Raw genomic sequence first — 227,582 nt, 5'->3', positions numbered from 1 at the left:
ATGCCGTTGGTTACAGACGTGTTTCTGAACCCCTGAATGCACCATTGGGACCGGAAGTGAAAAGAACTTCATTTGACCATAAAGCGGTCAGAACCAGATGCTACTGCAAGATTTCTGATAGAGTCAAAAGAAAACTCTGAAGAACTGTCCAAGAGCCAAGGAGCACTCACAGAGAGCTTTAGACTGACCTGGAGTCAGCAGGTAAACAATGAGTAATGCACTCAACCAGCATGGCCTCTGACTGTTGACGCATTCAAAACCTATTTTCCCTGCTGCATTTTTGAGTATAAAGCTACCGACTGTACACTCATGTCTTGCAATGCTAAGTGCAAGGCAAGCCTAGTGACGTCAACACAAAAGACAGAATAAAGCGACACAGCTCCCTGCTGTCTCTGTGCCAAGTGAGGATTTTCAATGGTGCAACCTTTCTAACCTTAGACCATAATATAACGATTCTGAATGAACATAATAAATAGACTGGCAATCAAACGCCCTGTGATTTTCAACTTCAACTTAATTTATTATGTCCCCCAGCGAGGCAATTCCTTGACAATAACAGATAACATAAAAACTACACATACCCTGTAACAGACACATACAATAGCACAAACCCCAGTATCAAGAACCCAGGAATGGTGATCAGCCATGCACAACCACAAATTAACAACAGAAAGATGAATGACACAAGTACAATAAAATCAATGCCTATACAAATATAATGTGCAAGAGCACTGAATGCTTATAGCCTAGTCTCAGCCATGGAAGAGCTCTGTCAGCTAGAGCTGGCTAACTCCTCCCCTGACCAGAGTTGAAGATAGAGATGGCTGCAGGGATAAAAGAATGCTTGTACCTGTTACTCTTAACAGGAGAGAACCTCGACCTGGAACCAGAGGGCAAGGTCTGAAATTCCCTGAACAAAGGGTGTGTAGCATCTGACAGGATGCTTCTGGCCTTCTTCTCTACCTGTGAACAGGTCAGAGAACGTGCTCTGCTGTACTCCCAGAATCTTGCCACTCATCTTAACTATTTTAGTAAGTGCATTTTTGGACTTGACATTGAGGTTCCCATCATAGAAAAGTAAGTACTGACTCCACAAAATGTGTAAAACAAGGTCATGAAGCATAATGGGAAATTACATCTTAAAGTAATATAGACTTGCAAACTGTGCTCCTGTAGGATCCCCAGTCTTTACAGTGTCTTACAATGTGAACATAAAAACTCAAATATAAAAAGTAGGCCTGTTCGATTAATCGTTTTAAGATCGTAATTGCGATTATTTAATTAGGACAATGTTAAAATCGTAAAATTGATTTTTCACTCTAACTAGGATACAGACCCCGTTTATGTATCTGGGCTACCGCTGGGTTACCGTAGTGACTTCCACCTCCTTCCTCCCATCACATGCTCGCTCCCCACACACTGTAAACAAACATGTCTGCGTTTGCTAAGGCCAGCCAGGATTTTGTTGCCAAAAAGACCAATGGTCCTTTTCCACTACACAGTTACAGCTCTGCTCGACTTGACTCAGTTTAGGTATTTTTCCATTACAGCTGAGTTATTCAGCGGGGGCGGGGTCATCGTATCATGGCAGCAACGGCCACGTCATCTCGCTCTCTTTTTTCGATCCTCACTCATCTGCACCTCGGTTACGGATTCAGTGGAAGGCAGTCGGCTGAAGTCACGGATAGATAGATAGATAGATAGATAGATAGATAGATAGATAGATAGATAGATAGATAGATAGATAGATAGATAGATAGATAGATAGATAGATAGATAGATAGATAGATAGATAGATAGATAGATAGATAGATAGATAGATAGATAGATAGATAGATAGATAGATAGATAGATAGATAGATAGATAAATAGATAGAGACTTTATTATTAGATTCCAGGTCCATTTAAAAAGACACAAACAGCACACATAAAATAGTTTGTAATTTCACAAAAGAAATCAGAATCGGAAATAGGTTTTTGAGAGAAGAAAATTGGGATTTTATTTTTGGGCAAAATGGAACAGCCCAAATAAAAAGTGTGTCATACGTTACAGTCACAGTCTTCTATCTAGTGTGTGTGTGGAAGGTTAGTGAACATGAGATGGGTAACTAGTGATGTCATGGTTCACACAGTTACCTCTGATGGTCAGAGGGGGCTGCTGATGTGCAGGGATTACTGTACAGCCACTGAACTCACTACACCAGTCACATACTGGTGCAAGCAAAGATACAAACTGACAAGCACAGAGTCTGTGTTTGTGATTAAAGAAACACACACACACACACACACACACGCATGCACACTCACCTCTGCATCATTACAAAGCTGCGGGAGCAGCCACACAGACTGAGCAACAACTGGAGCAGAAGAGCAGCCAGCCTAAAGTATTTGGTGACTAAGAGAGCGGTGGAGAACATGGTGGGTGGTGAACACATGTATGAACACAGACACAGAGGCCTGAGCCAGCTCGCTGGATCACAGACACTCAAAGGACTGGGATCAAAGCTCCGTGCCTCTCTGCTTGTCACAGTGGGAAAGCGGGCGCAGCAGCCCACAGACCCCGATGAGACACAAACACCCTGTAATTAACAATATGGTAATGAAAACACAACAAAGACGCGATGACGTGGACTTCACCAGGATTAGAACCACTTCAGGTCGAGGGCTTCCTGCAGATACCCACTGATAAATCACACAGTCAATATGGATTCAAACAAACTGCACCTGACTTTCAAATGACTACAGGACACTGATTAGCATCGCTGTGTGTATCATGATAATCAAATCAGTCAAAGTTGGCAGTGGTTCTATTTTCTGGCCGGTGGAGAGATGAAACAAGCTCTGTCTTCATCATTTGTGAGGTCTGTTTGGAGTCAGCAGTGCCAACAACTGTACTTATCTGGCTGTGCTTGTTACATTTTCCAACATCTCAGACTGTAAAGCAGAAACTTTCTGTGTTTTTTTGTCCACTCAGGCCCAGAGGAACAAGAACACAACACAACACTGATGCTCTGTAACCATGTTGGATTGCTATGAGGAATATGTTTGCAAGGAGAAGCCTATTCAAATATCCTCAAGACCCACGCAGAGCCACACTATTATTTATCTGGAGCATGTCACTCTAATTCCAGCTTCACTTCACAGCAGCTGAAGCCACAACATCCACCAGCGGGTTCTACACCAGGTTCTACCACCTGTCATTTCCTGCAGACTGAACCACTGCAGGAAATTACAGGTGGTAGAACCAAAACTATTTGAGAGACACTACAGTGCTCTGTAGATAAGAATCATAATTCTCATTTAATACGATTCAGAATCGATATAAAATGTCCCGAAATCGATCTGCTGGCTGTCTGCCTCCATTTCCTTAGAATTTAAAAGCCAGCATGTTTAACTGCACTATTTTTTTTTTTATAAAGAGGCACTTTTAATTTTGCAATATGTGATATTGCTTAATATGCAACAGTTTCAACAATTCCATCTAAGCATGGATAAATGTTTAAAACTCAATGAATGTGAAAAAGACTCTTTAGTCATTCTGTCTTGCAAAGCAGACTGGAGTAGAATCATGAGGATCCTTTGCACACCGATAGACTGAAGCAGAAATCATTATGAATCAAATCGTTTTGAATCGAAAATCAATTTTGAATCAAATCGTAGCCCCAAAATTCAGAATTGAATCGAATCGTGAGATAGTAAAGGATTCCCACCTCTATAACCACGCCCAAGAACTAATTCTATAAAAAGCACTGTTGTATATAGGGCTATTTCTAACAGTCTTCCTTTGAATATTAGAATCATTCCAAGTAAGAAAGCATTAAAAAAAATGAGAATTACTGATGTCTTTTAATGTTACTGTTGTAGAAATTGTTATTATCATAGATTTTAGTTATTAATCTATTTATTGTTTTTATTATAACTGGATCTGTGTATTGTAGGGGACATTGGGACTGATCCGTATAGACGACCAGATGAGAAGGCAGCGCTGGGGGTCAGAGGTCAGGTTATTCATCACCACTGCAGCAAATCTGTATGCGTTGTCCAGCGGCCTGCTACATCCCTCTAAGACTCTAAGCTCTTGAAACCTTTTCTGAGAACAAGTTAAAAGCAAAGCCCTGCGCTTGTCTGAGGATGTTCTCTCTGACACCTCCGCCCTGCTGCCTTTCATCCTGTTTGACACAGCTCACCACCATGTAAAGCTGACAGCACAGAGGCAGAGAGGGGAGCCGGCTCTCTCTTCTCTACAGGTTCATCACTAAGATCAACTCCTGTAACGTTACACAACTGCTGTAACCACGGTTAGCATATGAATATTGATTAGAGCAGCACTAAGGTTTGATCATTTATTTGTCGTGAAGATTATTTCAGGTTCAGTACCATCTCAAATAAATAGAAATAAATATATACAGTGCACACAAACAGTATAGTCTGTTGGTGAGACTAATTCTAACTCCACTGCTCTCCAGTATTCTGATATATAATAATGCAGTGTATTGACATATTCTATGAATCTTCAGAACAGAAGGGCATCCAAAAAACCAACAAACAGAGAAGAGCACTGTTGCTTTAGGTTCTGTTGACAGAATAAAGTGTGTAGAGTATGAAGGGTTTAAGACACTGACTCTGCAGTGTTCACAGAACCATGAGATTCTCCAACTGTCTCAAGTTTTCATAGCAACTATCGTCCTCTGCCTCTGTGGCTGTGAATAAACAGGAGAATTGTGCTTTTCATCTTTTGGCGCTTTTCCACTACACAGTCACGGCACGGCATGGCTCGGCTTTTCCATTACAGCTGAGTTCTTCATTGTTCCTCGTGTCGGAAGTCGCACTCAACTCTTCCAGCAGTAACGACGCTCTGGCCAATCAGTGGAAGGCAGTCGGCTGACGTCACATTTTAGTATCACTTCGGATCGCTTGAAACCCGGGCTGAGGTGTTACCAAAAAAGTACCAGGTACCAGGTACTAGGGGCTGGTGGAAAAGAAAAAAAAAACGAGTAGAGCCGTGCCGTGCTAGTGAAAAAGCACCATTTGTTCTCATGATGTTGTGTTGAGTTACGTCTACACAGTGGCCCCCACTTTTATACACACTGCTAATCTCAGTCCGACACAAACTGTAGCTACAGCATCCTGGCGTGAACTGTTCACACCCGTGCACCGAACCCAAATTTGCATGACCATGATGAGAACTTTACATAAATATTTCTTCAGAGTCGCCACACGTCCTCTCATGTTATCTCTGCCAGTCTAATCCTAATGAGGAGAGGCTGCCTGCACTGATGCTGCAGAGAGACACTGGATATTTCCTGGAAATGACTTCATCAAGATTGTGATCTGACTGTAAATGTGAACATGTATAAACCAGGAGTGGAGCCTGTCATGGTCCACCGTCCAATCAGATCATTTTACAACATTAACGCTAAAGGTTTAATGACAGAATCTTAGGAACTCGTGTGGACAGGCATATGTATTCATTCTTAAAATCACCGTGTGTCTGTGTGCATGTGTGTGTGTTCTCCAGAGAGTACTGAAGCCTGCATGGCCTCCGGCTATGACTTAGTTGGATCAAGAAGAGAGGAGAGACAGATAAAGATACAGAGAGAGAGACGCAGTGAAGAGACAATGAAGGAGAAATTACTCAGCTTCATCAGTCATGAATTCAACATTATGATGAGATTATATTCTGTTTGTTTTACTGACGCAGCCACAGTCTTTGTATCTGATTCTGTATGGGATCTAATCTGTAATCTCATCTGCTCTGGTGCTTCATATGTAAGACTCTCTCTGGTAAAACGCTTTATACAACGAAAGAGAAAGAAAATCTCATTTCTATTGGATGATCATCTATAAGCATTAGTGGTGGTACAGTAAAGGATCTGACTGCTGGTTCTGTGAGCTTGTTTTCCCCTGATGTTTGAATATTATCTGAAAAATCTACTGAGTCTCATTGCCTTTGGCTTTAAAAGGAAACTCTGGGTTATCACAGCACACACACACAAAACAGATGGGGCCCTAGGGGGTGTCTTCCAGGCAGAAGGAGCCCAGGGACCCCCTTTGGAGTCAAAGCAGAGAGGAATGATGAGGACAACATGGAGGAGAGAGGGGACTCTTTGCACAGATTTCTTGGTCATGCTTCTCCACACATGTAAAGGTAAAGATTTAAATTTTAAAAAACCCCAAAAAAGAAAGTGAGCTGGCACAAGCAGAAGTCATACATTTGAAACCCCATACACCCTTATTATACTTGCATTATAAACCAGGCGTTGGCTCCATATAAATATTGTGAAAGTCATGAAATGGTTGAATAACTTTACATGAGTTGGTTTGGCTGCATTGTGAACATCAACTGCTTTTCTTTTGCATTCTATTCTTATCCACAAGTTTCCAAACGTCATCTATGGTCAAAACCGGAAGCCAGTTTTGCATTTCCGGTGGAATTGTACGATTACGTTTCCATGGTTTTCAGTCGTTGTCATAGTTGCGGTAAACGCATGGATCTATTAACGCTGGCTTTTAACACGGATGCCAATTTGTGTGATGTCCATTGTTAAAAGCTGCTGTGATGATCCATGCGTTTTACAGATTTTCATTGAAAAAAAAAAAAGAAAACATCCATGCATTTACCACGACTACCGAAACCATGGAAACATAAACATAAAATTCCACTGGAAGAGCAAAACCGTCTTACGTTTTTGACGTTCGGAAAAAGGTGGATATGTCCAAGAATACTGAAACATGTATGAAATCCAACACACTATGACCTATAAATAAATGGATGGATGGATGAAAGCAAAAATAAACAATGCAGGCAGTTAAGTCAAAGCATTGATCACATTATTATGACCAATTTGGCTCAAACTGACATAGGCCAGCCCACCTGTTAAGGTAGATTAGCAACAAGGTCGAAGTAACTGTGCAGGGGAATATCACATGATTTATATTCTATAAATTGATTTGGAAACCAAAGCACGTTTTGTCTTAGAGGAAAATTCCTGAGCCTATACAGTCATATATGCAGGTCAAAAACCTGTGTGTGTTATTGTGTTTGAGTGGCGTAGAACCAAACCTCTGTGTGTGTAACATCAGCCGTTTCAAAAGGTGGTATGTGATTTTGATGTAGCCTCATTTTAAACTTTCCTCTCTTTCAGCACAACTCTCCTCTTTATTCAGCTCTCCTCCTCTCTGTCGCTCACCCTCTCACTCCCCTGCCTCCCGCCTCATTCTTTTATTTGTCTTGCCCCCCCCCCCCCCCCCACCCACCCACCCCCACCCCTCCCTACTTCTGACCTAACTAAAAAGCTGTGCACGCTGCCTCACAATGAAGTGCGTCCCTTTCAAATGTTAATGCTTTTTACTCACGGCTCAGTGCACAACAGCACAAGGCAAGAAACAGAGCTGGTCAGGAAAACAAGACTGTGTACAGATACACACACACACACACACACACACACACACACACACACACCTACACACACACACAACAGAATGGTTAAAGTTGCGATGAATCCAAATGAACTGCCACTGAGTTGCTCTCAGATGTGATGATGAACCTCAAAACCCAACAGAGAGAAAAATGAGAAACACAGAAGGTAGTATGAAGAAAGAAAGAAAGAAAGAAAGAAAGAAAGAAAGAAAGTAAGAAAGAAAGAAAGAAAGAAAGAAAGAAAGAAAGAAAGAAAGATGGATCTCCACTTCACTTCTACTGCAGACAGGTTTTTCATCATTCATGACCACTCCAGTGTATCACACAAAAAAATGTATTACACTTTGACAGTGAGTGTGTGTGTGTGAATGGGACTGGAGGAAATGTGTGAAACCACTGATATTCAAGCTGCCTTGTCAAATGTGGGCAGAAACCATTTAAATATACTGTATGTCACGACTGCAGTGTGTGTATATGTGTGTGTGCACACGCACAACATTTATTTAACTGCGTTCAAACCCGTGAAAACTCATGAAGAAGTTCATGTAAATTCCAGTTGCTGTTTCAGTGTAATTGGTTTTATTACAGTGAACATGTTTCATATTCCAGTCAGTTTGTGAGAACATGGACGTGTTCCCAAGTGTGGGAGCAAACAGAGGAAGAATCGCAGCAGCTACCATTTAAAGGGATAGTTCAACATTTTTGGCAAATTGGCCCATTGCCATAAGCCCTATAGTCATAGCAGTAGATTCGTTACCTTTACCTATATGTAAGATATTTTTAGAACGGCGGAGCAGAGCCGCGAGCTGCTCAGAGCTACGCTACGGAGGCTAGTGGGATTTCTTACACCGACAAATAAAGGTAACGAACCTACTCTTAAAACTATAGGGATTATGGCAATGGGCCGATTTGCCAAAATGTTGAACTATCCCTTTAATGATTAGAAGTGTAGCAGCCAGGCTGGTCTAACATCCCTGCAGCGGTATGGATGGTTGTGAAACATCTTACCTTCATGGACAAAACTGTAGCTTCTGTCATTCGCACATATTGTGACCCTGATAATGTTTCAGTTAATTGTAGAGCCCTGACCTTCAGGCATGGTGGAGGAACCACCACCATAGTGACGTAAGACAAAGAGGAATCTTTCAGTTCGATAAAAGGAAATAAAAGAAATACCGTAGTAGACATCATTTCCTCTCTATGTTCTGTATGTCCTGTTAGTCTGTGAATGCACTGGCGTGTGTGTGGTTCTTGTTAACGTGTCAGAGCAGACACACTGCAGCTGTGTTGCATGATCTGGAGATTTGGATCAGCAGTACCAACAATCATGTTATCATGTTAGACACACAGATCAGAGATCAGATTACACTGTCACTCCCACAGCTCCAGCAGATAGCTGTGATCTGATGGTCAGTCTGGGGTGAGCTTTAAGATGTGACTGTTGGAAAAGTGAGGACTGGTGTGTTAGAAACTGTGTTGAGATGAGTCACATGATCTAAAGGCTTTCAGGTGTCAAGTCTCCTGCAGGTTCTCTACTAACTGAGACCGGTTGGTCAGTACAGTACAGGAGAAATGACCTTACACAGTGATGGGAATAACGGTGTTATAAAATACCAGAGTTACTAACAGTGCAACTTTTCTTTTTACTTTTTTTCAGTAATGAGTAATCCAAAAAGTAACTGTTTCCCCCGTTATAATACTGTTACCATTACTGACAATAAGATGCACTTGACTCAAGAAGTCCGATTACGAAGTGATACACTAGTTAGGGTGTACATTATACACACTTTTTGTCAGTCCATCAACTAGTCAGAAAAAAGCAGTTTATCTGGAACTAACCAACTCACTCAGTATTCCTCCGCACAGGGCCTGTCTGTGCGGAGGAATACTGAGTGAGTTGGTTAGTTCCAGATAAACAGAAGGTTAAGTATATGGTTTGGTTAGTGTTAGGGGGGCGAGTCCAAGTAATTTGACATATTTGAGCTTTTGTTTTTGTTTTTTAAAGTAACCTGGTAATTACTTACTTTTATAATGTAGTAATTTAGTTACTAACTCAGTTACTTTTTGGGGAAAGTAACTATAACTAATTACTTTTTAAAAAAGTAACATGCCCAACACTGGTGGTGATGATGATCTGATGGTTAGTTTGTGGTGAGGGAGAGAGGTTGCACAGCTTAAAGATGTGATTATTGGAAAAGCGAGGACTCTCTGGTGTGATTGATCAGCAATGGTTGTGTTTAAATGAGCAACATGATCTAAAGGCTTTCAGGTGTAAAGTCTCCTGCAGTTTCTCTACTGGACCTTCATCCAGCTGGTTGAACATCGTCTCAGCTACGAAGCTGCAGGTCTGCTTCACAATTCGCTTCATGCTACAGGAAGCTCATGCTGGTTGGTCTGTACAGTACAGGAGAGTGTATCTTATATTATATCATCATATTATGCCCAGTGTTCCATGTGGGGTCAGGTTAACCCCCCTCTCCTGACCACCGGGGAGCTAATCCGTCCCTCAGGGGCCATCACTGTCTCAGCTCCTGTGGGACCCCAGCTTAGCACAGCGGGTGCTCCGTGCTGACTTAGCTGATGGGATGGAAGCATGCTGTACTGTACGTCTGAGACAGGCTGAGTCTCTCCCACGGGAGATGTGAGAGAGCTGATAAATCCTCCGGGTCATGTGACATCCAGGCTGCTGTTTAACAGTCTGATGGATCTGTCTGTTTCAGGAAACGCAGAGGAGGGAAACTCAATCACCGGGTCCACTCACTGAACCATGGCTGAACAATCAAATTTGACTCACTGACACACAAACGGCCCTGTTGTGTTGTATTCATACATGCTGCTGTGTCTGTGTGCGAGCCCTGTGGTGTGATGTGATGACATCACTCTGAACAGAAAGGCAAACTCTTCAGGCAGCGTAAACTGAGTCAATCGGCCCTTTTAAAGTTCACTTGCTGTTAAAACCTACAGTACTTAGACCCACTAACGTTCTGTCCAAAGGCTGAAATGTCTCCAGAGCAACGGTAATTACCCAAGGAAATCAGCCACAGCTGGAGTGATCATTTAAATTTAAATGGTAATACTAACCGTCGGGTATTTCTACTGTGATATAACAGAACCTGCTCATCGTTTCATCTGAACACAGAGCAGCACAGTATGTGGCAGGACTCGGCTACCATGTCTGTGTGAGAGCCGTGTTCAATATGACACCTACGAAATAACAGAGTGAGTTCACTTAGGTGACTCAGACGAGTGCAGCACCGTCACAACACACTGGAGAATACTTTACCACAAGGTTTGTAATAAGGTTTTCTATCAGTTGTCACAGCTTCAGCTTCACCACAGCCTCACTGCACTCTGAGCAACTCCCATTTGATTTGAGGAGGAGGAGGAGGAGGAGGAGGAGGAGGAGAAGGAGGAGGAAGAGGAAGAAGAAGAAGAAGGGATCAACAGCTTCTTACAGACCTGCGTAGGACCAGTCGATGTCTTCAGGGAGTTTCTTCAGGCCTCGGACCAGTGGCTCCACGGCAACAACTACAGGAGACAGACAGACAGATTGTTTGTGTCATGTTGTGTTTCCACAAATACACAGGTTGTGTCTGATATCAGTCCCTGATATCAGACAATTCACTGTAAAAGACTGCACAGTGAGCTCAACGCTGAAAGGAAACAACACTCTCAGACACCTCTCAGCTCATTTTCTCTGCAGCGTCTGTCTGTATTTCAGCAGGATTGCAATGCATGATGGTATACATAATAACATTCTGAGCACTGACAGGTGAAGTGAATAACACTGAATAACACTTCATCATAGCACTAGTTAGTGGGTGGGATATATTAGGCAGCAGGTGAACATGTTGTCCTCAAAGTTGATGTCTTAGAAGCAGGAAAAGTGGACAGTGTGAGGATTTGATCCAGTTTGACGAGGACGACAGGGACTCTCATGTGAAAAGCTGCAGCTCTTGTGGGCTGTTCCCGGTCTGCATTGGTCAGGATCTATCAGAAGTTGGTCCAAGGAAGGAACAGTGGTGAAGCGGCCACAGGCTCATTGATACACGTGGGGAGAGAAGGCTGCATGGCCTGTGTGCTCCCATCCAACAGACCAGCTACTGTTGCTCAGACTGCTGAACAAGTTCATGTTGGTTCTGATAGGAAGCTGTCATGTGGTCAGAATGTTATCGGTGTATACAGCTTATTTAGTTGGTAGGGATAGTTCAACATTTTGGCAAATTCGCCTATTGGCATGATCCCAATAGTTTTAAGAGTAGGTTCATTACCTTTAATTGTTGGTGCAAGCTGTTTTTAGTTCGGCGGGGCAGAGACGTGAGCTCTGCATGGCATGCAATACTTTCACCTTTCCCTCATCAAAATGATCAAATACACATTCCAACAACTCCAAAACCCTCTGGTGGACAAGTTGTGACCTGCACATTCACCACGCTATGAAATAATAACGGAACATTGCGAGATGAAGAAGTTGTTTTCAAGGCAAATTAGAGCCGGAACTACATCCCAGACACGGCTATTTGCTTCATATGTCGTAATGTTACAAAATTATATGTTATTATCTCATAGCGTGGTGAATGTGTAGGTCACAATTTGCCTACCAGAGGTTTTGGAGTTGTTGGATTGTGTATTTAGTTTGATGAGGGAAATGCGAAAGTCCCGTGTGCCTCGTTTGCATTAGCTGAGCAGCTTGCGTCTCTGCTCCGCCGATCTAAAAACAGCTTGCACCCCTTTAATAATTCTCACTATGCATTCAGACATTCAAACTCACTATACATTATTAGACTATAGCGGAAGCAGAGAGTGATCTAGGACGGCCACAGACTGACAGGTGGAGCCGTGACCACAGCAGCTGCTGAGTGGCTGTGACACATGATAAGTGACGAGCTTCTCCTGTCTGTCATGGGACACGTTTCATAAGTGTTGAGCCTGTCAGGAGACAGACTGGACTGTGTCTGTCAAATATGATGTCATTCCTCTGAGGTAGGACTATTTTCTCTACGAGCCAACAACAGCTATTTACAAGATACAAGAGATGGTGACTAAGTTTGTGTTGTGTGTTGTAAGTTTAATTTTAATTTCCAGCTGCCACTTCATGTACACACTTGTCTTACTATAATAATGGCGGGGACTTGCCCACCACAACTGAATACACCAACCCCTACCACTCTTACCCTACGACCAAGTCCTGCCATCTTATTGGTTGAAAAGTACACGCTGCTTCCTGTTGACAAGCCAGTTAGCAGAGAGAGGAGAATATGAAAGAAATAAAATTTAAAAAAATACTCCATGATGTGAAAAAAGGCAACCAGGAAATGTCAGGAATCTCAAAATAGCGCTAGAAGTTTGTTTACGTCCCTGGGGCGGTGCGTGGCGCAGTGGGTAGAGCGGCCGTCCCATGTTGAGGCTACAGTCCTCGCCGCAGGCGTCCCCCGGTTCCTGCGTGTCATTCCCCCTCTCTCTGCCTCCCCATTTCCTGTCTATCTCTACTGTCATCACTATCAAATAAAAGCAAAAAGCCAAAAAATATACTTAAAAAAAAAAAAAAAAAAGAAGTTTGTTTACGTCCCTCAATAATTTGATTGGTTTGGATTCTGAACCAATAGAAAATACTCACGACAAAATCGTCACGCTGCATATCATGACACCTTCGTGCGAGATTTCGTCGCCGTTTCGCTCGCTCGCTGTATGTCAGGATGCGGTGTAAACCTTCACACACACATTCAAACATCAGTACGCTGACTCTGTTTTGAGACACTATCAATTTAATACAACACACTCAGCAACACACCAATATTGTTCAGTTTCCCTCAGGTTCTCTTTGATTTTCATGCCCCAGGAGGCCACACATCACCATTAACTATTATCATTGTGTACAGCACACATCTACACACACACACAAGTGTCTTTTTCATGGTAGTCATTTTCACTCAGGGACAGTAGAGGGTACGGTGATGTATGAAGTCACAGATGGAGGGTTTGGTCTGTGTGTGTATGTGTGTGTGTGTGTGTGTGCCACTAACAGCTTTGTGTCCCTCTCCTGCATCCACACTCACTCCTTGACACATGACACTAAATAACACACAAATACACACATGTACTGATACAGTTTTCACTCTCTCTCTCTCTATCTCCTGCTGGTCTGAGCAGAAATGAGGAACAGGAATGAAAGATGAATGTTAACTAATATTAAATCCATGTCCAAATAGATCCAAAACTGCTGCTGTTGTTGGGGGGAATATGAATTTTTGATCGATTTCAGCAGCTGCATGTTGAGACCTTCTGGAGACATTTTCCGTCTAAATTAAATCAGAAGTTAAAAAATTATCAACAGAAACCCGATATTCCTCCAAACTATTTGAGGGACAGAGCAATAGAGATGCAGCCGCCGTGAACACACACACACACACACACACGGTTCAGCGGCGTCAGCCACCACGCTCACGCAACACTGTGCTGAGCATAGAGCAGTGAGCACAGGAGTCAGAGCAGAGTCTCAGCTGTGTGCAGTCATGGGATGTAAAGCCTGGACTCATTTTGTTAAGAGAAAATAACACATTGCTGCATTAATGTCACATGCATTTACTGCAACAGAGGATACTGGGATGGTCAAACACTGTCACCAACAGGGAGTACAATGATCAAATGAGCCGTGTTTTCCTGTTCATCCTCAGTTCACACATATGTGAAAACTGGATATTATTATTCTTCAATTTGGGACAGCAAACTAGCTGTACTCAATCAGATCAACCTGTTCTACAGTAACTGTGTGAAATCTTGCAAATGCTATCATGCATTTTTGAGTCTGTTAGACTTCACTAAAACTAAACCTGAACTTTGTTATTTATTAAAGGAGACATATTATGCCCCTTTTCCACAAATTAAAATAGTTCCCAGGTGTCTTAAAGACATGCCTGTGACATGCTTTGGTCAAAATACCCCAAGGATCAAACATCACAGCTCTTTTCATCCTCTCAAAACAGCCCTGTTCAGAACAGCTGGTTTCAGTGTCTGTCCCTTTAAATGCTAATGAACCACTGCTTGCCCCGCCCCCTCTACTGGTACCAGGTAGGGGTGAGATTATGCAAATTTGAAAACTAGTTACATCATTGCCAGACAACTGAGGGAACAGGTTGTAAAACCACATGGATTTCAACCTAGGGAGCCTGAAAATTACAGATTTTTTTTTTTTCAATTCTCACATTTTGGGGGCCAGAAGGCAAAACAAACACCTAAATATATGTTAAAGAGCCTTCAAAAAGTGATATGTCCACAATATGTCCCCTTTAAAGTTGCAATCATGCAAGTGCACCAAGCACCGTGCACACACTTTCCTGTCTGTTTCATCCGTTTCATCCACATGGCTGCAGCCTGAAGCCAGTGGTGACCATGAAGCTGAACATGTGAGGATTGTCATCAAAGATAGTTTAGGACATGAAAATGACATCCAACCTTTGTCATAGTATATCCAGTCCATATTTTTTTTACAGCCTGCTGCATGCATGAGTAGGAGCTAAAAGACTGACAGATGGCAGATTTTGTGTTTTTCATGGAGTCAAACTTAGCAGGTACTTAGACAATTGCTGAGCTCCCCCCAAAGGAGCAGCAGGGGTCAGATGCTAATACAGATTACAATGTAAAAAAGAAAAGAAAATACTGGCATAAAAACATGAATAAATAAAAATAACGCAGTGAAATAACAATACATTGCTTCTCTTTTGATTCATTATGAGAAACCTGTTCTCCAACAGCATGAAAGCTCTGCGTTGAGTCGGATGTAGGTCACGGACAACTATCATCGCATCCACAACAACACGTCTGTCCATGCGGCACAGATGAACTCAGCATAATCCTATTGTTTACTGCACAACAGCAGCAGGATAAAACACTAGGTACATTACTGCACATATGCCAGAGCTTGCACTTGTTCATACAGTTTTTATCAGACTGTAACATGCGGCGCAGAACAGCCACTCTGAAAACAAACGCCTCCTGTGTCATCTGTAAAATCCTCTGCATCAATGAATATTCAACAAACCTTGATACAGATGCAGCCACAGGGGGATTTTAAAGCTCTGCTTCACAGTTGTTTGACTCACTTTTGCCTCTTTCCCATTTTCCCACAAGAGACTGATGCTGAAAGTCAAAAATATTTTCCTTTTCACTGCTTTTGGAGGTTGCAGAACTCTCTGCTGACGATCTGGATGCCGAGCTGAAAACACTATCTGGGGTCTTTAAAAGGCCAAGAAATGACTCAGTTTGTAAGGACTTGAAAAACGACGATGAGATGAAATCTCAGCTTTCTACGTGCTGCTTCTTCACTCCTAGAAGTTTTCTTTAGAGTCCTGGAAATAAGCTAATACAGAAGGATAAAGACATGTTAGTCTCCAACTTTTCCACATTAACACAACAAAGAACAGCTGGATCTATGTTCTATTGGTTAGCTCTGAAATGTTTCCACCAATTATGAAAACCAGAGAAATCTGTGATTTTAATCATGGTAATGCCATTTCATTGGTCGACTGTCAATGACATCATATCCTCTGTCATCATGTATCAGTTTCCGGCCATGAAGCTCAAAGCTGACGTTTACCTTCTATTACACCTCTGTGGTGTTTAACTCTATATTTGAAGCAGATGAAGGTTTTTAGTTGTTGGATGTCTGGATCTGAAGCTCTCAGAGAAACAAGCTGAGGACACGTGAGACAGCTCAGCTCCCAGCTGCTGGAGACAACCTGTCCTGTGTCCTCTGAACTGCATCTGTGAATCACTGATATTCAAAGTGAAACTGCTTTAATCAGTGTTCAGACCCGTTTCATTCCCTTGGTGTGTTATAGACAGATTCAAAGGTGTAGATAATTTGGCTGCTGGTAAAAAAAAAAAAAAAAAAAAAAAAAAAAACAAAATGTCTAGTTCATAAGTTCTCAGAGAAACAATCCAATATTAGCAGTTATCTCAGCTCTTAGCCCCTCCAGTGAAACACCACCTTCAAATGTGAAAGTGTTTTATTTAGTGTTTCCACTGGTCTTGGTTCCCTGGTCTGTTGACTGTAAAGAAGATGAGATCTAATAAAGCAAGTCACAAGTTAACTCAACTAACGGCATCTGTGGAAATCAGTACACACTACACTCTTAAAGTGTCACTCCCGCCAGAGTTTTTTGCGAGAGTTCGGTGCGTTCAGGTGTCTTCTGTTGGTTTGACAAATCGTGTAGTCTGTGCTCCCTCATCTGGCAAAGTCGTTAAGTGTGTTCTTAAAAATCTGCTGAAGCCAGTCTGTTAGTGTGAACTCAGTCTTTTCTAAATCGGCAACGACTGTGAAAATGGCGTAGTGTGTCTCCAGCTTAAGTCCGTCTTTATTTACGGTCTATGACCAAACAAAATCTCCCAAACCACTGGGGGGATTCAAAGGAGAATGTGACTGCGATGGTGTTTTTGTGAGGCAGAAGTGTGAGACTGTGGGTTTGAGTTTAGGAAACCTGATCAGTGACCAGTATGTGGTAAAAGCAAAGACAGACTGACCTAAATGTCTGTGTGAGACAAGAGGATAATGAAGATGTGGACCACTCTGTACTGAGACAGAGAGAGCTCCATCCAAGGCAGGGGAACCATAAAGAATGGAGGTGACCGTGGGGTCACAGCTTCAATAATGGCTTCATTAACATCACACTATGAGAGCCTTTAACACACACACACACACATGCACAAAGGACCACTGGCGATTTCAGAGTTTCCATTTCCTAGAACAGAAAAGTCTAAATTGCACAACTAAAATGGATTTTAAATCACTGTCATGCATTTAAACTGAGTATTGAGCTGGAAATGCATTAGACGTTCAATATTTATAAGGATTCTGGACAAATCAGACACTTAATGTCAAACACTAATGTCACAACACTCCAGGATAGTAGCTATACACCCTTTCCATCTGTTTACCTTCACTAAATAAAACCATCTGGACCCACTGACACCTGTAGCAGCGGATTCAGGTTGATGGGCTGATGTGTCCTGACGGGACTATCAATAAAAAGTTCCTCTGAGACGTCTCAGTGATGCTGCACTCACAGGAGTGAGCCAGCCAAGTCACTGCTCTCCCAGTGATGGATTACACCTCTTAGCCGAGCGCTGTGTCCGAGGAGCTTTTCACACATCGCTACTGTGGGTAGGTCTGTGGCTCCAAGACAGATGCAGCATTTTCATGTTTTGAAAGTGTGCTTTACAGCATGTGCTGCTCTCACTTTGAGTCAGGGCATGTTAATGAAAAATATAACTTTTACCTACACTCTGATAAGATCCTAAAGCCCACATAGCCCTGCAATCCACCTGCTGCCTTCGTCTCATGGTTACGTAAAGGATAATGTATAGTTCGGAGGTTGTTATGGAGAAATAAACCCAGACAGGATGTATGGAAAATGTATGTTCCATACATCCTGAAGGGGTTTATTTCTCCATTAACAACCGACCAACTATACATTATCCCGCTTAGAACACGGCCTACAACTAAATTAATTAATTTGAAACATAATGTTGATCAAAATACGACTTTCATCGATTTTTAATTGCATCATTTAGCGAATCTGCATATCCAGTCACGTCTGCTGTTTTGCTGAGCCTCCCCGTCGTGCATTTGAAGCCTTTGATAATCAATCAGTGGAGCGATGGATTACCATACACATGTTACGATGAGTGTATTCTGTGTAGTCGTATCTGTCATAAACAAGAGATTACGGGTTACGGGTGCGTTTGAGTTGCGGAGTCGCGGTGCCACCGAAATGAGAGGAGAGCTGACACCAGGCCAGTCGGCCGTTGCTAATAACGGTCCGCTCAGCGGTGGTCTATCGAGAAATAAACACCGCAGAATATTGGTGATTGACCAATCAGAATCGAGTATTCAAGAGAGCCGTGTTCTAAAGTCTGATAATGCACATCCAACTGAAGCACAAAGTACCCCAGTTCTTTGCAGGGCCTCAGAAGTCACTAAATCTGATATGTCACTCCTTGGATATGTGAAAGCTCTATCTGTATGAACAATAGTGAATTCCTCTTCCTGCCAACACCCAGCAGCCTCACACAGCCATTTAAAAAGGAGCTTCCAACAGTCTACCACCTGATCAACTCTGTGCAAATGAGTCAACGGTGATCTCACAGAGACTGACTCATTTCCCCAAAACGTACATCAGTAGATGAATGACAAACACGGACTAACAGATTGAAGTGAGAGAACGATTTCCCAGTGCGCTTTCATTTCAACTCATGATTAGTGGGGCCGATAACAACAGTGTAGGCGTTCAGTCTTTCTGCTGCATGAACAGGGATGCTGATGGTTCTCCTTCTGGTAGAATGGGCTCAGTCGTGTCCAGCAGGGCTGAATGAACGAAGGAGTCAGCTGGCAGTCACCACTCAGATGGAGTCTTCAAGTTTAGATTTGAGCTTATATTTTATGCCAAATGCAATGAAGCTTTTCAGGGTTTCTGGGCAATGGTTGATTAATGTATAATATATAATTATTATAATACTCCAATCATACTCCAATCTAAAAACTCTCTTGTTGGTTTAGCTGTCTCAGCTTTATTGCCTCCCCTTATGGTTTTTGGCATGTGTCTACACCTACGGAAGGATCGCTGTTATGTTTATCTTTAAAATGACGAGCCACTGGATAGTTGTCATTTTTTGTTCTTATTGCATATTTATGCTCAGAAACTCTGTCTTGTAATCTGTGTTTGGTTCTGCCAATATAAAACACATAACAGAGAGGGCATTCACATTTGTAAATCACAAATGTTGTCTTATAGTTTCATTTCATAGGTTTTGTCTCCATGTACAGTACATCCTGAAAGCTTTTACATTTGGTCACGTTGGAGCAGTGATTAAACTGACCACAATGAAAGCAACCATGGGGTTTTTCTGACAGCCAAGGAGATTAGTAGCAACAATGTCCTTAGTTCCAGGCAGCACTCCTAATCAAAGGCTTTTTCATTGTGTCCAGACTAATTCATTTTCAATAAATTAAAGGGTACATATGGAAATATCACTTTCTGAAGGCTCTTTAACATATAATTGGGTGTTTGTCTTGCCTTTCATTTCATTTCATTTCAAACCTTTATTTATTCAGGGAAGCCAATTGAGAGCAGGCTCTCTTTTTCAATGACGCCCTGATTACAGAGATAAGAACAACACAACAGCAACACCGACCAACCAAAACAAACAAACACAATGTGAGAATTGACACAAAAAAAACGGTAATTTGTAGGCTCCTGAGGTTAGAATCCATGTGGTTTTACAAGCTGTTCCCTCGGTTGTCTAGAAATGATGTAACTAGTTTTCGAATTTGCATAACCCAACCCCTACCTGGTACCAGTAGAAGGGACAGGCACTGAAACCAGCCGTTCTGAACAGGGCTGTTTTGAACAGATGAAAAGAGCTGTGATGTTTGATCCTTGGGGTATTTTGACTGAAGCATGTCACAGACATGTCTTTAAGACACCTGGGAATTATTTTAATTTGTGGAAAAGGGGCATAATATGTCTCCTTTAAAATATAGGTAGCGCTTGTGGCTCAGGGAATAAGACACTGACCTTAAACTCTCTACTGTTGGTAATAAAGTGTAAAATAACAATGTACTGAATGCTCTTATTTCCACACACTGCATTAGCAGTTACAGTCTCAGTGGTTCTCCAAGCCCTCTCTCAACAGGACAGATTATAGTGGCAGAGTTTAACAGCAGCTGCTTGTTTGTGATGGACATTCTGGGTCCTCCATTTGGGTCTCCTGTCTCTACAGCAGTGGAGTGTTCGTAGTAAGAGCTCAGGAGACTCACAGAATAGCTGTCAGTCACAGGAGAGGAGCGAGGCGATGAGCCGGCACAGCACGGCGCCCGGGAGCCGGGAGCAGAGAGGAGGCTGGTGCTGGGCTGTAAGAGCACAGCGGACAGTGATGGGACTTCATCGCTGCAGGCCGGCCACGCATGACGCTCGCAGCTGAATCACTGTATTATTCCACCCATCTGCACTCGATCTGCTTTATCGGATTTCCCCAGGAGGATTCAGAGCTCTGACATTAAAGGTTTAGGTGACTGCTGCTGCAACCCAAAAAATTGGGATGTTTTATTCATGTAAGAAAGGTCAACAGCCGAGCGGTTTCCTAACAATCCCCACACCTTCACACATCCATGTCCAATGTCTGAGTGAGAGAGTGGTTCACTGGTATGAATTTGGATGGAATACAATTACTGTACGCTTCGGCCTTATCTGAGCTGTGAGGGAGGATGAGAGCTCGTCTGTCAGGGCGAGACAGTAATGAGGCCAGATGAGGGTGTGTGTGAGCCAGACACCTGATACTCACACTGGAGTGTCAGTCAGTGAGCATAATTCACTGTGAGAGCACTCCTCATAAACACGTTGACCAAAATGAAGACCATTACGTCTCACTTGTCAGTCAGGTGGACGTTAAAATCCCTATCATGGCCAAGGACTTCCGCTATAGCAGTGACATCTGAGCCGAGTGGGCCACTTCAGTCATAGAGGACTGTTTTAAGTGCTTGACTGATGAAATGCAAACACAGATGAGATTTTTTACTGATGTTTAGAATAGCAACAGAAAAAAAGACAAAGAATACATTGTTCAAATGCAAATGTCTGAGTATAGTAGAATATATTGTTTTAATTGGATTTGATGTGTTTTTGTTTTGGTTGTTCCTATGAACCCCCCGTGAGTTCTGTCCTTTAGAGAGAATAAAGACTGAGTTTCTGAAAAAATGCAAATGAATGTGTTTCTATCCACTGTGAAGCCCATATAAGGAGCTGTGCACATTGGGAAGAACTGTGATGCTAATTGTCCAGTTTGTCTGAGAAGAGAGTGAAATGGATGTGCATTGCAGAGCAGATCTGAGAGCAGGAAACCTTTGTTGCCAGAGAGTCTGTCTGCTCCGCCACCACAGCTACAGCCAGACGAGCACGGATATATACAAGTACTCGCTCAGCCCTCTTTACACACTCACTTGTTTCCACACTCGCTCATCAAGCCGACGTTGGAAACTGGAGCGGGGGACAATGGCTGACGTCTCCGCTGTTTGAGTGGTCACTTTCAACAGCAGACACTGACTGTGCTGGCTGCTTTCTTTGCACATTTTGAGGACATTTTAACGACAGGATATAATATGACTATGATCATAATACTACATCTCTATCGGCTTGTTTATTTTCCCACTCAGATGAAACTGGAGAGTGATGATTTTTCAGCCTCCTAATGGGCTGGTTTGTTCTTTTAGTCACAGTTCCATCAATCCATCATGTTGAGCTCCTCCCAGCTGTGATTTAGTGATGAAGTGTTGAAATTTACTGGTGTGGTGTATCCACTTGCCCTCGGCCTTCACACTTCTTCAGTTACTGGTTTCTTAAGTTTCCTCGAAGGCCTTTCTACGACCCCCAGAGACCAGGCCATGAACTTGTTGCTTTCCATCAAACGGAGGCTGCAGTAGCTGAACTGTATCAATGGCATCTTGATTTCTACCTGTAAAAGGGATATTTCAACATTTTGGCAAATTCACCTATTGGCATAACCCCTATAGTCTTAGGAGTAGGTTCATTACCTTTACATAGCCGGAACTACATTCCCAACACGGCTGCTGGGCGGAGTGACTTCAAAAGCTCAAGTTGCTCCAAGTATTTGCTTCATGTGTCATAATGTTACATAATTATTATACGTTATTATTTCATAGCGTTGGAGTTGTTGGATTGTGTATTTAGTTTGATGGAAATGTGGAAATGTGGAAACACCATGAGCCTCTGTTGCGTTAGCTGAGCAGCTCGTGTCTCTGCCCCGCTGATCTAAAAACAGCTTGCACTGACAATCAAAGGTAATGAACCTACTCCTAAAACTATAAGGATTATGGGAATCGGCCACTTTGCCAAAATGTTGAAATATCCCTTTAAAGCGGCATTACATTTTTACACTCCAACAGCAGTGAGTCTTTGGCTGGATTTCTACACTACCTGCAGCAGCAGCCCCGTGTGGCTTTTTGGGATGGAAAGGCTGCGGGGAGGATTCACTGAAGCCGACTCTGTGTTATTAGTGTTGGGATAAGTGAAGCTGTCCTGGCTGAGCGCTGATGAATAGCACCGTGTTGGATTACATGACTCCTGGGGCTGATTCAGACACAATCCCTGTCAGACAGTCATTCATCGGTTGAGTTTTCACCACCACAAACTGATTTTTAACAGTAGATGTGATTACTGTTGTTTGATTAAATGAAGCCCAGTGCTCCTCCAGGGACAGAAGCCCCACACACACACCGGAGAAGTGTGTGTGTGTGTGGTTCTGTTTTATAGTATAACTGTCTTCTCTGAATAAATGGTAGCATTTATTCTTCTATCTTAACAAGACATTTTATATTCCACCCTAAAGCAGGAAGTGACACCGTAAATAAAACAGTGCATGGCTGCAGCGTGGAATACAGTAACTTTACCAGGAGCAGGTCAGGTCAGGTCTTGATCAAATCTATACATCAATAGAATTTAGAAATAAACACCTGTTGCCCTCTGCAGCCACTTAAACAGAACCCGCGGTTGCCATGTTCTTTCTCTCATGATTTGAAAACTGTAGTGGCTTCTCTGCTAACGACCTCATGACAGAACAGAAACTGTAACAAATTTAAAAAAAATTGGTTGCTTAAAAGTCAACCTGGTGTCATCTCAGGTCCAACAAATGTCCGTCAGTCATCCAGACATGAGAACTTGCTAAGCTAAACATTTTACATAAGTATGTTCAAACCCCAACACTGTATCTGACTGTAGGAGTTCATGGTGATAAAGATTTTCAGCTCGTCAGGCAAGATCATGGCAACATAATATCCTCCATCGAGGTCGAACAAGGTCAAGCAGATTAATTCTACAGGTGTCTGTCAAGAAGACCATTCAGGAACACCAAGAACATAACACAGATGTTGGGTTACAATTAGGGCTGTCCCGAATACCATATTTAGAGAACCGATTATTCGCGGACATAAAATCGATCATAATCAAAGCTTCGCCAGCCAGCTGGGGGGGGGGGGGGGGGGTCTATTCCTGGCGGACATAATGAATGTATGGGAAACACTGCATGTCTCCAAAACTTATCAGGCAGGTTTCCAGGATGCCAAGTGGCCTACTCATTTCAATATAACAATTGCCGATGAGAACCGGTGTCAAAAAGGGAAAAAAAGAATGAAAAAAAATCGATCACGGACTTACCATGGCAATGATCGAAGCTTCGAAGCTTCGATTTTTTTGGGTCAGCCCAAATTACAATAGCAACAATAGGCAAGGCAAGGCAATTTTATTTGTATAGCCCGTTTTTACAAACAGTTTGTCTCAAAGGGCTTTACATGGCATCATAACAACAACCTCTGTCCTTAGACCCTCACATCGACTGAGGAAAAACTCCATAGAAAACCCTTTTAAGAGGGAAAAATCGGAGTAGAAATAGTAGAAAGGCATTCAATTAATATGTAATTACATTATTTATAAAGCTTCAAATGTATATTCCCTGCTCCCCAGTGGATAAATTATATAAGTATGTTGGAGATTTCAGAGCAGGCTGCTTCAGACTATGTGGAAATAGGAGTTCACAGTATCTTGGTGAACAGAACAGTAAATCTATGTAAACTCATACTGAGTGAAAGTCCTATAATTGAAATGAACCGTGAAACATCTTAAGTGAGAGGACTCCGACAGGAACTGATGAGACCTTTCACATGACCACAGGAAACGTGTCACCTGTTGACCTCAGTGTCACACACACACACACACACATACCTCCAGGGATCAAGCTTTAACTTATATAGCATTCAGCTGCGTTGAGAGTCAGCTGTTTAAATCAGTTCTATGTCTCGATGTCTCTGCTGCTACATCTCACTGACGCTTTAACGTGCTGCAGAGAGGAGCTGGATGGACAGCATTTCCTAATTCAGCTTTAAAATCAAGTCATTTGTCCGTCTGAGCGCAGGCACTTTCATGGACTTCACGGTCCATTTGTTCCTGCAGAGCCGCGTCTCAGATTCACCTCCTCGGTCCAGCTGGATGAACGAAGCCTCACAGTCAAGTCCGGCAGCACAGGTTATGAGTTAACCAGATTAGGCCCCACATTAAATGGAGGATATTGTTTCTGAGTGCTAAACAAGCTCTGCATTGTTCCACAGAGACTCTTTTGTGTAAGAGTCGCAATATAAAACCTTATCACACAGGCCTATCACTGGAATCTGTGTGTGTGTGGAGTGTCAGGCACTCCAGTTGTTCTGGTGGGGACAAGTGTATAAGATTTGAGTGTGTGTGTGTGTGTGTGTGTGTGTCTGGGGGTGACCGTGAGAATCTGGGGCCCCGTGTTGGAGGTGGTAATGCGGCTGAACAGCTGGCGGGGTTAAAAAACACACACGTGCACACACACATACAGACGTGCACACATACAGAGTGTCAGGTATCAGTCCTCTATGTGCAGCCAGATGGGATGTCACAGATTTGCTCTGCACAACTTTGGCTCCACAGAACTATAGTAAAAACCAAAAGTGATATCCAAACCTGGGCTCAGCTTCAACCCAGAAGCCCTGGACATGATCCATGGTTACAGTTCTATGGGATGTCAGCGGGGACTGAAGCTTTAATAGGTTTCAAGGCAACAGATCAGATTCTGATAGTGAATCATTTCTCAGAGGCAGAGCTCAGGACAGCTACAGTAGCCACCACATCAACTGTACAGCATGAAGCCAGGCCCATTTATGATCCTTTGTGTTACTGAAACCTTTAAGAACACTAAACGTGAAAAATTAGCTCATAATGGCACCGTTTACACACACACACTGAACTGCAGACAAACAGATAACAGCCTCACTGACAGAATGAATCAGCTATTAATGCAAACAGAGCTCAGATATTAAGATATATTATGTATCTTTAGTAAAGGTTGTGATGCAGACTTCCTTCATCTCAGGCTGCGACAACAACAGCAGCGTGTCTCACACTTCTCATGATCCACGTATCTGGTGTCTCTCCTATTTCTCAAGTGTTGAGCCCTGCTGTGGTTTCAAGAAGGAACAGACAGAGAAAAGATGTGTTGATGTCACACTGACCAGCGACATGACACAAAGCTGACAGCTTCCACTGTAGCTGCGTCTGAGCCCTGAGAGCTCAGCGCTTGATACTGAAGAAAATGTGCAAATACACAAACATGCTGCAAAGTCAAGAAAAAATCTTTATCAGTTTAGCAACACATGAGCTGCAAATAATCAACCCAATCATTTTTTTAAGTATATTTTGGTGGCTTTTTGTCTTTAATTGATACAGTAGGATAGTAGGCTACAGAGAGACAGGAAATGGGGAAGAAGAGAGAGGGGGAATGAGACGCAGCAAAGGGCCACCAGACTCGGGAATCAAACCGGGGCCAGCTGCAGCGAGGACTGTAGCCTCTGCATATGGGGCACCTGCACAACCCACTGAGCTATACAGCCCTAAATTGTTATATTCTAACACATGTTATTTTGTAGCTAAGGCTATAGCAAATGCAAAAGAACTTACTTCAATTACCAATAAATCTGATTTATCATTTACTTTACAATCATAAGTATATAAAAAGCATGATTGAACGATTAAACCACTACCCATAATGCACTACTGAATAAATTGAAATGATTTCCACCACAGTTGTGTGTAGATGCGGGTGAGTTATTGTCCCTCGTCTTCCTCATTGGTTTAAGTCGATGTTGTTAAACCAGTAAAATGTTGTTTCTTCCTTGGTGCGTTCTGTTGTCGTACCTCCACTGACTCTCTTTCTCTGAGCAGCCCAATCACCCTTGGGATCCCCCACAGCTCTGGTGTAAATCCGGGTGTTAAGGGGGCCCATGGTGCCTGTTCCCTTCCCAGTTCACCCTGAGGCTGAGATATTTCTGATGGGTTGTGGGTGGCGGAGGCCCTGCAGGAGGCCTGACCTCAAATCTTTGCCTCCAGCTAAAAATCTAACTGTGCAGGACGCGTCTTATCAGAAAGCTATGAATAAAAGACGAGTGGAGACACGGACATGATTCAGACATGGACAAACACAGACCGATGTATCTGACAAATGAGGGGTGACAAATGATCTTAGGGGGTGTGTGTGTGTGTGTGTGTGTGTCTGTGTGCGTGCATACTGTTGCAACCCAATTTCTCACTCCCTGTTGGTTGTCGTGTGATTTCTGTGCAAGCAGGCAGCTACTTCTGGTTCATCCACTGAGCATGTATGACTGCACATGTCCACCTCAGCTGTAAGGGAACTGTGTGTGTGTATGTGTGTGTTGGTCTGTTGTGTGTGCGTGTGCCACTAATCTGCCTGCACAGTTAGAGCAGTGAGATGCACCAATTCCATCTGCTCGGTACAAATTGAGAAAATATTGCACAGTTAGTGTCTGTAAGTGTTTGTGTTTGTGTGTGTAGCTACTTGTAGCTATACATGTGAGGACCAGTTTGGGGTAGGGTAGGGGCTTTAGGGCAAACATTATGTCAATGAGTGTCCTCACAAAGATAGCCAAACATGTGTGTGTGTGTGTGTGTGTGTGTGTGTGTGTGTGTGTGTGTGTGTGTGTGTGTGTGTGTGTGTGTGTGTGTGTGTACTGTATGTGATTAGTAATCCTGTAGCAGTTCAGTGAAGCACAGCTGCAAACTAAAACAGCAGCTTCAGCTTGTGTAGCATTTAGCGGCTGTGAGAGCGTTGGTCACTTGTTTATGAGCAGATCTGGGGTCTGCTGCTGTGTTGACCAGTGATAGAAGAAGGTTTGAACCATGAAGAACAGAGGCGCTGCTTATGATCAACTATCAACATGCTATGTTCCCTCTTGTTCCTGTAACAGTCTTACTCCAAGTCATTTTATGTGTACTTTTAAAGGAGACATATTCTGGCCCTTCTCCACAAATTAAAATAGTTCTCAGGTGTCTTAAAGACATGTCTGTGACATGCTTTGGTCAAAATACCCCAAGGATCAAACATCACAGCTCTTTTCATCCTCTCAAAACAGCCCTGTTCAGAACAGCTGGTTTCAGTGTCTGTCCCTTTAAACACAAATGAGCCACTGCTTGCCCCGCCCCACCCCTTCTACTGGTACCAGGTAGGGGTGGGGTTATGCAAATTTGAAAACTAGTTACATCATTGCCAGACAACTGAGGGAACAGCTCATAAAACCAAATGGATTTCAACCTAGGGAGTCTGAAAATTAGAGATTATTTTGGTCAATTCTCACATTTTGGGCCAGAAGGCAAAACAAACACCCAAATATATGTTAAAGGGTTAGGGTAAGGGCTAACCCTAACCCTTCAAAAAGTGATATTTCCATAATATGTCCCCTTTAAATAATTGAAATGTCCCTAATTTCACTTCGATTTCTGCATTTCTTATTGCAAGTATGTTGATTTGCTACATTTAACTGACAAAAAACAAAAGTCACATAGTGATGCTACAATTCATTGTGTCAAAATGAGCAGGTGCAGCAGAGAAGAGGCTGCACACTCCTGACAGCAGCAACAGATGCATGCTGGGTGTGGCTGAGGCTCCACGCTCAAAACACTGATGGTGGATCCTTAAGCTGTGACTGAGAACAGCCAGAGAAGATGGATTTACGGACGACTGGAGGAAACGAGGCTCAGACGTTGAGTCAGGTGTGTGCAACACTCTGCAGCATCAACAATTACTGTGTTGCCAAGCAACATAATGTATGATAGAGTGGAGGTGATGTTGTCTGTACATCCCTGCTGCTTTATTTTTGTTTCAGTTAATTCCATAAGAAGCAGCTGCTGTTTCATTTGTGTATTTAAATTAAATACATAAGTAATAGCTGCCTGTTTTTTCCTGGTTCTTCTGCTTCTTTGTCACTTATAAAGGTTAGGTTAAAGCGGAAAAATGCAGGTCCGGTCTCTTTTCCTCTGTGTTGCTAACCCTCCTCTCCTCCATGTGCATTTGTTTACAACAAAGCCAGTGAGAAATCAATCAATAGAGCGGTGGATAACGTTATACAATGTTACCATGTGTATATTTGTGTAGTCTTATCTGTCATAAACAACAGATTACAGGTTACGGGGCGCATTTGCGTCCCGGTGAGCAAAGATGAGAGCTGGGACACCGGGTCGGAGGCTCTGATCTTACAAGGTTGGTTTTCAGCCAAGAGACACTAGGTGGAAGGCAGAGAGCCTCCATTCTCCTTGGAACAAGTTACAAGTCATTGATTTAACCAGCACTATGACTCTGGAGCTGTCTAGTTAATAGTATAGAATAGAATAGAACTTTATTGTCATTGCACATGCACAATGGGACATTGTCTGGCAACTCTCTTGTGTCTCTAAATGCAATAAAAACATCAATAATTAAGATAAAAATGTAGCAGAGTTAAGGCAAAAATCCTGCATAGTTCCTCTTTAAGCTACATAACAGAAACTCCTCTGTTTAAATGCAACATTTTCACCCACAACATCCTCCACAATGATCAAAAGGCATTAGGCAATTAATAATAATAAAAAACATTGCAGAGCTCTTCTATCAGACTACATTAGTTTTAACCAGGCCTTCCCAAACAACAGCCTGCTGAGTGTATATTATTTATCATCCTGACTGGAATTGATTTTTATTTTAACGTATAGTTCTCACCTGAGATCGCCCCACTCTCAAGTGCGTTTATCTTATTGTTGGGAGAGGGAGAGGGATCTGCACAACATGATTCTAATTGGTGTATACACTATTGCCTTACTAGTCTTGCTAAGTTAAGGAAATCACAAATAAAATAATCAAATAAGTAAAAAAGTTAAGAAGTCACAAGTTATTTTTCTGGTACTCTTTCCACCGTCCACCCTCTCCAAATGACATTATTATAAACTGTACTATTTTAATTTTTTATTAAATTTACTACATCATATAGTCAAGCTGCTCTAACTCAGAGACCCTTTAAAAGTTGAGGCAGTGGATGATGAACGCTCCCTGAAGACTCAGTGAGCAGCGGTCTATCAGCATTCAGACCCAATCAGTGGAGTTTCCATGACGACACTTCACAGCGTCATGACAACGGAAGAGCCCCCCGATGGCGTGTGGAACACCCTGACTTCCTGTCGGCTTCCTGCCTTGAGTCTCAATATTGCCATGGATACAAAACCATCCCCTCGCCTCTCTATCTTTCAGTGCGGGGTCACGCCCCCAATTCCTCACTTGTCTTGCAGTTGGCAGGCACACACACAGACACACACACACACACACACACACACACACACACACACACAAAGGGTTGATAACACAAAGACACAGGTATTCCCAGACACATATGCACTCATGGTCTCACTGACACACAAAATATACATGCACATGCTTTAGTGTTGTGCATGTGTGTGTGTGTGCACGTGCACATCTTAAAGGGGGGAGGCCACCCAAAGATTACTATTGAGCTGAGTGTTGATTAACCCCCACCCTCACCAGCCCACCACCCTCCTGCAATGGGGGGTTAATCAACTTTCAACCCACCAATTAGTCACAGTCGCAGCCCCCTGATGAACTTTCCCACTGGGGAAAGAAAGTTGGTCCTGTGCTGGAGTTCCACTATTGACAAAGCAACAGAGAGCACACAATTGACTTTCATTATAGCTATTGGTTGTAGTTTCCACTCCACGTCACTGCCGCCTGAATTAAACTTAAAGGAGTAGGTTCATCACCTTTAATTGTCGGTGCAAGCTGTTTTTAGATCAGCGGGGCAGAGATGTGAGCTCTGCATGGCACGCGGTATTTCTGGCATTCCCTCATCAAACTCATCAAATACACAAGCCAACAACTACAAAGCACTCTGGTGGACATGTTGTGACCTGCACATTCACCACCCTATTAGATTATAATGGAACATTACGAGACGGAGTTGTTTTCGAGGCAAAATACTTAACCGGAACTACATTCCAGACATGGATGCTGGTCGGAGTGATTTAAAAAACAAGTAGTTGCGAATATTTGCTTCATGTGTCGTAATGTTACATAGTTGTACGTTATTATTTCATAGTGTGGCGAATGTGCAGGTCACAACTTGTCCACGAGAGTGTTTTGGAGTTGTTGGATTGTGTATTTAGGTAAATGTGGAAATACCATGCAGCTCACATCTCTGCCCCGCTGATCTAAAAACAGCTTTCACCGACAATTAAAGGTAATGAATGAGGCTTGGGCGATAGGTGAAAAATTTCCAATCGGCCACCGTACCCCTTTAAATCAGCGGTTGACGATATATTCGGCAGTTATGACACGTGTGCGTGTGCGGAGCGCAGGTGTGTATGTAGCTAGATAAATAATTTCAACAGAATAATTATATTTTATTGCATAAAACGTTTTATTTGAACGGAATGTGGGGCGGATTCAAGGCAGCGGATCAATCACAACCAGAGCACCTACGCGTCAGAGAGAAGCAAGGTGAGCGCAGCGCACGCCTTATTTCTCCTGTGAGGAAGAAGAAAAAAGAAGCCTGTGGTCCGACTCCGACCTGACCAGAGTTATTAAATGTTTACGTAGCCTATATTTAGAAGAAGTTTAATTGGTGCTGATTAAACTTGTAAATGAATGCTGCTCTGGATCCAAAGTATCCAAACAACAGAACTATTTTATTATATTAGACTATTTTCCATCTTTGCTGAGCATAAGGTTTGTTCTAAATTAAATAAAAGCCTGTCCCATAGACGCGTGTCTCTATAAGACGGGTCCGCTCGGCGCACACACACACACACACACCCTCAAAAAAAAAAAAAAAAAAAAAAACTATTGGCAGAAGTCCGGGCCGTGAGAACCGGCAGCCTACCTTTCGTATGGATAATCAGCTTGATAATCCGTTGTTGTGATAGACACATGTGTTTTCATAAAGTGGATACAATCACCGCAACTCTGTCCGGAGCTTCGCTACTTTTATTTCCGTATCCTTGGTAACAGTAACCCCCGGTACAAGGATTTCAAAATAAGGGCACACTGAATATTATAAAACATTACAGCCATAACGCTCTTCTAAAAATAATTCAGACTCGCTGGAAATCAGTGTGAATAACATACGTATTACATAACTATAGCTGCCAGATCCGATTTACGCACGCTTTGAATTGTGCTCCATGTAAATTAGAGTTGAATTCTGTGGAGCCAGACCATTAATTTGGCGAAATAAAATGCAAAAGAAATCGCCCAGACAATCGCCAAAAATTAAATCAACCGTGACGGACTCAGCCGGTGGTCGATTGGCGATACATTCGTCCTATCGCCCAAGCCTAGTAATGAACCTACTCCTAAAACTATAGGGATTATGGCAATAGGCAAATTTGACAAAATGTTGAAATATCCCTTTAATAAAACCAACCTGTGGCTCACACGCTGCTGCGAATGTCAGAAAATCAAGTCAACAGTTTTTCTGTTGAACTCTCTGTCTTTGATCAGAGCCACTGTGTGAACTACAGAGGGTCTAGATGACAGCACTGTCCTTCTCTGACTTTCACAGAGAAAGTTCACTTCACATAAACTGGTTTTCACAGCAGGTACACACACACACTGAATATATCTTAACTATTTCATCTGAGAAACTGTTTTCTGACTCTAAATGTGATCTCATCATTCAAATTCACTCAGAGCTGGATAACCTTTCCCATCGCAACTCCACTTTGTCAGGACACTGGTCCTCTTTGTCAGCTGGATTTTTGGTGTCAGTGTGGATACTAATTGAAAAAGAGCGAGACATGATGGCCTCCCTGAACTATGCCCTGATGTGTGTTTACACTGCGTGTAGTAAACCTATACGGTGGCCTTGAGCGCTCAACATACTGCAGTTAAAGAAACCCCCATGCAAATACACAAACTCCCTGCAGAGTAAGAGCATGAGCTGCAAATAATCATAGTGTTTCCAGGAAAGACTAAAAAGTGATGAACTTGGTGGGACCAAATCGTGACTTTGGATTTAAAAAAAATAACACTACGGATGCACTCGCATATAAGCTAGATATTTGGGGTGAAACCAAGGGGGCAGTTGTGGGTCTGAGAAGTGAAGCTCACTTCCGCGTTCAAAAAACTGCAATCCCCCCGGCTTCCTCTGGGGGCTGGTGTCAGAAGGGAGCATTCCCCATAGACCCCCATGTTAAAATCGCCGATTTTACATCCTCAATAAACATGTTAAAAGCCCGGTGTCAGAACGTTTTTTTTCTCAATCGATAGTTTCTACCCCCGCACACACTCTGAGGGGGGTGAATTTTTTTTAACTCTACCGTTTTACTGTTATTAGGTTAAAACGCTGGCCAATTAGGGCGCGGAAACGTTAAGTGACAGGTCCGAGCAGCTCCGTGGACAGGCTGCTTCGAGGCCAGTGGGCGGGTTCTCGGCCGGCCAATCCAACATGGCGCTGTCCAGGCCGCCATATTTGAGTCACAAAAACGACTCCCCAAAACCAATGGGTGACGTCACGGACGCTACGTCCATTCTTTTTACAGTCTATGGGTGAAACGGATCACATATCGGATCATTTTCTATCTATTAACTATATTTTGGTTGTTGTTGTTGTGCGCAACGTAGAGCTGCCGATACCAAGTGTTTTTTTAGACGCCCGTTTATTCAGCTGGGTGTGTTCTCATCTACAGTCTATGGTTCTCACACACGCATCAACCGATCCACAGACCACTTGGGTACCAATCTATGGAGAACGATCTGAACAGATCACAGATCAACAATGATTGGTTGCACCACTACCAGATATTGACTAAATATCTAGATTGGGTATCAAATAAAGGGGCTGATCTATGATGCCCATCTATTCACTTCAATATGTTTGTGAGCCGTGCCACATCATGTATCAGCCGCACGTGCAACATGCCAGTAGACAAGAAACTAAGAGCAACTCAAAACAAACTGGTCATCAGACCTACGTACAGTAATGTTGGAGACAATGTGGACAGACCATACTCAAATCTTTTGGTCCTGACCCTTCCAGACTGAAGTGCATGCTATAACAAAGAGGATTCTGGGATTTGATATTGATTTCACCTGTCTTTCATTTTATTTGGAGAGTAAGGCTCTGCATAACAGGGATAGATATTTATAAAAAAATTCTAATGGCAGCAAGTAAAAAAGCAATATGCTGGCTTCGTAGAGAACCTCTCACCCTGAACCAATGGAAAAATAGAATAAATGACATATAGAGTATGGAACGTTTAACTTTTATTTTGAGATTACAGAAGGAAAAGGGAAAAGAATACTGGGCTAAATGGGTTGATTCAGAGTGTAGCGGCTGAAATTCTTGTAAACACAAGTGAATCATCCCGTGACTAGTATTGTATGTGTATCATTCAATGTGACTGAATGTATGTATATGACCTCATATTTGTGTTATGCAAAGAAAAAAAACAAAGTATTACAAGGTTAGGAAACTAATGTTAAAGTCAAGCCTGATGCCTTCACTGTCTTCCACATGGCACAAGTGCACAGTTTATTAATTCGGTGGTATCGGGTTGGAATCGGGTATCAATATGCTAAGCCCAGGTATCGGTATCGGCATTCGGACTAAAAAAGCCGGATCGTGCACCCCATAAAATACAGCATTAGCAACAGACAACGACAAAGTCACAGTAGCAGTGCCCTTAGCCTCTGGTGTAGGTCTATAGACGTTCAACAAAGGCTTTGAATCAGTGTCTGCAGAATCTGCAAGACAACAGTCCCACGGGTGGAGCACAGAACAATACGATGCAGGAGAGAGAGCCCACGACGGTGACGCACTGTGGAGGGAACGTCCTTGTTAATGAAGCTCTGCTACATAGGACGGATACATCAGTCTCATTATCACCTCAACACCTCCCCGCCGTTACGCAAGTACCTTGTGAGGAAATACCGTGAAAGCTCCAGTGTGTGCGTTTGTACATGCAGAAGCCTTGTGTGGCGCTCAGCTGGCCAGCCCAGTGGCGGCGGGGCTCTCTCCCTCTCCGGTAGCCTCAGTCCTCGGTGCCAGCCTTTTAAAAACACAACAGTGGCTTTTGTGCGTGGGCACCGACGGAGACAGACGGCCATTGTCAGCCGCTGTAACTTCAGACAGACCTCCTCGACTGGAGAGACTGCGCGGGGAGAGTTGGCATTTGATGGTTTCACTGACTTAGTTTCACTCTTCCTCTCCTTTTCACCTTTTGTTCTCGGTCATTCTGCCATCTTCATTTCCTACCTCACACTCCTCTGGTGGTCACACCCCGCTAAACCCTTCCTCAAGTCATTCTTTCTTGGAACTGACCAACTCCTCTTCCTTCCTTTCCTTTAGAATTCGATACCAAAGAGCAAACCATTACACTGAAAGTTTCATCCATTTGAAATTATACAATATAATGTGTGTTCACACCTGCACTTGTGATAAGATCAGCTGGGAACTTCCATGCCAAACTTCCAGAACATCCATGCCAATAAAGCAACTGAATTGAATTGATTGATTGTAATAGCAGGTGTAAACAGGACCTGTGACAGTTGGCCTCTGAACCCCATCCTAACCCAACTTTTGTCTTCCTACATGGTCATATGACACCATTTCAAGTAAACATCTACATCAACTGCAGAACTTTGGATGTGATCTGAGTGATAAGTCAATTTAGTGATTCAGCAGCAGAGAAGTTTCTGTTTCAGCCATATAACTGTGGGTCACCACTGAAAACTCGAGCTGAACAATTATGCTAGAAAATCATACTGTGCACCAGTTGTATCTGTCACTGCTGGGGAGTCAGCTAGTAATCTACTTTAACCACTTCTAATAGAATAATGGGAGTATCTGTGTGGTTTTCAGTCAATAAACAAAAGGCATTGAAGCCATGACTTACAACACTGTTTGAATAGCATCACCATCACACCACGCTGCTCTCCTGTCAGTTTCTAAACAGGAACATCAGCCTGGTGTACAACTTTAAAGGTCCAGTGTGTAATAATTAACAAGGTTTATTGGCAAAGTCTGAATATACTACCCATGAATATATAAGTGTATAATTGCTATAAAATAAAATTTGTTTGGTTTTCGTAACCTTATAATAATTTGAGTGTCGCCATCTTGCGCCGCCATGTTTGTACGGCAGCCCGAATGGAAAATCCAGCTAGTCATAGAGCACGTTTCAAGAGTTCGGCATTCATAAATAAACCAACTAAGAAGAAGGTGGAAGGAAAGAAGAAGAAGGAGGAAACAGCAGACATATGTTAAAATGGTTTAGATCTTCTCCTCATCGCTCCATGCTCCTGAAATACTCCCAGTCGGCCTAGTCGTGGTAAACAAGTTTTTTTGTCCTCAGAGGCCACCGTCACTTTGCCGACGGGAGGGGTGGGTGCTGGCGAGTGAGCGCTGCAATCTAGAATCTGGACGCTGGATATCACGGTTTTACCCCCATTTTACACACTGGACCTTTAAGTTCAAGCAGGGAGTGCACCTGTGCTAATGCTTCATTATGTGGCTGAGGTCTAGGTTAGCTTTCATCAGTTCTTCACTATGGCCCAACATACATGTCAGACAACACACAGACGTACATCCAACCAACAGATCTAGCACAAACAAAGAACCAGGAGCGATCACTGAATGCTCTTTGACTGGTTGGAATACAAAGAAACGTATTTACTACTAGTACTTGAGTTACATCCAATAACTACTCTGCTCACTCAAACAGTAAAGTCTCTGTCGCAGCATTTAATCACTCAGAGATGACATAAGCAACACTAATTTACATTAACTCACTTCAGTCATTAACGTGCAACCTCCAAGGGGACAACACGGCCATAACAAATACAATGTGACATAACTTACTCACATTTTATCAAGACATGAAATCAAGTATAATTGGAGAAGGCACACAGGCTACATTCATATTAATTCACAGTCTATAGTAGCACCACAATGAGTCTCTTATGCTTTTGACACAGTTGTGACACGTTTTAGCATTAACAAAACAAAGCTACATTTATTATACTTGCCAATATTGTTAAATTTGCCAAAGCCAGGACCGTTTATACACAATTTGTCTGTGTGAACATATACGAGTGGGCTTTGCTGACTTCTCCTTGTGTAACACAATAGTACCTTTCCATCATTATATTCCATTTTTACCCAATCACTGCTCAGAAGAGCAGCCACAGCAGCTACAGCACAAAACTTTTGAGTGACACAAGTGTTTCACTGAGCTGAGTTTCCTGTCCGGGCGGCTCAGCATCAAAGAGATCCAGCTGTCCTTGTGGCACAGACCGGCTCTAAAATAACTGTGACCGTGCGCTGCCGCAGTGAGAGCAGACTGCTCCTAAGTGGATTAAAGAATAAGAGCACTTATGAATAAAATGCTTTAGATGGAGAGGCCAGATAAAAACTCGACGGAGAGACAGAGGGGAGGGACGACAAAATACCAGAGTAGAAAGCAGCCAATCAATTATTCAATGTAACATCTGTGGTTTTCAGCACTGCCAGCAATGTGGTGATGATAACACTGCAACCCACTTCTATCAGTACACACTCAAGTTTGGTTTTTCAAAGTTGTTACTGAAAAGAAATCTACATAACACTCTGACACTATATTAAAAACACAATGCCTCATTCTGAAATTTTAGATGGAAACATTTTACTACAGTATCATCATCTCCAGAATTTCAGCACCAAAAAAAAAGAAATCTGATTATATTTTTCCTGCTAAAACCAGACAGTTAAGAAGGCTTTGGAAAATCTTGCTAACAAGATTTATTTCCCTCAGTGAAGATTTTTATTTGGCTGGTTTACGGAGCTTGACTCCATCACGCTGAGCCAGTGTGTGTGTATGTGTGTGTGTGTGTAAGTTAGTGCACACATAATCTCATCTTAAGCACGGAGTTAAAGCTACAAGGAGGGGGACACACAATTATATCTCATGTACTATATACAGGCACAAAAAGGAGGAGAGAGAGAATGAAGTGAAGAGCAGTGGGTCACTCTTTGGCATCAACAGTGATACTGTATGTAATGTTGGTGCAAGAGTTAAGGCGAGACACTACAGGCAAAAACAGCCTTTCAAGCATTTGGAGATTTTGGGCTATTTTGCTCCCCTATAGAAGTAACAAACAGCACGCACATCCTACTTGCCCAATGTTGGGTGGGTGCTGGACCAAAAAGAGCGTAACATGAAGGGTAAGAAAAGTCCACAACACCAAAAGAGCTCCAATGCAATAATTTATTCACATGACTTTTCGAGCCCCACCAGCTCAAATGAATGTGAATAAATTATTGCATTGGAGCTCTTTTGGTGTTGCAGTCTTTTCTTAAAGGAAAGAAACGCTATAAAATCCACATTGTGGTTATTTTACCTAATTGTGTCTCTTTCGTCAGTAGATTTCTCCTAAATTCACCAAGAGTTAGCAGCTACTGTGACAAACTCTGTCATGTCTGTTGTCTGAGCCACGTCATGTCAGGTATCGCTGTAAAGCTCTCTCTCTCCTGAACAATGATGTAGGCTCCAAAAATTGTAATTTCCTTTGTATCAGCAACAAATCGTAAAAGTAGATTGATAATAACAATTTATTGAATTTTACAATATAAATCTTTAAAGGCAGTTTTCTCAAAAAGTGTTATTCCTCATACTCTGAGCTAGAAATCTCCACTTCAGTAGCACCTACAGACACCACACCTTACAGTTTTATTCCTGTCTATATTCTGAAGGTTTTTACTAAGGGATTTGTTGATATATTATTCACAGCCTGATTTATACAACATTTTATTCCTAAAAACATAGCAAAATTTGCTGTTCGTTGTTTTGTTTTTTACGGCTGGTGACAGTATTTTCTGATAAAAAGAGAAATCCCCTCAGGAAAAACTTTTGAAAAAAAAAAAGGAACAAGATTTTTGAAAGCACCTTCATCCATTGTTCAGATTTCTGTGGAAATGTATGCAAACTAGTGCATATTTATTTAGACATTGCCTCATTAAACATAAGATTTGACAAAACTTGTAATACAAAAAAATAATTGTCTCAATCTAAGTAATAAACTTGGTAAGTTCTTTGGTGATATCAGTGTCACCACACACTTGTTACGTTAAGTTAAAGGGATAGTTCGGGTCTTTTGATATGAATCTATATGGCATCCCCATCATCAGTTACGTGCTGTGACGGTGACTTTCCCCGGACTGTGTCCCGTGAGCGGAGTTCCGGCCTGGTTTCGGTGCTGACGAATGTAGTCCGGCTAGTTGGCTGGGGTCACGAAAATAAAGCGTTTTTCTTCTCAAAACAATATGCATTCAAAAGAGTGATACATTTGCATCACAAAACCGTTGTCCACGAAAAAGTCTGACCTCGCAATCGCTTGGCGCTATTTCTCTCCCTCCGTATCACTGCGCGCTGCCGCCTGTAGACGGCTGTGCGCGTTTCCATCAGCTGTTTCACTGAGTTTACTGCTCGGATAGTTCACATAAACATTTCTGATTATGACACAAGTGATGAAGCCATCCCTTGTTTTAGCACAGAGCTAAAGGGAGAGCTTTATGAACCTGATGTGATGCTGAACTTCGTCAGATGGAGTTAAAACGAATAGACAGAGAGAGGAGGGACAGGGAAGTGACAAGCTGAAGTTAGACCACAGCTGTAGCTGTGACGGACAGGGTGATGATCAGTAATGCAGCGCAGTCCGTTATGGAAGATCTGAGGCTCCTCTGACAGCTGCAGGTGAGCCGCAGGTGAGCTGCACGTCAGCTGGCTGGAGAGTAGTGCCGTTCTTTTTTTTCTTTCTTTTTTTTCCAGCAGCACCGTCCGGTGCAGGTGATGCACGCTGTCTGTCTGTGTATGTTTGTAGGTCTGATCTTCCACCATGAACTGCGCTGCAACGATCACCCACCTCTTTACCTAACTCCATCTGACGAAGTTCAGCATCACATCAGGTTCATAAAGCTCTCCCTTTAGCTCTGTGCTAAAACAAGGGATGGCTTCATCACTTGTGTCATAATCAGAAATGTTTATGTGAACTATCCGAGCAGTAAACTCCGTGAAACAGCTGATAGAAACGCGCAAAGCCGTCTACAGGCGGCAGCGCGCAGTGATACGGAGGGAGAGAAAATAGCGCCAAGCGATTGCGAGGTCAGACTTTTTCGTGGACAACGGTTTTGTGATGCAAATGTATCACTCTTTTGAAAGCACATTGTTTTGAGAAGAAAAACGCTTTATTTTCGTGACCCCAGCCAACTAGCCGGACTACATTCGTCAGCACCGAAACCAGGCCGGAACTCCGCTCACGGGACACAGTCCGGGGAAAGTCACCGTCACAGCACGTAACTGATGATGGGGATGCCATATAGATTCATATCAAAAAACCCGAACTATCCCTTTAAGGAATGCATCAGATCATAAATGTTCATGATCAGGCCAATCAACATTCGGTACAGTTTATTTGTAAATATCAGGGATTCAGGTTAATAATTAACCATTTAATGGTAAACTGAATGAGCATTTTGAGTAGTCATACCATCAGTTAAACAAACTGGTAGAAAAATGTTATACTGTATGTTCAAACAACTCACTTACATTTGGTCATATGCAATTGAGGGATGTGACTTATAAGTGACAGATGGGTGCTCCTCTTTATTTTATTTTATTTTACATATTAGAGTATCTATCTGTGGCAGATTTAGTTGTAGATGAATCTGCAGATAGATTGACATGGTGTCTGTGACTGATGACACCTTCATCACTGCTCTCTCTACTCTATATCTTCTACATATGTCACCACTGCTCTTTCTACATTATTTATGGATTTACTCACTCGGTACGCTGCGTGTGCCGGAATGTGTGTGTGTGCCAGTATTTTGTAGGCAATTACTATTACACCATCAGGCGCCCTATTATGCCACCGGATGGAACCCCTCTGGTTCTAAAGCTCCGAGTGCGCTGGGACGGCAGATGGTATCGCGTGAGCAGAACATATGATCACTGAACTCATACTAAACATAACACATGAGGTATTACAGTGTGGATTGCTGGAACGTCGGCCAGATTAAGATTATTCTGCCATAGATGTACAATAGAAGGAGTGAACGGAGGTAAGAAAGAGGTGAAACTGTTCCATCCATGTAAACACACTAACACAAGTGCAGTATAGATCCTACTGAGCTGCTGAATGATCAATGGCTCCATCCAGCCCATCTCCATTCTCCTCCTATCTATTAACCCTGTGGTGCATTTACTACCAATTCCAATCCAATCACTGCAGCTAAATAACTCTAAAAATGTAGCCAAGTATTGATACTGACTGTAATGAATGATGAAAACTTACTCATCATTTAAGGCGCTGGGATAAAAAGCTTGTAATGACACATAACCCCCTTACAACATAACAGTGAGTCATCAGATGTATCACCACTTACAAAAAGAAACCACCGACAAATACAGGCAATTATTGTCAGGAAGCATCAGATGCAATTTCCTTTTTGGAAAGCTGAATGGAACAAATTGAAGTCTGGGGTCTGAAGCCAAGCGTTCTGAACACCAGAGAAGACAGATATGGCCGTCATGCTGAGCTGAATCTGAGTAGTTTTAGGTGTAACCAGCAGCAACCTGCAGAGGTTCCCTACACTTCTGAGGGTTTCATATCAACATGTATCCCCCTGTCATAACACACCACCACATCTTCAAGCTCTCCATTCCTACAGAACGCTACATACAGTACTGTAGAGAGTGACAGGCAGCAGCTGAGCAACCACTGACAGGTCAGATGTATGATGTATACTGTGTAGTGGGAGCATTGCTGCTGAAAAGCATATGGTACGGTGTTCTCTGGCAGAACAAAGACACTCAATCACCACAGAGATCTGTATGTGTGCGACTGAAAGGGGCCGGGCGAGAAAATGTGTTGCTGTGTGATTCAGAGTGGTGTCCAGGCATATTGTGGGACAGATGGCTGGAGGATGCTCTACTTCCTGTCCCTGAAGGAAAGCGTTTTTCTCTCTCCGTGGATGTAAACAACAACAAAACAGTATCTTTTACAAGGAGAGGAAATTAAATAACGTGCATGAGATGGCTGCAGTCAAAACAAAGTTGGTCCAAGATCCTCTAACAATTGACTCCAACTGCGGCAGCTTCGCGGCACAGCCAGGCTTTGACTGTGCAAAAGGAGCATCAAGGAGGTCTGATCCAAGTTGTGTCCTATTTAGGATGCGGCAACAGGGACCAGTTTGCTCCTCTGGTGACAGTATAAGGGACAGACAGCAAAGTTGTGGTGTTGACGGGAACATGATCTTTACTTATTTACAGGAGCGGTGTCTAAAAGAATGACATAAATGCAACAGAGGGTTTTAGACTTTAACAGAGCTGGCTCACTAACTCACCACCACTAATTATTTGTCTATTTCTGTACCAAATTGCAGAACATTAACAAAACAAAACAGAGTTAATCTGATCATACCAAATCTCATCAAATAGAGACACGCAGGTTTGTCCTCAGGACATAAGAACACTGAGACACAGCTTCCTACACTGAATGTCATGAGACTTACATGCTGATTGAACAATAAGATAACTTTGTTAAGAATCAATGCTGAACAGAGTGAATTTGATTTCTCGAAGGTCAAATCAAGACGTCATCCAAAGCTGGTAGTGTAGGTTCTGTCTCCATATTTTCTTCTCCATTGTTTTATTTAAGGTGTTGAACCATAATAAGATATATTTGTGGTTTTAAGAACCAAAATCCATCTCAGTGTAGTTTAAGTCTCCTCTCAGGCTTCTCTTTGGAGTTTGAGTAACAACAGGTTGATGAGCCAATCAGAGAGAAGGATCTGACTCTTCTGGATTAATGACTGCTTTCTGAGTGGTCCGATAAAAGTCTCACATAGTTAATAAAAATGCCTTTAATTAATCTGGCAAACGCGTCATAGTCATTTTAAACATGTCATTGTGACAATGCCAGATTAATTAAAGGCATTTTTATTAACTCAAGAGAGTGCCTTGGAGTTTTTCTTTGTCTCTCCACATCCCTTGGATCCCTCTCCAAAGAGCACTTCTATATTTGAGAAAGGAGTCCCCGTAGCGCTCCTTGCTTTGAACATTTTTTGAAAAGTTTCACATATTTCAAAGACTCCAAAAAAGATGGGTGGGGTCTGGGGGCGTGGTGACATTACAGAGTTACAGAAGTCCTGACAACTCATCTGCAGGCAAACGTTCTTCTCATTGGAGCACCTGCACTCATTTCACACAAAACTGTATCAGATGCAGGATTTACACACAAGTGTTATATACTAGACATTTAGAATTTTACATTCACATCCTTACCAACTTATTTTTTATGTGCTGCAGAGAAAGTACTCTGCAGATTGCATTAAAGGGGTAGTTCAGCTGTTTTGAAGTGGGGTTGTATGAGCTACAAATGCCCATTAAGTACACTAGATGTAGTAGAAAAGTCTACTAGATGCAGGTGGAAAGACCTTTCTACTGCATCTAGTGTACTTAATGGGCATTTGCAGCTCATACAACCCCACTTCAAAAAAAAAAGAACTATCCCTTTAACATTACCTTACCAGTACTATTGGATTAGCAGCTCTGTCCTTTCATTTCAATGTGGATCACATGCTATATTCAGTTGGTGTGAGGCCAGAGGTCAGCTGGCTCTCCTTGACATAGTCCTGACCTGCTCCTGACCAGTCACAGTTTGGCAGTAGTATGACAGTAGTTTCATCTGATTGGTTAATCATTCTTTTTCCCCATCAGGAGATGATGCCAGCTACAACCTGGCCTCCTCAGAGAGGTGACATCAGTCTACAGAAGATATTTACAGCTCACGGCCACTGCATCAGGTAGACGGCGGCTGTTTATCTAAATGAGAGCAGGGGAGAGGAGGGATAGCAGCTATATAGACTATTTACTGAGTCACAGTGTTGTTATTAAAATTACAACTACAGTCTAAAACGCAGGGGGAGCCTGGCTTGGCTTGGCCCCTGGGAGAAAATGCCTCCGCAAACAGCATGATGTGAGCCGCAGGAAAACTGAAACACAATGATTTATTTAAGAGCTGCTAAGTCCCCCTAACCTCACCTGGAATAAAAGACCCTCCAGGGAGCAGTGAAGCTTTTGCTTATAGCAGATGCCACCGGCCCAGAGTGCTGGTATGAAAGGACAGTGTGCATTTACATGATGTTATATGTTCAAAGCTTGCTAGGAGGCAGTCTGTTAGTTACAGGTGGTGATGAAACACCAGTCTGGTTTTGATGATAGCTGGAGTGAGGATTCATCTCATTACTTATTCAAATAGTAGACAAACATTGTATTATGAGACTGCACTTTTTTGCATTTTACTTCCCCATCTGCTACACACTTACTCAAAATATATGGGAGAATCTGGGATTTGACAACTATTAAAAGTAGCAACACCTTTAAGATAAGTAGTCTCAGTATGCCACAGGTTATAAACTTTTCTATACTTCTTTTTAACAGCCATGATCATTTTTAATGGGTACTCAGCATACCAGCTGCAAAACACAGGTCTGACATTTGAATCTACATGCAAAGTGCAGGAACGGTATAATTTCAGCACAATGAAGGCTGTGAAATTCAGGACAAAAATTACACAAAGAGAGAAATATTAACCACTTCTGTTGCAGAAACTCCAGCTGAGAATCTGAAGGAAAGGTGCAGCAGCACATGACCCAACGCATCACACATCAACTAAGTTCAACAGAGACAGCAGAGCATAGTCACGCTGCACAACACTTCCACCGATCCACACTCCGACTTGTGTTTGGAGAAATGGCTCAACATGTTCAGATCACGCTCAGAGAAACCACCGCAGAGGTTTCGGTGAAACGGGATCGGAGTGGACGGCAGCCTTCAGCGGTACACAGCGCAACGCAGGCACACATGTACACATCGGAAACGCGTGTTTTCACAAATGTCATCTACGTGTAAAAAAATTCATTTTTTTCCCCCTTAGCGCTGACTGCAGATTGTGACACACGGGCTGGAGTGTGCACCAGCTCGGGGGGGATAACGCAGACGCGCCGCTCGAAAACGTCCGCGGCATCACATGTCAGCCAGCACCGTCGATTCAGTCAGGGTTTATGTTGCTCTCTCAGTTTCTTACCTATGTGGCTGAAAAGGAGCAGCTGGGAGATGATCAGATCGGTCCTAGGAACTGTCGTCTCCATGGTGTCGGCGTGAGAATCAGACGTGAAGAGGCAGAATGAGGGTTTGTGAGGATGGACGGCGGGTCGGGTGCGTAAAGCTGCGCTACCAGGTCATCGTTCCTCCTCCGCTGCCTCTGTGCGGGGCGGCAGGGCTCGGTGCTGGGCTGCTCTCAGGTCGGCTCGGCTCGGCTCGGCTTGATTCAGCTCGGTTCGGCTGCAGGGTTGGTTAGATGAGTGCGGTCTCGCTGGCTGCTTGGATGATTAGAGACGCGCTCTCACGCATATATCTCAGTTAAGAGGCGGGTTGGGCGCGCGCGCCTCCCAGTGCCCTTAATGGAAATCACTGTATCACTCCTGTAATATTCTTATGATAGTACTCCAGGGACACGGTGTGTGTCTGCGGCGTGCGGCTGCTCTCCTGCAGGGCAGCAGTATGATGCTCATAGAACAGGGGAGACTGGAGATGGTTGTAATATTTTTTTTTTTTTTACATTTTTGTCTGTATCTATTAAACCAGTTTGTTTAAACTGGAACACAAACCAGTTCCATGTATCTGCTCTGACATGCTGTAGCTGTTATATCTGCAACACCAACACAATATGTTTGGTTTAGTCTGAAATACAAGCAATGAAATGCTACAGTTCAACCCAGGTCCAGGTTATTGTGGGTGATGTACAACATTATGACATGAGGAAGGATTATGATATTGAGAGATGAATAGGCTATTCAACACATAGATTACTTTTACAGCTTTATTATAGCTACAGACTGAACTGGGGCAACATCTAGACTCACAATAAACATATATCCCATTAATTTGCGAATGGGTTAAATACAGAGCAAGCTTGCTCCGTCCCATTGCACAAATCATCACAATCATCACACACATTGCCTGAATCTTTCAATTAGGATTTATAACTTATCCCTAATTGGAAAAATTAGGCTACAATATTTTGTTTTACATAGACAGTATTTGACCTAATCATTATAACAAGACAACTGTTTATAGGAAATAAGAATATCAAAGCCTATAACAGCCTAATATGAGAGGTCCTATCAGGTAATAAGACAGTGATGACATCAGGAGGTGTCAGTGTCTCAGTGTTTGGTCTTACGTATTTATTGACTTGTTGTCAATGAGGGACGACAGCTTGTAGAGGCATGAATCATTTGTGCTGAGTATTGTTTGTATAGCAAGGGTACGGAAAGGGTCTTTAAAGATAGTGTGCTGAATTTATCCATTAAATATTCAGGGAAATTCTAACTGCACAACCCCTTATGAACAAAATGTTCTTGAGTGTGTGTTCTTGTGTAGCCAACTGTCTATAAAGAAAACCTAAAGTGAATATTTGAATAGGCTGGTTTGGTGTAATGGTGGGAGGCATGGCGGAGTAGTGGGAAGCACTCATTCACACTCATTCATCCTGCCTGCAGGCATGAATGTGTGTGTGAGATTGTTTCTATGTGTCAGCCCACAGGGCCCCTCCCTCACCCTATGATGGATTGGCTCCAGCCCCCCTGCGACCCTGCACAGAAATATTTCAGCTAAGATGAGGTTAAAACAACATGTTGTATGTAATACAACTTCTTAGAATTAGACTTAGAATTTATTAAAAGGATACAAACAAAATAAGTGATGTAAAAAAAACAAAAAGTTCTTAAAACCTTAAAAAGATTCAATAGTTTTAAGGTTTTAAGAGCTTTTTTTATGATAGATGTGAAACAGGCTCTGGCTTCGTTACATGGGAAATGTGATTTTTGTATCTCTTATTATTTTGTGTTTGTACCTTTATGTGAACTTATGCACAATAGAAAGAGTAAAAACAGGCTCTCTGGTCTTAATCCTCAGACATTTTTAAAGGTTTCACTTAACTTAGTAGAGGAAGAGAGAAGAATGAGAGAAGTGAGACCTCACAATGTGTTTTTTATATCCGAGGTGAAGCAGAGGAAGTGTCAGGCTGCTGAGCTGAAGAAGCATCACATAATGAAACAAGAATGCAGATCCAAATGGGCCAGGACTGTCCCACAGCCAAATCAGTGTGTGTGTGTGTGTGTGTGTGTGTGTGGTTAGACTACAAGATTCCCATGAAGTACACAATGGCATAATACCGAGTGTGTGCATCTTGTGAATGAGTGTGGTTCCGCAAGCAACAGGCTTCAATGGTGCAAAAACACACCGTCGTGGCGGCTCGTAAATGTTTGTGAGGGCGAGTGTGTGTGAGACGGGCTTCACTCACACAATAACATGCTGCTCTCGTTACTCTGTGTGCATTAATTAGCATAAATTAAGAGAGATAATCCTCTTTAATTCAGGCGGGAACCTTGTCTCACTTGTTGGACCAACATTTTTTCGGATGCTTGTTACAATATCCTCTGCCTCTGTGCTTCCAGGACTTAAGCCTGAGAGTGTGTGTGTGTGTGTGTGTGTGTGTGTGTGTGTGTGTGTGTGTGTGTGTGTGTGTGTGTGTGTGTGTGTGTGTGTGTGTGTGTGTCATAAGTGGTGGAATTACGACAACATGGAACAGATAGAATAAAAAATGAATGCTATGCTAAAAAATGTACCCAACTGACACAACATCAGTGTACAAAGAAGAGAACAACTAAAGTAACAACATGTGAGCGATGCAGAGTTGTGCTGTTCTCAGGTCTGTGCTGTGACAGGTGTGTAGACACGAGCTGGGAGAAACAATCCAAAGCTTTTTCACATCGTGTTACTGTGGAAAGCTGATTCCGTTTTTGCCGCACACTGGCAGCAATGGATTATGGATTACGTGTTTGCTCTCTTCCCTCTCTCGCTGTGCATTCACACCCGGAGTGGGACAAAGTCAACAACTCCACAGGAGCATAACGTATCAGGCTCAGAGGCCGGATCAGATGTTAAAGGAGCTCTGGGAGAAGAAGCACACTTTCATTTTTAATCTTCCAGCCTGTTCCTATACCTCCCTGTCTTGGACCTCTCAACTCAAACCTGGCTGAACCCTCACAGAGAGACTTTGCCCTGTCAACCCGAGGCTGATGATGTTGTTGGATAATTGAACCAGATCACTGTCCAACCAAAGCTTGTTTCTGTGTTTTGTGTCTATGCAAATTAAGTTATGGAGTAAATCGTTATGACAATCAAAGCCTCAGTCCACAGAGAAATGCACACAGCCTGCATTCAGAAACTGAGCCTTAAAGGAGAAATATTCTGCCCCCTTTCCATAGATTAAAATAGTTCCCAGGTGTCAAAATATCCCAAGAATCAAACATCACAGCTCTTTTCCTCCTCTCAAAACAGCCCTGTTCAGAATGGCTGGTTTCAGTGCGTTTTGTCAAATCTTACATTTTGGGGGCTGGAAGGCAAAACAAACACCCAAATATATGTTAAAGAGCCTTCAAAAAGTGATATTTCCGCAATATGTCCCCTTTAAAACCAGCTGTCAGGAATTCCTGTCACTTTGTGATGTCACAACAAAGCGGTCAGTACATTCAGCCCCACCCACTTGGACCCACCATCCAACCTTGATTTTCTGCAGATTTTTACCTGAAATCTGCTCTATTTCTATTGAATCACTCAGAGAGTAGTCAGCCAGTCAGTGGAGAGGATCAGAGCCTCCTCTCTTCCGATTGGCTCATCAATCTGTTGTCACTAGAGCGCTTGAAACAAATATCCTCTTAAAACAGCAGAGAAGAGAAAAACACAGGACCTTTAAATGCTGCAGTAGCTCTGCCTTTATGTATTGGCTGAACCCTGGTCATTACCAGCTCCACCAACCTGAGCATCCACAGACAGCCTTGTTAATAAGATGAGACATCTCTAAAAGTTCATCTGAAAAAGCCTCCATAAAAACACACATGAGTCATCATCAGCTCATAATGGAAGGACAGAAATGGACCAAATGCTGCAACCTTAACATCTTGAAATATCTGTTTTCTCCAGTGACTATATCCCACTCATGTTTTCTTCATGTGCATGTGTTAGTGTGTGTCTGAACCCCTGTTGTCATGACAGTGAGTACCGTTTGCCGGTTGACAGTGATATTGACTTTCAGCGGTGGCAACTAGAGGTCAATATCCTGGGCACCAGTGGGCTGACAAACACCGGTCGATGTGTGCTCATGTGAGTGTGTGTGTGTGTGGTGTGTGTGCATGAGATGCCATCAGTGGCCTACTCTGGAAAAATGTTGCGCTGTGTGTGTGGCTTATTAGTCTTGTATGTTAAAGGGATAGTTCAACATTTTGGCAAATTGGCCCATTGCCATAATCGCTATAGTCATAGCAGTAGGTTCGTTACCTTTAATTGTCGGTGTAAGCTATTTTTAGAATGTCAGAGCGGAGTGGCAGGCTGCTCAGAGCTAAGCTACGGAGTCTAGTGGAATTTCTTGGTTTCCCTCTTCAAACTCATAAAATACACAATCCAAAAACTCCAAAATGCTTTCGTGGACAAGTTGTGACCTGCACATTCACCACGCTATGTGATAATAATGGAACGTTACGAGACTGAGCCATTTTCGAGGTAAATACAGAGTCTGCTTGCTGAAATTATTGCATGAATTTACCTCTAAAACAACTCTGTCTCGTAACGTTCCGTCATTATCTCATAGCGTGGTGAATGTGCAGGTCACAACTTGTCCATGACAGCGTTTTGGAGTTTTTGGATTGTGTGTTTGATGAGTTTGATGAGGGAAAACAAGAAATTCCATGAGCCTCCGTAGTGTAGCTCTGAGCAGCCTGCCGCTCCGCCGTTCTTAAAATAGCTTGCACCGACAATTAAAGGTAACGAACCTACTGCTATGACTATAGCGATTATGGCAATGGGCCAATTTGCCAAAATGTTGAACTATCCCTTTAAGAGCTCAGACATATTCTGTAATATTGTAATGCCACAGTGTGTACAGGAAACACTGGTATGATTAAGAGGCACAGTGGCGTCATTTTAAATAATAGCATGCAAACATTAGAGTCAAGGTTGCGATGTAAACACATCTCATAGACATTTAGTGTGTGTTGTGTTCTCTTTAATTAGCAGACTGGCCGACCCACTGTAAGACATTCCTTTGGACTAGAGGGAATCTACTCCCTGTAGCAATCAATAAACTCTAACTCTTATGAATCCACTTTTCCTTAAAGGATGATCCCTCTTTCAAAGAAAGAAGAAGAGAACAGGAAATCAAAGAGTGCCAAATCCAACACGCAGAGTAATGTCATGGTTGTCATTTGTCATCTGCATCAACCAGCTTCAGAAAACAGTGAGAGCTGCCAGCCTATATCTATCTCTGTGTGTGTGTGTGCGTGCATGTGTGTGTTTCTGAGAGTGAAACTGAAAGTGAGCAAGAGTGTGTGTTTTGGCCTTTTTTACAGTGTCTGACTGTGATCTGACATTTACCTTCCTGGCATACTAAAGGTTCCACTAAAGTCATGGTATGACTCATCATCGCACACTCTCTACAGCGTTTTACATTTCTAATGACTGGCTTTATTCATCTTTTAAAGGTTCAATATTTTACACTTCTCCAGTGTTTTACTTTAAATGTTGATCCATAAAAACACATACATGTACTTCTATATTTATTTAAGAAACAAACAAAAAAATCGGAGGAGAGGCTTGGAGCCTCCTCACTTACCTCGCCAGATCACCAGATCCTGTAAGGTTGGATGATGGGTCCAGGTGGGCGGGGTTTGGGGCATGGCATCACTCTGAGGGCTGGGCAGCAGCAGCTGATATTCCTCCATCAGGTCTCCCCCCCTGGTAGGGCGGTACTCGCATCTCTGAAGGCACCCAGGCAAATTTCCATGCAGGCGTCATTTGGATACTCTGAAAATGTATTTAGAGTCTGTATGAAATGAAATGACATGGTTCTACTGTGGCTCTTTGCTAAACCAGTTCTCAGAAGGTTCACAAGTGAACCAGTTATGAACCACTTCTAGCACCAGGTTCATACAATACAATATGACTGTGTTTAGCATGTGGTAATAAATGAAGGGATCACAAATCCAGATGTGTAGAGAACATTGATATTAGCATTAGGGGTGGAAATCCCGAAAGGCCCTACGATACAATATTTTCATGATACTTGTGTCTCGATACAATATTATTGCGATATTAAAAATATTGCAATATGCTGCGATACATTGTGATTTATTCGCTTTTGTCAACTACAAATGAAAACTTTGTCAACATCATTATTTTGTCTAATAGGATAAACTTATTAGTCTGTTCAGATCAACATTAGATACAATATTGCCTGCAAAATATCGTGATACTGTGCTGTAGCGATTCCCCCCCCCCCCCACCCCCCCACCCCTAATTATTATCATTAGTAATATTATCCCATTAGCCTAATTACTATGAATCAGATCAAGCTGTTCACCTGACAGTCACCACAGAGAAAATGAATGCACTAAAGTCAAGTAGCCTCACTGCTGTGGGACAAGTGTCGGTAAATGGATCTTCTGAGTCTTTTGTAGGGCTCCAGACTGGGCCTGTCAAGCCCTATCATCTGAACCTGCTTTAACCACTGGCCTGCTGACATCCAGTCTGAACTGACAGACTGACAGGTGACGGCTCTTCTTTCTATGGAGCAGGTCACAGTGGGGCAGCCAGGTCTCTTTTCTGCTGTAAAGTGAACAAGTCACATATGGCAGGTGTGGGACAGCGGCTTCTCTACCATGGGACAGGTACTCATAGTCAGTATTCCTCTCACTGTGAATGGACAGTCATCCATCTGCCTCTTCCTGTTTCTTGTCCCCACAAATAACCTATTGCCAGCCTCAGTGGCTGCTGTTGGGAATATTGCAGAGGGAGCACCAGTAAATGCTTTGATGCTGATAATAAGATACAAAACGGCACTATGGTTCAGCTATTTCACTAGTTTGCGTTCAGAATAAAAAACAGAAAATAAGAGTTTCAAACAGAATGGGACTGCCATCAGCTGTAATGAAAGCCTGTCTTACATGGCATGTAAATGGAAAACAATGTGTTTATCCAACAGGTTGAGCCTCCAACACTGCCAGGATTAAGTTTCAAATCCTACTGATGTCACCTCTGTTGAACATGTAAAACTTACATTAACATTACTGTCAAGCAACGAGGAGAGGGGAGAGGAGAGGAGAGGAGGGGAGAGGAGAGGAGAGGAGAGGAGAGGAGAGGAGAGGAGAGGAGAGGAGAGGAGAGGAGAGGAGAGGAGAGGAGAGGAGAGGAGAATGTAAAAGATGTTCATGATTAAAATAACTCGACATGCACAACCAGTGATTTCAGTCAATGCTAATGTACAGTCAGTGAAATCAATCAAGAGCGCCTGATTAAAGACATTCACCATGGTCAACGTGAGGGTTTCGCAGACTGTACAACTGATCTGTGAGAGGGTCAAATTGTTTGTTGCATCAGATTTTCAGGTGGGGAACATGGACATACACTACGGTGCAGGCCGAAAATCACTCCAGATATGGTTTACACATGAAAAGCTATAGTGAAGAAAAGGCATGTAACTGAAAGGCATTGGGCTGGCAGGGTGGTGCAGTGGTTATCACTGTCGCCTCACAGCAGGAAGGGTCTGGGTTTAAATCTGGAGCCTTTCTGTGTGAAGTGTCCATGTTCTCCCTGTGCCTGCGTGAGCTCTCTGTGTGATGTTGTTTGTCAGACTTGAGACTGTATGGATCCAGCGGATGGACAGTGACGGACATGTCCATACTATAACCACTTTACTTACTGCGATGATCAGACAGGATTGAAAGCTCACAAGGCCTCTACAGGTTTCAGCTTCACCTTTGTGTTTATCAGGAGCTGAGCCAGTATAGACTCCACCTGTCCAGCAGCCACAGCAACAGAAGACAATGGACAGACTCAACGAGGAGGGTCCAAAAGAGACGGTTTGAAACTGGAACTTTATTCCAGAAGCAGCAGGCCCAGGATCTGCCTCTTACTCTGACTTTCAGAACTGACAAGGTTCAACATTGTCATAAGATTGGTTCCTTGGGTTTGTGACATACAAAATCCTGTGTCACTGGTTTATTGCACTTCAAGATGGAAACACTCAGCCATGGTGTGGATGGTTATTCCTCTCATATGTCTTGTATTATTAAAAAAACACCATATGAATGTTTACTAGGATAAAAACTTGATTTCCATCTCCAGTCTTTATCAAAATTTCAGTGGTATCTTGCACAGAGTGAGTGCACAACATAAACACTGCACACTGGATCTTTTACAGCAGAGATTATCTGAATTCGTGCCATCATACGAGAGGAGACAGGACAGAAATTAATTTGAAATTAAATGGAAAAACTCATTGACAGCAGAGGAAACAAACTTGAAGTGGGGTCAGTGAGTAAATGCTGTGTGACAAATAGTGAATGGAGTTCAGTCTTTGAAGCAGCCACAGACACACACACAAGCAAGCACGTGCACACACACACACAAATACACACACAGATGACAAACACTTACTTTGCTAAGAAGAGGGCATGTGCCTCAGCCCTGCATCAGAGTGCTTGTTTTTTTAATTCCCTTCAGTCTGCACAAGCACACAAACTGAGATGGATTTGTGCTGGGCGCCATGGCAACCACTGGGGCTATTCTCTGTCACAGCGGCTGAGGGAGGGAGGAAAAGAGAGAGAGAGAGTTGATCAACGACACACATTTTCATTCTGCCTTTACTCACTGGCAACCCACACACACACACACACACACACACACACACACACACACACACACACACACACACACACACACACACACACACACACACACACACACAAACAAACTTAATTGCACATTCACACAGTTTAGTTGTTGTGCAGACGATGAAAGGAGCTTCTACAGAGGGTCAAAAACAGACTCCATTTAAATGAGCACACAAACATGCACAAATATAACTTTGACCCTGTACTTTGAGGAAAACAAGTGGAAAAGATTATGTAAATGTTTGTGTGCATGTGTGTATAGGCTACACACACACACACATACACATACACATATATCTAGCCATAAAGAAGAAGAAATAAATAAGAAACACTTTCCATTACATCATTGCTCTGATTCTAACAGCACAACATGATAATCTTGACATCTACTCTACCAGGCTGCCATGACAATTCAGCACTGGTCTTGTTATCCAAAAGAAATATTGCTATATACAGAAGGATATTATCAATACTGTATTGATGTTGCTAACTTGCTATAGGACACTCATTGGGGATATCTCATTAACCATTACACATTTAAAACCCTTTGTCTCAAATTGATAAAATAGGAAATACCCACTGTAAAAAACCCATGGTAAAAGATATATTTTTTACAATATGGATGTTTAGGCTACATGTTGCAGATTGATAGGCTATGTATTTATGTAACTTATATTTGTATGGGCCACAAGTGTATTTTATGTGTATTTCATATTTAACCAGAAAGTAATAATAAGATAAGAATACATTTTTATTTATAATGCACTTTACATTTAAGCAATCTCAAAGTAGTCTACTGTGCAAGCTTAATTAAAGAGACACAACACAGAGTTAATAAAGAAGACAATGAAAAGTCCCATTAAGATCAGAAATCTCTTTTGCAAGGGAGAAAAGTTAACTTAGCCTACTTGTTGTATGTCAACTGTAGCTACGTGTGTTCCAACTTATCGTTTTGTTTGTTTGTTTGTTTGTTTTTCATAAATAATTTTAGCATGTTTCTTTAGGCTATTTGTTTGTTTGTTTTTTGTATGTTTACATAATAGGCTTCCATTTGAACATGAGTTAAAAAATAAAATAAAATGTAATCCAGTAGGTGTTCTGTAGACTGTTAGCTACCAACACCTGGTATTCGGTCATTTGTTCTCACCATAGACTGGTTCTCACCTGTTGCGTCCTCTCGGATTTCATCCGGCGGCCTGAGGAAAACTGCTACTGATATGACTCTAATATTCTGCTTACAGCATACATTCTATCTACGGCTTAAAGACGTCGTGTGGATGGGTGGACTTTAATTAACTAACCTCACTTTCTTTCTTTCTTTTTTCTTTTTAATTCACAGGTAACCCAGACAGCTCGCTCCAGCTCCAGTTGTTAGCCAACACCGCCATCACCCGGTGCGTTTTGCTCCTCGCGCCTTTTACGTCATCACGCGGCGACAAGGAAGTGCTTTGGTGCGCGTCCTTCACTCATCGCTGCTGTCACCAAACTCGTTACAAAAGTGTTGTTTTTGAAGAGCAGCAGCAGGAACACGGTGGATTTTTAAGATTATATGACGTGAGAGGAGAAAACAGCAGGAGTTAGGAATCCTCCGGAGGGTTTCACCCTTTCATACAGTGAGTTTGATATCAGATTACCTTATTTTTATAAAGAGTTGGTATTTGGTGTCTGAGTGAACGCAGCACAGAGAGGCCAAGAAAGATCTATTAGTGTGTTTAGTCAGGTGTGAGGTCATTAATTCACTGTAACACACAGAAACCAGTGGAAACTAATTGAAATTGTACTGTATGAAGACAGTAGGAATACACAGCATTTCAACAGTAGAATGTAGCCAGGTGGGTTTATCCACTATCTGATTGTTGTTCACTCCTCTTCCAGCGAATGCAGCTGTTCTTTCACCTCGTCCTGCCTGAGTTAATTGTGAAATCCCTCAGAGAGTGAAGACGCCATGACAGCTCCAAGTTCAGCAGAGAGGAAGGCATGCTGGGAGGCCAGGGACCTGCTGTGGAAGTGTCTGGATGACAGTGGTGACAAAGTAGCAAGCTGCCAGAACTTCCAGAGTGAATTTGAGGCAAAATGCCCCGCTCAGTGGGTAAGCTCCCCCCTCTTTCAACCATCTCTGAACAGCATAGTCTGGGGTTTACTATTGGTACAGATCATAGGGTTGGAAAGGAATATGTTTATACTCGGGGTTCCCACGCATCCTGGAAAACTTGGAAAACCTGGAAAGTGGTTGACCAAATTTCAAGTCATGGAAAACACATGGAAAATGAGAAAAAAAAAAGTCAAATGTTTTTAAATCATTTATCACATTGTGACATCAGCTGGCAGAGCTCTATTTGAGTTTTCAGAACCCCGGTGGATTTCTTTTCCAAATAAGTGCCAAGCATCTCCAAGCATGTAAGAAATAATTTCATAGATAAGAGCCACAGACTGCACATATTTAAATCAGACTTGGAGGTGAGAGAGGAATAAACATAGATACAAATTGGTTAAATGAACACAATAAGGGACAACTGTTGAAAAGAGCACTTCTTCAAACTGGTTGTATTAGTGTATGGTGTGGAAACTGTCAGACTGGAGCAGCTGAAAATGTCCTGGAAAATGATTTCATGAAAAGAGTGGGAACCCTGATACTGCAACTATGTCATACTCCTTGAAGTTCCTTTGATCTGACAGCACACTCTGCATTAATGTTACTACCAGAGTGTACTTCCTTGAAATGAAAGGTGTTAATAGTTTAAATGACAAGTTGTTGTTCATGTTTTCTATCTTCCCCGGCAGGTGAAATATTTCACGAAGAGGAGAGATTTCTTGAAATACAAGGAGAAGATGCAGAAAGAAAGTTTTGCGCCTACTGAAGGCCCCAAGCAGCCCTCCTAACAACCGAGCAGCAGACCAAACATCTGCGGACTGACTGACTTTTGGCCTCGTTCATGTCAGGGCCAGATGTGCAGGACTTGGGGGAGCTTTCCAACTTCATTGTGGACAGAGTACCTGTACTTCACCTTTACTGTTATTTATTTGTACAGAGATCTAAGTTGCAGGACACAATGCATTTGAGCAACCCCAAATGGCATCCTGAGAAAATATGTGGCATCAGTTCATGTTATCCAACCCAGCTGGTCTGAGCTGCTTTGTAACCATGGAAACCAGAGAGACAAAAGACAGAAAGGATCTACAGCTAGTGCAACAGGTCACCTGGAAATTGCATGTTTAAATTTAAAATGAGGTGTGAAGCCTTTACGCACATCAGGATTCAAACTACCATTATTTTTCTGTGATCTTTTATTGAAATTAAAACCTCCCATGTCTATTTCTGTCAGCAGCCATTGTTTTATGTGTCTGGAGCACAGAGGGTTGTTGTGTTGTTTTGGGTGAATGAAGTGTTTGTGCGTTCAAACCAGTCATGAGTCTTGATTAATTAAATTATACTTGAACGGAAACTAATCCATGCAGATCTTTACCAGCTTCTGATACAGATTTCTAATTCCAGGCCTCATCAGGCAAAATCTCAAAAGTGTGACTGATGTGTTGTTTGTGAATAAATCAAATCAACTCAGTAGTTTTGGTGGTTTTATTGTTGTACATGCATTATGCTGCATCATCCTACCTCTAGTCTGTATCTGAGTCGGATATGAATGAAACATCAAGGTATAACACATAATTTAGGAATATTACAGTTCATTTGGTAACAGGCAAAGGCACATTATCTTTATATTACAAACCTGTATGTATTTACAAAGAAGTGTGGCCCCTGGGTCAAAGGTCACCGCTGCAACACCATTGAGATGTATGAAACCGTCAACAGAACTTAATAAATTACAAAAGAAAAACATAGGCTTCTGATTCTGCCTAAGGCCTATATTCATACTGTAGTGATATAAAAAAGGGCACAAATTACATTGAAAATTTGTGTAAAAATATAAAGCATATCTTTTACATTTTCTGCACAGTACAGTGAATGTTATGTGCAAATCTCCTCACCAACAGACAACAGTTACTGTGATTTGACAGATGATTGAACATACTACTGCACCATATGACCTCGTACTTGCTCGACTCGTTCACGTTCTCTTTCTCAAATGCTTTGGATGCTGCGTTCAAAATAAGGCTTCTCACATCTGTGCACATGTCAGGAGAAGCCACACCTCCAAGGAGATGACACATTAAGACCAAACATGGTCCTGTTGCTTAAAATGCTAGAGTAAGTCATTATATAATATATATATTTGTAATAATTATTGAAGCTACTTGATAAAGGTTTATTAAAGGTCCATATAGTAAAAATGTTGATGTTTTTTTTGTTTGTTTTGTCTGTTCTATATAAAAATCCTCAGTACAGAGAAATACACACAGCCTGTATTCAGAAACTGAGCCTTAACAGCAGCTGTCAGGACTTCTGTAACTTTGTGATGTCACAATAAAGCAGTCAGAGAGAAGCCACAGAGATGGAAAACTAAACTGAGACTGTTTTTGGTTCTTAAAACCATAAAACTATATCTTCTTATAGATCAACACTTTAAATAAAACAGTGGAGAAGAAGAAAACATGGAGCTTTTCTACCCGCTGACTAAAACAGAGCTCCATTTGCAGAGTTAAAGATCATTACATCGACATGAGCCAAGACCTCAGCTAGTAAAATCATCTCAGATTTCACGACTTCATCATCTCATTGTGAAGATTTCAGTGTGGCAGAAAAGAAGCGACTGACAAACAGGCTGAAGACAAAGCAGTAATTACAGAGAACACAGTGAGGGCCTTGTGTGTAGTCACAAGTCCTCTGTGTCTGACCTCTCAAGCCTTCCAAACAGGAAAATAAAGGGACAGCTCAGAAAGCAAGTCAGTATAAAAAACATTATGGCGCAATTAGGCAACTGTACTCCGGACTGGATATTGTAATAGTGACAAATTCAGGCATATATGTGTGATTTAAGGCAGATGGTAATAAAAGAAACATCTTGCACTGTTTAAATGTTACTGTAAGGAACTAATACTGTCAGGGTTAGAGACCATCCTGGTGATGCTTTGGTACAGGCATCTGGTGAAAGGTCCTTAGCTCTCCTGCAGAGGCACTTAGTGTAAATGTGGACAACACATATACACACAACATATTCACAGCATAACAACGCACAGAATCAGCTTTGGTAAAGACATCAGTCAGATATTAAAAGGCCTGGATTTTCAAACGAGCGCAAAGAGTAGCAAGTAGGTAACATCTATGGACGGCGTGTGAGCTAAATATACACAAGCTTTTTTATCTCCTTGGAAACAGATCATATAGACGCCGGGTACGTCTGATGATAAGTAGCTGTGTGGATACAGTACATTAGCAGCTGCAGTAAAAGCCTCTTTTCATGCATTTATGTTGTGTTCATACAGCATACAGCTCCTCGTTTTTACACAGTAAAGTGGAATCAAAGTGGAAATAAACCAGCCCACCATGTTGCACTGTGTGTGTGTGATCTGGTTAAAGAGCAACACATTTAAGTGGAGCAGGAGTCCATGCAGTAAAGAGGCTCGTCCATGTAGCTTATGTCTATCATAAATACAGTCTAATCCACAGGAGAAGGCACGGTTGAGTTGTGAAAACACTTTGCAGGCACTCAAAAAAATGATTCTTTTTTTTTTCTATCAGACATCAAACAACAAAATATCACATATTGATCATGTCACATACATTTGTAGCTTTCAGTGATTTGGTGAAAAGAGTCTCCATCAATCTTCTTAAATGACAACAGAAATGTAAAAAAAAAAAAAAGGTTTTCACTGGAGGTAAGCGCTTCATCCAGTGGCCAGCTTCACAAAGATGTTCCTTGTAACGCCCCCTTGTGGTGGATAAAAAATATAACTCTAACTCTTAAAAGTAAGCAACAGATTTTTTTTCTCTCTCGTCTTCTTCTCCTCCTTCCCTCCATCCATCTAAACAGTCTACACTCTGAGCAAGACCATCCTCTTGGCACACCATATGTTCTTTCCACACAGAAACATTTGCCCCGTCTCTTTCTCTCTCACTGATTCACCCCCACTTCTTCCCACTGGCCCCCCCTCAGACCGGTGGTTATAAGCTCCCTGTGACGTTCCTGGCCACTGCCCAGGCTGGGAACTCAGACAGGTTGAAGAGCGGCTCGCCCCACGTGGTTATGGCCAACATTACCACCGCCACGCCGATCAGGTTCACCCCGAAGCCTGCCTTCACCTGGAGAGGAGATAAAGACAGATACATGATGTGCCAGAAGAGTTCTGAAGCAATTCTAAATTGCAGTTTTAAAGGGATAGTTCAAAATTTTGGCAAATTGGCCCATTGCCATAATCCCTATAGTTTTAGGAGTACCACGCTATGAGATAATAATGCAATGTTACGAGGCGGAGTGGTGAATGTGCAGGTCACAACAGTGTTTTGGAGTTGTTGGATTGTGTATTTGATGAAATTGATGAGGGAAACCAAGAAATTCCATTAACTTCCGTAGCTCTCAGCAGCTCACGGCTCTGCTCCGCTGTTCTAAAGATAGCTTGCACCGACAATTAAAGGTAATGAACTTACTCCTAAAACTACAGGGATTATGGCAATGGGCCAATTTCCCAAAATGTTGAACTATCCCTTTAACTTTTTCAGTTTGCGAAGAGTTAAGAAATAATATGAGTCTTCAACTGTCTGATTACATAAAACAACTGTGACACACTGTAAACTTCTGCCTTTGATACTGCAGGTGCAGAATGAGCATGTGACTGTGTGAGTGCATGTGCAAGAGTGTGTGTGTGTGTGTGTGTGTGTGTGTGTGTGTGTGTGTGTGTGTGTGTGTGTGTGTGTGTGTGTGTGTGTGTGTGTGTGTGTGTGTGTGTGTGTGTGTGTGTGTGTGTGTGTGTGTGTGTGTGTGTGTGTGTCGGTCGTACCATGTCGCTGATCTTCACGTGGCCGTAACTAAAGACGATGGCGTTGGGGGGGTTCCCGACTGGAAGCATGACCCCGAACGACACGCACATGGTGGACGGGATCAAAGTGTGGAGGGGGTTGATGAGCAGAGTCTCGGACTGGAGGGAGGGAGGGGAGGGAGGTCAGAAAGAAGGGACAGAGAGGCAGAGAGGAGATGTGAGGAGGAGAAGAGAAGTAATGGAAGTCAGGAAAGACAGATGAAGAAAGGAAAGAAGAACAAAGCAATTGAGAGGTCAGAGGTCAACAGTCACATGACACTTTTACACTATCAGAGAGAGGGGCAGCTCGACCAAAACATGAGTGGGATAATAATGCTCCCCGATGACACGTGTGGCAGGAGGAACCAATCAGTCAACGTGATGCTATAGGACTAAAGGAAACCTGTCCAATGCTGAATGAACAACCCTATGAAAACTCTTTCCAAGTTTTCTGTATGACTTAAAGGGATAGTTTAACATTTTGGGAAATTCGCCCATTGCCATAATCCCTATCGTCCTAGCAGTAGGTTCATTACCTTTAATTGTCGGTGCAAACTGTTTTTACATCAGCGGGGCACAGATACAAGCTGCTCAGCTAAAGCTACAGAGGCTTATGGTATTTACGCCTTTCCCTCATCAAACTCATCAAATACACAATCCAACAACTCCAAAATGCTCTCGTGGACAAGTTGTGACCTGCACATTCACCACGAGAGTGTTTTGGAGTTGTTGGATTGTGTATTCGATTTTTGAGTTTGATGAGAGAAAGGTGAAAGTACCATGTGCCTCCATCCCTGCTCCGCCAATCTAAAAACAGCTTGCACCGACAATTAAAGGTAATGAACCTACTCCAAAGACTATAGGGATCATGGCAATAGGTGAATTGGCCAAAATGTTGAACTATCCTTTTAACATACCACAGGTTTCAGATTTGTGTTGCTGCGCTACCAATTTTGGACAGTTGTGTTCAGCAGCATTGACTGACCTTTACACTGTTGCATGCATGCTTCATGTAAACCATGCATGTTATGCAGCAAGATGTTTTTAAATCACCTTCTAAAATGGACTGACTTCTCATTTTGGATGATGTGCATGAGGCACACATCAGATCAGAATCACCTCATCAAGGCACCTCATTTAGATTGGGAAATACAGCCCCACTGAATCCCTTCCCTGGTTGTTGTGATCATTTACAGTGGTATGCAAAAGTTTGGGCACCCCTGGTCGAAGTTTCTCTTAATGTGAACAGTTAAGCAGGTGGAAGATGAAATATTTTCAGCAATATCAGTGTATTATTTTTGTTTTCTACAGTTTTACAAAAACAAACAAAGCAGCAGACAGATCTTTTTTTCTTTCCTGTGTGTGTGAAGGAGTGTGTGTCGTACCAGCGCAGACAGGATGGGCAGAAAGACGGTGAGAGTTGCGGGGTTGGAGGCGAACTCTGTGACCGCCGACACCAGCAGGCAGGCCAGCAGGGTGACGGCCCAGGGAGGAAGACCACTCATGGGCTCCAGCTGTCTGCCGATCCACACCGAGAGGCCTGACACCTGCACACACACACATATGGACAAAACATATGCTATTAGCATCCTCATAGGGTAGAGCCAGTCTCTCGCCCTCATGATGCAGTAACGTCCTGGTGCGCGTGGTATAAATTCAAACATAGTACCTTGCAACCGGCAGCCAGTGCATAGCCTCCCCCCACCAGAATGACGATCTCCCACGGCATCAGCCTCTGAAAGTCTTTCCAGGTGATCATGGGGGCCAGTGGGTCGGACTCTGACTCATCACCTAGTGGTTTCAAAACACAGAAAAAAGTCAGTACAGCCACGAAATTAACAGTAAATGTAAAACATGATACCTAAAACATGTATCTGATATTTATCAAAGGGAAAATATACATATTGTTGAATGAAAAGTTCCATTCAACCCTTTGAATATTCCTTTATATCATCAGTTTCTTATTGTTTTTCCATTTCAGCTGACCTGTTGTGCACTGAAGGGCATGCAGTGATTAGGAGAGCTAAAGGATCTCAGTTCGATTCCCAGGCCCGGAGCTTTTTTGTGTACTGACTCCTGTTGTTTAAATCTTCATAATTTAAAAAAAATAAAAATAAAACCGGACACAATTCGCAGTTGTTTTCCTGAACTTCTGCCTCTCTTTCAGATCGTGTTGCTGTTTAGAGGTTTGAAGACTATCAAGCATCATGTGCAGAGCTGCGTGAAAACAGTCAAATGCGATGAACGTCAGACGTCTCCAGTGTTTTCAAGCTGTGTCACGGACATGAAAAACATGCCGTGTCTGAGCCTGAGCTGTTTTTCTCTTAAAGCAGAGGTTTCACTGACCTAGTGAACTTGCAGCACACAGGCAGTAAATCAACCTGCACAGTCTGCTCACACAAACAGAAGCCTGATGGAACAAGAGCTCCTGGCTGCTTGTTCTGAATAAAGCCAAAACACATTTACACTCTCTTGATATTAAGTTGTTTCCCCTTTTCTTGTATATTTAGTGTGTGGCAGCTGCAAATCTGAAGAATGGAGTCGACCATAACAACCATGATTTGGCGTTTGGATCTTCATGGTCAATTATGTGAATAGTAACTGAGGTTGTTTTTGCAGTGCTGAACAACCTCACCCTCCTGGGACTGTGGGGGGATAAACCCTGAGATGGACGAGTGCATGGTGCTGACCTGTGTCTCTGCAGCTGGAGGAGGACGAGGAGGAGAAGGGTCGCCTGGCTGGGATGAGGAAGAGCAGGAAGCCAAGAAGTACAGACACTGTTGCATCTGTCCTGTAACCCTTCCTGAAAACACACAGCACAAATTCAAGATAAGGAAGAGATTTTAATTTTATTTTTTTGCTTTCGATCTGCAGAACCTTGTCTTATCTTTCATGACAAAAATATAGATTATGTGTTGGAAGATTCCATACAGTATGAATGCAGATGTGTCTATCAAAGCTCCATACAGTATTAATACAGATGTTTGTATTAAAGCTCCATACAGTATAAATGCAGATGTTTGTGTTAAAGCTCCATACAGTATAAATGCAGATGTTGGTGTTAAAACTCCATACAGTATAAATAAACTGAGCCTTAAAACCAGCTGTCAGGACTTCCTGTGACTTTGTGATGTCACAACAAAGCAGTCATTGCTATGCCCCATCCACCTGGACCCACCATACAGCATTTTGTTTCTTTGAGTGTGTTCTCATGTTTTAATTCAAGCGATTGATTCATAAGAAGATGTAGGTGTACCAAAACCCATCTCACCATGGTTTTACATCTTGAGTGCTAGTAACAACAGGTCGATGAACCAATCAGAAGAGAGGCTCAGAGTTGAGATGCTTACAGGCGTCTATGCACTTTTCAGGCTGTGTGACAGTCTGACAAACTGGACCACTGACCACTGACCACTGTCTGATCTTTACTCATGTTAGTGGTTTGTGTTGCAGGATTCTGGCTACTCACTTCTCAAAGAGAGACGTCCAGCCGGGCACGAAGCCTGGCTCTCTGGTGAACCACAGAAGAGTCATCAGGATGAAGAAGACACCAGTCACCACCTCTGGGTAGCTGGGAATCACAAACACAGAGAGAGAGGGAGAGAGAGAGAGAGCGCACAAAAAGCCTGTGAGCAACAATTACATGAGTGATAACATGCCCCACAGTGTCATGTCTGGTTGTGTGTGAGAGATACACACACTCTCTCACATAAAACCTCAGAGCGGTGAGGACCAGACAGATTCTTCACTGTGATGGATTCAACTGAAACTGGTCATTACATCAATCCCATACACACATGTAATATATGACATACTGTGTGTGTGGCTATATCACTCAGAAGAGGATATATTAATATCACATTTACATTCACTGGAAATGTAAAGACAAAAGTTTAAAACCTATGAAATACCAATAGTACATTTTGTACATGTACTCTGTCCTTTTAAATGTCTCTTGACAGAGTCTACAGTACTGAATCTCAGACATTTGGACCCTACTGGTTAACATATAGCCTACTGGTAAGCTTTGGGATGTATTCATGTTCATATTATGTGTTTATATGCCTATGTACTGTATGAAACTGACATTAAAATGTCTAACAGTTCATCATATCATCTCATTTTTATTCTATATAAACATTACACATATGGAAATTCAACATTATATTGACACTGGTCATATACACACCTGATGGGTCCCAGTTTTTCGTACTCCTCGTGGATCCTCCTCTCTGACAGCATCTCTCTCTTGGTCTTGCGTTTCTTACTCAGCGAGCATGTTTCCCTGAAGCTGAAAACACAACAACGATATCAACAACTACATCAACACAACATGCGGAGTGCAGCCCACAGGGCATGAGAAGCAGTGGCGCGCTTCAACAATATACAGACAGAGGGATTATCATGAGCCCACAATGATAAGGTAGTGAGGAGTGGACACACACGTGAAATAGCCTACAGCACAGACACACACTCACTTGCAGCCCAGGAAGAGGAAGTGCAGCCACAGCCAGGTGAGGATCAGCATGATGATGGCGATGGGGAAGCTGAAGATGAACCATGTACCAAAGTTGATCACCTTTGCATCTGGATAACGACTGAAGAGACACAGAGACAGGGAGAGAGTTAAGTGTGTGTCTGTGTATGTGTGTTCAGGGGCTGTGCATTGTGTCCTTTAACATTTATCCAATGACAGCTTGATGTAGTCATGTAGTAGAAACTGAACCTTCTCAGGGTTAAAACGAAGCATTTGAACCCATCAACAGGTCTGGTGTGTTTGCTCTGAGTGACAGCTGCTGTCATTCCCATCTTCTTATCAGTGCAGCGGCACAGCTGACTCTCCACGCTGATAAGAGGAGAGCTGGGGCGAGTGGAGCAGCTGGACGTTCACTGCACTGAATTATTCTTTAACATTGATCTGTTCCAATCATTTGTGTTTTAAAGGAAAATCAATAAGTAGTAATGGTTGTTACCTGAACTTATCTGATCACGAGACTTCAGAAGAAGTAGAATAAGTCAATTGGGTTTTATTTTTATTTTACAGTCAAAACAAACAGTCAAAGTCAAACAACCCACATAGATGATCAGGATCTGCACTAAACTGTAATGTTTTCTTCTCTGGACCAGGACCAGGATCTGGACCCGCATCTCTGCACCATGTTCACTACAAAACTCAATATTTTTTGTGTTAATCTGCTGACAAACAAACAGCACAACACAAACAGTCAGGGATGATTACATAACGCGCTTGGCTGAGGTAACAGCTCCACCCCGAGTGGTTGTTGTGAAACACTTTATTAATGCCTTATTAACATTCGTAACTAATGACTCACTAAATTTAGTAAATCTGTAAATCTGTTATGATCCAGCATGGCCCTTAATGACTTCCTATATTTATAACTGTGGACTCAATGTTAATTAGAAGGAAAGAATATGATCTTATATTAATGTCTTGACTGTGATGACTGCTCTGCAACATTGTCATATAAAGACTTAACCAGACTCTTAACGCATGAGTAAAATATTCATAACTATTTTCAAAAGCCTTAGCAAAAACTTTGTATATAATCCTCTCTGACAGATATAAAGTAATTCAAATTTTCATACCCATTCCTCATTCTACCTTTCACAATCAAAGTATTTTCCAAAGATGTATTAATGCTGGCTCAACAGTCATTTGAGGCATGTCAGGGTTCAGGACTGGCTGCTGAACCACCGACCTGCTCTACCTCCTGAATCACAGCCACCCCAAAGCACTGATCTCAGACCTGATTTCATCTGGTTTCATATTTGACTTCACTTCAATTTCTTCATTCTAAACCCCCAAAACCTGAAAGAAATTGTGATTGCATTGATGTGGTACGACTGTCTGATGTCCTATAACAACTAAAGTAAGTCTTTAATGAAAGAGGATGGTCATGTGCTAAATATTCCAAGTCAGAACTATTGTAACGGATGAAAACTGCAGTATTAAGAAAAGATGATGAGGGTCAGAGTCTCCTCCGGCTCATTCAAAGCTGCAGAGGAGATAAAGTGTGTTTGCTCAGACGTGCTTCACTGAGCTCTGAGCTGTACGGACAATAATCAGGGGAAAGGTGACAGTCAGAGATGATGATGATGATGGTGATGATGATGACGTACTGTACAATATGTGCTGCAGAGACACATCTGCTCTCTCCTCAACGGCCCTCAGGCATCTATCATATTGAATCTCACTATTGACAGTATACTGATCCTGCAGTAATAATAAAACAAGTTAAAGACATGGATGAAATTCAACAATGTCTCCAACCCAGTAAATACTAGGTCAAGACCGTCAAGTATGGTTATGATTTTCAGTTTGTGATCCAAGCCAATGTTTCTTTGTCTAAAATGAATGTTTATATTTTAGTTAGCTGAGATGATCGCATCAATCATATCAAAATCTGATAAAAAAAATCTATTAATAATATCTTTACACAGCCTTCTGATTTATCCATGTTTGTGAAGCATGTTAACCAGGGTTAGAAACGTGACTGACTGATGAACAAATCTGAACACAGTCTAAGACCTGTTGCTCTTGGTTCAGTTTGTCTCTCTTGAGGTGTTTCTCAAAACTTCCCATAATGAGAGGTCAGAGCAGCTGGGTGGTAATCACTGTGACAGCCCCGGGCCTGTGCCAGGACCAGTGTGTGCTGTTTTTATGGTTCAGGTTCCTGGATGGATGGAGGTAGAGAGGTAGAAGCAGCTGGCCCCTGTCCTCCAACTTTGTTCAAACTGCCATGTTAGACTAAATAAGATGGTCTCAGATCCAGGGCATACGGTAACGTGGGTCGACTCATCTGAAGGAGGCAGGAATGTCTCAACCACATGTGGTGACTGTCTACATGGAGAATGTTGACATATTTAACAGGATGCATGGAGAGAAACCTCACACACGAGGCTGAGTCTCTGAATATTAACAGGTTATGAGATGTAAATAACCTGGAAAAGTCCAAATTCAGAAATATTCACCAGTTGACAAGCTCAGTAATACAAGCACATAAACAGTGGAATAAGAGGAGACAGGTCACTGAGTCTATCTGTACGTAGGATTGTGTAGAGCAGGTGCTTGAACATTTATCATTCACCTCAGTCACAAGGTCAAGTGTGCCAGTTAAAGCGTGTGTTTGTGTGTGTGTGTGTGTGTGTTGTGTGGCCTTGACGTACAGTACTTGCATGGACTTGTTGCAGACGAGAGCTTGGACTGACTGACCTAAACATAACCGGAGCCCCTCCCTCCTTCATGAGGTCAACCTGAGGCTGTTTTTCTTCTCAAGTTAAAGGGATAGTTCAACATTTTGACAAATTGACCCATTGCCATAATCCCTATAGTTTTAGGAGTAGGTTTGTTACCTTTAATTGTTGGTGCAAGCTGTTTTTAGAACGGTGGAGCAGAGCCGTGAGCTGCTCAGAGCTACACTACGGAGGCTAATGGGATTTCTTGGTTTCCCTCATCAAACTCATCAAATACACAATCCAACAACTCCAAAATGCTCTGGTGGACAAGTTGTGACCTGCACATTCACCACGCTATGAGATAATAACTGAACGTTACGAGACAGAGTTGTTTTCGAGGTAAATTCATGCAAAACCGCTGATGCGCATTTCCGTCAGGGGCAGTTTTTCGGCAAGCAGTAGCACTATAGGGATTATGGCAATGGGCCAATTTGCCAAAATGTTGAACTATCCCCAAAATCTAACATCTGTGACTAAAAAATCCACCCAACCTGAAGATATAATTATGTTTATTTTAATATTCACTGCTTTTTTTTCTGTTTCTGGTTAATATCACCTTGGATTTACAACCACAACGTCCCTCACACACACAGAGAATCAAAGCCTGACCTTTGCCCAACAAGCTGCGACATGAAGGAGGCCATTCTGCCGGGCTTAGCGGTGCGGCCGGAGGAAATCGGCTCTGTTCGGGCTGTAGAGGTTGATTAGTTTGATCTCAGGTCCTGTGTGTGCTGCAGACACTGAGTTAGCATGAAGTGTTTCAGGCTGAGCAGCACAGCAGCCAAGAAATCACTCAGGCTGTAAATATGATTGTGTCTGCGGACGTCCACAGCTAGAGCTGGACCAAAAATATATCTCAGACCGTTTTCAAAGCTGCTTTGATATCTATTTTTACTGACAGTGGATGGTGGACGCTCGTGTGTGCGCATGTACCTACGTGTTAAACTGCTCAGCAAAGATGAGGTTGGTGGATGTGCCGGTGATGGTGATGAGTCCACCGATTGTCGCAGCGTAGGTGATGCTGAGCGACAGGCATTTACAGATCATGTGATCCCTCTTGGTGGGGTACTGGGAGTCTCTCCTGGCCCGGACTCGCTTCACATTCGGTATTTCGATGGCGACCTGAAAGTGGAGCAAGTACCTGACATTAATTGATCGTAAGTGGGAAGAGAAGGGGAGGGGGGAAGAGGGTGGAGGATCTCGCTCTGGTTTCCAGCCTCATTAACCTCTGGTATTACATTCCTAACCTGCGGCAGGTGTCCGTTGTGTCTGATGTAGCCGTGGTTGGAGACCGGCCTCAGCCCCAGACCGTTCACCTCCGCAGTCTGATCCTGAGGATGAGAGAGAGAGAGAGACTTCACTTCACTGACAGCTCATGGAATCTTCAGCTCTGCTCTGCTGTAGTGTTTCTTTTGGCGGCCTACTTCAATTTTAGTTTTAGTCTTTTTTTTGCTTTTATTTATTTTAGTCATGTTCATACTATTTTTTGTCGAGTCAAGTTTCAGTCAACTAAAGGTCTGAGCATTTTAGTCTAGTTTTAGTCAATTAAAATTGTATTTTAATCTATGTTTTACGTATTTTAATTACCAAGTATAGTATAGACAAAACCAAATGTTTCTTTTAGTCAAACCCATTTCACAATTCAAACGTGGTTATCTTATTATTATATTATTGTTACCTTATAGACTAAAGAATACATCCATTCCAGACATGGAAGATGCTCTGCTCAACATATTTATTTTACCAACCAAAGACACACTTAAATTTAATTAAAATAAATAAATAAAATAGCATCACAAGACTGACAATGCCAGAAAAAAATGAATACATTCAAGTTCAACATAAAGGAAGTGACGTTGCCTGCGTCTGCGCAGTGCGGCACAGCCTAGGAAACATTTTGGTCAATGTAGAGACATTTTAGCAGAGTATTTATTTTGTAAACTGCATTCAGTCTTGTTTTTAATCATCAACAATATTGCATTATATAGTTGATTATAGTTATCGTCACATGACCGTTGATGAAAGCAACACTACTGCTGTATCACAACAGACTCCATCCCTCACCTCACTCAGTGTAGAGAGCTCCTGTTTGGTACAGTCACTGAAGGAGAGAGAGGAGAAATAATGTTAATGAGGAGTAACAAGAGAGCTGACATCAAATCACATATTCATCATTCTGGCTTTGTTGCTTTGTTGAAAATCTTCCGTCCTTAAAATGTTAAAAATGTGTACTGCATAACTTCTGTTTAGGGCCCAGTGGCCAAAAGTGGCCCTTGATGGCCATCATATCAGTAAACATCCCAGTGACAACTATAAACCCACTTCATCCCATAAAGACGTTACACTGATGCTGCCCCAAACCACTGTGACCATGTGTTGTCTGCATGTGAGGCATTCAGGGGATAACAGAAAACTTAAGCATGTACTGATAGTTTGCATGTGCTTTTGTGACATATGTAAATTTTAGTGTGTATTCTTTGAGTGTAGGAGCGCCACTGAATACATTCACACATTCACACACATGTACCTGTCGTTGCGATAGAGCAGTTCTAACTTGTTCTTGTCCACGTTCTCCTCTTGGTCTGAAACAGCTGCAGATAACAACATTCATCATCATTATCAGCATTCAATCATTCTAAAAATTAGAATTATCAACTATTTTGATAATCAAATAGTTGAATTAAGTAGTTTCTTTGAGAAAAAAAGGCAAAATTCTCTGATTTCAGCTTCTTAAATGTGAATATTTCTGGTTTCTTTGTTCCTTTATGACAATAAACTGAGTCTCTCTTTGGTTTGTGGACAAAACAGGACATTTGAGGACGTCATCTTGTGGTTTAGGGAAACACTGATTTGTTTTTTAACATTTTATTGACCAAACAACTAATTGATTATTTAAACAATTAATCGTTTAAATAAGTTACAGATTGATCAATAATGAAAATAATCGTTGCAGCCCTATAATGAAAAATAAAAATAAAGGATGAAAGAAGGATGTGTCTTTGAAATTTTGAATGAAAAAATGAATGAAATTATGAGAGAGTGGGGGGGAAATAACAACAACATTCATTATCAAAGGGGAGCTGCACACTGGATTTAGAAAAGAGTTTATGGATCCATCATTCATCTTCTTTCTAAGCACTTTATACCACCCCAGTTATGTATCTACACACCTGTGGATACATAAGTGTTGTGTGCAGATGTTGTATATTAAGACGTACCGCTGTCCTCCTCTGGTGCCTCTACAGTTTCAGAGTCTTCGTGACTGTCAGCCAGTCCGGTGCAGATGAGCTGCTGCAGCACGGCCTCAGCTATGGGCATCACCATGGCTGTGGTGGACGTGTTGCTGAGCCACATGGACAGAAACACTGTGCAGCACATGAAGCCCAGCACCAACCTGGAGGAGACAGAATGAGGGACGTTGACCCATGTTCGTGTCAATCTGTGCAATGAGGATATATTGGTTGTGTGTGTGAAGAAGTGAATGCATGCGGGTGTGTGCTGCTCACATGCCAGGCTTGGCCCCTGCGATCATCACCATGCGCAGAGCGATGCGTTTGTGGAGGTTCCACTTCTCTATGGAGGCTGCCAGGCAGATGACTCCCATCAGCAGCAGAGTGGTGTCTTTACAGTACTCAGCTGCCACCTGAACACACACACACACACACACACACATGAAAATGAATAAATCTAAGCAGACAGGAAGGCATCATGGGGCTTTTGTGTTTCTCTCCTTCACCCACTTCCCTACTTCCCCCTCCTCGGTTTGGATCTCACAGTTTGCCAATTGTTCTTTTTAATCTGCTCTACTTCCCACATGCAGAGTTCATGGCCTCACAACATTGTATAAGCCCACGTCTGCTCACCTCTCACCTACAACCTGCAGCACTTCCTCCTCCTTCAAACACGACTTCATTACCCCCTGTCTTTGTCTGACTCAGAAGAAGAAAAAGCTACTCCTGGTATTCAGCCATCAAAACCTCCTCTCTCAGATGTTTAGACAGTGATTTTAATGATATTCTGCAACTGCAGATAAAAGTCATTCTCTTGATCGATGGTTAAGACTATAAAATAGTAAAATCACAATTTCATTATTTTTTTATAAACAGAAATCAGAACAGAAACAGATTCCCAGAGATAATCAGACGCTGATGATGCAACCGAGGCGGCCACGTGAAGATGCAGCCGTGTTGATGTGGCCGCAAAAAAAAAGGGCCAGAAGGACTGAAGACTCAATAATATGGTGGTATAAGGGCAGTGTACAGCCCCTATAATCAGAAGCCATGGTGTAGCCTGGTTCAATTCCACCCGGAGTGCATTTTCTCATCATCATTGAATGATCATATATACGTATATATATATACCCTGCCTCTTTTTGGTTTATCCACTGAAGTTCTGTAAGTTACTTGTTACATTGAAGCAGACACTGAATGATGCTTCATTAGATAAAGATGAGGCAGATGATTCTTCACCAGACCATGCTCAGATCTGGGGTCAGAGTGACTAAACATGCACGTCTGGGAACGACACTACGACAGGGCACAAGGCAAAGCAAAGGGACACGGGTCCAACTGAAACTGGGCCGCTGCATTTAGGACTAAGCCTTTACAGCACGCGCTGCACCAGGTGAGCAACCAGGGCACCCCATGCAGATTCCATTCATGTGAAATGTTTTCTACCTTATTCAAACCTCATCACTGTGCTTTGTAACGCAGTGGACTGTCAGCTCATCAATGACTTCCTCTGATTGGGAAGACCATTGAGGGATCTGATACAGTATTTTGGAAAATGAAGATAATTATATGTTAACCGTACTGATGCTGCTGCAGTGATGGACCAATCAAACTCAACATCCAGTATCCAACAGCAATAAGCTCTGATGACTCAACAAGTCGAGGATGTGTGATGATCCACACATGCAGCCTGCTGGTGGAGACTGGTGGGGGAACTGGGAGAACCATGACAGACTGGAAACGTTGCATAAAGCTGCGTGCTGGCATATTTACTGAACGCCATCACAAGAGGCTTACAGCAGCTTTGTCACTGTTTGTCAATGCGATTTGGTCACATGAGGTGTACGACTCACTTTTTATGTAATGCTGATAAGAAAGGTGAGGAGGTGGGAGGGAGAGCGGGGGTGGAGGGGGGGAGTAAAACTGCATTAGTGGTATAAAACCAACCAGATGGTACCCAGGTACCATCAGACAGAGGCTGTATATACATATAAAGACATAATGATGATGAGTTTGAGGTTAATGGGGTTTTCTATACGTCACGGCTGATAAAACCTTCACAGCTGAGTAACGACAGCACCGCACAAACCCCAGAGGAGACTAACACTCAGCCAGTTCACAACACAGAGGCCTTTCACCCACATTCTGTCTGATCTGGAATTACTGTACATTCACATATACAGAAATCTGATCAGCTGACTCTCACTGTAGCACAAAGTAACAGCATTCCAGTTAAGCCCAACATAGTTTACCGGCTGCCCTAAATAACACAAGCGCACACTGTAAGAATTACACACTGGGATATTTACAGTCAGAGCCACTGTTCATGGCTCCTTTCATATGTGTATCCTCACAAAACTCCTCTTTTCAACTGATGTCTGATAACTAATGACGGAGAACAGGGATCCTCATGAAAATACTTTAGTTTAAATGAACACATCTGTAAGTTTACACATAAACACTTCAACAGGATCATACAGATTAAGGCCATCAGAGTTCATTATTGGCACCAATCAAGGGCAAACATTTGCATATGCACAATGAGGTCATGTTCAACTGAACTCCTCATTGGCTAATTTCAATGTTCCCTCCCAGAGTTTGTCTCTTCTCTGCCCATACAGAGCTGTAATAGTCTGTATGTCTATCAGGGGACATGTTATTAGCACATGCATCCCCTGGTCATACTGTATGAAGATAAAAGTTTATAATATGTATGAAAATTGAAAATGAAAAGTTCATTTGCAAAAGCAGATAAACGCCTTTTAAAGTGTTGTTTTCAATAAAGATTTTTTTTTTGAGATACCTCTGTTTTGTTACGTCTCATCTCCTTGAATAAAGTCATCATATTACGAGAATAGAGTCATAATTTTACGAGAAATTAAGTGGCAATTTTATGAGGAAAAAAACAGCGACTTCCTCCAAGTCCGCCTGGTTCTTTCTGTGAAATAGATGCATTTTCTTGCATTTTCTTTTCAAAGCCCTGATAGGCCTTCTGATGACAATGTGGTGCTGATGTGCCAAAAGATAGGGTTTGTGGCGCTGGTAGCTACTCTGGTTGAGAATAGCAACTGTCAGCTACCTCATGAATTTGTTGCCATTGTGGTGCCAAGCAAAGCTCCAGAGCTCTAGCTCTGGAGGGGTCATTGTCGGCTTTGTGGCCCAACACAGGGCGCAGGGAGACTGGGCTTGAGCTCGGGGTCTGGAGCTTAGCAGAGCTGTGATGTACCACTTCAGTGAGTTTAGAAACATTATTTTAAGGTAGGGGTGGGCGATACGGCGATATTAGATCGTGAAGGATTAGAGCGTGTAGACGATCTGCCAAAGTGCAGAGATCGTAGGATCGTCTGGGGCACATTCTATAAACTGCAGTTCTATGCTGCAAAGCGCAAACAAAGGACATTTGCAAAGTTTGCTAAAAGAGATAACAACAGTTACTTTATTTGACCCTTTTCAACCAGCTATTTAGTGTTTTGATACACTTAAAATCCTGTTAAAATGACTGTGTTGAATAAAACAAACAGTAATGTCTTCATTGATATTTTACTTTCATGTTTATTGAAAGCTACCTTTTATGTTGCAAGAGTGCACTTTATCAGAGTGTTGTTGTTTACCTTTTACTATGTTTACATTGTTTGCACATGTTGGCAAAACTGCAACTATTTAGATCTGTTCAGAAAGGTTCTTTGGCCTAAATTGTCTGTTTTTCTTTTTTCGATTTAAGATCGTGATGAAATCGAAATCGAAATCGTGACTTCATTTTAAAAAAATCGTGATATGATATTTTTGCCATATCGCCCACCCCTATTTTAAGGTCGGAAAACTACATAGTGGGGCTCTCCCTGTTTGTGAAACCTATACTTCAGTACAACATCACAAAATGCTCCACAGCCTCATTTTAACAACGTTCCTCCTCCAAAACAACAGGTTAAAATATTATGACTTTATTCTCATAAAATTATGACTTTTTACTCGTAAAACTATGACTTTATTCTCAAAGTCTGTGGGGGGGGAAATTCTCAATGTGGCCCTAATACTCGGTCGTAGTTAACAAAGAATTTGGTTGACAGCTTTGGTTCAACTGATGTTTTCAAACCTGAACCCTATGGTAGCTGCTTACCTAAGATCAAATCCCTAAATAAGAGCTGTAATTCAGAGACTGATTAGACTTTTTACTGTTTTGTCTGTATTTGTGTTGAAGCTGTTTACAAGGTGATTTTCCATCAGACTGAGCCACTATTCAAAGTTAACAGTATTTGCTGGAGACTGATGGAGGTGTGGGTCTGATGCATAAGCAGCTAACTGTGCTGCTAAAGAGACACAAGAAAGAGTGGACATCAACTACGAGTGTTTAATTAGTCTATTAGTACTGATCATGATTTTTGAGAAGTCAAACGAAATTATAACATTGTTTCTTCTCATCATTTGTTCTGACAACCAAAACACAAGTAAATACACAGACAGGACGGACTCACCTCGCTGGACTTCAGCACCCCAAACAGTGGGTAGAGGAAGGCTGGGACCAGAGCAGCAGCACCCAGGGGAACGGCCTCTGACACCCAGTAGACGGCCGTCACCATCAGCACATAGGCGCAGCATGCCTCCTGCAAGAAGAACAGGGAACAGTGAACGCCTCGTCACCATGCTGCATCATTAGAACAGCGTTTCTCAAACTTTTTTCAGTCAGGGCACCTTTCAAAAGTGCATAAAATCTCACGGCACCCCTGTGTAAAATATAATTCAAAATGACACTGCATAGCCTAAATGTAAATGTCCTGTTTATTTAGATGGGACAGTATTACAGTATTTATGCATAGGTGCCTCTGTAGCCTACATATGCACACACACACACGCACACAATAATCCGCAATGTGAGAGGAAGAGAGAAAGGTCTACATGCGCAGCGCAGGCACGCGTTCACATGAATATCCACCGGCGTCTCCGCTCCGTTCTGACTCCGTTGCGAACAATCAGAGAATTTCCACCGGTGGAAGAGAGAGGAGGCTGTGACTCACCATCAATGTGAGACGTGAGCCTGGTACGACGCATTTTTTTCATAGCGTCCGGTGGACACGGACCCTACTGCTCTGAGTGCCCGTGACCAACGGCCGTGTCTCTCTCTCTCTGAACGCTGCCGAACCGAGCCGCCAGCGCCGCTTGATAGACTGTAGGCTATATCAGGGGTGGAGTGGGGCAGGGTTAGAATAAGAAAAATAAGAAATATGGGTAGCTATATTTTGCTATTTCCTTCAGAAGTGGGCACCAGTTAGATCATGGATTTGTATTAAATGCTGAATGGGGTGAAAGAGCTGCAATTAGTGCCACTCAAGCATTAACGCTGCTGACCATAACATTACATCCAGTCAGGTAGGCTATATTTCCCTCTCCCTACTCTGCTCTGCGAATGGATCTTACTGACAGCGCTGCACACGCCACGGTTTCGGGTCTTGTCCTATTCACCAACATGCTTCGGTGCCCATAGGTTCCGACTCTCAAGTGGTTAAAATCCAGAAGTAACGGTACCGCGCACCGACCAGGTACCGACGTACCGGCCCACTTAGCACGGACTGTGTTGTCTTGTTAAATTAATATAACTTATAAATAACGTGACACACGGACAGGACTGATAAACTTTGCTGTTTAGCTTCCGTGAGTCGTTCTATTTTTAGCCGTAGCCGCTAGTTTAATAACTTTCTCAGTGACTTTTCTCTAGCGCGTTTCCCATTTCCCATGAGGCTTTGCGCCATTCTACAATTTAAGAACGAACAAACATTGCTGGTTATTTTATATGTTTGGTCATGAAAGTTCAGTTATATCTGAACAAAAAGAATTAGATAAAGACAGGAGGCTAAACAAAAATCATTTAGTAGTCTGGATTGATGAGAGTCTGCGTCACTATCGCAACCATGAGTGAGATGTAAAAAGACAAGAAGTGGTATAAATAATGGTTGGACTGTTAACTTCAATTAATTCAAGGAAACCTTGAAGATTATCATGATAATCATGACTATCATTACCCTCATTGAGGCTGGTCATAAAGGCCGCATAACCGCTCAGGGCAACCTGCTCGATGGTATGCTGGAGCATGTTGGCTGGGCGGCCGACCGGGAGATCTCCTGGTTGTCCTGATAGCCATTCCGCAGCTGGTATATATATAAATATATATTTCAACTCTGAGCGCTCTGAGCGCCGCGACAAAAAAAGGAAAGTCCGACAGCTTTTTTTCGAGCTCCATAGGATCTGAATGGAAAGTAGACGGTGGACACGGCACCTTTGCATATATAGCCTAAAGAGAATGTAGGCCTATTCTATGAAATGTCAGAAGAGGTATTTTTTTCACGGCACCCTTGACGCAGTCAGACGGCACCCACTTTGAGAAAGGCTGCATTAGAACATCAGAGAAGGACCGGGTTCACAATGATCCTAGAGCCAGTGATAATCATTGTTGCTCAATATGTGTGCAGGTTGGTGTCAAAAATGACACACACCACACATACAAACACACACACACACACAAACATGTGCCTTTTGAATATCATCTTAGTTCCTGCTCTGTGAAGCGAAGTCCAGGTTGGCTTCACCTGCACAATCCCACATGTACACAAACAAACAAGCACACACACACACACACACACACACACACACACACACACACACACACACACACACACACACACACACACACACACACACGCTGATGCTGCATTAATCTGTTTGTGTTGTGGTTGTATAACTTGGACACAGCGGCCCCCTCATGCTGCTCTGTTGCAACCCCAGCAGGCTTAGTGACGGGCTCCCCGACCTTCAAGACTAAAGAGGGATCGCGTGATGTGTGTTATAAGACCTGATGAAAACACCTTTCACATCAATTAAAACCCAAACTCAAGCACTTACTATGTTTTCCATTGTGGTTTTATTTCTAATATCTTCAGAGTGTTTAATTTGTTCCTGGCCCGCCCACCCACCTTGGCCCCAAACATAAGAGGTTCCCGCCACTGACACATGCTGTGTGAGCCTGTGGTACTTTTATGTAAACAGAACATCTTGCAGTAACGGGTCAGTTAATCTGAAATTAATAAATCCAGAGAGGGAGAATTAGCTGCAGGACTCCATGAAGCGTGAGGCCAGTCCAGACCTGTTGAGACCTCACAGCCACTACAGCACCGGACTCCTCACAAGTACTCTGGTATGATCCACCTGCTGCTCAGCTGGCTGCACTGAGCACTGCTTTAAGATGACTGGACACAGTGTTAATTACATAACAGGTTGTGCACGCCACCTTTTGTGGCCAGTGATGATGATAAGAAAAATTAAAAGATGAACATTATGACCTTAAATATGTAGATATAAAATCGAAATCTGAAAATCACAGACAGTTGTGACTTTATAGATATACACTTCACTGGTCTTACTGGTCACCACCAATCATTATCATGTGATTTCCATTAGAAACATTTGATTGGTAGATGGGATTTCACACTTCTAGTCACAAGATCACCTTGTTCCGGCCCCGACCCCACCATGATCACTGCCTGTGCTCACAACAGGCCACCAAAACACAACATTTTGGTCATGTCAGGCTTTTACAAGTGTGATAGAATGTACAACATCTGTAATGCATACCAGAGTTGATTGATATCTGCCGATCACATTAAAGATACTGAATAAATCCACAGATTATAAATCTGATTTATAAGAATGAAACTCACAAAAGAACAAAAACACCTGGGGTCAAAGTGTCAGCCCACTGGACATGTTTCCTGTGTTGGGTTTTCACAATGAGGTTGCATGAATTTAGTGGAGCATGAAAACAAGTTTGTCTACAGACAGAGTGGCCCAGGAACTTAGAACATGGCAACACCGCTACAATATTGACCTTTCAATAAAGACATGAGGTTTATCCAGTGAGGTCTGAAAACAGAAATTAGAGCTCTCTGCCACTACAGGCCACACCCACACTGACTTGTTTGATGATAAATGGTATTAAATGGTTTGAGCATAAATAATCTCTGTCCAGGTGTGAGTTCTGTCCACACGTAACACCTGAAAACACACATGTACACGGGCACGTATGAACAGAAAAACAGAAAAAGCACACGCAGGACGCATTAAAGGGATAGTTCAACATTTCGGCAAATGTGCCCATTGCCATAATCCCTATAGTTTGAGGAGTAGGTTTGTTACCTTTAATTGTCGGTGCAAGCTATTTTTAGAACAGTGGAGCAGAACCGCAAGCTGCTCAGAGCTATGCTACGGAGGCTAATTGAATTTCTTGGTTTCCCTCATCAAACTCATCAAATACACAATCCAACAACTCCAAAACGCTCTGGTGGACAAGTTGTGACCTGCACATTCACCACGCCATGAGATAATAACGGAATGTTATGAGACTGAGTTGTTTTAGAGGTAAATTCATGCAAAACTGCTGATGCGCGTTCCCGCCAGGGGCAGTTTTTTGGCAAGGAGTCTCTGCATTTGCCTCGAAAACAACTCTGTCTCGTAATGTTCCATTATTATCTCATAGCGTGGTGAATGTGCAGGTCACAACTTGTCCACCAGAGCATTTTGGAGTTGTTGGATTGTGTATTTGATGAGTTTGATAAGGGAAATCAAGAAATTCCATTAGCCTCCGTAGCATAGCTCTGAGCAGCTTGCGGCTCTGCTCCACTGTTCTAAAAATAGCTTGCACCGACAATTAAAGGTAACGAACCTATACTCCTCAAACAACAGGGATTATGGCAAATGTTGAACTTGGATTGTATATTTGATGAGTTTGATGAGGGAAACCAATAAATCCTAACTAAAACAGCTCTAGCGATGTTTTCGAAAGATTTACAGGCTAAAACCTGTGGAGTGTTGGCGACCAGCTGGACCAATGGGCCGTGGACGTCGCCTGCGGCCACTCTGTGCCCCTTTGTGGCTGCTTCACTGTGGATTTACAGGAACTTGGCGAGAGCAAAGAGGCATTTCCCAGCATTAGGCCCAGCTTCTGGATTAGACTGAGAACAGAACGAGGTGTTTGAGTTCATAATCAAAGGAAACCTTGCAGCGGTTTCATACCCCTCAGGACAAATACCAACCTCACAAAGAGATGGGAGAAAAAAAGCCTTCTTTGATAGTTTCAATCAGCATAACCTCCAGGAAACATGAGGTAACTGAGGAGGCTGATAACAGAATTCAAGCTCAGCTGAAAATGTACCTGTTGACCTGAGCGGCAACAGGAAAACAGAGGTGGCACATAGGAAGGATAAACAGATAAACTGGGATGAATAAACAAACACACAGGGACACAGATGGCCTGATTCAGCAGTCACTGACTATTGATTATTGGTCTTTGATTTAAAGGGGACAGCAGCTTCAATCAGGTCCTCAAACATTCACATGAGCCTCTGTCCTCTCTCTGAGCTGTTGTGTCAGCAGAGAGGCAGTTACCACTGATGTGACCTCTGTGATAACCAGACTTTATCCTGAGACGTGTCAGGGGCCGCCGGTCGATACAGACGGAGGAGAGGCTGTTTGCTCTGTCGTCAGGCCTGGTTCTGTTTCAGATGTAAAATCATCTTCTTTCGTTTTTTTTTTTTTTTTTTTTTTCATCTTCAGATATTCTTTTACCTCCAGTGTGAGCGACATGCAGACTCTGCAGTAAACAGAGAGGCAGCTGCTGCTGAGACGAGCAGGAAAGTTTGGGATCCAGGCGAAAGTTCACTTGACTTTCTGAGGCAGCGAAAGAATGTGATGCTGGAGAGCCCGAGGTGAAACGGACAGCGTGTGTGTGTGTGTGTGTGTGTGTGTGTGTATGTCTGTGTGTGGACCTCAACAGTTCCTCTACATTAACAAGTTTCATGGGGTTTGACTCCTAAAGGAACAATCACATCTTTCCTGTGATTCTCCATCTTGCACTAACAAAACCACAAGGACTGTATTATCCTTATTTTTATCATTATTAGTTTTGTTTGAAGTTTGAAGAGGTTTAAGAGGACGGGAACGTGCATCAGCGGCTTTGCATGAATTTACCTCGAAAACAACTCTGTCTCGTAACGTTCTGTTATTATCTCATAGCGTGGTGAATGTGCAGGTCAAAACTTGTCCACTAGAGTGTTTTGGAGTCGTTGGATTGTGTATTTGATGAGTTTGATGAGGGAAACCAAGAAATCCCATCAGCCTCCGTAGCGTAGCGTAGCAGCTCGCGGCTCTGCTCCGCCGTTCTAAAAATAACTTGCACCGACAATTAAAGTCACCGAACCTACTGCTATGACTATGCAATGGCAACAGGCCAATTTGCCAAAAATGTTGAACTATCCCTATCCCTAACAGTCTATTATTGATACATAATCATCAGGTCAGGGTCTAGGGTTGAACCAAAGACAGTGCATCTGTATGGGATTCAGTTCAATCACTGATGAAGACCATTCAAATGAATTTGTAACAGTTCACGTGAGCTGCAAACACGATTCTGAACTTTGAGATAAAAACAAATGTCAGTAAATCAATTGTATACTGTATGATCGATACATTTTTCAGGCAAGAAGATTTGATTTCCCTTGACAATAGTGTTTGCACATGTTAAGAAATTATCTATATCTGCCAATAAGATAAATGATTTTCCATCAACTAACCCTTTAGCTGATTTAGTGCTAATTATAAATGTGTTAGCACCAGTGTCTTTGTCATGTGGCATGTTGGTAAATATTAACTAACCACATGGAGCCTGGTGTCAACAGGAGGGTTTAGTATCTCCATGACCTGAAACTTGATTCAGCTGAGCGGGAAGTTTTTCTCTTCAAGCCCCGAGTTTTCATTTATTTATTTATTTGTTTGATTTTTTTTCTCCTTTAAACAGCTGACAGGACAGTTTCTATGTAACAGCTGAACTCATTGATTGTCTCGTCAATCCCCTGTTATCCTGCATCTGTTATCAACTCAGGACATGGAGATGATTGGTATTTAGAGAAAAACACACAGTGACCGACAGATTAGGTTACAGCTGCTCTGCAGAACTGAACCAATCAGCACACACATACTCACTGTTGCACACATATGTAAATAGACAGATATAGGTGAGGTCTTCAGTTGTGGATTGCGGGTCATTACAAAGACATACCTCAAAACTGTTTTAGAAAAACTATGCAAACCAGTGAAACTCACGGGCATTTTAAAATTCATCGATGCTGCTCTGAGAGATTTTGTCTCACAGCAACTTTTAATTTGCAGCATAAGTAAATGTGACCTCATTGGATGAACATCTTGTAATATGACATTATAATTATGACAATAGAGACGTTTCCATATATTAATGCTCTTTGTTCATAATCCCTTTGGTACATGTAGCCTAGTATAATAATAGTTTGTATCAACACTGTTTTTTCCCTTTATTTCCTTGGCCCACTACCGGTATTTTATTTTTTGGCAACAAAAGTATGACCACATGTTCTGTCAATAAATCCCAGCAAAAATTGAAATGTGCATGTAAAAGACAAAACACATTCATGTAGCCTATCACCAGACACTGCCTGTTTCTTTGAAATTCCAACACGTTCTGCTCACAAAAAACAATGGAAATCAGAATAATTCTGAACACCGTATTTCCCACAGGACCTTAAAGGCAGCATTATATAATTTGAAGGGTCATGAAGGGCTCAGTTTATCACAACAGTAAAGCTACAGTAGCAGTTTGCTGACATGCAAATGGCAATGCGAACATGCTGATGTTAAACTGGGATCATGTTTACCATTTTCAGCAGCATACTAACAGAGATGTTCTGAGACTGATACAGAAATGATTAATAACCTTCAGTTTGGAGTTTCACAGACAGTTCAAACTTTTCCAGAAATGCACTGGTCTTCACTCTAAAATATAGTCAACACAGGAAGTTGCTACCATTAAAGCCAATGAACTGATTTACTGTTAACAATGCGTTAGCCGTTGGCAAACTACTAGCAATTTGGCTACATGTTACAAGTCCCACCAGTAAAAAGGCAAAACATGAAGCCCACAGTAAAGCTTTCATTTCAAAAGGTCAGGACAACTAGGAAGTGTTATTTATTTGATCATATTATTATTAATCATCTTATGATTGACAGTCAAATAAGATATCATTCATGTTCTGATCAAAATTCAGTATCAGCTGATGGACAAGTTCAAGTAGGCTACTATAGAAAACCAATAGAGACGAAATCAACATTAGCACTAAACACAAACTACTGTACAGCTGAGACAATGGGATGTCTTTGGTTTACTAGGTATTAGGTCGTTCTTGTGGCTTTCCTTCGTGGTGTCAAAGCCACATGTGTTCTTATAAGAATGTACAACAAGATGTTTTCAAAAAACAAAAGTTTACTAAAAGAAAAATCAATTTACATCCATCATTCTGTAGAAAAACATTGTGCTCCCTTTCGCAGCTCTCATCTCAACACTGAAGCTGTCGGTGACGTAATTTAAATACTCCAATTCTAGCACTCTGGACATACAACACATAGACTAAAAATAAAAATATGGAATTATTAAATACTAAACCTTAAGAATCTCAACCTATTTTACATCCATAAATTTTGATTGTTACAGTCGTAAAACAAGTTTTAGACACATGGACATTCTGAGTGATCTAAAGCTAAAAAGAACATCAACCTTATGGTGGCACTAGAGGAAAAGTCAAAGGATCAATAGGATTCATCATTGTTGCTCCATCAAACAGTTGGTGAGCTATATCAGTCTGGACCAAAGTGGTCTAACTAACCCAGAGCCACGCAGCAGCTGACACTTCAACCTACTGGGACTTCCTGGGGATGCAAAATGGCACCAGCGTGACTGCATGACATGATTCATATCTGCCCATTGGCTCTGCCCCCGTGTCTCTGACCTGTCCTGACTCCGTCCAGCAGATGTTCTGTCCTGCAGCAGCTGGACTCAGTGCCACTCCAAACACACACACACAAGTGTCACCCTGAACGCCTGTCACATTCCTCACGCAGTCTGGGGTCCCTGGTGTGGTAGGAAAGCCACGTGGGGCCAAAATCCAGCGTGGTGGTGGGATGATTATATAACTTAATTGCTTGGGATTGTTTCTTTCTTTTTCTTTGTAGTGAAGTTGTTTGTTCTTTTGTTCTTTCTGGGCCTCATCCTGCGCCGCCCACTCCTGCCAAACACCCGCAAGCCCTGACATAACAGCAGGGCTGCTGGGTGTCGGAGCTGACGGACAACGTGACAGCACATAACACTGGCTCTGAATATTAATGATGCTACAAACAAACACAAACAGCTGGGACACGCGCACACACACACACGCTCATATATAACGCAACACACACTGTATAGCTGCTGTTTAGCTAAGTAGAATAGAATAGAATAGAATAGAATAGAATAGAATAGAACAGAATAGAACACATCTTCCAATGGGGAAGATTTATTCTATTCTACTCTATTATGGGGTTTTGTCTTTGGCTCACTAGCAACAGAAAACACAACAGCACTAATTGCACTAAAATCTGAATGTAAAAGCACAATAAGAACACAATGGAATAAAATAATTGAAAATAACAGTAGAATTAAAGGAGTAGAGCAGTTCAGGTGGGTTGATCACTCTGGTGAATTAAGAATGCTGACGCAGTTTGGGATAAAGGACAAAATGACTAATTATTACTAATATGGGCAATGTGTTAATGGACACAGACCTGTAATGTTCTGTTCTAGTAAATCTTTTCATCTGATCTACATACTGTTTTGTAAAACACAACAAATATTAAAACTGGAATTTATGAGCTGAAAAGTTGATATAAGAACAACAGATATACAGTATAATATGGTGATGGCAGATGTGAGAATATTTCATTGTGTTTCTTTTTCACTCTTCATTAGGTGTAATTTTTTTTTTTTTTTTTTTTTTACAGTTGTGGTGGCAACACTTTCTCCATCTCCCTATGCTCGTATTTTGAAATAAACCAAAATTAAAAGAGAACCATTCATTTCTATATCAAATATATCAGTTTGTATCAATTTGGTTCGTATTGAGGTATAACCCCTCCTCCACCACCACCACCACCACTATTAGTTGTACAAGAAAAATGAGGTGCGACCTGTGATGTGGCTTTTTCTCTTTCATGATGGGTAATGCTCAGTAATGTGATGTGATGGTATTCATCAGTGATGTGGATCATTTGGACCATAGACTGCAGACAAACATGCTGATATTGAATTTGTGTTTGCTGCTTATCAGCATCTCTGAAGCCAGGAAGTCAAGCTGGTCTCAGGGCAGTATCAACATGGCTGTGGTCTGACATGAGTGCATGTTGACAGTAGGGATGCACCCATCTGTCTTTTTCAGTCCCAATGCTGATACCGTTACCTGGGCTTATCACATCAGCCGATACCCAATACCGATCCAATACCACTGTTGAATTAATAAACCGTAAACCTCGGAAGGCATCAGGCTTGACTTTAACATTACTTTCCTAACTTTGTAAAACAGTGTTGCTCTGTGTTTGTTGTCTGTTGTCCTGCTGCTGATACATCACAAACATAGAATTGAAGCCAACAGATCTGCATCATGGATCAGCCCCATTATCCCATACCCGATATAGATATTTAATCAACATCTGGACCGATATCCCATCTTAATATCAGATCGGTGCATGCATCCCTATAGCTGACAGGCAAACCAGACAAATCACACGCCTGTGTGCGTCAGTGAACGCAACCCACAATCCTCCAAACAGTTCAACTTGAAGCAGCCCATCACACACTGCACTGAAGATCAAGTTAATCTAGTTTGTGAAAACAAAACTTTACTCAACATGTGAGTGTTTCTCCCCACAGACAAACAGTGACAGGATTTGTGCTCATGGAGACAATCCTACCGTTCCCTGTGCAGATTTATGTGTCCAAATGTTTCCTAAAAACAAACTGCAGCTACAAGAAAGAAAGAAAAAGAGAGAGAGAGAAAGAGAGAGAGAGAGAACTCAATGGGCCTCAATCAGAGTCAAGTTGTTCTCCCTCTCTCGCTCTTCCTGCTCTGATCTCCATCTCATCAACATGTCGCGACATCTCCTCTCCACACACACAGCTCAGCTGATGACCAGGACAGCTCAGGACAAGCATTCATCAAAACACAAGACAGAGTGGCTTTTGACTGGTGCTCTCTCTCTCTCTCTCTCTCTCTCTCTCTCTCTCTCTCTCTCTTACACACACATACACACACAGCAAAATCCCATCAGGACAACAACAGCCATCAGCAGCAGTCAGGAGGCACATCACTCAGCGTGAGGTTTTATTTACTGCTTTATTGGATGTTTTCTAGGTATTTATTAATTAAATCCACAATATGTTGTTTTGGTTTTTTTTATTATTATTTAAAAAATGCCTATATAGCCCATATCATATGTTGAAATAAAAAACATTGTTGTTATATGTTTAGAAAGTTTAGTATTTTGATCTGTGTTAGCCGTTTTTACCTCTTGTGGTATCTCTGTTCTAACACACTAGAGTAACTTGAATGGCTTCTTGTCCACTCTCTAACACTCTGGTGACCCTGGTGTATCTATGTTTGTCCATATCCTACATTACAGTAACCGACTCTATGACACTTTACAGTCTATAGGTTTAATACATTCGTGTTTTCCATGTGATTCCAGTCATAGGTTCCAGTTTTAGTGGAAATTAGTTTTCTGGACTAACAATAATAACACTTTTTATATATATATAATTAAAGATAGTAGCAGTAGTAGTAGTACTAATAGTAATCTGTGTCCATGTGTTATCCATGTGTCTGTACTCACGCTGGTGGGGTGGATGAGCGGCAGTGGAAGCAGTGACAGCGGGATGAACACCACGACGATCAGCTTCCTCGCCTTCCACAGCTTCCTGAACAGATCCATCCTGGCTGCGGCCTCCAGCCTCATGGGTGACCCGGGGCTCAGGAACGGACCGGCCTCAACTCAGCAGTGAAAGTCTTGAAACGTGGGGGGGAGGAGGAGAAGAGTGAAACCACCGCTGATCCTTTGGAGAGCTGGAGGAAGTGGAGGTGGTGCAGGAGGGAAAGTCCCGTTCTGGCTGTGCGCTTTTACGCACAGGCTGCCGGCGGTGAGCGGACCGGTGTGCGTCTGTGTGAGGTGGGTGAGCTGCTCGAGTCTTACTTTGTCCAACCTGGGCTTTTACTCCCGCCGTGTTGGAGCCTCGTACATTTAACCTCCGTTCCTCTGTTCCTCCGTTCCTCTGTGTGCTGGATGCCCTCGGAAGCATCAGGTGAGGCTGCCGGTACATTTATCAGCCTGGATAGGTATGCTAATTAATCACTGATTTGCTCCGCCTTTGCTGGCTGTGTCTCGACCAATCAGGGCTAAGCAAAGTTTTGCACAGGGCGTGGGTTCGTGTGCGTGCATAGGTCAAGAGGTCTTCACCTCCAAACTGTCCAGAAGACTATTTACGGATAACACGGTGGACTTTAACATACTATTGCAATAATTATGGATTAAACTAAGAAAATTATAGATATTCAGAAGATAATTTGGGGGAAAAAAAAAAGAATGATAATGATTTTTTTTTATTGAATAATATCATAGCCTATAATATTAGAATATGTTTAAGAAAAAATTAAAGCACCACATCATGTAAAAATCAGTCAGTGTGTATATAATAAATTCATAGTTTACTTAATATTTCATCTATTTACATTGATTTAAATCACATGCTGCCTCACAGAAGTTGTCCTAGGAGTCCGGTCAGGAGAGAGTTCAGGATGCAGTCCCACACTGCCCCCTAGAGGACTCAGCCAGTCAGTGCGTGTCTTTCCAGACATCAGCCTGAGCCTGAAAAGCAACTCATGAATGTCCCAGTATACACTATGATTTAACTACAAAGTTAACTAAGTGGTTATTGTTGGTCGTATTATAAGTTTGTTTACATAGTCAAACCATCCCTCTAGACCAGGACTCAGCAGGTTCAACCATGAGACACTATGGTGTGATTTTATTTCTTATGATTTAAAAACAATATATTATATTTTATAACTCTTGGTTTTCTGACAGTAGATGTTGCTGTTTCGATCAGGAAATGTGTTCCAATAGAATTACAGAAAGTTATGTCAGTACCTATTTCTATGTATTTTCTATGTTGTATTTCAATCCTGATGATATAATTATGGGTTTATCACAAATCAGTATTTTGATTGTATCGGCACTTGTATGAATTTGTGAGAAAACCATGTGTTCTGGTAAATCAGGCGGAAGCCGTGGCTTTAAAAGTGTCTGAACCATGAACAAAGAGGATTATATTGTTTGGTCTGTGTCATTTTTCTGGGAGGTTTATCAGACTTGAATTCAGCACCATGTGCAGTTCAAACCCCTCTCTGTTACCGAAGACGGCTCAGTCGCTTCAGAGTGCACGCCTCTTCACGTGGGAGTATTAGATGTTACACGGTCATGTTTACTGGGATTAATGTGAGCCTGGTATTTAAAAATCAAACTATTACAACCATGTGGTTGTATACCAGTCACACTGGTTTCAACTCACACCCCTGTTGATCAGAAAGGAGACCTTGACCTTTGACCTCCAAAATCTAATGGGTTTGTCTATGAGTCTGAGCGAACACTTGTATCAAATTTGAAGAAATTCCCATGAGGTGTAACACAGATAGTGTTTTCACAACAAAATGACGTTTGTGAGGTCACTGTGACCTTGACCTTTGACCTTAAACTGTCAAGATTGACCAATTTTTTTACTTTAGTCAAAAGTCGTTTCTCAATACACTGTACTCCAAATGCAGACTCTGGTCCTTGAGAGTTCAAACTTCATAAATTCAACAGCAGCTGCTTCCTGATATGAGCAGCTCAGTTGAGCAACACACCTGTACATGACTGTACTGGGACCAGCTCATCTCAAGTCAAATCTCACCAGACAGAAAAACTAGATGAGAGGGAGTAGTAAAATATACACGTTGTATCCAGTCTCTAATATATAATAAAATCAAAGGGAATGTACACTGCCTCTGTTGATTTTCATTTACAATTTCAATTTCAATTTATTTATTTTTCAGGAGAACAGTGTACAATGTTCAACATTCCTTTAAGGGATGTGGTTGTTCCCAATTGCAGCCAGGGCTGGTTTAGATTGGTAGTCCCCTTGCCAGATGTTGTTAGGCTCTTTATTGAGATGTGACACAGAAGCAGACATTACTGTTAAACTGCCCAGCCAATCACCGGTTATTCATCCTCACATATAACATTGTGTTTTACAGATAGATATTAGATCAAATTTGATCTTCCAGAAGGATTTTTCAGCTTCGACTCTGGCTCCTAGTCCCTGCAACACAAGTCGCATACCAATGCATCCTGACATGAAGACAGAATGAGAAACCAAATTTAGAGAGGTTCCATCAAGGCGTTACTGATATAAGTCGGCCAACAACTTGATTTGTAATGTCACCACAACTTTAACCTTTCAGTTCAGTCACAGTTCCACTGACAGTGCACTGGATTACACCTGAACATCAGTGCAGCAGGTAAATGTCTGGAGGTCATTAGGACCATTCATATATAAAACATACAGCGTGGCTTTCTACGGACCTCATCCCTGAGTTACAAACAGCTTGAACACATCAGGCTGACTGAAGGAAAACTACATGAGAGGAGTGTATTTAAAACCCAGTGGAGCATGGTCACATGATAAATGTTCACACATACTGTGAGCAGCGGTTCCACTCGCCCAACAACAAAACAGCTTTTCCTCCATTGTGTAATGAGGATTAATTCTTAGCTTCTCGTCCAGCAAACAAAAAATAAATAAATAAGTGGCTACGTGGTAAAAGCAGGGAGACATTAAGAGGGATAATCCACCAAGAAATGAGATTTATTGCAATTATCATGACAAGAGAACAGAGGGAATGTAATATCTCATACTGAAGTGCTGTTGACACACACACTTACAACTTTAACTCATGTAGCTCCACAAGTCATGCTGTGTGTGTTTGGGTGTGTGCATGTGTCTCCTCTTCACTGGACATTATGTAACCAAATCTGAGTAAGCTAATTCTCTCTAAACCTCTTTTAGTCTTAAACTGTGAAACTTTGTCACTGGTTTCACACTTCACACAAGTAGTGTTCAGTGTGTATGTGTGTGTGAGGTAGAGAGGGAAAGAGAGAGAGGAAGAGAGAGAAAGGGAGCTGACTCCACTCTGCTGTCTTTGGACTGTGGGAGGAAGCTGGAAAACCCAGAGAGAGCCCACAGGGAGGCCACGCAAACTCCAGGATTCAAAGGCCCAGACCCAGGAATCAAACCCAGAATGAGGTTTCATTCAAAATTAATAAATAAAGGTTCAGAATCTCCTTTTTTTAAGTACATTTTTTGGCCTTTTTGCCTTTATTTGATAGCACAGTGAGATAGGCAGGAAAGGGGGAGGCAGAGAGAGGGGGAATGACATGCAGGAAATGTCTGCCCGACGGGGGATTCGAAACAGGGACGCCTGCGTTGAGGACTGCAGCCTCTACTTGGGGTGGCCGCTCTAACCACTGCGCCACGCACCGCCCCCAGGTTCAGAACCTCCTTTTGTCTGATTGGCTCACTGACCTGTTGTTACTAGAGCTCCAATGAGAAGCCTGAGAGAGGAATTTGTTTTTGAGAAGGTGTTTGGTTTCTCTATGGATCAACACTTCAAATAAAACACAGAAGACAAAGAAAATATGGAGCTTTATGATTCTGGATATTAGAGTTTTTTAGAGGGCAACCCTCTGGGCCTTTAAGGTATACAGAAGGCCTGAGAAAATAATAGATTTTTTTTGTACTCCTGAATTATTCTATTTGTTTGTGTTTTCACTCATTGACGTAATAGTTATCATTTCTAGATTATTGTTATAAACTTGTCTTGGACCACCAATCACAATTTTTCTTCCGGTGGTATCTGGGTGAATCAGTGACATCCTCTTCAGTAGCTGAAAGGCCTGTGTAATTCATATGGATTTCATATTGACAGGTGTCTTACTGTAGGCAATTATATTTTGTTAAATTGTCTCACTGAGCATCTGAGGTGGTGTAAATATTAAAAACCACATCCAGGAATTGGTTACAATAATTTATTGTAACATGAATGGTGGCGAACAAGTGGATGATTTCCTTAATTAATGCATCCACAATTAAACTTACAGGTTTGAAGGTATAGAACTCAGGTATCAGTGCCTTTGTTAGAAAATGTTTGGAGGGAAAAAGAGAGGTTAAAGGTTAGATGGCTGGGTTATATAGGCTCAGGGGGTGTGGTGATGCGGGCAGGGTGGAGCCCTCTTGTGATTTTACAGTTTTTCTCTATTGGTTTGGCTCAATTCTTGAAACAGAAATTACATTCTCAAAATAACATGGACAAATCTCCAAACCACCTTGCAAATGTTCACAACAGAATGGCATTTCTCATTGATTTCATCAAATTGCAAATGTCTTAGCACATGTCTCAAGTGTCTTAGTGCATCTTTGCAAATGGTTATGTACAAGTACCCTAGAGTTAGCACAATGAGCATACATTTAGCACATTTTCCAAATGAATAGATCTTGCTGATCTAAGCTGATTAGTTGATTCTCAGTCTAATGGTTGCTCTCTCCAAAACATGTCAGCATGATTTCACTGTGTAAATCATCATATGCACAATAGTCTGTTCAACTATCAAAATTAGTCAACATACTGTAGGCTAATACCATGAAAACCATATGAATTTCTTGCAGCATTTCATAAATTCATGACAGTAATTGACAGTCAGGTGAAATTAGAACTTGACTAACGAAGGAGGAGTTCCTACATCTCAGATGACCAATCAATCAGCTGTTTAGCTACCTGACTGGTGCTGTCTATGATTGTGAATGCTGCCAAACGCGTATAGAGCTTGGCTAGGGCCTGTATCTTTTGCAGTATAAACATGGAGGTACCTGGCCAAGAAAATTATCATGAGCAACTCCCTGCTCAAGGAAGAGGAAGAGGAGGAAGAAGAAGAAGAGGAGGAGGAGTGCGGATGCGTGTTTACTGCATTATAGGCTTGGTATATTTTTTCTGTTTTTTTTTTGTGTTCATATTTCATACATGTACAGAGAGTAGGCCTATACATTTTGTTTTTACAGTACATCATCTTGAGTTACTTTATGTAGGCTATATGTGAATAAAAATTGTTACAATTTCCTTGGCAATATGAGTGCAGTGTGTGTGATGTCAAACTTTGGAGGCTGCTCTTACTGTAAAGTCCTTTTCTTAGGTTTTATACGTCTCTGCCATAGTGACAAAACATCTAAGCATTTTGACTTGCAGTGCTCACAGAATGCCACAGGGATGATGCATTTTGGGGGCACTGACTACTTACATGAGAAAGAAGTTTGGTTTTGACACATAAGTAAACTGTTTTGGGAGAGATATGAGGTCCTGCAGCTCATCCATGGTGTTATGCTGAACCATCCAGTTTATTTTTGGTAAAAGCACTAAGTGAATGCAAATGAGCCAAAAGCAATTGAGAAAGATCTTTGCCATTTTGATGGTACTGACACTTTACATGGTAAAGGAATCTAGTTTTGAAGCATGTGTGAACAGTTTTGGGAGAGATATGCGCTTTTGCTAGTGAGCTGTAATGTTGTGCAGAACTGTAAGACTGTTTGGCCAAATGGTCTTATAGTTTTAAGAATGTAATTTCTGTTTCAAGAAATGAGCCAAACCAACAGAGAAAAACTGTAACACACAATACTTTCTGTATGCAAGTGGGGTTACCTCAGGTGGAATAAAGTTCAAATTGCAGTAACTTTCAAAACCACAAGATGGTGCTGTATCCTTCTCTAGATTAAGTGATGTGTTCAGTACAGTGGACTGTCATGTATCATTATTTTAGACATCATAAACAGGATGTTTACACAGCCAGTCATTTCATTATGCTGCAGGGGAAGTGCTTAATCTTATAAACGTTATTATAAGAAGGGTGATTGTGTGTTTTTTTTGTAATATTAGAAGTAATTATTATATTATGTAGCTTTATCCAGACATGTATAATTTGGAAACTTTTAGTGTAATGTTTTTTAGCCCTCTCTTGTGGTCTGTGTTGCTGCTGATGGACCAGGGCCTGGTTGTCTCTGCCTGGATTAAAGCTTGATGATCTGAAATGTAAATAGAAATGTTGTGCCAGATTTCAGAATACTCTAACCTCAGATTAGGAATCGCATCCAAAACACAGAGGACACACACATACACAAACAACCACGAGCAGACATCAGCACAACACGCACAAATACACACATTTCAGATTGGGAATCAAATCCAAGCCATTCAAATCTAAATCCACAGCTCTCTCAGTCTTTTAACCTTCACATAAACAAAATGATTTAAATGAGTGAATTAGTAGGCTATACTTTTAGACATTCTGAGCTTCAGTTTCATTCCCATTTCATGCTGATGACATATGCCACTGCATCATTTTGACACAGTTTGTATGCTGAGAGGACATCACGCTGCTCTCCTCTCATCAGCCTTTCTTGGAACAATACCCACTAATCTGTTTCTCATCAGTTATTGACTCTAACTGCTGCCAGGTCCCGCAGTGTAGATCAAATGGCAGATCAGACGAGCTCCGGGGGTCCATGTCGCTGCACATTCACGTTTATCTGTCTGACTGTTTATTTCTAATCTGACGGCGCTGCTCGCCTCCCAAATTAACGGCAAAGCTGCAGGGAGTCACCCAAAGCTCGGATCTTTACTTAAACCCTTGGAGTACAGATTTAACAACCAGAGCAGTGTTTCTGTTTTAAGAGCTGAGCAGGACGTTTTAACTACTGATGGTTCTGGTTTTGTTTTCACATGTTTCATATTATTTCCTTCATGTTTCATTCATCTCCCCCCACTGAGATCAAGACATTCAGCTTTTCTCAACTCTTATACTTCAAGTCAATCAGAACATGTAGGTGGCTAAAATCTGACCCTTTTCTGCAAACAAACCCATTATTACTTGTACGCAATGTGCTCAAGAACACTTCAAGGACGCTCAAGCAATGGTTCCCAGTGGAGGATTATTCCCCTGCTGGTCCAGGGATTTGAACCAGCTGCTTTCCTCGGCCTGATCTGACCTACCTGCTCTTCAAATCCTCTCCATGTTGTTTGACCCCTGTTTTCCCTCTCTGGGGTCAGATGCAGTGTGTTGCAGCAGGAAATCAGAGTCAGAAGCCCCACGACTCCACTGATCCATTAGAATAAACAAATGTCGAATAGTCTTATTAAAGTAGGAGAGACATGATTCCAATCAGTGACAGTCCACCGGTCTGCAGGAGCAGGAGCCAGAGAGTTGTATGTGTGATGCTGTGGTGTAGTGTCTGGGAAGGTTCAGTCACATGCAGCGCAGACGTGAAGTGCTAGGTCTAGTGCTCAGGATGTTTAATTTAGCTGTTCCTAACTAGCCATGTTTACGATTTGATACATACAATATGATACAATACAAACGATACGATACGATACGATGCGATACAATGCGATGTGATACAATACGATACGATACATATGGTACAATACAATATGATACAACACGATACAATGTGATGCGATACAACACAATGTGATACGATACGATGCAATGAGGTACGATACTACACAATACGATACGATGCGATACAAACGATACAATACGATACAATACGATACGATACGATACGATACGATACAATGCAATACAATGCGATGTGATACAATACGATACGATACATATGGTACAATACATACAATATGATACAACACAATACAATGTGATGCGATACAACACAATGTGATATGATACGATGCAATGAGGTACGATACTACACAATACGATACGATGCGATACAAACGATACAATACGATACAATACGATACGATACGATGCGATACGATACGATACAATGCAATACAATGCGATGTGATACAATACGATACGATACATATGGTACAATACATACAATATGATACAACACAATACAATGTGATGCGATACAACACAATGTGATACGATACGATGCAATGAGGTACGTTACTACACAATACGATACGATGCGATACAAACGATACGAAACATTTTACCGTAATCATGGCTTGTCCATTGCCAGTCCCATATCATCTTTGCCTGAACTCTAGTTTTGATCTCCAGCAGCTCCTAAGGGAGAGATCTGCTTCTCCCTTCGCTCTGACCTAAATGCTCCACCTGCCAGTCACTTACTCTGTCTGTCCACTGACGCTATCTGGAATGACAATCCTCTAGAGCAGTGATTTTCAACCACTGAGTTCGTCAGGTATGCCGTGGAAAATTATCAAATTTAACTTAATTGATCCAAACTAGGGATGCACATTTTGAATTTTTTTTCAGACCCATAAGTGGACATAAGTTTAAGTCCTCTCATGTAATGCTTTGCTGTGAAATATGGCTGAAGGCACGAATGTAAGTGTGCACGTGTTGACAAGCCCCAATGAGTTGATTGATATAGCTAAAAAAAAAAAAAAAAAGAATCGGCCAAAGTTCTTGTTATCAGTTAACAGTTTGCTGTGAGCATAAGTCCAAACAAATATTATTTAGCTCCTAAAAATAATTTGGCATTGTTGAGCATCTGGGTCTGCAATAGTGACTGTCTGGCAGAGTTGGCTAATAGAATAGGACTCTTATGTCGATGGGTGTAGAGGCAGAAGCCTGCACAATGACCATGCCTTAGCAATGTCCATTACTGAGTCGGAATAAACTAACTACACTGTAAGAGGCACTATTTGTATTATATTTATAATACTCTACAGCTGCACTGTGTCATTTTGTAACATTTTTGGTTAGTGGTGTGCCGCGGGCTTTTTTAAATAAACCAAATGTGCCGTTGCTCAAAAAAGGTTGAAAAACACTGCTCTAGAGTGTGAGGTCATGTTTTCTGTCGTTCATGTGAAAAACAAGACAAAACAACAAAGATAATCTCAGTTTAGAATCTATTTGTCAAGACATAACTCTCATGCCATGCTCACATCACTACCCACTGTTGGCAGACGGTTTGGTGTTTGTTTTGCGTTTGCATGCATAAGTCTCAACAAACAAACAGATCCAACTGTAGCTTCATGTGCATATGCTGGATGACTGAGACCAGAGTGCAGCCAATGCTGAAGTTTAATCAAAGTGTCAGTGGGGTAAAGAGAACAGCAGTTTAGCAGGCACTGCACAGAATCCTGTTCCAGACTCAGGGCCAATCAGAGCTCATCCGCGGCCTCATTATCCCCTGATTTCTCACAAGAGTTTCTCCAGACCTCCATCATCTGAGCCACGGTCACCGATTACTTGAAGCCCGGTGAGAGGGGCTGTCTTGTCCTGCGTTAACCTCTCGTCAGAGGGAAGTCCTTCAGGCCTGTGTGACCCTCTACGTCCACATTTATCTCTTGTTATTATCCACTTTGAATGCTGCTGCTGTGCACACATGTGGAAATGTAAGTATAAGTGTAGGCGTTCATGCGTGCTGAATATGTATATGGACATTTACACTGTGTGATGTGCAAATGTGCATAAACATACAAGTGCACGTGAGAGCAAAGACAGAGACAAACACAAACTGTCAGAGGACTGAGGCAAGACTGTGTTAACGTTTCTGTATTATATAACAGTATTTAATGTGGTCTAAGATGTCGCATTAGGGATTAGGCTGATAGTGACAGAGCCGCAGATTGTGTGTGTGTGTGTCAGACACCTAATGTTCAATATCTCTCACACTAAATACACTGCACATGTGTGTAGCTTCATTATCCATCAGAGCGAAATGAGCCTGCTGCCTCTGTCTGGATGATGAGCAGTGTCAGGAACTGATGTCACGTTCTTTTTCTTTTTTTTTCAAAGCGCCACAACATCAAACCATTCCGACTGTTTCTGGACCGTACATGAAATCAGTGGTTAATTAGTCTCCAGAGGCTTTCACAGCCACTTTCCTTTCTATGATTTTTAGACTGTGAAAGCTGATGGCAAACGCAGCTGTGAACACATCTAGTTTTGCAAATTGTGTGGAGTCAAAACATTTTTGCTGTTGTTGCACCATCAGTTTCAACTTCTTCCACTCTGTCATCATCTCATTGAGTTGTGTAGTGAGGCTCAGTCTCCGAGTCCAGATTGAGACTGACGGACACAGATGTGGACTTCACCCGTCTTCCATGCTCGACCGCTTCTTTAATCCTCTGTAATCCTTCTCACAAGTGCTGTCCGCTCACACTCGTGAACACACTGTCAGGACACACGTTTATTGTCGATGTGTGAACGTGTAGTAAACATCTGTCTGCACACACTCCCATGTCTGACTTTCCTTTCCCTTCATATCCACCCTGGTGGCTCACATCACAGGCCGACAATCTGTTCACAGACAATCTCATTTGTTTTCATTCTATATGTGACAGTGGTGGTCCTGTCACTAAGCCTCCAATTGATCATGTGCCCTGGCTACTTGGCCAAGGGGATGTCCCTTTGGGTGTCTGGCAAGCGCGCATGACTCTTACCCGGGAGGTGTGGGTTCAATCCCCGCCCGGGCCCTCTTCACCTTGCCACATTCTGGCGTTGTCGGCAGGATCCATGTAGCACTAGGGGTGGGTCCATGGATTCATAATGTGTGGCAACCTGCGCGGAAGCACGAGGACGTGCTTGTGAAAAGAGGGGGAGAGATGTGACAGTTGAGGTTCCTGTCACTATGCCTCCAATTGATCATGTGCCCTGGCTACTTGGCCAATGGGATGTCCCTTTGGGTGACTGGCAAGCGCACATGACTCTTACCCGGGAGGTGTGGGTTCAATCCCCGCCCGGGCCCTCTTCACCTTGCCACATTCTGGCGTTGTTGGCAGGATCCATGTAGCACTAGTGGTGGGTCCATGGATTCCTAATGTGTGGCAGCCTGCGCGGAAGCACGAGGACGTGCTTGTGAAAAGAGGGGGAGAGATGTGACAGTGGTGGTCCTGTCACTAAGCCTCCAATTGATCATGTGCCCTGGCTACTTGGCCAAGGGGATGTCCCTTTGGGTGTCTGGCAAGCGCGCATGACTCTTACCCGGGAGGTGTGGGTTCAATCCCCGCCCGGGCCCTCTTCACCTTGCCACATATAGAATGTTTTATAATTGATGTGGCAATGATTTATTGATGTTAATGCTGCTGGTAGCAGACTAAACACTACTATATATTATTCATTCTACACTGTATACCTCCTCTGGTAATTGCTGTCCAATGACCTGTGTGTTTCACATACAGTACACGCAACAGAAGGTTTATTTACTGTTTAAAATCTGACCGTAATTTGCAGCCTCTTTTCTATTATGGCTTGTACATTATGAATTCATGTGTGCTGCCATAGTAGTTAATGTCAAATTAGTGTGAACATGAAAATACATTTCAAAAACATGAAATGTCACTTAAAGCAGATCATAACAGAATTTCTCATTCATGTTTTATGTTTTCATAATTGACCCTTTGTTGGCCTTCTGATTGGTCTGCTGATCCACCAATCAGAACGCTTCTCCCCATGTCACGAGTTGCGCAACATTCTAAGGTTGGACAACCCTGGGATGAAACTGTATGAAACGAGCTAGGTAGACAGCAAATTTTTCAGCAAAAAATACTTTTACATTTTTCAATGTGGTTAAAAGGTGTGCCTGCAACAGCGACTGCAGGTAACATCGGATCACCTTAAAAGTTATCTAGCAAACGTAACGTTGTCGTTGTTAATGTCTTTTGAACTTTGTGAAGTTTTACGAGGAGAAACAGGAGATCGGCGGAGATTAAGCGTTAGCTAGTAGCTAACGTTAGCTAGCTATTGTGAGTGACCAAAACATAGATTTTTCACCACTTTTTAGAAATGTCATGTAATGCCTGTTCAGTCGCTCTTTAGCCATGTCTGTCTTCTATCACGATCACCATTTTTCTGATAGATAAGTTAATTCAAATTTTTCTTACAGGCGATTTAAATCCGCCTAATTTCCAATGGTTTCCAATGAGAGTTTTTGTGACCATTGTTTATCCAACCTAGCAACAGTAACCGTGGAGGGCTTGACAAAGGGTCAATTATGGAACAGTCTGACATTTTAAAATAGCCTTTTCAGAATAGCGGGGGTCTTTAGAAAAAAATGGGAAACCAGCCAGCCCAACCAATTAAGATGGAAGAATGGAAGTCTAATTTCGGGTTTTCCTAAAACCGACTGAGTGCTCATAACAACTGCACAATTTCTCAATTTTATGTTGATGTAGGACGATTTTTCTGGATGTAATTTCAACAGTTGTATGAAAAATAGGGTCTAACGTATATGATAAATGTTTTTAAAGGAACTTGGAGCAAGAAATTAGACTGGGTAACTGCAGCCATCAGCCAAGCCGGTGCAGGAGCGCGCATGAACTCTTCACAGCAGTGCAGCTGATGCTGTGCCACTTTTATTTCTATATTTTGGTATTCGTCGAATGCTTACCAAAAGTCGACGAATAGTCGAATATTCGTTAGAAGGTTTCTTAGGCTTTTCTTAGGCTTCTGCCAGCCAGCCCAGACCCTCTACACTGAGTTTGCCTGCGTTAATTACCATAAAGACACAATGTGCTGTCATTTTGGGTTGTCGGAGAAATGGGAAGTCGGACTAATGGCTAAAAGCTTTGGACACTTTTGGTGTGAACGCACAGTTCCCTATTAAACTCGTTGTCCTGTCAGATTGCTTATAAAATTCAAATTCATGATATACATGAGATGCAAACCTGTGAATCTCCATGGAAATAGTGCAAACTCATCACCGGGTTGTATTTTCACACTTGCTGTGCATTACCATCTCTCAGCATCAATTACACTCTGACACCTGAAACCACCTTCCTCTGTTCCAGCCACAGTCTCTGATTTACACTGATAGGACGGGTGTATTTTTAAACCTCGCCTAGTGCAGCTATAATTTGATGGCTTAAAATAAAATCTTGGATCGGCCCTTTGAAGCCTTTCCTGTGTCCACTTTGGCGAAGCTGTGGCTGTAAATAATGTAGTTTGCAGCAGCAGAGCCCACCATGGACCCATTTAGTGGCTGAACATTTGATAAATGGCTGTGGTTTTTTTTAATCTTTTTTTTTCTCAGGCTAAAAGCGTTGGATCTCACTTTATCCTGTTCCCTCTCCAATCTCTTGTCTATCCTTCTCTCTGTGATTGTTTACCTGCTGCTGTCTTGTCATTGCTCCTCTCTTGTTCTTTCATCACTCTCCATCTCTGCCTCTTCCCTCTTTCCACTCCTCCTCTTATTTTTGGTCCCAGATGCATCAATTATTCACCACTTTGCGCGGACTCTGACTACAGAGCTATCAACAAGAGCTTCCATATTACACCTGAGCATCCACCTGTGACACACACAGTCCCATGTGAGGTTGGTTGTGGATTGTGGACACACTCAGAGATGCACATGAAGGTAGGCAGGTGCTCCAGTCACGTTTTCCAGCACATGGTCGAGTGTAGAAAACAGAGGAGATTCAGAAACAGTTCATGGTCAGTTACTGTAGAAGACTCACCATGTGAAGAACTGAATAATACTCATGATGCACTGCAACACATCATTCACATGGCCTGAGATTATAGTGCCACAAGAAAATTCAAGAAAAAATTGTTCTTTTGATTCTCAGGCAGTAATGTTAGCGTTGATATCTGGTCAGTTCAGTCTGCACTCACATACAGCAGAGGAATACATTTAGTGAAAATCAGCTCAGCTCTGTAGCTGGACGCTTGGCTCGTGTCCCAGACATTAGTGATCACAGCAACGCTCATGGTTTGTTAAATAGTGTGGCCTTGTCCTTCTACCTATACACATACGCTGCTGGGAAGAATGGAGCACGTCAACATTTCTCTCAGTAAATACATTCCTAATGGGGCTATTGACATGAAAGTTTAACCAGATGTGGGTAACAAGAGCCAAGGAGCACTCACAGAGAGCTTTAGACAGACCTGGAATTAGAGTTTTTTTTTTTTTTTTTTAAATCAACATGTAATGAATTCAACCACCATGGCGTCTATGCACGCTCACCATCAGTGATGGGAATAACGTGTTATAAATAAGCGACGTTACTGATGGCGCTACTTTTTTCAGTAATGAGTAATCAAAAAGGTTACTGTTTCCCCGTTCTAACGCTGTTACCATTACTACCGTAACAAAATAATAATACACCTGTTTAAGTGTACGTTGTACTGTATACACTAGGGCTGCAATGAATAGTCAACGTAATCAATAACGTTGACAAGAAAAATTTGTCGATGCAAAATTTTATGCGTCGTATTTATATTTGAGCTGGAGCAAATAGCTTTAGCATCACGTCACAATTTGGCCGAGCATACCGGGACATATCACGGACTTGCTCGTCATGTTTACGTGACTCCAGATAGTAAACATTTCTGAGAAAAAAAAAATTCTCTGAGAAGTAACGCTAAAGTTTCACAAGACAGTTGTTTTAAGTTTTTTGTGCCTTCTTGTAATAGCTGGTGTGTAAATATGTAGAATATGATAACACATGGTTATGATAATATTTTCACATTTCCAGTCAACTTTTAACATTGATCTGATTCAAGGCTTTATTTAATTACACCTTCTAAATTCTACTGCTCCATTCATGAATCTGATTCCTATAGGGCCCTGCCATCAGTCAGTGGTCAGGGTTAGGGTGGTTAGGGTCAGGCCCCCGTCACAAAAAGTTTTCTGGGGCAACCCCTGACTTTAATATTGTATTATTATTTCATTAATTTGTGTTTCATTACAATAACAATTTTAAGTTATGTTGCTAAAACATGTTTCATGGGTTTTTAATTTGCTCCGAGAATATGAGGTCAAACCAAAGTCGAAACAGATGCGGCCAAAATAATCGATAGATTAGTCGACAACCAAAATAATCGTTAGTGGCAGCCCTAATATACACATTTTGTTTCAGTCCATCAACTGAAACAAAATGTATTCTCTCTGGGTTGTTGTGTTACACTGCACCTCTGAAAACTTTCAACTGTGACTCTTTTCATGAGCTCTTGAATTATACAGGAGGTTTGTGTGCTACAGCTGCAGTGCTGAGGATACCTGTCATGAAGTGTTGACCTAAATTGGCTTTATCCTATATCTTCCTTATCCTCATCTTACCATGTTAAACTGAGCCTGGGACTTAGAGCTAAAGCTGGATTTCTACCTGAGGTCCACCAGCTCCACAGGGACGGCTCACACAGCTTTGTGCAGTGGTTTATGTTTACATTTGCTCTCAGTCCTGTTTGAAACCCACTTTATTACAGGAGATGAATAAAGCTATCAACTTCCTTAAAGAGACCCTAAGGAGTTTGCTTTTGGTTATAAAAGAGTATCATATTAATGTGGATGAATCTACGTCACCCACACTTGTTAATAGGTCCATTTTCGATAAATATATAGTTTTGTCTTTATAGTTATTTTGATATTATTTAGTGGTCGACTCGCCCAGCATTTCCTAGTTTCGGTTTCCCGGACGCTGCCCTGCTACAGTAGTTGGCATCGTTTATTGTCGGAACTACGATGGTATCTGATCGTCTTCAAACCTCTGACTTTCGTTCTTGATCAATGAAAACATTCTTGGCAAATTGCTTTCGTCCGTCACCTGCAATTACCCATTAGTTCTTCTCTAGGTCCATGGAGACACAAGACAGCAAACCATTGCAAACAATAGTTGCTGTCAGATGTGACAAATCATTGGTCAATATCTTTATTATAATTTGGTATAAACAAATGATCCACAGACAACAGTTGGACCAGTGATTGAAAACGTGATGTCCATCGATGGCGTAAGGTCATGGTCCATGAGGCCTTTTTGTTTTTTGTATAGCATATTGATTCATTGATGCGAGTCAGTTCTTGAGCAAATAGGACTCTGTAAGCGAATGTTGTATGCAATCTATGGGAAGCATCAGCACAATCCACAATCCATCCCTGGGAGGAAGGGGTTTACAAAGGCTACAGAGCCCAGAGGGTGAAAACAGCAGGTCAGCAGAGCAGCAGCAGGTTCAGTCTTCCAGTGCGTCCATAAAAGACACAAAACCAGCGAGTATTTCACATCAAAACTATTCATACTGGCGGTGATGCGAATATGCAACAGACGTGACAAAGTTTCGCATTGCATCAAGTGGTTTTTTGCCTTCACGTTTGTCTCACAACACAACTACTTGTACCGCCCCGGGTGAGGGATCCCTCCTCTGTTGCTCACCCTGAGGTTTCTCCAATTTTTCCCTGTTAAAAGGGTTTTCCATGGAGTTTTTCCCCAGTGGATGTGAGGGTCTAAGGGCAGAGGATGTTGTAATGATACCATGTGAAGCCCTTTGAGACAAACTGTTTGTAAAAACGGGCTATACAAATAAAATTGCCTTTCCTTGCCTTGTTGATTATCCCGTACGTATACAACACCAGTGTGTGTACATTAGCCAAACTTGATATGCTACTGTCGTCTTGTTTGCAGCTCTACTACCTCCAAAACACTAACTCACTCTGATCACTGTCCTGACAGCCTTCACTACACATTGTCCTTCGTTTCCTTGTCTTTGTAATGTTTGTGTCTGTTGTCAAACAAGGTTGTTGACGTTGTTGTCATGGTGTTGTGTATAGGTTGTGACGTACCTCCTTTCAACGCAACATGATTGATTGATTAGTCACTGGACAAAAGTTTAGAAAAATCAACCTCTGTGTTTTCACTGCATTTACTTCCAGTGTGAAAGAACTCTGATGCTGAAAACCAGAGTTTGAAAAAAGTATTCACGTGCAAATTACGCATGGAAAATACATCCCCGGTGTGTAAGGGCCTTAAGGGCCCTCTTACTTCAACAATTTCCAAACATAGAATACTATCAACCATAATAAATAGCTGTATTTCACTCTCACTTTTGTGAGACATAAGATCACAGAACAGTTGGAGTTGGATGGTGAGCAAGGCACAGATGGAAGATGGTTGCTTCAACAGGAAGTGGAGATGAGGTGGCTCCACACTTAGTGGCACCATATCCACTAGGGACGGGCAAGGATTTTTGAATATTCGAAGAGTCAAAAAAAAAAAATGATGAGACTATTGTCTTGTCTGAAAAAATGTAAATGTTCCCTTTTTACTGTCGCAGAAATGGGAAAAACATGGAAAGACTCCCACAGCCATCAGAAAGTTATGTGTGGACCTCTGTCAAATAAAAAACTAAAGAAACTCATGGTGCAACGCAAACTCTGCAAGGTGCAACTTTGATGAGAAGTAATACTGGAGAATATTTACGTAGTTTTACGCCGGGTGAGGAGATTTGGTCCCCATTTAGATGTTCTCTCATTCTATGACGAGGACTTACTGGTAATTAGGCTACAATATATCAATTCTCATTACAGTCTGATTTCATTCAACTGTTTTTCAGTCGGTGATTTAAAACAATGGGTGGGTCGAATATTTGAAGATTGGTTGAATAGTTCCCGGTGATTATGGAATAGCTCTTTTGCTTGAAATGCCCATCCCTGGTATTCACCTCCTTTAGTGTACCTATAGGCCAGTTTCAAGCCGTCTCATTGGACATTTTAGGCACTTTTGGAATCCCTCCGCTGGCCACTTAGTTGAGTGATGCACTGGGCTACACAGGTTGTATTCAGGCACAGTACTGAGTGTAGATCACCTGTGTTTTGGCAGCTCTCAGCGCAGAGCAGAGTGAAATGAAGGCCATTACAGAGCCCATGTGGACAGCTCCCGGATTGATTCAAGACAGGAGCACCACTCTGTGGGTTCTCCCGTTACCGTGGCGTTTCTGCTGAGTTTTCACTTTGAACGACTACAATCGTTCAAACCCCTCTCAGTCGGCTGGCGTAATTCTAACTTCCAGTGTGTGACCTCCCTGGTGGCACCAATCCAATAGCGAAATTGATCAGCTGCGAATGGTTTTTCCTGGAAACTCCTGCGAGACGCCTGCAACCGGCTCAGAGCTGGACACACTGAAACATGAGTGAGAGAGGGAAACCAGAGGGTGGCAACCAGGAATATCAGGACTTAAGGCTGCATGAGTTACAGCTCAGCACAGCTCAGCGAATAAGTTACTGTTATGCAAGAGCTCAGTCCGCCCAGCTGGAGATCAGAGAGGGAGAGGGAGAGAGAGAGAGAGCAGTGGACCGAGTGAGCAGTGAGAGCACGAGGGAGCGAGCTGAGGGACGGAGAGGAGGAGGAGGAGGAGGCTGGGGAGGAAACAACAGCAAGTGAGCAGAGAGGAAGCAGATTACAGCTGGATCTACCACACACACACACACATATGCATGAGCAATCACACACACACATTCTCTCACTTGATCTCTCTCTCTCTTTCGTTGCTCCATGCAGCACGGCAGCATCATGAGCGGCTACACAGAGGGAGTTTACCGCTCTCCACGAAGGGAGTGAGGAGGACAGAAGAGGAGAAGAGGAGGACAGGACAGCAGGAAATTAATCCGACAACAGGAGAAAGTACAGAAACAAAAAAAAGGACGAGAAGAAGAGAAGGGAAGCTGCAAACTTTCCTCTTCCCTCTTCATTTTGAGTCACAACTCTTGACCATGGAGCTGTGAGTTTCTTTCCTCTCCTTCACACGCAAACCTCTTCTTCATCATCGTCTGACCACATGTCTACCAAAGTGGGTCCCACCACCGGTCAGCTCTGGACGCTGCTGTGGCCCCTGCTCTGTGCTCTGGTCCTGGCCGGCGGCTCTACGGTGAGCCCCCAGCTCCCCCAGAGCAGCACAGCAGCCGCCACAACGTCTCTGCCGGAGGAATGGACCGCCGGCACCACGGTGCAGCTGCAGCCGGACCTGCAGACTGAAGCTGGGACTCCGGCGGCAGCAGAGACAGAGGCGACGACGGACGCTCTGACAGAGGCACAGACTCTGAGCATCACCAGCAACTACACAGGTTAGTACTCACTCGACCATTTCCTCTTGTTTCTCTGCATGAACAAAGTTGTAGAGTTCAGTCCACATGGAGAGAAGTGGAGGAGAAGAGTCTCTGAGCCGGAGTCACAGCCGATCACAATGCTCATAATCAAGGACCTACTGTCATTTAGTCAGAATATGGTGACAAACATCAGTCCATTCAAATCAACAGGTCTCAAAAATGGACTATACTACAGTATATAGTTTATTTACATGACTAAAAGGAGGATGGAACTTGTGAGAGTTTGGCATTTAGTTGCTGATCAATATTTTGTTGCTCAGCTAATCGATTAATTGACTGACTGTTTCATAAGATAACGGCTCACACTGGCCCGCAGTGAATCCATGAAAACAAGGACTGATGGTGTTACGCCCATGCTATACAAAACTCCAAAGTATTCAAGTATATTTATAGACATAAGATCTGTTTTAATTCAAGGCTGCAGGGTGAGTCGTCAGTGATGAGAAACACACAATAATATGTGTGTGTGTTTGTGTTACATTCTGAGTTTTGCTATTTCTACGCTACCATTAGCATTAAAGGGACAACGAGGAGTTTCTGAAATTGTGTCTTCACACTACATTTCCCATGAGCCCCTGTGCGCATGGTGAAATTGTTGGACCGGCGTAAGACGGACAAAAGCGAAAACATTTGCCAAGAATGTTTTGATTCATCAAGAATGAAAGTCAAGACGATCAGATACCATCGTAGTTCCGACCATAAACGATGCAAACTAGCGATCTGGCGGCGTTATTCCCATGACCCGCCGGGCAGCGTCTGGGAAACCGAAAATAGGAAATGCTGGGCGAGTCGACCACTAAATTATAATATCAAAATAACTAAAAAGACAAAAATATATATTTATCGCAATGGACCCATTAACAAGTGTGGGTAACGTAGATTCATCCACATTAATATGAGACTCTTTTATAACCAAAAGCAAACTCCTCTGGGTCTCTTTAACAGTTTCTAATAGCAAATAGCAAGAGCAAAACTGAAACGTAGCTCTATTAACCTGAGCCTGACCTCAGCCCCAACCCTGAATACCTCATGTGATGCTTATTGTTGACCCTCCTGACCCATAAAGGTAACTATGACTGCAGCCAGGGAAACAGCCCAGCTACAAACACAGGTCAGGATTTACTGCCAACACTTAAGTATCATCAACATTAAAAAAAATAAAAAATAAAACACAGCTAAGACGTTGTGGTCGGTCTAATATCACATTTTACCAAAAACGTCTTTGAAAGTTACGGGAGTGCCTGGATGTCTGCTGTTTTCACTGACTCACTGGAGGATGGTTTGTAATTTTTCACTTGAGCAGCCATTCAGGAGACTTACCCGCTCTGAAAACCTCACACACTATGAACAAGGTTTCACAACACCACAAAAGACTTCATGATGGAGAGTCACAAGCAAACACCTGCTCTGCTGTCTGTGCGTTTGTATGGAAGGGGGGGCAACCGCCATTCCGACATCCCACCAGTCCGACAGCCTCTAATTGTCTAAATGGCAAAACTTAATTTTCAAATGTCCCATTATTCCGACAATTTTTTCCTCCTATGGTCGGAATGGCGGTATTTTTTTCTTTTTTTAAACATCCTGCCTTTCCGACAATTCCTTTAATAGCGTTTTTTTTTTTCCTCAAAAGGTTTTGCACTGGTTGGGTTTAGGCAATGAAGAAAGGAGTTGGTTAAGTTTAGGTAGAGGCTAGACAGGCAGACTAGACCCTGTCTGCGCTCTGCTGCGTAATTACACACAACCACGAGGGTATTCCTTTATCAGCATGTCTTAAAGAAGGGAGTCACCTGTTGAGTAATGCACATTTCCTTATATTGAAAGCCTTGTCGGAATGGTGGGACGTTCACATGTCGGAATAGCGGTACGTCGGAATGGTGGGATGTCGGAATGGGGCACATGACATCTGTCCGACTACCCATTTCTCTGACCATACATTTCTTTATTTTTGCGTCCATTAGTCCGACCTCCCACTTCTCCGACTTAAGTAGCCCTAACCCTTAACCTTACCCTAAACCTAACCTTAACACTGTAGAATGGGTAGTCGGAGAAATGAGCCGTCGGACTTTTGGGCAGTCGGACTGATGTATGCTCCCCGTCAGAATGACAGCATGTAACCATCTGGAAGTCTCCTGGTGTGCTAGAGCATGCAGGCGTTCATGAATTCATTCACGTTCAGTTTGATACATGTGTGGAGTGTTGTCAGTGCGAGTCCATGGATGTGTGTAGTCTTACTTGCTGTCTCAGCAGGTTTACAGTAGGAATCAATACGTCACATCACACAAGTATACAAGTTTTGTGCTGTTGAGGAAATATAGAAGAGTGAGTGCACAAGCAAATATGTACGTTTGTGTTTTCGCGTGTGTGTGTGTGTGTGGTGGCAGGTGATGCAGTTAAAGACACTTTGTTCTGGAGCTGCTCAGCCTGCAGAGAAAGCTGCAGCAGCGCTCGCATGATTTCACCTCCACTGGAGCATGAGCTCTCTTTCTCTTCTCCTCCGCTCCCTCTGCCCATTTCCTCTCTCTCTCTCTCTCTCTCTCTCTCTCTTCTCCTGTCTGTCTTTATGTCACTCTCTCACACTCCTGTTTATTCTCTCCAACCTCTGTCTCATCTGTCTTGTTTTTTTGCTAATTACCGTTTCTTCCCCAAGCAGTTTATTTCTCTCCCTCTTTGTTTTGTTGTTCTTATTTCTCTTCTCTCTCGGCGTCTGTCACTTCTTGTTTCTTCTTTTATTTCTCTCCACTGTCTCTCTCTTTTTCCAACACTTATTCTTGTGTCGCTCGCCCACCCCATCTCACTCGCACAGCCCATATCCTCACGTGTATGCATAAATAGCCTATAGCAGATGACAATATGCAAGGCTCACGTGTCTTATACACACATAATTCACACACACACACACACATTAGAAATGGGCGCACTAGGCCCAAACGACAACAATCTTCTTAAAGGTTTAAAGAGTAAACAACGCAGTCGCTTGTTTCATAGCGGCGGCTCTGTCTGACGGAGCAGGAATAAGCACTTTATACTTTAATAACACACACTCAGAAATACACACAGAACCGTACGCACACATACATACATACACACAAATGCACACACACACACACACACACACACACACACACACACACACACACACACACACACAGGTGATCAGCTGGACTGCCACATCACACCACATGCATCAATGATGCCAAAACCAGAGCTTTTTGTGAGAGAGCTTCCAAAATACAAAATCCTGGAGGTGTGATTAACATCGGTGTTCCCAGAGGCAACGTGTGTGTGTGTGTTCTTGTACTAACTGTTGTGAGGACTGGAAAGAGTTTTTAACCAACAGAGTGAGGACATTTTTGGGAAGTGAGGACATTATTTATTTAGACATTAGGTTTATATTAGGTTAAGAGCAATGGTTAAGGTTAGGCATTTGTTTTGGATGGTTAAGGTTAGGGTAAGGGGTTACGGAATACATTATGTCAATGAGTGTCCTCACAAAGATAGCATTACAAGGATGTGTGTGTGTGTGTGGCCTGAACAGATGAAAGCTGGACTTTATTTACCTTGTTCTCACCATACATGAAGCCTGTTTGACTCTCTCCTTCAGGTCTGGATTAGCAGCAGCTGTGTTTGTGTGTGGCCATTTTAGTTTTTTATATAAAAGCCCTTTCAACCTGTCATTTATCAGACTAAGATAAATAATTAAATAAATAGATAAATCCAGTGTTAAATATAGAAGGCTTTTGTGGAGAGCTTTTGGACAAAGAGGGTTTATAAAGCTGCCAAATCAAAACCACTAAATGAGGATAAACCTGCAAGTGTCTTTCCAGGGACAGTTTATTAAAAAAAATCCATTTATAAGTGTTGCTATTAATGATACCAGAACGAACAGCTGTTCACTTCCCAGTAGAGACAGAGTCCCTGTTACACCAGGGGCTGATGAAAACAAGCCTTTGTCTATCATTTATTATTCTTTCACAGAAGTCAGCATGCTAACCAGCTAGCCCCGGTCCAGCTGGCCTTGTCTCCTCACTTACTGATATTGAGACATTGTAGTGTCCACATCACACTGAAGACTTAGCTGCTCCAGAGGTGTTTTATAATCTCTTGTGTGGTAAATGCAACAATTGCTGAAGTTCTTGGCAGCACTGGTTGGCTAAACAGCTGCTAATGCTGTCAGTATAGGAAAAGTAACACATTGTACATGGAGTTTAAAGGGATAGTTCAGCATTTTGGCAAATTGGCCCATTGCCATAATCAATATAGTCATAGCAGAAATTTGTTACCTTTATTTGTCGTTGCAAGCTATTTTTAGAACGACGGTTCAGAGCCGCAAGCTGCTTAGAGCTACGCTACGGAGGCTAATGGGATTTCTTGGTTTCCCTCATCAAACTCATCAAATACACAATCCAAAAACTCCAAAACGCTCTGATGGACAAGTTGTGACCTGCACATTCACCACGCTATGAGATAATAATGGAACGTTACGAGACAGAGTTGTTTTAGAGGTAAATACAGAGGCTGCTTGCTGAAAAACTGTCCCTGAAGGCAACGTGCATCAGCTGTTTTGCATGAATTTACCTCTAAAACAACTCTGTCTCGTAACGTTCAATTATTATCTAGTTGTGTGGTGAATGTGCAGGTCACAACTTGTCCACCAGAGCGTTTTGGAGTTGTTGGATTGTGTGTTTGATGAGTTTGATGAGGGAAACCAAGAAATCCCATAGCCTCCGCAGCGTAGCTCTGAGCAGCTCGCCGCTCGACTCGGCGGTTCTAAAAATAGCTTGCACCTACAAATAAAGGTAACGAACCTACTGCTATGACTATAGGGATTATGGTAATGGGAGAATTTGCCAAAATGTTGAACTATCCCTTTAAAGCTATGCATTCATGACCATTAAACTGTTCACCCATTACATTAAGCCATCTAAACACCATATATGAACCATTTAACCATATATTAGCTAACTCTTACAACTCGTCATTGTCTACTTGTAACCATCTTTATTATCATTATCCATCTTAAGCTGATTCTGTCACTTTCAGCAAATAAACCATTATGTTGCCATAGCTTTTTTTTTTTTTGCTTTTGCCAAATGATCTTTGAAAAATCCCTCTTCCTTTCTAAATGTTTTGATACAAAAACCCAATAAACACAGTTTGAAATGCGCATTAAGGGTCGTCAAAGTCTGAGAGTCTCCTCCATTCCTGTACCTGCTCATTGAACACACACACTTGGAGGACTTGATCAGCAGAGCTCGGTTGATACAAGCTGTGACTCATTATACTGGAAGAGGGTTGATCAGAATTAAGCTGTTGATTACCAATTAGCTGTTGATTGCTGCACTTAGGCACAGTGGCGTCATAACTCAAGGTCTAAAGGTTGGTGCTTCAGTCACTGGCTCCTCCAGTCCTCGGCAAAGATACTGAGCCCTAAATTGCCCCTGACGACTGTTCAATCAGTGTAGCGATGAATGTGTTTATGGCTGTGATGTTTGAATGTGTGTGCTTGTTTTGTAGAGCACTTTGAATGGTTGATGAGACTAGAAAAGGCAAGTTCACCACTTCTGAGGCACAAAGGAACAAAAAAGCATCAACATGATCCAATGAACCAAAGCTCATCAGAGTTCATTTTAGGAAACACAGGACGGTAGAAAGTACTGATTAGATTCAGATTCAAATTCATAATTTATCGTCCCCGAGGGGAAATTCATTTCCACAGTTTGTTACAGACGGTACCAACATACATACACCACCAAAAATTAACATATACAAATGAACAAAACATAACCAGGCAACCAACAGAATAGGCAAGACATAGAAGAACAGAGCAGGCCAGTTATTATAAAGAATACAGTTACTACCGCATGTTATTTAGAGCTGTGATGGCAGAGGGGGAAAAGTTTTTGCAGGGCAGTTGTCTGTACCTTCAACCTGAGGTAAAAGAGATACCTGTAGTATTGGTCAGAATAATAATATGAAGCAGAGTTATGTCAACTCAAATGAAAAAAACAAGTGAACTAGTGGTATAAAGTGGTATTCAGTCTTATTGAAGCCTCCTACCTCAACATTAACACGGTAACACAACCTATTAACCTGCACAGTGTGTGAGAGTTAATGTTAGTGTTAATCCCCAGAAGAGGCCTATATCAGTTACTTAGTAGGCAGTCTGCCTCTTAATCTGACCAAGCAGCAGTTCACAGTCAATCCTTACCTGTCTGTGGTGAAATCTGACTTCTGTTTAAAGATTTTTTTTTTCTTTTTCTTTGTCCTCTTTTGTCCATAAGCATTTCTCAGACTTTAAACCTAGGTTCTGAGGGAATATATTTGCTCATTTACACTTTCTTTCTTTACCGTCCGTGCCAGTGGCTAAACGTTCCGAAATGATTCTACTTCTCGAACGCAAACAAACGCCAATGTGCAGATTTAAATACAGCATCCACTTGATGATGACACTAAGCTGCTTATTCTTCACTCTGAGTCTCTTTAGATAAGATTGCCAGCCAAAAGCCTAAAACGTAAATGTGTAGCGTTACAATGCCTTTAATCTGATTATCTGACAGGCAAAGCCAATTACCTTTGTCTATTCCTGGCTATTTCTAGCTCAAGAAATCCTGTTAATCACACGCTAACACACAGGAATACAGATGCACACAGTCACTGGTGGCAGGTAGAGTTCAGTGTTTAAAGCCAATTACCCTGATCTCTCTCTTTTTTTTTTCTTTCACAAATGCAGTGCAGCAGTGTCAGAAAATCTGCCTTCATCGTTCCACAAGTTTGAAATCAATCTTACAGGTGCACCTGCATAAAGTAGAATATGAGTAGTCAGCAGTCTTCTCCATGATAGTGAAGCTACTGAACCAGATTGTTCGGAGTTAATCAGCTGATTAGAGTGTGACATCATTAGGATACAATAGTGAACTTTTTCCACTATTCTCATTTTTTGGGATACTGAATTTTGGGTTTCCATTACATATAAGCCATAATCATTACAATTAAAAGAAATAGAGACATACAATTATTTACTCTGTGTGTAATGAATCTTTATATGAGTTTCACTATTTGAATTGAACTAGTGAAATAAATGAACTTTTCCATGATATTCTGGTGCACCTGTATACAACAAGAACTAATTTGTATTTTGCAGCATCCTTCAAGTTTCTGCAGATGAGACGCAGCAACATTTTGGCAAAGATCTAAATGTCTACATTCTAACAAAGATGCCCCACAAGAAGAGTTTCTACAAGCCATGGCAAAAAAAACCACACATGCAGAGCCAGGGGTATTTCTGTCAGTGACACACACACACTATCGTCACTACTGTGCCCTGTGGACTTGGCGAGCTTCAGCCAGAGAGTTACTTCTGTCTCCTGCCTGTCAATCCAATATGGCTGCTGGCAGTGACTCAACTTCATTATTACCTTCCCACGGCTTAAAACTAGCACCGCTAAGTGAACAAAGACGCTGAGGGAGAGTCGGACAAGAACCCTCTCTCTGCCCAGAAGGTTGAAGCAGGATGGCAACAACTTGAAGAGCAGGAGGAATGAAAGTGAAGAGGCAGTGAAGATAAACATACAACTCTTTGGCAGAAACCACAAACTAAGCATTAGAGGCTAAAGTTCACTTTACTTATATTATATATCAGCATCCAAAGGTGGTGGGTGGGGCTTTGTGTGAGAGACAGCCAATGGAAACAATGCGGTTTTTGTGCAGATCACATAAACAAAATGTGAGTAATTCAGTGACTGTGGCATTATGGGAAAGAATCATTCTTCACCTGTCTCCTCCCGTTTCTACTCCTTATCCACAAGTTTTCGAACCGGAAGCCGGTTTTGCCGGTGTTGGTGGAATTGTATGTTACGTTTCCATGGTTTTCAGTCGTTGTCATAGTTGCAGTAAACGCATGGATCTATTAACGCTGGCTTTTAACACGGATGTCAATTTGTGTGATATCCATTGTTAAAAGCTGGTGTGATGATCCATGCGTTTTACAGATTTTCATTGAAAAAAAAAATCCATGCATTTACCACGATTACCGAAACCATGGAAACGTAAACATAAAATTCCACCGGAAGAGCAAAACCGGCTTACGTTTTTGACGTTCGGAAAAAGGTGGATACTAAGCTAAGCTAACCAATATAAAGTTTCATCACAAATATATAACTGTAAAAACACATGTAACCATATTTCCCAATAAAGTTTGAATTTGAGGAAGAGTTCTTGACAAAGAAAAAAAATATTATCATTATGTTATCTATTCATCCATCCCACTGTTGTGAATCAGGTACTTCTTCAGATTTAGCATTAGCAACACTCATTTGGACTATAAGGACTCATTTCATTGAATGGAGAAAGGTCAAAGTTTAAGGTCACAGTAACATTCAACAGAAAGGATATAGGAACACCCAAACTCATTGGCCATAATTCAAGCAGTCAAACATAGTGGCGTGGTCATCTTGGTCCAAATGGTCAAAGGTCAACCTCACTGTGCCTGACCATATTTCCTACTCTGTGGCTGGTGGAAGGACACATCCATGACACAGTGATTCTAGTTGGACCAAAAAAAACCTTCATCAGACACTGTTGCACTTCATTTCCTGTCTTTAGTGTGGTTCTTCCATCTCTACCAGCTCTGTGTTTTTCTGATTCCATTTCCGACATTTTCAGACTGAGTGCCAGATGGAGTTGTACTCGACTTCTTGCAAAACAAAGTGACAGACACTGCAGCTGAACACGCAAGAGCAGAAAGTAGACTACTAGACTTCAAGAGCTTGTGTGTCTGTCGAGTTACTTTGTTGACTGCTGCCTGTTGAAGTGCACTAGAGTACCAGAACTTTTTTGTTTTCATGACATTCATTGAGCTCAGCTCTACGTCAGGCCGAGGGTTTCAGGGACGGATGGTATTTCCCTCTGGCATCATGTAATCCCTCAGAAATGTGACTATTCAAAAGAAAAGTGACTTAATGTCTGTTAATATTCTATTAATGTCAGCACACAGTAAGTTACATTCCTTCACTGTAACACTCGTGCCTTCATGTGTCTGCATGGGAACACTCTGTGAGGAGCAGAGCAGGAGCCGGAGGGGGTTAGGTAATCAGTTGTGATACAACGCATCATTGAGGTGCCACAGAAATAGACATGCTGATGGAGAGGAGGGAGGCTTGTTTGTTTGTTTGAGGTCAGATCACATAAAGAGCAGCTGGAGAAAAAGGGACCGAGAAAAAGTGAGGAAGAAGAATCGGACAGGAACACGAAGATAAACGAGAGGAAACAAGTCAGCCGTCAGCCAAGAATGCCAGCTTTCATTAACTTCAACCCAGACCTCCACTGCCTGGTAACATCTGACTCAGATCAAGTGTATTTTTAACCATTGTTTATCCAGGGAAAACTGAACCAGCACAGAAGAGAGGGAGTCTCTTCCTGGCTCTGATGCAAAGATGCTATTAAAGAGGAACTATGGAAGGTTTTCACCTTAATTAAATAGCTTTGGAGTTGTGGTGCAACGGATCATTGTTGATCTGTGATCTGTTTGGATCGCTCTCCATGGATTGGCATGCAAGTGGTCCATGGAGGTTGATGGGGAAAAAAAGTTGTGCGTGTAGTGTGGGAACACTTGGCCCCACCGCTCCAGTCGAGAAATGGGCAATTAAAAAAAAAACTTCATATCGGCAGATGTATGTCGCGCACAACAAAAACAAAATAGTTCGTTCTACCAACATTGCAAGATCAGCATTACAGGATCAGCCCCTACGATCCGGTCTCTCAGCACTCGTCTTCAAGAAACCTAGACTGCTTTACAGCACTACAACACAAACACGCCCTGTAATCCATAATCTCTTGTTAATGTTACCCATCTCGATAGACATCGCTCCACGGATTGCCTTTTCGACAGTTTCACTGAAAACAAATGCACGTGGGAGGGAGGAAGGTTAGTTGATAGTTTTTACCTCAGTGAAAATATGCACTCCAAAACTGTAGGGGGAGCTCTGTAGAGTGACTAAAACAGTGACTAAAACAGAGAAAAGGTAACCGACTTGCATAGTTCCCCTTTAAAGGAATCAGATGCAGACCTTCTCTGTAATTGGACTGATTCATCTAACAAAGCAAACAAAGGTTTGCAAGCTGATGAGGTACACCAGAGTCAAGCTCTCGTCACCTGTTTCCAGCCAAAGCACACAGCATTTTTTTTTTTTGTGGAAAAGTGACGAGAGATCCAAGCATCGCTAAAAACTACAGAGATACAGGACACAGATCTGTCAGATAGTGTTGTAGTAGACAAGTCTTGTGACCACATTTTCAATGCCTTTGTCTTGGAATCGACTACATTTTTACTCGGTCTTGTCTCAGTCTCAATTGAGCTGGACTTCTCAAGACCAGTCAAGACCACAGCTGCAGTGACATCTTTTTTTTTTAATCGCAAATGTCTCTCTGTCACTCGCTCACTTTGGTTTATGTGTTATAATTCAATAAGTTTATTAAGAAAATTCAAATAGTTGTAGTAAAGTATCTGCTTGTGTAACCATCTGAACAACTTCTGTCACCAGTGGGAGGAGACTTCAGCAGGTTCTGTGCTGTGTTCTTCTATTCAATCCAAACTTTGTTTACATTAAATATGGTTGAGATTTTAGATCAAATTGTCTTTTCTTTTTAGCTGAGGAGGAATAATGTAAATATCAAGCCACATGATTATTAGGAGGACTGGTACTGAATACAGTAATGGGTCTTGCATTGGTCTTGGTCTTGGTCTTGGTCTTGGTCTTGGTCTTGGTCTTGACTCATTCTCGGGTTAGGTGGTCTTGACCACAACGCTATGACTGGTAAATATATTTTGGAGCTGAATCCCTAAATAACTAAAGGGCACTTAAGGTCTCTGCAGCTGTCTTATATTTTGAGGCCTCCAACTTTTTGATAGGACTTTCTTCAGGTCACTCCCTGTCAGTGATCAGTTTATAGACAAAGATGTTGAATCTAAAAGTCTCATGGAGCTGTTTCTTTAAAGCATCCAATTAAAAATGTGTGTGAAGAGTGTGTTACCTTCAGCCACCCAACATGTGTAACTCACATTCCTCATACATGTGCGCAGGCCAAAGGCACATCCACCAAGTGTTGTGTTCACTCACCCCCTGCATGTGTGGGTGTGTGTGTGTGTGTGTGTGTTTGAATCTTTAATGCAGGGAGTCTAATCTTTATTTAATCACAAACTATTCCGAGTGCCTCCCTGACAGGGATGAGTGTGGAGGGTTTTAGATAATAATGCAGCAGAGGGGATGTTTGGTTGACAGCGTCAGGTTGCCAGGTTGGATTGTCCAGAGGTGTATTAGCACCCTGTTGGCAACTGAACTCTGTGATTGACAGCCCCCAGTTTCCACAATGACAGAGAGGCTCTCTGAATGGGGCCAGATGAACAGGACTGAGCAAACAGAGCACAGAGTCAACATGTAGACAATACACACACACAACAGTTAAACTGACCTCAACACACCAAACCCTAACACACATTTTAATCTTTCCCGCATTCACTCTGTTCTTTATTGGTGCTGGGCTCCAGCAGCGATGTTCCCGTCTGTTCGCTCCACACTGCCGTTGTTGTCCTTTTTTCTCTGTTTACTACAGCGTGTCCACTTGCAGTGATGTAGGTGTTAGTTCAGTGTCTCGGGGGTTTATAGGGATGGAGACGAGTTTCGTGCTGTGGCGTGGCAACAGCCAGTAAAAAAAATGCTCCTCAGCTAGAGTCTTAAAACACACACTGTCACGTAATATGTTCAATATTTTATCTGCTTTTACGGAGGTAAAGGCTTTTTCTTTGGCAGTGGGGTGTGTATGTGTGTGTGTGTGTGTGTGTGTGTGTGTGTGTGTGTGTGTGTGTGTGTGTGTGTGTGTGTGTGTGTGTGTGTGTGTGTGTGTGTGTGTGTGTGTGTGTGTGTGTGTTGCACTCCGCTTTAAGACCCATGGTGTGGTGTAAGTTTCCAGAACCTGTGCAGTAAATGTTTTAGATGATGCTGTTAATGCTGTTAACAATGGTTTGTTAGCTACTGAGATCCAGCCTAGTGTTGTGATCAAGACCACCTACTGTAACCAGAGACCGAGTCAAGACCAAGACCAGATCATACCAGGCCATCATTGTAAATAAGAACTCGTTCTTAATGATTCTGCCTGGTTAAATAAAGGTTAAATAAAAAAAATTAAAATACCAAGACCAAGACTTTGAGGGGGTCGCGACTGAGTCAAGACCAAGACCAAGGGGGGGTGAGACCAAGTTCAAGAAAGAGATCAAACCAATGCAAGACCATTACTGTATTCAGTACCAGTACTATCTATCTATCTATCTATCTATCTATCTATCTATCTATCTATCTATCTATCTATCTATCTATCTATCTATCTATCTATCTATCTATCTATCTATCTATCTATCTATCTATCTATCTATCTATCTATCTATCTATCTATCTATCTATCTATCTATCTATCTATCTATCTATCTATCTATCTATCTATCTATCTATCTATCTATCTATCTATCTATCTATCTATTAGGGTTGTTCGGTATACCGGTACTAGATTGGTACCGGGGTACTGACGCATTTAAAACGGTACTATACTGCGCTTAGATGGGACTTTCATTTTGCGCCGCCGGCAGCGGTGACGCCGCCGCGTGAAGTCGCCGCATTGTAATTTGAGCCGAGGCGCGTGAGCGAGCCACAAACGAAGCAAGGTCCTTTTTTTTATTACCATTACAGTGCCACCTGTCCATGTGCCTGTGTTTATGTGTGTATCTGTGTGTGTGCGCCACCAATACCGGTACCAAAATGTTGGTATCGTGACAACACTATCCATCCATCCATCCATCCATCCATCCATCCATCCATCCATCCATCCATCCATCCATCCATCCATCCATCCAATCAACCTCTGTAGTCTCATGAGGACACTTGTTAACAATCAGCCTTTTTAACAGAGCTGAAATAATCAGGACTCCTCATTTCAGTCATCTCACTAAGATACATTCAATAAACCAGAAACTCAAGGACCAGGATACAGGAAATTATAACATGCTATTCATTTCCTGCTTAGTACTTAATTATTATGGAAGTTTTTTTTAAGTGAATATTATTGTTCCAGTGGCCAGAATTCAAACTCAACTTCACTGTTGCAGTGTGTCTGTAGGATGTGTAAACAGTCAAAGTGTTTGCTAAAACTGTGAAATATGGAAGAGTTAACATCTTGTCACACTGCCCAGACCAGAAATTATACAACCAGCAAATATTAGCCAAAAACCAATGTTCCCTTCCTGGACTAGAACTATTTTATAGATTAATTAAAATCAATAATCAACATCATGTGGCAGCTCCTGGTGCTGAAACAAGCTCAACAGATGATTAATAAACCACCCCCTGAAACAATATTTTATCTCTTCCATTACAAATGCAAATGCAATCCCCTTGGTATCATTTCACTGGGCAACTTGCATTTTCATAGAACAACAGTTAGTTTATTAGAGTAGATTTATTTTTCATATAGTGAAAGTTTTGTTTGAAAGAAGACCAAAAAAAAAGAGAAGCTTTCAAAAAAAAAATCGACTCTTACTTCAGGCTGCTGAACCCAGTCTCAGCAAGTATCAATCAGTTTAATTGAATAGTTTTTATTATTTTATTTCCCTGGAAACATTCAAATGAATAAACTAGGATCCAGGCCTGTGTTTACAAGGACTGTTAGTGAAGTGGAGCTGAGACAACAGGGTGGTGTGTTTGTCAAGAGTTTGTAAAACACATTATTCATGTTGTCTACAGAGGTTTTCAGCTCTCAGCCTCTGTCTTCAGTGTGTGCAGCTGCTGACCACACAGCTCTAACATCAGTGTGGGCTCTCCCAGGGGAAACTCAATGGCTTTTAGCTTCTGCTTTGAAAAACAGACTCTACTTGTCCTTGTTTCCCTGCACTGTACCCACAACGCACGTGTCTGCTGTGTGTGCTTGGACGTGTGCATATGTGTGTGTGTGTGTGTGTGTGTGAGGGAGGGGATGTTGTCATCTTCACACAGGATCACGGGATCCTCTCCCTCTCTGGCTCCACCGCTGCAGAAATCCTCCCATCTGTCGCTACTAATCAGCAGAGAGCAGCTTGCATGTTCAAGGGGTTTTATACCCGGATGACATATCACTCTCTCTCTCTCTCAAACACATACACACACATAGATTACACTAATACTGACACAGCAAAGCAAACCACAGCAGCACGTGCCTTCCAGCAGTCGGTCATCTCTGCCCATTCTATCCTTCTGTTTATCCGTTCATTTCTTTTCTAATTAAGACTGAGTTTAGGATAATAATTTAAAAGCTGCATTAAAATTAATTTCATATAAAAGACAAAATATGAATTCCTTTGAAAACAGATTGTAAACACATTAGAGACCAGAGCTCAAAGGGGAGAGAATCACATGTCAGCACAGCTGTGTAACTGCTTTGTGTGAAATAGCTGCTGTTCGCTGACTAAGCATCAACCTTCAGGGCAAAACAATGAAGCCAACGCTGAAGAGCCGCAAACTGCAGTTCCTCTACTGACCACAAGAGTGAGTCTCCAACAGTGAGTCAGTCTCCATACACTCCCATGTGAAAATGTCCAACTTAAAGAGGAACTATACAAGATTTTTACCTGTATTAAAGTGTTTCGTACCCGTGCAGGGAAGTTACATAGTGCAGTTTCAGCCGACGCGACCCGGCTCAGGCTGCGGCGGCAGGACCATTCATCCTATTAACCATTTTTCTACCATTGCAATGAGTCTGGAAACATTATTTTAAGGCCGAAAAACTCCGCAATGTTACTTTAACAACAAAAGTTTACATCCTGATGCAAACACAGTTTTGGTTTCTTCCTTCCTGACTTTTTACAGTTCATCAAGTCTTCAAGTTTTCTAGGGCGACAGTTCAGCAGCTAACTCTGACTTTCAAAACCACTCTTCAGAAACCTGTGGGTGACGTCGTGGAGGCTACGTCCACCTCTTCATCTTTACATTACTCTGTAATACAACACCATACTGTGGCTGAGCGGCCTCATTTATTTCACTGAATATTTGCGTCTGTGAATCAAGTGAGAATTCATCAGCCACAAATCCCAGCAGCTGAGTGATCAGCATCGATCAGACAGTAACCCTGTGAGCGCCTGCAGCCATCATATGGTCTTCTAATGCTACAGCGCAGACATAATCCTCTTTTGTATTCCTCTGGAGCAAAGATCTCTTTGAAAAATGAAGGGATGTTTTACGCAGCTCTTGATCCTGTAGGTTTACATGCGATTTCCTGAGAGCCTGAAAAATCCCTGCAGCACAATCTAACAATAGCTGCTGTATCACGAGACCTCTCTGAGGTATTTGCGTATTGTAGCATGAGGAAGATAAAAATAGTGCTTTCTGTCTCTGTCTCTCTCTGTGTCTGTGTCCAGTGTAACTACTAATCTGAGAGCACAGACTCAGGCCCACGCTGAGTCTGTGTCTGACTAGACAGTGAAGAAAGGAAAAAAACTAAGAGAGGGAGGAGAGGGATAGAAAAGTAGAAAGATGGAGATGGAGACAAAGGAGAGGAGACAGAGGAGGTGAAGCAGAGTTCACAGGGTTTGCAGATGTCAGAGGGCTCATTTCTGATCCACCAGTCACCTAATCCATCAACCAACCAGTCCACACCAAGCTGCAAGAAGCTGACAACACACTAACAGGACAGGCAGCTCTGATTCTCACAGATTATCATGTTGTTTTAATTAAAGGGATAGTTAAACATTTTGGCAAATTAGCCCATTGCCAATCCCTAGAGTTTTAGGAGTTGGTTCATTACCTTTAATTGTCAGTGCAAGCTGTTTTAAGATTGGCGGAGCAGAGCCGCGAGCTGCTCAGAGCTACGCTACGGAGGCTAATAGGATTTCTTGGTTTCCTTCATCAAACTCATCAAATACACAATCCAACAACTCTAAAACGCTCTGGTGGACAAGTTGTGACCTGCACATTCACCACACTATGAGATAATAACAGAACGTTACCAGATGGAGTTGTTTTCGTGGTAAATTCATGCAAAACCGCTGATGCGCGTTGCCGTCGGGGGCAGATTTCATCAGCAGTCTCTGCATTTGCCTTGAAAACAACTAGCGTAGCGTAGAGTAGCTCTGAGCAGCTCGCGGCTCTGCTCCGCTGATCTAAAAACAGCTTGCACCAACAATTAAAGGTAACAAACCTACTTCTAAGACTATAGGGATTATGGTAATAGGCCAATTTGCCAAAATGTTGGTTACAAGTCACCTTTGTGGTTAATTAGACTTTTCCCCAAAAAATTAAGCAACTTCATAATAATAAAAACTTCTCTGATCAGGAACAGGTTAAAGTCTGCGCAAAGATTACAGGTACCACTATTAACAACATTTCAGTCCTGTATTAGGCAAGGGCCCACAGGATCTTGGCCGACACAACCCACCCATTGTCATGCTTTGTCTAAAACTCCTTTATCGATGCTGCAATGGCTTTTTAAATATCGCACTGTATGGGTATTTATTTATATTTGTATCATATGTGCTGCTGCATGGTCTGTATGTGCTTGACTGTGTTGACCTTTTACTGCACAGAAAATTGCCCCATGAGGATAATAAAGATCGATTGAACATTGGACATGTTGTCACATGTGTCTCATGCTGTCTCCTCCTCTCTGTTAAGGTCTGTCTTGTGTCCCCGTCCTCCCACCCCGTCGGGGTTCCTTCTACGTTGAAAGTGGCACCGGCGTGTCAGTCGGCAGCGTGCTGACCTTCTGGTGCAGAGACGGATACCAGCTGGTCGGCAGCGACAAAATCTACTGTAATGTCAGGAACGGCAAAGCACAGTGGAGCAACTACCTCCCTGTCTGTGAAGGTGAGCAGCTTTACTGGACTTACATCCAGCATCATTTTACAAAGGTATCATCTTTTGGTAATTTGTGAGACTCTTTAAACCCATTAGACCCATTATGCTCCTCAGAGTTATATTTTTTTGAACATGTAAGTGGTCTGTAAAGACTCATAATACACACCACAGGGTGGAGAACCTCTGTCAGGACAGTAGCAAGACAGGCAACTGTTTGGGTCCGCAGGGTGTTTAAGGAACTTTACTCCACAGCAATCAATCAATCAATCAATCAATTTGTTTATTTCGGGCATGTCAATTTAAATCATCATCATCACACTTCATCTTAGTTCAAATAATACAATACACATGGCCGAAAGGGAAAGCGGGAGAAGCAAAAGCTTATCTAGTCCCGCCCCCATTACCCACAGAATAAAAATCTTTATCATGATCTTATCTTTTTGCTTTTTTTTTTTTTTTTACATTTTGATATAACATTCTTTTACTTATGACATTTTGACATAACATGTTACAGCAGTAGGTAGTATAAGATCATATTATAATCGTTTCTTTTGTTTATGCTTTTTTACATTTTGATATAACATTATTTTACTTATGACATTTTGACATAACATGACATGTTAGCAGTAGGTAGTATACAGAGCTGAAGTTTAGCTCTAGACAGTACATACAGATTACGTGTGTGTTTGCACATGTGTCCATATTTGTCCATCATGAGTGAACAACAGTCTCATCTTGTAGCTTGGCATGTCACAAAGTCACAGAATGGTCCAATCGACAGAGAGCAAAGTCCAGTGTACTTATTATTTGTTGGGATGGTGTGAGAGCCCTTTTTTGCCATTTTCTTTTATTCATCCATCTCCTCTGCAGCCTTCACCGCGTTTAACTTTGCCATATCCTCCCGAGTTTTGGCCACGTCAGCTCGCATTATTGCCACGAATGTCTCAAAATGGGGAACATTCCCTGTTAAGGGAGTTTTTCCGCAGTGGATGTGAGGGTCTGAGGACAGAGGATGTTATTATGATGTTGTGTAAAGCCCTTTGAGACAAACTGTTTGTAAAAATGGGCTATAAAATAAACTTGTCTTGCCATTAGGCCTGTCACAGTTATTACATAATTGCAATAATTTGAGCTGATTAAAATTATTTTTGCAATTTGCATAATCGTTAAAATAGTTTTCATTCATCTGTATAAAAACAGCTGGATGAAATGAACAGAAATGTCATATTTTCCTCATGGTTTCCCACCATTTGAGGTTGGACTGGTGCTATTTTAATGGCATCAGCTGGTTACGGATCCACCACCACCCCACCAAATTAGCCAAACTTGGAAAAAGGGCTGCAGTTCTGTCCCAGCAGTTGGTTATCCTTAAAGCTTTCAGACCAGTGTCTAAATACACTGTTGCCCATAAAGTTGGAATGAAATACTTTTTTTTACATCTTCTCATGAAATGATTGTGACTGTGATTTATCCTTGATAGATAAATTGTATATCTTCTCAAAACTTTATTGATCAAACATATCACTGTGAAAATTAAGCATCAATTAACTTTTTTTATAGGAATAAAAAGAGGAACGTGTCTGAAAACAAAGTTCCAACTGTGTATACTGTGGTATAAACATGACAGTACCAGATGACGCACGTTAGGCAAGGCAAGTTTATTTGTATAACCCATTTTTACAAACAGTATGTCTCAAAGGGCTTTACATACAGTAGCACCATAACAACATCCTCTGCCCTTAGAGTCTAAGGATGTGAGGGTCTAAGGCTTAGACCCTCACATCCACTGAGGAAAAACTCCAAAGAAAACCCTTAACAGGGAAAACATTGGAGACAGACAATGTGGCTATTCAGTATGGCTGAAAAACCAGCATCTAAAGAAATGCTGCAAGGGTTTGACAAGCAGAAAAGGACAATTAAATCATTAATTGCAAGTATTTGTATTGCAGTGATTGGTTATTAGCTACCTGTGTGTTTCTGGCTATGATTGGTCGACTGAGTGCTGTGGGTCCAGAGAGCCACATCAGAGCTTCTTTAGGAGATGAGGCCTGTCCAAAGAGTCACTAGATATGACTCCAACCACCACATCATCAGGATTTTATTCTACAACATGACATGCATCAGTAAATACCCCAGTCAGGATTCCACTGAACATGAAAATCAATCTCTATAAAAGACAATGGAAAATCCCATTGGCTTTTTGTTCAGTGTGGCTAATAGAAGTAGCTGATCCTGCAGCATTTTATAGAGTACACCATATTAACCATGTTTAAGGTGTGAAGCTTGTAAATCTATTTTTAGCAGACACTGATGATAAAATGAAGAACACAAAGAATGTCCTCCTGAATAAATCCTATGTGAAGTCTCCTGTGCTCCATGTGAACAATGACAACTAGGTTTGTAATCTCATCACCTTTTTATGCTCTGGGAACAGTTCTAACTTTCTTTCTCAACGTGCAAACATGTCATGTGAAATCAACATCAGGAAGCAGGTAACTGTATTCATCCAGCAGAGATCCTACCTGAGGGAAGGTGGGCTTCACTGGAGGTGCTGGAGGTCATGGCACAGAGGCACAACAAAGAAGTGGCGCAAACAGGAAGTGAATGCATATAAATTCAGTGTTGTAACATTTCAGTGTCATTTCCTCTCCTCCGTCAGCCATCCCCAGGCCGGAGGACCGTGGTCTCAGAGTGGCCGTGTTGGCTTCGGTGGTGAGCGGCATCGTCATCCTCGCCATGTCCCTGTCCTTCCTCATCTGCTGCCTGCAGGAACGATCCAGCCGAGACCGAGCCAAGAAGGAGGGACGGAGCAGGTAGAGTAGGAGGGGAAGGATGCATCTCCTTCACTTCACTGTTTGCTCTCTGGTCCCTGGTGTTAGGGGAAAGCAGGAAGCTGATAATGTTCTCCCCCTCACAGGCGCAGGGACAAGCACTCGTCCCGTCGCAGTGAGTGTTGGCTGGAGAGGGAGGAGGGCGAATGGGAAGCCTTCCCTCCTCCAAAGATCTTCCACCTCTCCCAGAGGATGAACCCCCGTCTGGCCCCAGACAGCCCCCTCTACCTCACCGGAGGCCTCAATGGATACGAGAACAGAGGATACCAGAGGTAACCTATCATCAGCACTCACTCAGTTTCACCTATACACCGCCTGCACAATGATTACCCAAGTGCATATTTTGACCTTATCATCATTTTCTATACATATTTTTCAACTCCAAACTATATGAATTTGAATATTTGCTGGGTGAGGTGATGAGTATTTTTGTATGAGGGAGGGAGTGGCCAAAAGTGATCAACACCCTACATGCATAATTATTTGCGATTTGCGAGAGATTTAACAGACTCTGAAAAGTCAAAAATTGTAAAATGCCTTTCAGATGAATGCAGCACTCTTAAAGTAGCTACATTATTGGGGCAAGGTCACCGAAAGGTCAAACATTTTGTTGCAAATAGTCAACTGGGTCGCAAGACATGTGTGGATAAAGAAAGCAAATAACGTAGAACATGTTTCATCCCTTTTATCCCGCTCATCTAAAAATATACACTGCAAAAACTCAAAATCTTACCCAGAATATTTGTCTTATTTCTAGTCAAAATAAATCTAGTTATACTTAAAATAAGACTCATCACATTAAAAGTAGCTTGTTTTTAGACACTTTTTACTTTTTTCAAGCATATTTTCCACTTTAAATAAGTAGAAAAATCTGATAGTGGCGCAAGTTTTTCTTTCTTGTTACAAGCACAAAAAACTTGCTTTCACTGGCAAGAGATTAGTTTTGACTAAAATTGAGACATTTTGACAAGAAATAAGACAAATATTCTTGGAAAGATTTTGAGTTTTTGCAGTGTATACATATATTTCAATGTATTTTTTATTTTTTATTTTATTTATAGAATATGAATAAGACTTTATAAGTGGTGGGGCGGCACCCTAGAGCCCTCTATTGGCCAGCCACCACTGATTATCACTCATATCTCTGGTCAAATTCACTGAGTTGAACCTTTGTCTTTTCTGTCTCATCCAGGAGTCAGGAGAGTTTGCTGAAGGCGTCGCTGCCCGGACTCTACCGCTCTGAGTCCCAGCTCTACCCCCACGTGGTCCTGCAGAGGGTCCCCACTCCGACGGCGCCCTCCGCCCCGTCCGCGCCGTCCGCCCCTCTCTACCTGCACCTCCCGTCCTCCTCCGCCGCCTCCTCGCCCTCGCACCCCGCCGCCGCCCACAGCCACCAGCCTCACCTCATGGCGCAGTACCCCACCCCGACGTACCCGCCCAACCCCAACACGGCCGTGCCCGTCTACCCGCACCCGACGCCGGCGCCCATCTACCCCAACCCCAACCCCATACCACAGCGGCCGTGGCAGTAGGCGCCATACGTCACAACTTCCGTATTGACAGGGCTGCGTGCCGTCTTGACGCTGACACAGAGAGGATGTGTCTCAGGCAGGTTGTGGAGGAACAGACGTGCAGCTGGTGTGGTGGTTCTCCAGCTGAACCAGGAACTGTAAGGAACACTTCCACTGAGCTTTTTTCCCCCATAACTCTTACTGACCTGCTGCTGCTGCTGCTGCTGCTGCTCTTCTCTGCAAGGGGGAGTTCTCCACAGGAAGTCCTGCTTTTTTCTATTTTTTTTCTTTTAGCCGTGAGAAATTACAGTACAAGAAGGCTTCGTGCTGCCTGGATGTGGAGAGAACTTCATATGGTACTAATTCAGTTTAACCTGCACTTCAACTGTCTCAGAAATGTTGATTTTTTTAAAAAGTAGTTTATATTTATTATGTAATCGGATCCCCATCAGCCTTCCTGAGGTCCGGTCCATCTAATCTAGACCTGAATAAAACATCAGAGGTACATACAGTATATTTTGCTTCAAAGCTAGAGATTTAACTTCTGTCATCTCACCCCGTTTTAACCAGAGCTGTGTGTGATGTAATAAAAATTAAAAAAAAAAAAAAAGGTTTCAGGTCACTCTCCAGCTCTGTTCATGTCCCAGAGCGATGAGAGGGATTTATGGGCTGCAACACACTGTGATTAAAAGGCTGCCCTTGCTGCTGCCACTGAATGGAACCCATTTCGTGCTGTTTGTATGGATTTAATAATACGGTGATTGCTTTGAATTGATCCTGTCTTTCTCACCAGAGCCATTCCCCTAATGCTCCATTTCTCTGTCCGCTGCCACCGCTCGACGTGTCACATCGTTATTTACAACTATAAACGTGCTTTCATATTCTGACATGGACGCTCAGAGCCTCCGATGGGTTCAGGAACATGAGGAAGACACATGACTCAAGTACTGATGGGAAATCAGCCCCTGGGGATGGAAAAAAATGATGCAAATAATGATCAAGTATTGTTTTAAGTTTTGTTTTTTCAGTATTTTTGTGTGATGTAACTGAGGTTTTTGCATGAGCAACAACCAGACAGAGCATTATTTGGATATGCAGACTGGTCAGGTGGCGTAAGGGGACTGCTTCGTGTTGGACGTACTGGAAACGACACAGGACTGATATGTGAAGTGTGAGGGGAGAGACAGAGGAACTGAGGTGCAGTGTCCACCTGCAATCCCTTCAGATGTTTTTAAATGAATGCTTCATCCTAAACCTCCTGTTTGTGTAAGCATTGAAGTCAGAAACTCTGTGCAAAGCCCCTTTACTGTTGATTTAGTCTGTTTACACTCTAGCTTTTTATTTTGAATAGAAGAACTTGAGTATAGAAACACTAATAAAACTGCACTTTACATTTTTTCAAGGGGTGGGAGGGGTTAAAAAGCTTAGACTCTTACTGTAAACTACTTGTATAATAATGAGACTGGCATAAAGACTGAATAAAGAGATGTGTGTAGCTCAACAGCAGCAGCAGCAGCTCGTGTTTTCAGAGAGGATGGAGGTGGATGGAGGGAGAGAAAAGGAGGAGTAAAGAGGAACTGGAGCTAATTCATCATCATATCCTGACAGGTGAAAATGAGATGACCTCATTTGCCTGCACAGCAACACCAACACATGGAGAAGATGGAGCGGTTTGTCTCCCTGAGTGACAGAGCCGAGGTTTAGACGTGATGACAGAATAAAAGATGGAGGGCGGAATTGTTATTTATGGAAAAGATGTCGGCCCAAGTTTCCTGGAGGAAAGATCCACATGAGGAACATTGGATTATGTTGTGTGGTGACTGTTAACACATCAACAGTGTGAGGATGTTTTCAATTGTGTGTCAGGCTCAGACTGCACCACAGTGCTGTCATAAAGAAAAAACTAAAACCTAAAACCTAACCTTTTTTTTTTTCTTACAATTTGCTATACAGCTCTCTCTTTGATTAGACTTTTTTTTTAATCAGTAAAAAACGTAAAAAGAAAAACCAAATCCATGTAATGAAATATACTGACAATGTATAAAATTATTATGAAAATATGATAAATGATGAAAATGTTACATCAACTGCTGTTTGAGTGTTGGATGACATAATATGAAATATTAATAGCCTAATATTATCAATTATGTTTCAAGCTGTCAGTGTCCTGATGATGCTTTGGTAGATAAAGATGAGGCAGAAAATCTGTCACCAGAGACCACAGTCAGATCTGAGGTCAGTGTGGGTTTAAAAAGAAAGATATATTTTTTGCCAAGGCCAAACTTTAAAACAAATTATATATAAAAAATGGATTGATCAATTTGATTGATGATTCAATGAGTTTTAATGGCTACTTCTACTGTCGTAGTGCCATTCTATAAACTTTTTTATTCCACAGGTTTCTACAGTTAGTCAGTCATTGGGTTCTATAAATGTGGAACATTAGAGCAATACAAGTTGACATTAAAAATATTTTGGGATACTTTCCAAAGTCGTTGCAAAATCAAGTACTCTAGTACTTGAACTGCAGTAAAGATCCAGTGTGAATCCAGGATCTGAACTGTGACTTAAATCATGGAGCTGTGGATTTTATCCACTGCTAAACTTCTTTTTACTCCTTCTGTGTTTTATGTTGATCCCTGTTAAGATATAATTGAGGTTTTCAGACCTAAAAAACATCTCAATGTAGTTCTACATCTCTCCATCAGAGGAGGCATCTTGAGCTTCTCATCTTATTTCTGTGTTCCAATAAAAATACAGATTTCAGCCAAACACTCAGGCTGAGGCCAAAGACAGGCTCACTGTATACTATGATACCATAAGATTTTAAGGCTCTTACACTCAAAACTGACTTAAAGAAAGAAAAAGACAAAGGCAGTCAGTCCATGGCAATTGCATAACGTGTGGATGTCTGACCACAGGCACGGTGTGCTGTATGAAGGGAACCTGACAGTAAAATCAGGCAGCAGAAAGACTGCATGCGATGGAAATCACATATACTCTTAGATGGTATATACAACAAACTTCTTTGCATTTAAGGGCAAAATTATCAACACTAAAAACCTGCTCATTTGTTTAGTGTCAGTGTCTCTATAGAGAGGGCTGGACGGGCTCTTTGTTGCAGGAGATGAACGACTAAAGGCTCTGGGACTGGAGCAGGAAAAGGACATACTCAGAGGTAATGGGGAGTTTTGCATTTTCCTTTACAACTTAATTTTGTAGAAGGATAGAAAAAAATAATTCGCATTGTATTGAAATAAAATAAGAAATTGGATTTAAAGATTCTTCAATGTACTGCATAAAATACATCTAAAGTTACTTTAATTCAGTATATATATTCAATATAGATCTGATGACAGTGTGTCTCTGCCCATACACACCGTAATATTCATTTTTTCATAACAGTGAGCATAGCTAATGCCCTGGAGAAGCATTTATTAGTTTACATGTTAATTTAACAGCTGTAAACCAGGGCAGGCTTCTGCTGAAATGCTGTGAAATCCTCCTCTAGGAATATTTTGTAAAATTAAGGTGTGTGCATGTTTCAGTCATTGTCCTCGTCATTCAGATGACTGACGTCTGTTTACATGGCAACATCATATTCAGAATATGATCTTATTCAGGTTAAAATCACATCATTGCTATGTAAATGTAGTCAGCTACAGCCTCTCAATTCTGACTCTTTGCCTGCACCATACAGTACATGTACGGCCTTTTGTGTGTGTATTTAGATACAGTTACAGGGCTCATTACTAATGTACCTGAGACAGGAAATCTGTCTCATACATGTATCTGCTCCAGGATATTAATATTAACTCTCTCTGACTTTATATATTTATTTTATTTAACCAGTCAGAATCATTAAGAACGAGTTCTTGTTTACGATGATGGTCTGATTGGCAGGATTGACACCAGCGCAACATGTCAGCATCACCTCCTCAGGCTCTGGGCCAAAACATCAATAAAGTGGTCGCTGAACTCTGTGAGGAATACGAGTGGAATGAAATCTGGGATACTGCTGACCTTGTCTTCCTGGTCACAGGGGTGGTAGCTAACGCTGCCCTTGTCTGGCTCTTTGTGAAAGAGAGGAACTCACTCTCTGCCGCCAAGGTAGGTACCGTGCTTCCATCCAGCTCTGAGGGATTTCATTTGGTTAGTTTATACATCTGCAATTTCAATATAATAAACGAGACAACAGACGAACCATAACATGATAAAAAAAAGCACATCACTAGCTCAAGATCAAATACACATAGACAAATAGACAGGGAGAAAAAAAAAGAAAAGGGCCCTGCTCAGAAATAGTATGTTATTTAAGTGTTACTTTTAGGTTATTCTTGACAGATGTAGAAGAAATGGTTGCCACATCCTATCAAAGGTTGCAGAACTGAGAGATACATTGTGTCGAATCCTTTCCATATGTAACAAATTAGTGATTTCTGAAAGCCAAGTTTTAAAAGGAAGGCGCCTCATCACTTTTGTTCCTTTTTGCGATGACCATTCCTACTCATCAGACAGTTTATTGGCACTGGAAAAAATGAACACATGACAAACCATTTTCTTCCAAACCCTTTGTCTTTCAGGTTCTAGGTGTGAATATCATCGTGATGGATTTCATGTCCCTGTCTATATCACCTGTCAGTCTGATTCACGAGCTCTACTCTGTGGAAACAAATCACTCAGGTGAGGATGTGTGGCCACAAAGCTTTTCCAGATACATTCGTGCCTCTTAGACCAACATCATCACCAGAAGATAACATTACATATATTTTAGTGTAATTGTGACGACTTGCTGCCCTGAAGGCCTCAAGATACAGTATAGCTTCTTAGATGACCTCATGTGTTGTAAACACGACAGTGGTCAAAGCTCTTGTCAAGTGAATGTGAAGTGCGTTGTGGAGTTTTTGGATTGTGTATTTGATGAGTTTGATGAGAGAAACCAAGAAATCCCATTAGCCTCCATAGCGTAGCTCTGAGCAGCTCACGGCTCTGCTCCGCCGTTCTAAAAATAGCTTGCACCTACAAATAAAGGTAATGAACCTACTGCTATGACTATAGCGATTATGGCAATGGGCCAATTTGCCAAAATGTTGAACTATCCCTTTAAGGCTTATAAAAGCCCCAGTAAGTTACTATGAGCAACTGTTGAAAATGAATCTCACCCTGTACCTGCATTATAGATATCAACCCTTTAGATCCAATGGATACAGCAAGAGATGCCTTCAGTATGTTCAACCTGATTGGCTGCCCCCTGCTGCTAACCTGCATGTGTATGGAGCGCTACCTGGCTGTGATGAGACCTGTCCTGTACCTGAGAGCGAGGAAGTGGGAGTACCGAATGGCTGCTTGTGCTGTGGTGTGGACCATCACCCTGGCATTCTGCGTAGCCTCAGGTAAGAGATGTGAGAGTTCAGCATAGAAAGTTGTTAGCCTGTAGTAGCTACGATCACTGGAGACACATTCACTACACACTGCTGATTCTTCCTGCTGATTCTTTTTGGACAAGAATCCTTTGTTAATTCTATTTTTAAAAGTTTATAAATGCAATAAAATTGGAAAGCATTCAGTGGGTGGGGTGAATACTTTTGATAAGCATATGAATATATAACACAAAGACAACCAAATGACATAGGCTACATAAATCCTAATCCTTATCCTTAGTAAGTAAATATTACACCATGACAACACCTTCCATGATGTGATTGATTTAATGATGCACATTGAGACAGATAGATTATTTGATTAGACTGATAAATTCCCCTGACCTACTCAGCAGGGAAGTGTGCACATATTGGAAAGGGTATTTTTCAATTAGGCAGCTTGCATCCAAAGTTGAATTCAGTGTTTTGTTATTAATTTTTTTGTATCTTCTTTATCTCTTTATTTATTTTACAGTTTTAGCGTATGATGTCATGGTCTTGCTGATGTGCATTTCCATCACCATCTCCTTCCTCTTCGTCATAATGCTGGCCTGTCTTGGGTGTGTGGTCCAGGCACTGTTGCAGCAAAGCCCCGCCCACAGCACACATGGAAACAGGCGTCGATCCGAGTCGCCCCAGAAGAGACAGGCGCTGGCTAATGTGCTGATTGTGGTGGTGCCTTCAGTGATAGCGTACCTACCAGTCCTGGTGTTGCTTCCTCCGGTCTTGTACACATACCATCGCCATTTAGTTTTGAACATGGAGATGTGTGCTATTTTGGAAGTGTCCCATTTGTTCCCCTCACTGGGTGTGTTCATAGGTCCTCTCTTCTATTTCTCCAAGGCAAAACAAATGTGCTGCCTACCTGGGACAGGAAAGACCACCCATACAGAAATGTGACAGAATGCCTTATTATCAGGAGTGATGTTAGATGTTATTTATGGTGGTTTTATCACACAGGTTCTATAGAATAGCCACTGCATAGCATATGTTACAATATACTATCACATGTTGTGAAATATTGGTTTGGGTTGGGTTTAGCTTATGTATGTATGTATATGTATATACAACACATAGGCTATACAAAAAAATTGTGGTATATGTATAAATATGGTGTTGTATTGCTGCATATTGTAAATGATCATGAAAGGTAAATTGAAATGTTACTGCACGTTTGAATCATTACTTTAACTGGAATTCAGTTGATCAGTGAGTTTGTCAAATGCTCAACTGTTTGTTGTCTCGTCAGTTAGATCTCCATCCTATTGACATGATTCTCACAAAAATAAAGTAATGATGTGACTTGTAATAACAAATTAAAACAGCAGCCAGAAGTTGATGATTGAAAGCTGTATCTCTATGTTTTATGTGCCTTATTTCCTACACTTCTTACTTGTGTGAAGCTTCCTAAAACACTGAAGTGTTGTTAATTTCAGTGCGTTCATCCTCCTGGAAAAGGACAAAAGATTTAGATATATTAATTTCCAGCCTCTTTCTGTAAAAGTAACTCACAAATAACACAATCTTAATTATGATAAAATAGAATTCAGACCATTTATGAAAAAAACAACTGTTTTATTGTCAAAGACTTCATCACTCACTCGTTGTTACAGCAGATACATTGACGACAACTTGCACAAATATCAGACATTCTGTCTTTTAATAGCATGGCATATTCAATATGCTTTAGTGTCCATCTCAAATGGCACTGATGGCAAAAGCAAATATTGTCCAGTACCAACACTTTTTGCTTATAAAGCCAAAGATAGCGCATAATGGCTGATTTACAAGTGAACCTTGTGCTGAAACACGTTCAAGGCAACACAATCACATTATGCTTTCAAGACTAGAGGAACCAGTGATAATACCAGAGTTTATGTGTGCTGTATAAAATCCAGTCACTGGCTTTAAAAATAAACTCCACCCTCACATCCTCTCACACTGTTCATATCAGTCCACAGCGCAGCTCAGGGGTCGTGTGATAAATTATAATTCTATCTATTTTGTTTTTTTTTAACACTTTCCTCAGTCTGTCAGACAGTTATCTGACATTAACCAGTGGACTTTGAAGTAAGATCACAGGGAAATAAATAGTTTGATAATAGCATCATTCATGTTAGTGCCCATAGCCCTCCCTGAGGCTGCAGGGTTAGTGTTAGAATTTGTCTCTTTGCTGATGAGCTCAAGAACTGCTGCTTAAAAAAAAGAAGGGAAAAAAAGAGAAATGCTATAAAGTGAAATTGTGTTTTACAAGAAGCTGTTGTGATAATTGGACATTCAGAAATAGACAGAAAGTTACATCATTACTGTCTCCCTGGCAACAAAAATGCTGGGGATATTTCTGTCCAGTGGGCCAGTCGATACTGTTTCGGGGCAACAGGAGGGGGAGTGGGGGTAACACCACAGTATTAACATCTGTCAGAAAGTATTGGCTCGTCCTTTGTTAACCACCAGCCAGGAAACATTCTCACACCCAAGGTGGACCTTTGACATTGTCCCAGGAGCTCAGTGTACAACAGGTTTCCTTCACAGAACTGTCTGGACTACAGTAAATATGTGATATGCGAACACACTGTATAGGCATATTAGGGCTCAGTCCTTCAGTGCACATTCAATATGAAAGCAGACAGAGAGAGAAAACTAACACAAAGCCCTCTTCTTAAGAATGTATTTCTCTGTGGACTCTCGGATCCTGATCTTGGATTTGTGACGGACGTGGCGGCGTTCACCTCGTGGACACGGACATTTCAAGGGAAGGGTAGATTTCTACTTTTGCTAAATATGAGGATCAACTATCTTGGGACCAAAAACATAAAGACAAGTCACTCTTCAAGTATTTCAAACAACCTCAACATAAAGCTCGCTCCACAGAAGCATTTCCTTAGTGGCTTTAGATAGCACTGGCTGGTCAAACCACACAGTGTGCGCTGGTGACACTAGATAAAAACGTATGATCTCTGCATACTCTCAGCTCATGTTACGACTGAGCTTGGCTTATTCTGTGCTGGTCAAAGTGCTCCGGAGCTATGTGGCAGCATTATGGCTAAATCAGATATGCCGTTTTAAATCATTTCTACATACAAAAACATGTTGAGAATCAGCTTTACTCAGGACTAATTGGTTTGTAACGTTCAGTCTTCCAAACGGAGTGTAACTGGATTAGTTGTGTTCATACGTGGGCAACAAGGAATTACAGACGGCTCCGTAATTGCATACTCAATAATAGTCTGGAATTGTCTTTGAGGGGGAGATGACGTTCCTGTCAAACAACATCAGACACGATACACCTCAGCAGAGTATTTTTACATGACTTAAAAAGTGGGATCTTTAAAAAACAGTAAAAAAAAATATGGAACAATCAGACCAGATGTTATTAAAAACATGTAAGTTATCACTGGGTACCAATTCTTTTGCAAATGCCAAAGAGTTGAGGAATTCCTCTAGCAGCGCTGCACGTGGGCGGAGTCTGAGTCTCCTCTACACGGTGGTAACTCATTGGGGGCAGCAGACAGAGAGTGGTCTCCGGTGGGAGGGGAGGGGGGGCAGGTTTAAGCCCCTTTGAGGATGCTGAAGTGTGACTGAGGACGACATGAAGTCACTGAACCTCAGGGGCCATAACAGTCTCTGTATTTCCTCATGACTTCAACCTCGATCTCGTTATCAGGCTTCCTCAGGTACGATGTGTTGCGACCTTTGGTACAGGTTCCAGTGACATGGGGGTGGGGGGGCAGACTGCAGGGGCAAGACGGCAGACCTCAACCATGGGCGATATCTGTATTCATTTTGATGAAGAGGTAGGCCTACTTCCTGTTTTAACTCACTATTTCAATGTTTTTGTTGCTGGAACAAACTGAACAGAATCTGAAACTAAATAATTTATTTGTGTAAAATAGTGAAGAAGAATAAGAAGAGCATATTTAAATAATGTATAACTTAGGTATAAAATACTTCACCAATAAAATGGTATTTTTAACAATAAATAGATTTTTGTCTCCTAAATGATTCCATAATAGCCAGTCTTATGTGTAAAATCTAACATTAGAGAAATTCAGTGATGTAAACTTTAAAATCTTGGTCATTTTCAAGGATGGATATGGATGTATTACACAGGGGTGTAAGTCACAAGTCTCATCATGATACAAATCGATTCGGTGGAAAACGATTTGATCTTTATCCCTAAGTGCCAATTTAAATTGGATTCAGTTAAGGCATGGATTTCAAACATATGGCCCGTGGGCCAAAACTGGCCCGCCAGATGGTCCAGTCCGGCCCGTCGGATGAATTTGCCAAGTGTGAAAATCACATAGAAGCCAGAAGAGACATAATATTGTTGAAATGTATGTATTTTTCTCAATAAATTTCAGGTTGTTCATAACATGTTTTGTAAAACAGAGGGTTAATTTGCACTAAAACAAAGGGAATATTAAAGTTCTCATTATTTATAGGTTATTATGCTATTATTTCACTGGTCCGGCCCACTTGAGATCAAATTGCGCTCTATGTGGCCCCTGAACTAAAATGAGTTTGACACCCCTGAGTTAAGGGATAAATAATGGATATGAGATGTTATCATCAGCTGATTTAACACACTTCAATTCATATCATATCACAAAAAGTAACTAAAATATTTACAGTTTTATTCCTGAGCTCAACCAGACATTTAAATGAAAAACAATCTTTTTTTAAATAAAAAATAATCCATCTGTTCACTATATAGTGCCACCTTCTGATTCACTGAAATATCTTTAGAATTTAGGACTTATCTACACATGCCTTTACAAATTAAATATGAAATTGCTGCAGTGATACTCATTACGTGCCAGGGTATGGCGCATCCTACAAATGATAATATATATACATTTTTGATTTTTGTTTCCAATTTAGGTTTATGCTATTGAGTCTTTGATCATGTGATCGATGTGTCGTTACACCCCTAAGGACTCACTGTTGTTTAGATCTGTCATTGTTCTCCTTTACCAGACTGGCTCTTTACAAACACTCACATCCACTGACTTCAATGTTGAACCACAGAATAAGGACCTGTCCATAATGTTACAACTAGTAGGCTACATTAGTTAGCACAGCTAAATAGCTAATGTCATAGTGTGATACGTTTTCCCACTAAGTTAAGGTTCTCACCTTGTTTTCTGTTTGAACATTTGGGTTGGTTGATTTTTGTGTGATTTACTGGAGGTGCCATTACCTCCAAAGTATTCCTCTATGGTTGAGATCTGCCACCATTGTGTCTGCAGCCACCATCTCTCGGGTCCAGTGGGTTCAGCTGTGCAAGGCCAGATCGCTCAGACTCCGCACGAACATCTGAACGCCCCAAGTTCTCGGCAAATGGCAAGAAAACGGCACAAGAAAGCAAAGAGGGGCTGAAAGTCTGTGCACCGCCTTCCCCCTAAAAAGGCCAGTGTAAGTCCTCTAAGTCCCCTGAATGACCCATGTTCACGTCAGTCTCCAACAAGCTCATGATGACTGCCATGGCTGCCTCGTCACTGCTGAAGCTGCTCAGGCCGGGCACCACCATGCTGTCCAGGTCGAGCTGGGATGACTCACCTGGATGGGACACACCAAAGAAAAACAACATGTCATGTCTTTTTTTGGGTTTTTTGTTTTGTTTTTAAAGACACTGTTGCATCACAGCTGTCTGGGACCATCACTCCTTCCTCCTCACTATTCAGGAAGTAGAATATTATCTAGTGAGTAAAATGAAAATGACACTGTCTGACACTGTTTTGTCTGCTCTGGTTTTATGTGTTTTAAGAAAATGCAATGCATGATGGTAGCTTTAAATTGCTTATATTGCTTACTAAGTGACCATCAGAAGTACACTACTTTTCACAATGCCCCTTTGAATGCACTAAATATGATAATTTCTCTCTATAAATTCAGATATCACTGCAAAATGGTAAACCCTGTATCCAATGGACCATAGGGAGCAGTAAGCAATAGGTTAATCCCTGTCTCGTAGCATCAAGAGTTAATGTGTTTCAGTTGCTTGCTAACCCCAAACATAAAGTAGTTTATTAATAAATACTGGAGAATATTTATATTTTTTATTAATTTAATGTGTAGGTTTTATAAGCATTATTATTATTATTTACACCTGGTGATATCAGTCAAACCAAAGTTGAGTGGCTTTGACCAAGGAGATGAGGCGTATCTCAAAAAAAATAAAGCTTTATTGAAAACAACAGTATGCAAAGAATAATTAAAAAGCGTCAGCTCATTTTTTTCAAAATGGCATTTATCTGCTTTTGCAAATGAACTAAGTTTTCTAGATATAAAGTGTTGTTTTCCAGAGAATGTTATAAATTACACGCATATGTTTTATCATGCTGGACTGGACTATAGAATTTTAGCTTCATCAGCATCTAACCCAACATCAAGCATTAGATTAAGCCCATGGACTAAAAGACAATGTTGCAGGAGTGTGTGTTGTTTAATTTATGAATGATTATTTAAGATGACCCCTTAAGATGACTGGGCATATTTCCAGTTCAGTGCTCAACAGATCCAGTGTTTAATCTCTATCTATAGATTAAAGTGAGGGGCAATTTCTCCTGGCTTTAAAAGACTGATCTGTGCAGATTTACTGGACACATGTTTGATTCTGGTCACGTTTTTTTTTACAGCAACTATGCAAGCAAGTGGTTGGTGGTGGAAGAAGTGATGTGTAACTGCTTGATTGAGCAGACAGCTCCCTCTGTTGGCCAAAATAATCACTACACCAGACGTCTGCCCCTCTGCTCCAATGCTCTGTCTCAGAAAATATAGGCAGATCTGGCTACACTATAGTCTTATTGTTCTTATCTGTACGTATGTTGAATTTCACTGATCTCTTGTATCATCTCATTGGATCACCTGATGGTTAGAAACCTGTAGCTGTGAGAGCTTCATCAACAGAGAAGATTCTGGAGTTTTTTTGCAGAGATGTAGCTGAGAGTGGACTGAGTTGATCACAGTACCTGCACTTTCAGAAGCTGCACTCTCAGAAGCTGCACTGCTAACACCCGCCACCGTCCCCGATTCGGACTGGGACTGTGATGAGCCGCCCGCGGTGTCCTCTCTGCTGGACGCCTGGAAAAAAACATTTTCTACTGAAACGCTGCACAGGACCCCATGTTTCACCTTCCTCCACTGAAGTGTGTAATTACACCCAAGAGAACACGTTGTATGAATAGACACTGACTTAATTACTTCTACACACTTTTCCCAAGATTTGAATATAGCACATAGTGTTGGGCATACTATTTATACACCTATTAGTAGTGACAGTAATTTATGTTACATGAGGTTGTGGACTCAATTAATGGTCTGACAATGGCTTGTGTGAGCTGCTTCAGCATCATTACAACTTATCATGTTGCTTATCATTAGTTTCTAAATGTGCAATGTATCTATATCTATCTATATAAAATATCACACTTAAAAGTCAGCAGAAAGATTCATGACACATGCAGTATGTTTTTCAGTGTGCAGTGCAAATGAAGTTGCCTTGTCTTGGCTATATCCTGGTTCCAATGTAAATGTTAGTGAGGGATAATAAAGGACTGTATAAATGGTTGGTTTGCTGATCCTGATCCCCAACTTCGCCCCAGGTGTGTCGGTCAGAACACAGATGCTGACAACTCTCCTTAGTTTGACTGTTTAATTACGTTCAAGCAACAGTACAGAACATGGGCATAACTTTGTGTGAGTGGTTCTGTCCAGAAAAGAAGGAAGAAACATATTATCTGGCCCACATTACATACACAACATATATTGACATACTGCACCTTTAATATTGTAATAACATACACCTTTCTGTATATGCAGTGTAGCTAATTAGCATTAACAGTGCACTTGCTAACTTAATACAGGAAATTACGTAGCTACACATCCACTCCTAGCTAACCAATTAACAGCCACATGTTTTATATTAGCAATCAGCTCCAAGCTAGGTGGCTATAAGTATCAACTTCTGAAAATAAAAGAATAGTGAAATAGCAACATAAATAAAACGACTTACAGGTCTCACGGACGCACGCACACAATTATGGTGAACCAATTAGTCTCTGGCAGCTTCTGACTGGCAGCCTCCGTGCTCTCTCTCTCTCCACACTGCCCTTTCTGCCGTCTTCAGGCTCGCTCCCGATGCGCCGCGCGTAACTGTAACGCGCAACTGCCTCTGATCACCGTCACGCGCCCAGAGTAATTAACACTGACCTACGGCCCTTTCGTACAGCCGCCCCCAAACAGCGGTAGCTGTTTGCACCAACGAAAGGCTAATCATCCTGTGAAGGTGTGGGTTGATCCTTATCATCTGGTATGGCTGGGAGGACGACCAGGCGGGCGACAGGCCTGGTGTAGACCTTGTCCTTTATCTTCACGTCAGCAGACCTCACATGACCGTCTGCACTGGTATGCACCTTGATTACCCGTCCAATAGGCCAGAGTGCCCTTGGTAACTGGGGGTCTACCAGCATGACAACCTTGTCCTCAGCGAGGTTGACTCGGATGGCGTGCCACTTCTGGCGAGCTTGCATACCAGGGAGGTAGTATCTGATGAAACTTGACCAGAAATGGTCTGTCAGGATCTGAGAGTGTCTCCATCTGCGTCTGCTTAAGAGCTCAGTAGCTGGATACACTACCTGCGGAAGAGAACCGTCTCGCCGCCCCATCAATAAGAGACTTGGGGTCACAGGGTCCGGATCGGCAACACTGGACGATACATATCCCAACGGCTTAGAGTTCAGAAGGCCCTCCACTTCTATTAGCACAGTCCTAAGCACCTCCTCAGCCTGTGCCTGAGCCCCCACGGTCGTGTAGAGTGCCTGTTTGACCGAGCGTATCTCCCTCTCCCACACTCCTCCAAAGTGAGGAGCTGCAGGCGGGTTGAAATGGAAAGCTATCTTCTCCTTGGCGAGACTCTGTTGTAGTTCCGGCGACAGTGCTTCAAATGCCTCCCGTAGCTCCTTCTCCCCGCCTCGGAAGTTCGTTCCTTGATCTGAGAATAGCTCTGCTGGGGTCCCCCGGCGAGCAACGAACCTCCTCAGAGCCATCAAAAAGGAGTCGGCATCAATGTGGGTGAGGAGATCTAAGTGCACGGCCTGCGTGGTGAGGCACTTAAAGATTATCCCCCATCTCTTTTCAAGTCGACGGCCCACCTTCACCTGGAACGGCCCAAAGCAGTCCATACCCGTGGAGTGGAAGGCTGGCTTGAAGAGGCGAAGGCGAGCGGCTGGTAGGTCAGCCATCTTGGGGACCACAGGTCTGGACTTCCACCGATGACACTCGGCACACGTGTGCTGGTGGCGACGGATAGCTTCACGCCCCCTGAGGATCCACAGAGTACGCCGAATTTCGGCGAACACCCGCTCCGGCCCAGGGTGACGCAAACGGCTGTCATAATCCTGTATCAGGAGTTTGACGGCAGGGTGGCTGGGGTCCAGAACGATCGGATGCAGGGTAGCGTAGTCTAGCTCTGCTGATCTCCGTAATCTTCCACCAACCCGGATGACTTTATCTGACTCGTCGAACTCTGGGGACAAGGTAAGTAAGCGGCTACTAGAAAGGACAGGTTTACCGGCTCTCAAGAGGCGCATCTCATCTGGGAAGCTGTCCTGTTGGGCTCGTTGGACGATGAGATGTGGGTGATCCGCACCAATGAGGATGAGTGGTCTGGCGTTCTCAAACTGCTGGAGGGAGAGACCTGCTAGGTGCCTGTACCTTTTCTGGAGACTAGCTACCGGATAGGAGTGGTCAGACAATCCCAAGTGAGCAGCTGTAAAGGCTCTGTTGATGCAGAATCTCTTCTTGGGCTGTGAGGCGGGAGATACACTGAATGATACAGCCGCCCCCCGGAGGATCTGGACGTCCTGACGGATGGTTCGAAGAGCGAGGTCTTCTGGCGTCCCCTCTAGACCCAGCTTCTCTGTAGCAGCGGAAAGGAGCATTGTGCGCTCGGACCCATCATCCAGTATGGCGTAAGTGTCCATGGCGCGCTTACCGTTACGCAGGATCACCTTAATCACTTTCAGCAGCACACGGTTGCAGTCCGTTGGTCGATCCAGGTAGAGTACCTCGGTGGATGTGTTCACAAGGCAACTTGTCTCTGTTGACTCTTCCTTAGGCGCTCTGCTGATAACCTCATGGAGTACTTGCAGGTGCTTGCCTTGGCAGAGGCCACAGAGCTTCTTAAGGGTACACTGTGCGGCCTGATGGGACCTTCCACAGCGCCAGCATTTGTTGTTGGACCGTATCCACTCAGTGATCTGGGTTTTGGTGAGCTTCTGGATGGCTGAGCACTGATTGAGGTAATGTGCTTCATTGTCACAATAAGGACAATATGCCTTTGCTTTAGGCCTCTTATCTGAAGGGATGGAGGGGGTGATTCCCCTTCCCACTGGATCCTTAGCCCCATGGAAGACAGACGTCATACGATTTGCATAGCGACCCTCTGACCTCCGTCCCTGGTTTCCTTTCTGCCCTTTGTTAGGTGAATTTCCATCGAAGTCTTGACACCATGTCTCGTACTGGAGCCAATCTGCAAAGTCCTGGAGTGTGTATGTGGTTCCTGGACTGCGAAACATACAGCGCCGAAAGTCTGACCTCATTTCCAGCGGCAGCTTACTGAGCAGGCGTGCTACATGTGATCCACATCGCAGCTCAATCTCACCTGCGGGACCCAGAGTCTTCAGCATTCCCACCAGCGACTGAACCCGTAAGGCGAACCTCTCAAAGGCGGCGGTGTCACCACGACAGACATCAGGTGAGGTCATAACACTGTCTATCCTCTTTAATGCGACCTGGTACGGCTGCCCAAACTTCTCGTTCAGAGCAGCCATGGTGTCTGAATAAGGAGTGGGAGAATGGAGGTATGAATCTGCCACTAGGCACGCCTCTTCCAGCTTTAGGTGGTCTGTTAAGATCTGATATTTAAAGAGCTCTGTTGCATCAGCTGGTAACAGGTTCTCTAGAGCAATCTTCAATCGAGCGAACTGACTTGGGTCTCGCTGGCTGAAGTCCGGTACAGTGGGCCTGGGTCCCCTGTAAGATGACTCTGCTCGAGGGGGGTCACTGTAGGACTGACCGTAGGAAGGCTCTGCTGGCCTTAGCTGAGGTGCAGGTGCACCTGGCCTAGGGAGCGCTGGTTGAGGAGGGGCCCATTGTGCTGCTGGTGTATCAGCCTGCAGGCCTGGCTGGCGCTGGATTGGGGTGGAGCTGGACTGTGGAGGATACTGCTGGGGACCTCCATAACCCAGCTGCTTAGGGAGCAGACCCACCTGTTGTGGGCGAGCCCTGTCTGGAGGAAGAGCATTCACCGCTGCTGGTCTGTTGTGGGTCATGGTAGCAGAGGGGGTATTGAATCTGATTTCCTGGAGCTCGTGCATCACCTGGTCCAGGATGTCTGCCACCTTATTCCTCGGTGGCTGCTCTTCAGGCTCTGGCCATGGTGGTGGGGGTTCTGGCCAGTCCTCTACTTCATATTGTTCTCCTGCTGAGGGCGGAGCATGAACAGGTGGGGGTATGTAGTCAGGCCACTCACCTGAACCTGGCTGTAGATCGAGGGGCCTTAGGGGGGCGTGGCTTACTGTTGCTGCCTGTGCTTCTTGGAGGCTGCGGACTGAGTCAACGAGCGACCTCATGTCCTTCCTGAGTGAGTGAAGCTGCCCGAAATCCCTATGAATGGCTAACTGTGCTTCACGGAGCCGTGTGTTCTCCTCCCTTATCGTCTCCAGCTCCTGATAGAAGCTGAAGGAGCTGTACTGCTCTTCTTGATCTCTCTTACCTCGGGGGCGATAAGGTGAGTGGTTAGGAGGAGTGAGAGAGGTCATCTTGGCTGCTCCCTCCAGGTGATGATACTCATCCTCTTCATGCCCATGTTCGTCTGGTACTGTGCTTGAGTAATGTGTATTTTGTGGTTGCCTACCCCTTGGATAGCCCAGTTCGTAATCATCTAGATGACGAGGTGGATGTCTATCCCTCTTAGGGCGGGCTCCACTGCTGTACTGATGCATCCTTATCCTGGAGTAAAGGTCAGAGATCCGGCTCGAAGGACCTCAATGTTAGTGAGGGATAATAAAGGACTGTATAAATGGTTGGTTTGCTGATCCTGATCCCCAACTTCGCCCCAGGTGTGTCGGTCAGAACACAGATGCTGACAACTCTCCTTAGTTTGACTGTTTAATTACGTTCAAGCAACAGTACAGAACATGGGCATAACTTTGTGTGAGTGGTTCTGTCCAGAAAAGAAGGAAGAAACATATTATCTGGCCCACATTACATACACAACATATATTGACATACTGCACCTTTAATATTGTAATAACATACACCTTTCTGTATATGCAGTGTAGCTAATTAGCATTAACAGTGCACTTGCTAACTTAATACAGGAAATTACGTAGCTACACATCCACTCCTAGCTAACCAATTAACAGCCACATGTTTTATATTAGCAATCAGCTCCAAGCTAGGTGGCTATAAGTATCAACTTCTGAAAATAAAAGAATAGTGAAATAGCAACATAAATAAAACGACTTACAGGTCTCACGGACGCACGCACACAATTATGGTGAACCAATTAGTCTCTGGCAGCTTCTGACTGGCAGCCTCCGTGCTCTCTCTCTCTCCACACTGCCCTTTCTGCCGTCTTCAGGCTCGCTCCCGATGCGCCGCGCGTAACTGTAACGCGCAACTGCCTCTGATCACCGTCACGCGCCCAGAGTAATTAACACTGACCTACGGCCCTTTCGTACAGTAAATGTTCTGTAAAGACAGAACTAGTACTTCCTGTTTATCCACGTATGTGTTGAGCTCCTTCTTACACCTACAGTTAAGTTTAGTTTGGTTTGAGTTATAAATTCAGTTTGTGAAAATGGTATTGTGTCAGTTCTTTACCAGCCGATGCTATATAAATGTAAAGTGTGGCCTTGGTTCATATACTGATACACTTAAAAAATAAATACATGTAGCGCATTAACAAAACAAATGATCAGTAAAAATCACATCAATTAAGAAATATTCGTAATGATAACATAAATGAACACATAAAAAACACATACTAATGAAATATTTCACTAGTTAAATGTGTTAAATGCAATTTCACTCACACTCACACTACTGGTTTTTGGGGACACCAGTAGACTTTTTTCCTGGATGGTGCCAAACGGACTGGAAGCTCCGCTGGATGGAGATGAGTTCATCCTGCCCAACAACACAGTATAGAGTCATTTAAATATAAACATATTTGTTGTATTGCCACTTCTGCTGTAAATTGTATCTTATCGTATCTTATCTTATCTTATCTTAACGGTAACACTTTATAATAAGTACACACTATTAAGCATCAATAAATACTGAATTCTTCATTCATACCACATGAATACTCATTAGTATGTAGTTTATAAATACAGTTAGTGCTTATCAATGATGAGTAAAACATTTTCAACTGTGTTTATAAACTACATACTAATAAGTATTCATGTGTTATAAATGATGAATTCAGTATTTAAAGCTTAACCAATGCTATAGTAGTGTACTTATTATAAAGTGTTACCATCTTATCTTATCTTACAAGTGTCTAAATACACACACACACACACACACACACACACACACACACACACACACACACACACACACACACACACACACACACACACACACACACACAGAGCACCTGTAGGAGTCGATGAGCTCATTTGCGATTTGGGTCCCTATACTGCCTGCGTAGATCATTGGGCCTAAACCACTGGAAAGGCCAGGAATCACTAGAGTCTGCTTAGTGTCGTCTGTGGAAGGAGGAAACAGCAGAGCCATTATTTACATTAACAACAGAAGAAATGTCTGAATTAATACAAAATACAACTGTAGTCTGCATTTGTTACCCTGAAGTGCTTTTGAGCTGCCGGCCTCCTCCTCATCTTTTGTGTTACTAGGCCCCCTGCTGGTGCAAAGCAGAACACAGGCTGCTTTACACATCGATAAACTTCATTTTAGGGCAATATGATGAACAATCATTTTATTATGAGCCAGCCTTCCTGTGATAATGAACCTGTATGTGAGGTGATATGAGATAAACAGACGCTAGCTGGTTAAATCCTGATGAATGAATTCATACTTACGAGATAACCCTGTTTAAAGACACGATAAACTCAACTTCTTTGGTCCATGGGTTTGTGAAAGTAAACCACTGACTCTGCAGTGCAACGTAGGAGCCGTATTTCGTTTTGAACTTGTAGCACTGCGTCTCGATCTTCTCTTTGCTCCGAAGAACTGCCAAAAGATCGAACATGGGGGTGTCACCACAAAGCATTTTCACTTTGAGGATGTTTTGTTTGAACTACTATCATCGGTAACACTTTACAATAAGGGTCCCTTAATTAACGTTAGTTAGTACATTAGTAAGCATTAATTAACTGTTTACAGATATATTAACAATCATTATTATGTATTACTTAGGATTAGGAAACACATTAATTAATGTACCCTATTAGTAAGCAGTTAAAGGGACAACGAGGAGTTTTGGAAAAGCGAAGCGTTTTCACACTACATTTATGAGCCTCCGTGCGCACCGTAAAATTCTTTTGACCGGCGCAAGACGGACTCATGTTTTCATTCATCAATAATTAAAGTCAGAGGTTCAAAGAGGTTCACATACCACCGTAGTTCCGACCATAAACGGCGATTCAGCTACGTTATTCTCATGACTCGTTGCGAAACTGAAAGTAAAGAAACGCTGGTCGGCTCGACCAGCATCTCCGCCACCACTAATAATAACAAAATAACGATAGAGACAGAATGATATATTTATCGAAAATGGGCCCATTAACAAGTGTGGGTAGCGGAGATTCATCCACATTAACGTGAGACTTTTTTATAACCGATTAGAAACTCCTCGTTGTCCCTTTAATTAATGTTTACAAAGTTAGTTAATAAATTATTAAGTAATAATAAAAGTTGGGTAACACTTTTGACGCCTATCTCTATAACGCATTATAACCATACTTATAATGAGTTATAATGCAGTTATAGCACTATAAAACTATAGTTATAAACACTCATAAATGATCATAATGCTTTATAACAATAATCATAATACACTAAACAGCATTTTATCATGACTTATAAGGTCAGGTATTATAATACGTTATAATTGTTAGTAACTCGCTGACAATGCCCACATCGATAATGCATTATAAATATAGTTATGTGTTATAATTGGTTTATAAACGTGTATAACATCATTATAAACACCCATAAATTATCATAAGGCTTTAAAAACAATAAGCATGTTATGGTAATTGTCATAAAGCATTATGATCATTTATGAGTGTTTATAACTATAGTTTTATAGTGCTATAACTGCATTATAACTCATTATAAGTATGGTTATAATGCATTATAGGCGTCAAATAAAGTGTTACCAAAAGTTGAATAATGTAATTAGCTATCATTATGTATGCATTACTCAGTATTAATTAACAAATTAGTTTATAATGCTTAATAATGTAGCCTACTATCTAACGTTAATTAAGGGACCCTTATTGTAAAGTGTTACCCAATCATCTGAGCTCAGAAACACATATGGGAATAAATACATCAGCTCCATCACCTTGCCTGTGTTTCTCTGAGAGGTGCTGCAGGTCGTCCTGGTGGAAGTACTCATAACACGACGTGCCAAGAACTTCCTGTGGCAAATAACCGATGACTGTCGTGGCTCTTGGAAAAACAGTGGTTGACAAAGGTAGTTACGTTATTTGTGCGTCCTCCTCGTTTCTCCCCCCGCCTCCCTTCTTTCTCCCTCTCGCCCTCCTTTGCAGTATCTCAGGTTTGTGCCACTCAGAAAACAGTGAACATGGAATGAAAGTGGACACGAGCCTCACCACATGGAAATAGTACTCAGCAGTCAGTCACACAAATGGGAAATGGGATAAAATGATTCACTATACTTGTGGTGTGAAATTACTTCCCAACAATGAGAAGAGATTTTCATGTGATGTCATCAAGATGCACACCTCCTTCTGAGAAACAACGGCAAAGAAGACAGAAGGCATTATCTCCATCGCCCAGACTCATGCTGAACACTCAGAGGCCTCCATGCCGCCGCCGCCGCTGCCACACACACCCCCCCCTCAGCCACCCCCTCTCTATGGGACCAGTGGCTGTCTCGCCACACAGACAGATACATGGTGCAGATGTTGGGAAGTTAGAATCGGGACACTCACTGTTGGTCTACAAAAGTGAATTTGCCGTCGATGGCGCAGCGCGTGACGAACTCGGTGGGCTTGACGTGGACGTCTTTGGGGGGGTGGTGGGAGGCGTGGGGGTGGAGGCGGCACACCATCACCAGACAGGTCAGGTGGGAGGGTTCCTTCTCCATGTCGCCCTCCGAGTCCAGCTGGCTGCTCGGCCAACTCCTCATGTAGCCTGTGCAGTGGAGGGTGCAGTATCTGTAGCTGTCTGTGGGTGGATAGATAGATAGATAGATAGATAGATAGATAGATAGATAGATAGATAGATAGATAGATAGATAGATAGATAGATAGATAGATAGATAGATAGATAGATAGATAGATAGATAGATAGATAGATAGATAGATAGATTAGATTACAACATCTTAACAACTAAACATGTGACATTTCAATCATTTATTTCATTACAACTCATTCAATCAGTCCTCTCTCTAACTAGCAGATCCCTGATCTTGCTGACTTTTTGACCCAGTTATCTGCCATCTCACCATCTGTTCTCCCTCTGGGCGATTTTATTGTCAGTACAGAATTACAGCATTTCTGGAACTGCTACAATGTCTCAACTTCCCAACACACAGCTGTGGTCACATTCTGGACTTGGTCTCTCCACTAATCTCAACATTCAACAGTTATCCAGCCACCGTCTGCATAAAACTCACCCTTTTAAATAAGCATTTAATGTATAATTTTGTGTGTTTTACACTGTTTTATTGCTGTTTTTTTATTATTATTATTATTTCATTTTGTCTCTGCTCTATTTTATGATTTTTAAAGTGTAAAGTGTCTTTGAGATTAGATTTTACTTTTTACTATTTTTCCTATTCTTTTATTTATCTTTCTTTATCTTATATATACTGTATATATTTATATTTCTTTTATATATTTTTTATCATTTATTTTTTAGTATTAGCCTATTTATTGTATAATTTTAGTATATTTTATCATTATTGTATAATTTTAGTATTGCGCTTATGCTAATTTTTAGTTCCTATTTTTAGTTATTTGGTTTTATCCAGTCTCTGGTGTTTCCTCACGGCAAATCGTTGACAGTAATAAAGCGCTGCCTTCTTTCAAGCTCTATAAATGAGTGTGTGTGTGTATGTGTAGTTGCATGACTTTGGGTTTTATTTTTGCTTTGTTTTGTTTTGTCTGCTTTTATGGTGTAAAGCACTTTGTGCTACATTTCATTTGTATGAAAAGTTCTCTATAAATAAAGTCTGATTGATTGAGTGAAAGACTTTTCCTTTAATTCCTAAGAACTGAAATAGGAGGTTGGTTTTATAGCACTGACAGAACATAACAAGCAAACAATAAAGTGAATAATAAGATTTTAATCATATGTATGATGACAGAAATAAGTGATTATTATGGGACGTGTAAGTGTTTCCTGGCTGCGCTGCAGTAGCTCAGTTGAACCACTGAGTGGTCCCAGACCTCCTGTTTCTGCCTCCACAGATCAGAGTACAGTAAGTGGGGCTCGCACCATCCTCTTACTTTGCAGTTATACAACGCTGTAACACTGACCCACTTCCTGTAGCAAAGAGCATGTTTTAAATTGTGGCATCTTTTTGAATGGAGAAAAAAAAGGTCCTGATTCCTTCCTGTGAAGTCGTCACTCCTTGAAACTGACCCACATTGAAAAAGTTAGAAAAAGACAACTATGGATGTTTGTTTCTGTACAACATCTTAACAACTAAACACATGTCAATCATTTATTCCATTATAACTCATTAAATCAGTCCTCTCTCTAGTTAAAGGCTTAAATTAGCAGCTGCAGAGATAAGTGCAGTTTGTGTTTTGCTGGATATTGAGGTCACATCTTGTCTTACCTGCTTACATTCAACCCCAGCAAACTACTGCCAACAGATGGAGAGAGGGGAAGAGGCAGTGATGAACCCTCCACATCCCCATCTACCTCTGCACCAGATCCTAATCTGATCATTTCTTTTTTTTCCTTCTGGACAGGATGCAAATCTTCCTCTACAGTTGTTTGTTTTCCACCAGCTGCCTGAACATTGACCTTGTTGCTTAGATACACATTTACATATCTTATTAATCTTTCTATCAATACCCACAGTCCTCATCCTCCTCCTTATCTACTTTGAACCTGTAGGACCACAACTTACAACTTAACATGACTACACACACATACACATCTAAATAGTTCCAGTTCTTTCAAGATAAAACTCATTCAGGCTGTTTGGTCTCAATCAAGTTAAGAGAACAGAAACAAAATGGTCCAAAATTAGCACAATTTCCTGGCACTTGCTGTCTTGGCTTCGGCAGCACATCCCTCCCATCTGCTGCTTCCAGAGTAAAGTCATTTGGAAATGTTTACTTGAAAATAGGGCACGACGTGGAGCAGCAGAACCAGATCAGTGTGACTGGAGCTCATGTGAACCGTGCATATTTATGTAGAATAATCAAGTATCTTAAGAAGATTATCAGGAGTGTCGCAAACCTCGTCGTTTTAGTTAATTAGCATCAGTTTTAGGCTTGTTTACTGGTCACGTCCAATCATATTCATCCTCCCTTTTTTTTGCTATATTTGTGCTGCTGCTCATTGGTCCTCGTGCTGAGTGAAAACTAAAGCATCACAGACCTTTCTTTTTGGAAGTAGTGGGCAGCGTGCGTTTGTCCTCGTGCTTCCCCGCCACCCGGCTGTGCTTCATGCGGCAGAAGAAGGATCGTCGAGCCCCGGTTGAGAGGTGGGAGACCCGGGTGGGGGCGTCCGCCTGGATAGCAGCTCCGGCTGCACATGGAGAGACAGAGAGAGAGAGACAGTGTGACTCAGAGCACTCAGTCTGCTGTGTCCAGTTTGTGGAGGAAACAATGGAGAGGAAACGCACTTGCTGCATCGATGAGGCGCTGGCGGGGGTACAGCTCCGAGGACGACAGCTGCTCCTTCACCTTGTTGATGTCTTTGGGGTGGATGAAGTCGAACAGGCTCTGCCCCGTCAGCTCCAGCTGTGAAACCCAATCACACCTAATTAATATATTTGTTTTAACTGTCTTTGTACATGTCATACTGTCAGATTTACTCTGGTAACTACGTCAGCCACCTTTGTCACATACAGTGGAATGCAAAGGTTTGGCCACCCCTGGTCAAAAATCATCTCCAAAAGACATAAAGTTAAACACGAAACACTCTTTTGCAACATTTGAATCAATATCAGTGTATTATTTTAGTTTTCTCCAGTTTTTGAGTGAAAATGGGAAACAAAGTAGCAGCCTGCAAAAGAATGGGAAACCCAGGAGACTTAGACACACTGTGATAGTTTCCAAAGGGGGGGCTATAGCTACTAACTATGCAGGGGGCCCAAACCTTTGCTGAGGGCCCTTTTCCTTTTCTGTCATTTTGAAAATGTAAAAGATGAAAATAAAAAAAAATTGTTTAAAATGTAATGTGAATGTGTCATCTGTGACTTTAATGTTTTCTGGAGGTCATTTCATCTTCCACTTGCTGAACTGTTCACATTAACAGACATTTTGACCAGGGGTGTTCAAACATTTGCATGCCACTGTACGCAAAAGTAATATACCGTATTTGATATGTTCATAAAATGAAAGCAAATAGGAAGAAAATGATTATATGTATATACACAATGTATTTATGTGCTAATAATACAGGTAACATCCTTGATTTAGAGACATGTATAATACATGACTGTCATGTATGGGTTTAAACAACATGGAGACATCTGCACACGTTAGACGTTTGTGGACCGTTACTGAGTACTGTGAAAACACCCTGATAGAGAACTGCTGCAGTAGTCATTGTCTGTAAAGCTCCCACTAACACATTCTGCCCTGCAGACACAGATTTCTTTCCCTCTTGTATCCCTCCTAATCTCTGGTCCGCAAAGCTGGAAAATGTGGTCAGGGATATGCAGCAGGTGTGGTTATCTGTCCGGCTGCCAAGTGCTTTGAACTTGACTTTCAGAAAACCTATACAAGCTTATCAAAGGGCAGCCCTGCAGGGATATGAAAGGCTATTGAATATTAGGTTGTAGTTGCAGTGATCAGATGATAAGAGAGCTTCATTAGAGCTGTTTGGTTTCTCATTAAATCCACTGACTCCTCCTGTCTGATAAAGGCCAAAAAGCCTTTATCAGATGCATAGAGACAGGAAGGCAGGGAGAGACATGCAGTGAAGACTGTGTGGGTCAGGAGTCAAACCGGCGATCAACTGTGTTAGGGCAGACTACACCCATAAGGGATACACTCAGACCACTCTGCACTTAAGCACCTAACTCCACCATAATCAAATAATTCATAATCACACTACACATGGACATCTACCTTTAAACTACATGGACACCTAATGGAATTAAAGCTGCAATTGTCTTTAAAGGGATAGTTCAACATTTTTGGCAAATTGGCCCATTGCCATAGTTTTAGGAGCAGGTTCGTTACCTTTAATTGACGGTGCAATCTATTTTTAGAACGGCGGAGCAGAGCCGTGAGCTGCTCAGAGCTAAGCAACGGAGGCTAATGGGATTTCTTGGTTTCCCTCATCAAACTCATCAAATACACAATCCAACAACTCCAAACTGCTCTGGTGGACAAGTTGTGACCTGCACATTCACCACGCTATGAGATAATAACAGAACGTTACGAGACAGAGTTGTTTTAGAGGTAAATTCATGCAAAACCGCTGATGCGCTTTCCTGTCAGGGGTAGTTTTTCGGCAAGCAGTCTCTGCATTTGCCTCGAAAACAACTCTGTCTGGTAACGTTCCGTTATTATCTCATAGCGTGGTGAATGTGCAGGTCACAACTTGTCCACCAGAGCGTTTTGGAGTTGTTGGATTGTGTATTTGATGAGTTTGATGAGGGAAACCAAGAAATCCCATGAGCCTCTGTAGCGTAGCTCTGAACAGCTCACGGCTCTGCTCCGCCGTTCTAAAAACAGCTTGCACCAACAATTAAAGGTAACGAACCTACTCCTAAAACTATAGGGATTATGGCAATGGGCCAATTTTCCAATGTTGAACTATCCTTTAAATGATGACAGCAAAGTGAGTGTGTGATGTGGTGCAACACACCCGACTGAAGTTGAGGATCTTGGAGACCGACTCAGAGATGAAGAGGATTTTCGCCCGGTCACAACTTACAACTAACAGGAAACTGTCTGCAGCCTGGGAGACAAGACAGACAGATATACATATGAATAGATAAATAGATGAATGTATAATCAAACAGTAGCCTACGTGTGGTCGCACATAAGCACCTACCCTGAGGAGAAGGTGCCTGAGGTCGTCATGAGGCAGGATGGAAGGCTTGTAGGCGGTGTCAGCGAAGGCGCCGCTCGTCCCAACTGGAATCACAGCAGAAAACTTTGAGCCTGAGCAGCGGAGACGTTACTGACAGTGTAAATGAGCGTGGCTGGGTAGGTGAGGGTTACCTTTGAGGCCTTTCAGGTGTTGGACCGCCTTCCTCAGCACAGTTAGCTTGTCGAGCTTGCGGGCCATGGGCTGACAGGAGGGGATCATGGCCGACAGCTCGTCGATGAGGTTGTTCATTTTATCCCGTCGCCTCTTCTCGATCTGACGGTGAGGCTCCCTGTGGAGAGAGAGAGAGAGCAGGTCGGTTCAGAGCTGTTGTGCTGCTGATCAGATCCATTTGATCCAGACAAATACAGCAGGTTCACCTGAAGCATTTCATTTTGACCTGCTGATCCTCTTCTTCAGATCTGCAAATGAAAAGATCAAAAAGGAATCATTTCCCAGCATTCCTTCAGGGTGTAGTGTGTATTGGGAATGTTACTTTTAAGAAGTAATTGGTTATAGTTACTAGTTACTTTCCCCAAAAAGTAGAGTTAGTAACTGAATTACTACATTGTAAAAGTAACTGATTACCAGGAAAAGTAACTATTACATTACTTTCTTTTATAAAATGCTCAAATATGTCAAATTACTTGGACTCACCCCCCTAACCCTCTAACCCAGTGTTTTTCAACCTTGGGGTCGGGACCCCACGTGGGGTCGCCTGAAATGTCCAGTAATTGATTTTAAAAAATAGTGATAGAAATGTATTTTTTTTAACTAAATATTATTCTTTTTAAAATTATGATTAAAAATACCATACACAACTGTATAATTCTATACTTTCACATTCTTGAATATAAATTGAGTTCGAATAAAATGCAGCATATAAAAATATCTGAGTTGGCGCATCTTGATTGACGGCTGTCACGTGATAATTTGTAATAATTTAATTTGTGATGCCTAATGGGGTCACGAGCCAGAAAAGGTTGGGAACCACTAACATCCCGTTTATCTGGAACGTTGGTTCATTTTCTCTGACTAGCTGACGGACTGAAAAAAAAGTCAAGTCAAGCAATGGCGCATTTTATTGTTGGTAACGGTAACGATGTTATAACGGGGAAACAGTAACTTTTTTGATTACTCATTACTGAAAAAAGTTGCACCATTTGTAACACCGTTATTTTATAATGCCATTATTCCCATCTCTGCCAGTGTGTGACCAGAGATGAGAGATGGGTGTACCTGCTGAGGTCATCTTCCATCTGGAGGTCCAGTCTTTGCCTGTAATTTAATATAGAACAAGAGGAGTGTATACATTAGAAATCAAGCTGTTTTTGCCCCAGGGAAAAAATGACACAGTTTGTCTGGCCTCACAGAACAACAACAGAGCACTCCTCTTACTGCACATGGGCGTCCGACTTCTCCTCCACGGCTCCCTTTCGTTTCCTTGGCAGCTCGACAGCTGGCAGCGAGGGCCCCGCTTGGCCTGGCTCCTCTGCAGCAGGATCTGATACATGAAAACAACCGTCACAGAGATGTGAGACACTGACAAGAAAAAATGCCTCGGCCTCCAGATCTTCATATTGCCAGCTTGTCAGATTCTTCTATTAATAATTCAGCATGAATTAATTAATGAGTTGCTCTGGCACCAGGGTTTGACAGGTTTGTTGCACATATTGAGCAGCAAACAAAACAAATTCATCAAGAAGCTTGATGCTGATGATGAGACTGCTTCTTATTGGGACTCAAAAGGACAGGGATGACTGTAAAAAGTATAACTGTGTTGAAGTATCTGAAATAACATAAGTGGCCAAGAAAGCCCAAAAATATTCTCAATAGAATCACAAAATTATATTTTTTTTAGCACTGAATAGAGAGCGCAGACCTATTTTACATTTATGTGATTGGATCTGAATTTTCCTCTATGAAATTTCCTGTGAGAGTTTTACAGGATCAGTTCACTTTCCAAAAATGCAAGAACATAAACTCAGAGACAGAGGTCTTGTAGACTTGAATTCAACTGATCATAGAGTAGCGTTGTCACTTGAATCATTTTTAAATCTAATAAAGTTTGAATATTTCATATTAAATACGGTGACCTGAATTTTTTATTCATTAATTTATATAGAAATGACCTATTTTACACTGTTTGCATATTTTTCTCATATCTGTAAACCTGATTCAAATTCTGATTAGAATAATTTATTCTCCTCATTCAGTGTTAAGCTACTACAAATCATCATGAACTTTCTGCTCTTCCATGCACACAGATCTGTTTTTGCAAATCGCAAAAAAAGCCCAGATTGTGGCGGCTGTCAGTTTTTAGGTCATACCTATGAAATGTCACTCTTTTATCTCAAAACTATTTTTTCTTTTGGCACAGCCCAATGCAATCTGAAAAGAATCCATTCATATTTCAGACCATTTACATCCACAAAAAGCTGCAGACTTCTTTTGTGGTGAAATCTTTGGTTCTCCATGCAGACAGACACATCTGTTTAAGAACAGTGAATAGAAATGACTAGACACCATCACAAATCAAACATGCCAAGGTTCGACCTTTGGAAAGATTCTAAGTGTTGGAGATGCAACAAAAATCTGGGGCACATGAATTTAAAATAGAGCGGAGAGAGACACATCCTAGTGTGAACCCAGTACAGTATGTGCATATGTAATGTTGCCAGCTGCAGAAGTTCATTTACAGTCGGAGGCGTGTTCCTATAGATGACACTGGTTTACAGACAGTTTTACTGTTGGAGACATGAGCTGGTGAGGATGATTTCACGTGAGCAGCTTATCCAGAATCATAGGTCATCTAAAGCAGGTTTCCAGTTTCCTTATGGTTAAGCCCTATATGGTTTTGGAGGTTAGGTTCCTAAACAAACTTTCCCAAAATAAACCAAGAATAGCTCCATAATTATCAGGTCAATATGCATCATCTTGGTCTCAATGGATAGTCAAGACCTCAGAGAACGTAACTCCACTGACTATTCCTGTGCCTGAGCAAACGCTGATTAACCAAAAGAAAAATACATTTTCATCCTCTCGTTTACACAGTTTTTCCATTTAGCCACCTGGAACAACTACTGTTTTGACAAATTGCACTTGAAGTGGCCTTGGGGATTCTTATTTTTAAAACTTTAGAAAGAGAATTCCCCCCCAGAGCATTCTAGGAACTTTTTCATACAGGTATCCGGTACCACCTGAGAGCAGGCCAAACAGGTCAACCCCCATCATTGTGATAAATCAGTTATTGGAAGGTTCATGTTGTTACTATCATGTCCAGGACTTGTTTGCAGTCTACACAGTTACCTCCAATATCAAAGTGGATCATTGATCAAACAAGAAGAATCACAAGACATCCAGAGGTGGTGGTAGCCTACTGTAAAGGGGGACGAGTTGGAACCCACAGGCCCAGATCTGGATTCTTTATGTAGCTCTCATCATGTTTGTAAGTGTCTGTGCTTGATGGACAAAGCATGAGCTATGTTTCATTTTTTGTATTTCACGACCTTATATTCTCTGTGTGAACTCTCGCCATGTCTGGTACAACAGGAAAAAACACGGAACAGGTTTCATCAGAAAAAGCCTGATTTCTCCAGCGTGTGTGTGCCAACAGAGAGAATGACTCACAGATGTGTTTGCAGTGGGTGGTGATTATTTTGAAAAGGCTGATATCTCACACAGGAATGTTCCTCATGTGCCAGAGTAAAAAGCCAAACACATTCAGAGAACCTCCCCCTCCCCTCCCCTCCCTCCCCTCACACGCTCCTGAAATGCCTTGGCCGGGCTCTGCTCTCTAGTCATCTGTTTCCAGGCAAACTCTCGGTGCACTGTCTGCAGGCGGCCAGCGAACGGCGCCAAACCTCCGGCTCCGTCCTGCCCTTTGTCAGTTTAAAAGGCACGTGAGAGTAAATGGGGTTCTGGCTATCATCTTACCTAAGGCTTATATAATGCTGTAACATTGACCTACTTCTCTGTCAGGACCGCCGTACTTTAAATTGTGTCATTTCATTTGTGTGGAGAAAAAATAAAAAAGTGTTGATAGAAGTGAACATGACTGTTGACCACGACTGACCCATTTTCTACTCATTTTTCTCCACGGGAGGGAAAGTTATTGTTCAAAACTTTTAAATAATTTTAACAACATTAGCTCGGACACTTTTTAAAAAACTTTGGTAACACTTTACAATAAGGGTCCCTTAATTAATGTTAGTTAGTACATTATTAAGCATTAATATATAAACTAATGTGTTAATTAATGCTGAGTAATGCATACATAATGATAACTAATTACATTATTCAAATTTTACTTAATAATTCATTAACAAACTAATTAACTGCTTACTAATAGGCTACATTAATTAATGTGTTGCCTAATCCTAAGTAATACATAATAATGATTGTTAATATATCTGTAAACAATAACATTAATGCTTATTAATGTACTAACTACCGTTAATTAAGGGACCCTTATTGTAAAGTGTTACCAAAACTTTTCTTAACTTTAAAGGTACAATATGTAAGAAATCTAAAGCAACTGGCCGTAAAATCCTCCTAATATGTCACAGAGACTCAGGAATAATGTTCATATAACATGATGAACTCACCAACAACAACAGTACAGCCAGAGAAAAATCTTTTTTTGCAGACTGCAAATCATGTTTATGTTTTGAATTTACATGTTGGCATGTTGCGCCACCTAGCCCTCTCTCCCAGTCACGGCGGCGTCAGTGGCATTTCAGCCTCCGGTCTGCTTCCACTGAGCTGCCGCTACGACTGGGAGAAAAAACGAGATCACTGTGTTTTGAATTTGACCGCAGTAACCGTTTTTGGCCACATTCTTACATATGGCACCTTTAAAGGTGTACAGAAATGGCCGTTTGTCCTGTTTGTCGCGCCGAGTTGTCACGAGCTGCAACACGAGTTTACCCGAGTGAGGAAAACGAATTTGATTGGTCGCTCCGTGTGTGTGTGCGTGTCTCAGACGTTTGAATGACGGATTACGGATCCAATAGCAGTGGCTGGTGAATCGTGTACAGGCTGACGTATAATCCGTGCGCCTGCATTATCCAATGCGAAAAAAAAAATACACACTTTCATCCCAGATTTACTCAAAAATAGAATTTTGCACAAAGTTTGACCTACAACGTCTGAAAGATGAGTTATCACATTAATTTTATGACCCAAAGTGGGCTCAAATTCAATTTTCTTTTCTGTACACCTTTAAGCTTCATTTTAATGTTTTTGTACAATAAGCTGACAAATCAATCAATATCAATATGACTATTTTAGAATAGGTGACACTTTCCACTTTTAATGTTCATTTGGCAGCACACTGGACTTAAACGTTATCGACACAGTTTTCTTTAATCCCTCCAGAGGAGTTTAGTGGGTCATCACTGACGCAAAAGAGGAATGTGGGAGTGAGCGCTCTCCCTTCCACCCACAGCAGCTCTGATGCTGCAAAACACTCCGTCTCCAAGGTCATACGCTTCCCCCTCCCCCTCCCCACCAAGTTACTCAGGAACTGTTGTGTTTGGGTACCTGTGCTGGTTGAAATGTGCCATCCCTGGAGCAACAGGGGCCTGCTTTGTGTGGCAACACTGTGAGTCACGCGACTGTTTAAAGCACCGGTCGTGAGACGATGAGTGCTGATGGGGGGGGGGGGGGGCTGGGCCTGCAGGGCGGCAGATGACGTCGCACCATCACTGAAAGGCAGAAACCAAGACCACCACCCGCAGAGGAAACGCACAGGGGTGTGACAAACTCGGCACGTACAATATGACCTACATGCACTTCTTCATGGCAGCAGCCTTTTATAAGCAGACGCTTAATCCCACTTGAATTACTTCATGGTATTTGGTCATGGAAAGTGCTGTATAAGATTTGGTAGATGGGACAGATATAGGCAGGAAAAAATCTATTAGTTCACCAGTAATCACAATGTGGCGCCATTTAATTAATGAGCAGAATAGACTCCCTTCTTCTTTACTTTATCAACGTCCTTATTCTCTGTTTTATTTCCAATATACCCAATATGCCTGCTCAACACCCCCTCTCATAATTCCACCCTCCAATCTCTGGTTTGTTCTGTCCCAACTGTTCTGTCTAACTGTCTTGTAATGTGTGTTTAAATGTGCATTAATAAAAAATTAAAAAAAAATGAGCAGAAAGCCAGTCCAACGGTAAAACAGAGGGCCAATCAACAGAGACACAAATGAGCCACAAACTCCACAACTGAAAGCAACAAATAGTTGAAAGTGGTGGACATGTGTGAGCAGCTGACACAGTTTTAATCCTGTACTCAAAATGAATGTGTCCTGGTGTAAAATTACACAAAACCAAAGCAGGTACAGCTACCACACACACACAGCTTGTGAAAGGTAAACAGAGCGTCCAAACAGCGTTAATTAGATTGACAGTCTGGATTAAAGCAGCCAGAGCAAAGATCTGGACATAAATTGGGCTCAAGATTTGACTGTTTCTGAGACAGAAGAGCTGGTTTGAAGGTTGCAGGTGTATAGTTCCTTTATTCTGCAACCAAACACCAGAGCATCATGTCCTACACCTTTACAGAGCTGCAGTCATAACAATAAGAAAATCCTGAACTGAGATAATGTAACAACTCAATCATTCATAAAAGGTAAACCTACCAAAATGTACATTCATAAATTAATTCTTAAATTAATAAATAAATATTAAAGACAAAACAAGTAGGCCTATACGTAGCCTCTATAATATACATAGGCCTATCCATGTGTAAACAAAACAAAACAAAACAAGAATGTGTGTGCATAGCCTATAGCCTACCTTATGTCTATAATAAATGTGTATATAGTGTGTGTGTGTGTGTGTGTGTGTGTGTGTGTGTGTGTGTGTGTGTGTGTGTGTGTGTGTGTGTGTGTGTGTGTGTGTGTGTGTGTGTGTGTGTGTGTGTGTGTGTGTGTGTGTGTGTGTGTGTGTAAACTAGCCTAAAGTGTTTTAGCTAGTTTGTTTTAACTTGTATGTCATTCCACTCTATACTGTAATCTTCTGTTTGAACTCAACAGTGTCTAATCTGAAGCTGACTATCTACACAACCAAATGTACACACCCTCTGTACGCTGCATTTAACTTTCTTCTAGCTCCTTTGTTAGCATTGCTAACCATGTGGATTGACTCCTGCCTATGCAATGTTAAAATTGGCAGCTCACAGATTAGATTAGTAGATTACAGAGTTAATCTTTTTTTTATGTATATTTTTGGGGGCTTTTTTCGCCTTTAATGGACAGGAGAGTTGAGAGAGAGACAGGAAATGGGAGGTGGGTTCGAATCCAGTGAGGACTATAGCCTCAACACATGGGGCAGGTGCTCTACCAACTGAGCTAAACACAGATGTTTACATCAGTGCTTCAAACTCTCTCATATAGAGAGGCAGGTGTAGGTGTAAAATGTCATCCTCCTCACCTTCTTTCAATATGCAGCATTCAACACATGGGCATCAAACAGCCGTTTTCCACACAATGTGGATGAAAGACTGGACCGTTTGCATTCACACAGCGCTGCAGCACAGCAGTGTGGATCTCATCTTTTTGTCCATACTGAACGCACGTGTTGATTTCAAGGCCACAGTTCCAGGCTCCATGAGTTCAGTCCCTTTTACAATTTCATTAATCCATTCATGATCAGACCGAGCAGGCCTACCAATATGTGTAAAGAGTCACTGCATGTCACTGCACCTTACAAAATGTATCACAATATCACACAGTAGCGATTCGATATTTTTTGTTTTCCTGTTTTTCGTTATCACTGGTGTAATTGGGGATTTAACTAACAAAGTTTGGTTAATTAATGAATCTTAATAATTTATGATAATTTTAATGCCCATCACATTTCAGAGGCTGATATAAGAAACAAATAACAAACTAAAAGAGACCAAAACAAGCTTCAAGAGACATGTGAGAGACAAAACTAACTACTAGTCAACCACAAAGAACTTGTATAAACTTGTACAAAGACACACAGAACTATTGCAAAAAACAAGAAACAAGCAACAATGCAAGAAAACAACCACAAAAAGATAAAATAACAGCTAATAATACTAATAATAAAGAGGCAGAATGAGGCGAGCATGGCTGCGTTCTCTCATACAGCAGCACCTCCGGGGTGAGGAGACGTTCAAATGTCTGTCTTCAGGCTCCTGTCGTCTCATAATCTGTCCGCAGCTGCACATTATTTGGAGCTATTAATAGCAGCTATTTATTGATATTACTCCAACTAGTTTGTTGCTCAGTTTTTACAATAAATATATACACAAGGCAAATAATAACAGGTGTTTATGTATTGTACAAATGTGCTCCACAGAGACAGTGCTGCCATATGGAACATAATCCACGTCAGTGTTTCTACATGTGGCCTCAGTATGGTTTCAGTTTTATTTGAGTCAACGTGAGACATTCACACGGTTCCTGCATGCCAGAGCTCAGTGTCTTTACCTGCGTCTTACAGAGAAGGCGGCCTCAAATCCTACAGTTCTAGTACAGTGTGTTCTAGGTTATTTCTGGTTGACTGACCTACAGTTCCCGCTACACCTCAAACCAGTATGTGCACGCTCTCAGGATGTTTTGCAATATGAGACTATTTTTCACATGTGGCACAACACATACTGCATTCTGTCACACAGCATTTCTTCTACCCCAAACCCTACAGCTAACCAGGCTACTTTATGGTGAAATGCTCTGGAATGGTCGACCACAGCCAAACTTTGTGAGAGACTATAATGTTACTGCTTTCATGGAGATGCAGGGTTCATTTCTGAAATTCTGAAGCAATGCCAATTACATTTTAAATAAAAGCTTCAGATCACTACAGCAAAACTTTTAAATTGTATGAAAATAAATCTGTCTGAGTGTGTTTCAAACATTTGGACTAGCATATCTGTTTTTTATATACATATATCTGCATTGTATAAAAAATATGTTCCAGTAGGGTTATTATTTGTTGTAGAAGTTTTTATAATTCTATCATTTTTCCACAATAAAAAAAACAGTTGTACATTGACATACATTTAATAGCCAAATGAGATTAGTGTTTATACACAACTTTTACATTATACATTAAATCACTAAGGCATTACACAACCAAGATGCTGGTATATAATTATTCTTTGATGATTATATGATTTTAATCTTATTTTCAATAACAAACAAAAAAAGAATTGGCATGTGTGAGTGTGAAATTAATTAACAGCAAATGCCATGTGATAATAATTAATTTGAAGAATTTTACATGCAGAATATTCATCATGCTTATTAAAAATGCAAGTTTTAACTACCAACAACTAGCCTATACCATGTAGGCCTATAGGACATGTAAATATCAATAATTACAATTTCAACTGAGAACAATTTTTATCTTTAATTCAGAGATACATTTTATAAGGTTTTACACACAAAATAATTTAAACACATCATGCTCTTTTAAAATAAATTTTCTATTATTTGTTTTGACTTAATTTCATGACTGTACTTTGCAGAAATAAAATCAAAACAAAACATAGGCCTTTCATGTTGTGAGGATGTGTGCCTAAAAGCCATTTAATTTTATGTTCTATCATGTTTTTTTATGTTTTGCGGCAACTAATTATTTGAATAACAATGTGTCATTAACAACTTGACTTCCTGGTGGCATTTTGAATTCTCCTTCGGTCTTTACTTCAGTGCGGAGCTCCGGCGGTGAGCGCTTTTTGGGCTCCGACATGAGGCCGCGGAGCAGAGCCCGCTGCCCGGGCTGAGGAGCCACTGCCTCCCCCTGCCGCCCGCTGGAGGCAGCGCTGCTCCACTGATCTACTGACCCAGTTTTGAAAGAAGCCCAGCGAGAGAGAACGAGGAAAGACCACACGGACAAACCCCGCGAGTCACGTGACGACCTAAGCTGCCGGTCCCGGTGAAGGCTGGCGGAACAAACCCACAGAAAGACCGAGGTAAACTGGCAGTGTGGCGAAGGTGAACAACACAAAACACAATGTTTTGTTACAAGTTTGGAAAAGTTGTCGTCATGGCTACAGTCACGTGATTCAGCGGTTCGTACCGGAACAAAGCCCCTCTCCCTCCGCTCCCTCCCCCCCTCCCTCCGCGGCGTCGCGCCGGAGACGAGCACGTACGACAGAATAATGAATGGACAGGTTTCCTCCGTAGCGACGGCGCGCAGCCACAACCGTTCACCGGCTGCCTGTCGGTATTTCAGGTACAGTAGGCTACAGCTGGCACTGGCAGGTGCCGCTGCTGCGCCACTCACCGAGTAACGCGTTACCCGGTAGGCTAAAACTACCTTCTTCCGTTACACTCGCTAACATCACCCGTAAAGTTGAATGAACACAGAAATGAGCAGCACTGAACAACTTCTCCTCTACTTTGTGGAGGAGTTCTCTCTCAGTCCATCCTCCAGCCAGATGATGATAGACCAGAAAAGATGGATAATAATGAGAAGCAGCAGCAGCACAATAAACAGTGTGACAATGAGAGAGCACCCACCTGCCTGCCGGTCCGCCGTCCCCTCACCGCCGCCGGTCGACATGCCTGCAGACTGGAGCCGGTGTGGCCGCTGAAGGCTGCGGAGCGCCGAGGCGCATGTGGAGCCACCAGCTGTAGTAGTAGGAGAGGAGAGGGAGAGGGAGAGGAGAGGAGGGAGCTGCGGAGAGCCGGGCTGTTGTATAATTGACTTCATTTTTTTCCCTCACCCTCCTCCTGTATCTTTTTTTTTTTTTTTTTTGCAAAGGAGGCGGAGTGGCTGGTAAAAGGGGAGGAGGGGGGGGGTGAGGAAAGAGAGGGAGTGAGGAGAGAGAGGGGGGTGGGGGTGGCATGTCCTTAGGAATCACGGGAGGGAGAAAAAAAAGTGTTCACACTTTCCTCCTCCATCGCCTCGTAGGCTCATTCATGTGGAGTGTGAGCAGCAGCAGCTCGGTGTGTGAGAGGAGGACAGCAGCAGCAGCAGCAGCAGCGGTGTCCATTCATGTCAGATCCACACAGTCATGAATCAGCATCTAATAATAAAGACCAACAGAGTCACACACATTTCTCTACATGCAGTGTGCTTCATTCTGCTTAACGCAATAGCCTATAAAATGTAAAGGGGGGGAAAGGGGAAAAAGAATAAAACAAACATGTGCCTGTGCTCTGTTTGTGTTTCGTGTGATATCAGCTGATTTCAGGCAACGTGTGAGATGTGTGTCGCATTTAAACAGAAGTGAACATAATGTTCTACAGCGGGGGGGGTGGGGAGGGGGGGGATCTAGAGCAATACGGCTGATGGTGGTTGTGTGTGTGTGTGTGTGTGTGTGTGTGTGTGTGTGTGTGTGTGTGTGTGTGTGTGTGTGTGTGAGAGAGAGAGAGAGAGAGAGAGAGAGAGAGCAACACTATACTGTAGATGTTTTTTTTCCCCTAATTGTTATGATTATTATTATTATTTAATTCCAAACGCTTGCTTTGGCAATATAATGTAGCCTAGGTAGGTAGCCTATGTCATGCCAATAAAGCTATTTGAATTGAATTGAATTGAGAGAGAGAGAGAGAGAGAGGATGGGCTGTCTCTAAAACAAACGATGATTGCGTCAGTGATTATAAAATAATTTATGATTCATATCAAAGACTACAGCCCCGGCCTTGACGGGAGCGCTGATGGCTTGGTTCCTCCGGGGTCACGCACGTTTTACTAACCTGAAAAAGTGCAGCGCGCGCGCCACCGATCTGACTCTGCTACTATTGGGAGAAAAAAAAGACGTCTCACTCTGTTGCTGTTTCATGGTACAAAATCAGAACAATCGCACTCCGATAAACGAGGAAGTAAAAGGGATCGTATGGAAATTAATAATCGTATAACTTAGTATTAGATTGAGTTTTAAAGATCGCACACAGTTAATAATATTAATAACTCCCTTAATTATGTTTTACCATTAGAAAGAAGGGTTTACAACACCCGAGAACAATGAGCAACACAGGCAATAGAGAGCTGACGACATAAACTGACACCAGAAGGACAGAAGGTGTAAGCAATGAAACAAGATGGAAAGAATTTAAAAAAAAAGGGTATAAGCACTAAAACAACATAACGCACCGATGGAAAGAATAAAAACAACAAAAGGCATAAAAAGTAAAATTATTACGACACACATAGGAACAGCTAATAAAACAGTGCAATAACAAAAAGGATTTGAAACAATACTAAGAGATTCAGGATTAGAGGTGATTAAATCAAATTTAAAAAGCAGTTAATGCAGTTGGCTAAAAGTTGACAGAAAGACAATAAGACATGGCATTACATGAAAGACAACTCTGTAAAAGTGTTTTATGAAGTGGCTTATAAGGTGTCACTCATTTAAAGGTTTAGCCTGTTTGAACATTAGCCTGTACGCTTTTCATTAGGCTAGGCTATAGTAATTAGTGGATAAATAGAAACATTCCTGTGCTGGGTAAAAGAGAAGCTTCCCCTCGACAGATGTAGTGAAAGCAGCCTAATAGGACTTAGAGTTATTGCTGCACCGTATTAAGAACCTTAACTAAATACATTATTTCTATTTGTGTCCCAGTGAAGGACACATGGCTGGTGGTGGGAAAACACACAGGTTGGTGGAGGGAAAGAAGGGATGAGGACCAGACTTAGTCAGATGGACAGGCAGCCAGACAACAGGTATGGACACGGGCTGACAGGCAGAAGACAGGAGGAGAGTCCACAGCGTGGGCAGCTCAGGGGAAACATATGAATTCACTGGCAAAATATCTGACAAATTAAAGAATTGGGAATATGATACGTAGATGAGTTTCTGTTTCAGTGTTTGGAACTAGAAAACAGGTGAGCAGCAGGTGGAAGGAGATAGGGAGAAAGTCGGGACATCTGGACTTAGGGCAGGAGGCCAGTAAGCTGGGCAGAGACAGAGAGCATGAATGGCTTTCCAACAGTTTGACACATGGCCCTGCTTCTGTTCCATTAGCTTAACAAATTTCTTAACAAAAACTACAACAACAATCCCTGTGAAACTTTATCAAATATACTCTATGATCATATTTTCTTGGTTTTTGAAAAAAAAAATCGACGTGATACATCACCGCTAAAGTTGACAATCTTTGGCTCTCACCTACATAGTGTAATTCGAGACCTTTGCACGAGACTTTATGTAAGAGAGAAGACTGCACGTGCCAGCCAGAAACGTGTTGACCTATATATTATATAACGCGTCGGTCACGTGTCACGTGTTGGCTCGTTAACCCATTTATAGGCTGTCTGTGGAGAAAGTACAGTGTCCTCCTCGGAAACATCGTAAGTGACCGGGAAACACAGATAGTGACGCAGTCATGGAGATTTTAGGAGGATGTGGGATGTTGGAAGTTTTAGCAGTGATGTGAAATTGAAAACGGCTTCAGCCTACATAGGAATGGGAATGTGTACGTTTTTCTGTTGAGTCATAGATGTGTCAGCAGCAGGTTTCAGATGTAGGCTGTAGAATAAAAGCTACTACACTTATATTTTATATTGAATATTGTAATGTTTTGTGTTTTATCTTTAGTGTATATTTATTTCTGTCTGTAGTGTATTTTTATTTATTTTAATGTGTTGTATGGTTTGGACTGCCACATTTCCTGTCTGCACAAGAATTTTGCCCTTGGGTATTAATAACCAATACAATCTTGAATATTATAATTTATTCATAGCTATATAACTTTGTTGTGTTGCCAGTGATGCCTCTGTATTTTTATCTCCTTTAGCCTGCAGGCTTTTTAACACTGAAACATATGAGGGATAAATAGAGGTTTGTTCCCATGTATAGGTCAGCTGGCTTCAGGGGTCAGAAAGTTTAAGATGTGGAGTCTCCCCACTCAGCTGGTGGAGGTTTGGAGGCGGGCAGGTCGTCCCGTTGGTGACCTCTGTGTGTCGGCAGCTCCACCCTGGTCCCCTGAGGGAAACACCCTTCTTTCTTTTACTCCTCACAGAGGAATGTCCTTGTCTCTCTCTCCAGGACGCCGTGTTCCTGGTGGGGCCTGGTTCTGCGCAGCCAGCGAATATCTGAGATGTTTTCATTCAGTCACCGATGCGGTCGAGAATTTCAAAACATAGGTGAAGCCAAAAACAACCGATTGAAGACTGAATACATGTATGACCCTTATCCTTGAGATCAGCATTCGACATCACCTGTAAACTACAGGAAAAGTTTGTCACCTGTCAAAATGTCTGTTCAGCAAGATGAAATGATCTCCAAATGGCATAAAGTTACAAATGACACGTTCCCTTTACATTTTAAAGGGACAATGGGAAGTTTGTATTTGGTTATAAAAAAGTCTTATATTAATGTTGATGAATCTACATTACCTACACTTGTTAACACTTGTATCGATATACTGTATATATTGTTTTGTCTTTATCGTTATTTTGTTATTATTATTAGTGGAGGAAATGCTGGGCGAGCCATCCATCGCCGTTTATGGTCGGAACAGTATCTGATCGTCTTTCAACCGCCGACTTTCATTCTTGATGAATGAAAACATTCTTGGCAAATGTTTTTGCTTTCTTCCGTCTTGCGCCGGTCCAAGAATGTCACCGTGCGCGTGGAGGCTCATGGGAAATGTAGTGTGAAAACACTTTCCAAAACTCCTCGTTGTCCCTTTAAACAATATCTTTTTTTTTTCTTCTTTTTTTTCATTTTCATCTTTTACATTTTAAACTGACAGAAAGGAAAAGGGCCCACAGCAAAGGTTTGACCACCCTGCATAGTAGCCCCCCCTTTGGAAACTATCACAGCGTGTAAATAGTAAATATCTTGTCTGATACCTTGGTCAAAGTTATCTGAGAGCTCAAGTCTCCTGGGTTTCCTGTTCTTTTGCAGGCTGCTGCTTTGTTTCCCATTTCCACTCTAAAACTGGAGAAAACTAAAATAATACAATGATGATGAAAGTCCAGTGGGGTCAGCACTCTGCAGTTTGGACTGCTACTGTACCTATTTAAAGCCTTGTTAAAATGATCATGTGTTTATTCTACATCAGGCTGGATGTCAGATGGTGCATATAAAGTCAGAAAAGTCAACATTATGTGCTGATAATTAAATGTGTGCATGAGACACCTATGAATGTGATATAGTAGGCTATGTGACATGAGTGTTGCTGCCACATACAAGAGGATGAAGATATGAAGATAGATATGGCCTATGTTAGGTTTATAACATAACCTATATGTATTTATATGTGGGCTTATATTAATGTTGTCATATTGGACTCTGAATCAACATTGACAGGCTATGGGACATTTATATTCATAAACATGTATTTGTATTGCAGTCTTCAATATGAGACTGTCTCCATTTCCAATAGCCTACATTTATTTAGAATAATTACGTGTGTTTTACTATGTTAATGTAGTTCAACACGTGTGTTTTACTATGTTAATGTAGTTCAACACGTGTGTTTTACTTTTATATGTTCATGTAGTTCAACACAGGTGCATGGCCTATTTTATATTTGTATATGATATTCATTGACCTTATGTTATGTATGTTTGATAATAACGGGGACACGGAGGGGCCACGGAGGGGCCACCGAGGCGTCACGTGCCTTTAAACTCATTTGTGTGACTCTGTTGTTGATGTAGTTTCCTGCAGTAGTGTAGTAACCTGGTTTCTCGGTGTAGACTAGAAACCTGGTTCCATTCATGGTCACCGGCCCGCACGTTACCGGGTGCACGAGGAGGAAGTGTCCACGTGCGGCCGTGAGTCCTTGTCCGAGTGATCCAATCAAACCTGACTGAGAACTAATCATGTTCACACACACCGGAGAGGTGAATGAACCGGCCCCGAGTCTGTGGCCTAATGACTCTAATGTCATTAAAATGTCATTATTGTAATAGTGAAGGAGCTTTCAATTACCACATCAAAGTTTCCTCATACGTCACTATGCATTTTTTAACGGCCATGAAATCACGTCTTACTGACTGATCAATGGAAGCAATTCTGCAGCTTTATGACTGAAGTGTGCGTGGGGACACAGACAAGTGCAACACGTGATTTTCGCCTTAATGGCAGTGACCCAGGCTGCTGGCTGTCTATGGTCTCCACCTGTTCACCCCTACTACTAACGCGATTTCAAAAGATTCCCGCCTGTTAAACACGAGAGTTTGATCTTTTAGAAGAACAAAGGTCAATAAAACGAAATGTTTTTTTTGTTTGTTCCCCCCCCCCCCCCCCATGAAGACTATAAAGTTATAAACAATGTTCATTCATAAGAGCGGCTGAGGATAGCTGTACCCTGCTGTGTGCAAAGAGCGCCCTCTAGCGGCCGAGCACAGCAACCACCAGGCCTGCTCTACACCGTCAGTTCTCAAGTGAGAAAAACATTTGTTGAAACACTTGAGTTCAAATCTCTGAACGGGTATTTTGTTGTTCACATCAGTGCATAATTTCTCATTCATCAGTCCACTAATCTGCACAAAGATCACAAAACTGCACCTAACTTATTAGTTCATTCTTATATAAATCATCAAACTCAATCATAAACATCCCCTCATTGTTTGAGCATCACATGCAAAAATGATCCATTCAGTTCAAGTGTTTGATGTCAGCTACAGTAACTTTGTTACAGTTTTTCACAATTGCTAAAATACTAAACCCTATTGTCTGAACCAAATGCTCAGTGCCCTGAACCTACAGTATCACCTTTTTGACAGAATCTTAAGCACTTTTCACCTAGTTAGACACAACTTGCAAACATTTTCTCACCCAACACTTTTTGCACTGTGATGCACATGTGTTGCATAATGGTAAGCATAGGTAGCAAAAAATTAAACTTAATTACTGTAAAGCAAAGGTGTCTAAACTTACAGTTTTTTTCTGAATTGCTAAAACACTAATTCCTGTTAACCTGGTAACAACAAGTGGCAAAACATAAACACAAATAAAACACGTGTCATCCGTCAAACACGACTGAAAATTTATCTTGTTTCTCATGATGTGAAAACCAATATAAATCATGTTAGAATGCAAGGAGACAAAGTGGTCATTTCTGATGACATTCAGTCTGTCATAGACCATGTCTTTGTGCATGACAATGAGGGAGGACAAAGAGTCCAACCAAACATTCTCTAATGTCCATACTACAGTAATCCGGAGATTTTAGACAAGACAACAGGTAGAGTGTACTTTACTGTACTGTTTTATCAATGAAAGTTACTGTATATTCCAGAAATTACATTACAGATATTTAGCATTCACTTTGTGTAGAATTGCCAGACTGCTATACTGTGGTGGAGGACACTTCACACCCCAGCAGGAGAACATTGTAGTTGAGATGGTCCATTATAAAACGATGCCATTACGTGAAGTGTAAATAGGACAAATGTAGCACGTGATGTTGATGAAGTGCTGTGGCCTGACCCAGCCCAAAGACCAGGTGAAGCTCAATGACTCCATCAATTGTGTAGTCATACACAGTAGGCCTACATTTTCTATCCTTTACATCCCATTAGGCTGTAGACCTTCAGGATAATGATGAAAATTACTTTTTTTTTCACAGTATTATGTTTTATGAATGCAGAGTAAATGCTAAATCCACAGAATTGTGAAATCTTTTTTTCCCCTATAGTTTTGGAGACAGAAAATGTGTGTGCTATAATGTAATGTGATCAGCAAACATTTCTCAATGAGCTACCTGCCCTGAACACTGTGTTTTCCTTTTGTTGGTGAAGTGTGTAAAGACTGCTCAGCAGTTTTTCTATTTTGACCGATTAAAGCAAGATCTGACAACATTGTTTGGTTTTGAGAACAGGTAAAACTATTTTGAGGCAATGGTTTGGTTTTGCAAAAAGAATCAGAGGTTTTGTGAATGTAGTTTGAGAAAAGAGTTTTGTGTTTAGAATTCTGAGAAAAGGATGGATTCGAAAAATGTGTTTAAACAATTGTGAAAAACTACAAAAAAAAAGTGCACACAGAAAATAAACTGAGCGGGTTAATCCCAAATCTTTGGTGTTCAAGACAAGACAAAGTAGATTATTTATGTTGAAAGACAAGTGGTGTTTTTGGAGAATGTTTTGGGTTTTGTGTGTGATTTAAAACAATGGTAAAATGGATGAAAAACAAGATGATGAGGTCGAGTTGGGTGAAGCAGCCGCACATGATGGAAATTTGGAGGATGTGCCTACTGATGATGGAACTGATGGAGAACAGCAAAGCTTACAGCAAAAGCGCTCCTAGCTAAAGTAAGTGACTCTGAGACACTGATAAAATCTTAACTAAACTAAAAGGCTACAAAAGGTTTATGGATGAGCCTGGTTATGGAAATTAAATCAGTGTGTCAGGAAAAAAAATCAGTGTGTCAGGTGTTGATTAATGATGCAAAGGATGTTCATAACAAGTTGCTTGAGTTGTTGCCTGCATGAGAAAAAGATCATGAGGTTTGGTTAGTAACTTTTGAGTGTGAATGAATGTTCTCAGAGAAGCAGTATGAGAATGACCACAATGAAAAGGATGCTGAGGACAAAGTGGAAATGTCAAGAGAGGAGTAAGATTCACTGAAAACATGGAGCAATCTGTAAAATTGCAAGTGGCTCCCCATCTGGGAATCGAACCCTGGTTTTCTGCTTAGATACAAACGTCTACCTTTAAACTGTATGGGGCCTTGAAAAACTTTCCTCTTCAGGACTTGAGGGTTTATGGGAAATGTGGTCTTAATTTAGAGAACCACTTCTCCCACAGCAATAAAAAAAAAGAAGAAAGAACCCTTAAAACTTTAAGTGTTTAATTTTATTATTTTGAAGCATTTTATCAACATAAAAACTCATCAGTGAATGAATGAATATATTAATGAGCAGTTTCTCCGTCATTCCACGGTTTCCTTCAAGTGTCTACAACAATATGTACACATTGTTACACAAAACACCTCACAACATAGTCCTGGCCGGTGGAGGGGGTTTTAAATCCTTTAACAAGTTCATGGGAAGACCGAGTTCAAGCCTTAAGAGGGGGGAAATTACATATTATTAGCTGAATCACGAGGCTTTGAGGCTTCTGAGGCAGATAAAACTAGCTTCTAGATGTGAAGGAGCCTCTAATCGACTTCTGGGGGTTTAGTTTACGTCACCAGCTTTTCCTTCAAGCATTTTTTTGAGTCGGGGGAACGTGTCTCTAAACATTCAGATGATGATATATGTATACTAACACAACTACAACACACGGGGGAGTAAAAAAGCTGGTTTTGGTCCTTGAGAAATGAATTGTCTGGCTAAACTCAGTGTTGATGTAGATCCTGAACTCTTCTCAACCTTGTGGGGGAAAAAAATTATGTTGATAATATAGCTCCTTTTTGATAAAGTGGCACAGTCATGGATTTCAAGTCATCTAGCATACACACATAAATAGAATTGTACGGATCCAGAGCAGAGAAATAAAAGACTGATAATATCTCTATTACGACACAGAAAATAAGTTTGACACTAAACGAGGCGAGACCTCACCTCACAACAGAAACCATACAGTATCTACTAAATGAAAATATCACTCCTGTCAAAACGCACACATCATTCATGGACAATATGAGCTGTTTGGCTGTGAGACAAGGCGCTCCGCTCCGCTCCGCATACAGCAGCTTGTGTCAGTGTGATCCAGTGATTAGACGCAACTGGGAATCTGCAGCAGCACCATCAGCAAAATCTCTCACATCATGCATCTGTGCTGCTACCAGGGCCGTTGTATAGGGGAGAAAGGTGATGATAATTCTAGGGGCCCAGCTCCCAGTAGGGCCCACAACAAACCAGAGTAATCTAATCTTTGTATGACTGAATTATTCTGCATAAGACCCTGACTAATACTCATAGTAATGCTGCATTAGCATCAAAACAAAGTAGGCTAAATAAAAAATGATAATATGTACGTAGTCTAAGAAAAAAAAGTGGAAAAGTCAGGGGGCCGGGGGCCCCTTTAGTATTCTTTCAGGGGGCCCAGAATTCCTAGCAACGGCCCTGGCTGCTACTTTAGTTCTATGTTAATTAGTATTTAGGCTAAACACAAAATTATTTTTATGATGGCAAATCTGTTTGAAAAATAAACACTTCCTGGTTTTATTTAAAGGGCCACTCCACTTGTTTCACCCTCCTCATCCAGCTGGAGAATGTTTTCTGCAGTCTGAAGAATACCTCAAATGATGTCATCAAGCATATTTTCACAGACCATATACATCTGTGGAACTAGAAAGCATTTCCAAGAGAGAGAAGGTCAAATGTAAAAGTATCAGATTTCCTTGTGTGTAAAGTAATATTAATTGTTTATTGGACATTGCCTTCACCGGGATATACTGACCCCTGCTGCATCAATTTAGAAGGAGTAGTAAATTCTTGGAGTACCCCTTTAATTGTAGTGAAGCCAAACAACATCCCATTTAAATAAACTGAATATGAGCATCAACACCTTCAAGAAAAACATGGAAAAAAATAAATAATGCAAAAAAATATATACATGTATCTGCCTTCAAACTCCCGGATCAGTAAACCGTGATGTTAAGTTGTTGGTGTGTTCTTTTCTCAGCAGGACTGAACAGATTAAATAAAAGATGAAGAGATGAAGTGTAAGAAGACAGAGACAGGTGTAGGTGTATTATACTACAAGACTAACTGGACAAACTCCATCAGTTCCTCTTGAATAGCACCAGAGACAGTTTATCATGGGGTTCCTGTGATGGCTGCAGCTCAACTTCTCTGTGTTTCTGTCCCTGTTTCAACATTTACAGCTTCTTCTTTTTTTTCCCATTTTAACTCTTAACTGAAAACCTCCGAACACTCACATTATGATATATTATAAGTGTGGAAACTGAAATGGCAAAAACGATTCCATAACCAAAGTTAGCTCTGTCTGAAAAGTTTTTTTTTCTGAAGGTAGTTATTCGTTAAGTGCAGTAAGCGACGGCTACATCTGAATCTGAGTTCAGATCACGACGTGTGACGATCAGAGGTCTTTGGTTCGTTTATTTTTTTTTTAGCGCTGCTTCTGGTGACAACTCTGAAGACATGTTGGTTAAATGATGTTTTAGGAGAAAGAGAGGCTTCCCACCTCATGTTCATAACATAAAAAGTCCATGTCATATTAATAATCCAATGGAAACAGTATGAACAGAGAGATTTAGGATGTAAAACATGTCTTAGATATCCATCACATGAACTGATTCTTTTCTATTCCAGTCACCAAAGACACTGTTTTCACCGTTTACATTGACGCAGTAGATTTTAATGAGCTTCTAGTTTTATTATCCAGCCTATAAAACCTGCTTGTTTAAGTGCCTTAGCTTTATCACTCTGCTTTATCAGTTTGCAGACAATAAACATAACGAACACATCAGACCATTGTCCATCTTCACAAGGTCTATTGATGGTTGGACTAGAATCATGTTTCCCTTTCGTTCTCTATCTTCTTGTTGATATTTTCCTCAAAGAAAACCTGTACTATTGTTACTTCTAATTGTAATTTATTTATCATTTATCAGCTGTTTAAAAGGCACTTTGCATGTTTTGTCCATCTAAGCAGGAAGCGGTTGGCCTGTCGGACTGATCAGAATTAAAATCAGGGGGGAAAAACGTCAACTAGTGCAGCAACGGGCTCTAAAGGGAAGTGACACGCTTTGCAGTCTGTCTGGCTGCCGGATGCCCGGTTCAGGGTAAACTGCATTCACATGTGTCTTGGCAACGAGTTGTTCCTCTGTGTGAGAAAAGTCAAAGTCACCAGCGTGAGGTTTAAAGGAGGAGTCCAGCAGGATTTCACTCTTCACACCTTTGCTTTAGATTTCAAATCATTTCACTGACGTTTTCTTTAGTTCAGACCTTAGAATCCCTCATCATCATTATGAATGACACTGTTAGATATCTGGATAAAATGTTCTATGTAAATCTAAGTCAGCAGCCACACATATGGACATTACATTACCATGTCTATATATGACTACCTCACACAACCACCTGAGCCATCCCATTAACATTTTGGCAAATTGGCCCATTGCCATAATCCCTATAGTCATAGCAGTAGGTTTGTTACCTTTAATTGTCAGTGCAAGCTATTTTTAGAACGGCGGAGCAGAGCCGCGAGCTGCTCAGAGCTACGCTACGGAGGCTAGTTGAATTTCTTGGTTTCCCTCATCAAATTCATCAAATACACATCCAACAACTCCAAAATGCTCTGGGGGACAAGTTGTGACCTGCACATTCACCACGCTATGAGATAATAACAGAACGTTACAAGACAGAGTTGGTTTCGAGGTAAATTCATGCAAAATCACTGATGCACGTTCCCGTTGGAGGCAGTTTATCGACAAGCAGTTGAGTCAGTCTGCATTTGCCTCGAAAACAACTCTGTCTTGTAATGTTCCGTTATCATAGCGTGGTGAATGTGCAGGTCACAACTTGTCCACCAGAGTGTTTTGGAGTTGATGGATTGTGTATTTGATGAGTTTGATGAGGGAAACCAAGAAATCCCATTAGCCTCCGTAGCGTAGCTCTGAGCAGCTCGCGGCTCTGCTCCGCCATTCTAAAAACAACATGCACCGACAATTAAAGTTAACGAACCTACTCCTAAAACTATAGGGATTATGGCAATGGGCCAATTTGCCAAAATGTTGAACTATCCCTTTAAGACTGGCCTGACTCTACTGTCTAGAATAGATTTGTGAACGTACCCCAGATGGATTGAGGGCAGATTTGAGATCTGACCGCTCTGACCTGATCTGGACCACATGTGACCGTGTTATTCTGAGGCTGAATGCTGCTGCACATGGTGCCAAAAGAAAAGTTAAAGAGAACAATTCGTCCCGAGAGGGGACGTCAATGTTGGCGTCAGATCTCGTGACAACTCCAGTCGTTATTGAGATGTTTGAGTCGCTGCTCACACTAACATGTCTGAGAGTGTGAGTCACACATCCCAGCAGCTCTGTCATCCTACACACCCTGGGCCGTCTCAGATCATTCTGTTGCCGGCCGAACCAGCGATTTCCTAACATGAGGAAGAGGCGGTGTGACTGATATCGTCTCTTCTGACAGAAAAGCTGATGCTGCGGCTGCATCGGCCTCCTCCTCCTGCCAATCATAACTTTTGAGATCAATTCCTGGTGCTGAAATCGTGCTGGAGCTTTCCTTTAAATCCGTGACCTGCCTGTTTGACAACAGTGTATTTTGAGCACATCTTCAGTGTCAACAATTCTTTGCATCAGAGTTAATTTAGCCACCAGTGTTGAGACCTACAGTGATTTGTCCTCAACCTCACTCCCACCGTCACCTTCGGGTCGTAAAGAAAAAAAAAATCCTCTCCGGAAGCGATGTGCCGCTGAACATGCAGATATGCTGATTTAGTGTCCTAGTTAGTGAGCTGGCCTGAGAGCTATGGCTAAAGACAGCACATGTATACCATATAAACAACCGAGGTAATGCGGTAATGCTCCTTCATTTCCGAGCTCTTGGCGTTCTTGCGGCGGCTGAGCAGACCTAAATAAACTGTGATGAGGGTTAAATTTAGACTGAGGGGCCGTCGGCTCGGCCCCTCAGCGCCAGCGGGGGCTCCTGGGCCCGACCCTGTGTCCGTGAAACGTCTCTTTTATCTCCTCTGCGCGGCGCCGTCAGGCCTTCCCCGCCTTCATGTATGTGGGGATGGTGCCTCGCTGAGTCAGGCCCTCGAAGCGTTTGTACGTGTAGTTGAGGAACACCCAGTCCTTGGACTTGAAGTCTGGCTCCGTCGCGTTGGCTGTTCACAGACACAAGGAGAGCAGAGAAAAGAGAGGTTGTTTTCTAATCGCCTGTGGGAGGTCTGACGAGACATGCAACGGAAATGAGAAGCCCCTACGAGTATTTAAAGACTTATAAAAGCTGAGGCGACAAAGGCGGTGTTGTTTCTCATAAGTTACATAAAGGAGCGGATGCTAACATGAGTTTGTCTGCGGCTGCAGAGTGTTTGATGGGACCGACCTGGCTGAAGGATGTCTGACTCAGGGAAGTCATCGAAGTTGGAGGTGTCGTCAATGCTCTTGATCTCAATGGAGATGGCTGCAGGCCGCTCCCTGTGGAGGAAACACACACCGAATGAGGAGGGAGGACTGACTCAGAGAATCCCAATGACCCCCGCTAAGGTCCCTGAACCCTCACAGACAGCGCAGAAGTACACAGTAAAAGGGTTAAAGGGATAGTTCAACATTTTGGCAAATTGGCCCATTGCCATAATCCCTATAGTTTTAGGAGTAGGTTCGTTACCTTTAATTGTCGGTGCAAGCTATTTTTAGAACAGCGGAGCAGAGCTGCTCAGAGCTACGCTATGGAGGCTAATAGGATTTCTTGGTTTCCCTCATCAAACTCATCAAATACACAATCCAACAACTCCAAAACGCTCTGGTGGACAAGCACATTCACCACGCTAAGCGATAATAACAGAACGTTATGAGACAGAGTTGTTTTCGAGACAAATGCAGAAACTGCTTGCCGAAAAACTTCCCCCGATGGGCATGCATCAGCGGTTTTGCATGAATTTACCTACTCCTAAAACTATAGGGATTATGAAAATGTGTCAATTTGCCAAAATGTTGAACTATCCCTTTAAGATCAGGGATGTTTTTGTTTGAACAACTAGACTCAAGCTACTCGTAGTGTGTGTTGCTGATCACACTCTGAAGCTGATAACGTACGGAACATTACGAGACGAAGTTGTTTTCAAGGTAAATTAATGCAAAACCGCTGTTCCTGTCGGGGGCAGTTTTTCGGCAAGCAGTCTCTGCATTTGACTTTGTTCGATGTGTTTACCCTCCAACAGGAGAAAAGGGACAATACAAGAGAGGTGTGAAAAAAAGGACAGGAGTGAAAAAGTGTTTCATTTTACTTCACTTTTACTCTACTATAACTTTACTTGAGAATTTATGTCTATCTATGTCTCTGCACCCCAGTGGAGAAGTATAGGAATGTTTTATACTGTTGGAAAATTGTATATGTAAAATGTTGATGGAATTTTGATATGTGGAATCAAATTTTAAAAAAAATGTAAAAAGAAAGAAATGTGTGTATTTCCCTGAGGTAAAGTCTGCAGAAGTATGGACTAACGGAGAGAGTGTCCTCATGCCCTCAACAGAACTAGGACCTGATGGACTAGAGGTTTGTCAGTCACTGAGGGGAACTGGGCCTGAGGGTTGTGGTTTTGTTTCAAAGATAAATAAATAAATGAATGTATAAAACCTGATGTGTAATACCTGATGTGCTCCCAGTCCACTGACTCAAAGAACGCATGACTTTTGATCTCCTCCACACTCACGGCTCCAACCCTGTTCTCAGCATCAGTACAATACCTGAAACACACACACACACACACACACAGCAGGCTGATGACAGAGCTGCTCAACAAACCTTTATACAATCAGTACTTACAGTAGATAGAATAAAATGTGTACATACTTCAGTATCAAGTCTTTGGCCCTCTCTGAGATGGGCACTTCAGGTGGGAAGACGAGCGTTTCTTTCCAGTTCATCACCTTCCTGTAGGTTTCCTGTGGCGTCTCCGAGCAGAACGGAGGATAACCTGAACACAGGCGAGGAGGAGGAGGAGCTGATGAAGGCTGCTGCTACTCTGACGCAGCGGTATCTCGGTTGGATTTTTTGTTTGTATTAACTTTCAAATTATTCAAATTATGATGCCAGTTTCTCCATGTTGGTCTGACTCACTCTGGCTCCCAGACTCATTCATTCTTACCGATGAGCATCTCATACATGATGACGCCCAGAGACCACCAGTCACACAGCTTGTTGTATCCTGTCTGCATGAAGACTTCAGGGGCGATGTAGTCAGGAGTTCCCACAGTGGAATAAGCCTGAAAGTCACACAGATGATCTCCTTAGCCTTATTGTTACCAGCATTTAATATTTTTCATTTATTCATTTATTTGTTGTAAATATGCCAGATTTAGCTTAAGAGCTAATTTCCATCAGCAATACTCATTTTCCACGTGTATCATTACACCACTTCAACCTTCTTTTAGGGGATTATAACAGAACTGGGTTTATGATAAATATAGACTCATCTGGTTTACAGTTTCTTCTTTCTTACCAGCTGCCTCCGGTTCTTCTTCCAGGTTTCTGCTTTCCTCTTTGAGTTCATATTTTGAAAAGCTGCAGGATGGAGAAAAGATAAACAGGATAAACATATGAACCGTTACTGTTCAGATTTTCAGAGGATATATTTGCAAGTTTTCTCTGCAGCTATGTCTTCAGAGCGGAGTGTAGGCTACAGTAAAGTGACAAGGTGGGCCAGGGCCAGCCGGTAGTGTGCTAACTACATCAGAAGAGAAGATGTGATAGAGACAAAAGTATGGTTTTGTTTCCACCTCTGGACACAGCTGCTGCTGCTGCTGAGGAAAGAGATGGAATTTGATGCTGATCTCACAACGTTTCTTCTACACTGATAAATAAACAGCTGATGAAACAGCTATGTTGGTTATGCATAAAGTGGAAAAAAAAAATTGGTGTCATTTTTACATGAATGCATTGTTGCAGAATTTTTATTGTGGATTTTTCACTCACAGAAGTCACTGGGTGGGTTGTGTGTCAGGTTCCTGTAAAACTCTGTGCGATGAGCTTTCTTCAGTCCTGTACACAGACCGAAATCTGACAGCTTCACGTGTCCCTGTGAAAAAACATGTCAGGTAAATCTGCACTGTCAGGACAGGAGTCTAGGTGTGTGTGTGTGTGTGTGTGTGTGTGTGTGTGTGTGTGTGTGTGTGTGTGTGTGTGTGTGTGTGTGTGTGTGTGTGTGTGTGTGTGTGTGTGTGTGTGTGTGTGTGTGTTCTCACCCTGGAGTCCAGCAGCAGGTTGTCAGGTTTGATGTCTCTGTGGATGAAGCCCAGCTGGTGGATGGAGTCGATGGCCAGAACCGTCTCTGCGATGTAGAACTGCGTGGCCTCTTCAGACAGAGTGTCCTTCTTCATCAGCAACGTCATCATGTCGCCTGGCAACAAGTTCACAGGTAAGAACTTTGGAAAAAGCGATAACCTCTGGATTTGTATTCCTTTGCACGTCTTGTTCACGTTGGGACACTGAACTAAATGAACCCTGTCTCCAGATCAACACACATCAGTAACATCAGAGCAGACCGGGTGAATGAACACAGGTAGTTTGTGTTTTATTGACGTCCAATCAGAGGAGGAGCCACAGTGCAGGTAGAGGCCAGGCTAAGCTAACAGACTAGGCAATGAAAACACAAGGCGTGCACTGACACTGATGTGTCTGTAGTGACCAGTACAGACCTCCAGGCAGGAACTCCATGATAAGGTAGAGGTTCCTCTTGTCTTGGAAGCTGTAGAACATTTTGACCACCCAGGCTCCGTCAGCCTCCACCAGAATATCTCTCTCTGCCCGAATGTGAGCGACCTGCAGGGGGGGGGGGGGGTCGACAACCTCAGATACTTGAACACAAACTCCTTTGTGCTTTTACATCCTCGTTAACAACGGTACTGATGAAAGCCTCACCTGCTCCTTTTCCAGCATGTCTGCTTTTCTTAAAATCTTCATGGCGTAGATATGTCCTGTGTCTTTTTTCTGCACCAAACGCACCTGAAGGACAAAACACCAGAGTCACAAGGAATGTGTAAACAGCTGTTTGTTTCAGTCGGAGACAGCAGTGTTGCAGATCAGGCTTATTATAGTTCACTAAAACTAAAACTAGCAGTGAAAAAATAATCTAGAAAACTGAAATAAAAATAAAAATGACAATTTTTCCAAAAACGAGAACTAAATAAAAACTACAATGAACAATTATAAACTACGGTAAACTAAAGTAGAGTCAGATAACATCAGCTTAGTTGTAGTTTTCTTAGAGATGTCTAAAGCTGCAGGAAGAAAAGGCCACAGCTCAATATGGGACGACTTGGAGTACGACCCATAGGTAGAGAGGAGTGAATGGGACCTGATGAGGACTGATGGGAACATTTTGGGATGCAACCAAGGGGGCAGTTGTCGGTCTGAGGAGTGAAGCTCACTTCCGCGTTCAAAAAACTGCAATCCCCTCGGCTATCGCTGGGGGCTGGCTCCAGAAGGGAGCAACTCCAATTGAGCCCCATGTTAAAATAGCCGATTTTACAGCTTAAAAAAAACATATTTACAGCCTGGTACATTTCATTTTTTTGGTCTCAACCGATAGTTTCTACCCCCGCACACACTCTGAGGGGGGTGAATTTTTTTTAAACTCTACCGTTTTACTGTTATTAGGTTTAAAGTTCTGGCCAATCAGGGCGCAGAACCGTTGAGTGACAGGTCCGGCGACCGCTGCTACGAGGCCAGTGGGCGGGCTCTCGGCCGGCCAACGGCCGCACCGCTCCAAATATGGCAAGTAGAATCCAACATGGCGTGGCTCAAACCCCCGTAGTAGCGGCACAAAACAGACTCCCCCAAACCAATGGGTGACGGCACGGGTGCTACGTCCATTCTTTTTACAGTCTATGGATGCAACTACCGTAAAAAGGAAAAATCCCATAAATGTGGAAGTTCATCTTCAGAGGTCTGACAACACCTGAAAAACTAAAAAAAAACTAGTCAATTCCTCAAAAATACTAAACTAAAACTGATTCATCACTTGTTGAACTAACAAAACTAAACTGAAATAAAAAAGCAAATTGAAAAACTAATGAACATTTTAAATCTATAATAACCTTGCTGCAGATATAACAGGAAATTTCAGTTCCTGCTGTGCTGAAAGTGCACTGAGTTGTGGTGGTCTCTATTTGCCTTCTCAACACCTTGACGAATCAAACCTTGCGCTCACCTCTCCGAAAGCGCCCCGTCCTATAACTTTTAGTGACTCAAAGTCATCCAAGCCCAGCCGCGTCCTCTTCAGGCGCAAGAACTCCGTCTCCTTGCGGGCATGCTGGGAGCGCCGCATCACTTTCTGCAAAACACAGAGAGAAGATCAGGGATTTGAAGAAGGTGAATAAAAGTAGAAGAGAAGTTTATAATTAATTATTTACAACAATTTAGAGAGAAAACAAAGCATACTGTACCTCTTCATCCGGTAAACCCTCGTCTTCCATCGCCTTCTCCAGCTTTTTCTGCCTAATTAAAGCATAGGGAATACAACTCTGAATAATACATGCAAAAGTACAGGTGCATCAATAAATATCATGAATGTCATGGAAAAGTTAATTTAATTCAGTCGTTCAGTTCAAATGGTGAAAACTCATATATTATATAGATTCATTACACAGAGAAATGCACCTGTGTATGACCTGGGATCAGCTGACCCAGAGTGTGTAGGATCTTTCTTGAAGGAAGTAAACAGTGAGTCAGCTGAGGTGACAAACGGTGTCACCTGAACTAGGGATCAACTCTCAGGTAAGGTGAGAGCTCTACAGGTACAGAGGCTGGATTAGAGGACAGGCGTTGTGTTCACACATGATTAGCAGCGCCTCAGCTTTGTTACCCTCTCCAGCGGTGGGACATCTGATGCCTTAAACAACAGCTACATTTACATGCAGGGTAAGCGAGGTCACTGGCTGCATTCAGACCTGGCACTAACAGCCTGCTCAGGTGATCTGATAACAAGTCAACAGATCTGGGTACGTCAGTTACCACCTAGCAGAAGAATGCATCTCTACATGCATGTGAAGTGACTATTAAGAGTCAAAGAAAGAAAGAGAGAGTTGCTTATAGATCAGTGTAATGGTTTGGGCTCAAAATGAATCAGCCTTTAATTCTGCATTAGGCAGTGATGGCCAAATGGTTAGGCTGCATACCATATGGACATACTGAGCACTGAGCACCAACAGTTTGACTCCTGGCCATGCTCCTGCATGTCTCTCTCTCATTTGCATACGTATGAAAAGGCATAAAAACCAACCAGAAAGAAACTACAGTGGCCCTGAGGGCTCAACATACTGCAGCTAAAGAAAGCACCTACAATTATACAAATGTGCTGCAAATTCAGAACAACGTTATTAAATTGATGCGCAAACAACAACATGAAGGGACTTGTTGTAAATGCCCAAATTTGTCATTTGCAGCTAAAAGCATTGACTAACTAATGGGTTCCAGCACATTTATCACTTTTTTTTACAAGTTTTCTTTTTTTTGCCTTAATTGTGAAAGTGAGTATGAGTGAGGAAAACGGTGAAAGAAAGAAAGAAAGAAAGAAAGAAAGAAAGAAAGAAAGAAAGAAAGAAAGAAAGAAAGAAAGAAAGAAAGAAAGAAAGAAAGAAAGAAGAGCATGTGTTGTCAAATTGATATCGACACAGTCTGGAATGTCCCTGATAAAGAGAGTCAGTCAGATGCTGTGGGTCAGGTGTGTGTCCATGTGTGTGACGTCTCCTCAGGCTGCGTTACCTCATCTCCCGCTCCTCGTGCTGGGTGAGCAGAGTGCTGTAGAAGTTTTCCAGTGTCAGCTTGGCCACAGTCACCCTCTCTCGGGTGTGGTTGCTCATGGGAAGGGCAGCTGCAGTCCCTCCCGTCATGGCCATACTATCCTGAGAGAAAAGAAAAAGACAGCGACAAGGTAATGGCAGGTTGTGGATGAGAAACATTCTGAAAGATTGAATCATTTTACCTCACACAGCATTGTTTTAAACAGAAGTATCATGACTTCAATCTGTTACCACTTCAACACATCCTCACCCAGTGCATCACAAGCAGTTTGGCTAATCCCTTTTAGATATTAGTGGGACATTCTTGGTTCTTTAACTTTTGCTATTGTAGTGCTACATTTTTAGTAATAATAATTAGGGCTGCAATATTTTCATTATCAATTAATCTGATTGTTTCTATCAATGAATCTTGATTATTTAAACTATTAATTGATTAGTTGTTTGGTCAATAAAATGTAAAAAAAATGTTGAACATTGTCAATCAGTGTTTCCCAAACCACAATCAAATGTCTTGTTTTGTCCACAAACCAAAGAGATACTCAGTGTATTGTCATAAAGGCACAAATAAACCAGAAATATTCAGATTTAAGAAGTTGAAATCAGAGAATCTGGACTTTCTTTCTTAAATAAATCAATTACTTTAATATGGTAAATAATTATTGTTCAATTAATCGAATAATTGTTGTGGCTCTAATAGAAATAATACATTTTATTTGTAGAGCGCTTCTCACCTGATGAACACATTTCCATTCATTTAAGCTAGCATACTGGTTTGCTCATAAAGCATTAGTCCTTTCTCACTTGTTTTCTGAATGAAATAATACAAAATAATAGAATATGACCCCTGAGAACAGACTGACGCGGCAGTAACACTCAGTGCAGACACTATCTAGCATGAGACTCTGCTGATAAACATCACTATGCCACTTTCTGGAGTGACTGGTCCTTCATCCTGTCATTGTCACTTCTGCTGAGCAGCCACTGACTGCTGTTACATAAAAGTTACATAAATTTGCCGTGACCACCAGGGAGGTGCTCACTGAGCCTGCTGGTCAGAGTAGTAGTAGTAGTAGTAGTAGTAGTAGAGTCAGTGCTGCAGCGACACACACCAGAGCCCTCACTGGCTTCCCACCCACCGACCCACAGCTCAGGGCCTAATGTGTAGCTGACAAGTTTATCCCTGCACCACCTGTCTGTCTGTGCTCTCCTCTATCTACACTTGTTGAGTGCTGTGTTAGCTCATGATTCAAAAGCTGGTTATTGACCTTCAGAAAGTACCTTCTAGGAACATTATTAACCAACTGTACAATGACTAAACCAATCTTTAAGAAGATTCAGCTCCTTTATATCCTTTAAATATAATGGCACTTAACAGAGCCAACAAGAGCAGTGGCTCCAACCTTTTTTGGCCTGTGACTCCATTGTGACATCACAAATTTCTGGCGACCCCACTGTCAAACAAGAAGCACCAGCTCAGATATTTTTATATGCTGCATTTTACAATAATAATACAATACAATACAATAAATCTTTATTGTCCACCACGGTGGAAAACTGCCTTTGCCATGTTGTTTGAACTCGATTTATATTTGAGGAAGTGAAAGTATAGAATACAGTTGTGTGTGGTGTTAATAATAATTTTAGAAATAATAATAATTAGTTAAAAAAATGTTTTATCAGTATTTTTTTTATCAATGAATTGACTAGACATTTCAGGCGACTCCACGTGGGGTCCCGACCCCAAGGTTGAAAAACACTGTACTAGAACATCCTAACTTTGAAACAGGTTAAATCAAACTCTTCTTTTCAGGTCTGGGCTAGAAAAGGTGTAAAATGTCCCATATTTAACTCTTCCTACTTGACACTCCCTTAAAATGTGAAATACTGATCCATATGATCTCTTTGTGGAACCAAAGCCCTTCTCGGTGCAGCTTTACATCTCTCTCTGGAGCTCTAGTAACAACAGGTGGATGAGCCTCTTTTCTCATTGGCTAACTTCTAAGTGATCCAATAAACATACAGCAGCTTTCAGGTACACAAAGATGTAATGTTGGATGGTTGGTCCAGATGGGCGGGGCTTGGAGCAGGGCTGAGGGCTTTTTGAAAAAATCAACAGTTAGGTGTTGATTTCAATAAAAGGATTTATATGGTATTTTTAAAAGGTATTATATTTAAATTTAAAAGGTTTTATAATTTCAAGGGAAAGTTCTATGGTCCTTCAAAATGCTTTCCCTTCTCATCACTCTCTGCATAACAATGTCAGCAATGTTGTTTTTTTTCCATTTTTGTTGTTTGCTCAGCTCAGCTGTCATAAATTGTTACCATGGCAACATCGGTCTTGAGTCTTCAGTGTTGATGAATTCATCAAGTGATGCATTCAAATCGACCGTTGTGTGTGAGATTTGTTGTGCATGTCTTAATTCATGTTGCAGGGTGGATCTCCAAACTGAAAACATTATCTGACATTTCACTTAATGCCTCTGCTGCTTCAATATAACCGAGTGTAGCTGAATGATGTGAAAGCGTGCCTTTAAATTGTGATTCTGACTGCTGAGGCCAAGCGGGGTAGAGGTCAATGATCAGGAGGTATCCGTTTTTACATTTCAGTGAGCACAGTCCTGGAACAGATCCCTTAACCACAGACTAGGACGAGGTGCCCAAGTTAGAAAAATATTCCTGTGACCCCGTAACAGGGACAGGGAATCATGTGCTGTGGATGGCTCACGGTCTGCAGGGTTTCATTCCAGGAACTAATCACTGATCTTTCTCAGTATGCATTCCTGTGAGGTTTTACACTCTTGGATACAATCAAACTGTCAAAGAACATCTCTGAAACTAAAAACATGAAGGTGAAGGACAGGAGGGGAAGGTGGAGACAAAAGTGGGGAAACCAAAGCCCATGGTTCACATACAAGAACAATGCATCACTTCAGTCTTTAACAGGTAGAGATTCAGATGAACAGTTTCTCTCAGCTCACACTTTAATGATTGTTCTCTCCCTGAGAAAAACTATTTCACTATAGGGACGACATCTTGGATTTGATGTGTAGTGTTCGTGTGGGTGGAAAGTAACTCACAGAGAGGAGAAGATAGATACATAAGTAGCCACTAGCAGTAGTAGGCTTATTACCAAAAGAAAAAAAAAAGCATGAATGATGATGTAAAACTATAAAGTGAAAAAACTAATTTTATTCTTAAATGAATAGGAAAGCATTGTGATAAGATTGTGATCATGGTATGTAACAGAGGGAAGAGGAGGAGCGTGGATATGTATATTCAAAACATTTCAGCATTAGTAAGCTATGAATGGACTTGATTAGTTCACATGGAGATAAAACAGCCCTGCAGCCTGCAGATAGGAGCTGTGTTTGGTCTAGTCACGGGCCCTTGTTCCCATCCCGGCTCCAACAATCTCACAACAACCAGTCACTTCCTGACTTCTGAGGAAAATCTCTGAATCACTGCCGCAGGCCGCTGGGTTCAGGAGAAAAACACAGATGCCGGTGTTGAGTTACTGAGATCTGGACGGGTTCACCTGAGCACAAACACTCCGAGGAAGCTCCGTTTAAAAGGGAAACAACAGCTGATCATCGCCGGTGAAATGTGATCTTGAACAAACACAAAGACGGTCAGGCAGACTGATTCCAGATCTGATGGGAACCCTCTACGTACTGTACCCACAGAGGCCGCTCACACAGGTCAGGCAGGGAGACACTATCACCTCCAACGTTTGTACAATAGTCACACATGACAAAATTAGCAATTATCACTCTGATTAGAAATGATGTGATTCATTTAATCAAAGCTTCAAGTATAAAGTCATCCTTTCTGTCATATGGCCCAAGCCTCTCTCTCTATCTCTCAGTGAAGATGAGCCAACATTCATTCTGACTTGCCACAGCAGAGGAAGGACTGGTGCTGCTAATAACATCAATAACAGGCAAAGCTGACATTTCACTCATCATAATGAGCGCTGTTGAAATGAATTTAGTGACAATGACTTGGGTCCGTTCGATGTCTCAGATCCAGAAATGAGAGAGCAGCAGCCGTTCCTGCTGACAGGACAAACCTCGTCCGTCAGAGAACACTGATGCTGTGTCTCCAATCGGACACTTCAGTCACTTAGCTACACTCACTTGGAGTACAGCAGAGTGGGCACAGTGTATTCTTTGGTGTAGCGTGGATTTCAAAAGCAGTGTTTCCTCTACATTCATGTAGGAGTGGCGGGCCGCCATTCCTAAATCCTATCCGCCGCTCCTTCCAATTTCTTTTTTTTTTTATTGTCGCAAAGTCTTTGATTCTCGTGTCGGATGTCACGCTCGAGTGCTAGTGGAAAAGCAAAAAAAAGTGTGTCTGTCCGCTGGGCTTATAAATAAACAACACTGATGATTATTATTGTAGCCCATAAGTTTAACATGTCATACCCCAATAATGTTGCAATCGCGCGGGGGGTTGCCGTCACCCCTTAACTTTGGAGGCTGAGTGGGAGACACAGGTGTGTACACCTTCTTGCTTCCACTGACATTGTAAACATATGCACTTGTACGTATGGGAGTTTGTATGGTTCTTGGTGGACTGATGAACAGAATCGCCTCTGGGATTAATAAAGTTGCTCTAATCAAACCAAATCAAACACGGACTGCAGAAACAACAGCAACAACAAGTAACTGTGACTGTTGACCACTCTGCCTTGACTTGTGTTGTATTTCCCTGTGTGATGTGGCATGGAAATGAGGCTGCCATCATCACCAACATGTCTACTTCCTCAGCTGCTCTTATCACATTTAAAAACACTCTAATGCTCATGCTCCTTCCTCTACTTAAGCCAAGATGGCGACTACTGGGAAGTGTCCACTCATTGACTTTTTGACCATAGTGAGGCGACTACAGAGGTTCTCAGTCCACTGCATGTTGTCATGCTTCAGTGTGAATGCACTTACAGGTGTGAGAATGGACGTGAACCAAGACACAACACAAATCTGAGTCTACTGTACATCCACACTGCTGTGTTTTCACACCACCTCTGTCCAGACGACTGTTTTAGCTCCATGTCTGAAACAATCTCCATCCGCAGTGTTACACATAAATATGTGGACAAAGCAATCACACACTGGACATGTGTGAACTGCTGTAAAAGGAAGCAGATTTTTTCTGCAGTGGATTAGTTAAAAAAAACTAAGTATGGATCAATAGCAGTGTTAATCAACCAAGCAACAGATGCTGGCAAAGACAACAAGGTCAGTAACGTTTGTGATTTATCATCTGTGTTGCTGTCTACATCATTGTTTCCAAAGCAATCTCTGTTTTTGCTCATCCAGACTGCAACACAACCTTTAAGTCTTCTGGTCCCAGTAGTGTTTCCAGAGTGGACCAGAGGGTAAAAACAACAACATGTGCTTTAAAACAAAAAGTATTGTGGACGTAGCCTGTGGCTGCTGAAATGGAATTCAGCCAATATTACTTTATCCTGTTATTTGACTTTTCTGATGTGTCAAAATATCTTCAGTGTAAAAGACACACTGATGTCCATCCACACTTGTGACATCAGCCTGAATGGGTCTTGAGCTTGTTTTTCCACCAAAGTGGAAAATGAGGCATCACTCACACAGAAAGTGTTTGCATCACAGCTGAGAGACACAGACGGCCTTTAGCTCAGAATGAACGTATTCGGTTTGGCTTGAAGTTAACCAGATCCACCCAGAGCTGAACAAACAAGGGGACGCCGCAGGCACTTATAAGGTAGGCATCTGCAGAGTAACTCATGCAGCCTAGAAAAACAGGGGCCAGGGGCCAAAACTGACCATTACAGCTGTATACTACAAATGGTCATAAAGAGAAGAACTTGTTGTGACATTTCCTTGTTTAACTGAAACTGTCAGATGTTTCATCTATTTTAATTACACAAAATAAACAGCAGTGCAGATAGTTTTGGGTTTATCTGCTGATGTCTCCCCAAAACTACGAGTCAGTAACTGTGTAATCAACAGCAGTTGTTGATATTTCCCACAAAGAAAGCTCCTGTGTGTGGATGATGGTAGCTACATGTCTTTTATTTAGCCTATAGAGCACCTTTCCAGTCTTAACTCCCCCTCAAAGATCTTTACACCACTTGTCACATTAACCCATTCACAGGCACACTTCCATACACATATAGCCTACAGCTTTTCTACCATAAGTACAGCAGTGATCATCAGGAGCAACTCCAGGTTCAGTATCTCACCAAAGCACACTTTGACGTGTGGAGTGGAACCCTTAACCTGTGCTCACCTGCATGGACGATACAACATCCCTGACATCGTAATAGAAAAAAATAGTGGCCACATTAAAATTCATTATAAGGCCAGAGAGATAGTGAGTGTTGAGTCAGACTTTTAATACCACTGTATGTGTAGGGAAAACTATTATCAATTAAGTATGAATACAAAACTGAAATGAAATAAAATCAACACAGAGGACTGTCATTGTTTCCCCCATGGTGGGCTTCTCAGTTTGGTGTTAAATTCTTTAGCTTCTGTGTGTGTTTGTGTGTGGAAACACACACATGAACTCCACCCTTCAAGTAGCCTACTGTAAGTAACTGGACAGGAAACCCGCTCCGTCCTGAATGAAAGGGCTCAGTCATGACACAGAGAGAGGCATGGGCGCGCGCGCACACACACACACACACACTTGCCTTCATAAACACATGGCTACACCTGCATAGTTAAAGCACTTCTGGATTGAAAAGTCACTAATGGAAACTGGTAACAGTGTTAGTAATACAATGTCAATAATAATTCAATAATATTGCTATTCTCAGACCAGAATTCCAATGGCAATATATTCAGAATGTATCTTTATTAATTGTTATACAGTTGTAATCTCTGCTTTACACTTTACATACGTTCACCAAGTACGAAAAATAATGTTTTTTGTTGTTGTTTTTTGCATTCTGTCCAGATCAATACCATATGACATTATGTCATATGAAATTACGAGGGAACAAAGCTAAATAAATGTGTAACATGCATGTGCACGTATGTTTTTTTTCCTGTTAACCAGTTGTCGTGGTTTAGAATGAGGCTACTTGAGATGCTGTGTAACGTTACCTGCATAGTTGAACTATATCCACACATTAATGCTTAGTCGATAAACTGTATGCAACCTGCCTAGTGCCTGTCAGCCCTCTGAGCTGCCACTGCTGCCTAGGACATGATGATTAACATTAGCTTATACTAACTACTGCTCAAACACATTATATTTACCATTTTATACACAGATCCTGGGTCAGCCTGCAGCTGTGTTGTGTTAGCTAGCTCTCTGCCTGCTGGGTTCCCTTTGCGTCCGTCTGGCAGGTTCCATTACAGCAATAAATAACAAACAAAAAAAACGACGACAGATTTTTTTTTTTTTTTTTAAGAAATATTGTTGACCTACCTCCGTGTCCTGCTCCAGAGTCAATTTTTTGGCTTCCCGCCAGCCACAACCCAGGTGAAGAAATGTGTGAATCGGTGTTTTCCTGCCTAATATTTAGGCAGCTCAAGTCTACACGGTCCAGTTACCGACTACCCTTCAGAGACCGACCAGGCTGCACAGTCAACATCGCCGATATCAACGCCAAATCATAACACCAGCCCTCTGACGTTGCCAACAAGCTAACCCGACATGACTTAAAATTTTCCTAACGTCATTAATTGTAAGTCCCGACCTCCACATTCACTGGTTCCCTCGTCTTTATCCCAATAAGAGAATAAGGAATAAGCAGCGTTGCTTCCTGGGACCGTTGGTTGGGCTCATCAGACGTTCTGGCCTGTGGCCTGGGCAACGCAACGTTGTGGCGCGTGAGTGACGTTACCGCGAGCCAATCAGCGATAAGGAAAAGGACCCGTGGTTTCCGCTGGCCAGTCGTATGTGGGATATACGTATGAGTGACAGGTGTAGCAGCCAATGACAAGGTCTGAAACGCAAGCGTTGGGTTTCAGGGCACAGGTTCATTTGGTTAGCAAGCACATGCAGCTATTAAAGAGTACACCAGCAATATCACTTTATGTTCATAATAATGATTATGCTCATTGTGAACCTTTGATGTAAAACATGAAATATTATTCAAATCACACAGAATCGTAAGATTATCAGTCACATCATTCATAAATAGAAAATGCCACAAGAAACTAAAGAGGGTATCAAAGGTCAATAAAAGGTCACATTGTGATCAAAATATAAATTGATTGATAAAACCGACCATGACATGAATAATTTAATTTCAATATCCCGCCATTATGTAAAAGTGAAAGGACAAATAATCTGAACCCAGGGGCATGTTATTGAGTTTCTTTAACCTAGTGCCAATATCAGAGATAAAACGCCATAAAATGTGATAAGATAACAACGAAAATAGTGACAGAGTGCAACAAACAGCACACAATGACATCGGTTTTATTAATGCAAGATTTCAAGCCCAATAAACTTAGACATAGGTTATATTTTTAAGATTTCAACACTGTTTTAGTGTAGAAATTGTAAAGGATGGTGACTTAATTCCCCTGATTATCCAATCCCAAGGGTTCTTAGAAATGTAGCTATTATCTGGCGTTTCCTTGTAGACTGGTGTCAATGAGACAAAGAGTAGCTGGACACAGCAACACATTAACCTGATTACTGCTACTATTGCTGCACAGGTTGGTAGGTGAACTTGTCTGCCATAAATATCCTTATTTGGACAGGCTGAGTGCTTTTACTGTTAGAACCATGATGTCAACATGCAGAGGTGGGTGTACCCTGCTAACACATCTGGGTGTGGTGTCTAGCGGACAAGGCTGTTTTTATATTCCTCACATTTCTCACATCAATGGGGCCCACTGAGCTGTGACACAGCACCTATATTTAGATTTGGGCTATAAACTCTCTGGCCCGCAGCCTACGCTTTGTAAAGTTCAGTCCGAAACAGCACCAGACCACTGAGACACTGTTTTAATTCAATCAAAACTGGACCACATGACTGGACAGTTATGGAGACTTTCAGATAATATAATAATTTGATCAATTCAAACTTGAAGAGGATATTTCACTAGATATTTTCTAATAATAAAAATTATCACATGGACTGTCTCATGTCACTTGGGCCATAGAAAATATACATAATATACAGAAATAATTTCTCATAACTTTTACCTCTAACTTTTTGCCAGCTGGGAATTTTGTGGTTTCTAATACCATGAATAACTTATTGTTCCCATCAAGTACATATGAAGTCAGCAGCTCTCTTCCGTTTTACTCTCAGCAGCTTCTCATTTTTTCCACCCTATTTTTATCTGTCTTATGAAATCGTCCTATGTGTTGTGACTTTATTCTAAAATCAGAATTCTGTTGCTTAATAATTTGACATTTTGTTCCATCGGGCGTCTGCAGTCCTAAACGTTTCTTATAGCAGTTACATTGTCATACAGTGTAAGCTCACATGTTTAAAGTTAACAGAGGTCTGTGTATACAGTGTCATTCCTTCCACAAAAAGCAGAAGTGAGGTCATTTCAATGAAATTCATCAACTGTACAGGGAAAAGAGCTCAAATGCACTGAACTAATAATAAGCTGAAAATAGATGTCACACTGGTATCCTTGAGTTTCAATGGACAAAATCAGAGTGAGACTTGGATGAAGCTTTATTTAAAAAGAAAAAAACTGACTCAGGCACAATTACAGAAAAACTGAGCACCCAATATGAGAATTATGATCATGTCATTCATAAATATCTACAAAATCAAACTGAGATAGGACTCAATATACAACATATACTGTACAAAATAACATACAAAACCTGACAGACTCTTTCAGACAAGGACGTGTTGTTCCAAGCGTTGTGTATCTGGAGGAGAACACAATCGGTGTGGGTGTGAAGACGTCTTTTACTGCTCTCTAGGTGGATTTTAGGCCAAATCACATTCAGAAATCTCCTCACGTTTCAGAAAACACCCAGACCTGTGACAGAATCCTGTGTCTCATACACACAAATCTGCTCAGCACCTACCGACACATACTCTGACACATCCAGCCTGTGTTTGCATGTTCTGAGGGTTGCACTTGGTGTCTGAGTGTAAAAACAAATGTGTGAAATTGTCCTGAATTGTATACTGCATGCTGTGGGGTCAGGACTCGGCTGGTGAAGCCTGGGTCGGTGCTCCGTTGCGGGTACGGAGCTGGGACTGGGCTATGTCGGCCAGGGCGCTCTGGATCTTCTCCAGCAGCAAATCTCCACGGTAAACCACGTCCTCCAGACGAGCCGCCGCGTCGTGGTTCTCCTCCTCCAGCTGCCGCAGACTGGCCGCCTGGTGAGAGGCCACAGCAGGTCTCATTCACTGCTTTCTACACATTTATGCATATCAAAATGTGGTGCAAACAATCCCTGAGCTTCAGCCCTTACACTAACCCACCAATGTTGTAAATAAATGTAAATATCAGCTTCAGAGTGTGATCAGCAACACACACTACAAGTAGCTTGAGTCCAGTTGTTCAAACAAAAATATCCCTGATCTTAAAGGGATAGTTCAACATTTTGGCAAATTGACACATTTCCATAATCCCTATAGTTTTAGGAGTAGGTAAATTCATGCAAAACCGCTGATGCTGCTGCTCCGCCATTCTACAAATAGCCTGCACCGACAATTAAAGGTAACCAACCTACTGCTAAGACTATCAGGATTATGACAATGGGCCAATTTGCATTTTTACATGGTTTACAGCTTGTGAATGCTCCATTTTGATAATTTTGGTAACATCTGTTTTTTTCTGATAAGATCAACTTCTTAGTCTGCTTAGTTCTTCTCTCCAGTCATTTTTATTGATGCAAAATGGGATTGTGAAGCAAACATTGTATGCATCTGACAAACTGAACTGTTCATATTACATACTAGTCCAACTTATTTAAATGCCAACATGTGGACTGCTGCACTACAGCTTCTATTTCTATGTTTTAGCTTTTTTTATTGTTTAATTAGTGTTGTCTGTTGTTGTGTTGTCTTGTGTTGTGTTTTTGCTATGGACCCAGAGTCCGAAATAAATAAATAAATAAATATATATATATATATATATATATACACTACGACAAGAAAAAATGTATAAACATATGTTAGATTTAAATGTGGATGCTGTTTTCCTTATATATTTCCCTGATGCCTCCAACAGCACTATCTAGTGGACTTAACAAGCAATTACTACTACAGTACCAAAACCTTCAATTCACATTTGCAATTTATATAATAAAAGATCAATACTTGGCGTCCATATATCAATACAATATTGGATGCAAAATAGTGCGATACTATGTTTACTCTTGCACATCACATCAAGTTGTAAAATATGCTTTAGCCATCTTGCAACTACAGATTCTCAATGATGGAGGAAGTTTCCCTCTGATTATGACTCGTACTGACTAATTTGGTATATTTTCATCACCTACTCTGCTTTGTAGCATCAATTAGCCTCATGTTCAGATCTAGTCAAGGTCTTAGGAATCAGAGTTGATCATCAGCTGACTGTTCTGGTGGCAAGCCTTGACCTTACATGCCCAAATGACTTAATGAAGTTGTCAGACTTTGAAAGCAGGAGGCTGCACAAACTGTTTGCACATGATGCAATTAGTGTTGTCTTTCTATATTTTCAAGTTCATGAAATAAAGCAACAGTTGAATTAACCTTTCAACAAATGGACGTTTTAATGTCTGACTGCTTCAAAAATCAACCATGAATGTCAATTTCCCAGCCATGCCAAAACATCTGCATACAACTGTAAATGTTGTGATTGTGTTTGGTTACATTTCCTGAGGCTGCAGGTTTATGGCTAGTGTCCAAAACAATATTTTAATTATCAACAGTAGTAAGTCAGTCATAACAGACTTGAGGCAAATAAAAAAAAAAACTTTTTTAATGTGCAAATTTCAGGGATCATCAAAATGATTATAGTTGTGTGTATACTGGCAGCATCCAGACTACCTCTGATACAAAACTAGAACCTCAGCCTGAAAACACACTACATTTATTTGGTTGTTTATTTGATGCCTGAGATCAGACTCTGCTTTTCATAGTGAGGAGCTGTTGATGTGGAGGCCAGCTGTACCTGCCTGCACCTGGCTCCCTCTACTGGCTCAAAGTCAGATATGCTACCTGGGCTTTGGTGTACTGTGTTCATCTGCTTTAGTAATTCTTATGGGAATTTTGAACTCTGGGTTCTCCACAGTAGAAATGTTTCCTTTAGATTGAAGATAAAATATGACCAGATGATCTTAAGTAATAATTGTGTGTGTGTGTGTGTGTGTGTGTGTGTGTGTGTGTGTGTGTGTGTGTGTGTGTGTGTGTGTGTGTGTGTGTGTGTGTGTGTGTGTGTGTGTGTGTGTGTGTGTGTGTGTGCGTTTGTGTGCTGACCTGCAGAGCAGCTGTGGACTCCTCACTAGGCAGAGAGTCTATTAGCACATCCACATCTTTGGCTGTTCTGGCTATCAGGGCTGCAAACAGCTGGGCATACTCTGGACAGAAAACACAGACACAAAGAAGGAGGTTCACTTTCTTCTCAGGCATCAACAGCAAAACAGCATTTACTTCTAACTCAATTTGCAAAATATAAATAACATAAACTAAAGGCATATAATGATAAATCAATATTTATCTCATATTCCCATAAGATTTTTGCAAAGTTAAGGGAAATCCAACAAGCTAATGGAAAACACATGTCTGCTTTCCAAGCCTTTACAATATTTCCTCAGATAAACTTCCAATTAATTCAGATGATGCCAGTCAGCGAACAAGATGCTTTTAAAGCCGCCATGCCATCATTTTCTGGATTTTCAAAGCTGCAAAGCCACAGTCAAGCCATACAGTGAATTAAAAGCAAAACAATGTGTCTCTTAACAATTGGTGGATTGTGTCATTCAAGAAATTGAGTCATATGGATCTGTCTAAGCTGCAATGTGGCATCTTGAAAACAGTGTAGTGGTTAGAACATGACTTCAACTTAAGTGTATAAAAACCTTTGACTTCAAATGTACATTATTCATCTGTAGAAAGTGAAAACATATGAGCAGTGTATGCTATTGTAATGAAAGCTTCATAAAACTGTATTGCTACACCATTTCTTTTTTTTTTGGAATATCGAATCAACTTCTCATGACACAAACAGGAGGACACCGTGGAAAGAGAAAAAAGGCATCATAGCTCTAAAAGAATGAAAGTAAAGCACCTTCGGTTGGGTTTGCGGGCTGATCCTTGTTGATGGCCGTCTGGATGTTACTGAAGGAGGCAGGAGGCGCACACTGCTGCAGGACGCCGATGGCATTACAGAACTGATCTGCAAGCTGGACACAAAGAACACCAACAGTGGATCACAGAACCGTAGTTGTTGATTCTGACATGTTTAAGTTAATGTTTAAAAGTTCTTTCGAGAGTGTCCCATACAGTCTGAGGCTGACCTGGTTTTGTGACACAGGCCCCGTGCCGTTAGCTACCCAGTGGTGTAAGTTAGCACTGTTAACAGGTTAACGTTACTACTGAAACAGTATGAAACTGCGTCACAGGACTGACTCCCGACAAGTAACACGACCAGTCTAGTCTGGTTTTAACGTCTCTGTGTGTTGAAGTGCGAAATTCGTTTTCAAAGCTTTTAAAATGTGCCTTACCGAATTAACAGCGTCTTGAAGCTGTGTTAGCCTGTCCGCCATGTTTTCTGTGATTCAACAAAAACATCGCTGTCAGTATCGCGAGAACGTCTTGGTGGCGTAAAATATCGCAGAATTTTACGATATTTGAAGCTTATGCTGGCTTATCATCGTTGTAGACAGCTGTAGACAGCTCACCTCCAGGCTCTCTGACCGGACAAGTATTAAACCCACGGGAGTGACATCTTCTATAATCTCACTGTGTTTCTCAAGGACAGCCGAGCAGCACTGGAGCTTCTGCTTCTACCTGTTGCTCCTTGATGGGGACTGATGTTAGCCTGTAGCTAACGTTAGCTACCAAACATCAACAGGAAGCAACGGACTAGCGAAATTCCGATGTCTTGCACTTTGAGCTCCCCAGGTAATTTACAACCATTTATTATTTAATAACCAGATAACAGTGTTGAGCAGTGGTTTAACTGGCAGTCGAAGATCTTATTTTGGTGTCTGGTTCTCATGCAGGTGTTGAATGGAAACAATTTTAACCTGGTTAGTAAATCAGCTAATTAGTTAGCAAAGACTTGTTTGTGCGGCTGTTAATATTATGTTAGTCGCGGACACTTAAATGAATTAGAAACATTAACGTTAAGTGAGTAATTGTCTTCATGTCTCTTGTAGTAACACAAATATGACGTACCAGTAACTAAATATATCACTTTGAACACGGTAACGTTAGCTTGAGCAAATTAGCTGACACAGCAGCTGTCATTCATGGTCACGAAGCCGGTTGGAACAGAGTGTGGTAACGTTAGCATACAATATGTTTGTGGTTTGTAGGCTGGTAAATCATTTACTTGACTTAATTTTGATGGCTGTTTTTGAGTGTAGTGTTAGTTTGAACAGTGCACTAGAGGTGTACACATTGGGAGCTTCAGTTTGTTTGTGCCACTTGAGGTCAGCAGCACTAAGTGCTGTTAGGAATAGATGGAGTCACAGCATGCCTCATCTCAGCAGGAGTGAAAGCTTCTTTAAAATTCAAAGTGCTGGCTTATAAATAGTAACAGTGAGTGCAGGTGTTTTTCATCACAAGAAGTACAGAAGGATTGTGAATATATAATCAGAGGTGTGTAGAGAAACAGAATAACAGAGAACATTTCTCCCTTTCTAAATGGTAACTCTACCCTGTGTTTAATAATAGTATGTGAGAACAAAGCCCTTTCCGCTCATTAAAAGCCAGGCAGCTGTTCTCCCTCGAATTTGTCTTAATGATGACTTGTGTTTTCTCAGGCATGAACTGCACCTTAGAGAAAGTCTTGGCAGATGCCAAGTCATTAGTGGAAAGGCTTCGCAACCATGACAACGCTGCTGAAATGTTGATCGAACAGACAACATCCCTCAACAAGCGAGTGGATGCGATGAAACAGGTAGGATGTCATGAGAAGATCACATGTGAATGTTAATTTGCCTATTGAAGACTATTGATGAGAATAAGTATATGACTGAGTCTTTTTTTTTTTTTTTTTTTTTTTAAATATCCTTAAATAAGCCAGCAACTACAAAACTACTGAAAGAAATTGTCAAAGGTTCTGGTTCAGCACTGTTTTCAACATTTAAGAAACCAATTTGTCAATAATTGGGTTTTGATTTTGGTCATTTCTTGTTGGCAGTACCAGGAGGAGATTGATGTGCTGAACCAGGTTGCACGACATCGGCCTCGCTCCAGTCTGGTCCTTGGAATTCAGCAGGAAAACCGTCAGATTAGAGAGCTCCAGCAGGAAAACAAAGGTTGGACTTCTTTGTTCATATGGATGAATGTTTTCCCTGGAAATTCAGATATTTGCTAAGACATAGTCACATAGAAAGTTTTTACAGGAAGAACTCATTAACTTAAAGGGATAGTTCAACATTTTGGCAAATTGGCCCATTGCCATAATCCCTATAGTCATAGCAGTAGGTTCGTTACCTTTAATTGTCAATGCAAGTTATTTTTAGAACAGTGGAGCAGAGCTGTGAGCTGCTCAGAGCTACGCTACGGAGGCTAATGGAATTTCTTGGTTTCCCTCATCAAACTCATCAAATACACAATCCAACAACTCCAAAACGCTCTGGTGGACAAGTTGTGACCTGCACATTCACCACGCTATGAGATAATAACGGAACATTACAAGACAGAGTTGTTCTCGAGGTAAATTCTTGCAAATCAGCTGATGCACGTTCCTGTAAGGGCCAGTTTCCCGGCAAGCAGTCTCTGTATTTGCCTCAAAAACAGCTTAGTCTCGTAACGTTCCATTATTATCTCATAGCGTGGTGAATGTACAGATCACTACTTGTCCACCAGAGCGTTTTGGAGTTGTTTGGATAGTGTATTTGATGAGTTTGATGAGGGAAACCAAGAAATTCCATGAGCCTCCGTAGTTTAGCTCTGACCAGCTCCGCCGTTCTCAAAATAGCTTGCACCGACAATTAAAGGTAACGAACCTACTGGTATGACTATAGGGATTGCCAAAATGTTGAACTATCCCTTTAATCTCTGTGCAGGATGATCATACTGATCAGAGTCATTCACAATACTGTATTGCTAAATAAGAGATGTAGGTGTTAACACAGCAAGAAGATGAGAAGCCTCTTGCAGTGCCGTCTGCTACACAAACCAAACGTGTTTATTTTTCCTGCAGAGTTGCGGACATCGCTGGAGGAGCACCAGTCTGCACTAGAGCTCATCATGACCAAATACAGGGAGCAGGTGTTCAGGCTCCTCATGGCCAGTAAGAGGGACGACCCTGCCATCGTGACCCAGCTGAAGGAGCAGCACACCACGGTTAGTAGGGAACAGCTGTTGCTCTTCTTATCTGGTAACTTTGGATGTCTGGACTTTTTCTATAAGATTTCTCTTTTGATGATGAACTAAATACAATATCCTTACTAACATGTTCTTTCTGTTTAAAAGCACACGTGGTGTTTCATTGACGTATTTATTTATTTATTTGTTCAATTACAGGAAATGCAGGCGCATATAGACAAGATCAATGAGATGGCCTCTGTGATGCGGAAGGCCATAGAGGTGGACGAGGGGAGAGTATGTGAAGATGAAGAGAGGATTAAACAGCTGGAGGTAAAAGCAAATGTTCTATCTTAATGCACTTAGAACTTTTCCAAATGTACAACAGCTTAGTCATTGTTCAGGCAATAGAACAAGCTGTTAAAACACAAGTATCACACCATTACAAGTGGTCCACTCTAAGTACACCAGGCCATTTTGTGAAAAATCATAATGACAATTGTTTTGGTCAATAATAGGATATGGAAATGACACAAATAGACAATGGACAGCACAGAGACAATACAGAAACCCAGTTTCCACATTTTAAAAAGACCAAGTCAAGTGCATTTGAGAAATGAATATGATAAAACATTTAAAAATGCCCAAGTTCCTATTACAAAAGATCTTAGAATAATTTCTTACATTTAATGTATTAAAAGGTAGGATACATTTTTAAGAAACTAACTCAGTTACAAGTATCCTGCTTTTAAGAGTGCAGGCAACTTTTGTTATCCAGTACCCATTTCTAAAAGTTTATTCTGCCTTTCAGGTTTTCAGGCAGCCTGTTCCATTCTAGGTTTACTTGCACAACGGAGATGACAAAATAATTGATTTTCCCCAATTATATATATATATATATATATATATATATATATTTTTTTTTTTTTAAGTATATCTTTGGGGCTTTTTATTGCCTTTAATTGATAGCACAGTGGAGAGAGAGACAGGAAATGGGGAGGCGGGGGGTGACATGCAGGGAAGGGCTGCCCGATGCGGGATTCGAACCGGGGCCTCCTACAGTGAGGACTGTAGCCTCAACATGCCCGATTAAATTAGTTTTGAGATCGTTTGGTGCCAAAACCAAAATCACCATTAAAATTTGATCAAATGCACAGCCCTGGTTCATTATCACACCTGCTTTAAAACCTGTCTCCACCGACCACTTATGATCAGATTTCACTTCTCTGCTTTTTGCAAATAATCAGGTATGCAATGTTTTTAGCCAACTGACAGATGGGTCACGCATGTCACAGTGTTAGTGTATGTGTGTGTGTGTGTGTGTGTGTGTGTGATGGATCATGGATGCTTTCACACCTGAATACCATGTCTGAATTGGGCATAACTGGTGGTGCTTCATCTAAATGTATGGCTGTATATTTGTGTGTGTGTGTCTTCCAGCTGGAGAACAGCGGACTTCGAGAGCTGCTGGGAATCAGTCGCGAGGCGTTCCTCGTCCTAAAGAGAGAAGACGCATCAGAGAGCACGTCGCTGTCGCCGCTGCTGACCAGCGCTGATGTCAGCTTACGAAAAAGTTAGAGCCCAGGCCACTGGCCAACCCCCCCCTCAACCTCACGCCCAACTGCTGCCACTACTGTGTACAGTATGTACAGTCTGTTGCCACATACCACTTCAACTTTCACCCCAAAGACTCTCCCAGAGACCCCCCCTCTCCTCCTGGGTGCATATTTACAGCATGATGCTACGGAGTTGAATCTCCTTCTGGTGATTCAGACACAAGCAGAGTGTACTCATCTTTCTTATGTGTGTGTGTGTTTTTTTTTGTGGTACTTCTGTTATGTTGTGTATTTGCCAGCATGCATGAACCTGTGGTGCCTGCAAGGATTTAAAGTGTGAATGAGTAAAAGAAGGGCTTGAGTCAAAATAAATCTGTAAACATGAAAACGTCTTTGCTCATGACTTTGCTTTGAAATCGCAACTTCCCATTTTTCTTGTTCTGTTTTGGTAGATTGCATAAGTACTCAACTTCTCACTTTCATCGCTCATGTTATTGTTACATAATATTGCAGCTTAAAAGCAGGAATAGAAACAGTGTCCAGCACACAGGATATTCTGTAACTACCTCTTCTGCTGCAGAGCTGTGGAAAACCAGAAGAGTCAAATTAGAATTCTTTCATTCCACTCGATGGTGTTTATTTGACAGGTCCATTTCATTATAAAGGTGGATTACCATGTCTTTTGTAATCATAAAGCAGGTCAAGGTCCTATAGAAATAATTAACTCATGAATTTTTATGCCCAGTCCACTGAGAAGTGCACACTGCACACAGTCTGTATTCTGAAACTTAACCATAACCCTACCACCAGAAATATAAAATATAATGTATGGGACTTAAAATAAAATCAACATTTAATCCAAATGTGACTAATACTCTGGCAGCATTCTCACTGCTTTAAATAAATGACCTTGGTGTTGTGATTGGTTATATATACATCTCACTCTGACAATATTTCCATGATCCACAGGGATCATTGAGAGGCTGTGGGGAGTTTATAATGCAGTTTGCCAATGAAGCATGTCATTACAAAGACGATCTCCCAGTTGTACCAAACATAAAAACAAAGCAAGAGGCTGCTGGGAAATCTGTGCTTTTATTATCACATCTTATAATAGATCCATGGTCCAATCACATTCAGTCGTTGCCCTTCAGTGAGGCATGATGTCATGAGGATGTTGTCACAGACAATATGGAAGATGACCTTCTCATCCTAGATCAATTTTAAATACACTTCTAAAATCAACTCCTAGGTTTTACATGTTTTATAACGAATTCCTTCATTTCATAAATGCCCTCAATCTAATGGAAAGTGAAAAATGCCATTAAACTGTTTATTATTGATAAATTATTTACAAAAGAAGCCCTGGCCTTTGTTTATTTATCTTATTAATTTCATACACATATGTGTATGTTTTTTTTCTTTCCCTGGGTTCTCATATGCACCTGCTCCTTTATTGAGTTGTTAAGAAACGTATGCCATGAATGTTTGTACTGTACTATTTGTGCAATAGCCTAAGAAAAAAGCAAAACAAAACGAAAGAAAACTCAAACAATCTTGGAGGGTGGAGCGGGAGCGGAAGCTATCGCGAGACTTGCGGCGAGATTCTCGCGGCAGCAGCATCCAGTCCAGTGAGAGCGGCAGAGAGAGGGAGGAGGGCAGCGCTGCGGCCGTGGGTCTGCTCAGTCCAGTCAAGCATGTCGCTTCAGCGTCCGCAGCAACTTCTGTCCGAGCACCGGAGACCGAGCGGTTCCCAATGGTTCCAGTGAGCGGCAGACTGACCCGGCTCTACTGTCGACAAACACAACGAAGCGGAGGAAAATGTCTCGGTGGATCTGGTCTCCGCTGCTGCCGCTGCTGCTGCTTCTCCGCTCGCTGAGTGAAGTTCAAGCTCAGGAGGAAAGTGAGTCGCTGGAGCTAGCTTTTTAATACACTGTCTGCTTTCACAGCCGCAACTTTATTTATCTTTTTCAGACTTTAAAGCTGCTCAACGAGGGCTCCACATGAGATAATTGTATAGGAAAGGAAGGGTAAATGTCACTGTTGGAGAGTAGAGACCTGTACATTTCTGTAAATCTCAGGAGTCAGTCGACTTGTCACAGCAGCAGCAGCAGCAGCTAGCTTAAATATGACTTTATACATGTCAACATCTATCACCCTTCTGTAGTCACAAACAGTGATAGTGTAGATGTAGTGTTAGAAGATGTGTGACAGTCGTCATCATTTACAACCTGAGGTGCAGAGGTGGCAAAAGTACTCATATCCTCCTGAGACCCGGCCCATGCATGTATGTCCTCTGTGGTGGACCTTTTGTTCACCTGTATCTTCCTTAAGTATTTGGAGTTACCCTATCAAGCCCTATAGTATTCTGTAGAGGACATCCTGGGCTTTCCAATGATGTGTCATGTGATGGGTTTGCATGGTGGGAACTTTACTTTTTTTCTCTATCAAGATGGCCGCCATACCAAAACACACATTTCATGGAGAGAGGAGGGGTAACACAAATATTTGTTATCTATTGCTATTTTCACCATGATAGTTATATATATTCTTGTTTATTAACATGTCAATCACAATATTATCACATCTGAAAACAGTTTCATAATTTCTGTTTTGAAATAACAGTCCTTTTATGAATGTCAACTGTAGTGGACACCAGGACCATTTTAATGTATTTAATGACTGCACATCGTTGTAGGAGAAAGAAGTGAAGCAGAGGGGATTCTAGTAGATAATAGAGAGAGATTCAGATTTGGAGCTGTCAGATGAGGAAAGGGATGGGGATGAGAATCAGCCTATGATAAGGGAAAGATGGTGATGAAGAAGGAGAGGAAGAAGTTGTAGGAGAATCTGATGAGACAGACTCAGAGCCAGAAAGGGAGCAGGGAAGTCGTCATGCACTGTTGGCCAGACCAACTTGTAGGCTATGTTTTGTTTTGTTTTTGTTTCAGGTTAATGTATTTAAATCTGTTAGATTATTGCTGTACTATGTGTCACTATTGTTATTTGCAAATTGCCAAACAAAATATGCTTATGAGGTTGGTCAGTAGGGAGTCAGATCACATCCATGACACTGGAATTAAATTACGGCATCAAAGGGATATTCCGGCACAAGTTTAACCCATGGTCTAATGCACCATCAGACCCAGTAGAACTCCCCCTCCAGAGATCAAGTTTTCAGACTGCAAACTTCTCTAGTTGTAGTGACTTCAGCACAGACAGATAGAAAAACACTGCTGTCTATGGAGCCACGAGCCAACGCCATTGAAAAAGCCACTGATAGCCACAAATAATGCTCAGAACAGCACCAAACTACATCAACAGTACAAACAGGGTCCCATCCCATAACACAAGGCATCAAACACCTGCTAGGTTTGACTGATTTCTATTGAAAAGAAACAAAAACACAACTCACCCACTCTCCTCCAGCTTCTTCCTACTGATGCAGAATCCCTGACAAGTCGATTACCAAATGCATCAATGTTATTATCTGTCTTCCCTATCTGTTTCTAACAATAACTAGATGTTGTTGTGTTTAAGTAAGTAGTTTAAGTGTTTAAGTTAGATATGCTTCTCAGTTAGTACAGTATTTGGGTTAGTTAATTAGTTAGTTCACTTGGTTATAGTATGGACCCTGTTGTTTTTACTTTGACTTTTGGCGAGGCTGCCATAGCAGGCCTACCAGGTTGTGGTGAGCTCAAGAAAAAACTAAACATGGCCACATTAGCCTAACACTAAACCAGTGTGTCCTCTGTTTTCTCAACATAACACTAGCAGGTATTGACAGGGAAATGAACAGGTTGAGTTGCTAATACTGTCACAGTCAGCAAAGTGTGTGTGCATTTTTGGAACTAATTGTGACTCCTCACTTTTCAACTGCATTCGGTAATCGACTTGTTAGGGCTTCTGCATTAGCAAGAAGCAGCTGGAGGTGTGTGGGTTAGTATTTTTTATCTAATTAAATGTATTCTTGGGTTAATATCACTATTACACTACTATAATTATATTATTATAGTTATCTAAATTTAGTTGTATTTTCACACGGAAATCGTCCTGTTGTCCTCTACAGTGGACATGCTGTAAAATTAAAATTAAAAATATATTTAAAAAAAATAAAATTGTAAGGTGTTTTTTTAGGGCCAAACAGATAGGAAATCAAAAAAAAAAAGAAATTGTAAGACACTTTTTTTCTCTGGTTCTCAGGAGGATATTCTGTACTTAAGTAGAAGTACAGATACATGTGTAAAAAATTACTCTGGTAAAAGTAGAAGTACTGATTCAACTCCTTTACTCAAGTAAAAGTAAGAAAGTACAGGCTCTGAAATGTACTTTCAAAGTAAAAGTAAAAATGAATTTTTGCCGTTAATGAAACCTACATCATTTGATAATTTTGTTAAACAAAAAAAGTTCAAACAGAATAATCAAGATTGAACTGACCAGAGACAGTGGTTCCCAACGTTTGGGCCGCCACAGACTCTCACTAAATAATAATAATAATAATTTTTAAACAGCGTTTCATCACCTCTCATCTCTGCCAGTCAGTCCACCTGCCGTCTCTCTCGCGTGCGGTCGCACCCACGTACAAGTACGCCCACACACACGCACACGCGCGCACGTACACACAGACACGGGCACATGGACAGGTTGCTTTTGCCCCTCGTAAACGGTAAATGCGCTGATTGTACAGTGTTCAACCCCCCCCGTCAGATAGTCCGACCACCATCGCTTCCTTACTCCATGCTGCTGTCTCCATGTTGCAGTATACAAGTTGGTAACTCGGTTCTCTTTCTACCGCCCCCCCTCCCTCCCTCCTCCCTCTTTCCCTCTCTAGTTCGTCACGTATTTTACCGGTGCTTTTACGTTGTGTCAAAAAAAAAAAAGTAACGAGTCTGTTTTTACAATGTAAGGAGTAGAAAGTACATATTTTTGCGTATAAATGTAGGGAGTAAAAGTAAAAAGTCGTCGGAAAAATAAATACTCAAGTAAAGTACAGATACCTGAAAAATCTACTTAAGTACAGTAACGAAGTATTTGTACTTAGTTACTTGCCACCTCTGCTGAGGTGTGAAATACATCATTTGAATTCATAGGCTACGTAGTTCTGTCACATATGATACAGTATCATAAAACAGGGTTTTCATTGAAAATGCGAATAATCTCGCAGAAGTTGAACAGAAACAAACAAAAAACAAAAAAACACCCACATGTTTGAGTCATGTGGAGCTAAGCAAATGGTGTGTGATGTAAGCAAGTGTGATTGTGAGAGAAAGAAGAGTTGGCTCTGGTAGTTTAAATGGAAATCAATAGAGGTAGATAAAGACAACTGAATATCAACAACGTCTAGATTAGATGATGAAACAGGCAGGTTTGTTGTTCCACCGTCACTGCTGTATAGTTTCACAACAGATGGACAGTGTAAGGTACAATAATTATACCAGTCATCAGTATTCATCAGTATTGTAGAAATGTTGCATTTGTGGGGGAAATAAAAAATAATATTCTTCAGATGTGAAGGAACTCTTGTTTGGTACAGACTAGGGCTGTACAATTAATCACAGTGTGACTGAAATTACGAAAATAGTCAAATACAATGTCCAAATTGCAAGAAAAAAAAGTTTCAATTTGTCACAACATTGTTGTTCACTGTTAGCACCACAGGTGTCTTGACTGACATATGAATGATTCTCAGAGGGGACATTTTTGTCTGGTGCAAGACCCAACAAAAATCACACCATCAATTTTGTATATTTTTAAGTGGAAACTAAAAACAAAAAAATGACTATTCACTCTGAAATCACAGTATCTGCCCATATATTCACAGTAATGTTTTTTGCATATCAGAAAAAGTAGTACAGACCCCCCCAAAAAAGAAGAAGAAATTACTCATATTCTCATATCATTAAAATGTTTAAATAATCGCAATGCTGAAAGTGCTGAAATAAGTATTCAGTAAGTCATCCGTTTCTGCTCTTACTCAAACTTCTTTTTTGTCAGGGTGGAAAAGCCTTTGAAACAGCACCATGCTACAATGGACTGGAACAAAAGAAATTCTCAAAAACCTGCACTCTGACATGTGGGATTTACTGCAGGAATAAAACTGGTCACACAGAGAAAAACTGACTCGCTGGTAGTTCTTAAATATGCCGCCCTCTGGTTGATGTGTTGCCCACTGGTTTAGGTGTGTGAGAGAAATGAAGGCAGCAGCAGGTCAGACTCAGACCTGGGCTGCTGGACTCTGACCGGCAAACACAGTCTCGGAGTAAAGTTGCACGTGTCCCCACAAACAAATCTAGTGTATTAGTGCATTAGCTGTAATACTTGACATTCTTGCTTGGGTTCGGGGGACAAAGATGCGTCTCAAATGCAATAAGACCATACACATGATCCAAGCAGAACAGCATTAATATGTAGGTCTGTGAATAGTCTTAAAATGAGTTCTAAACCACAGTTCTGTGACACTAAAAGTCACAGGAAGTTGCTGAAGTAAAAATGGTTATAGGTCATGTTGCGCAAGTTGTGGGCTGCATTCTTTACTGATGAAGACAACAAACAGCCGCATCAACAAACAGCCGCATCAATCAGTGATCACTGACTGATAAACAGCGAGGAAAGTTCAGTCTCAGTGATAACAGCTGGGCTGTGGGACTCCACAGTGATGGGGGTGGGAACTAGATGATGTATTCTGCATAACAGTGTGATTGCCCAGTATGCTGTTAAAATTGCATTCACATTGTTCAAGTCTTGCCTCCATGAAATGCGCGGTATTCCCCTGACAGACAGACAGAATGACGCTGATGATTGAATTATCATTATTCCCAGTGTCAAGAGCTGCACAGGCTCGTCACATCTACATGTTGGATCAGTGAAGTGGTCATGGTGTTACGCAGCTGATCAGCACCGCAGATAGACAAGAGGCAGTTCATCTGTAGTTAAATGATTATTTCAGTATTATTTGAAATAAAGAAGAATGTATGAAAAAAAAAATCTGCATTGACGTAAGCAGAAAGATTCACATTACTGTTACTGATTGAATATTACAATACTAGGGGTGGGAATCTTTTACTGTCTCACGATTCGATTCGATTCAATTCTGATTTTTTTGGGCTACGATTCGATTCAAAATCGATTTAAAACAATTTGATTCATAATGATTTCTACTTCAGTCTAAATGATCCTCATGATCTACTCCAGCCTGCTTTGCAAGACAGAATGACTAAAGTGTCTTTTTCACATTTATTTTATTGAGTTTTAAACATTTATCCATGCTTAGATGGAATTGTTGAAACGGTTGCATAAAAGCAATATCACATATTGCTTAAGTAACAAAATTAAAAGTGCCTCTTTCTTAAAACAAATAGTGCAGTTAAACATGCTGCCTTTTAAATTCGAAGGAAATGGAGGCCGACAGCCAGCAGATTTGTTTCATTTTATTATTTTTTAAAATCGATTTTGGGACATTTTATATCGATTCTGAATCGTAAATGAGAATTGCAATTCTTATGTGAATTGATTTTTTGGCACACCCCTATACAATACAATACATTATCTTCAATACTGTACACTGATTCTAAAGTGCTTTAGGCCATAAATATTATGACAATACATATTAATCTTTACAAAAATGTGGTTGTTTATGGAGCAATATCAGTATTTCTAAATACAGCTTCATTGGTCGACACAGACTGTGTTCGTACTTCTTCATTCATCCTTTTTGTGTAAGACACATCTGTGGCACTGCTGACCTGGTTTGAGGTCGCCCACTTGGCCCAGCACCAACAGTGCAAGCTGCTGTTTGTGACTCTGCTGAATTCACTCCACCGCCCGCCTGCTGTCACCAAAACAAACTTAATTCCTTTAATTCAATATTTATGAGCATCCACAGGCTGAGCGATGGTCGGACAGTGCTCATGTGAGGGAGAGAAATGATAACTGAAAAAATAATCTTTCACATTTGCCTTGCTCCTCTACCCCCCTGTTTTGCGGTTAGTCTTTATAATGTATAATATGAAATAAAATGGTTTTTTTTTATTCAAGGGATGTTGTTCAAAAGAAAGACAGATGATTAAATGATATAATCTCTCATAGCTCTCGGTACGTTGTTCCCTAGTTTAAGAGCATATTTTATAAAAGCTGCGCACTTAAAATAAACAACAAAATTGTGTGTATTCAAAAAAAACACATTAAGAGCTGTAAAAACAAGTGAAAGGATTTCAGCTTTATTCTAAAAGCTACAGGCAGCAAGTGAAGTGAAGCTACAAGCAGCAGGGGAATAAGATCTCTCTCCCAACAGTACATTTCTGAATGAACTGAAGTCTGGCTGAGGTCGTAAATATTAGAGATGAGCTTTTTTCATTGGTAACAGAGGGCAGCACGAATGTTTGCATAGGAAAATTAAAATAATTTAATCTACCATGTCCTGGTGTATAAACATCTGCAGTTTATTTCTGTCTTATGATAATTCTGGTAAATGAACAGACATGATGTAGGCCAGGTTGTCTGGGGACAGCGCAGTGGCGTGGTTGGTGTGCCACACATGGTGATCAATCTCCAGCAGTAATGTGATTTCTGAAAATAAATCTGATTTTTCCCTCTGCCACAGACCGGGTGGTTTTCCTGCCGGGAACTTTCCAGAACGTGAGCGTCTCCCAGAACGAGACCGTGCAGGCCGTGGTGTCCAGGATCGCCCCGGAGATCAGTTTCATCACTCTGCAGTTTCACACGCAGCACCGCAACGCCACCCTCTCTTATACCAAGGTGAGAAAGCGTTGTGTTACTGGTTTCAGAGCTTTAACCAGCCAGTATCAGGCTGGATGTGGTGAACCCAAACACACGAATCATGGCCGATCATGGCCTGGCAGATCTGGAAGAGATACTGTATAAACACACACTATGAAGTAGCTGCTATAAACAGAAAACATGGATAAAGTTAATCTAACCAGCTGCTGGTTGTAGCTTCACTGAGTGATTAGAAGGGAGGAGGCTGTCGTCCTCTCTTCTGATTGGCTGACTATTTTCTAGGGCTGCTCCCAAATAGTCAACCAAGCACTGGTCGACCAAAAAATCATTAGCCGACCAAGATTTCATTGGTCGATTGGTTGCAGGAAAAAACAAACAAACATTTGGAGCCGTGTCTTGTCAAAATTAAGTCAAAATCAATATGACTGAACTGTAGCCTACTGGTATATGAAAGGCTATAGGGCTTTTAATTTGAAGGGCCAGATACAGGAAGCCGTGACACTCACTCCCTGTCAGTTTTTTGTTGTTGTTGTGGTTACACAGTATGGCAGGCCCCTAATTTTTTTTTTTTTTTTCAAAAGCGACTTTTTCCAATGTTGTTACAGACGAATTGGTTTGGAGACTCTGGCGTGAAAGCATGTGTCACTGCTGTTTTTTGATTATTCGACTAATCGCTATAAATGACGACCAAGAAAATCTTTGGTCGGGGGCAGCCCTACTATTTTCTGAGTGATCCAATAAAAATTTTGTAGATTTCAGATAAAACACCCCAAGAAACCAAATCTGGAGGGTTGGATGAAGGGTACAGGTGGACGGGACTTAGGCATTGCTGTTGACAGTAACTGCTTTGTTGTGACATCACAAAGTCACAGGAAGTCCTAACGGCTGGTTTTAAGGCTCAGTTTCTGAATACAGGCTGTGTGCATTTCTCTGTGGAATGAGGCTCCACAGTATTCACAGTATTAATACAGAACCCAGAGCTGCTTTATAATCACACTACACATGGACATCTGCCTTTATACTGTATGGAGCTTTAATACAAACATCTACCTTTATACTGTATGGAGCTTTAATACAAACATCTACCTTTATACTGTATGGAGCTTTAATACAAACATCTGCATTTATACTGTATGGAGCTTTAATACAAACATCTGCATTTATACTGTATGGAGCTTTAATACAAACATGATGAGTAAAAGACTTCCACACACTTTTATACACACACATGGGCCCCATAGTAAAATGAGATAGTGTGGCATCCTGGTCATAGTTCCTCTTCTAATGAAGAACTCATTTCTATGGGCAGTTTGTTTTTCCAGTGGCTTGGTAGGTTTCTGTGGTGAACTGAGAGTCTGTAGATAAACTTCTCTTGAGCTGTGATGACAATGAAGATATCAGCCGCTTTTTACCAGCTGAGATGTTCTTCATGCTTTCAGGATTGCACTGAGCATGAAATTACAATGTAAGTGAGTGAAAGCAGGGAGGGTAGAGATGAAGATTTGAGATGAAGCTCTGGGATATGGGATGGGTTGTATGTATAATTTCCTGTTAATTGGTAAAATGAAATGACAAATTACTTTAATGAGTGTTTTTTGTTTGTGGTGTGGCAGAGTGAAACAGAAAAACTAAAGTGTGAAATTGAAAGTATGCCTCGGAGTTTATGAGCAGGGAGTTAGTTCTACTACTGATTAATGAATGAGGCTTTGTGAGCAGGGTCGTCTGACCCACGGAGAGAAGGGGCAGTCAGCTGATGTACAGTCCCCCGGTCATGAGCCGCAGACGGGGCGGCCCTGAGGGAAAACCTTTCTGGACTCGGTCCCAGAAGTCTCAGGGGGACGGCTCAGTGTGGGGTCAGACCGGCACGGTGGCATTTGGGCTTAATTTAGTTTAGCTCTGTTTTTCCTTTTGATGAAAACAGAAGAAAACAAGAGAAACGAAAACAAATCCATGTGATTGAAGACTTGTCTCACCATGACAGAGAAGAGACCGTGACGCAAACAAGTGTCAGATTCTGACATGGAGCAGATCTGATAGCAAAACACCCAAATCTAAAAAAGGAAATTCATGGTGAGAGAGGACACACACACTGCTGACTTTAGTTTCCTTTATGATGTTATCTTAAATTTACAGGTTTCCTTTTTCTTTTCTATTTTGCTCACTCTCACTCAAGCACAAGATCCTTTTTCATGTTATTTATTCTAATAGACACCTATGAAAAGATAAGTATATTTGTGGTTTTAAGAATCAAAAACCACGTGACGTCCTCTCTCAGGCCTCTCTCTGGAGCTCTAGTAACAGCCTGTCTTCTGATAGGCTGAGGAATTTCTGAAAAAAAGTAGTAGTAGATTTCAGTTTAAACCTTCTTACAAACCAGATTCTTCAAGGTTGGATGGTGGGTCCAGGTGGGCGGAGCTTGCTGTTGGCTGATAGTGGTGACTGCCTTGTGACATCACAACGTCACAGGAAATCCTGACGGCTGGTTTTAAGGCTGAGTTTCTGTGTGTTGACTGTATCAATTAGAACCTAGAGCTGCTTTCTAATCACACTACACATAGACATCTAGCATCATTAGACCATATGATACACTCTACAGTATGTTTATAATAATGAGCATGTTGAATCACTGTTGTTCCTGTTTCCTGTTGGTGACTAATGAGCAGAACTAAGCTGTAAAACCTTCCTATCTTTGACTGTAACAGTCTGAAGCAGCTCTACTTCTGTGGTATACTAGTTAAATTCAGTGAACACCACATTGAATAGTGTGTCACTACCCACTTCAGCACTCTGAACAAGATTAGACCTATACAATGGAGTTATTGTATGAGAAGGGGGGCTGAGAGTCACTGGGCACAGAGCTTCACCACTGGCCAGCTCGTTACACAACAGCAAGTCAGCGTTTTGTTCACCAACAAAACGCAGCAGTGAGGAGGAAGACATCTCTGTCAAAACATCACTGTCTGACCTTCACACCACATCCAAGTTTACTGGCACAGATGTATTTTTAACAACTCTCTGTATTGAGATCTTGTCAGGGAAATCAGCCTCTGTCTGTCAAACCTCTCTGAAGACTGAACTGTGGAAAAATGCCCCCATTTCATACAAAGCATACAAGAGCTTGTATCTGTGTGTCAAATGAGGTCACCATGTTAGTAAAAAATTAAAAAAAAATTAAAAAATAAAAAGATTGAAACACAGCTGGTGAGAAAACAACAAAACCATGACAAAATCACACGCTGTAGTGTCAACCCTCGGTCTTGTTCTCGTTTGCCAACTTGTTTTCTGAGAATGAACCACAATCAGGATGTGGTCAATGTGTAAAAAGTTTGTGTTTGAATTTAATGCAACATTTGCACCTTTTTCATACAAAGAAACGTTTAACCTGAAGAGAAAAAGTTATTAGTGTTTTACATTATTATCCTATGAAAAGACCAAGCCAAGGAATCCTATTGAAGAGCCGGTGTTTAGAATCAAGTTTTTTTTTTTGCTTGTTAACATTTATACAGTTGTTTTTCTATTATATCATTTTTATATAACAACACAATAATAATTGTTTTAAAAACCGTGATGTTTTTATATAATGCAAGTCGTGTGATGTTTTTATATAATACAAGACATATGATCAGGGAAATAATCAGTGATCACCGTGTCAGCCACTCCCAGTTCCAGCTTAACAAACAACATAAACAAATTAAACTATGCTAAGTGTTGTGATCCGCCTGCTAGTCTCTGGTTCTGGCCTCAACAGACTCCTCCTGAGTCTCTCTGATGTTTCCTCCTTGATTCGCTCAGCGGTGCAGAGACTCATGGCCTGATCCACCGTCAGTCAGGAAGTGAGAATGATGACCTCAGACCCAGACTTTTTAGGTTTTTATTTCTTATCTCTGTCACTGTATGTCAAAAAATCTGCAACATACGACAACATATCACAGAGACTCTGTCCTGCATCTTTTTTTTTGTACATATTATTGGTGCATCTGCTGACAGGCTGCTGTGTCTGTGTGCTCCAGTTGCCAGGTCTAGGTCTGTCCATCACAGCAGTGGACTCCGGCCTCCTGTCAGCTCTGCAGCTGGGCCAGACCACACTCTCCCTGTTCCTGTCCTCTCCTGACGGCGACACTGTGGCGGGCACCGGGGTCATCCTGTCCTTCAGCAGCAGCGGTACGTCTACATACAAACCGTCTGGCGTGGGAAGTCAAAGGAGGAAGTTGCACACTGCTGATGCTGCATGACTTGACTCATACAGACTCCGTGAGCACTGATTGTGTGCGGTTGTTCTCACTAGCAGTCACCTTGACTAAAACCGCAGGGATTTTTCTTCTGTTGACCTGACACAAGGTTTCTGATGAAACGTGTGCGTGTGTTCTCTGTTTTTAGATCCGGTCCCTGGAGCCTGCAACACAGAGTTCAACCTGGACATCGACCCAAACGTCTACATTCACTACAACCTCTATGAGACCACCATCCGCTTTGCACCAGCAAACCTGGGTTATGCAAGGTAACGCAACGCAAAGAGAGCGACTGGCATTATCTGATCGGCTTCCTGTTGAAGCCTGTCTGCAGTAGGCAGCAGCAGCAGCAGCAGCAGCAGCAGCAACTCTGTGCACATCTCACGTCTCCTAGCTGCTGCTGTCAAACCACCACTCGCTTTATTTGCCTTGAAATGATCTCGTGCTCCCTGTCACACACAGCCCCCCCCCCCCTCCTCTCCTTCCCTCCTCTCCTCCACCCCCACTGTGGCTGATAATACTCGCTTCAGTTTTCTCAAGAATGTGTGTGTCACAGTCAGAGCTCTCAGAGGGCAGATAGTCTGAGACCTGCACACACTGTTGTCAGGTTGTGTTTATTTGAATCTGCTTTTGGGGAAGAGAAGCTTTCAGCATGGCTGCTTGTAGCTCTCACTTCTCCATCATAGTAGCTGTTGTTGTTGTTGTTGTTGTTTTGGATCAGAGATTATCATTTGGAACCGAGGGGATGGACGCATGACGTATCAGCTGTCTGACTCTTTTGTGTTTCTTTGGAATCTTAACATGTGAGCAATGTCTTTGAAGACTGTCAGTCATGCATGATGAGATATGAAGAGGAAGGGCTGCGCTGTGAGAAGCACATGAATAGGCCTAATTATGAAAAAAAAAAGCCTAATAAATATTGTAAATGTTTCATGTTTTTTGATTATTGTAGGTTTTGTTTGTTTAGAAATCAGGCCAATATGTACATAAGAACATGGATTGATTTCTGATCAGAGTGACTGCTGACTTCACAGATAAAGACAGCAGAAGGTCTGGAGCAGGCTAGCTGCAGAGAATAAATCACCATAGTAACTTGACCAGGATGAATCGGCTTATCCCTTATCTATCCCTTAGCTATAGGTTTCAAATAACAGGCCCCAGGACTGATCCAGGGATTTCAATGACTTGTCTTGTGAGGTCAGGGCTCTGTTGTAATTTTTGGATAGCAGACTTACTGTACTGTACCTTGTGTCAGATTGACTTTTTGACTGCGTGCTTAGATCAATACTAATGTCTTTATCTGCTGTTACCTGACTGTGTGTGTGAGGCTTCTTGTTTGACATGTCTGACTGGCTCAGGTGAGGAGTCCACTTCATGACCTCACACTGTGCTTTAGATATCAGATATCTAGATATCAGATGTGGGTGTGTGTGGTGGATACTAAATAGGACTTTTGATTCGCTCTATCCTGATTTTATATGACATTGTAATACTATAACTTACAGTAACATATACACATGCAGTGATACTAGTCTTTTAACTGACTCCTCCTCACAGAAAAGCTTTCTAGGTTCAGAGTGGACTTGTTTTACATGCTCATCATCAGTGTTCCTGTGCATGTCCAGCTCAGAAGCTTCACACTGGTTTGATGTGTGGCTGTGAAATAGATTTTCCAACTTTTTGGGAACGTCTTAAAAATAGAAAACCTGAATTAATCTCATCACACAGATCTGTGAATGCAGAGAAAACTGCTGTCATGCTCTAAACCTGCTGCATAGTTGGTGTGGTTATAATATTCATGACAGTGGTATGTATGAAAAGTCTGTCCTCATATAGCAGACTCTGAGTGGACTCTCAGTTTGTAAGCTACAGTAATGTGGCCCGATACAGTTGGTAGGATTTATTACAAGTTTAGTTTGAGTTGGAATGTCTCTATCAAACATGCAGCTGAGTGTCTGATAAGCTGCTGTGTCACTTTAATCAGTTTGATCAGCCACACAGGACCATAAACACAGACTCTGCACTTGTTTCCATGCTATGTTTTTCCACACAAAGCCAAGAAACAGCCACAGCAACATATCTGGTTAAACAGGTTTAAAACAGACAGTAACTGTGTCTGTCATGCTTCAAAACTTTATTCCTGTTGTTTTACTTTTCTACTGGAGCTCGGACCACATCGCTGCAGCTAACAGCTAATTTAGCTCCGAGGTAACAGCTAACTCACGAGCTCCGAGTCCGTTTAACAAACCCATGACTCCAACATGAGACATTATACATAACATGTCAGTTCATTTAACCAGAGAAGCTTCAGTGGGGGGTTAAGGAAGGAGTGTCTTTGTGTAATTCAGATTTAATTCAGACTTTTTGATTTTAATTAGTGATCTAAATGTACTTTTTTTTTTTTTTTCAAACACTCATTCATTTTTTAACTTTTACATTTGACATTCAGTTTTTCCTACAACACACTGCACAAAGGAAATCCAGGATTTAAAACACACTGGATGTGGTTGTTGTGTCAGTTTGATGCTTCCTGAGTAGAAACTAATTCTAAACAACTCCTCTGTACAGTTACAGTACCATGCAGAACAGTGGTAATGAAAGTGTGACTTCATGAGGTTGTTTACCTCGGTACTGTGACAAAAGTCAACTGTCTCACAAAGCCTGTTTAACTTGTGCCTGTGCGGTGGTGTTGTGATGATCACACCTCACTCGTGTATTCAGTAGTGCAGGCGCCTGTTGATTCGAGGCGTTGGTTAAACCACTGACTTACAATAGAGCTAAATGTCGTCAGGTTTCAGTTCTGGTGCTGCTTCTCACACTCACCCACTCTCTCAGTCTTTGTCTTTGTCTCTTCCATGTGTCAGTGACATGATAAACATTTGACCAAAGCCAGGCAGCCTCTGCCTCTGTCCCACCATCAGCTGCTGTCAAAATATTCTCTGTTCAGATAACATCGGTGAGCCTGTGCTCTGTCTCCTTCAGGGGGGAAGCTCCTCCGGCCTGTGATGAATCTACAGGCACCAACACCCGCTGGCGGCTGCAGTACGACGTCTACCAGTACTTCCTGCCCGAGAACGACCTGTCAGAGCGCAGCCTGTTCACCGGCTTCCAGGCCGTGGCCGACATCCAGGGCATGATGGACAACGGCAAACATGTAGGCACCACAGAGATGATCACTGAGCTGGGAAATCATTCACAATCTTTTTTCCACAAATTAAAGTAGTTCCCAGGTGTCTTAAAGACATGTCTATGACATGCTTTGGTCAAACATTATTGTCAGACAACTAAGGGAACAGCTGGTACAACCACATGGATTTTAACCTAGGGAGCCTGAATATTACAGATTTTTTTTTTTTTTTTTTCAATTTAAACAAACATACAGTATTTCATAAACAGCTCAGCCACGAATCATCGAGTCTTCACAGATTCAAAACATATTAGGATAGTGTCATTTCAATGAAATAAAATAAATTACACAGGGATAGAGAATACACAGTTATTCCTTCAGTTCATCCATCTCAAGGTATTTAAGTACAGGACTCCAAATTCTGTTAAACATTTGTGTTTTGTTCTTGCTAGAGGACTGTATCCTTTCTAAGTGCAACACATGAATCAGCTCTCTTTTCCACATAACATATGTTGGCACGTTATCTGACTTCCACATAAGTAGAATGAGTTTTCTCGCTACAGCCATACCATATGCAATAGCCTGACTTCCATACTTATTTATCAAAGTTTACACACTCATGGCTCCTAAAACAGCAACTACTGGGGTTGGTTCCCAGTTTTTATTAAAGGCTTTAGAGAAACATGTGAATATACTTTCCCAATAGGTAAACAATTTCCAACATGTCCAAAGAGAGTGCGTCAACGACCCTTCTGTCTCTTTATACCTGCTACAAGGGGGGGACACCTCGGGGAATATCCTGTGTAATCTTTTTTTGGAATAGTACAATCAATGTATTGTTTTGAACTGTATCAGATTGTATCTGGACTTAATTTAACATTTATGTACGCTTTAAAGACATTCCTCCCAGATCTCCTCATCCATCACCTCACCCAGTTCAGCCTCCCAATTTTGCTTAAAAACACCTGTAGTAACATCTGTGTATTCTTGTATGGTTTGATAAAAGTAAGATACTTCCCCTTTCTTGTGTGGGTCAAATTTACTAATCTTTTCAAGAAAGTTACAGGAGCAGATCACAGCTTCTTTTTGTCAATTCTCACATTTTGGGGACCAGAGGGCAAGACAAATACCCAGATATATGTTAAAGAGCCTTCAGAAAATGATATTTCCATAATATGTCCACTTTAAAGCTGACAGCAGCCCACTCACCTCCCCCCTGCAGGTCATGACACTGCTGTCATCAGACATGAGCATGGCCGTGTTCAACTCCATCCCCGGCCAGGGCGTCGTCTACTCAGTCATCGTCAGAGACCCGCTGTTGAACACCTCGGCCTCCTACGTCCCCGTCCACACCTACGCCTGCAGCTTCGCCTCCACTCTGGATGGCTGTCGAACGCTGGGTGAGCTCCCACATCCTCCTCATCTCATCTTTGATGGTGTTGGATGAATTCTCTGCATGCAAACACATTTTACATTTGTTATTTGTTCAATTCCAGGAAAAGCTTCTACAAAGGTGTTTTTCACCATCACTGGTTTGGCTGGACTGTTTGTCTGCTTCTTTGGGCATCGATTCTTCAAATGTGGTGAGTAGTGTGACCTCATGTTGTGTTATTACTGAAATCTTTGTGGTTTGAGTTCCAGGTAGTTGTTTGTGTTGTTCCTTTTTCTTCCTCTGTGTTGTTTCTGGTTCCATCATGTCCACTGAACCTGGAGGTGAGAAAGGTGAACATGAGACCTGTGTCAGTGGGATTCACTAAATATTAGGTTTTTTATTTGATGTACTTATATGAGATCCATAAAGTCTGTTCCAATTCTAACACCTGTTACCCCTGTTCCACCAAAAAGAACCTGGTTCTAGTTCTGGTGTAACTACCCTACTAACCCTACTTTTACAATCTGGACCTTATTTCTAGCATAAAATACGATCATTTACTCACCCAGACAACTTTGGTGTCATTACAAGTTGTTCCGACGAAATTAGATCCAGCTGAGAGCCGCGTATATCCATATATTGCGATTATCTGCCGCGAAACTCATTCATTTCACCAATATTTTGTTATGATACAGCTAGTGCTATTCCCCTCTGAGTCCGGGGTTACCTGTTATCAACATCAGGGGTCTGTAGGTTGACCTACTGACCTCTGACCAGGATGATATCAACTCTGAGCGTTGCCCGGCTCATTCTGATAATAATCATTCCACTTCGGCATTCGGGTCCATAGATGATATCATCCAGGTCAGAGGTTAGTAGGTCAACCTACAGACCACAGATGTTGATAACAGCTAACGCCGAACTCAGAGGGGAATAGCACTAGCGTATCATAACAAAATATTGGTGAAATGAACGAGTTTCGCGGCAGATAATGTGTTATTTACAGGCTGCATTCCGCTGCCCTATAGACTCGCATTATACGGATATATGTAAGTGGCTCTCAGCTGGAGTTAATGTCGTCAGAACGACTTGTAATGACACCAAAGTTATCTGGGTGAGTAAATGATCGTATTTTATGCTAGAAATAGGGTCCAGATTGTAAAAAAAAAAACGGCAATTCCCCTTTAATGGTGGGGTTTCCAGTCATGGTTCCCTCCATGATCAGCAGAGGCTTAATGCCATGAGTCCAACAGAAGTAGGACTCTCATTCACTGACGGGTCAACAGACACTCTGGTCTGTGTCCCTGAGCAGCAGCAGCCGCTGCTCTCATGTGCTTTCTGCATGTGATGCACAAATGTATTTGTTCCAAACTCAAACCCATGACTGTGATGAGCCGGCAGCTCTGAGGGTCCTGATGGTCTGAGGAGGCCACGCTGGTGCTGACGTCCTGTGTCTCTGTCTCCTCCTCTCTCCTTCTCCTCCTCTGTCTCCTCTCTCCTTCTCCTCCTCTGTCCCTCTCTCTGTCTCCTCTCTCCTCCTCCTTCTCCTCTTCCTCTGTCCCTCTCTCTGTGTCCTTCTCTGTCTCCTCTGTCCTTCTCGCTGTCTCCTCTCTCCTTCTCCTTCTCCTCTGTCCTTCTCGCTGTCTCCTCTCTCCTTCTCCTTCTCCTCTGTCCTTCTCGCTGTCTCCTCTCTCCTTCTCCTTCTCCTCTGTCTCCTCTCCCCTTCTCCTCCTCTGTCTCCTCTCTCCTTCTCCTCCTCTGTCCCCCTCTCTGTCTCCTTCTCTGTCCCCTCCCTCCCTCCCTCTCTGTCTCCTCTGTCCCTCTCTCTGTGTCCTTCTCTGTCTCCTCTGTCCTTTTCACTGTCTCCTCTCTCCTTCTCCTCCTCTGTCTCTCTCTCTGTCTCCTCTCCCCTTCTCCTCCTTTGTCTCCTCTCTCCTTCTCCTCCTCTGTCTCTCTCTCTGTCTCCTCTCCCCTTCTCCTCCTTTGTCTCCTCTCTCCTTCTCCTCCTCTGTCCCTCTCTGTCTCCTCTGTCCCCTCTGTCTCCTCTCTCCTTCTCCTCCTCTGTCCCTCTCTCTGTCACAGAGCTGTTCTGCATGGGATTCAGCTTCGCAGCGTTCTTCTTCTTTGTGCTGATCACCAGGACGACGGAGCTGAGCTACGACAGTGAGTCCCCTCCTCTCTGTGTCAGTGATCCGCTGCAGCTTTGCCTCCAGACCCGACGTCCCCCCCTGACTCTGTCCGTCTCTGTCCCTCCACAGTTCGCCTGGCCGTGTCGGCGGTGATCGGCGTGGTGGGCGGAGTCATCCTGGTGATGAGCTGGTGGCGCTTCGGGTCGGTCATGGCCTGTGTGGTGGTGGTCGGCCTCATGCTGGGCTTCCTCATCGCCTCCACCGTCCTCTTCACCCCCCTCGGTACGAACACACACGCCACAGTTTGTCTGTTTGTTGTTGTTGTTGTTGTTGTTGTTTGTGACCCTGTGTGGTGCTGATCCTCCTCCAGGCGACTTGGACGTGTTCAGGCGCTCAGATGTGGTTTTCTGGGTGACGTTCTGCTCCATCATGATCATCGTCCCGCTCTTCTTTGTGCGCTGGCCCAGAGAGGTAACACACACACACACTGACACCAAGCCTCATCTCTACTTTACAGATAAAGAAATAAAAAAGAAGCAGAGGAGTTTGTTAAAGTAAGGAGGCTAAAGTAATCACACATTAAGCAAGTTAAAGGGATAATTCAACATTTTGGCAAACTGGCCTATTGCCATAATTCCTATAGTCTTAGCAGTAGGCTTGTTGCCTTTAATTGGCTTTATGCACAGCTCCACTACTTCCTGAACTTTAGCCAGCTCCTGTAAGACAGGAAATAAAGGAGCTGGCTAAAGTTCAGGAAGTAGTGGAGCTGTGCATAAAGCCTATTGTTGGTGCAAGCTATTTTTAGAACGGTGAAGCAGAGCTTTAAAGGGATAGTTCAACATTTTGGCAAATAATCCCTATAGTTTTAGGAGTAGGTTCATTACCTTTATTTGTCGGTGCAAGCTATTTTTAGAACGGCGAAGCAGAGCCGCGAGCTGCTCAGAGCTACGCTGTGGCAAATTTCCAAAATAAAACGACCGGAAGTGTAAATTAGACAAACAGACGATTAGATATTTTTTCATTCTCTCTCTGCGGCTCAGTACCAAATGATCCACGGCCAGGTCCCGGTCCAGGGCCCGGTGTTTGGGAACCCCTGTAATAGAAGATGTTGCGTCATTTTGAAAGTGCAGCAGTGTGTTGTGTGGTGATGTGCAGATGTTTGTGTTTCCAGGGTAACATCACCACATGTGGTGTGGTGGGAGCGTACGCTGTGATCCTGGCCGTCAACGCCTACATCTACACCAGCCTGTCCTACATCACCCTCAACATCCTCAAGCGCTTCCTCAACAACAACTTCAGCGCTGCCTTCACCGACGTACCGTTCCAAACCATCGGTGAGTCCCTCGCTCCGCTCACACGTCTTAATATTGAACTCTGCGACGCCAACCAACATGTCTCGTCCCCCCTTTCCCCCCAGACTACGTCATGATCACGGTGTGGGTGGTGCTGGGCGTCTGCGGCATCGTCCTGCAGCTGTACCGCGAGCGCGAGCGGCCGTTCTTCCCTCCCAGTCCGTACCTCATGTGGCTGCAGGAGCGCGAGCGACGGACCACCAACGTCCTGGACCCGAGCCACCACTTCCCCCCGTTGCCCAACCGCCTGCTGGCCCGAGCGCGGCAGCTCACCAAGCGCATGGAGCCGGCAGGAGAACACACGCCTCTGCTGCTGTGAGCCTCCGGCGGCCTCGTGGCCTCCGTCCACTGGAGCCTCACACTGACAGTGATGCTGTGTGAGCTGAGGAGGCTCGGCGCAGAGGGAGGATGCTCTGACCACACAGGGATCAACACTTCACTGAGGCTTTTTATCTGGACCACAGGAACAAACACTTGTCCTCATGTTGCCGCAGCCGTCGATGCTTCGTGTCTGTGTGTTTGCACTAAAGTCACAACCTACTAAAGATTCACACAGCGAGTTGGACTCATGCTTCAACATCAGTTTTTAAAGGGATAGTTCAACATTTTGGCAAATTGGCCTCTTTTCATAATCCCTAAAGCTTTAGCAGTAGGTTCATTACCTTTAATTGTCAGTGCAAGCAGTTTTTAGATCGGCGGGGCAGAGATGTGAGCTGCCCAACTAACGCAACAGAGACGCATGGTACTCTCACCTTTCCCTCATCAAACTCATCAAATACACAATCCAACAACTCCAAAACACTCTGGTGGACAAGTTGTGACCTGCACATTCACCACGCTATGAAATAATAACGTAACATTACGAGACAGTTGTTTTCGAGACAAATGCAGCAGGAACTACATTTCAGAAACGGTTTCTGGGTGGAGTGATTTCAAAAGCAAAAGTAGTTCTGAGTATTTGCTTCATGTGACGTAATGTTACATATTTATACGTTATTAATTCATAGCGTGGTGAACGTGCAGGTCACAACATGTCCATGAGAGTGTTTTTGGAGTTGTTGGATTGTGTATTTAGTTTGATGAGGGAAACGTGGAAATACCATGCGCCTCTGTTGCGTTAGCTGAGCAGTTCACGTCTCTGCCCCGCCGATCTAAAAACAGCTTGCACCAACAATTAAAGGTAATGAACCTACTCCTACGACTATAGGGATTATGGCAATAGGCCAATTTGCCAAAATGTTGAACTATCCCTTTAAGGACTGCAACTAAATATTGGAAGTCAACAGGAAACCACACCAGAGTTTTTAAACTACACACTTTTAATAAACCTGTTTGAGATCATGTAGATGATGAAGATGAGGTTTGTGGGTATCTCATGATTGAGCTCTGAATGTCCGTTTGTCTCATAAAGTGATGGTTGCGTGAGTTATGACCAGGAAACAGCAGGAGCAGCAGCAAAGGGAGTACATCCCCAAAAATCAGTTCAAAGCAGTTTAAAACTGTCCACAGAGAGAAGCCAGCATCACAAGAACTATAATTTGCAAACTGTTTTTCAACTTTCAAAATAAAACATCCACTTCAACTTCAGTAGATAAGCTCAACACTTTTGTGTAGGATACAAAGTATCAGTGGTTAACACATTTAGTTCCACAGCAAAGATCTGTGTGATGACTGAACAAGTGGTAAAAAAAAATTAAAAATAAGTCAAATACTTATTAATTAATTGATAATTAATGTAGCCCCTTTCTGACATGGCTGCTGAGCTTCTCTCACACACTGACCACAGATCAGTCCCTCACACAACCTCACGTCAGACAACCTCAGCTGTCACTTTGACGTGCGAGGATCAGCAGGTGGTTGCAACAAGGTCATGCAGGTCACAAACTGACAGTGAATGAAAAGAGTGACGCACTTTTTTACACTTTGTTATCTTCACACAACAGAAGAAAAGAACTGCTTTTGTCTCTGTGTTTAACTCCTGCTCTCTGCTGCCCCCCTCAGTCCTCTTGTACTTTGCACACTGGATTTTAATATTTAATTTTTCCTCCTCGGTGTTAAGATGCTGATTGATGTATCGATGTGTTGATGTGTGACTCTCACCTGTGTGCCAAGACAGATCTCAGGGTTTCACGCTCAGCTTTTAGCCCACCATGCACAGACACAGTGAGTGAAGCGCTCGGTGTTTTCTTCAGCTGCACAGCTCCACTCTCTGCTCTCGTGATTGTAGAGAAAGAAAAAAAAAGCCAACATCCAAAACTATTTGCAGACGTGTCTTTTGCAAAAAGAAGTCGATCATCATTTGTAATTTAACATGTTTTGATATTTAATAAATGCCTACAGGGAAAAACTCACCAATCTTGGTTTTATTCTGACTGAACATACTCAAACAGTGCCTTATTCATAGTATTCATACCCCTTGGACTTTAGAACCACAAACTTAAATGTATTTTATTGGGATTTTATGTGATAGACCAACACAAAGTAGTGCATAATTGTCAAGTGGAAGGAAAATGATACATGGTGTTGAAGATTTATTACAAATCAAAGACCAAAATAGAACTTTTTGGCCTCAAGCAAAACTCTATGTAGGCCTGCACATGAACCTGAACACACCATCCCAGTGTGAAACATGGTGGTGGCAGCGTCATGAACCTGAACGCACCATTCCAGAGTGAAACATTTTAAACGTGTTGACTCTGCTGTATAGACTCTGCTCTTCCTGTGGAGGTTGGAGTCCAGTTTGTCTCATTATAATAAATGGGCTCAGTTAACTAATGAGTTAACCAGCAGCAGGAAGTCAGACTGAGGAGCCTCTGACACACACTGACACAATGAAAAAAGAAAAGTTATAAAACAACAACAACATGTGAGGAAGTTTCAAACTCTACAAATCACAAGCAGGAAGTGGTGTCGAGTACAACACAACTTATTTGATCCATTTCCTTGTCAAGGTCCCAGGACACAAAGTCCCACTGCTGCAGCGGTTCATTAGAACCACTAGAGGGAAGCACAGTGCAACAAGCAGCTGTACAGGCCTGAACACTGTTGTTCTCCATTTGTTTGGCTCATTTCTTGAAACAGAAATTACATTCTCAAAACAACATGGACAAACCTCCAAACCACTTGGCTATTGTTCACAACAGAATTGAATTCATTTTGTCAAATTGCAAATGTCTCAGTACATCTTTGCAGTACAGATAGCCTGCAGTTAGCACATTTCCAAGTGAATAGATCTTGTTGATCTAAACTGATTGATTCTCAGTCTGATGGTTGTTCTCTCCAAAACATGTCAGAAGTCATCACATGCACAATAGTCTGTTCAATTGTCAAAATTAGTCAAGAACATAATACCATGAATACCATATATTTATTTACAGCACTGGTAGGCTACATAGAATTGTCCTTTGTTTTTGCTTATGTGTTCATATTACAGTATATGATGCCGTAAACATTGAATAGAAGTTACTTCATGTGTTTCAAGAAATGAGCCAAACCAACTGAGAAAAACTGTAAGTCACTGCACTCAACTGTAATGATGCATCTGAGTTATTATGGTCTGTCTGACTATTATAATGATATCACTCCTAGAGATGATGCTGTTATTTTAATCACAGTAGAATATTAATTATTAAACCATCATTGTAGAAGGAAAGATGTTTTATTGAATTAGATATGGCCTATGGTGTTTTACACTGAGATAAAGGAGTCACAGATGATGACAGAAATGATTGTGATTATAATTTAAATGTGAACATATCAACATCACACCAAACTTGTTAAATTAAATATACACCTAAGAAAAGTAGTTGCTTTCTCCCCAGTGTGAAAACACACACACACACACCTTTTGTTTCTGCTTCATTTCCTCCAAAATGTGTTTGAGCGACGCTGCTCTTCTGCCAAGATCATCAGCTCACCTGTGCAGTAACCATGGAGACTCATCACTCATCAGCATCCTGATAGGACACACCTGTCAGGTGGGGGGAGGAGCACAGCAACAGGAAATCCAACACAAAATGGAAGATGAATAAATTGTGTGTTTGTGAAAAATGTCTGCGCTGCACCTTTGTGATTTAAAAATATTTATCAAATTATCTCTGTGAATGCGGGAGGTGTCAATCAAATTGTGCTCAGTCTTTAGAACCTCCCATGTTAAAATATTCTGACATGTTTACATCTTGGTACAATAACTTTAGTGTCTACAGTGTCTACTCCTTCCTGAGACCTGGAGAAAAAAGTGTTTTGATAGTGTTTTGATTTTGATTTTTTTAAATGTAAATTAGGTGTTTGGGTGGTTAAAAAAAAATTGCAAAGATTTTTTTTGTTTTTACCTAATTGAATTACCGTTTTATAACATGTGCTCTGTAGTGCACAACAAGACTTCATTCATTTCGACCTTGAAACATTAACATAATTAAAAGCTAGCAGGATATCAACACAACACATAGTTTGTGGGAAAACTTACAACTTGTTATCTTTTCACTGGTCATAGGCCAAGGATAAGAAAGAACATTCGGTTTGCCAGTTCACAAATACAAATTCATTTATGATATCTGAGGAAGCGCTGAGGAACATGACACACTTTACACATCTTACTTCAAGTTCTACTACTGCACCCAGGCATTATTTATTTGAAGGGGACAATACACAATAGTGAACATCAGTATGTGAATACAAATGTAAATGTGTCGGAGTTAGCATGCCTGCTAGTGCTAATTTACATCCACAGTCCCTTGGCA

The 227,582-nt window shown here is 41.9% G+C and overlaps 7 protein-coding genes across 8 annotated transcripts; 3 read left to right on the top strand and 4 right to left on the bottom strand.

Annotated features, from left to right (window-relative positions):
• Positions 1-59,220: 59,220 nt before the first annotated feature.
• slc13a4 (solute carrier family 13 member 4) lies at positions 59,221-86,446 on the bottom strand (the record flags this gene model as incomplete). The annotated part of the gene is made up of 16 exons (XM_083999719.1): positions 59,221-59,358; positions 60,054-60,191; positions 61,457-61,618; positions 61,741-61,862; positions 62,762-62,874; positions 63,541-63,642; positions 64,261-64,362; positions 64,550-64,669; positions 68,266-68,450; positions 68,576-68,659; positions 69,393-69,429; positions 69,856-69,919; positions 70,547-70,722; positions 70,835-70,971; positions 75,031-75,159; positions 86,324-86,446. 16 exons carry the CDS (start codon positions 86,444-86,446, stop codon positions 59,221-59,223), a joined length of 1,932 nt encoding a protein of 643 aa, XP_083855845.1.
• An 18,669-nt stretch (positions 86,447-105,115) lies between these two features.
• Positions 105,116-126,671, top strand: LOC311006581 (uncharacterized protein; the record flags this gene model as incomplete). Its single annotated transcript, XM_083999432.1, has 5 exons — positions 105,116-105,401; positions 122,126-122,317; positions 124,968-125,121; positions 125,226-125,411; positions 126,332-126,671. The coding sequence occupies 5 exons, from the start codon at positions 105,116-105,118 to the stop codon at positions 126,669-126,671; spliced, it is 1,158 nt and encodes a 385-aa protein (XP_083855558.1).
• Positions 126,672-137,141: 10,470 nt separating this feature from the next.
• Positions 137,142-164,329, bottom strand: LOC311006731 (basic helix-loop-helix ARNT-like protein 2). 2 transcript variants are annotated; one of them, XM_083999647.1, is made up of 17 exons: positions 164,102-164,329; positions 154,989-155,094; positions 154,830-154,868; positions 153,971-154,012; positions 153,725-153,882; positions 153,555-153,637; positions 153,366-153,458; positions 151,168-151,285; positions 150,921-151,070; positions 148,291-148,525; positions 147,678-147,784; positions 146,188-146,338; positions 145,951-146,006; positions 145,743-145,854; positions 145,174-145,267; positions 139,045-139,156; positions 137,142-137,632 (listed from the first exon to the last, which is right to left on the bottom strand). In XM_083999647.1, exons 1-17 carry the CDS (start codon positions 164,292-164,294, stop codon positions 137,475-137,477), a joined length of 2,007 nt encoding a protein of 668 aa, XP_083855773.1. In that variant the 5' UTR covers positions 164,295-164,329; the 3' UTR covers positions 137,142-137,474. The 2 variants fall into 2 exon arrangements, with proteins under 2 accessions (XP_083855773.1, XP_083855774.1); XM_083999648.1 differs by having other exon boundaries at positions 145,180-145,267.
• An 11,793-nt stretch (positions 164,330-176,122) lies between these two features.
• On the bottom strand, positions 176,123-191,725 carry LOC311006733 (serine/threonine-protein kinase 38-like). Its single transcript, XM_083999653.1, has 14 exons — positions 191,363-191,725; positions 183,909-184,048; positions 182,591-182,642; positions 182,356-182,478; positions 181,065-181,148; positions 180,842-180,965; positions 180,389-180,543; positions 180,120-180,222; positions 179,647-179,708; positions 179,293-179,410; positions 178,998-179,121; positions 178,796-178,891; positions 177,531-177,622; positions 176,123-177,309 (listed from the first exon to the last, which is right to left on the bottom strand). Exons 2-14 carry the CDS (start codon positions 184,040-184,042, stop codon positions 177,185-177,187), a joined length of 1,392 nt encoding a protein of 463 aa, XP_083855779.1. The 5' UTR covers positions 184,043-184,048; positions 191,363-191,725; the 3' UTR covers positions 176,123-177,184.
• A 1,840-nt stretch (positions 191,726-193,565) lies between these two features.
• On the bottom strand, positions 193,566-197,716 carry med21 (mediator complex subunit 21). Its single transcript, XM_083999709.1, has 4 exons — positions 197,585-197,716; positions 197,149-197,263; positions 196,338-196,438; positions 193,566-194,246 (listed from the first exon to the last, which is right to left on the bottom strand). The coding sequence occupies exons 1-4, from the start codon at positions 197,624-197,626 to the stop codon at positions 194,067-194,069; spliced, it is 438 nt and encodes a 145-aa protein (XP_083855835.1). The 5' UTR covers positions 197,627-197,716; the 3' UTR covers positions 193,566-194,066.
• fgfr1op2 (FGFR1 oncogene partner 2) lies at positions 197,710-202,232 on the top strand. The gene is made up of 6 exons (XM_083999708.1): positions 197,710-197,984; positions 198,851-198,987; positions 199,231-199,348; positions 200,239-200,381; positions 200,562-200,675; positions 201,783-202,232. The coding sequence occupies exons 1-6, from the start codon at positions 197,960-197,962 to the stop codon at positions 201,918-201,920; spliced, it is 675 nt and encodes a 224-aa protein (XP_083855834.1). The 5' UTR covers positions 197,710-197,959; the 3' UTR covers positions 201,921-202,232.
• A 1,316-nt stretch (positions 202,233-203,548) lies between these two features.
• tm7sf3 (transmembrane 7 superfamily member 3) lies at positions 203,549-225,194 on the top strand. The gene is made up of 12 exons (XM_083999199.1): positions 203,549-203,801; positions 210,498-210,652; positions 214,645-214,795; positions 215,012-215,132; positions 217,846-218,017; positions 219,213-219,390; positions 219,487-219,573; positions 221,445-221,525; positions 221,621-221,773; positions 221,862-221,962; positions 222,663-222,825; positions 222,909-225,194. The coding sequence occupies exons 1-12, from the start codon at positions 203,720-203,722 to the stop codon at positions 223,160-223,162; spliced, it is 1,698 nt and encodes a 565-aa protein (XP_083855325.1). The 5' UTR covers positions 203,549-203,719; the 3' UTR covers positions 223,163-225,194.
• The last annotated feature ends 2,388 nt before the right edge of the window (positions 225,195-227,582 follow it).

Source organism: Trachurus trachurus (genome assembly GCF_905171665.1).
Source record: "Trachurus trachurus genome assembly, chromosome: 23".
Taxonomy (NCBI): domain Eukaryota; kingdom Metazoa; phylum Chordata; class Actinopteri; order Carangiformes; family Carangidae; genus Trachurus; species Trachurus trachurus.
The sequence above is the reverse complement of the archived record's forward strand: the minus strand, read 5'-3'. Positions and strand labels throughout refer to the sequence as shown.

What these genes read in the sequence shown, in the direction of transcription:
- LOC311006731 (XM_083999647.1), bottom strand. Translation starts at nt 164,294, where the DNA reads ATGAAGTCAATTATACAACAGCCCGGCTCTCCGCAGCTCCCTCCTCTC. An exon ending in AAGTCGGACGCCCATGTGCA is followed by an intron (nt 154,869 to 154,988) that starts GTAAGAGGAGTG and finishes ATTAAATTACAG; the next exon opens with GCAAAGACTGGACCTCCAGA. An exon ending in GTCAAAATGAAATGCTTCAG is followed by an intron (nt 153,883 to 153,970) that starts GTGAACCTGCTG and finishes CTCTCTCCACAG; the next exon opens with GGAGCCTCACCGTCAGATCG.
- LOC311006733 (XM_083999653.1), bottom strand. Translation starts at nt 184,042, where the DNA reads ATGGCCATGACGGGAGGGACTGCAGCTGCCCTTCCCATGAGCAACCAC. An exon ending in GACGGGGCGCTTTCGGAGAG is followed by an intron (nt 181,149 to 182,355) that starts GTGAGCGCAAGG and finishes TTTGTCCTTCAG; the next exon opens with GTGCGTTTGGTGCAGAAAAA. An exon ending in ACCTGCTGCTGGACTCCAGG is followed by an intron (nt 180,223 to 180,388) that starts GTGAGAACACAC and finishes GTTTTTTCACAG; the next exon opens with GGACACGTGAAGCTGTCAGA.
- med21 (XM_083999709.1), bottom strand. Translation starts at nt 197,626, where the DNA reads ATGGCGGACAGGCTAACACAGCTTCAAGACGCTGTTAATTCG. An exon ending in TTCAAGACGCTGTTAATTCG is followed by an intron (nt 197,264 to 197,584) that starts GTAAGGCACATT and finishes CTTTGTGTCCAG; the next exon opens with CTTGCAGATCAGTTCTGTAA. An exon ending in AGTCCACAGCTGCTCTGCAG is followed by an intron (nt 194,247 to 196,337) that starts GTCAGCACACAA and finishes GCCTCTCACCAG; the next exon opens with GCGGCCAGTCTGCGGCAGCT.
- fgfr1op2 (XM_083999708.1), top strand. Translation starts at nt 197,960, where the DNA reads ATGTCTTGCACTTTGAGCTCCCCAG. An exon ending in GAGTGGATGCGATGAAACAG is followed by an intron (nt 198,988 to 199,230) that starts GTAGGATGTCAT and finishes TCTTGTTGGCAG; the next exon opens with TACCAGGAGGAGATTGATGT. An exon ending in AGAGGATTAAACAGCTGGAG is followed by an intron (nt 200,676 to 201,782) that starts GTAAAAGCAAAT and finishes TGTGTCTTCCAG; the next exon opens with CTGGAGAACAGCGGACTTCG.
- tm7sf3 (XM_083999199.1), top strand. Translation starts at nt 203,720, where the DNA reads ATGTCTCGGTGGATCTGGTCTCCGCTGCTGCCGCTGCTGCTGCTTCTC. An exon ending in CCTGTCCTTCAGCAGCAGCG is followed by an intron (nt 214,796 to 215,011) that starts GTACGTCTACAT and finishes CTCTGTTTTTAG; the next exon opens with ATCCGGTCCCTGGAGCCTGC. An exon ending in TTGTGCGCTGGCCCAGAGAG is followed by an intron (nt 221,963 to 222,662) that starts GTAACACACACA and finishes TTGTGTTTCCAG; the next exon opens with GGTAACATCACCACATGTGG.